Source organism: Doryrhamphus excisus, chromosome 12, assembly GCF_030265055.1.
Source record: "Doryrhamphus excisus isolate RoL2022-K1 chromosome 12, RoL_Dexc_1.0, whole genome shotgun sequence".
NCBI classification, from domain to species: domain Eukaryota; kingdom Metazoa; phylum Chordata; class Actinopteri; order Syngnathiformes; family Syngnathidae; genus Doryrhamphus; species Doryrhamphus excisus.
In genome coordinates, this window is record NC_080477.1 from 8,790,339 (window position 1) to 9,063,057 (window position 272,719).

The window sequence follows — 272,719 nt, forward strand, 5'->3', positions numbered from 1 at the left end:
TCATAGTATCATATCAGCATAAATTAGCAAAATAAATAATGACAATGCACAGATTTGACAGAAGTGGAAAATATATAGTATATCCAGGATTGTGGGTTGTGCACATTACAATAATTTATTTTTTAATTGTGGTTAATGGTGAATACATTAAATTGTAGACAATAAATTAAAGCATTGAAGTGTATATTGAGTTGTTATTTTCATAAAATCGACAAATGCTTCATATAACCTTAGGTTTTTGTCAATGTGTAATGCTTTTCATCCAATGTCTATTAAATTCCCACATATACAGAATGTGTTACTGTTGTATTGTCAGTGGGATACTGGCAGAACAGATTAAATGTAGCAAGACAATAATTTATGTGTCATTACGTTTTGTCCCAGAAATGCATGTAAAGACGGTGCAGTGGCAGTGGATTACCCTTGGGTGGCAGGGCTTATATACTAAGTGTCTGAACTTGCTAGGCGTTAACACTCTCCAAATGTAAACAGAAACTAAAAGGGGGTTTAAAATGCAAATTGCAAGTCTCTTTCTAGCACTGAGCTCATTTGAAGCTTAATGTTTTACCGCGGTAAACAGCACCTAAGGTGAGATGGTTTGCACATTTTTTTTACAGAACTTATAGTTGAACAAGCATGTATGTGAAATTTTAGCAAATTATTTGGCACTTGCCAAAATTTAAAATCATATTTCTTAATTAATGTAATTAATCTTTAATTAATCTTAATTAATTGCAGTTTTTAAATGAATGTTTTATTATTAAGGGAGAAAAAAAAAATCAAATTCTACACAGCTCTGTGTGAAAACATGATTGCAGGCCTGCATGGCAGACCTCCAAGACCAAAACCAATGCTGAACAAAAACAGGCTTGTCTAAATTTGGCTAGAAAACATCTTGATGTTCCCAAAGGCGTCAATATGGTGGTGGTAGTGTGATGGTCTGGACCTGTTTTGCTGGCACCAGGACCTGGAAGACTTGCTGTGATAAATGGAACCATGAATACTGCTGTCTACCAAAAATAAAAAAAAAAAAAATAATAAAATAAACTGAAGGAGAATAATGGCCAGCTGTTTGTGACCTTAAGCTATAATTAACTTCTGAAGGAGGACAATGATCCAAAACACATCAAGTCCACCTCTAAATTGCTGACGAGAAACAAAATGAAGACTTGTCAAATCAAACTCCTGACCTGAATCTTATTGAGATGCTGTGGCATAGCATAAAAAGGCATTTCAAGCTGGAAAACACTCCAATATGGCTGAATTACAGCAATTTGAGTGGGCCCAAATTTCTCCACAGCACTGGAAATGACCCATTGCAAGTTATTGCAAACAGTTGATTGCAGTTGATTGCAGTTGTTGCGGCTCAAGGTGGCCCAAGCAGTTATTTGTAGAGATGATGTATCTTTCTGTGCTCACCCATCTAAATTATCCGTATCTGTACTAGGAACCGGAAGTGACCATGGTTTAACTTGAAATCAGCGGTATATTATTTTAAGTATTAAATTTACATGCATTGATCAGAAGTTGCTATATTTATTTTTGTTATTCAACTATATGCGTACTGTGTGTGAAAGGAACCCTAAGACTTTTTTGTTTTTATTATCAAGTCTCAACAACTTTCAGTTTTTTCTTAGTTACTTTATGCTTTTTTTGAAGGGATATGCCAGTACTCCACTATCTGTATCTGTTCACCCATCGAAATTATCTGTATCCGTACTCAGAATGAGTGGGGCATAAATCAAAAGTGGGTATAATTTCCTCAAAAATGGGAAGGGCGTGGACCGGAAGTGGGTGTGGTTAATCAGAACTGGGGGGGGGGGGGGGGCTTGATCCTCCAAATTTTAACTTGTTTTTAAATGTTTATTCCTAACAACTGCAGAACACTATACAAACAAAATGAGGATTCCCCTTACTGATAATGACAGCTGTACTTGTTTCATGTTCATACATGGCAAAAATGCATTATCTGTAATGGACACTGATATATAATATAATAGTATCCGACTCATCTGTATTTATTAGGTTCACTTTTCCACACAGGGTCATGTAGATTTGGATTTTTTTCTCTCTTAAAAATAAAAGGTTTCATTTAAAATCTGTATTCTGTGTTCCGTTATATTGTCAATGAAAACCTGTTTTCACACCACAGTATATGCAGAGAGTATATTGTATCAATATAATTTTAATGAATGCTAATTGTGGTTTCAGGGATAGTCGGTGTCGCCAAGTAGGAGGGAATTTGATCCGTTCTGCAAAACCATCCAGGCGAGAACCGTTTCTTCCAAGCTCACAGAAGCCTGACTGTTGCTGCTTTGAAGTGGAGTTACAAAATCGATTGAACACATGTGGCGAGTAAATTAAGTTGTTTGGACCTTACTATTAAATATCCGAAAGGTTTAACCAAGTTATTTATGAAAATTAGGAACTAAATTCAACACAACTGTTTCATTACTGTTCAGTACAGTAATGAAACTGTCTTTCCATTTCATACTTGACAAACTTCACTAATGGATGTGTATCCTATTGTACTGTAAAGGCTCTGCTCAACTCCCCTTTCAATATGATTGGAGGCTCCAGCCTGTCTGTACAGACAAAAAGATTATCAGGAGGATAATCTCCATCATTTTTGAGAAAACTGATTTTACTTGTCGCCTGAGGAAATACAGAGGAATTTTCCCCGATAATACTCAGTGTGAATACTCTTTAAGATTAATGTATGTCTCTGCATGTATAATATCCCCTGGGTGACCTTTTCCACATTCCACCTCCCAAAGATTTTATGGTGGGAAAAATTGTAAGTTAAATAACATTCCACCTAATTCCATAGGTTAATAGCAAGAAATAAAATGATATCAATAGGCAGAAGGCAAACTCTTAACCTTATTTGAATGGTTCCTGAGTTTTCTGGAACATTGAACACAATCAGTGATAATAGTATATACGTACTAACTAAACCCGTATCCATTACAGATAATGCATTTTTGCATGAGTACATTTCGTATTTTTGATTGGCCAGTCACACATAAAAAAAAAAAAACCTAGACGAAGACAGCTCAGCCATCCCTCATTCATGAACACGATGCAATTAGCAAGTTAAAATGGCTTGCGTTACGTTGGCCACACTGCTTCCACTTTATTAGGTTTTCTTCAGCTCTACTATTTTCCTTAAAAATTTTTTTTATTTTATTCAATTAAGTCATCAGAAAACAGTCGTGCTACTTACAATATAAAAGTGTTGTTAATTTTCAGTTGGCGAGACACAGAGACTGGTAACCGATTGATTGCCCCATTGACTGGCCACAATATTAGGTACACCTCCGCAGTGGCTGCATCAAACACTCAAATACGTCAAATATGACACTCTCCTCAATATGCTGCAGTATGCATGTTTTAATCTTAAATATGTTTCATACACAACACGTTTCACAAGAGAGTTGTATACAGCTCGTCGCTGTCGTTTTTTTATTTATTTTTTCGTCTACTCTCGTCTAATTTAGCTGGTGATATAAAGTCACTTGGAATACTTTGCTTCAAGTACTGAACGCTTTGTGTCTTTTAGGAAAAATACAGGGAACAAGGCTGACAGATTATTTCCCTGTTTGCCATCGCTGCATGTTTGAACGAATGACCACACATTTCCGGTTAAACCGTGGTCACTTCCGGTGTATGCCCCTCCCACTCCGAGTACAGATATGGGCACAGATAATTTAGATCAGGGGTCTCAAACACGCGGCCCGCGGGCCAAATGTGGCTCGCAGGACACTAGTTTGAGGCCCCCGCCTTGATATGAAAGTTTAATATTAGTGTGGTCTGCACAAGTTTGATATGGTATCATGTACCCAGAAAAAATTATTACGTTTGATTAATGTTCATGTTAAAGGTTAAATAACTGTTAATAGTTATCCTCCCTATCCGTGTGGAAGTGGTAAGTTTTTGGCTATTTAAGTTTAAAGGAAATAACTTGAAGGCTACCGTTTAGGTCGCTAGCTCTCTAGTTTGTGAGTTAGCATGTGTCTCAAGACCCTGCAGTTGCGCAATATGTTGTAAAAAAAAAAAAAGTATAAATGTGTCTATAGTTGTGTTTTGTCATGTCTACAGGGCTCTAATAATGCTTTCTTCATTTTTCTACCCACCAACTATATGTGGTTTCTTAAGTTTTTATTATTTGCCGTTTTATTATTATTATTATATTTATTTATTACTGATTTATTGATTTTATTTATTCTTGGTTTGTTTATTTATTTTTCATCTTATTTTGTGCAGTAAAATAGAAATTAAGATATTTGAGAACAGTGGAATGTTTTATCAGAAAATCGGAACCAAAGCACTGAAAAAGTTTGATGCAGATGCAGATACAGATACAGATAGTGGTGTACTCACTCATCTCTAATAGTTACTGTAGTCTTGGACAACTTTTTTTTTTTTTTTTTTTTGCCAAACGGGCATGTGGGACAGCAGTAGGGATAAGTGGAGAAAATGCAACTTCATCAGTGCAAAATGGATCACGAAGACAGGAGAATGTCTAAGCGCTTTAACTAGTGCTCCTTTGCATATAAATGAGAGATTAGGCAGAAACTATATCTTACTGCCCGATAGAATACATATGCCTAATTACAATATTATTCATAAAGTGAGAGTGTAATTTCCACAAAGGAGATTACAAACGAAGCACAAGGTCAGGAAAAGCCCTTTCTGTTTTCTGCATACCATTAGGATGATGATGCTGATGCTGCACGGAAAATGACTTATGCTCATTGGCTCTCCTTGGAGATTATGTCTCTTCTTCCTAAGTATAAACGTAATTGGAGGAAGAATAAGTGTTGATGAATATTACTTGAATAATACAAATGTGTGAGTAGAAACCTAAAGCTGCAATTTAAACCTTGTACTTAGTACCTTGCTTGTTTACAGAAGCCCTCTGACATGTCTGAATGAAACAATGCCAGCACATTTTGTGATAGCTAAAATAAAATATGTTTCATACATATTAAATAGATTTTTGAGTCATTTCAAACCTAAACATAAGTGATGTACAGTAATGCCTTGTTTATCGCAGTTAATTGGTTCCAGACTTGACCTGAATTTCAGTGAAGTAGGATTCCTTATTTATAAATGGAATATTTCCGTAGCATAGCATAAAACACTTGTTTACCACCTCTTAAATAGATTTTTCGAATTATTACAGCCCTCAAGACTTGATGCGTAATATGCGTATTATCCACTGTGGTAGACATAATAAGAGTAAGAATAAGACGTGTAAGACAAAGAAAGCTGTGCCACTGGAAATTATCTAATTTCACTAACTTGCTCTGAAAGTTATGGTATATTTACGACAAAAAAATATATATTTGTTGATCTATCAATGCCAGTTATTCACAGTGACAGGCAATCTGTTCCACTAAACCAGAGTTAACCAATGGCATCGGAGCCACGTTTGGCTCTTTCATCCTTCTGTTGTGGCTCCCACTGACTTTGGAAAATTAACTTTGATTTTAGTTTGTTAATTTTAAAATACATTTCTAAATCTGAAGATGATGGTAACATTAAAGTCCCCATTAGAAAGAGTTTCAGCTGCCACCTCTGACAGAGCCATGACCATGTTCTGAGGGAGGCTGCATTGTGAAGGCGGCTGATTGGAGGTGTAGTCATAAGATGGTCAGTACCTATAGTGGTGATAAGCTCAGAACCCATTGGTGGACATCAGTGGTGTGGCATGCCGTCAAGTTGAAAGAGTCTTATTGGGCCTTTCTGGCCAATGGGGGTTCTGGACCACCATCTACTGTCTCAGGAGGGGGGAGACGACACCATGTATGGTGGGGGTGTGGTGTTCTGCTGAACTGGATTTGAGATGATGTGGGTTGGTGGAAGAAATACTTTGATGACCTCTTCAATCCCACCGACACATTGGGATCGCCTATTTCTGGGGCTGTGGTTGAAAAGGTCCTTGGTGGCAGGGCCACGGGGGTGCATGAGATCCACCAGAACTTCCTTAAGGCCCTGGATGCTTTGGGGGTGTCTTAGTTGACACAATTGCAGTATCGTGTGGACATCGGGGCTGGTCCCCCAGGATTAGCAGACTGGGGTGATGGTCCCCCTGATTAAATAGAGGGACCGGATGGAGTGTTCCAAGTATTATGGGCTCACACTCCTCAGCCTTCTGGTAAGGTATATTCACACGTGCTGGAGATGACGATCCACGGGATAGTTGAGGTTGAGGATGAGCAGTGTGGTTTTCGTCCCGGTCATGAAGCTGTGGCCTGCACTATACCCTCTACACTCTCGGTAGGATCTTTGAGGGTGTATATGAGTTTACTCAAACGGTCCACATGCTGTGTGGTCTTAGAGAAGGCATTCGACTGTGTTCCTCAAGGAGTCCTGTGGGGAGTAACCCGGGAGTATAGGGTACCGGACCAACTAATTCAAGCAGTTTTCTCCCTGTATGACTGGTGTCAGAGGTTGGTCCGCATTGGTGGCAATAAGTCGGACTCATTCCCAGTGCGAGTTGGATTTCATCAGGTATTTGGTGTCTGCAGGATTTGGGCTCTGCTTTTTGTAGATGATGTGATCCTACTGACTTCATCAGGCATGATCTTCAGCTCTCACTGGATTGATTTGCAGTCATGGTTCATGCCTGACAATGCGAAAAGGCACTGCCATCTCCTGGTCAAGAATAAGATCCTTCCTCAAGTAAAGGAGTTTAAGTGCCTCAGTGTCGAGTGAGAGAACGATGGATTGTGCAAACTCTGCATCAGTCTGTTGTGGTCAGGATGGATGTGAGTCGAAAGGCAAAGCTCTCAATTTACCTGTCCAGTATGTTGCTACCTTCACCGATTGTCATGAGCCTTGGCTAGTGACCGAAAGGACAAGATTGTGTGTACAAGTTTTCTCCGTCTGGTGGCTGGGCTCTCCCTTAGAGATAAGTTGACAAGTATTGTCATTAGGGAGAACCTCAGAGTAGCTGCTATTCAGCATTGATAGAAGCCAGATGTGGCGGCTCGGTCAGGATGCCTCCACGACACCTCTCTGGGGGAGACCCAGGAGAGACTATGTCTCTCAGCTGGCCTTGGAATGTCCCGGATCCATCAGGAAGAGCCTAGCCAAAGGAGAGGGAAGTCTGGGCTTCCCTGCTTAACCTCGGATAAGTGGAAGAAGATTGATGGATGGACGGATAATGCTCTAATTCGTACAAGTCCTAGATATGTATACAATATATATTATACAATATTTATACAATCACACATTGTCATTCATTTCCAGTAAGGCACGTCCTGTTTCCATTTACTCTTCAGTCTGTAATTTCCATGTAAGAAAAATAATACAATTTGATGATTAATATTACACTTCCAAGGAATACAGTTATAAGACCAATTTCTTTTAGTGACCAAAATGACAGACAGTCATTGTGGCAGCAATTACGCTTCGTCACTGTATGTCTGATATTGAATTCAATTATGCTCCCTCTGACAAAAGATTAAAATTCATTTATTTGAAATGAGTTCATACCTTGAATGTTGTATAGAAATGCTTAAAGTATGTAATAATGTACTAATTGGTTGAACATTCAGGCACCCCTTTGCAATTGTGATTGAACTACTCTTTTGTCTATTGCTTCGTCATACCAAGACTCAAGCTATGTGTAACACACACACACACAAATAAGCATTCTTTATTATACATGCACGGCACACACACACATACCTATGAGGATGAATGAAAATCGTACAGTTAATCACATGACTCAGTGAGACTTTCGCATGGGTTGAATTTAAATTTATCAATCTTCTCTAAATCAAATGTCAGTGACGAGGTCACTGAAATTCCTTGTCCAGTCATTAGCATGTGAATAACCAAACACTCTTATTTCTGGTAATGTTCAGCCGCAGTCTTTTCATTAAATTTTTAATGGAAATCGATTATATCACTCCATTCTCACAGTTTCTCAAAAGACCTTACATTAAGGATTATAATTCCAAGAGGCAGCAAAGTTACAGATAATACTATTTCAATTCAGCCAAATAAATGAAGGTGTTAAAAAAATTAATTCTGATTTCAATTAGGAGACCTTTGAAGGGGAAATCTGCAATTGAGTTTATCAATATGGCATCAAACAATATCAGTTCTTGCAATTAATCATAGTATTTGGAAGTGTCCACACTTGCAAATACAGTGGTTGGGGACCCGGGATTTATATGCCGCATTTTTGAGGCACATTTTTTATTTTTTTTTGCAAAACTTATATCACTCTCATAAAGACAGGAAGTGGCACACATGGCAGACATGGTGGTTCTGAATGCTGTAGTGGGGGTGGAGCTGATCGTCTGAGGGAGTCGTCATTTTAAAGCAAATGTGCTGAAAAACAACGATCGATGGGCCACCGATCGGTATTTAATGTATCTGCATTTCTGTTCATTTACATCCGCGGATATGACGTGCATGCCATGCCATGACTCCAACCCATCATTAACAAAAAGAAGAGGAAAGTTTACATACTGCACATTATTTCTAATGGCTGTATCCTTTGGACTTCAAGAACCACGGTACAGTGGATTCTCCTGGGTCCAAGTACGTCTGCAATTTCATGTACATTTCCTTTTGTTTTCATTGATTATAACAGGCTTTGCAGTCATGGCGGTTTATTTATGGTGTTTATTGAATAATTTGATGTCAAGCAACATTTTACACTGGTTACAGCATAAATTGTGATTGATAAATTCTTTGCAACAGTCGCAACAGAGTAAGCAAACGTGGAGAATAGTGGCTTCTTGTTTTGTTTGTTTTTTTCTGTACATTTTGTGTCCTTATGATCGGCTATTTTGGTAATAGTGTTATCCGAATTACATACTATATTTAAATGATTATTAGGAGTTGTGAAGTGTATGATGTCAGATGATTAGAACTTGAGCACGCCAAAGACCTCACATTAGCCGCACCTCTGTTTAAGCCGAAAGGTTCAAAGTTTGAGAAAATTCATTAGGACCACAAATATGCAAATTTGTGAGGCCATGTATGTTAATGCTGACTCAGGAATGTCAGGGATTCCACCTTCTCAGTCACTTGTGAGAGAGAAAAAATCTGTTGTTATTGCTGCGGTAGCACCGTGATAATGACAAATGGTAGCATGAAAAAAGGCAATAACAGGCTAGAAATAAACTAATGTACAACCTGTTCCAACACTCTTGTATTTAAAAGTGGTTGGTGTTGACAAGAATCCTTTTGAAATTGCCTCAGTGGATAAATGTGAGTCTCGTGCAGGAGCTTGGTCTTCTCCTTTCTTGTGTACAGATTTACTACAGAGGTTAATCAACAATCCCTCCCCGCTGTCCATCTTTCATTTCACATCACTTCTGCGCTAAGGTGTCTCGTCTGGAGGGAATATTGTGTTTGTTTTCTTATTGGCTTGGGGGAAGCGATCCATATATATGTGTCTGAATGCTCATGTGGATCAGATTTCTGGAAGGCCCAAGACAGACAGAAGCCATCAGATCTCCTTTTAAATGGCCTTTGGGTGCAGGGAATGGATCTACCACAAAGTAGAGTGATCATTGATTCTCACTAAGGCATTTCTTCTTGATGAAACAGTCAAGGCTTTCTATCAGGAGTTTCATGAACTTGCCACTTACATTGCATATTTATTATCCTACTGATGTTGGAGGAAAGTAATACCCCAGACATTATTTGCAAGAAAGGAAACCATTAACGCTGTCTGACATATTTAATGAAAACATGCTTACCTATCCTTTGCCATGCTCTAGTGATTGCAAAGATGGTGTGTTGAGATTTTCATTGTCAATACAAAACCCACCAAGCCCGTCAGTTTCAGATTCATCATCTTAGATTTATTTTACAGTGTGATTGATTGAAGCAGAAAGGATACAATTTCAGGCAGCTGTCCCGAAAAGGGAGACTTGCCCTCTCTGCTCCTGGTTCCTCCGGAAATGTCTGCTCTCCTCCAGCATAGGAATCCTCCTTATTAGGGATGTTCTAAACGAGTATCTGTTACTGATAATGCATTTTTGCCGATTGCTAGTATGAAACGAGTACAGCTATCATTTATCTGTATCCGTAAGGAGGGAATCCTCATTGTGTTTGTATAAAGTTCTGTAGTTGTTAGAAATAAAGTTTATTTGTAAAACAAAAAGCTAATTGTATTTCTCATCTCTTGTAGAAAAGTATTGGATGACATTTATATGTAATTGTTTATTGTTGGGGGCGGCACGGCGGTCGAGTGGTTAGCGCGCAGACCTTACAGCTAGGAGACCAGGGTTCAATTCCACCCTGGCCATCTCTGTGTGGAGATTGCATGTTCTCCCCGTGCATGCGTGGGTTTTCTCCGGGTACTCCGGTTTCCTCCCACATTCCAAAAACATGCTAGGTTAATTGGCGACTCCAAATTGTCCATAGGTATGAATGTGAGTGTGAATGGTTGTTTGTCTATATGTGCCCTGTGATTGGCTGGCGACCAGTTCAGGGTGTACCCCGCCTCTCGCCCGAAGACAGCTGGGATAGGCTCCAGCACCCCCGCGACCCTCGTGAGGAAAAAGTGGTAGAAAATGAATGAATATATGAATGAATGTTTATTGTTGGTTATTGGTTATTATTGGTTATGGTTATTGTTTGCTTTATGCATTATTTTAGCTGTTTGAAAATTAACTACATCATCATATTTTAGTATTTGTGATTTTAGAAATGTTCTCTATAGGCGGCATTATGGATTATCCTTACTGATCTTTTTTGCAGCACATGAAGATTGTTCTGATAGTTATTATCCCAAATCTACCCCAAAAGTTAGGTATGGTAGAATGAGAGCACAATAAAGAGTGTGGAGTGATTTTTTTATTAATAACTAATTATGCTTTGTTCAATATTGAAATATTTTTCACCACCTTATGTTGTATATTTGTAATATGAGGTATTCAGCTCATTTTTTCATCCATTATGATCCCCAAAAATGTATTTTCCCTCACCCTTTCAATGTCTGAACCACCTATTTGTATTTGCTCGTACGTGTCTTTTCTACAGTTACCAACAGTTTAGTTTAGAGTTTAGTTTTACGTAGAGTAGATTCAAGGACAGTCCATTATTATCAAACCATGGTTTTCATACGACCATTTCATCTTTGACTTTTTTAATGATTTCTTCTGTGCTTCATCTGGAACAAAAGGCAGTAGTATCATCCACAAATAATACCAACTTTAAGTCTTTTGTGACTTTTCAGATGTCATTGATGTGCACGCTGAACAGTTTTGGTCCCAGTATTGACCCCTGGGGTACTCCACACATAATATTTAAACTTGCTGGTGTGTTCTCCTTGCTTTACAGATTGCTTCCTGTCAGCTAAGTAGCTTTTGACCCAGTTAAAAAGTAATCCTCTTATTCCACACCTTTGTAATTTTATTGTAAGGATGTTATGATTGATTGTATCTTTTTGTCAGATCCATGTATACTGCTCATCATACACAGTAGTCATCTGTGTTGCAAACATGCAATGATGGCAAATAGGGAAATCATCTGTCAGCCTTGTTCACTGTATTTTTCTAAAAAAAAAAAAAACAAAACACAATGTTCAGTACTTGGACCAAAGTTTTCCAAGTGACTTTATCTCACCAGCCAAAGAGAGCAGACGGACAAAAAAAAAAAGAAAACCACCGGCAGTGACAGAACGAGCTGTAAACAGCTCTCTTGTGAAATCCATTGCTTACGAAACAAGTTTAAGATTGCAGAGTCCGTTACGAGATAAGTTTACGAAGTAACTTCAGATACAAACTAAAATAGACACAAGCTGAAGAAAACCTAATAAAGTGGAGGCAGTGTGACCAACACAACACAAGCCGTTTTTAACTTGTCGAATGAGACGCCACTCAGCTCCTCTGTGACCGCCGCTTACAGAGTCTGTCTCGCTGTGTGTGACTGACCAATCACAGAGCGTGAAGAGTGAATCCATAGTGAGCATTTTCTTTTAACACAAAACACGACGGATAATGAGGAAGTGTACTCATTTCGTACTTGTATCCAGCAAAAAAAGCATTATCCGTAACAGATACTAGTTTATAACTCTGCTAAACAGGAAGGGACACAAACAGAGGTGGTGATTTTGCTGTAAAAACAGTGTTGAACATGTGATCAATTGTATCACCATCTGGCTATCTAGATTTTTCAGTCTGCGAGTGTGAAACAGTAAGTGCCTTGTGTTTTTTTTTGTGTCCAGTCCAAAAGAAACTGCTCAGTATTCATTCCAAATATTTGCCCGAGAATTTATCACAGTGACCTCGAGCCATGTAACAACTCTGATAATTTAGTCTTGTGGCAAAAGTTCATAACAGGAGAAGCTGGATAAAAGTACCATGGCATACTGCTAATCTTATTGCTGTGTAGTTATTGCTGTGTATTTTGCACAACTGGGTCTGTTCTGTCATCATTTTCCCTACTGACCTTCATGTTCCATTTCGGGAGCTTCTGCTTTTGGAGGGCATATTTATTATAAATACTTAGGCCTACAGTTTATCCGAATGGAGACAACTGTATTGAGTTTTAGCAGCAATACTTATGCCTCCGCCTCCTCTGTCACAATGTCTGAAAGGGTTTGCTTGTGCTCACGCAGACGTGTGTAAAGGTTGTGCTGTCAGCTCTGTGCAAGACAAGCCCCATACTCCACAAATAACATAACTGTCATTCTATTTCCATTTTTAGACTGTCATGTTTATGCACATTCAGTTAGTGTTAAAGGCCAGAATGAAACATAAATTATTTTCTTACTAGTGTATGTGAGATAGCCAATTTGGTTCACTGACAAAATGATACGGACGCCATGGCTCAGATGCTAGAGTGGTCGTCTCCCAACCTGAAGGGTTCAATCCTCTGTCCCTCATGAGCTTGTCTAAGTATCCTTGGGCAAGATACTGAACCCCAAGTTGCTCCTGATGTGCACTAACTGGTTAGCGCACCAGTTAGTGTGTTTCCCCTGCGTGGGAAGGTTCCATCCGATGCACAAGTGCACACTTGCCAGTCCATTTTGGTTGACTGTTCATCAAACCAGACCACCGTATGCCTACTTTGGTCCTGGATCACAAACCAGGTGGAGTCCTACTGTCCTTAACTGCACGCAAGGGTGGTCACACTAGGAATTGTATTATGCCAAACGACTAATACTGTAACCAGTTTGATTGTACCTGATAAAACAGATGGAAGTCTACCAAGGGGAAACAGAGGTTACTGAGCACAGATCATTTAAGTATTAGTACTGGAATTTTCCCTGCCACTTTACACTGTGTGAAAAACTGCTAGTATGAGTAAACAAAAGTAGAAATACCGAGCATACTCAGTCTGATGTTGGGGGGTTTCAGCTATTATCTAGTTAGTATACCAAACTAAGACGATTACACAAGTATGTAGTATATGTCACACCACTGTATGGGACATGTAACTGGCTGAGTTGAAAATTTTAGTTCGCTTGCCTAACACCAAGAATGCTTACTGGGATCAGGTGGTTTCTTCACTGACATTGAACGACTGAGTTCAATGACATTGACGTCATCCTCCTGTGTAGTCAGACTTCTACGCAGTAGCCATTCTAACTAACTACTCTAATTTTGTTGTTTTGCTAAATTTATCTTCTGACTTAATGTATGCTTCAACAATATGTGTCGGTGCAATATGTACATATTTATGGATTTATAATGTGGCAAATACAGCCTCCCACAGTTCTCTGTCCAACTCCGAGTTTTCAGGCTTCTTGAAGCAGGCCTGTTTTTTTGGTGCCAGTAACACAGCTTATCTGTTCACAGAGTTTGAGGTACATCAGTGGACAGTGGAAATGGATGTTGTTTACTTTTTATGCACACCACAACCCCTTTTCAAACGTAGTTTCCAACAATGTGTCAACAATAAACATCCATCCAAAAGTAGTGGACTGGTGTGGAATTAAAAAAATATAAGATAGGGGACTGTTTGTGTTACACAGATATGCTAACAGCAATGGCAATGTCAATTATATTTAGGGGAGTTATAACCTAATAAATGTACCAACTACAACTGGAGTGAACCGATACTACCAATACTGTAACATCAAATTGTTTTTCAAACAGTAGAGCAATTTTGGATCAACTGATTGACAGCATGAGTACTAAGTGATATGCTACTCACATTCATGTTTCTGTAGCTTCATACTAGGACCAGCAAGTGGGAATGCTACCGGTACGCACACACAAAAGAGGAGTTTGTTTTCAACTGACAGATGTAAAAAATATCCAATACCGTGCATATCTTCTTTGTCTTCTGTTTAGACAATATGTCCAAGAGATTCAACCCAAATTAAAATGTAATTTACTTTGTTCTTGGTGGGGTCATCAAGGATTATTCAAACCCATTAAAAAACACTTACCCAAATTCAGAGACATGCTAGAAAGCCACGGAGTCCAAGTATAATAACACAAAGGTCAGTGACCTCCACAAATGCAAGCTTACGTTGTCCGTGCATAAGTCAGCCAGCCAGTTTCGCACATGGTTTTACGAAATAGCTGACCTTATTCACAATTTGGTGTTGCTATAGCAATTTGAGATTTAGCAATTTTGAGTTTTGTACAACTCCTCTTGAGTTGAAAACACATGTATTCAAAACAGCACCATATTTGAAAAGTCTATCATGAAATCAAACCTATAAGTCATTACTCATTTGCATAAACATTGGTTTGTACTTTTCGACACCCTGCAACATTTATTTTCATTGACACCTTTGTGATATAGAATGTCATTTTCTTTTTTTTTTTGATTAACATGGATTAATCATTTTCTGCAAATATAATATTATGTCATGGTCGAGTGTCCGTGGTGTAAAGACGGTAATATTTGTCCGTGTGGCAACACGTAGCTGATTGCCTCGTTCCTCCAATAGATTAAGTGAGGCACGTGTGTTGATCAAGTGTATTTCCCAGAGATGCTAATTTGTGTTTGACTGGGTTGATGATTGCTTTGGTGTAACGCTGACAATGGGCTCTTTCACCGCTTGTTAGGCGGAAGAAGTGGTGTTCATGGAAGAAGCGTGTTGGTTTGTCAGGAGGAGGCATCGTCGTACCGAGGACAGGGCCACCACAGCACACAAGTGAATGTATGTTTGTTCTTTTTCATGCTATTCTATATCAACACCCTCTTTTCAACATGACCCTCTAATTCTACACATTTTTGACGCTCAAGAAACCTCCCTTAGGAGATTCAAAATTTTTTACACAAGTTTGTAGGCACCCAACACATTGTGATCAATATTTTGATGTCATTAGTTCCACGACAGGACCTGTCATTTCCGCACATGGCCAGACCCGGAACTGTTTCCCATCCTTGCGACAGAAACAGCTTATTGCTACAAATAGTCGTCATAAACAAATAGTCTTGGATTGGATTGTCTTTCTACGGCAGAATCAAAGTAAAACCCCCAGTTTTTTTCTAGCAGTTGATACTTGATGACCCATATAGTCTCCACCACCTGCTGGTTTTCCCCGCCGGACACTTCGGTACTCACACAACGATCAAGACTTTCAGTCTGTTATATCGATCTTTCGCCGTGGACACACTACAATACTCAAGATGTGTTGGTTACCTTATGCCCCAAATAGAATGATCAGGACTTTCATTCTGTTCGACAGTATCTGTCTTTCATTACCACTTGGCTAGGGTGCAATGATCAAGACTTTTAGTCTTAGTTGCACAATCAACCCTGTCCTATATCTTGTATTGCATGCAAACTCATGAAACTCATGACCATTTTCCAAATCAGCCTTTATGTTGGATCATAAAATCTGTGTCAAGCCCACACTCATTTAGCCCACAATATTTTTCACCGTTTAAAACACAATTCAACATTCAGCAGGTGATAGAAATTGTTTCTGTTCGTAGATCAACGGCAGAGTCACATCTCCGTACTGCAGAATGTCGGGCCTCTCATATGCAACAGTTTTAGTCAAGGTAGAGGTGAAGGCGTGTTTTCCCCAAAATACCCATGGGATGTAACGCCAAACTGTCATGGAAAATATCTCTTGGCACTGCTGGAGAGAAGAAATAAACATCTCAATGACAGTCCTGCTTTTTAGGACAGAAGCATAGTTATACGAGCATTATTAGGACTTTATCAGGTGCAAGGACGTACCCCAGGTTAATCAGAACCAGTTGACATGGAAACGCCATTGGAGAAATTTGTTTTGGAGACAGAGGAGCTCAAGCCACAAGCAGATAGTCATAACACAGCATAGCTTGTTAGCATTGAGCATTAACGATGTATTGTTCAAATCAATTGTTAAAATATAAGATTTCCATCACAATGCAAAGCAACTTCTGATCAATCAGATCAATTTCAGACCTAAGCTCCACCCATTTCTGGTTTATGTATACAGATACAGATAATTGATATGGATAAACAGATGCAGATACAGATAGTGGTGTACTCACTCATCCCTACAGAATACTGCACTCTTACATATAGTAGTACATCATAGTAACTTTTTGACAACCAAAAACTTTAAAAGTTTGTTTATTTTAAAAAAGGCAGTTTAAAAGAGATGTTTTCTCCAGACATTATTGTTAGGTGTTTAAATAGTACATGCTTTGGTCAAAATACACCAATGATAAAGTATTACTCCGTAGTCGAAACTCCCAAATAACTCCGGCCCTCTTCAATGCAGTAGCAGTCAGCTGCGTTATGCAGTCCGTTTAAGAGGTGTGCAAGGCAGCGACTGAGGGAGCGGTACAGAGGGAGAATTAGTGTTTCTTGTGATAAAAACTTGTCATTTGAAAGCCCCTAAGTCAATATATTACAGACTTCAGCCTTGGAGCAGCAGATGGAACCCCTGTGGAACTGACAAGGGTCTTGAGGCCCAACAAGAACGGCTATCAATTGTAAAATTAATCCCCTTTTGCTTTGATGTCCTCTGTGAATATTTATGCCCCTGCTCTTTTAGGTTGAGCCGAATACTGCAGCATCTCTGCCTATGACAATTACTTTGTATTATACTGTCCAATTAGTAGGAATAATGAAGTTACAGTGTATAATAAATGTTTCTGAAACATTGGCAATATGCTGACAAAAAGAAACCGGTACAACAGGATCCACCTCAGACCACTTGGTGGGCTGGGCTTGTGCACAAAGCCAAGAGAGACGCTCATAGCAGTCTAATAACATAATAGTTTTTTTTTCCTTTTTTTTAATCAGGAAATGATCCCTTACCTCCCCTGACCGCACATCACTGGACATAATCAATGTAGTCACCTGCACCTAAGAAAAAGCAGATCATTGCCCAGGGATCTTCTAAGTCATGGGCAGCAACAGTATGTGTGAGGGCAGTTTTATGTATATGAGCAAGCCTGTTACAGCCTGTTACAATCTAAAAGGTTTGCTAAAAGACATTTTTGATATAGGCCGCTAATGCACTTGGCACTTCATTTGGCCAGGCACTCCAGAGACCCAAATATGTGTGTACATATGGTGACCATATTTTGATCACTACAACCACGACACTGGGCCAGGAAATGACCTACTCAAATGACATTCAAAGTGTACTATAAGATACCGTATAATATCAATACATTGAAAATATGTATCTTCTGCATGGATAAAAATTGTCACATTATAAAGTACTATCTCTTACCAAAGACACACATTCAGACAGCAGCTTCTCAGATGTCAATCAACATGTTTTATTCATTCATTCATTTTCTTTGCCTCACTAGGCTCATTTGGGGTATGCTAGAGCCTATCCCAGCTGACTTGTGGTGAAAGGAGGGGTACATCCTGGCCTGGTCACCAGCCAATCACAGAGCACATATAAACAAACAACCATTCACATTCTGATTCATACAATTTTGCTATGTATTTGCAGGCTATGATGCCCAATTTGGTCTTTTGTTTAAATCCGATTTTTGATGTGGTCATTCATATTACTTATTACTTATATTATTCAAAATTATTAGAAAAGCGTCCGGGAAGTGGCATTCGCAAAATCACAACGTCACACGATTTTCTGTGTGCTTACGCTGGTAAAGATAACAGCACTGAGTGTGCCCCTATGGTGTGTTTATGGTATTTTCACTGATTATGTGCAGCAGATCCTGAGCAGCATATTAAGAAGAAAAAAGGCAAGAATTTTGACTATGGCCGTTTGTGTAGAATTTGCATCAAAGTTTGTTCCGAGGAACTTGTTTGTGGCAAGAACCGTGAGTCGGTGAGTACTTTTATCAAAGTCTCGGTAAGCACAGCATTACACGTATAGGTTGAATATATGCGACCTGACTGTTCTTACTACAATTGCATCGCATACCTATCAGATTCTACATAGAATCGTATGTAGAATCTATCAGATCTACATATGAATGTGGCATATGAAAAAAATCTGAATTGTTCTGTTCAAACTGACATAAAAAAAAAAAAATCAGATACTGGTCAAATATGAGCAAAGCAATCGGAACTGATCTGCAGTGTAAATAAAGCCTTAAGAGTCTCCAATCAACCTAACATGCATATTTTTGGAATGTGTGGGAGGAAACCAGAGTAGCTGCCGGAAACCCACGCACGCACAGGGAGAACATGCAAACTCCACACAGAGATGCCCAAGTGGAGATTCGAAACAACATCTTCCAGATCTCCTGACTGTGTGGTCAATATTATTATGCCTAAAATAAGGTTCTCTGATAAGGTTAAATGATGCATAAATAACATTCAAATCTCTGGAATGAAATAATACTTATAAACATATCTTCTGTATTAGAATAATCAGCCTGTTAGAAAATAACTCTCTTCAAGTGTAACTGCACAAATAAAACATAAATATAAGACATAAACAAAAAATAAATGGTTTGAGGGGTTTGAGTGACAGCTAAATTGCCTTGAGTCAGGTATGAGGCTGTTGCTGAAGTCCGATGTCTTTCCAACTTTACTTGGCCATGTTGAGGAGTCAGAAGCAGGCTGTAAGTAACTGTGTTTACTTTGTGTAAGTAAGCTGTAGTCTGTGTAGCATTATAGTAGGGGTAGTTACGGATAATGCATTTTTGCCAGATATGCGCATGGAATGAGTACATTTCATCATTATCTGTATGTGTGTTTAAAGAAAATGCTCATTACGTATTCCCTCTTAACGCTCTGTGATTGGCTGTCACACACAGCGACAGCAATGGCGCTAGCTCAGCCATACCTCATTCATGTACATGGCGCGATTGGCGAGTTAAAAATTTGTGTCACACCCGGTGTCGGTTCCCACGTGACAGTTTGTTTATGTTACCTTCTTGGGCTTTAGTTTTCGGTCGGAGGCTCTTGTTTTGTATTTAACTTCCTGCTTTGACTCGTCTTCCTTTGTTGTAATCATCCACACCTGTTCCTAATTTCTGTTACCTATTTAGTTCAGGTGTGTGCTTCTCCCCTTTGTGAGATCATTTGGATCCTGTGTTGGGAGGATAAACTGTTGAGAGTTGGAGGCAGGCTTCATAGAAGTGCGATGCCGGAGGAAACTAAACATCCAATGATCCTGACCAAAGAACAGCACATCTCTGTTATTTCTGTTAATTCTCAAACATTTTCATCACATTTTCATGACTTTCACACTCTGTCAAAAAGAATGTTTTGTATCATCAAGAGGAATTCTGCTGCAAGAACAGTTATTGGAGAGTGCATCTGTCGATGATAGAAGGGGGCGACCTCTAACACCAAAATAGGCTGACTTACCAGTGGCAAGGTTTCTCCCAGATCAGGACAAGTGAAGCATTTGTGGTCTGATAATAAATACATTTAGTCGGAGGTGAGAGAGCTGAAGGAAGCCCTTAGTAAACTGGATCCTTTCATTCATTCATTTTCTACTATTTGTCCTCACGAGGGTCGCAGGGGGGTGCTGGAGCCTATCCCAGCTGTCTTTGGGCGAGAAGACGCATACCCTGGACTGGTCGCCAGCCAATCACTGGGCACATATAGACAAACTATGGACAATTTGGAGTCGCCAATTAACCTAGCATGTTTTTTGGAATGTTGGAGGAAACCGGGGAGAACATGCAAACTCCACACAGAGATGGCCGAGGGTGGGATTGAACTCCGGTCTCCGAGCTGTGAGGTCTCCGCGCTAACCACTCGTACACCGTGCAACCCCTAAACTGGATCAAGATGTAATAAAGTCATTCTCGACACAAGTGGAAATAAGTTGGACTTTTAATCCGCCTGCTGCCTCCCGTTTTGTGGGGTTTGGGCGAGAATGCTTCGTCTGCTGAGGAAAGTTCAGGGTTGCATCAACAAACCCTGGATGATGAGACGTTGAATACAGCATTGCACAAAGCTGAAGCCATTTTATATAATCAAACTATTACAAAGCTCTTAGACTCCTGCGCAGTAGCAGCATCAAACACTCCTGTATGACTATGGTCAAATATTACACTGCTCACGATATATTGGAGTATGCATGTTGCAATCTTAAACTTGTTTCATAAACGATGGATCCCACAAGAGAGCTGCATAAAGGTTGTCGTGTCACTGCCAGTGTTTTGTTTTTTTTTTCTTCTTTTTTTTCCGTCTGACAGATAATTTCGCTGTTCACCATTGTTGCATCTTTGTAATGACTTCAATCAACAACTTCACACAGATCAATAAAAAAAATAATTAATAAGTCTTTCAGATCACCTACACCTATACACAGTACACATAGTAATAAATTAATAACAATGAATATAGCAACGTCTCATCAAGATATGTCAATTACAGATGTAAGCCTGTTTAAACCACAGCCAATTCCGGTTTATGTCCCTGCAACTCTGAGTATAGATACGGATTAAAAATAGATCCCTAGTAAACATATACTGTATCTGTTTATGCTTTAACAGTAAACCAGTAATAATTATATAACATAATGTACAGCTAAATGTCAGATGCCTCAGGGAAAGTAAAAGTAAAATTCAACGTGCCTGTATAGCTTGTGGAGAGTTGTATTTTCCTATGTTTGATAAGTGTGGCTTCTGTGTGACCGATCCATGCTGAGCATCCACTCCGTTACACTGTGCCCGTGGAGGTTTCTATATCTCAGAAATATTCTCAAAGCCATATGAAAAAGAAAATACAATTGGGAGCTTGGGCATGGTGTGACATTAATTCACTTCACCCTCACAGTTCCAAGGCAATTAGCTTTGATGCTTTTCAGAAAGTGTTCTAGCCCAAGTCAATAGCACCAAAAAATAGCTTACACTTGCTTGGCAAAAAAAAAAAAAAAATTTAAGCAGGCCCATTGTGTGACAGTTGATAAATAGATAAATGAGGTTTAAGTTAGAGTAAAAACCTGAAGAAATAAAGAAATTGTAATTACTTAAGTAGTTATGCTGCTCTGCCCATTGTCATTATTACTCATTTCAAAGTAGAAGCGCAACAAAATCTGACAAAAAAAATTAAATAAAAATCAGCTGATGACTGCTATTTAGGCAGTCTTACCATCATTAATTTTCAAGTACAGAGGAAAATAATCTGAAACTTGACTTTTCAAATAAATAAATGGAACACTGCAACCAGAAGATCCGAAATGCACGCTAAATGAATCAATAATTTAAACCAAATTAACCTGTTCCAGAAAGATGAAAATTAAAAAAAAAAAATGTTTCGTCATAGTTTTGCATTCATAAGACAATCCTTTAAAAATAACACGTATCCTCACGAGGGTCACGGGGTGCTGGAGCCTATCCCAGCTGTCTTCAGGCGAGAGGCGGGGTACACCCTGGACTGGTCGCCAGCCAATCACAGGGCACATATAGACAAACAACCATTCACACTCACATTCATACCTATGGACAATTTGGAGTCACCAATTAACCTAGCATGTTTTTGGAATGTGGGAGGAAACCGGAGTACCCGGAGAAAACCCACGCATGCACGGGGAGAACATGCAAACTCCACACAGAGATGGCCGAGGGTGGAATTGAACTCCGGTCTCCTAGCTGTGTGGCCTGTGCGCTAACCACTCGTCCGCCGTGCAGCCCTTGACAGCCCTAATTAAAATGTAAACAATCTTATAGAACTATAGCCACTGAATTGAAATATTGTATTATCTTGAAATAAATATAAAAAAGTCAATCAACCTTCAGTGCAATCACGCTGCACTCACAGTAGTCTCTCTGCAGCTGCGTCAGCACCGTGAGCGTTTCCATCTCACATTCCCCATGACGACAGATGGTAAACATGGTTGATACCATCCTTATACAGCAACCTTTATACTGTCTTTTTTGCTGTTCCATCCCGCGATGCAGCCTCTCCTCCTTCATGTCTCCGCGGGGATCTACGATCGCTCCGCGTAGCGAAAGGGTGCTCAAAGCTAATGGGTGCTCCTTAGTGTAAACAACGGAGCAAGCTACAAACGTAACAAGATGAACATCCATAGCTGCACACTTGCCTAAGGGGTCGGTATAGCACAAAAACAATCAGAAAATAATAAATAAAGTTCTATTAAACAGTAAAAATGCTTCAGAAGACATGGAGCTGACTTAACTAGCTTGCACTCAGAATGATATGCTTGGTTTTTGATATTGTGCTTAACAGAAATATCGCCCAGACCCACGAGTGTCCATTACAGATTTTACCAGTTGCACATTACTAGTGAATTTTTGCTGATTATGAGTATGAAACAAGTACAGCTATCAATTATTCGTATTCATGAGGGGAATCCTCATTGTGTGTGTAGACTGTTCTGTAGTTGTTTGGAATCATGTGGTGTACAATACTTCAATTATAGATTAAATTCAGTTTTTTTTTTTAATCTTCTGTTATTTATAGAGAATGACAATTTCACAATGAAGTGTCAATTTAAATTGTGTCTAAGGGGAAAGAAGATGCACAACAGACAAGGCGGTGGTAGAGGGTTATAGAAATATGCATACACATAATTAAAACATTTATTGCAGTAGCTGTATACCTGTAGAGTAGTAACAAGGATTAATTGTTTCAGTATCTGTGATGTCAAACACCCTCACAACTGACACATACCGCAATAAGCAAATCACTCCATCCTACTTAACATCTTTATATTGTGACATAAATATGAGAGTGCTTTACAAACTAAATATTTTATGCACAAATAAATTCTACAGAATAAAGGACACATGATGACCAAGTTAATTCCAAAAGCTAAATCTTTAAGCATGCTGTTTCCATTGTGTAATTTGCCATCCATGCTGTGGAGGTAAAACAAACCTTTTCAGACAGTAGAAGGACGTATGAGCGTTCTCTGCACATGCCTTTATATTTTTTCTGATAAACCTGTAACTTGATTTTGCACTCTAATACCTGCCTGATTATGTCTCACAATTTGGCAAACAGTCAATGCATAAGGCATTTAATTATTAGACAGGAAAATTATTCTAGCCATCATTTTGTCATTATTGAATAAGAGCAATTTTAGTAAGATCATGAAGGCACAGCGATTAAAATATTTTCTTAACCTGTGTTTTGTTTTGTTTTTACATATGGAAAATAAGAGTCTATGTGGAAATAATATATATACACACATCAGTAAATTTCAAGTACTACAGCGGGATTCTACTGAGTTAAATCACAATTTGAGTAAAATCTATACAGCAATAAGATCAACAGCAGATAAAACATTTAGTCATTTACAAATATATTGCTATCCAATTGTAACGGACAATTTCAAAATCAGTTGATAAAGTAGAGCTTTCATAACGTTTTGCTTTTATAATGCACATATTGAGAGCACTGACATCCTCCATACATTTTTTTCCATTTTGTTTAAAAAGTTTATCTGTGACTTTATAGTATTTCAATAATATGTGGTATATGAGGAACACTGAGCATTATGGAAAATAACTTAGTTGACCCGGGGATTTCAAAAAGGAAAAAAAAAAACACTGCAAACACATTAAAGATCATTGTGCATCTTGTCACTATACATCTTTACCAGAAACAATCGGTTCTGCACATGTGCGAGACATGCATCACTTCCCTTTCGCAAATTTTCACAATAGCACTTCTGCAACGTCACATGCTGTGGTAGTCATATTTTAAATGTATGAACATAAATGGTCAATAGCCACACTTCACATGTAATATATTGGGTTAAATACATTGGTTATTTTCTTAGTGACTCTTAACACATTTGCTACCAAAGACGTATTTATTAGGGAGGAGCGAGTACACCACTATCTGTATCTGTTCACTCATCTAAATTATTGTATCGAGTGGGCGGGGCATAAACCAGAAGTGGGTGTGCTGTAACCACAACACAAAGGACTTCGATCTGTACACGATTTTAAATCTCAAATTGACATGGATTGATCAGAAGTTGCAATATGCATTGTTTGTTTTTCAGCTACAGTGTGTAGTGTTTGTGTGTGTGTGTGTGTGTGTGTAAGTGATCCTTGAGACTTTATTCTTTAGTTATTTTTAATGAGCTGTGTGAAGTTGGTGATTCATGCAAACATGGCAAAAAGGGAAGTCATCTGTCAGCCTTGTTGACTGTATTTTTCTCAAATGCACCGCGTTCATTACTACAAGCAGTTTTCCAACTGACTTTATAGCACCAGATGAAAAAAAGCAGTTTTAAGCAGTTTTAAGCCGTTTTAAACTTCCCAATTGCAAAGTATATGTGATTGAGGCACTGCTTAGGTGCTCTGTGTCTGCCGCTTGCAGAGTCGGTCTCGGAAGAGGCAGAGGTGTTGCGTGAAGGTTACGTATTGAAAGGAAATTTTAACAGATGCACACACACAATTCAGTTGCAAATGTGAGATTTTTGTTGAGAACTGATATTTTGCTGCAACTTACCTGCAGTCATTAAAAATATATATATATTAATCACCCCTTGTTGCTTCACTTTATTTGTTCACTTTAATGCCTGGACAGCTATAATGATGATAACATTTTTTAAAAAATTTACAAAATCACTTATATTCTTACATGAATAATTGTAACATTGTAATTTGTAAAATTTAACTCTTATGAGCTATTTTTGTTGTCATCATTGTATTTGTCCAAACAACTGTACCTTTGTTTGTACCAGGCATTGAAATGAACAAGAAGAGGAAGAAACAAAGTTGTGTAATATTTTTTTTTCCATGACTGTATGTTCTACTGCTAATTACTAAAAAAAGGGAAAAAGTTAGAAACACACTTTTTTGTGTGCATTGCGAAATTAGTCAAAATCATCCAGAACCGAGAGGGGCGGCTTTTGCAAAATGGCTGGGATTTCATGAGTTAAAGAGACTTTGCTTTCATGCAGTTGTTTCTATCGTCTTTGTTCTCCAAGACTGATGTATGTAGGAAATGTGTAGCGAATGCACACATGCACAACAGTCAATTTATGTCATATCCGGTCTTGTGTAATATATATCAATAAACAGAAAAATATATTTAAAAAATACAGTGATATTTTAATGTAACCAGTAGGGATGTTCCGATCAGGGTTTTATGGATTCTGATCATCCATGAGTGAATTTGGCTGATACCGAAACCAATACCGATCACATAGATGAAGTATAAATGTATGATATTATATTGTATATAAGATGGTATTATATTACTCCCCTCTCAGTACGTTGCAGCATGCACTTTGCAATCTTAAACTTATTTCATAAAATACACAGTGTTTAACTGAAGAGCGGGCACGATCGTGCATCATGGCTCTTGATATAAATCAGTTGGAAAAACTGCTTGTAGTATTAAAAGAGGTGCTTTTGAGAAAAATACAGTCAGCAAGGCTGACTAATTATTGTTGTTCATTGCCATGTTTGCAACCTCACACAGCTCATGGCATGCAATCATGTTTGCCTATTAATTAATTATAATATATATATAAATAGTTAAAGTGTCAAGGAGCACTTACACATATACGTGTATAGCTGAATAATTAATAATATATATGTATATAGCAGCTTCTGATCAATCCATGTCAATTTTAGATTTAAAATAAGCCCCACATAGTTCCAATTAAACCACACCCACTTCAGGTGGCTACGTACTCGTACTCGTACTGATACAGATAATATAGATTGGTGAAGAGATACAGATACAGATAGTGGTGTACTCGCTCATCCCTAATATGGAGTACAACTCGGCTTGCCTAACATGTGACTGCTGAAAAATAGGCCAAGCGGATGTAGACGTGTTCTAAGCATGCGTAGAACCGATTGTGTTTCTTGTTCCGGATCGCATAGTGACCACATCTAAAGCTCCAAATCCTGATTATATCATGGTTATAACAGCAGTCACCAGCCTTAATCACCGTGGTTGTTACAGGTACAGTACAAGGGTGTGGTTAATAGGTCTTATTTACAAACACACAGACAGTGACAGAATTAACAAGTGTCCACTTACACTGTTTTCATCGCCTTTTGAAATATGATTCATTTTTCTTTGATTGTGTTGAACAATACAGTCCAGAACAACTCAATAACAACCACATGACATACGGGTATATATCAGTCACCCATTTTTTTTTTTTTTTCTTTTCATTTTCTCCCCATTAGATTTGTCCTTTCTTTGCAAATCAGAGAGGGGGGGAATATTAAACAGAAGAAATCCATGAAGCTTCAGTAAAAAAAGAAATAGAGCGATAGAAATAGCCTCAGTAATGTTGACTTGGAGGAAACACTGCAAAAGCTCCATAGTATTTTGGCCTACATTATACATGTGGCTAACACACTGCAGAAGCATCACAACAAAAAATATGATGCAAGAAAAGAAAAAGGGGGAAAAAGAAACCTAGAAGATCTCAGGTGAGTCGTTTGGTCTGTTTGTTGTGTCCTGTTGTAAGAACCTCTCACAATATCGGACAATACAGGACCAAAGTCCATCTTAAAGCTGGTCCTTGGGGCTGTCTGGGCAGGAGGCTGACTGGCAGGACTTTAAACTGACGAGAGGAATATCAGCCATGCCGGTACTGTTGAAGTGTCCTTCTCCACTGCCGAACTGCTTCCTGTCACCAAAATGCTCTGACTGCCCATTCTCCTTTTTCCAGGTTCTAGTCAAGGTATGTCCATTGAGAAGTTTATCCTTTGGACCCCATTCCCTTTGAGATCCAAAATTGGACACGGGTGACTTGTGCTGCTGGTAGGATCCCAGATTTGGAGGCATCCAGCAGTTGTCCGAATGTCCTAGAACGAGGCATTCCTGTGTGCACATCTCTGAGGCCTCCATTAGGCTGCGAGGTCCTAGTGGGCCGTCTGGGGAAGTGAGAAAAAGAAAAGCAGATAAAGTTATCAAACTATTTAAAAGGATTTACCATGGACATTTATTTTTTTATGTTTATTTTGGGATTAAATCATTTTAACAGCACACATTTTTTTTAATACAAATGCACAAAGCAAGGTGTACCAAGACATGGTTGGATATCGTATAGCTGCCCATCTATAGTCAACCCGTGGCCCATGTGATATTGTAAGTAAGCACCGTGGTATTATTTTGAAAGAGTTAAGTCTCAGTAGTTTGCGAGTCCCAGCTCGGAAAGTGAAATACTTTGAAATACTGTACAACCACGAACATTTTAATCATCATTCTGAATGTTGATTAAATAGTGAAACAATGTTTATATGTTTGCTTAGATTTTTTTTTAACTAGGGCTGTCAATAGATTAAAATATTTAATCTGGATTAATTAATACTATTAATTATTATTAATTAATTAATACCTCCGTATATAAACAACAAACACAATGTACAAAAAGTAGACATTGGTAAGGTAAACTGTCCATCACTCAAATGTCATTCTCTTCAAGCAAATAATTTCACAAAATATAGTTGTGAATAACATTACAAACAAAGGTTTGTAAAAACACCCAATAACTTGGTGAAATGAAAACAGGGTTATAGCTTGTACTTCACTTTCAAATACTCTTTTCACAAAGACATAAGTACACATAAAGAAACACTTTTTAGACACACTTTATTACACTTCTTGGTCTGGCAACGTCAGCAACGTGGGAATATGACACGGTGGGTCTTGCAACGTGCAAGTTTTATTCTGTCCTCTGACAAACACAGTAGTTCAAGCACAAACGCTAATACATAATAATGATAATGTAAATAAATTCCCTTGCAGCCGAGAGATGGTTTGCAAAAAACATTCATTAGTTGCATATGCCAAGATAACGCTGTACATGTGGCAATAAAAATACCTTCAGTCCTCCAGCACATTCTCTAGGATCTTCAGTTTATTCAGCTCAGCACAGCGACTGGCAGTCGAGACTCGATACACTCCGGTAATAACTCAACTCACAGCACACAAGTTATCTTAGTTCTGGTTGAGAAGCTAAACTTACTATTTAGAATACAGTGGTACCTCGGTTACCTCATCCTTTGGGTAAATAACCTACTGTTTGTTTACCGAGACAAGAGACAAGGGACAAACAACCATTCACACCAATGGACAATTTAGAGTCTAACTAACGTGGATGTATTTGGAATGTGGGAGGAAGCCGGATAACCTGGAGAAAACGCATTTATGCACGGGGAGATTGCAGGCATTCAAACTCCACACAGAGATGTGCAATGGAGATCCAAACCCAGATCTTCCAACATGCTGACCACTGTTGCCAGTGCCTCAGTAAAAAAAAGTCGCTATTGAATGTTCGATAGATGATAATTTGCATATTATTAGCATATCATGTTGTAGGAAAAAAAGCACAACTTGTGCAATACTATGTGTATATTTTGGATATCTTGTATATATCTTGTACATATCTTGTTAAATTGTCTTTTTATACTCTACTTTTATATACTTTTTTTAAACTTGACTACTGCACTGAAAGGAGAAGCTCTCCAATCTTGTTGTACATCTTGTATAATGACAATAAAGGCCATTCCATTCCATTCCAAAGCAGTGAGTATAAATAAATTACTTTTAGAACTACCATAGTACAACAAACTAATACAAATTAGCTATAATAAACTAGAGTCTTGGTTTGTTTATTTAAAATTGGCCATCACTTCATCAAAATAAAATTATTTTACTTTATAAATATTTTATCTCGGCCTTTTATTTCAAAGTCTAGACAGCATAATAATTACATCTGTACTCGCCTCCACCCTTTATCTGGCAGATAGGATTACTTGTTTCATTTATCACACAATGTTCTCCCATCACACATGACAGGTAAGTGGCCGAGTCTGAATGAGGCTTGAGTGTAATGTGTAGTAATTTAATGAAGATTTGTCAAACAGAGGGAGAGCCTAACATTCTAAGACAACAGTCTTTAAAAGCCCAAAATCTTGGCAAAAATGTGGTTTCAATATAATTTTCTGTCAGGTGTTTACACTGTCTGGATTTCTTAGTAGCAAAGGCAAAAATGCTTTCTCTCTTTAAACACAGTCCGAATGGTAAACAGTGCAATTGCTGTGGTAAGACAGTAATTTTAAATGTCTTAAAAGATATTGAGGGTTATGTAACAAAAAAAGTCATGTTGTAGACCTAAAAAAATATATAAACGGGACAATCCTCAGACCAAAATACAGTTGTTACTGCAGTACAAGGGAAGGGTTTTAAGAACAAAAACGTTTTCAAAGGCGTTGTTTTTTTCAACGCCATAAAATTACTAAAATTTGCACGAGAGCAGCAAACATGGGACATTGAAATGTCAAGGAAAGTTATATTCTGTGATGAGAAAAAAAAAATAACCTTGACGTTGCTTTACACAGTGGAAAGACAGTCATCATAATATGCAGTGTTTTTTTACTTCAGTGGAACAATTGAGCTTCAGGTTCAGCCGGGGCATCAAACAGAGATTTTTCATACGGTCGAAAACTTTTAATTTAATTTACTGTATACACACTTTTAATCCCTCACACATGAACACGAATCATTACTAAAACATGACAAACATCCTTCACATCAGGTGATAGGCAACATCATGCAGGCATGTAATCCATTACCCTGTCATTTGAAGATTATTTTTCTCCGTTGAGACCCCGTTTTTTAAAGAAGCAACTAATTCAGTCAGTTTATTTTTCAAGCATCAAAAGGTAATGAATCCATCTGTTTTTATCCTAAAGAGAAAAAGAAAGGTATTTGTCCTAATTTGTCTCTTTCCTTCACACATAGCTAATTGGTTGGTGGGTACGCTGTGTAATATTTCAAAGGTTTGTTTTCAAACTCCTGTCTGGGTTGTTTTTATCCTCATTAAATTAAATGTGCAGTAACTATTCTGTGAAGGCAAAGCATGCAGTATTACAGAAGCATGGAAAATGTTTATTCTGTCGTATATTAGTGGCAGTACATGTGTACATTGTATAAAAGTATATTACATAATGAATAGGGAAATATTTCATTAGATATAATCAATTACAAATTTGATTGGAGGAAATAAAATATACAATAATTCATGCTTAAAGAAAAACTGCACCTTTTTTTTTTTTAATTTTGCTCATCACCCACAGCTATAACACGCTGTACTAATTGGGATTCACTTACTCCGCTTATAAAGCTCTCTAAAAAAATAAAAAATAAAAATATGTATGCTATAACCATGTAGCAACCATGTAACTTAAAGAGTATAATTCACATGTTGGTCATTTTAAGCATTACATGTTTCTTGAGTGCTAGTGATGAGCTGGATACTCGTTACGGATAATGCATATTTGCCGGATCCGAGTATGAAGCGAGTTTATTTCATCATTATCCGTATTTGTGTTAAACAAAATGCCCATTATGCATTCACTCTTCATGCTCTGTGATTGGCCAGTCACACACAGCGACCTCCTCTCCCGAGATGCGTTGCAGACACAGATGAGATCAGCGGTGCTTCACATGTTGCAATTGGGAAGTTAAAAACGGCTTGTTTGTCACAATACCTCCACTTTATTAGGTTTTCTTCAGCTCGTCTCTATTTTGGTTTATATCTCAAGTTACTTGGTAAACTTGTTCCGTAACATGCGCGATTTTGCGGTACGGTATTACTCCTACAATATTACATACACATATAGCTGAACAATAAACAATCTAGCCACCTAGAACAAACAAAAAAGATAAATATTGTTCTTGTCTCACATAGGGATTGTGGATGATCTTTTAATGACAAATTAAAAATATTGGTTCTTAAGACTGTTGCATTGTATTTGTGTTTTTTTTTTTAATGTGCACAGAGGGTTTGGTTTTATCTCCTGTTAAGAGTGTTGTCCTTTTTTAACCTCTTCCGACCACCTTTGATGGCTAAAAGCACCAACAAGTGACTGCCTGTGATAAAAGGAAGACGAGGATCAGATCACAGGAGTGGAAATCAAAAACAGGCCAAATACACAATAGGAGTTCCGGCTTTGTTTCTTTGGGAGCCTTTTTTTCCTTTCACCAAAGGTTTTCCGCAATCCCGTGGAGCACAAAGGATTTAGTTGGGGTTTATTTCTAGTTTTGGGCTTAAGCTCACCAGTAGTCATGTTGTTTGACAGTTTGGCTGATCTGAAGAGTCTGAATATTCTTTTGTTCTCTGTGGCTGGTATCACCAATATTTTTGTGCACTCTGATGTCTGTCATATGTTCAGTGTGAAAGATGCAGAAGTTGTTTTTGCGAGGCGACTATTGCAGACTCATGACTGTAAAGGGTTTTTAAAAACCCCAAATATTTGCCACAAATGATGTCGTAACGGCATGAGCACAAAGAGTCCTTCAAACTGCTCAGTAGGACATTTTCCAGTTAACTATGCTAAATGATGGTATTGACGATTGCCCATTTATGTGACAAATGTTTGAACAAATGTTTTTTGAGCCTTTGACAAGAACCTCAAACTAATCTGTGTGGCCTAAACATAATATTGTGGTGTTGGATCCATTTGTCTGGCATTTGATGGTAAGAAATCTGATGCCTGCAATGCAGTCACACACTGTTCTGTATGGGAACATGCAGACCATCAGAATAACGGGGAGCTGTAATTGGCAGACAAAAAATTCCTAGCAAGGCACAAATTATCATCGTTGCATGAAAAAAAACTGAGAGCAAAATAATGGCACCCATGAGACAGAAAGATGAATTCCTTAAATGAGATGGTAGACAAGTAAATATACATCAGGGGAGCTCTTACAGAGAAGCTGATGGAAGAGGGAAAAGGAAGTGTATGTACTGTACATGGTGTACAGTTTCAATCAGAGCCACTGACAGAATGTTCATAGTGCTGTGTCGTAATGATGTATTTGTGGTTTTGCGTTTTAGCTTTAGAATGGAGGACACTTGAATCAAACCTTTTTTTGTATATTTTTATGTGCTGTAATCAAGGGATATTAATAATATCGATGGGCCGACCAGAGTTTCATACTTTTCTCTTGTTACATGGCTTTCCAAACTGTATATTCCCCAGCATAATTGAATTGGATTCTTATTAGTGAATTTATTAAAGTAACCAGTTTTACTTGTTATTGGTCGTTAGGACCATTTTGCACAAGATTGTGAATAATAACCACTTGACAGTCTGTGACTGTTTGATGTGTTTGCTTGCATGAATTAAACTTGAGGAACAAACATGCACGTTAGCTCTCAATAACGTCATTAAATCTTACCTCTATGCATTCCCACTTAGTATCACCATTTGGGACCAAATATGAGGTGAAAGAGGAACAATACAGTATAGTAGTCTATTTGTCGAACAAAGTGGGCCACTCACAGTAAACAGCAAACAATGGTGCATATTTCCAAAATTAATAACCATTTGCATAAAATGCAAATCTGATGTAATTTTTTGCAAATTTGATTTAAAGTAATTATATCAATAATTAAGTTGATGTATTTACACAGAGCAACATTTATTTCGGTAATGGCATTGTTAACATGTTTGTTAGACCGACCAAAGTTTGTTTGTTTGTTTCTGCTTTTTCCTGATTAAGGTGTCGCCAGAGTGGATAATTTTGCTCCACATACTGATTTTTGGCTTGAGCCCAATGCCCTTCCTGACAAATACCGATGGTGCTTACTAGTGGAGATTCAAACCCAAAGTCCAGAACGCTAACCACTATCCTACGGCGGGCTTGTTAGACCAACCAAAGTGATCGTGGAAAACTTACCAACTACTTGCACTTCATGCAAGATGCACTTTTATTGATGGGTATATTGCCTCGGCCTGGCCACCCCTTAGCTCCGCCACTGGTAGCCACCATGAGTGACTTGGGTGGTTACTTCCCGTACATAGATTTGTGTTTTGTCTTGTCACTTTTGTGCTTTTGACCCTTGCTACAGTTTCAGAGCATATGAGATACAGTGGTTTGGCACAGGGTTCTGGAAAAATGAACATATATCGGTTTGTCCATTCACTTTTTTTTTACTTGTCAGCAAGCCATGGTTCTTTCATTCACTTCTTGTCAAGTAAACAAACAATTTAATTGTCTCAAATCACAGTGATGTCACCATGTTTGCTGTATTAATTATTGTTTTTTATTCTAAATAATTTTAATTATTTGTACAAATTACTGTGTATGCTGTACATTGTTCATATTTGATGTAATCTATTTATTATTTATTATTTATTATTTATTATTTATTATTTATTATTTATTATTTATTATTTATTATTTATTATTTATTATTTATTATTTATTATTTATTATTTATTATTAAACGGGAGCCAGGCAACAACATTTTGTTGGCAATTTCACTGCTGTGTTATTGTGCAATGACAATAAAGAAAGTATATGTCTATGTCTATGTCTATGTCTATGTCTATGTGACGCAACCGTAATAACTGAAATCATCATGTCTGCACACTGCCGTTGGCGATTGGTCGATTAATATATTCCCCATTCATTTGAATTGGTCACGGGTCCATAGATGGCCATGAATGGGTCTGTATCTGGACCGAGGTACACCATTTAGTAATGGCTGCTCTAATAAGTGTCCATACAATCAATGGATACATTTGCAGACCAAAGCAAATCCCTTCTTTCTTTGATCTTTTGCAACAACCTTGCTTAAGAGTCAGTGACCTCCAACACAGGATTTTTTTTTACTATCTTGCAGCTGAGAATCTATGTTGAACTTGCGTTGTTTATCTCAGTCACAATGGCTGATAGATGCGTAGATAGATTATCTGTGCTCAAACTTTCATCTTGTTTACAAGTACAAAACACAATCATATAAAATAGCCAATAGATCCTGCCGGGTGCAAAGCCTTGAGTGATTTAAATAACACAGAAGCACAGGTGTTGACGAATGCAAGGGATTCATTCAGAACTGTGTCAAAAGGTGCCGACTTTTGCTCCTAGCACTGTGCAAATGCTGCAGATGTCCACAAAGACGGATAACTTAAAAGACAAAGAAAACCATTATATTTTCTCCTGATAGGAAGTTGTGAGGACACACGGTGAACTGGTCTGATGAATTCTGCAGAAGGACTTGAATAAATATTAGCCGAGAGCAATATCGTTGTTTAAAGATGGACACTTGGACAGAGCAGCATTCACTTGCATCTTTCATAGACCTCCCACTCAGCACCGTAGAGGTTACAGAAGAGCAGAGAAGGTTGTTTAAAGAGTATTATTGTTTTTGTCTGTTGGCTATTGCTAATGAGACAGTGTTTGGCTAATTAATTGGATGCGCTCTATCAGTACTGATGTGCCAGCCGTACACCACCAACGGGTGGAGAGGGAGTAAAAAGCGATTGAATGTGGGGGGATCTCGTGTCCATAGGGCTTGTTTATTTTTCTGTGCTGTTAAGCATGCCCAGATGTTGTTGTTTGGGAATGAATGGTGCTCATTTTTTTGATGGCAGACTGCTCTCTACAACTGCTGTTCAAATGTCCACAAGGTAGACCATTCCCAATTATTTAAATCTGCTGCGGGTTTTATTTACGAACCTTTCATCTATTACTGCAGTACATTTACCAGCAGTACACAGATGCATACAGCAAAACATACATTACAGGGAAAAAACTATTTTATAATAATAATAATAAAGTGATAAAAAATGGTGCAGATGTGTTCACAAATTAATAATACTATAAACACTGACGGTGGTCGAGTGGTTAGCGCAGACCTCACAGCTAGGAGATCAGGGTTCGATTCCACCCTCGGCCATCTCTGTGTGGAGTTTGCATGTTCTCCGCGTACTCCGGTTTCCTCCCACATTCCAAAAAACATGTTAGGTTAATTGGCGACTGAATGAATGTGAGTGTGAATGGTTGTTTGTCTATATGTGCCCTGTGATTGGCTGGCGACCAGTCCAGGGTGTACACCGCCTCTCACCCGAAGACAGCTGGGATAGGTTCCAGCACCCCTTGTGAGGAAAAGCGGTAGAAAATTAATGAATGAATGATGAAAAATGGTGCAAATGTGTTCACACATTAATAATACTATAAACACTGACGGCGGCACGGCACGGTCGAGTGGTTAGCGCGCAGACCTCACAGCTAGGAGATCAGGGTTCGATTCCACCCTCGGCCATCTCTGTGTGGAGTTTGCATGTTCTCCACGTGCATGCGTGGGTTTTCTCCGGGTACTCCGGTTTCCTCCCACATTCCAAAAACATGCTAGGTTAATTGGCGACTGAATGAATGTGAGTGTGAATGGTTGTTTGTCTATATGTGCCCTGTGATTGGCTGCCGACCAGTCCAGGGTGTACCCGCCTCTTGCCTGAAGACAGCTGAGATAAGCTCCAGCACCCCCGCGACCCTTGTGAGGAAAAAGCGGTAGAAAATGAATGAATGAATGAATAAACACTGACTTTGTTCATAGGTGTACTTCACACTTAGAGCAAATATGTTACGAATAGCTTGAGGAAATGTACAAGTGAAATGATGGTTTGTACATGCAGCTTCATGAAGAATTGCAGAGAATTTCAAAATAGGACCTGTGATCCAGAGTAAAGGCTATCTTAGGTTGGATAAATATGATAGAACAGAACACAGCAACATGCTGGATACAGCCGCTGGAGAATACTAGTCTGGCTGATGGATCCTTTCTAGTGTTTCCTTTGAGGCCAGGAAGCAGCTTCTTGTGAGAAGAGATGAAGAGCAAGAGGGAGTAAAATAGAAAAAAAAAAAAGAATGAAAATGGAAGTGAGGGGTGATCAGAGAGATCTATAAGACAAGTGAGAAAGTTGGAAGATGAGGAGAAAAGGCAAAGGGAGTTCAGGGAAAAAGAAACAAACACCAAACCTATTACGAACTGAATTACATTTTCATATTTTTCCATGACAAATGTTTTTGTTTTCAACTTTGAACAATGCAATCAATTTATGATTGCAGTTGACAGGTACTGAAAGTATCATTTATTCACCAGTCAAAAGCTACTGGGTTTCATATTACACATAACGTTTTGACTTGTGTGGAGTGCATCATCAGGAAACGTGCATCGCTTGAAAGCTCAACATTGCGGAATGATGTTGTCATGGGTCTCTATTAGGGGTGCATTTGACCAATGAATGGAACCGTTTGATACAGTCGTCGCAGTTCAATACCACATCAAACAATATTGTAGCCAAAGTCACAAATATCAGATATCAAATATCAAATGTGGGCGGCATGGTGGTCAAGTGGTTAGCACGCAGACCTCACAGCTAGGAGACCGGAGTTCAATTCCACCCTCGGCCATCTCTGTGTGGAGTTTGCATGTTCTCCCCGGGTTTTCTCCGGGTACTCCGGTTTCCTCCCACATTCCAAAAACATGCTAGGTTAATTGGAGACTCCAAATTGTCCATACGTATGAATGTGAGTGTGAATGGTTGTTTGTCTATATGTGCCCTGTGATTGGCTGGTGACCAGCCCAGGGTGTACTGTCTTGCCTGAAGACAGCTGGGATAGGCTCCAGCACCCCCGCGACCCTCGTGAGGATAAGCGGTAGAAAATGATTGAATGAATGAATGAAATATCAAATGTCAGCTGATATCACAGTCACCTCTTGATTTGCGATTGCTCCTTCACAGCATTTTTCAACCTTTTCATCCGCGTTCCGGATAAAATCTCTCAGCGGTAAGTAATTGCATTTGTAGAAACTAGTTCCATGCAAAACTTTGCCAAACCAATTATGCCGTGGGCATCCTGAACATGCACATTCAATTTAAATTCTGTACTTCTGAGTTTAAATAAATGTCAGTAATGTCAATAAAATACAAGTTAAAAATGCATGAATATTTATTCTCAAAAATATCCAACCACAGTATCCACTGCAGTATCAAATCGAACAAAACCATGAATTTTCTTTCTAACCTAATTTCTATATTAAGATGATCACAATGGATGTGGTACTTTGACTTACTGTAACTCCGACTCAAATCCCATTCTCACTTTGGAGAAGAACTGTGAACTATCTATGGGATTTGCAGCAGCATAACATAGAGGGCATTCATGGAGATGCTAACCGCTGACATGCTCATTATACGCTGTGAACAAAATGATTTTGTTTACAGCTGTGGGTTGTGTTATTGCCAGAAGTTTTTTAAAATAATTTTGTTTCAGACATGAGCAACAGTTGGTAGAGCTTGGTACGCTATGTAGGGCACAGTTACAGAAATGACCATTGCATATAATATCTTTGGAAATCTTTCATAAGGACAACATTATTTTTTTTAAAGATCTGAAACTGCAGCCTATTAAATGACATACATTTGACATTATACTCACTCCACAGTTCCTATTATGTTACTGCAACAACAATATATTCAGTTCCCTTATTGGAGACTCAAACACAGTTCTTCACGGTTTTGTGCTTTGTAAAAGATACATACTGAACAGGAACTACTAAAACTGTGTAGTTTTGTCAGGAGGCATCAGCGAGACATGATCACGAAAGCAGAGGTCTACAGTGGAAAGCATCGCCCACCCTCCTGTTTGATGAACCCGAAGCTTGCATTCACTTTTGTCAGGAAAAATTCCAATCCTTAGGTAAAACGAGTCAGGACATTACTCGTATTAGCCATTGAAATTTTCTACGAGCCAGAAGAGATTTCTTCTGAATCTTAATAAAACATGTTTTGGCTTTTTCTTACAAATTAATTTACATGTTTGTTTATGCATATAAGATAAAGGTTTTATTTGACCCTGATGACATGATTTTTTTAAAGGAATTTGGTATGATTTTTCCAGAAGGGAAGCACACAAATGCTTACTAGTCTGTTGAGTCTCGGCATTGCAGTAAACTGGAAGGGAAGCTTGTCACGTCTCATCCTCCACAACTCCCATCTGCTGGTGGAATTTGACACTATGCTTATCCTCAAAGTATCTCATGCTACAGCATATGGCATGATTTTTTTATTGTTTATTTTTGCTCTACACACCTCAGGGCAGGTATTTAGTCCCTGTGACAACAATAGTTGCGCAAAGTGAAATGACCCCCCCCAGCCCCCAATAGCACTCATCATGACAAAATAGAAATATTTACAGTTAATCCATGTGATCTGTATTAATTTCACTCATGGATGATCAATATTGGCAGCATAAAACCCTGTTTGGAGCATCTTTACTCATCAGGTTTTTAATCTACAAAGATAGTATAGAGCAGGGGTCTCCAACTCAATTTACTTGGGGGCCACTGGAGCTCGGGTCTGGGTGAGACTGGGCCGCATCAGGTTTTCCAAACAAAAACAAAAAAAAACGCATTTATTAAAAACAAAGAAAATTTAAAAACTTCGCTTTGGTTCCAATTTTCTACAAGACAGCTCGGATAAAACATTCCACTGTTATATTTGTTAAATATTTATGTATATATTTATTAAATAAATATATATGTTAAATATTTTATTTTTCTACACAAAAAAAGATGAAAAATAAATAAACAAATCAAGAATAAAGAAAATCAATCAATCAGTAATAAATAAATAATAATAATAAAACGGCAAATAATAAAAACTTAAGAAACCACATATAGTTGGTGGGTAGACAAATTATTTTTTTTTTCAGATTAAAATGAACAAAGCATTATTAGAGCCCTGTAGACATGACAAAACACGACTATAGTCACATTTATAACTCTTTTTATTTACAACATATTGCGCAACTGCAGGGTCTTGAGACACATGCTAACTCGCAAACTAGAGAGCTAGCGACCTAAACGGTAGCCTTCAAGTTATTTCCTTTAAACCTAAATAGCCAAAAACTTACCACTTCCACACAGATAGGGAGGATAACTATTAACAGTTATTTAACCTTTAACATGAACATTAATCAAACGTAATAATTTTTTCTGGGTACATGATACCATACAGCATCCATATCAAACTTGCGCGGGCCGCACTAACATTAAACTTTCATATCAAGGCGGGGGCCTCAAAGTAGTGTCCTGCGGGCCACATTTGGCCCGTGGGCCGTGTGTTTGAGACCCCTGGTATAGAGTAATGTAGTGGGGATCTAGATTAGGGAGGACTCTGGGGTCATGAATGTCAACTCCAAATACCACAATAAATACAAGTGAAAATGTCACCGCTGCAAAAAAGGGTCTTTAACACCCTGACAGCAGTCTCTGTATTGACATTTGAGATAAGACAAGGTTTGCAAATTTAATGTCAGTGTATCTACAAAGTAATTATCATTGGCAAAGCTGTATCGGTGGTATTCATTTTGATTATGACTTAGCTTCACCCGTATTGACATTAGCACAGTCACAATGCACTCCAATGTCTTTTTGGAAGATGTGGCGCTCACTCTAGTTAATGAATTTAAATATTTAGGCTTGACATTAGATTTGACATTAGAGTCTACTTAACATTCAAAATATACGTCAAACATGTAAGACCTTTTATGACGCTGGATGCTGCAAGGGTGTTTTAGTTTTAGACGCTGTAATCCCCCCCCACTCCCCCAACTTGGTCTCTTGCTGCTGGCACAATAATTGAACCTATATAATCTCTTTTTAAAAAGGCTATTAAAATTTTTGATTAAAAAAAAATGAAAATGCATGCCTTGTTGTATGGGCTTGCCCCTCCCCCTCCAACAGAACGTTGTGAGCGGTATGGGTACGAGGGCCATAGCTAGTGCGGACTGTGAGGTACCACAGAGGCAACACAGTGCTATCAGTAAAAGGAACAAAATATTGGAACAGCTTACCATCAATAATAAGAGTCTCTCAGACCTACACCATCTTCAAAATCAATCTCAAAAAGTGGATGAAACAACACCATGTCTGTGACCACTTTTAGCCTTTTTATAGCTTTGCATTTGCTGTTTATTTGTGCCATTTATAGTATATTGTGTATTTTGTTGTTACATTGTTTATTGTTATTTATTGTTACCTGCCCGGGGCACTACAGATTGAAACTAGCGGTTTCACATCTGTATTGTTTGCAAACGGTTATCAGTATGCATTGTCCCTAATAATACATCCATTTTCAACCAATCGCAGGGCACATGTAGACAACAAAACATTCACATTCATACCTATGGAGAATTTATGAATTGCCGCATGTGGACCCTGACGAGTGAGCGTTTGTGCCGTGCTTGTATTGTGCATTGTGCACACTGATTTCAGCAGTGTTGACAAGTTGCTGGCCTTTTTCTTTCAGAAGAAAGAATCAGTTGCATGTGCGGTTCAGAAGGCAGCGGATACGACACGAGGGGCAGAGCAGATGCAAGCAAACCTGCTTTTTATTCAGGTTTTCAGTTAATAATGTGAGAAGACTAGAAATAAATGTGAAATGTGCGAACATGTGAAATACAAAACCTGATTTGTGGATACCAGCATTCTGTTAATGTTCCAGTAAAATAACCATATTGGCTTCGTTTGCCTTGAAATAAGATATGAAAATAAATGAGTAGGTCTTGGCCATTTTCATTTTGTAAAAGTACCTCACAAGAAAAAACCTTGGTGACGCTTATGTAGCCAGTAGTACATTAGTACATTTAAGCATTCAGACTCTACGTATGTGATCTGCATTGGTATCGGCCGATTTCACTCATGGATTGTTATTGGCAGCATAGAAGCTTGATCGGAACATTCCTATCTTTGTGGCACAGCGTTATATTATTACGCATGTAGTGCGTGTGTTACGTGAGCCGTAATTTACGTGCTGAGAGCAGGGAGAGACAGTGTTCTGACAAAAAACTGCACTGGGAGCTTCATGGCATGGGTTTCCATGGCTGAGCAGCTGCATGCAAGCCTTACATCACCAAGCATATTGCCAAGCCTTAGAGTGGCATACAGCACGGTGCCACTGAAAATCTGGAGCAGAAGAAATGTGTTCCGTGGAGTGACGAATCACACTTGTCTGTTTGACAGTGTGACAGCAGTGTCTTTTTGGTGAATGCCAAGTCAACTTTACCTGCCTCACATTGTGCCATCTATAACGTTCTGTGGAGGAGGAATAATCCGAAGGGGTTGTTTTGTTCTGGAGTCTATATGCTCTTCAATCAGTGAATAAAAACATGTTTGTAGACAATTGTATCGGTTATATCGGTTGTGGACTGAGCAATCAAATTAAAGGCTGTTCAGTCACAGGTCCATTGACTAACAATCAGGACCAACATCCTCTTCTTCCAGTCCGATTCCTGAATACTCTCCATCTTTCACACTTCTGTGTGAAGGAAGTCCCTGTTCATATAATAAACAGAATAATAAACATAATAGCTCTCCTGTAAGAATTGCTGGATTTTTACATTAGGGTGAGCAATGCTTTGTGGGTAATGTAGTGTGAAGCAAGTCGAGTACTTCAGGTGTTGCGCTGCCTGCAGGTAAAATGTGTGCAGTGACAATAACATGTTGTTGGATCATGAGTGAATATATGAGCATTTTCTTTAAAGACCAATACGGATAATGACAAAATGTACTTGTTTCATACTTATATCTGTAATGGACGAGTATCTGGCTCATCCCTAGTTTAGGGTCATTGTGTTGTTGGAAGTCTCTAGTCCTCGTGCAACTTATTAAGCATTAACATGTTGTTAAGACAGCAACCATGATCCTCCACAGAAACCAAAGCGATCGATTAAAGTGTATTTATGCCAGAGGGATATGGTTTTCAATCAAATAGTCTAGTGTGTTAATCCAACCCTTAAAAAGTCAAACAAGATCCAATTAAGGTTCACATGGGGTTTAAAAAAGCGGGTTTCAACCAAATTCATGCAATAATTCTGTTTTCTTTTTTTTTCCGTGTTTCTAACCTCAATGGGGTAAAATTTCCCAAGGCCAAACTAATTTAGATAATCTGCAAATGTACACAAACACAAAGTGGGTAGTGGAGTAAAACTCTATATAATGCAGTGCTTCTCAATTATTTTCTGTCATGCCCCCCCCCCCCCCCCTCCTCCCAAGAGACAGAAATGACAAAAATGTTTTTCTCCTGTGCGTTTTGAAATCATGTATCTGTATTGAAATTTTAAACTGAAACCAGGATGCAACAAAATATAGAGCACACAAGCGTATTTAAGAGTCAAATTCCATTTTGAGTACTATAAATTTGTATGTGTTGGTAGGTCTCCATTAAAATGAAAGCCTCTCGTCTGCCACCATTTGAGAAGCGCTGAAGGAAGATGGATTTATAATGGTACCCTAATGCAGTTCATGTATTTTGAGGAGGCATAGTGAACGGGTGAAAGAAAAAGACTAGCAAAAGTCAAAAGAAAGTTATTGGCTTCCACAGTGAAGTAGTGACAGACATACTCTGTTGATCATTATATTGAGCCTGGAGAAATTTGATAATAAAACAGGGCCTTGTCCATCCCCTGAGAGCTTTGTAATTGCAATGTTGAGGCACTGTTAGTAATTCGAAGCATGCACTACCTACATATACATTTATTCATAATTACCTGAGGGAAAGGACAGGACTGAACAGTAATGTCTATTAAAAGTGCACTAAATTTAATGGACATAAAGTATGGCTGCAAATTAAGGGCAGTTGGGCTTTCTGTGCAATCTCATCTCCTCTGTGTTACAATGTCATCTGTGCCATAAAATTTATATACAGTATATTCAAATTAATTTCTACATCACTTGAGTGTGATGCTACTTTCTTAAATCATTAACTCATCATTGATTTAGTTACAGTACATTTGTTGTTGATTTATCCTTTGCAGATTAACATAAGCTCACAGCTCACCCCCAGTTAATTGTGCCATGTAGTTCATAACCATGCCATCCCATAAGAAAGCAAATGTGTCAGAGTTTGCGAGTTGGTCAAGCATTAAATTAGCTGTCATGGAGCACGTTTGTGCCTCCTCCAGAGAACTGTCTGCCTACAAGCTTCAACAGGGAGGAAAGAGAGATGAATTTTGCAAATAATTAGCTAATATATTTTATCATTATTTCATACGCTATATAGCTTCATCTTTTTCTAAAGACAAAGGCATTCAGTGACCTCCGTCACGTCCAAGCATGAGGAACAAAGCTATGACAGTAAATTTGCTTTGCAGCAAAAAAGTTTGCTTTACTTTCATTTGCAGGAGTATAAGAGTAAGTCGAGCTGGATTTAAATTTAGGAAAAAAAATTCACACTTTTCATGAAGAATTTTGTGAAATAACTGTGATACAAACAATAACAATACAAACAGTTGGATGTTGTTTTAATATATTTGATATATATAGATTTGATAGCTACATTTTACATATTTCCTATTTGTTGTTTCATATTTGATGTAATCTATTTATTCTGCACATTATTATTTATTATTACACGGGAGCCAGGCAACGACATTTCGTTGGCAATTTTACTGCTGTTATTGTGCAATGACAATAAAGAAAGTCTATGTCTATATGAAGAGATAAATATTTTAAATTGAAAATATAAATGAATGGTGAATTTACATTTATTACCGCATGAACACACATAAAAGTACCAAAAATTGCTACTTTTGAGTAATGGTACTCATACCCAGGTGTGTATAGGAGGAAGGCAGCTCTCTCTCTTTCTCCCAGTCATTTTTTGTCAAACCTTAACCTTAACCTAACATGCATGTTTTCGGAATGTGGGAAGAAACCGGAGTACCCGTAGAAAACCTACGCATGCAAGATCTTCCCCATATCCTGATTGTGTGGCCAACATGCTAACCAGTCAGCCACCATGCGGTCTAATTTAATTTCACTCTTGAGAAAACTACATTGACAAAATATACATAGTCAAATGACAAAAGTCTGTATGTCCAGACCTGTCCCAAAAATTACCGTATATTTTGAAGTGAAGAACTTCACATGCATCACCTAAGCATGTTCAATCAAGCAATGTTGAACTTCTTTCCACAAATTTAAACCAAAATTAACACTGAGGGCTCTATTTTCGTAGACTAGGAGGAGATGCGGCGCACCTGTCCTGTGGTGCGCCTACACCGTGGCAACAGGGTCTGACCAGCGCACTTTGCAATTTTGTGTCGCAGTCACAAGTGACAAAGAGGCAGGAGAGAAGGTGTGAGAGGGTTTAACACAGCTGAGTGTGATCTTTACTCAAATGAACGCCTGTCATTGCCTTTAAATGCACAGGGCCCACTGGACTGCACATCAGAGATCACAATGCGCGTCACCATGGACGCGCATTCCTGCTCAGCCATCGCAGGAGAACCTTTGATGGTATATTAATGGGATCTCCTCATCATCCTCCTTGCATGTACTCCCATCTTTTCAGATCATGTTAACAATAAAGATCGGGATCGGTTCTACGCTAGGACACACAGCTAACAAGCAATACTGTGAACAAAATAATGTTAGGGGAAAAAAAGAAGTGCTGGCACATGATGTGTCTGAATGTAGGCCTGTTTAACATTTCTGACTGCCATTTGTTTTTCTCTTTTTTTCCTCTTTGAATGAGATTCATGAGATGAGATAAGCCGATGAGAGAAGCCTAATATATACGTACTTTGTATCACATGCCGTGGCTGTTTGTGGTTGGTTGAAAAAGGTGAACCCATTAGTTGGCATCATACTTTCAGCTGCCGTCAGGTTGCATCCCATTATGCGTGACGTCTTGGATCTGACATCAGATGTGATAGGACAATTAATACAAAAATGGACATGCTGGTTCAGATGATTACATTAAATAGTGATTTATTGCATTGAAATGTGCCTGTGAGGTTTGCGACGTGCGCCTGGCAGCCAGTTTAACAATGCGCGGGGTGCGCTTTGCCTGCTCCAAGAATACACCAGATCGGAGCTGACGACTTTTTAGCGTGCTGTTTTGTCACAGGATTTTGACTGCACCAAGCTGAAAATGTGGACACCTTCCTCTGGTGTCCTCTAGAACCCTGATGTTGAGGATGCAGAACCAGGAAGTAGTGATTTTTCCAAAATAGACACTAGTATTGCATGTTTTAGACTTTTTTTTAATAGAAGTCTTATGCAGCAATTGTGTTTTGATCTGAATCTTAAGTAATTTCAATTAAGTGTAGAATTACTACGGCTTCTGCCTGAACATTAGCATGGCAGCAGCTGTTGAATTCACACATGCTCCAAGCAAATGAGTGACACTGGGAACACAGAGTGCAGGTAGGATTGTAAGTAGAACTGCACTTTATGTGCAATTCCAATCCTGCTCCACACACTACCACTTCTATATTACGTGTATTATCAATAGTAGCGATGCAAGACCTCATAGTCTGCTGAAAACTAATATGAAAACTAACATGTACTTAATTTGTCCATAGCATATTTAGACAATGATGCCGATGTCAAGTAATCTGATAGGTGTGCTGGTTGGAAAACGAGCAGTTACACTTACACTGTACTTACATTGTACACATTGATGAGGACAGAGAAATAATCTACAAACCTGTGGCTTATAGTACAGATAGTCAGTGACTTGCATTACATACTGGAATAAAGTTAAAGTCAATGCTGAAGACAACAATTACAAATGTGGGCGTGAGTGGCCATTTCCTCGGTGTGACAATGCAGGAAAAAAAAAACAGGAAATGTCACTAAAGCAATGCATTTCCATGTAAACACAGACTGTAGCCCAGACCTGATGTTAAAATTAACTCCCGTAGATGAAAAACATGTCCTCTTTATACGGTTAACACTTTACCATGATTGATTTGGAAAGGGCAACACAGTGATAGCTCCATCTGCAATGTTTTTTTTTTTTTTTTTTTTTTACTGTGCTGATGTGTGTGGCTCTGCTCACTCTTAGTGTCTGAACGTGTGAAACTAATTTGTTGTTTTTGAAGATGGCAGCAATTAATCTTTCAAATGACCTGGCTAGATTAAATGAGAAGAAAGAGAGGATGCTAGGAAAATAAATGCCAGCATTAGGGAAGAAATTACAAGATGACCTTACTGAACAATGATTTATGGATTCCTGAGTCAAGCAATTACAGCAGGTGATACCTTTGAAATCTCAAACCAAGGAAATCAAATGTGCTCCGATGCAAACTGTGCACTTGTCAAGGTCGTTTAAAGTGTTACCTGCAAGGCTCCTTTGCAGTCATTCCTTCTGCTGACAGAGCTCATTGGGGGCGGTACAAATCATAGAAACATCTGCAAAAACATGATTTCCAACCACCTTACAAAATACGACACATGGGCTTTATAGGATGCCTGTTTTCTAATTGAGGAAAATTGTAAAAGTCACAACATAAAAAAAAATATTGCATCTACTGTTTATTGCTACTTCGAATCCTGTTGGAAAAAACAATCAATCACACTAATCTCAAGGATTATGTGCTTTCGCTGAGTCTCTGATGGCCCCATATGAGAATATTTTTATTATGTTGCCTTGTATAAATGCCAGCAATGAGGACTCATAAATACTACATCTGTGCCTACAATTCGGAACTCTCCCTTGCCACTCCCGTTGTAATGACTCTCTCCAGCACACACTCTTCCTGCAAAACATGGAACATGAGGATGAAAGCAGACTTACACTCCATTCCCTCCATTTGGAACACATCTCCCCTCACCATGAGCCAAAACACATGAAATTACACGGCATGTAAACATGGGTTTTAATTACCAAAGAAGACTATAATATTGAGCTGAAATGGTTTAAGCAATCTAGTTTACAGCATTTTACTCTCATGCTGATGACACTGGCTATTGGTTCTTTGCCCATGTTACCCATAATTATCTGAGACAGCTGGTAAAACAAAATCAACAAAAAATGAAATAATGGGCTGATGTATGAAAACATATTAGTATGTAGGCTTCTTACACTGAGTGCAATTGTTTGTCTTAATGAGCCAGAAAAAGTCAACATGTGCACATTCATAATGTACATTCACATATGTATTTGTGTCAATCAAATGTTATTTTATGTATGTATGTATGTTTATGCATGCACATCATAATTTATGCTACTCACACATTCAAGCAAACTTCATTACTCATAACATACAAAACACAGGATTATGGCATTCAGCAATGAATGTGTTCCTCTTCCAAATAGTTCCAATGTTTTAGTGCAACATATATTTTCTGTGATGCTACAGTTGTGTATGATACGATTCAAACTTCTGCAAATTAATAATTCCAGTAAGTTCAATGCACCCGCCTCTCGCCCGAAGACAGCTGAAATAGGCTCCAACCCTTGTGAAGATAAGCGGTAGAAAATGAATGAATAAATGAATGAATGAAACTCCTCCTTAAAATTTTTTGGAGAAAAGCACCACACATTTCCGATTAAACCACAACCACTTCCGGTTTATGTGCCACCCACTCCAAGTACAGATACGGATACAGATCATTTAGAAGGGTGAACTGATACAGATAGTGGTGCACTCATCCCTAGTTTGTACTACTCTGAGTACTTATTTGGAGCTTCATGGTAGCCTAGTGGTTAGCATGTTGGACAGATCTGGGTTTGAATTTCCATTTGGGCATCATCAGGAGATTTCTTGGCTGAGGCATTACAAAATTGAGTTCAAGATTCCAACTTCCAGACAGTGGATATGAATGATCATCCATACCTGGAGCAACATTCCCACAAGCCTCCTGGAAACACTGGCATCAAGCATGCCAAAATAAAATTTTGAAAAATGGTGCAGCTACCTTTTATTTATGTTTTGGGTTGTTTGTAACTTAATCTGATTAACAGTCTATTTCGCTTAATGGTTGATTAACTCAAACATGTTTGTCGAACTCCCATTTCTCATTTTTGCATGTTGAAGCTCTACTTCCACCCTTCTTAAGATCTAACAGTGCTAAATATAACTCATGCCCTTATTCAACTGGTCTTAAAATTTGCATCAGGAGCGTAAAATGTTTTGTTCAGTCTATGTCTTTGTGTGATATGCTGTATGAACCCAGTTTATAATCCAGTGTTTCTTTGAATTTTACATATTGCAGTATTGGTCTTATTTTTGTGAAATGCATCCAATGACATCACAGCAAAAGAAGCATGATGTGTTCATTCATTACATACCAGGTGCCTTGATGTTAGTTTGAGGCAAGATCTGCTACCAAAATCAGTATTGGTTGATATTGATATCGATTGATATCAGTATCCGTAATCAGGTGCTGGACAATATCGGTATGTTGAATACCGGTAAGAAAACCAATATGGACCATGTCTAGTTTGATTGACTATTATAGCAAATTAAGCAGAGCAAAATCATTCAATGCCACACAATGTAGCATTACATCCACAACATCAGGGGTCTCAAACTCAATTTACCTGGGGGCCACCGGAGCTAGGTTCTGGGTGAAGCCGGGCCGAATCAGGTTTTCAAAAAAAATCCAAAACGCATTTATTAAAAACTGGAAAAAAAATCAATAAAAAAACTATCTTCAATGCTTTTGCTTCTGCTATACCCTACACTTTTTCAGTACTTTGGTTTCGGTTTTCCACACCAAAATATCTGATAAAACATTCCACTGTTCTCAAATATCTTAATTTTTATTTTTCTATATGCAAAATAAGATAAAATAAACAAATTAAGAATAAAGACAATACATAAATCAGTCAGTAATAAATAAGTAAAATAATAATAAAACAGCAAATAAGAAAAATGTAAGAAACCACATACAGTTGGTAGAGAAATTATTTTTTTCAGATTCAAATGTACAGTATTGACAGTTATTTAACCTTTAACATGAACATTAATGAAACTTAATAATTTGACCCAATTAGCAAGTTAGCATCGTACTCAGTTCCATCTGGGAGCAGCGTCGTAACTTTAACAACATGTTTGATGAGATGCTTTATCTTGACGTGTATTTTCTGTTTTATTCCAAATCATTTCCTGCATTTTATTTGTACCCGGCGTCATAAGCCTTTAGCTTCATTGCTGATCCAAAGCAAAACAGGGCGGGGTAACAGGGTAGGGTAACAGTATGGGCGGGGCAAAATCATGTTAATTGTGTCCGGTGTGCACACAGCTTTAAGCTGTCATTTCAACATTAAACTTTGGTATCACGGTGGGGGCCTCAAACTAGCGGGGGTCACAAACTCGTGGCCCGTGGGCCGCCGCAAGTTTGAGACCCCTGCACTACATGGTCATTCACACATTTGATTATAAATATGTTTCTTAAAAAAGTCAAAATCACCACAAACCACACTGGTACATTGGACAGCGGTGACATGTGTGAGGCACCTTATGTGAAAAAAACACTACTAAAACAAATGACAGTGAAAAGCACAATGTTACAGACACTGTAAGGGATAGCATGTAAATGCCCTACCGTCCAAAGCCATTCCTCCAACAGTCCTTGCAAACATTGTATGATTGATGAGTAGCTTTGTTTGTGACCCCTCTCAATGTCAAAAAATCATCAGGCACTGTGATTCTCTGATTGGGTCAAATACCTCTGCTGCTGTGAGAGGGTGAGGACACACTCTGCTGTCCCCCAGACATACAGACTAGTATTCAAAATGGACAGCAAATTTAGTCACAATAGCACCCTTACAACACAATAAATAAATTATCCAATGTTGTTATTTTCACCCAACAAGGCATCCTTTGATGCACTCATACAAGAATGAGAATGAAACAAACACCATGTATGAAACACAAGCAGAACCAAATCAGAGGTCTTACCATTTCATATTCTTAAGCCCATCTATAAATGGTGGTATGCATTTTAATTCTTTTAATTATGGATCCTTTCCACAATTACCTCAAATTAAATTACTCTGCAAACCTCAGAAGAATACATAGCTAACGAAGAAGGGGATCATCCTGCCAGGGATTTAACCTCAAGTTCTCTGTAAAACGTTGAGCTATAGCCCCCACGACCTAAATTCAACTCCATATGGAAATATTGAAAATGCCTAAAAGCCCACTTTGTATCCATTCTAGAACCCAATCAGCCTCCAAATCCCTTCTTCCCTGAGTCCTACTCCATTCGTGGGGCTATAGAGATTACAGAGAACAACCCTGCCTGGCAGGCATGCCACACTTAAATAATCTCTGGGTGAAATCCCAGTGTTAATGGGGTTTCTGGATCATGGCACTGCTGTGTTATGACGCTCGATGGCATACTGGGCGCATAAGCCAGGCATGCTCCAGGAGGCAGAGGATGTACAAAGCAAGAGGTGATAGGGATGAAAGGAAGAAAAGGACAAAGAGTGATGTGAAGAGAAGTGAATGGAAAAATGGAGGGAAGAGCTGGAAGAAACAAAGAAAACAATGCTGCAAAGGAGTGGATAAAAACAAGAGGCAGGAGGTGGAGAGAATTGAGAATAGAGAGGCGAGAAAGTCCCCTGAGTGGGCCACAAGAAGCTTGCCAAGGTCTAAATGACATTACTCTGCATGTTATATACTTCATGGCCTTGGGTGGGTGTCCTGTGTGCCAAGAGATGCATAAAATCTCCGCTGCTATTCTTACCCGTTCACTCCAGCTGACCCATAAACACATCCATCTCACACTTGAACCATGGCATCAAAGCAAGGGATGAATTCATTACTGGATGTTTCAATTGCAGCAAATTAATTGCTTTCGTCCAAAGGACCCGGGAACGTGCATGAGACAATTTATGCAGACAGATTACTGTCTGTTTCAAAGACATGCCCACATGTATGGGAGGATGGGTGCTGTTTTGGCAGTGCATGTTTTGAATGGATGGTTTGCTAAATATCTTTCTGTGCTTCAGAATGCTAAAGCTCTGTGGGCACTACCCACTCTAATTCCTTAGTGGTGACTTTGTCTTTACTTCATCATCTTGCCTTGTTTCTCTACCTCAGTGTTTTTCAACCTTTTTTGAGCCACGGCACGTTTTTTTACATTGGAAAAATCTTGTGGCACACCACTAACACGTGCATGAATAAATCTATCGGAGGAACAAGGTAGGTGTTGCCACACGGACCAATATTCCATTGCTCTGCCAGTCTTTACACCACAGACACTCCACAGTAGCCACGTTTTTACATGACGAGTTTTCTCTTTCCAAATGACCTTTTCGGGAAACAATGGTATCCATGGAAAGGAATATTCTAATCTCTTGTCTACATGCGCCGTGAAAATCAAACAGAATAGTCAATAGGGCATGCCCGGTAAAACGTAAACATCAACATCATGTGATACCGGCTATCCCCGAGTTTTTCTTTCACTTGTTGGAATAACTCCATATTGCCAGTTTTTCGTCTGTCCAGTCTTGAAATTTAGTTTGAATCAAAAACAAACTTTGCTTAGTCCAGTGCCGATTGCTCACCTCCATTTTTAAAAGTGAAGAACGTCTGGATCTGCGCGTTACGTATGCGCTGAAAGAACGCACCGGGGATAAATTTAAACAGGAAAAGATCAAATTCAATCTTGCTAATATTTTATAATTAAACTCTGGACATGTTTTATATATATATATATATATATATATATATATATATATATATATATATATATATATATATATATATATATATATATATATATATATATATATATATATATATATATATATATATATATATTCTTTTTTTTAATAAAACTGGACTTGTGAAGTGTTTAGATTCTGTTTCACAGAAAATGTGGTAATGCATACGAAAGCTGCTTGCCAACCGCCAATAAACAACAGAAGAAGAAAAACACCACGAAGAAGAAGGCACCCTGACAACTTTCCGTTTGAGCGGGTACAAGATACCTCAATCGGATTGGGGAAAGGAATATTCCATCCCTGTTCAATTCTTTCCGTTTGAGCAAATATACCAAATGCAATTGGAATATTTGGGTCCATATATTCATGGTTATTGACATAATATTTGCAAATGATGATTAATCAATGTTAACTATAAAAAGTGATATTGGATAATTCCTCACGGCACACCTGACGGTTTCTCAAGGTACACTAGTGTGCCGCGGCACAGCGGTTGAAAATCACTGCTCTACCTAACTAACTCCACATGGATAGAAGAGACAAATTAGCCATCAAAGAACAAAGCAAGCAAGTTTCACATTTTTTCCATCTCAATGACAATCTCAAAGTGCAATCCTCCACCACATATGCCAACATACTCTATGTTCTCATACGAAATCACTTTCTGTAGCATGTCTAAATTACATATGACTCTTGTGCAAACACGCAAATAGGTGAATTACACTCACCCTTCACCCCCTACATTATTAATCTTCAAGAATTAATGGCCTGTTTTTAGTTTTAAAATGCATTTTGAAGCAAATTACACATTGTATGCACTTTTATTGGAGGTGTGAACAATCTCACCACTGGAATAATAATCCCTAATAAAAACATGGACTACTGTTGAAGCCAAGAAAAAACTCAACACTGTATTCCTGTCTTAGAAATGTACTCATCAGAGTTGGGTTGGGATCAATTGTGTCACGTTTTGTGAGCCTTACGGTACGACCCCAGGATGCAGAGATGAGGACCCAATTGCATATATAATTCATTTATTAATATATTTATTTAATTAATATATTCATTAATCCTATGCAGCAGAACAATGCACTAGCATGACTAACTCACAAATGACAATGACCCGACAAAGGAAGGAGCGCACCTGAAATAAATTAGGAATTACTGCACTTACAAGTTGTAATATACTAAGAAATTCCAAAATTGTGAAAACGTCAAATAAGGAAATTTATTAAGGAATATCCCACATACATCAAAACATGTCACAACACACTCCAGGTAGTATCAACATTGTGTCTGCAAGTATAACACCATAGCTGCTTGACTGGGTGCTTTGTGTTAAAGCTTGGTAGCAGTACTACACTTTCCATGATTAGCTTTCATTTTTCAAGTATAAAAACTTTATATTTTAGAAAATATTTAGTGCTCAAAAAATAACTAACTCATCTGTCATGAAAAAAAAAGTGTTCTTTGCTTGACTTCTAATGGAATCCACGCTCTAGTGGAAATAGAACACAGTAGCAGTCGTGCTGTTATTTGACTCTGCACATACAGTACTATTTCCAGAGATACGATAATGAAGAATAACAGCATTTAAATAAAAAAAATGTAGGCAGCGGTTCAAGCAGAGTAATTTATGTCTGGATAAAACGTGTCAGGGACAGAATGTCCTTAGAGGGACAAAACAGCAGTAATTAAATGTACAAAGAGTAACATGAGGTTGTGTTAAGGACTTTGACACTTCAGATTGTATTTATTTAAAAATGTGACCTTTCACACCAAGTAAAATTCATTACAATCGGAAGCAGCCAGAATATCCAACAATGCATGTCAAGACTGCATGAAGAACACAATGGTTGGAGTGTTTGCATACATTAGCAGGCTGGCAGCGGGGTGAGGGGAATATGTGTACCAGTTAATTAGCACACACAAGAGGGCGTCAGGACAGGCCTGTCTAAATCCCCCGTTTCATCGCCTGCCACCACAACAAGGCCTGATAGATTACCCTGCGAGCATCATCATTTTAGCCAGTCAAATACGTAGCACAAGAAAAAACATCTTTTAAATATTTAATTGCATAAAAATATCATTATGAAATAATTCCTTTTGACATTTTAAATTTGTTATATCAGTGCCCTAAAGTCAACAGATGTCATTCCAACCTGGATGACTCAAGCACTCGCAGCAGTTGGTCGGTTAATCTGTAATCCTTCAATGTGAAATCTTGAAGAACAGAGCCATGATGCATTTCTACTGTGCATTTGTTGATGGTTCTAATTTCTTATGTCCTATCTGCGTTTGATGTGATTGGTAATTGCAAATTGCATTGACAAGTTTAAAGATGTTCCCGGAATGTGAACTATTTTCATCCTACACAGCATTAGCACTCCATGTGGAATTTTAAGGATTTTTATACAAACACATTTACATCTACCCATGCAGTGCACAGAAATACATTTCAAGTTTAAGGCCATATCATGTATTGTTGGGTTGAATTCTGTTTTTTTTTCCTTCCTTTTCATCTGAACCTAAGGTTCTTAGAGCAATGGTTCTTCACACTACAAACAGGAAGAAGACTAAGCGGCTAGGGCAGGGCCAGCAAGCCAGCATCCTGTACCTTATGAGACAAGTTTACCAAATAACTTGATACAAAGCGAAAGAAATAGAGGCGAGCTGAAGAAAACCTAATAAAGTGGAGGCAGTGTCGCCAATGCAACACAAGCCGTTTTTTAACTTGCCATTTGTACCGTGTACTTGAATGAGACACTGGTGAGCTGCCGCCATCTTGGTAGAAATATATAGCTAGTAGTACATTCAAATATTTATGTTTTCCCCATGCATGCGTGGGTTTTCTCCGGGTACTCTGGTTTCCTCCCACATTCCAAAAACATGCTAGGTTAATTGGCCACTCCAAATTGTCCATAGGTATGAATGTGAGTGTGAATGGTTGTTTGTCTATATGTGCCCTGTGATTGGCTGGTGACCAGTCCAGGGTGTACCCCGCCTCTCGCCCGAAGACAGCTGGGATAGGCTCCTGCACCCCCGCGACCCTCGTGAGGAAAAGCGGTAGAAAATGAATGAATATCTCACAAGAAAAAAAACCTTGGTGCCCCCTAATATAGCTAGTAGTACATTCAAATATTTACACGGCACGTATGTAATCAGTATTGGTATCGGTATCAGCTGATTTCACTCATGAATTATATGAATATATATACAGCGCTGCACGGCGGTCGAGTGGTTAGCGCGCAGACCTCACAGCTAGGAGACCAGGTTTCAATTCCACCCTCTGTGTGGAGTTCACATGTTTTCCCCGTGCATGCGTGGGTTTTCTCCGGGTACTCCGGTTTCCTCCCACATTCCAAAAACATGCTAGGTTAATTGGTGACTCCAAATCGTCCATACGTATGAATGTGAGTGTGAATGGTTGTTTGTCTATATGTGCCCTGTGATTGGCTGGGTGTACCTCGCTTCTCACACGAAGACAGCTGGGATAGGCTCCAGCAACCCCCTCGACCCTTGTGGGGATAAGCTGTAGAAAATTAATGAATGAATGAATGAATGAATATATACAAAGCTTACACAGGCACAGAGTTTGCCTGGCTGTGGATCTGTCGTGATCATGAAGGCTAGAGGAAGATGGAGGTGACAACATTGTTATTGTTCGTCTATAAACACACGCACGCACACGTCTACAGTTTACACACACACATCTGTAAATAGTTCAAACACATGCAAACATCCGTAAATAGATGATTATTTTGTGTTATGTTCTAAATCTGTGAATAAATGTAGTTATTTTGTCATCAAAACCTTTTTTTTTCCTGTGGTGTTTTTGTTGTTTTATAAAAGTAAACAACTGTTCAGATGTTTGAGGCTGTCACTGAAACAAACAAAAAAAAATATGGATATCAGTCTCTGTTCTGTTTTAATTTGCTCTTCTGGATAAAAAAAAAAACAAAACAATTTTTTGGTCAAAATCAGGTGTTTTCACTGCAAAAGTTATACTGCCAATTTATAAATACCCAAAAAGTAAAGTAGAGAGTCTAAAGTTTCTTTTTAATGTTTATGTAGTCTTAAAACTCTGTAGGTCTTAAAAGTTCAGCAAAATGCCCCAAAAACAGTATGGAGGTCTCGTCTCTGAAAGTCTATTAAACAGTCTAATATTTAATAAATGATCGTTGTCTCATGGTTGACTATGGCCTATTAAAAAAGAAAGAAAAAAGAATGACAGTCATATGTCGTATTCTGGTCACTCCTTGGTGTGAGTAACGTTACATTGATGAGACAGTGCCTGCACTAAGTCAGCCATCAAAAAAGCTATTTTTAATTCTTAAATTCAGAAAAATATAAATTTAAGGCTAACTAGATAGCTTGGAAGATTGCTACAGTATTGCTCTAAATCTGTAATTATTGTCTGAATAATGTTGGCAGCCAGATAAATAATCTTAATGTGATAATTAGAAGAGTACATGCCAGTAAAATATTAGTTACTACCGTATATTTGGTCATTGGAAGAAATTGCATATTTGATGTTTTTACAGTCCATTAAAATGCAATTCCACTAACTGCGCTCTTGGCCTCAGAGAGAACATCTGTGGGGTGTGAATGAACTTGACTTGTCATTGATCCCTCTTTCTTTAGATTTTGGGTTGAACATGCATAAAACAGTCATTTTCAGATGAAACAATTCATTGTGCCTCCAACTGTCACTGATGCGCTGAGCCTGCAGGTAATGTTGGGCCGGAGTCATGATCAAATGTTTTATCCCTCTCATGATATTTCTCGCCCAGTGCCTTTGCTCAAAGTAGCTCTCTTTAAAAGCATACATCATGCTGTGAGACGACTCCACTTTTTTTCAATAAAAGATAAAGGCCATCTTATTACCTTCCCATTAAGAACGTAACATTTTGTTAAATGGACTACTATTTAAAACAGTCCTTTGAGCTCTGAGCCAGATTCAATGAATCTCAGCTGCACTTTAATCAACTCTGGCTCTGCTGTTCCTACATAGCCTTTTCATGATTAAGAAGAATAAAAATTCATAGTATTTGATTATTCCCAGTCTTAATTCAAAGAGAAGCTGAAGTCCCCAAAGGGTATTCGTACATAAATCAACAGCCATACTCTGAAATATCAATATAATTTCTATTTCAGGGCAAGTAGAAATTACCCATGTACTATATAAGACACAGAATAGCTATATAAGACATAAAATAGCCTCTTTCTCCTCCTTATACACAGCCCTTCAATTTCCATATCCATTAATGAGCATCTTGACCTCATTTGTGTTGACTGATAAAGTGGTTTATGAATGTTTTAATGTGCGAAAACAAAAACAAAGCCCTTTTTTATAGGCAAAATTAGGAAAACACTTGCGGTTGCGTGGCATAAAAGTCTACATCACTTAACCTGTCAGCCCTGATCACAAAAATGGTGACTGATACAGCTTTTGGCACAAAAAAGGTTATGATTGCTGTGGTGCAAATGACAAAATGGCCACAGTACAAACAGGCGCATCAGCACTTCTCTCCCAGACAGCTCTTGTACCCAAAGGAAAGGTCATGACGACCCATTTTTAAAGGCCTCAACTCCAACTGAGTCATATCAGGGGTCCATCATGGCTGATAGCGTGACACCCCAGGCCGTAACTAGCGGCTGTCAACAATAGTAAGTGCTTGTCATTTAATATGCCACTTTAGAGTCTTGCCCATCTGGATATGATTTGTTTGGCTCCCCCAAAAATTATGTCAGGTATTGAGCATTCGATTACTCTTAAAGAGGCAATAAAAGGAGATTGTGATGTGTTAAGATGTGCCTTTAAAAAAACATACAGTAAGGTATTTTTAATGGATTTGCATAAGAAAAAAACACAATGACATTTCTGCTTTGCATTTGTATACTGTGCAACTTTTTTTATTTTTCTTGTTTCAGTTTTCATCTGCAAACATCTGCCATATTTACGCACCACAGGTTGGGATGCTATCCAAGTCACATATGGCCCCTCTGATAGGATAGGTTTACTCTTTGTCTCTTCTGTAAACCCATCTGCTACTCTTGTTCTTACATCATACCTCTCTGTGCACAATGACTGAGTTCCCTCTGCAAGGAGTAATTTAAAACAAGAAAGCAGCTAGCTTTGCAGTGATAAAGACAACCAGAATACAGAAGAGATGGATGGATAGATGGATATTGTTTTGTAATCAAATAATTCATGTTCACATTATTGTGTGAACCCATAGGTGAGTTTGTTTGAGAAGGGATCAACAGTATATCACAGGTCACATACTACAATCCTGATCAAAATTTTAAGAAAATTGCAAGAATTTACGTTTTGCACTCTTGGATCTTAAGTATCTTAATCTTAAGTACACTTCGAAATGCAAAAAGAAGAAATGAGAGTGAGAGAAAAAAAAAAATTGAGTAATCGACTTTTTGCAAACAGCCATTGAACTGAGAGACGCTGTTCATCAGCTGATCAAATGTTTAAGACCATCGTTCAATAAAGTCCAAAATTTCACGCCCTGTGTGGGTTCCCATGTGACAGTTTGTTTGTGTTACCTTCTTGGGCTTTGGTTTCCATTCTGGACACTCTTATTTTGTATTTAACTTCCTGTTTTGCCCTGTCTTCCTTCGTTGCCCCAATCATCCACACCTGTCCCTAATTTGTGTTGGTATTTAGTTCAGGTGTGTGCCTCTCCCCCGTGTGGGATCATTGTTGTTTGTCTGTCCGCTACGGGGTTGCTTTTTTTTTTTTTTTTTTTTTCCTGCTGCTGCTATTATTGCACGCAATATCACACAAGTCTGCATACAAACTTACAAGAAATACATACAAGAAAAATACATACAAGAAATATGCATACATTTCTATCTCAAAGGTTCTATTGACTGTCAGTACATTTATCATTGAATATTTGCCTTTTCTGTTCGCTATGTATGCATTTATATTTGTTTAAAATATGATATGATACATGTGGTGCGTGCAAAAAAAAAGTTATCAAATCGCAATCTATTGTTACTGCCATTATTAAGTAATCAGTTGCCCCTAAATCTTGATGATACACACTTTTTTCGTTACAATCTAAGGTAAGATATTTGATTTTAATAAACTAAAGTCCTTCAACAACTCTACAGAAGAAGTTATTATGAAACTTACTGAGTTAATCACAAAAAAAGTTACTTTTGCGTCTTTAAACCTTTTTTATTTGTACTTTTTTACATTTCAAATCCAAATTCAGTTTCACTGATTCAAATCTTCAGATAAATCATGTACTGAAACCTTTACAGACCTTTTTGTTAAACTAACAAAAAGAGTTTGTAGATAAAAACTTTACTGTTCCTGAGAAGATCATTAAACTGGGTTTGTGCTGGCAAATTGTTATTTTGCATGACCTCAAATCCATACTGCACTGTCTCTTAATGCATCAGAATTATACAATATTTCTGTAAACACATGGGCATTTCAACTAAGGTCGTATTTCAGAGTTCTGTCTCCACGTACTCAAAATATTCAAGCCAACTGAGTGATGTCTCGAGAGAGACAAATATGAATGAGTCTGGTCAATTTCTGTAACAATTTCCAATCATTTTGTCTAACTATTTTATATGCTTTTGTTCTGTCTCTTTCTCCAAAACGCTAAAATAAATTTACATCGGGGAGATGCTGGTCTTCAAAAACTATGACCTACTTGACATATGCACAAACTGCATGAATACATTAATAGTGTTAAAGGGGACCTATTGTGCTTTTTCCACTTTTCTGACCTATAAATGTAGTTAGAATGTTTTCTCGAATGTATTCTCGTGTTAAACAATGTCAATGTTTCAGATAATGAGATTTGTGCATTTGGAAGTGAACCCTGAAAGAAGTTTGAGATGGTTCAAAACGCTCCGGTTTCAAAAGGCATGGTAAAACTGCCCGTTTGTGATGTCACAGAGGGGCGGACTTCCTTATATGGTTCATAGATAGGAAGCACTTTGGGTGTGTGATCAGTCATAGCAGAGTGAAATAGACCATTTTGGCAGGAAGCACAAATCAAAGGAAATACAGCTGGAATAGGTGCAGATTCTGCAAAATCTAAAAAGTTTGTGTGGGTTATTGTGTGTAGCTGCTCTGCAGGAGTCCACAACTCAATACAAAGGGTTCATTCATTCATTTTCATTAATTGTGGGAGGAAACCGGAGTACCCGGAGATAACCCAGGCATGCACGGCGAGAACATGCAAACTCCACACAGAGATGGTCGAGGGTGGGATTGAACCCTGGTCTCCTAGCTGTGAGGTCTGCATGTTAACCACTTGTCCACCGTGCCACCCACTTAATGATCAACCTTCAAATTGCTGGAGAAACTAGTTGGTGACAAAACCTGCAGTAATATAGAGAAATGCATTGTCGATAAAATCTCATGGGATGAATGTTCTTTCTTTAGGATTATTCTTGCATGTTTGTTGTTGCTGCTTTTTTTGCTTTACCTTCCGCCAGTCAATGTCAGTGAGTTAATTAATAATTCAGCAATGTCCAACAACTGAAAATATATTTAAGGAAACAAAAACACATTGCTTTCATGTAAGTCATAACTCCTGTCAGAAGTGTTTCTATTTTCGACTCAAATATCAACATTTCTTTATTTAGTTTTCATCGTTTAAAGTATTTGTTTATGAAATAACAACTTGGAGGAGACAAAAAAAGAGAGCATAAATAAGGGATTCAATCATGCCCTGCAATACAAGTAAAGCGTGAGGTGTTTAAGCAGAGTTACAGTTTGAACACAGCTACAAAGCTTTTCCAGTTCAAGTCTGACTTTGAAATTCATCATCTGCTGTGAGCTGCGTACAACAGGTCCGTTAAAATATTTTTCCCCACTTAACATGTATGACTTTGCTTCTTCACTTGAGAGGAACCTGAAGCAGTGCCCCCCTCATTGTAAAAAAAAACATGAAATTTGCATCTCATCACTTTGAGCTTTGTGTCAAAAGGAGAACAGACACACTGCAAACAAATATCATTATGCAAATAAGCACACAGTCACTGTCATTTATCTTAAGTACGCCTGCATGCCTGCTCAATGTTATCCCAATCCTGTTACTTTTCTTGACGTACTTCGATTTTGAAAATCCATTCAAATTAGCACGCAGAAAGAAAAGCACTTTGTTGGTCTGACAACCCACCACAAAGAACAAAATAGGTATTGCTGCAGAAAAATATTTCCTGGAGGTGCAGAATCGAACTAGCGGCAACGTCATTGAATCTCTGATTTAGAGGGTTAACTCTCCCCAGACAATTAGCCCCAGCTTTGCTTCAGTGTCTACAGCGTAAGGGTATCACACTGATGGACAGGACCTGTATTCCGGCGCCAGACGATGGGCCTGGCAAGCGTGTACCGGTTGGCATTTAAAACACCTCCGTTCACTCCTCTGTCATGGCAGAAGTGACGGACCTGACAGGCTCAGTCTCTTGGGAGCCACAGGGCCACTTTCCAATCTCCCTGGGTCAGTGCGGGGGTAAGATGCCAGTGAGGAGCTTCTGGCTAGAAACACTAATTATCATAGCTGCCTTTCAGTTAGTAGCACTGTGTTGAGCACTAGGTAGCTTGCACCTTCTAGTCATGCTGTCAGATACCTCACAGGACAGCCTCTAATTGTGCAGAATGTAAAGCTCAGGGTGTTTAGGGTTGGGGCTGCCAAAGGCAACTTTCTGCATGACTGGGTTTTGCAAAATAAATGGGCAGACAAACAAGTGTTTTAATACCCCCGTTTGTGTGCTATGTCATTAAAAATCTACTTTATCATTTTTTGATTGGTGGAAAGGGGAACATTGTTGTCACTTATCGCGCACACGCTGCAACAGAACTGCAGCAATCTCACTAACCCACAGAAAAGCCTCGGCCCAAGCTCATGATAATTTAATAACTGCTTGAAGGCAGAGTTTGAGGCATTGGACAAATATAAATATTAATTAACACACTAGGGACCTAGATAACGTGTGAAAGCTCCTCTTCCTGTAAGCTGTTACCATATTAAAGAAAATTGGTCATATTTTTGATGCGATATTTAGAATATGCATTGGAAATTCAAACATTATTTTTTAATATGAAAATATGCTCTTTGATATTGATGGAGATTTATTACACCTGCAGTAAGTACATTATAAATTAACTTATAATGTCCCTCTTAGACAGAAACAATGTACAGTAAATTCTATTCATTCTGTAGTCATAGCGGATCAGCCAGGACATTTTGAAGAATTTGCATCTGTGCTGAGTATATACCTTTACCATTACCAGGTTGTGCGCAGTTATATGACCATCCAATGACATAATGGGTACCATAGTAAGTGTCAATATAGTGATATATATAGCACATCATGACTGGTTCAAGACTCTTCATCCTTGTATTTAGCAAACATCAACTGCTTGTATTGTTTCTTGAATTGGCTCATCGTTGTGCATTGTTTGAGGTCCTTACTCAATCCATTCCATAGTTTGATTCCACATACTGAAATGCTATGTCTTTTTAACGTAGTCCTAGCATATAAGTGTTTCAAATGTAGTTCTTCCCTGAGATCATATTTCTCCTCTCTTGTAGAGAAGTATTGGATGACATTTTTAGGTAATTGGTTATTTTTAGCCTTATGCATTATTTTAGCTGTTTGGAAATTAACTATATCAGCAAGTTGAAGTATTTGTGATTTTAGAAATAAGGAGTTAGTATGTTCTCTGTAGGCGGCATTATGAATTATCCTTACTGACCTTTTTTGCAGTACATTATACGAGTGAAGATTGCTTTTATAGTTATTACCCCATATTTCCACACAATAAGTAAGACATATATGTTGACAATTATTGTATGTATGGTGTATTGTGTCAGGGTGTCAAACTGAAGCATTTATTGCAACTAATTAGTCATATTAAGAGCATTAAAAAAATCACCTTAATCTCAAACCTTACTTTTTCTATACCCAAGTTGCTGTTTTGTTAAATCAGTTTTTATGTGTTGTGCTTGTTGTGCTTGAGTTGAGGGTGTAAAACAATGATCAGTCACACCCTGAAGTGGTTGTCATTGTGTTTGGCCTTCAGCATCAGCTCCATTGTAGTTCTGAGGGCACGTTGAGGAGCAGTGAGTAGCGGGGACGGGACATGAAAATGGAGGATGATGTAAGAGTTGTCCGTCCAGAGTCAATAATACATTTGTACATGTACAGTTATACTAACAGTTGCACAATTAATCCTAATCTTAATTGTAACCCAGTGAAAAATAAATGGTTTATGGTGCAGTTTCACGTGACACCGCTAGGGGTCAGTGTGCTGTTTGTGAGGGGTTGTTGGGCGGTTAGATGAACAGAAGAAGTGAGGGTTGTAGAAGCTACAAGCTGTGTGTTTGTGCATGAGTCAACTGTTTTGTTGTCAACAGAAGGTAAATATTCTAAAAATTATGCATTCTTCAGCATAATAAATACTTTGTAGTGGAATGGTAATAGTCTGTTCTTACAGTGTGTGGATCTTTTTATGTTTAGGTAATCTTTTGGTTGCTGCTAGCAAAACAGCAAGGGGAGCTGTTCTTTGAACACAGATTATGTTGTCCAACGTTTATTTCATCGGTTAGTAATGTATGTAGACATGAATTCTCTTTCTAGAAATTATTACATTTTTATGATTTCTAACCATACATTTGTATATAGTGTTGAGTATATATCTCAATGTGCCAACTTTTGTTACAGAAATGTGTGAACATTGCTGGTGCTACACCGATGCCTTTGAAGAAGATATTGAGGTATTTAGGTAGTATTTTTGTTGTATTCATATGAAATGCGTAACAAGGTATTAAGAGGATGCTCTTCATGTTACAGGATATAGAGCCACTGCAGTTATTTTACTATTAGATTAGATTACTATTATATTTCTTTCTTGACATTGATACCTTTTCTGAAAATAGTAGTCAACCACCTAATTCTAAATTCCAGAATAAAGAACCCCATAATAATTTTGTGTCCTGTGCTAATCAACTTAAAACTCAACAGCAGGCATCTCTATTTTTGAGGTGCAGGTGTCACTTCACCATACCTTTTTCCACCTATACATATGCTAATTGGAAGTCCCCCACTGTTTGTTGAGACAGTGATTTTATGACAAGTGCTGACTTGTTAAAGTAAAAAAAAAATGGAATTCAGCTCCTTGGGGATTGCCCTCAGCTAATCAGTGTTGCAGTATTAAACCTTGATCTGGGAAATACTGTCTACCATGCAACATTGTAGGTTGTAATAAGAGCAGATTAAAGGGAATCACTCTCACCGAGTGGTAAATTCCACAGCAGTAAGCAACGAGTGACTTGTCAAACTCTGGATGGCATTTTCAGGGATTAGCCCATGATGTTAGGGTTCAAGCAGAACAGAGTAGGAGGGACGGTGGTTCACATTACCCCACCCTTCCTACATGTACACATACTGCTGAATGCTATAAATCAAGAAACGGCAAGTAAAACAACCTAAGCCCTTATGCCACATGTAGAAATTAATAAAACCTTCTTTTCTAAGCAGTCATTTCAAAAATATCATTCAAGTATTAAGACATTTTTATTGTCCAAGTTAAGTTTAAATGCTAAATTTAAAAATTGTACCTTGAGTGGAGCAATTTGTGAAAATTAAAGAAGCTCAGCTTGAGTGTAATGTCAAGTGGAAGAACAGTTGATTGGGGTGGTTCGAAAGATGACGCACAATGTAAGAAAGGTGTTATGCAAGGTCAAAAAAAAAGTGTTGTTTTGTAAATGGAATACAGAGAAGAATCTGAAAGGAATATTGTTGCATCTCATTGACAGAAGAAGCTTGAGGCGTTGAGGTGACGACCATGACTCCTAGCTGAGTCAGAACACTGTCAATCAACTGTCTGTCCACCGGAATCCATTTGACAATGAAATACAAAGTTATATGTGTGTGTATCTTTAATAAGGACACACCACTATCCTGAAAACATCCTGCAGTCACAACCAAACAAATGGTAGGTGTTATTGACAGACCTCAGAAAAATCAAGCTACGAGTCCTTATAAGCTTCTACTTTGGCACCGTATTTGATCTTAGGGTCAAGACTAGTTAAATAAAAATTCACCAAGGGCCACATTAGATTCATTTTTAAAACTTCTTCCCCCATGTCCATGTTTTAGACAGCCACTTTGTCAAACAATCAAAGTGTGAAAGTCAACGTCCTTTATATTCTCAATGCTACTGTTCTCACAAAAAGCTATTAGTGTTTACAACCTTTTCGCTTCTCAAATGTGCTCTGGTTTGTCGGTGACCTTTTCCCGTCTATCACTTACAGGATCAGTATGCATTCTACTCACTGAGTGATTACTTTTCAACCTGTCAGTTCACCTTGACTTCAGCTGTCATCCCAGCATCTATTTTCAATGTGATATTATCTCTCTAACCTCTTATTAGTGGAACCCTTCTGGAGTCTCATTTTTAGCCTTCTCTGTTTGAAACGTATTCATGTTTCACTGTTTTTATGGGGCAAAGTAATGAGAACAAATAAATATGATCCTTACCTACCCTATCACCGTTTTAAAATAACCACCATAAAATTAATGGTTTATACCAGGGGTCTCAAACTCAATTTCCCCGGGGGCCACTGGAGGTAGAGTCTGGCTGAGGCAGGGCCGTATCAAGTATTGAGAGTAGGGCTGGAAATCACAAGGTACCTCAAGATACGGTAGGATTTGCAATACTCATGATAAAAATGACATCTTGATACGGTGATAGAGTGACCCAAAAAAAATAATTTCAAAGTTCGTATTTTGCTGCAATCAGCTGGGATGGGCTCCAGTTTACCTGTGAGGACCAATAACAGCATATTTTAACTAGAATACAAGCAGGAATGTTGCAGAGAGAATGAGACTGCTTCAGTTCAACATAAGTGGAAGCAGGATTTTAGTTTAGGTGTCTGGCAGTAACACTGTTTTTAAATTCATTCATAAAACACAACATCTCTAGTTGACTCTAGTAGCATAACAAAAATACGGTATTTCCTGCACAATAAGGAGCACCCGATTATAAGGAGCAGTCTCAATTACGGGCTCTATTTTCTGTATTTAACACATTCTAAGGTGCACCCTGTTATAAGGCAAATTGTTAATTTTTGAGGGAATTAAAGGCTTTTAAGTGTGTTTTATAGTGCGGAAAATAGTGTACTATGTCAGCACCGGCATATTCACCAGAAAGACATACAATGATCCGGACAAGAGTGAGCAGCACGACAATTTTGAAAAAAAAAAACAAAAAAAAAAACACACATGATATCTCGATCGACACAAACCAAGTAAACCTAATAAAGTGGAGGCATTGTGCCGTTTTAAACTTCCCAATTACACCTTGTGAAGCACTGCTGACGCTGCATTGCATCTCAAGAGAGGTGGTTGCTGTGTGCGACTGGCCAATCACAGAGCATGAGTGAATACATAATGAGCATTTTACTTAAACATGAATAAGGATAATGATGAAATATATTTGTTTCATACTCCTATACAGAAAAAAAAGAATTATCTGTAATGGATACTCGTTCATAATGAGTATATAGTACATTTTAGGTTCATCCTGAAATTTCAACAGAAAGCCGACTTTTTGCAAGTCATGTCATTAAATTTACTTTTAGACTATGTTTATTGTAACTGTATTAACAATGTGATGCTGAGAGCAAATATGCTAATACAATGGTTGTGAATAATGAAATAATTTCATAATGAAACAATTATCCACAAGGCATTAATTTTGGAAAAATATTTGATGCATACTAAAATTATTACTAATTTAGTTTTTGTTAGTTCATGATTTGATTCATTTATTTTACCATACTTATTATTTTCAGGTTTGTGAGGTACATGATAAAACAGTGAGACTAACCTATTGACTGGATTCATTAGATTAATAGTAAACATTATATTCATTCATTCATTTTCTATCGCTTATCCTCACGAGAGTCACGGGCGTGCTGGAGCCTATCCCAGCTGTCTTTGGGTGAGAGGCGGGGTACACCCTGGACTGGTCGCCATCCAATCACAGGGCACATATAGACAAACAACCATTCACACTCACATTCATACCTATGGACAATTTGGAGTCGCCATTTAACCTTGCATGTTTTTGGAATGTGGGAGGAAAACCGGAGTACCTGGAGAAAACCCATGGGGAGAACATGCAGACTCGACATAGAGATGGCTGAGGGTGGTATCAAACTTGTGTCTCCTAGCTGTGTGGCCTGCGTGCTTACCACTCGTCCGCCGTGCAGCCCCTAAATATTATATTAAATGGCTAATTTGTAATTGTTGATTGTGGTGCTTTGACAATTTACAAGTCAAGTCAAAGATTCTACTATAACCCCACCATCCTACGAATTTTCCCCTCCTTACTGTGACTAATCATCTTGGAGGATGATCTTCATCAGGCCCCCGTCTGCTCACCCAAGCTGTTGGCACTGACTGCCATGATAATGACTGAGGCAACTCTGAGATGATGTTTACAGGTTGACAGCAGCACTCTGCTCCCCCTGTATGCTCCAGCAAGCATTTCCATTTAGTTCACTTCTGAAGCACCTGCCTAATTTCTCTTAGGAGACAGAAATCCTTTAAAGCCCATTGTATCCTAGGGCAACATATTTACAGAGGCCTGGTTTTCCAATACCAAGAAGAGATTAACACTATTACCTGATATATGAATCCATGCCACCCACCCAGAGGCATGGTCAAGGGGACTGTCCTACTCCCTTCATCTTAACACAAACAGTTTGTAGTGAGTTCGGAATTCAAACTAACACTGATGAGTAGGAGTGTCTTAGAATTGACATCTATTTGAAAATTTTATTCAGAGAATTGATTTTAAGGTCTTGGAGATAAAGTCAGGGAAGCCAGACTGAGATGGTTGGGAAGTGTCCAGAGGAGAGATAGTGAATATGTTGGTAGTAGGATGCTGCGTTTAGAGCTGCCAGGTAGGAGGGATAGAGGAAGACCAAAGAGGAGGTTTATGGATGTAGTGAAGGAGAACATTAGGGTAGTTGGTGTGAGAGAGACAGATGCGGAAGACAGGGTTGGATGGAGGAGATTAATTTGCTGAAGGGAAAAGCCCAAAGAGAAAGAAGAAGATTCAGAGGAGCCTGAATCTCACAGTCAAATCATACTGTAGTGACTGCTATACAGTATGTTATTTCTGAGTTCAGCGTGCGAGTCGTGGATGGTGGTGGGAAATAAGCTTTAGGAAGTAAGTCCTGAGAGGGAGAAAACTACAAAGTGTTGACTCTTGTTTATGCAGTGTTGTAGCATCTGCCTGCAAGATGTGTCTATTTTAAATAAAAGGCTATCTACAGCCATCCTGCTGCTGTGTCATTCAGCCATCGTTCCAGTATGAAGATTGTACCATTATGACTACATGGGGGTAGGCTGTGGCTGCTGTTGAGCACACATTTTCAAACAAGAATGTTTTTGTTATAAATACTGTGGCTTATTTTGAAACAAAATTAGTCTATCCATTCATCTTTTTTCTGGACCGCTTATCCTCGCGAGGGTTGCGGGCATGTTGGACCCTAAAATTAGTCTAATTTGTGTTAATAAAAAAAAAAAAAAGAATTGAAAGTGAGTGTCTAACAGAAGACCTACACTTACCACAGATTGCTTTGAATGCTAGGAAGGCCATCAACATCTATGAACCTTTCGGCTCATAAGGACTACTAATAAAATATCCAAAGTATGGAAGTATGAAAAGGTTAAATATGACTTCATTAAGTACAGCTTCTTACCTATCACACAATGAACAACCAGCAGTGTATCATTTAAAACAGGTAAGGCTGTGATGCTAATTTCATTTTATATCCCTATTGTGGATTTTAGTCCAAGAAATAGGCTGCTTGGAAGTTGTTGTTCAAGCCATATTATTCCTATTTCATGGGTACTTTTCTGATGTGTAATATGCCCACTTGCACTTGAAGACAGCCTCAGTAATCTGCCCACTTGCCGACAACAACTGTAAATTTTGTTTTGATTCATTTTGCTTTTTGTGACATTAAATAAATTACCGTAATGTACTGTTGTTACTCACCCACCATGTTATATTTGTGAATGGTTTGTTACAAAAGAATGGAATCATACAAAGCATCGCTGCCATTCATGAAGACCATTTAGCTGCATGGGGTCGCACGACTGCCAAACTGACTGACAGTCTGTTTTTTCTTTATCCTGAATAGTCAATAGATGTGTGGACAACAATAACAACAGAGCTGCTGGCACATAGTTCAGTATTTCAGACATGTCTGTGACTCTTATCTCAATCAGTCTCCAAAAACAGTATGCACCCATTCACTAAACAGTGGGGATGTATTTTTTTGGATGTATAGATTTGTCACAGACAGTTTGTTGAGTGGTTAGTGCGCAGAGTGGAGTGGAGTTTGCATGTTCTCCCCATGCATGCGTGGGTTTTCTCCGGGGACTCCGGTTTCCTCCCACATTAATTGGCGACTCCAAATTGTCCATAGGTATGAATGTTAGTGTGAATGGTTGTTTGTCTATATGTGTCCTGTGATTGGCTGGCAACCAGTCCAGGGTGTACCCCGCCTCTCGCCTGAAGACAACTGGGATCGGCTCCAGCACCCCCGCTACCCTCGTGAGGATAGGGGGTAGAAAATTAATGAATGAATGAATATTAAAAACATATTCCATACAGGAATCAGTTTACACATACACGTGTATGACACACACACAAACAGTGTGTCATACAATTCAATGAAAGATTGACAACCACCACGGCTTTCATGGGTTTTCTGTAAAACCTTTTCACCAAGATTTGTTCATAGAATTTTTTTGTCTTTTCACTTCTCAAATGTTTTTCATCTGTTTAAGGTCTTTGCAGAAATAATGTGACTTCAAGGGCTGAATGATTGGAGGCAGCCATTGTTGTGTGGTAGAAAATTTTCTATACCGCTTGGCCTTAATTTTTTTTGGCTGTACTCTCTTGTTCTGTTTCCTGTATTACAGACCATTCTGTTTTCAGCACATTGGCATCATAGTCATGAGATTGAGGGTTCAAATCTCAGCTTGGACATCTCAGTATGGAGTTTGCATAGTGTACCCATGCACGTACTCTAGTTTCCTTCCACCGTCCTAAATAAATATTCAGTTTAGGTTAATTGGGCATAGTCCATAGGTATGAATGTGAGTGTGAATGGTTGTTTGTCTGTATGTGCCCTGTGATTGGCTGGTGATTATTACAGGGTGCACCCAGCTGAAATAGACTGCAGCTCACCCAAGACCCTAATGAGGACAAGCTGGGATAGGCTCCAGCATATCCGTGACCCAAATGAGGTGAAGCGGCACCGAAAATGGATGGATGGTTGTTTCCACTATACCTTTTGTAGTCTCTGCTTTTGATCCATGTCATAGTTGCTCCCCTTCATGTTCCTCATACCTACCTCGTGTCACTTGTTGCTAGTTATCCACGCGGTGATATTCACACAACAACCTGTGCACTATAGTTTCACGTTCATTGTGCCAGCTTTGCATCCTGGCTCACTGGAACTTTATTAAAAAGTAAACTAAAAGATTGCCTATTTTCTGCATCCCGGGGTTCAAACCTCTATCGATCATTGCACACTATGTTCTGTGCATACATTATTCAACTGTTTTATTAGAATCACCCATCCATGAGGGGTTTATTTTTTTCAATATGAATGAACTACATCAACTGCTAAAAATTATAATGACTTGGGAAAGTTCATAAATAGAGGGTAATAAACACACACAATATTTTCAACAAACAGAGCAGAAGTGTAAATTTGTGTAAATTATGCTTAAATTATTTCATACTTGGCACTTATGAAATAAACATTGTTTCTCATAAAATATGCCCGGTTGTAGGGCAGAAGTTGTTAAAAATGTATCCCGAACTATAGCTGTTTCATTGGGTTTATTACTCTTTAATATGTTTCTTGGTCATGAAATGTCCAAGGGGCTTCAGGAAGTCTTCAAGCTTCTTGCTGTTAGGTGACCTGAAGCTGCATTATTTTATTTTTTTCTGGAGCACAAATTTGCAACTTAAAGCCTTCATATTATATAATCAAACCACTGATATTGTGTTTTTTTTTCTCTTTGCGATTAAAATCAATGGATGGACATTACTTGTGGATTTAAAGGACAGAAGGAAATAGATTAAATAGTAACTTTAGCTGTTTGGTATTTAGGTTAAAAAGATCTCACCACCCAACACTAATGAGAATTTATCTTCTGCCAATTGATGAAGAGTCAGACACATAGTTTACTATAATATGCTGCACAAAAGTCAGACGTGAGTACCACTACACTACAGGTCATGCAATATCTTCATTCAACAAATAAGAGACGTATTGTGCTTTTTCCACTTTTCTAACCTATAAATGTAGTTAAAATGTTGCATTTTCGTGCTAAACGATACCAAAGTTTCAGATAATGAGGCTTGTGAATTTAAAAATGAGCCCTGAAAGAAGTTTGGGATGGCTCTGAACGCTCAGTTTCAAAAGGCATGGTAAAACTGACGGATGTCCTTATATGGTTCATAGTTAGGAAACACTTGGGCGTGTGACCAATTACAGCGGAGTGGGTTGAATAAATTAAAACAGGCCGTTTGGGCAGGAAGCACAAATAAAAGGATATACAGCTGGAATAGGTACATTCTGCAAAATCTAAAGAGTTTTCTGTGCAGGTTATTGTGTATAGCTGTTCTATAGGAGACCATAACTCAAAGGGTCGAAAAATGAGCATAACAGAAAATGCATTCCCTCGTACTGTATAGTAGGTTTCTGCATCACTCTAGTGTCAAAAGACAACACATGACTGAAGACATTTTTAAAGGAATAATTAAAACAACACAGCACACAATCACAAGCTGTAATGTGTCTAAAATAAATGAAGTGGAGAGATGCAGCATGCTGACTCATCTCTGCTTCACTGTAAATATGATTAATTATAAATGAGTACAGCGTTTTTTTCTACACAGAACATAAAGCACCAAGTATGTTTACATGCTGAAAAGCCATACAGTATATAGTTTCCTAAACTGCAAAAACTGTTAACTTTATGTATTATTATGTTAGGAAAGGTATTTTGAACACTGAACTTCATTACAACCCATTGTGTTTTAAACTTTGCATAGGCTTTTCTGTTGAAAGATTCCATACAGATAAATTGTATACAGTAGGTTTTAGACAAAAGTCATGACCACTCAACTTAACCCATTGATATCAGTGTAAATAATAAAAAATCAAAAGTATCATAACAATACAATGTTGGGCCATGGCATACCAAAACTAATTAAAATCTATTACTTGCTCTGTCTGACATACTTCCCTTTTTAAAAGCCCACACACTCACTAGGCAACCTATTAAGGACTCTTTAAAGGCGGAAACTGTGTACTTCGTGGCCTACATTTGTGGTAAACTCATAATCGGAAATCTGAAAAGAGACCACACTTGAATTTCTATTGTATCCCTCCAGAGGTGGTGTATAAAATATATATACGTACATCTTTATACCATCAAAGTCACCTGTGACCTACTCATGACCGTGTACAGCCTTTTTTAGTGTTGCCTTGGGATCACGAAATGATCCAAGCAGTGAGTGGCTGAGACCACCTTTTGTGCAGCTTTTGACTCCAGTCTTGCTGACTTCTCCTAAAAGGAGACAGAGACCGGCGGCTATTTGTCGGCAGAATGCTAAGTAAGTACCTCATGGGCTGTACGGGGACCGATTGGTTAGCATGTCAGACTCATAACAGCTGTGTGGAGTTGCATGTTTTCCCCATGCATGGATTGAGTTAGGGTATTTTTTCCCTCCAACATACCAAAAATATGCTTGCTTGGTTGATTGGAGACTAACTAATGGTTGTGAATTGCCCAGCTCATCCATGACCATGAGAACAAGCAGTATAGGAAATGAGTGAATGAATGAACCTGTGTTGTTAAAGCCTGGCAGTGCAGCATGGATGCACATTCCAGTTGGTGGTCTGATATTTGGGCATTGTCTCATCCTAAGTCAAATGAACCTATCACCTTTTAAGAATGGGTCTGAAAGATATTGCTGTATTTGGAAGACCCAACCCATGACCAAGTGGGAAACTGTGGTTGTATTAGCTCACAGGTTCCTTCTACGAGCCCAAATGGGTTAGATTGGGGAAAGACTAATCTGGTTCCCATACAGAGCACCGTCATAGGACAAGCCCAGAATTTGGTTACCGTTTTTCCTCATCCTTGATCACAGGGCATTGACCATAACATGTCTCTCCTTACACTTTTTCAATGAGACAGGAATCCACCTTATGTTGTTTTTTTTTTTTTTTGCCTCCTTGGCATTCTGTCAGCTGCCTCCAGCGTAGTTCCTCATTTTTTATTTTTTTTTTTGCTTCTGTGCCCATTATTTGTTGAATGATGCTTAGTACAAGCCTCATATAGTATTAATAAGACAAACCCCATGACAAATTTAGGTCAGGGAAATTGCTGTTGGATATACAATTTGACAGTTGACCTTCTCAGATGTACAATTCTTACAATCCGTTAAATGAATATAATTTTACTTATTTGACTACAATGTCGCTTGTCAACATTGAATTTGGGAATGATGCTTCTCTAATTAGTAATTAGATTAGAAAAACATCTTTAAGATGTGTTCTTTTTACATAGATAACTGGAGTTTTGTTGTTTGTTTATCTTAGTCTCCTTTCATGCCTTGTGTGTCCACTCGTTACATTATTGTCTCTACCTCAGCTCATCAACTCAAGTCTTCCTGTCTTAACCTCGCATCTTCCCCAGCTGTTCCAAATCCTGTCATTTGTCTGTGTATATTTAGTCTCCCCCTTTTGTTTGTTCCTGGCTGTTTATTGTCACAGTGTCCATTTGGTACGTCTGGCATGTGCTCCCTGTTATTTTGATCTTTGAGCTTCTGAGACTTTCAATGCTGTTAGTATAGAATGCCATTTGAGTTTGGAGACCTGCACTCCTGGCTACAGTTTGTCTGCACTTTGGATTTGCGACACTTAATCAACTCAACTCTGAACGCCTGATGTCACTTCTTGTCGGCCATTCATTTATATATATATTTTTTGTTTCGCTGTTTGAGCCAAATAATTAGATTTTCTTGTGCAAAAATATTATAACTTTATTTATAACTAAATATTATTCCTACTTCATAACAGTGGAATTCAGGACTTGTGATCACATAACAAATGTGTACTGTCACCTGTGTGTATACACAAACGTTATTTTAGACCACAGATTCAGACCACTGTGATGATATAGTAACACGGTTTAACATTTTTTTTTCCGCGAAGAAAGCTTAATTATTTAGCTAAAACAGTGAATATAATATCCATCCCACTTTCAAAGCACCAGATAACATACATGCACTCTCTTAGTCAATTAGGTCTACATGGTACTCACTTGAGTTTGCCTGCCAACTGTGAACACATCTGCTACGAGTTTGTCAGAAGCCATGCACAGACAGTTTACTCACACTACTTGTATTTATGTGACGCTGTCTCCTCCACACTCGCAATGCAAGCTGGCACCGACCTCGGGGCGATGCGCTTGATCTCTGTGCACGCCTCACCACTTAATGATAAAATGAGAAAACTGGGTCGGAGATGTACATTCCCACCAGAAATAGTGGGAAGTTAACATTTTCAGAGGAGAACCAAGACCTCCAACTGGGAAATCATCTCTAAATAAATCCAATGAGTTTCACAAATAGGTGAAGAACCTATGGGAGGTCCAGGTTTGCTCTTGGGAGACACGAACACATCTGGATGATTAACTGAGAAATGAATGACCTGCTCGTGGATCCACCAGCAAACCACTTGAGGAGCCAAATTACTCAAAATGAAATGATATTCAATACCTTCTATTCTTAAGTGGGACTGATGCTGTTTTCTGTTCAAATGTTCTTTTCATTTTCATTTTAATCACAACCACAAGTACACTTGTTTTGTTTAACATGCGCTTTTTGACTACATCAGTGCTTATGAAGAGGTCTGTTGGGACACAAATGATAAAACTCACCAGAGTTGGGATCGGAGTTGCCATCTGCTTCAGTCCTCTTATCAGGGGAGGCCTGCTCGTAGAAGTCATCTTGCGCCTGCACCAGAGGGAGAGGTTGTGTGAGGAGGGAGCCACTGCCTACAGGCTCATGCTCCCCCAGACCGCTGTCACTGCAGCTCTCCTGAGAGCCGTCCGGCAGGTGAAACGTGACACGCCGCTGCGACTAGAACCAAGAGCACAGAACAGAGCCTTGCATGTTAGTGCTCTGAATTGCTCCATTTTTTTTTAAATTTCTAATAGAATTATGCATGGAACTTCACAGTACTGCAGTATGTCATATGAAGCTCTCATATTTTGGTTTTGGAATTAATAATTAAATACTGTGATTATGATTCTGTCACAGGTCAAAAGAGCTTTTTCAACTCGTCAGTGAGGGCATTTAACACATGGTAAACACAGTCACGTTTCACTGCACAATGACAACTCATAACTGCATGCAAATTACACTTCACTTGTAAAAAAAAAGTGTAAGGTGTAAAACATGTGAGCCCTTTATTAATGGTTAGTGCAATTAACATCAGACATAATTAATGAAGGCCATGACACTCAAGATATTAGTGGCAGCTTGTGTTATCATTTCATGAGGCTTGCTGCAGAAATTTATTTGGTTTTTGTTGTCGATTTGATTTGGGTATTACAAAAATGTGGGTGTCTCTTCCACATGGAAGAAAGGAATTCCCTGCAGAAGTTCTTTAGACGTGACTTGTAGGCCATCAATTGTTGGTATCCATACGTGATTGTACTCACACACAAACACACACACTCACATACAACAATGCACACAATCTTTAAAGCCGACCTGATTGAATTTCCAACTTCTAATTCCAATTGTCTTTTCCCCAGCTGTAATGACATTTTCCTCAGGCTTTTTCATAAGTCCAAACACAAGCCTCAAGCTAACCTTTCGTGAGCACAGAGCGGTTCGTGCCACATCCTTGGTGATGACAGACAGGGATGGGTTTTACGGTAATTATTGGAAAAAGCAAAGGTCACCCAATCTGCAGTGTAATGCAAATGACCTCATTATATATTTAAAATTGCTCCAAGAGCATGCGCTATTCAATTAAACAAAAAGGGGGACTAATAAAAGAAAAAAAAAACAATGTGGAAAGGGGGAGTTGCAGACAGTAACTTGAGGATTTAATTGTGATGGATTAATATATGAGCAGGTGGATTTATAGAGACAGAAAGCAGGATGCAATGAAAGCCTGCACACAACTTCAATATATTTTCTATTATTTGTAATCTTCATATGGACAACATGATGAGAATCCATTGAATGAACGGATGTGCATGGATGGATGGATGGATAGAAAGGTTTGTACTATAAATACTAGCAAAAGCATCATATAAACACATGATGTTTCTTTCCTTTCTGCGAGTGCCAAACAAAATGGCCTTCAGCAGTTTAGCGCTCTAGCTCTCTCTTTCTTGGTAGGCTTCCAAAAACTTAACAAAGCAGCATTTAATTTTTGGCAGCTTTTCTAGCAGTGGCCACAATTGTAAAGTTAAATAAATTGTATTACACTATTGCCAAATCTCAAATTATGCTTATTATTTGCTTGGTGTTACACACCGGTGATGATGGTAGCCTCGGGTATGATAATATGTTAAGAATAGCTATTTGTGCACACCATTTTTTGATAAATGTTCCACAATATAAATAATTCTACATCCTAATTATTTGTAATTTGACTCATAGCTGTATACATAGCATATGTCTATTAATTCATTTGGGCATGTTTGAAGATACTGTATTTGTACTTCCTCACTTGCTGACAGTTGGTTGTAATAATATTAGCATAAGACCAGCTTAAACTCTCCCTGTTGCCAGTTTACAAGATATTATGGCTTATCACGCCTGCTAAACCTTATCATCTGCTTGTTTTTTTGGTTTGTTTTTTTATGTAATTTGCCTGACCAAACATGCGCACACAAACACCGAGGCAAAAAGCAAATAGAAGCACTTTGCTGCCACAAGGTTATATTTCCCGCAGGCTTGCAAGTTATCAGGAAAAGCACTTGTCCTTGGATATTCCTTGCTATGCAAAATGGACACAATTAACATAGAAGAAGTCAATTCAGGCACAACATGTCAACGTGAAGCATGAAAGACTGAAAAATCTTTGCCTCCCACAGAGATGTGTTGCTCTAAATGTAAGGCGTAAAAGTAGACGGGTGCATTTCAAACGAATACAAACTGCATCTGTTTCATTGATTTCAAGCTTGGGATTTCATATTCCAGTCAAGAACCAACAAGTTGCAATTTAAACTAAGATTGAGTATTGTGCTGCACACCCAAGTCTGTGGTTAACATACAAGAATTCAAAGAACAACAAATGATCATGCATTGAATAGCCAGGCTACGCTCAGCCTTATCCAGCCAGCCATTCATTTTATAGAATGCTTGTCCTCATTTGGGTCAGGGGGGGAAGCTGGAGTCTATCCCATTTGACCGTGAATTTGTCATCAGTCAACCATTCAAACTCACATTGAAAGCGAAATACAATTTAGAGCAGGGGTCTCAAACACGCAGCCCGCGGGCCAAATGTGGTCCGCAGGACACTAGTTTGAGGCCCCCGCCTTGATATGAAAGTTTAATGTTAGTGCGGCCCGCGCAAGTTTGATATGGATGCTGTATGGTATCATGTACCCAGAAAAAAATATTACGTTTGATTAATGTTCATGTTAAAGGTTAAATAACTGGTAATAGTTATCCTCCCTATCCGTGTGGAAGTGGTAAGTTTTTGGCTTTTTAAGTTTAAAGGAAATAACTTGGAGGCTACTGTTTAGGTCGCTAGCTCTCTAGTTTGCGAGTTAGCATGTGTCTCAAGACCCTGCAGTTGTGCAATATGTTGTAAATAAAGAGTATAAATGTGACTATAGTCGTGTTTTGGCATGTCTACAGGGCTCTAATAATGCTTTGTTCATTTTAATCTGAAAAAAATAATTTGTCTACCCACCAACTATATGTGGTTTCTTAATTTTTAATTATTTGCTGTTTTATTGTTATTATATTTATTTATTACTGATTGATTTTCTTTATTCTTGATCTTATTTTGTGTAGAAAAATAAAAATGAAGATATTTGAGAACAGTGGAATGTTTTATCAGAGCTTTTCTTGTAGAAAATCGGAACCAAAGCAAAGTTTATTAATTTTTCAGTTTTTAATAAATGTGTGTTTTTTTTTTTTTAGAAAACCTGAACCTGGTCTCGCCCAGAACCTTGCTCCAGTGGCCCCCAGGTAAATTGAGTTTGAGACCCCTGATTTAGAGTATCCAATTAACCTAACATACAAGTTTTGGGAATGTCAGACAACAATTAAATATGAAAAAAACAAAAACAAAACCTTATTAGTTTTGATTTATGGGACAGTAAACAAATAATGATATGTCTCCCATCTGGGAGTTCAAGCTTCCTACTTTGCTCCTCCTGCATTTGACCATACGAAGCACAGTGTGCAAGACAATAACAACTTCTGTGTGGTATTTTGCTCCAAGAGAACACTGTATAATGTACCATCCTATGAGGCAGACATTTAATGAGACGCTCTAACACACACTGAGCAGAATGTAAATGCACAGACGCACACAATCGCACACTCAGAAGAAAGAAACCTCCTCACCCCCACAAATAATCTTATCTAGCAGCAGTCTGACACCTGCAGTGAGAGAACACATCCCACGAGTCTGTTCTCACAATCACACCACTAAGGGAGATCAGTCAACCGGGAAAACAAAACTCACAAAAAGATCTCTTTCTTTTCATCCCTGAGCAGTGCTCAACCTCCTCCCCCTCAAGTCCAGATGTGTTGTGCCATCTGCTGGCCACCTTTAGAAATGCATTCTTTCTAGTAGCGTATATGGATTAAAAGGCCAAAAATATGACAGTCCAGTGTGTTTACTCTGTCACTACCAATTCCTGAATTTGCTGATGCTGTTCAAAACATGCCGTCCTTGAATAAAGCAATGTCCTCTTTCATGTTTTTTTTTAAATATACAACTCAATGTCACACTCTATTTCTATAGTTTTGTGTGCAATGCAGGCAATATGCGATGTTTTCATCAAATTAAGCCGATATCTACAGTTGACAGGCACTGCCTTCTGTCAACATGACATTTTGATTTCCTTTGGGCTCAACTATATATGGAACCACTTCCTCAGACCAATATATGATTCTAGTTGCATGAAATAAACATAAAAAAATAAGCCTATCAAAGATGCAGGGAGGATTTTTTTTTTTTCAAAATGTTTTGTCTTGAAGCAACACTAATAAAAAGTGACAAATGAATCACAAACTTGCCTGTCTCGGATTTTGACTCAAACATTGAGTCATTCTGCTGTGATCACCTTTCCTGTGGCAGTTTGTTGGCTTCTGCTTTTCACTATCATGTCATAGACCTTTAAGTCTGACAAATATCTGCCTTTGTCATGATGTGTGTGTGTGTGTCACAGCGGTGTGTGTATTTTTAAGTCGTTCTACAACTTGCTTAGCATGTGATTAGTATCACAATCCATCAATGTGGGCTAAATGATCTTCACTTTTACTTTTGTTGCTGTGAATGTACTACATTCTGAATTAACATTATTTGCCATTGTAGTTAATAGATATGGAGAAACATTCATTAAGGATATGCATGCTTGCTTTGAGAACAGTGTTTCTGCAAACATGATTTTTCATCCAATTTTCATTTTTACTGAGCTAGGGTTGCGTACCTGAGCTTTCACTCGATATAAAATAGTATGGGCTCAGACTCCCTGCAATGGAAGGTGGTGGTAGTAGTGGACATGTTGTGAATACAAGTGCAGAATGCATCACTTCAGCAAGGAAGGCCCCCCACAAAATTGGTTGCAAAACTATCCAAACACCGTTCAATTGCCTGCTTATGTCTGCATTGGTTCTTAGTGAGGTGTATGCAACACAGTGTTTTCTTGTTTTTCCTTCCGAAAACGGCCCGCAATGAGTGATATCCGCAAAGTAGCCAACTTCATTTGTATATAAAAATTACATGTTTTAAAGGGAACCTATTATGTTCATTTTCGTCCCTTTGTATTGAGTTGCGGACTCCTATAGAGCAGTTGCATACAATAACCCACACAGATAGATTTCTAGATCTTCCTGAATTTGCACTGATTCCAGCTGTATTTCCTTGGATTTCCAAAACAGTCCATTTTAATTTATTCCATCCACGGTCCGCCTCCAGCCACGCCCGCTCCAGTGTGAGTGTTCCAGGGTACTACCAGATTGCTGCCAAACCCTGCTCTCAAATTTTGTCAGTATCGGTGTCGATAATAAGTGAATAAACCCTTTGGAGAGCTACATGAAAAGTGGTCAGGAGCTACTGGCAGCTCATGAGCTACTGGTTGGAGACCCCTGACTTACCCTGTAAGTGTACGGCTCGTCATTTGGCATTCGAACTACATTTATAGGTCAAAAAAGTGTAAAAAGCACAACAGGTCCCCTTTAAGGCTGTAAAGCTGTGCTTTTTCCTCCTTCCAGCATTCACATCTACCCTTGCTCTAGTGAACTGGACGTCTGACTACAGCGACTTCTGCTACCTTCACTCTAAATCTGCTTGTTGTTAAATAAAGCTGACTTCAAGTTAGTGAGAACTGCAAGATTGGAGTAGCTCGACTTGCTCTGTGCGTCTAAAACAGTGGTTCTCAAATATTTTGAGAAAATATTATTCTATATTAAATATATATTCATTCATTTTTCATTTTCTACTGCTTAATCTCATGAGGGTTGCGGGCGTACTGGAGCCTATCCAAGCTGTCTTCGGGCGAGAGGCGGGGTACAACCTGGACTGGTCGTCAGCCAATCACAGGGCACATATAGACAAATAACCATTCACACTCACATTCATACCTATGGACAATTTGGAGTCGCCAATTAACCTAGCATGTTTTTGGAATGTGGGAGGTACCCAGAGAAAACCTATGCATGCACGAGGAGAACATGCAAACTCCACACACAGATGGCTGAGGGTGGAATCAAACTCTGGACTCCCAGCTGTATGGCCTGCGCGCTAACCACTCACCCACTGTGCAATCCTAAATATATGTTCATTCATTCATTCATTTTCTACCGCTTTTTCCTCACAAGGGTCGCGGGGGTGCTGGAGCCTATCCCAGCTGTCTTTGGGCGAGAGGCGGGGTACACCCTGGACTGGTCGTCAGCCAATCACAGGGCACATATAGTCAAACAACCATTCACACTCACATTCATACCTATGGACAATTTGGAGTCGCCAATTAACCTAGCATGTTTTTGGAATGTGGGAGGTACCCAGAGAAAACCCATGCATGCACGAGGAGAACATGCAAACTCCACACACAGGGTGGAATCGAACTCTAGACTCCCAGCTGTGTGGCCTGTGCACAAACCACTTATCCACCGTGTAATCCTAAATATATGTTATATATATATAGGTTAATACATATTAAATATTCTTGAGAAACTGATAACATCTATTTATTTATCTGTCCTGTATGGACTGAAATGGGATCAGAAAAGCAGAAAATGCAACAAAATGAAGAGCTGTGATGCATATGTATTCAAGAGTCAAACTGGATGTTGAAAAATCTACACTAATATGGAAGTATTCCCTGCCTCTCATGCGCCCTTGACAGGGTGCCCCACCCCACTGTTTGAGAAACACTGGTCTTAAAGCAAGACTGCAGAAACCTGCTTGACTGCCAGAGACCATCAGCTACAAATGTTAACCTCAGTCATCGCTACTACCGTCTGTTGGCATCCACAACCATAAAGTGAGAGATGCAGCAATTCTCTGTGTGAGACTTTCACATTGAGATGAAAGATTTGCTAGTCAGGAGACCGTTAAAATACACAGCTGGCTTGGACCCCAAGCACTGAAAAGGGACTTGACGTGTTTATGAGTTATGGCCCATATGATCTGTTTGTTACACTTGGTACGCTGTGAAGTCCCTGCTCTGTAGCAAACTACAACCACAGTGTTCTTTTTGATACACTTGCTTTTGAGATTAACAGGAAAAGTTGATTATTTCCGGCCTCCCATATCATCTGGATTGTACTATTAATAAACTTCACATGTATTAGCCTGTCCTGCTTTTTAATCGAATGGGCAAAGATAAACGTTTGCTTAGTTGGAGCTCTGTTTATTATGGGAGAGTAACTGCTATTTGCACCGCAATCATTATCCAGCTTTGGGAGATCAAATGTAAATCATTCAAAATGTAAGGTCTTATTTGGTTTGGCAACTGGTTACGTAGCCTAACGTGATGAAAATGATGTTTGCATATACAGCAGATAAATTATCTTTTTTCCTTTGTGTTTGTCTTTTTTTTTCTGCCATGCGGAATTGAACAACTGATCAGTGTTTCTTAAAACTGAAGGGGTTTGATGTTGTAAGCCCTGTTTATTGCTCAAGACAATTATATTTTGTTAGATTATTGTGTTATAGTTATGAATTTTCCAATTTGTAATTAGCCAAAATAACATCATATATTCCTGGCTTGATTACTGGATTGTTTTGTTTTATTTTTTCTATAAAAACAGTTGTCTAACTGTTGTTATCATTCATTTATTCATTCATTTTCTACCGCTTATCATCACAAGGGTCGCGGGTGTGCTGAAGCCTATCCCAGCTGTCTTCGGGCGAGAGGCAGGGTACACCCTGGACTGGTCGCCAGCCAATCACAAGGCACATATAGACAAACAACCATTCACACTCACATTCATACCTATGGACAATCTGGAGTCACCAATTAACCTAGCATGTTTTTGGAATGTTGGAGTAAACCGGAGTAACCGGAGAAAACCCACACGTACACGGGGAGAACATGCAAACTCCACACAGAGATGCCCGAGAGTGGAATGGAAGTCTGGTCTCGTAACTGTGTGGCCTGCATGCTAACCACTCGTCCGCCGTGCAGCCCCTCCACCAATATAATGAACAAAAATAAGTATAAATAAGTCATTTAAGACATAAATCGGACTAATGCTGGTGTGTGTTTCTGTAAATGTACGTTTTTGACAGCTTTTCAACTTTGTGATGATGACTCCACAGAAGTGTCAAGAGAACATGGTACTGTTGTCCAATCCTGCATGCATCGAGAAAGACAAATTAAGGTGGTTTGACATCTGCTTGCCCAATTAAAGCTTTTCTGTAATGAGTTGTAGGCATGAACAGTTGGTCTTATACTGTATGATCTCAGAACCCCTGGAGACCATATGCAGACATGATTAAGCATCACTGTAGTGGGATAATTTATGTTACCTTAGTTTCCACCTGACAATGACATTGATGCCAGTCTCTCAGGATTTCATTACAGTGGGCAAAGTTAAATCCGCCAGTCCAGTGAAACCCATGGACCCAGCAGATTTTGTTTGTTTTTTTTTTCAAATTCAATACCAGTATTGCACCAATGTTTTCACTGTCATCAGGAGTGTGATGTGTGTGATACTGCACCATGCGGTGTAAATTGCAGTGGCAATGTCGTCACTTTGTTGTGACATTTTAGCATCAGCCATCACCTCTGCCACCTCTTTCTTGCCATTATCAAGTGAAATGAACATTTTCTGGTTAACATGAACACAGGATAGGATTCAACATTTTCCTTTCCTCTGAACAGACAAATGGATTCTATGACTTAAAGTGCTAAGAATATTTCGCTCTTACATGTTATGTGCCCTGTGATTGGCTGGCGACCAGTCCAGGGTGTACCCCGCCTCTCGATCGAAGACAGCTGGGATAGGCTCCAGCACGCCTGCAACCCTCGTGAGGATAAGCAGTAGGAAATGAATAAATGAATATTGATGGAGCTGGGCTTCCCTACTGGGACTGCTAGCCCCGTGACCCGGATAAGCGGATGAGGATGGATGGATGGATGGACATATAGAAACTTCTGATCAATCCAAATCAATTTCAGACTTAAAGTAATGTAGAGCTATGAGCTCCGCTAAACTACACCCACTCCCACCCAGTTTGGGTACAGATACGGATACAGGTAATTTAGATGGGTGAACAGATACATATAGTGGTGTACTCGCTCATCCATATTAAAAAAAACATATTTCGAATGTTGTAAAAAGGTTTTCTTCTTTTGCTCGAAACTGCAAAAATATTCTATTTATAAGGAAAGGATCTTTTGGGTGGTATGGCTGAGGTGGTCGAGTGGTCGTCTCCCAAACTGAAGGTTGTGGGTTTGGTCCACCGTGTCGAAGAATTAAGCACAATGCTACTGATTATTACATAAATATTACATATTTTAGTGTCATTTTGGGTCTGTGACCCAACCAGAATTGATCCCTGACTCACTTTTGTGTCCCAACCCACCAGTTGAGAATGACAACACTACAAAGTCTCCACAATAATGTCAACACTGCTCATGTTTTATATTATTGATATGAAACAATGTTAACATTCATTCATTTTCTACCGCTTTTTCCTCACGAGGGTCGCGGGGGTGCTGGAGCCTATCCCAGCTGTCTTCGGGCGAGAGGCGGGGTACACCCTGGACTGGCCAGCCAATCACAGGGCACATATAGACAAACAACCATTCACACTCGCATTCATACCTATGGACAATTTGGAGTGGCCAATTAACCTAGCATGTTTTTGGAATGTGGGAGGAAACCGGAGTACCCGGAGAAAACCCACGCATGCACGGGGAGAACATGCAAACTCCACACAGAGATGGCGGGGACCGAACCCTGGTCTCCTAGCTGTGAGGTCTGCGCGCTAACCACCAGACCACCGTGCCGCCCACAATGTTAACATATTGTTACATTTGTAGTTGGCGACGAACAAAAAAAACAGCATTGCACCAGTGTGACTTTTAAATTAGAACAACCTCAGCAATAAACATACTGTAATTAGTACTTCAAAAGTAAATAATGAATCAACATGAACTCTGTAGTCTAAGTGCTTAAGGTGCAGCTGGAGCCTGAGGCAGGATGACCTAACATCTGACAGCAGGGGGCAGCTTGCTGGGGTCAGTCAGCTTCCTCTTCCTCTTGAAGATGGTCGTTGTTCAGGTGTAGTTAACACATCTGTCTTGTATGGATGAAATTACTTTTTCATATTTTTATGAATTACCCCATCAATATGTCAACAAGCAAAGGTTGCTTTTCTGTCTTTTGAAACCTATTTTGAATGCTGGAGCCTATCCCAGCTTATTTCAGGTGAGAGACACCCTGGAGTGGTCGCCAGCCAATCACAGGGCACATATAGACAAACAACCATTCACACTCACATTCATACCTATGGACAATTTGGAGATCTCCTGATTGTGTGACCAACATGGTAACCACTTGTCCACCGTGTGTCATGTCCTGTATGTGCTGCTTTGCTGCCACCTATCTCTCCCTCGTTGCAGCACACTGAGCCGCTGGAGAAGTCTGCTTCACACACCTGTTGCCAATCACTGATTGGCATTTAAGATCCTCACTCCCACACACCTGTGCTAGATTGCACGGCTTTGTACATGCAGTCAGCCAGCCTGACACGACTCTAGTCTTTGTTCGTAGCGACCTTTTGGTCACTTTCTGCTGAGTTTCTTTGACTTTGTCTTCATTATGGCCTGTCTGCCAACGGAGAAACCTTTGTCAATTTTTGTTCCTGCCTGGTTTTTTTGGCAGTGAGTTTTTGTTTTGTACGTTTTATTCCTGCTTGATTGTTCAGCAGCGCTTTTAGTTCTTTATTTTTTTGCAACCTTTTTTGCAGCTCATTGTGTTACATGTTTTCCCGTTCGACTAGGTCTGACATTTTCTTCTGTTGTATTTTTTGTCTTTTGTTTTTGTGCCTTTTTTCCACATGTTGGACATCTTTTTGTTGAAAAAAAAAAAAAAAAACTTTTTTGCAACTCAAGGCCTCCACATCTTGAGGTCCTACACTCTTCGGCTATCACCCACAATAACATTGTGCAGCCCGAGATTGTTTGTATTTATATTATATTTGTTTTTCTTTTATAAATGAATGAAATAAATCAATGAAATGAAACATTTCACAGCGAACATTTCGATCTTGTCACATGCAGCTCCAAAAAAATAATCTTGGATTGAGCAAAGTATTACATTTAATTATTGTCTGTTCATCACAAACTAGTATGGTGTCATAACTGTGGACCCATCCAGGAACAATATCTTCACTTAACACAGTTTTCCCCAATGCCACTGAAATAGCTGACCAAGTGACTTTATACACCAATGTTATAAGGGGGTAATTGGACTCTGTGGAGGGATAATCACAACACATCTGGCAAGGCAAGTTCCAGCACTAAAACCCAAGTTATAAGCATTAAAACTATTGCTAACACAGCAGAAAAAAAACTTTTCTTGTGTCAACAAGAAATGTATAAATGCATTTCAATGTAAGAAAATACCCCATGTTTAGTGTTGAGTAGGTCAAAAATGGCAACCATGCCACACTCTGCACTGAATATGGATGTGTCATTCCTCAACACTTTAGTCATGTAGCTTACAATAATATTTGAGAATATCAAGAATATCTTGGAGCCCAACATGCATCACATTGCACACAAAAGACTTAAATAAGGACAGTTTTAAAAAAAAAAGTATGAATACATGAGCTGAATCTCAGTGTTTTTCATAGCGTTCTATTCCCTACACATTTAATTGAACACAGACTCAAAAACAAGTGTGTGTGTACATTTGCATGCACACACTTGGGACTCATCCAAACTTCCTAAAAATCCAACTGAGACAAAGTGCTGCCTTCATATAAATAAAAACTAATGTACTGAATATTGGTTTTTACTGTCACCATCCCTTGTTAGCCCTCTTTGACAGAACACCAATATTGGAGTGAGGAAAATGGGGATGACAGACTATCTTTAGTGCGCTGTGAGTAAGAGTAAGGGAGCGGGATGCAGAACGAATATTAGTTTAAAGAGATGGCAGCAATATTTAAACAATCACTCACAAAGCCCGACTGCACTGCACTCCACTGGCAGTGGTGTAAACAAACTTAATGTCTACAGTCTGTACCACCATGAATCTCATAAGCGTCCTCAGCCCTGAAGCTCCTCTTGGCTTCCTCCGCGAGTCCAGTGGCTTATCACATAAACAATCATTGACTGCTTTGAAAGTCATCAATACCATTAGTGCGGCTTTACATATGGTAAGCCCTGCAACTCCATCATTGTAAGCCAGTGGGGGTACAACACTGTGAGGCTATAAAGGTTCCACAATCAAAGAAAATTGGTCCAGAATAGTGTTTTTTTTTGCAGCGCTCCAGTGTATATAAATTGGGAGCTGGATTACTCTGGGTATTTGTACATGTTAATTATTGAGAAGGTTTTATGGTAAGTTTATAGCATTTCTGAAAATCACTCTTCAGTATGTGGAATCAAACTATGGAATGGATAGAGTAAGGACCTCAAACAAAACACAACGATGAGCCAATTCAAGAAACAATACAAGCAGTTAGGCAGAAGTGGTTGGAGTTTCACATTTAAGTGGAAAAAACAATGACAGAAATCATTATTTAATGTGATGGTCTGAAACAAAATGTACATTTTTGTATCACTTGTCCCATTATATCCCATTACAAGACGTCAACCTAAAAGTCTATATACTATAAAAGCAATCTTCACTCGCTAAATGTACTACGAAAAAGGTCAGTAAGGATAATCCATAAGGCCGCCAGACAGAGAACATACTAACTCTATTTCTATTTCTAAAATCACAAATACTTAAACTTGCTGATATAGTTAATTTTCAAACAGCTAAAATAATGCATAAAGCTATAAACAACCAATTGCCTTCGGTACATGACAAAAAATATATAATAATAATAATAAAAACAAAAAAATGAATAAAAAACTTAAATTATATTATGAAAGCAGGAAGTGAACAAATGTAACAGTTACTGATTGTAAAAGTACCAGATGGAGGGGTAGGATTTAATAAGCTTTGCTTCTTCCTACTCCTTTCGGACATGTGGAACTGTGAACTGATTATGTGATGCATTCAATTGTAATCTGATGCATGTTCAAATGAAATAAAACCATTACCATTACATTTTGAAAGTAAATAAAAGGACAGAATGATGTACGTGAACATCAGCCATGTGCTAGCCCAAAAAAAAAAGCTCCTGTAACATGTCTCTTTGATGGTGCAATATATTGATATATAAAAGGGTGCCTTAGGTCTTGCAGCTGAGCCAAAACATCTTAATGGATTAATTGGGAACCAACAGAGATAATTAGGCCTTTGGGGTTGTATGATTCCACTCCTCTTCGCCTGTTGCCTCAGAATTGTGGTGTTGTGCATTCCTGCTGTGTCAATGAGATAATTAGCAAGAATGTTGTGTCACTGTCCAAAGATTAGCACAGGGTAAAAGGCAAAACAAAAAAAATGTTGCTGTGTTTCTCTTTATATTATGTATGCTGTGAGAAAAATTGACCTCGGAAGAAAAAAAAAATCTGCTTAATTGTGCCTCAACCATTCCTACCCTGGAGACTTTCTATTGGTTTTGCTCAATGGAAGCCGCTTAGGCTGACTAAAGCAACTGCCCACCATCCTAAACAAGAAGAATATTTCCTTCATTGATTAACTGACTACAGCAATCTATTGTTTATATTCGCTGAATAATGCCACTGCTATAAAGGCCAATCATACCATGCCTGAGCCCACTTCACTTCACAACTAAAATCCGGCATGACAACACATTTAATAATAGAAATAAAATACAAAGAAAATAAATCAGGGGTCTCAAACTTGCGGCCCGCGGGCCAAATGCGGCACGTGAGACGCTAGTTTGAGGCCCCCACCTTGATACCAAAGTTTAATGTTGAAATGACAGCTTAAAGCTGTGTGCACACCGGACACAATTAACACGATTTTGCCCCGCCCATACTGTTACCCTACCCTGTTACCCCACCCTGTTTTGCTTTGGATTAGCAATGAAGCTAAAGGCTTATGACGCTGGGTACAAATAAAATGCAGGAAATGATTTGGAATAAAAGGGAAAATACACGTCAAGATAAAGCATCTCATCAAACATGTTGTTAAAGTTACGACGCTGCTCCCAGATGGAACTGAGTACGATGCTAACTTGCTAATTGGGTAAAATTATTAAGTTTCATTAATGTTCATGTTAAAGGTTAAATAACTGTTAATACTGTACATTTGAATCTGAAAAAAATGATTTCTCTACCAACTGTATGTGGTTTCTTACGTTTTTCTTATTTGCTGTTTTATTATTATTTTACTTATTTATTACTGATTGATTGATTTATTGTCTTTATTCTTAATGTGTTTATTTTTTTTTTATCTTATTTTGTGTATAGAAAAATAAAAATTAAGATATTTGAGAACAGTGGAATGTTTTATCAGATGTTTTGGTGTGGAAAACCGGAACCAAAGTACTGAAAAAGTGTAGGGTATAGCAGAAGCAAAAGCATTGAAGATTTTTTTGTATTGATTTTTTTTTCCAGTTTTTAATAAATGCGTTTTTTTTTTTTTTTTTTTTGAAAACCTGATGCGGGCGGCTTCACCCAGAACCTAGCTCTGGTGGCCCCCAGGTAAATTGAGTTTGAGACCCCTGCTCTAAATTGTCCGACCCACCCACTCACCCGTCGCTATATTTGTGTGCATAATAAAGACGTATCACCTCTGATCATAAGTCATCACAGATTGCCACCTTGTAGAAAAGAAATAATCGCAAGAATACAGCAGAATAAGTCATGTGACGTGCAAATGTGTCGTGGCACGAATGCCCAGTTGGGTGGGGGGAGAGGGAGGGAAAATCACTCCCAAGTCAAGCACAGTACAAATGGCCTAGTGCACTTAAAGCATGTGGAAGAAAACAATAAGCAGTATTAAGAGTTGGACAGTAGCATGAGTCTGAATGTGGTCTCTCGGTATTCAAACACAAGCTAGATGAGCCATTTAAAGGAATCGGTCAAACCTTTTAACTTGGCAGCGGGTATCAACATAAATGGAGCTCATATAGCAGACTATATTTGTGTGTTTCCCCTAAGGATAAATTATTACAGAGAACTAGAAGTGAGCTAAGAGTAAGTGAGCCAGGGCTTCGGTTGTTTGCTGTGCTCTTATTATTGGATACCAAGGTGTCCTTCTGTGAGGCTGACAGGCACTGAGTAGTAGGCCAAATTGATTGGTCTGCTCTTGCCCACCAAAATGACCTGAACTCAATTTGCTTGCGATGGCTTCAATTTCCTGGCTGGACACAATCCCCCCCACTATCCCTCCCTACACGCTCTCTCTCACAGCATCTCTGTCACAGCATCCCTCATTGCTCAAGAGCTGCCGTTTAATTTCATTACTCCATTGGGGGTTTCTTGCTCTGTCACATTTCTCTTTCCTTCGTACCTTACTTTGCTTGTGTGCTTAGTGGAAGGTGTAAAGGAAGACCATTGGGCCTCAATTCACCGACAGTTCATTTGAACGCATCTGCTGTAAAGCGCTACAGTGAATCTTTCCTGAAAAAGTATGAAAGTCTATGAGTCATTGAATGCCTCTATATTGTTCACAGCAATGGTGCTAAGTCCAAGTAAATTGCAAGTGCCTGTCAGCTGGACCTAACAGATAGTAAATACTTCCCAATTTTGCATAGAAAGACTTGCTACGCCGTAATGTCATTTATGTAGTATGTATGGACCGTCATTTCGGACGAAAAAGATACACCGACTACATTTAGAGAGAAAAACAGATTTGCTGCATGCACATGTCCACGTCATAAAATGGCATATTGTCACACGCTGCAGACCGTGTCCAGCAGAGGCTCTCTTTGGTGGATAGAGACAGCCGAATGAATCAACTTTAAAATGATCTGAATGGGACAAAATGCATAATGTGAAGGAATTTAAGTAGCTGTTGCTTTTTATTTTAATATTTCTTAGCTACCTTTTGATTGTTAAGCTACTGTGTGATGAGTTTAGTGTTCTTTGTAAGATGACACCGTGAGTCAGACTGCGAGATTGAGTAATGACCTCCTGTGATTTCTAATAGGTTGACAAGCTTGTCATGACTTACTCACTTATAGCTCATGATTGGCTCCTGCCCTCACTGACGTGAGCGGCACAGTATTTGAAAAAATAGTTGTTGTTCTGAAGTAAAGAAGATGTCATGTTTAAAGTTTAAGAAAAAAGTAGCAGTTTATACACAGGACATTAGGTAATCACGTGTCTAACAATACTGTTGAGTGTACTTGGGTCCCTTAGTGAACACAGGAGCACAAGTATTACATACATCTTATTTGGCTTATGACTATAAGGGTCATATTTAATGTACGAAGGGCTATATATATATATATATATATATATATATATATATATATATATATATTTATGCATACATCTATACATATATAAGCAATTTGTTCTTAATATTGGCCTACTTAAGCATTTTCAAGCGTAAAAAGCTAAATGCACTAACTAACTGAACTAAAATACAATATAAGTCAGAGGGAGCAGTCAAATTGTGAATGTAGTATTCTGCATTGGCCACAAGGTGTCAGTAATTGCTGAGTGAGACAATTGTCAGAACAGGCATTTATTGCACTTTTAAATAATTTCACAAAAGGCACACTAATAAAAACATATTAATCATAATAGCACAAGCTACTGTTAGGGCCATAACCCATGACAAGTTAAAATGCAAGTGTTTCACGTCTAGAAAGTAAGATTACATTTCTTAATATTTAATATTTATATTCCATGAATTAATATTTCAAATAATTCATTCATTAATATTCAATCAGAATGTGCGGAAATTCATTTAACATAGTCAGGTCTAGAACCAATGAACCATGATAATCATTTGATCTGTCCACTGTATGATGCCGTTGCTGTTCAGTAAGATATGTGATATTAATATCAAAATTTGTATCCGCATTTGAAAAACGTTTGAAAAACGCCTTATTTTACCTGTAAGATGGGAGGAATAAAAGTGGTGTCATTGTTAAACTGCCTGTTTCCCTCCACAACTCCACACAGACATTCTGCATCTACCAAAATATGTGTAAAATAATTGGAATTCAATGGTTGACAGATGTCTATGTTATCAGCATGTTTTTCCATATCATATTCATCAAACAGGGAGCATCAAAGCTTGGTTAAATAGCTATTTCATAAAAAGCATACAGAGCGTTCATTTTTCCGTATGAGCCCCGCAATTTGCATCAGCCAACTTTCAGTAGGAACATCTTGTGAACTCATTTACGATGCACATAATGCCCACACGGTCAACGGCTGATTAGAAGGAAAACAGGATCTAATACCGGAGTCAAGCGTAGAGGTCTTTGAAGTGATTACCGCTACATGCTTTGGCCTTGCTTTTGTTGCATAAAAGATAAACATGCAGAACCACTCAGCATATGCCAGCTTATGTCAAGATGAGAGTTCTTACGAGCTAATATCAGAAATCCGCAGATTGTACCGAGGGTATTAACTGGCCTCAGAAATACACTACTATTGCAAGATCTTGCTCTGATTATCAACACATTTTAGATGGTCAGTGTGCCGTACCAGAGATGGAATGTAAGAGAATATCCTTGAGTGTACCCCTTTCACTTTATTAAGCTTTAATAAGCTTAATAAAATTCCATTATCAAGCATACAACTACAAATGTGGGGCGTTCTGACAGATAAAGCTGCAAGGAACATACAACAATCTATCCTCTATTTTCCCTCGCTTTTGCTAATATTTGTCTCAGAGGATGCACTCCCTTCTGGGTGTATTTAATGGCAGACTTACAACCTTTTACCTCCAGGAAACAAGCGGCTGATCTATCTCATATTTTACGATGATTAATCTGGTTCAGTATCAACCAGGAGGCATAAAATGTGATACAACCAAATTAAGGCTGCTCAGGCAGACAAACAAGCTAGGGGATTTCAAACAAATGCACCTTTTTTTTTCCCCATTTCGCTTTGTGAGCCACTGCAGTATTGCTATATTAAGACTGGTGTTACTTAAAGCTGTTGACATGTTGTTGGTGTTGCTTCCTCTGCCTTGTTTAAACAGGCAACTAAAATTGCCACACTGATAAGCAAGCATGTTCTTGTGAGGATATTTTGAAGTTTGTTTATTTATTTGATTAGGACAGTACAAATTGATCAAAAGCATCACGATGCCAGAATGTGCCAGAATTTCCTAAATTTAATCTCTTGTCCTAAAGCATGCACAACACCACATGTAAAAAATAAAACCAATAAAAGCAAAAAATTAAGATAAAATAAATGCACAGTACATTCACGTATGAGTTACAAGTCCAGTTACAGTAAACATAAAACACTTGGACCTACTATGATAATTTTTTGGCCCTTTGTATTGAGTTGTGGACTCCTGTAGAGCAGCTACATACAATAACCAGCACATTAAGCTTTCTAGTTCTTCCAGAATCTGCACCTATTCAGCTGTAACTCTTTGGATTTCGTGGTTACCGCATAAACGGTCTGTTTTAATGTATTCCACCCAAGAGCCACCCCCAGGCATGTCTACTTCGCAGAGAGTTCATATATAAGTCCGTCCCTCTGTGATGTCACAAAGGGGCAGTTTCACCACACCTTTTGAAACAGAGTGTTCCGAGCCATCCCAAACTTCTATTTTATTTGAGCCCCCGTACATGAACTAACATCTCTACTGTCACATGTACACTAGTATTACCCAATATAGTATACACATAATAAGAGTAAATATGCCATATAAGACTTGTGATTGTGTATTGCTGAGTGGCGACTGGACAAGAGGTGATATTGGGGGTTCAGAGTTGAATTTTAGCTTTGTGTGGGTTACGGCCACAAAAGTAGCCTGTGTTTTTATTAGGGTTTATTGTGCCAATTTCGACCCTGCAATAAAAACCTGTTGTTCCCGCGAGCAAATCTCTTGTTTGTTCCTCACCGAGCATTACCGTAATGTTACTGATCCCTAGTGACCAGTGTTGAATACTGTTTATCACTTACAGCGTCTGTGCATGCGTCTTCTCAGTGCCCTACATTTGTATTATAGTTTATTTAGCCATTTGTATACTTGAAATGATTAATTTAAAAAGTACATAAAAATGCTTCAGGGTATACTTTTTAACAATAATAAGCCACATTACACAGGCTGACTGTATTTGGATATTTTTTGAGAGCAGGGTATGATAAGCTTCACCTGTGTTCATTACTTCAAGTCAACGACAGTTCAGTTACTTTAATGTTGTACAAAATTTCAAAATAAAAGTAAAAAAAAATTGAGAAAATAGTCAATATGATCGCTGCCTCTCAAGACAAATCACATCATCACGTTATTCTTATGAACACGGTGACAAATCCAGAACGTGAACAGTTCATTGGCGATGCTGTGCATACCCTTACATCTTTGAGCTGTTTGATCACTTAAAGCAACCTGACTTTTGCAGCGAGTGTGTTTAGTCTACAAAGACATGCTATGCCCTGTCGGAGGAGTCTGTTCTAGCGCTCTTCAAAAAGCCCAAGAGGGACAAAGCCAGAAGCTTATCCTTTGTGTATGGGGAACAAGGGATAATGTGTGCTCCTAGTGCAATGACAGGAGGGTTGCAAGCTGGATACCGATGGGTCTCCTTAGCTCCAGGGAAATTACACACAGATATAAATAAAATGCTCTGAAACACTGAATGATTGTTTTTGTTCCTCTTTTTTCATCCTTTTGACTTGTTGAGATGGCTTTATAGATGCCATCATCACGCACAGAGAATACAAGGTGTAGGTGGAAAGTGCAATATTCATTATTCTATAAAACGTAGTACTAGTCTAATTACCTTTTAAATAAAATGGTCACTCTTGGAGATAAAGATATCTACATTCTAAACACTCAATTTTACAGGCCAGAGTTAGGTTTTCGTACCTGACGGTTTTGACTGCTCACTTGCAGTCTTCCTCAGAGTGGTCACGTGACATTCCTGTAATGTGTCATGTCAGCTGATTCATATGGATACTATCATTCCTGCCATCCCCCTTCCGACTTCTTGAGAGAATGCAAAGGCCTCCTCGCCCCCGTTTATAGTCGCCTTTTTGGTAACCACCATGATGTAGTTTTCTCATTTTACAATGGTCCGAATTGGCCGTTCTTCCTGTGCTGCTTTGTGTTTGGTTTCTTGTTTCCTTTCTCACGTTCTGTCCTTTGTCCTTGTTTTCTCGAGTTAAATTCAATGTATGTTTTATTGCAGGACAGTCGAAACTTTTTGACTTGCTTTTCAACCTAAAAGCGCTTTGACACTGTTTACATTTACCTACTGATGACACAGCACCAGGGGCGATTGGTATCTCGCCCAAGGATACGTCGACATGATCACAGCAGGACGGAGGATCGAACCCACAACCTTCAGGCTGGGAGACTATCACTCTACCAGCTGAGCCAAACCACCCAAAAACTAACTCTAGTCTGTAAAAAGAGCTGCTTCAAATATTAGAATGTTAGACCAAATGAACCTTTATGTGTGTCTAAGTCTAATACTGTACACGATGGGATCAGTACAACAAATTAAATTACACATTCAAGCATGAATACCATGCATGCAGATGACCTGAAAGTCATTTAATAGCGACTACCTATAGAACAGTTATTCTACCTCCAGGTATGTGCACATACATTCCCTCAAGTTAGGTGTCACAGATGAGATGGTTGGCCCGTTGCGGTGATATGTTTGGATGTGGAAGATCGGTCCCTTTAAACAAATGCAATAAAATAGACCAAACTTAATAAAGTGCCTTTCAACAAAAGAGGTTGCTTTCACCAGGGGAATACATAGATTCTGTTTGTGAATGTATATTGTAATGGCCAAATTCAATCAAATGTATTTTTCCCACTTTTACCTGTGAAAGATAATCCTGTGAGATGTTGTTTGGACTGTAAAGCGGTTGTTACAATGAATTAAAAAACTGAAAATGAATCAGGCATCTTGCCACACCCAATACGGCGGTGATGTCAATGTATGAGTCATCTACATCACCTGAGAAGCCTCCATGCTCGTCTATCTGACTCACTCAACCTGTGAACCCACGTCAGGTTCACAATTCACTTCATGCCAGCGTTGGCGAGAGAGTGTAGGTTTGCGAGTGCTCAGGTTCTTTGAGTGTTCGGTGTGGTGTGAGAGAGCGAGCAGCTCAGACAGGAACAGGAAGTGGAAAGGAGAGTTGATTTGAAGCCAGGAGCAGATCTTTTACTTTTTGCATAGTGCCAATATATTTATACTAATGCAGTTAGAGTAACAGTTACACAATTAATGCAGTGTTACCTGGTTTCCTTTTTAATTTTTCATTTTTTTCCTTGTCAATTTTCACGGAAGCGGGCTAATTGAATACCAACGAGTCCCAGTTCAGTAAAAAACTTGAGAATTTTGAATACTACTTGACCATTTTGAACATACAGTACGTGCTATTGCACAAATATTGCAGTGTATGGGTAGATCTGGTAATGGAGCTTATAGTTGAGGAAATAAGGATCGGACTTTTCATCATAATGTACTCTAATGGGTTCTTGGATACAAAATACAGTACATATGTATATTGAATTGCCAAATATTGCAGTGTTTTGTGGATTGACAGCCTCATTCATAAAAGTGAAAGCCTGCAGTGTTATTATTCCTAGCAAGAATTCACTCACCTTATGCAGTTTTGATTGTGCATATCAGTCATACTTTCTCTCTGTTTATGTGAAAGATGCTGCCATTTGTAAGCAATGAAATGATGTAGCCGCACGATGCGATGGCAACTACACAAGTTCCTTCCATATGTTCCTCACACTTGTATAGCATGCATCCACAGTGTAATGTTTTGTTTTTTTTTACTTGTTTTCACATCCAACAAACATTCTTTTTCTTGACGCTTATTTATTCTCACTGGAGCTTTGATTTATACAATGTAGTGTTTCAACATTTTTATTATGTCTTCTAGAGTGAGCAGTGTTGATGAAAAATGCCTCCCCTCCTTTGCACGACTTTCTGTGCCAAGTTAAGCCAGAAAATAATTACATAACTTTAAGAAATGCATTATAGCATTAGCAGAGTGGAAAATCAAAACACCATGAATCATTTTCTTTTGAAAATCCATGTCTCCAGAATTCCAAATACTAATAGTCTTTAACCAGTGAATTGTTCAAAATAACATGTCTAATCCACTTTTACATGATGACAATTGCCTATTAGCATTTTCAGCACCATAAGTCCACCTTTCATGTTGAGAGTGTTGCAACAGGAATTGTCGTGATGCTCTGCTCGAGTTGCTGCACAACATTCTAGTCCAATAAGTATTTATTAGCTTTCCTCGAAAAATCATCTGAAAACACATTCCAAGACGTTCGTATACCACGGTGAGCTTCTGGGTAGATGCTCTTGTAAAGTCCAATGAAGTAAAAATGTCATTGAGGTCAGTGATTCAGAAAAAAATAGAAAGCCATGCATCCACAAGCAATGGTATAGCCAATGTCTGTGACAGAAACAACATCCTGACAACTGATGATTGAGAACATTCAAGTGCAGTTGAAGTCCAACATGTTGGAACAAATGTCACATGTCTTGTAAACCCAAATGTCACCAAGAATGTCTAATGAGCTTTGGACTGCTAATATTTTGTCAAATGGGTAAAACTGTTTGGTGTTGGTTGTTTACTGGTATTAATTACTTACCATTCCTTCTCTCACACAATTTACGGACCAAATGGGGCTTCATAAATCCACTGCAAATGAAAGCAAAGACTTCCAGCTACTCACTGCTGGTGTTCAAAAAAGGACCAAAGGGCCACTCTTTTGAACATTGCCTCCTACAGGTTAAGGATACAGATAAAGGTAATTCACAAGATGCTTCTAACAAAGCAAAGGCATTTTTCAGATTTATTTTGCATGAATAGAACAGAAAAAAAAAAAAAAAACGGAGCCCAATGGGTAACCGTAAGAAAGAACACAACAGTGACAAGGAAACAACGGTGCGCCAGTTGAAAAAGCAAAGCTAAAGAGAATGCGGTGCCATATGTGTTTTCAGTGTAGTGTAGTGCCAAGACAGCTCAGCTTGGGATCACTCTTTGTTTTCCAAGGGTCTGAGTGCTTTGCCTACCATGATAACTCTTCACTGGAGCTGTCAGCTGATGGAGTTCAGAATGCAGAAAGAGAGAACGATGGAGATGGGGGGGGGGGGGGTTACACACTCACTCTATCATTCTATCAATATACTCCTGTCTCTCCGTCTCTTTTTATCTGCATGTCAATCCGGTTGAGTCTGAATGTACTACGATGGCATGACAGCATATGCGGCTTAGGAACCACAACTAATGGAAGAGGACATTCATAAAATATTGAAACAACATAATATTTAAACATGTTCTGTCAACATACATATTGTATTCAATGCTATTTACAGTGAAATGTAAGCTATGTCTACTTTTTTGGTTTCAATCTAGATACATATTGTGGTGAATGTCTTCCACTTTATATATGAGCAGTGACATACCAATTGTACCCAGCAATGCTTGGTTGCTTGGATTGTAAACATGCCTGCATAGTAAAGAGATAATTCATCTTTGGGACAGTAACAATAGGGTATCCACAGTTTACTTCAAGGTGGCAGGATAGAAGAATAGGTCATTTTGGTAGTGGTATATAAAGAGCAACACAATTGACTTTAACAGATTCTGTACAGCAGCTCACTATCAGGTTTTTGTTTCTGGTTAAGACCGAACAAGGTCATGTTATGTTGTATTATATTGTATTCATGCATGAACACTGGACAATTTAGAATATCAAATTAACTTAAATGCTGTAATTTATGAACAAAACAATGTTTCCAAACAATATATGTCCAGTGGATTTAACATTATTTCCTCCCTATGCAAGGTATAAGTGAATAACATGGCAGGCAAAGTCCATGTATAAATACCAATTTAGTAGTGAATTACAGTCACTACTGTTTAATTTCATTGTTGGAGGGAATTCATGAAGGTAAGATTTGAAATACATTTTCGGAACCAAACAGTCGTTCTCCTTTATACGTCTGTGCAAGGCACTGTACATGCAAATAACGCTTCAGTGAAATACTTTAAATAACATGGCACCAGCGCTGGCGACATGCTGTGCTTCGTTTAAGATTAGACAATATTATTTTCATGAAAACATTAATTAAAAATACAAAAGCTGGCCATGTTTTTTTTTTTTTTTTTAATCACTCTTATACGACAAAGCAAACCCCCCAAAAAACAACAGGAAATGAAATAGCAGCCTTGAAAGCAATCACATCTAGTTCGAGAAGTGAAACGTTGTTCTACAATGTCTACGCATGTCGTGGAAGCTGCTCATTAGAAGAAACGTGACAGTGTGACGCACTCAAGCAAAGTGAGTGCACAATAACACTGTTTTTTGCACTCACTTTTCACTCTTATTAAGTTCATAAACAGTGGAACGGAGCAAGAAACGCATAACAATGTGGTTCAGTGCACATTCTCCGACGGTTGTGCAGCTTGTGTTGACAACAGAATTAATTCAAAATGATGCGGTTCCCTCAGAAAAGCATGAGACTGAAACATTTTCCATGTCGACAAGCTTTTACACAGCTGAGAGCATTGGCAAAGGAGACCCATGTTTGTATGTTGTTGTTCTCTGGTGGGGTTTTCCATCTACAGTATTTAGCATTTGATCTTACAACGGAGGTGTCCAAACATTTCGGAGGGCTGCATATAAATACTGATGAATGTGGGGGTCCACTTTGATCTTTTCCATTTGTGCATAAAATACATTATGCACAGTTATTGGTATAATATGTAATAACATATTCTAGTTATTAATTAATGTATTTATTTTTAGAAGATGTGTGGGCCAATAAAAACCTGGACCTTTAGGAGGTTCTAAATGGAACGTATGCAAAAGGAAGGGAGTGTGACAAAAACATTTTAGAGTGTTTTGGTTTTTTTTTTACACTTGCACACACATTGTCCCCAAGGAGACGAGGCCTTCAAAAATGTTTTTTTTTGTTTTTAAAGCCTTTCTCTTATTGATGCCGTCTGATAGTTATTGGACTGCACTCGGCACCAGTAACAACATTCATTTGGGCCGAGGATCGTCCAGAGTTATGATGGACAGCCAATCCAATCCTCTGGCTCAGAGCCGATTAATTTTTTGGGGGTCCACAAAATGACTCTTTTGTTGTGAGATTTTTCTAATATAAATATTTTTCATGGCTTAATCAAGCTCTTTAGATTGCTTTTTGCTAGGAGTCTACTGGGCCGGTGCCAGTTGGTGCCAGTTCGCCAAAGATTATATGATTGGCTCGTAGTGGATTGCTGTGGCGCCAAATTAATGTTCGCTCAGCATGTTGCCGTTAATTCGGCGCCACTGAGAGCCACTACGTGCCAATCATATAATATTTGGCGCAAACTGGCACCAACTGGCGCCGGCCCAGTGGACTCCTAGCATCATTGTCGCAACTTGGTGCATGCCATTACATTCCAGTGGATTCCAATAGGCTGATTGTTTGCGACATTTGGTTCCACTAAGTGGACACTGATTACTTCATGCAACGGGGCACCACAAGCCAGTTGGGAGGCAGTTTGAGCCACTGCACGTCACTAGGCACCTTATTGCCGACACTAGGCGCCACAGCAAATTGCATCGGCGCGAACTGGCACCAACTGGTGCCGGCTCAGTGGACTCCTAGCATCATTGTCGCAACTTGGCGCATTCCATTACATTCCAGTGGATTCCAATAGGTGAATTGTTTGCGATATTTGGTTCCACTTCGTGGACGCTGATTACTTGATGCAAGTGGTGCGATGAAAATTTTAAACATTTAGAAATTTTCTTGCCACCAAATTCAATTTTTGCCACCGTTACGGGCCACCACGAGCCAGTTGGGAGGCAGTTTGAGCCACTGCACACCACTAGGCACCTTATTGGCGACACTTGGCGCCACAACAAATTGCATTGGTGCGAACTGGCACCAACAGGTGCCGGCCCAGTGGACTCCTAGCATCATTGTTGCAACTTGGTGCATGTCATAACATTCCAGTGGATTCCAATAGGTGGATTGTTTGTGACATTTGGTTCCACTTAGTGGACGCTGATTACTTGATGCAAGTGGCATGACGAAAATTTTAAACATTTTGAAATTTTCTTGCCACCGTTACGGGCCACCAAAAGCCAGTTGGGAGGCAGTTTGAGCCACTGCACGCCATTAGGCACCTTATTGCCGACACTAGGCGCCACAATTTGGCGCGAACTGGCACCAACTTTAGATTTAGATTACCTGTATGTGTAAACATATACCTGAAACATAGACAATTCATTTCCTAATCTCTTGTTAGTCTTTGCTGAATGATTGACAGCAAAAGTGAACTCAGCAAACCCAGAGGATAAATATTGTGTTCTTGACATTTATGAACAGCAGTGGAATTGACGATAAACACATTTGCATCTCGTTGACTGAAATTGACCTTTTTAAAAACAAATAATAAGACTGCTAAACATGTACACAACTCTACACACTTCCCAAAACAGTTAATCACAATTGCCCTTTACACACTTTTCACCTGGAAATGTTTTTGCTTATATCCGTTCACATCAGTAAGATGTACAGGGGATAAATGGTTGCAATGACACTCAAGTTACAGGCTGCACACCTATCTCAAGAGCTTATGGGCCTCTGAGGAGCTGTAACACGTCTTATAACGTGTGACTATCTTTGCGCTGACCTTCAAAAGTATCCAACAACTTTCAGGTCAATCTGTCTCTTCATCTGTACGCCTCTCTTATTCTGCTCCTATCCTCACTGACTCTCTTTGTTCGCTTACTCACACAACCTGCCGAGCATTTAGCCTGATGTTCTGGTAATGTGAGGCGAGCTCTTGTGCTCCAATTATTCTCCTGTAGTTGTTCTTGAAAATGTTCTTTCCTCTCTGTTAGCTGAAGGATATCATGCCCCCCCCCCCCCCCCCCCCCCTTGCGATACCCACTGGCCTCAGTGTTCACTTTTCATCATTTCAATCTCCTAATGCACTTATGGGTGCTATTTGACCTACAATTGATTACACACAAATAGTGTGGGCTGAAGTTGATCTTCTAGTTTAAGTGCACAAGTCCTAATGAGACGTATCAGTGATCAGTGCATCTACTGTATTTACACTACAAATTATATAACAAGCATCATATTTCACACCATTAAGGACAAAGTTCCACAACCCCTCTTTTTGCCAGTGAAAAGTGTAAATGAGATTTGAAAGTGCTCATGACCTCAATGTTTGAAAAAAAGCAATTTAAAAAAGTATTCACTTAAGCATTATTGTCACACTGCCGTCATCCGCCAGTAAAATACAAGTGGAATTCATTTGTGATTATCGACTGCCCACCAGCGAGTTTTCTGAATTATTGGCTGTGACGTCACACAGAGAGCACTTTTTCGGCAATCAGACTCATCAAAAGACGGCTATGGCTGCAAAGAAACAGACATATTCACAACAGTAACGTTCACTGATATTGTGTTGTGATAAGCAGTATCATTGTACATTGGTACTCTGTACACGTTTACATGACTATAAATAAAAAAAACGATGAAAATAAGCACTGTCAGCTAAAACCATATCAATTTCCGAATCCAGACCAGACGTTTGTTTACAAAGCAATTCCTTGAACATTTGTGATAGCACATATTAAAAAAATGGTATGTTGCTTAAGTGGCCGTGTTTGACATCTATGCAGAAACTACAAGATGAGTGAGCACCAGAGCCTGTTCAGTAATTCTTGAAATTTGACATGAAAACCCAAATTATTATTCTAAGATTCATAGAATATATTTTTGAAGAATTCTCTGTGTGGCATCACTGTGTGGAGTTTGCACGTTTTCTCCCATATTCCAAAAACATGTTAGGTTAATTGGTGACTCCAAATTGTCCATAGGTATGAATGTGAGTGTGAATGGTTGTTTGTCTATATGTGCCCTGTGATTGGCTGGCGACCAGTCCAGGGTGTACCCTGCCTCTCCCCCAAAGTCAGCTGGGATAGGCTCCAGCATGCCCGCGACCCCTGTGAGAATAAGTGGTAGAAAATGGATGTATGTTTTATTTACTTACTTCGGCATGCTTTTCCGCAGTCTAATGACTTCTGTTTTTTTTTTTTTTTTTACTTTTTTTTTTATTACTAAATGTGTCAGTACTTGTGTTTTCACTGGTCTGGGTCGAGGAAAGACAGTCGCAGCACATTCTGGTAATACAAATCCACTTTCCTTTATCGGAGTATCAAACCCTCTGCCCTCCAAATGAGACGTTGTTTGAACAAAAGCCTGCCATACAAGCAAGCATAATATCAAAATATATATAACAGAAAATCAACAAAAACATGCACCACAACAATATGACCATTCCCAGATCATAGAGGGCGTGTTCTCAAAGTGACGTCACTTCCTCCTTATTTTCCAGTTTCCGATTTGATTGTTTTTCAGTGGTAAAAAAAAAAAAATCAACTTTAGAGCGCACATATGCATTAAATAACAAAATCATTTGATCATTATTTGATACGTGCATCAGGCATACATTACAACCACTATCATTTTTTACTATTATTGGTCGGCCACCAAAGAGTTTCAGGTCATCTAAAATAATCAGACTTTCTCTAACCTAAAATAGTATTAATCCTTATATGACGGTAGTGACGAACGTATATTTAAGTATCTCTGTATCTTTAATGTCATACTTTTTCTTGACATTCGCAGCATTAGCACTGCAGTTGTTTTGTTATGTAACTCCATTTAGAAAGCCTACGAAAAAAGTGCCACATTCTGATATCATGAATAAATCAAAGCTTTCAGCTGCATGTAGCCAACTATTAGGCTGCTAGGGAAACTGAGAGCTCCGCTACCCCGTTATTGTAGAGCCGAGATCTCTGCACAGAGATAATCTGCCCCATCTCTCTTGCACAATTGAGGAATAATCTTCATCTTTCATGGTACAGTGTCATCAAGAGCTTAAAACCAGCGGCGTAATGGTCGAGACAGGCAAGGCCATCAATTGCAGGATGACAGTTGCACACGGTATAAGCTCTCGGTTGCTGTGCAGCATTAATGGCATCTATACAGCCACAGGGTGACCATATGCTCGGACATTTGGTTGTAGATACATGCTCGCTCAGACACACATACACACCGGTGAACTCAAACACGGACTCTAACAGCAACTGTTGACTGCCAAGTGACAGAGATGCAGCTTGCCTTCTGTCTGTTGGTCGGTTCCAGAGATACAGTATGCACAGGCATTTTTTGGTGGCGGCTCAAATTATTGTCTGAGTTACATAACTAGGAAGAAATACAGTAATCAGGCACATAAACATCTAAGAATGACTGTGTTAAAAACGCAAATAAAAAATATTGACTGTAAAGAGCAAGTGTTCAATATCTTTAGTGGACAGAAGCTTGGAAACCACATTTCTAAAGAACTCCTGCTTCCCTCAGCTGTTTTTCTTCCTCTCCTCTCTCTTTAAAGAGTGCACTTTCACTGTATGCCACACTCAATATGAATGCGATACAATTGACAAAACCACAGACTCGCTTCAAGATGAGTTGCAAGCTCAGTGGTACACAACAAGTACAGAGATGTAACAGCATTACCAGTTATGTCTCTCTTCATCTTATGGTCTGTCTGTCTCTTTCACTCATGTACCAGCTGAAGAGCAGTGGTCAGCATTAGCGGGCTGACCTCTGTTGTCCTCCAGAGAGGGGCAATTCAGATGATGCACTGTAAAACGGAAATCAGTCCGGATATGACCGAGATGTGGGCTTTTCACTGGTCACTTAAGCTTAATCTTATTAGTCAGTGGAGGCAGTCTGGTGTGCCACTGAAAACTTAAAAGGAAGGGAGAGTCATGCAATTTGAAGTTTAAAAAAAAGCTATTTTCTCTTTTGCTGTGTAATGTCCAACATCGGCAATGATGGCAGATAACATTTTCCAGTTTGCTTCACTTTAGTGGATAACTCAATATTCCGCCAATGTGGTTACTTTCCATGACAGAAAACAGGCTTTTGTCAAACAAATTCATGTATGATGTACATACCCTGGAATTGATTTAAACAAGGTTAGTAATGGGAGCGACTACATGGCTGTGTATAGAAACCTGTAAACTGTAAAATGATGCATCACAACCATTAACACCTCCTTATAGAAGATGATTGTAGTTTTGTGTGAGAGTAAAAAAAAAATAGCAAGATGGGGAAAAGGGCTGAACAAGGATTTATATTTAACATGGATTTCATTTCCTTGGCATTTTTAAATAATTATTCAGCAGGGGAAACAGTGCCTGCTTTCAACGGTCCTCTATTTCCTCTATTGCTCCATTAGGAATTAAGACACACAACAAATACAGTGCAAATCCTACCTGCTTGCCAGCACCACAAGGGGGAAACATTGTCCAAGTACGTACACATCCACATTGGATATATTTTTGCCCCGGTTTTTGTCTCTGTGTGTAATTTGTACGATTGTATGTTTGTCTTTCATCCATATCCTTTCTCACGCTCTGAAACATGATCAATATGGTTCATCAAAGTCATTCTAAAAGTTAAAACTCACTTAAACCCAAGACCCGCATCCATCATATATCTCAAGGTCATGGACAGAGCAAGGACGAAGGACTGAGATAAATGTGTGTGTGAGGGCTTTCCTGTAAGTGTGTATGGGGAGAGAAATGGAGACAGAAGATTGAATGTGTGTGTGTGTGTGCGTGTGTGTCACAGAAGCACAGAAAGAGCGACAGAGAGTGAAGCAGAGACAGTGGTGGGGGGTGTCTAATGGCAGGGTACAGAGCTCAGCAACCTCCTAAGAGCCTCTGTAAGTCAGTCTGAGTTGTGGTCTGAAATTAGCAGATTTTTCACCGTGAGCACTGCATATTATCTAGGTAGGCAACGGGGGAGAAGAGTAAAGAGCGGGTGAGTGCTGCACAAGAAGATGGGGGTTGGCGTTTAACTTAACAAGATTAATATGTTTGCCTCATCTCTTTGCGTTTTATTTCCTTCTCCTTGCAGGGCCCTTGTCAAATCTCTTTGGACAGGCTCTCACACACATGATGTTGCATGCAAGGAGACCTGAAGGACACTACAGACGTTGTCGAAGAAATGGAAGAAACTATTTTCATACTTTATAATCAACATTGTCGTAACGTTTTTCAAAGCATGACATTTTGACATTCATTATTCACCTTTGTCTTGGAAGGGGGAGAACCATTTTTTAAACTAAAAAAAATGAAAAATACTGTACCGAAACAGACAATTTCCACTTTCATACCTAATGTTTTGCAATAAAGGCTCTCTTGTTGACATACAGTTTAGAGGTACTAAACATTATTACTGTGGAACTCTGGTTTTCATCATTATTACTAGCCCCTTACAAACTCAAACTGTATTATGGAAAGCAGGAAGTGAACAAATGTAACAGTTACTTATTGTAAAAGTACCAGATGTAGGGGTAGGATTTAATAAGCTTTGCTTCTTCCTACTCCTTTTGGACATGTGGAACTGTGAACTGATTATGTGATGCATTCAATTGTAATCTGATGCATGTTCAAATGAAATAAAACCATTACCATTACCATTACTAATACCATGTGGCTGTTAGACCTGGTCACAGTCTTAAAGGTATTTGCTACCTCCACTAGGGGGTGTCCTTATATATTCTGTGCATTAAAGATGCTAAAAGTAGGGCTATCAAATGATTACGGACTTTAATTAGATTAGTCACAATTTTTAAAATAATTAACCATGATTAATCACCATTCACAACTATGTCTGAAATATGCCTTTTTTACTGAATACTATACTATACTGTATACTATGGTACCAATTATGTCATTGTATGATCATATCGCCTCGTACTTTGGTACAGGACAAAAAAATAAAAAAAATAATAATAAAAAAAACTAACTATATTAGGAAAGCAGGAAGTGAACAAATGTTACTGAATGTAAAAGTACCAGATGGAGGGGTAGGATTTAATAAGCTTTGCTTCTTCCTACTCCTTTTGGACATGTGAAACTGTGAACTGATTATGTGATGCATTCAATTGTGATCTGATGCATGTTCAAATGAAATAAAACCATTACTATTACCATATTCAGTACCAAAAGGTACAACAAATATCAAAATGTACATAAGCCCAATCAGTCTTTCCCATAAGAAAGAATACAAATCCTATGAATCCAGTCACCCCTAAATATTAACACAAACATGGGGAATTTATGGACAATAATTATCGATTTACACGCCAAAAACAGTGCATATATATGACAAATGAAATAATATTAAATGAAAATTTAACACCTTTTGCCTGTATTAAAGGGAGGTTGGGAGAGGACAGAAGAGCCATACATAATGTGTTTCATGCTAGCCCCTTACAAACTTAACTTTAAGGATTGGATATTTCAGTCTGTGTTACACTACCTTACAAACGAGCCTCGCGGAAATCTGCTCGAGAGGTGGTGTGTTTTTAATATTCTGTGCAGCTCCGAAACTGCAGGGGGCAGTGTATTAAAAATACACATGCACCACAGCACTGAAGTCGAGTGGAAGAAGTTTGCCATTGTTTACTCCACTTCCAACATAGGGTACATTTGGCTGTCTACTTCTTGACGAAGAGAACTTGTGTTTATTTATTTGCTGCTGCGACAGAAAAGGAAGAGAAGGTGGTCCTTTGAATAGGAGGAGTGCTGCAATCGCAGTTCGCCATTCTTCCCAACCACAAGAACTTGTACCCTGGCAGGAGAATGTGGTTGAAAAAGGCATGCTGAACACGGCAAAATAAAATGGAAAAAAAACAAACAACTTGACTTAAAACACAACCCGTTTCAGTGTTTCTTTATGCTTAAACTACTATGTGTCAGGGTAGGCTGCCTCATAAATGCCAGTATTTCTGCACTTCAGCTCCGTTTTTTTTACTTTGAAAAATTTAGAGGTGCGCACAACGTATATTTTCTAATTTAAAGGGGCCGTTTGATGGGTCGGGGATACAAAAATGATGTCATTTGTCTGCACAGAGCCACACGGACAACACGTATGTGGAAAGCATAAAACATGCTTTAGAACTGGCACTCAGCCCAGCTCACTTTCTCCGTCAGACCACCTCTGCAACCAAGGAAACTTTATATTCCAACCCTATTGTAACTGATGCTACCTTCATACATTGGAACTAGTTCTTTCTTGAGTCCAATAGTGTTTTTTTTTTTAAACTTTTTTCATAGAGGTTCTGGCACTTTTTTGCAGCAATTTTTACTTAAAAAAAGCAACAATTTGCCCAAGACTCATAAATACACAGTGCTCCTGAATACCAGCCATCGGCCCATTGTGCTTATTAGGAGGAAATAAGGAGACAGATATGAGTTTGTCATTATTCTGTGTGTGTTGCATGAACAAATAAACCACCCACACACACACATAATAAAGATGATTAAAGGATTATCTGGTCGGAATCTGCCTATAGTGTCCCAACTCTAAAAGAAAGAGACCGAGTCACTGATGTGTGGATGCTTTCTTTCGGCACTGACTCTTTGGCCGTGTATGGAAACATGGAAAGACATGTTTTTTTTACAAAGTTGTTCAACAAAAAATTAAGTACTTTTACAGGCATAGATCTTTTTTTTTTCTTTTTCTTAATTTATTTCAGACATGCATACTATGTTACATTACTCTTTCTCACATATACACGTACAATACAATACACTTATAATATATATATATATATATATATATATATATATATATATATATATATATATATATATATATATATTTGTCTTCTGCATTTTGTGTGGAATAAAATCACATATTGAATTGGTAACTGCTATGGTGTGGAGAAGGGGTAGGATTTAATAAGCTTTGCTTCTTCCTGCTCCTTTTCAGACATGTGTAGTAATGAGGTGTTGTTTGTGTGCATGTATGTGTATGTGTGTATGTATATGTATGTATATATGTGTGTATATATATATATATATATATATATATATATATATATATATATATATATATATATATATATATATATATATATATATATATATATATATATATATATATATATATATATATATATATATATATATATATATATCACAGAATCTTACATAAGAAAAAACAACAAAAGAAGAGTGGGAACATCGGACCCCCCAGCAAAACCCCAGGACATTGCCAAAGCACACCACCAACCCCGCCAGTCAACCACCTGGCCCCGACCCCCCTAGCCCCTGAGTGCACCCACCGAGTGCCCAGCACCCCAGCAGTCCCCGTTGATCCGTTTTCATTTAATTTATTTTTGTAATTATGGACGTTCAGTATTTGTGCTCCCTTTCACTCTGCCTGTTACGGAAGAGCTTTAGGTTTAAGTACCCCAACCAGGCTATTGAACTTGAATAGGCTCCCTCAATTGCGTCTCCAGTGGTGTGTGCCTTGTCTCTGTACACTTTATGTTCAATGCAGAAGTCAAATTCTGCGTGCATGTACATTACACTACAGCAGTGGCGCTTCTACCTTCAATGGAAGACGCCCCCGCCTAGAAAATGCCACCGTGGGCAATTTCCCGTGCGGCCCATAGCTACAACCGCCACTGTACTAAAGTTATGTATTATCTCTCGATGGAATTACACGCAGATGGTTAGGGAGATCAGCGCACAATAAAGAAATAAATTAATTCTCTGGCTCAAAATACAATTTGAAAAGCAGATCTAGAGCATACACTGTAGCCATTCTAATTACATTGAGGATAACTGTGCATCTGCAGACAGCCTATTTCTCTGGGAGATTAAAAGAACAGGTATGATGAGATTAAGGGGAGGAATGACGCGATTAGGACTGACTACTTTAAAATGATTATGAAAGACTTAGATGGCTGGGTCGCGTGTGGCATATTAAAAGACAAGGAGAGAGGCAGGACACAGAGCAATCTTCAGAGTTTTTCATCCATGGAAACAACAAAGAGGAGCTCACTGTGCATGTTACAGGCTCATGTCAATAGCATTTTCAACAGTGCTGCTTGATATTACTGCAGAGAAATGGAGAACAGAGGAAGGACAACAAAAAGAATTAAAACGGCAGAGTATGCACTCCCACATGACCTGGGAGAAACAATGACAATCAAATGGCCTGCAGCAGAGTCCCCTCCCTTCTTTTCTCTTGCACACGTTTCCTCTCTTTCTCCTTTTTTTGTATACTTTGATGTACAAAATAGCCCCAATCCATAAACAGAACCATTACTTTCACTACCTACCTACCGTTCTTTCCCTCTCTCTTCCTCTTCTTTTGCCATCACCCTGTCCTCTTTCTCAAACATGCACACACATTTGCGATTCTTTCCAAAGCTACTTTCATGGTATATTTTGCCACAGGCTTTTTTAGCAGTCATGGGTAATATAGAAGGGAGTAGAAAATTGTGGGTCATCTGCTGCCACATTGGTGCTTGCCGCACGGGGTGGAGCAACTACCAGCTGAAAAAGTACATATGACTGACATTGACTTATGGAGGCTTTTCACACTTCTATTCCTCTCTTTGTTGTTCAATCACTCTGTCAAGACGTTAACGCAGTAACAGAGAGCAATAGGGATATGGGATTTTTTACTGAAAAGACCGCAAAATCACCTGAAAAATTGTTTACCAATGGCGGAGTTGAATTTAGCATGATTTCTGTTCTCTATCAGGTTGGTATAGTATTCACAAGAAGAGAACTCTGTATACGTAGATGTAGATTTGATGAATGATAAAATCTAGTATCTTAACAGAAGTTAGGTTTCATCAAGATTTCAAAACGGTAATACAGGGGTCTCAAACACGCGGCCCACGGGCCAAATGTGGCCGCAGGACACTAGTTTGAGGCCCCCGCCTTGATATGAAAGTTTAATGTTAGTGCGGCCCGCGCAAGTTTGATATGGATGCTGTATGGTATCATGTACCCAGAAAAAATTATTACGTTTGATTAATGTTCATGTTAAAGGTTAAATAACTGTTAATAGTTATCCTCCCTATCCGTGTGGAAGTGGTAAGTTTTTTGCTTTTTAAGTTTAAAGGAAATAACTTGGAGACTACCGTTTAGGTCGCTAGCTCTCTAGTTTGCGAGTTAGCATGTGTCTCAAGACCATGCAGTTGCGGAATATGTTGTAAATAAAAAGAGTATAAATGTGACTATAGTTGTGTTTTGTCATGTCTACAGGGCTCTAATAATGCTTTGTTAATTTTAATCTGAAAAAAAAATAATTTGTCTAACCACCAACTATATGTGGTTTCTTAATTTTTAATTATTTGCTGTTTTATTATTATTAGATTTATTTATTACTGATTGATTGATTTTCTTTATTCTTGATCTTATTTTGTGTAGAAAAATAAAAAATTAAGATATTTGAGAACAGTTGAATGTTTTATCAGAGCTTTTCTTGTAGAAAATCGTTTTTCTGTTTTTAATAAATGCGTTTTTTTTGTTTTTTTTTTAAAAAACCTGATGCGGCCCAGCCTCGCCCAGACCCTAGCTCCAGTGGCCCCCAGGTAAATTGAGTTTGAGACCCCTGCTGTAATACATTGGAAAGTGGGGAAATGTAATTTAGATCCTCCATATGAACAATAGACTATAACCTGTACTGATGGGATTGGACCGACATAAGCATCTGAACATGTTAAATAGGATTTCTCTATCAAATTTGTTACCAATTGCACAAATGTATCTGAATAAGATCTGGATACCGGACATAGATTCAACCCTGCTGTAATATACAGGGAAGCTTTTGTTCCAATGGGCTAGAGTGGGAAGAGGTATGTTTTATAAATAGTAAAATATATGTACGATACATTGTATGTCAGCAATATGCGTATTGTCACGATAACATGCAGAGTCTTACTCTACAGGAATGCAGCAGTTTGCATATGCAGCAAGTGTACTGTATAAATTGTTGTCAGCTGAAGTGAAATTTTGCAGAGAGCTTGCCCTTAAGTGCTTTAGAGCACACTTACTAGTGACACGTCGTCATGCTGACAGAGTGGAAGACAATAACGTTGGGGGCCGGCAACTCTCAATATGACAATAGGTTTTAGAACCGACACAGTGCTACTTGTTTTATGTTGCCATTGTAGGGAAAAAGACGGTGTGACATGAAGACTTTTCGTAAATTGAAGTTTTCTGCAACAAGATCTGTCTTATCATATAATGTCACTTAGTTCCTTAAGTGCACTGTAACACAAGCATGATATAGGCATGGCTTTGAATTTTTTTTTTTTTTTCTATAGTAGAAGCTGCTTGTCTTGACGCCCTTAAACTGGCTGGCTGACATTGACATAAGCAATTGTTGACATCAACACAGAAACTGCTAGCACATTTACTTACTTTCGCCAGACATACCAGAAAATGGGCAATAATGGGGTTTTCAACCGACAGCAGTTTCTTGACATCAATGACGCCAGATAATAAGATGGTCCACTGACCTGCAAATGCATGTAAAAGAATGTATTTCGCCATAGAGTTGAAAGTCCGCCATGTATATTCACTAGCTGCAGAAGATAACTTCCTGTAGTATATATCTTCCTATAGTTTGTGCACATTTGGAGGCATTTCAGGCTTTATAAATCACTGTTTTTGGGGGGATCAGCCATCTCAGTTAAATATATCATATACCAGACGAACACAGTGATAGATGAGAAGTGAAATGAATTTAATAGGATTTACAGGAAGTGTGCAATAAGCATCGTTCAACTATTCTGTATGGGGAAGTCATGCGGCAGAAGTATTTTCTGTGCACGTGTCACAAACAGTCGCTTGAGGTATGCTAAAGCACTTTTGGACAAGGCAGCTTCATTTTGAAATAAGGTGCTGTGGACTGATGAAACTAAAATGGAGTTATTTGGACATAACAAGGGGTGGTATGCATGGTGGATGAAGAACACAGCATTCAGAGACAAACACTTGCTACCCCCAGTAACATTTGGTGGTGGTTCCATCATGCTGTGGGGCTTTGTGGCCAGTGCAGGTACTGATGATCTTATTCAAGTTGAAGGTTGCATGGATTCCAGTCAGTATCAGCAGATTATTGCCAACAGTGTTCAGGAATCAGTGACAAAGTTGCACCGGGGCTTGGATGATCCTAAACACTGCTCAAAAAGTACAACGTTCCAGAATTGCCATGTCAGTCCTTGGACCTAAATATTATTGAAAATCTGTGGTGTGATTTAAAGCGGGCTGACTCAATGGAGATGTTTTGGAAAAAGAAAAGGTCAACCAGAATCCAGACCCTCATTGGAATCTATAGGAAGCGTTTATTTCTGCGAAAGGAAGATCTACTAACTGTTGATGTCATTTTTCTGTTGGGGTGCCCAAATTTATGCACTTGCCTACTTTTGTTTAAATAATTATTGCACACTTCCTGTTAATCCTATAAACGTCATTTCACTTCTAATCTATCACCGTGTTTATCTGCTATATGATATATTTAACTCAAATAGCTGATCAACAACCAGTGATGTATAAAGGAAAAACATTTTTATATTACTGTATATGAATGCGAGTGTGACCAGTCCAGGGTGTACCCCGCCTCTCGCTCCTATCATAATGTATAATGTATCGGTCCGTGACTTACGTAAAGGGCCAGGACAACATTTCTGTCAATATGTTGCCTTCTAGCACACTTCATGTTATTTGAGTCTTTAAGCATTTCTTATATTAATGCTCCTTAGCAACAACAATAGTAATTCCATGAAGAATACATTAAAATATGTGATGAGTGTAAAATAATTTTCATTGTCTTTTTTTTCAGTAGTCTCTTCAAACGATTGTTACAGGAGCTTACCATGGGCAACCAGTTCTTTTCCTCACAGTGCACAAAGGGGAATCAAACGGCAAATTCAGGTCAGGCGGTTGGGAAAGTAGAAAGCTATCTGACATTTCTTTTGTGGTGATTTACACTGAATAGAGCCTTTGTGTTGAGTGACATGTAATGTGCCTGTGTGTGTGTGTGTTATATCTGATGACTGCCAGCTCATTGTGTGTGGCTGAATATATTTTAAAGATGCTAAATTAAAGCTAGTCTAAAATTAGAGTGATGTGAAACCTTAACATATTCAAACAACTGGCAGATTACCCAGAATAACATCTGAAATTATTTCCTGTATTTAAAAAATAAATATAATAATAATAATAATAATAATAATAATAATAATAATAATAATAATAATAATAATAATAATAATAATAATAATAATAATAATAATAATAATAATAATGTATTTAATTGGTTCATTTTGGTAATAAAACTAAGTCCCATGAACCTCCTAACCATAATCTGGATCTTTCCTTCACTGCTCTGTATTAAATAGAACATATGTATTTGAGGGACCAAAAGTACCAACAGTAGCTGGACTTATATGTATATAAAGAGTCGTGAACCAGTCATGATGTGCTATATATATCACTATATTGACAGTTACTATGGTACCCATTATGTCATTGTATGGTCATATAAAAAAAAAAACAATAAAAACCTTAAACTGTATTATGGAAAGCAGGAAGTGAACAAATGTAACAGTTACTGATTGTAAAAGTACCAGATGGAGGGGTAGGATTTAATAAGCTTTGCTTATTCCTGCTCCTTTTGGACATGTGGAACTGTGAACTGATTATGGGATGCATTCAATTGCAATCTGATGCATGTTCAAATGAAATAAAACCATTACCATTTTAATTACCATAAACCCACCACTGTTGTGGCTTTATGACATAACAACATTCAGAAATAGTACACAACAAAAATTACATGAGCACCAAAATTCCAAAGAACGTTATGCTATTTTTTTCAAGTGAGTATCAATACACCATTGTATAAAACCAATGTATAACCAATATAGGCCATGTGTAGACAGACGCCTATTGGTGTTTGTTACTTGCTAAAGCAGAACAATCTGGGTCACCTACAAGTTTCATTTCACTCATTGGCCTTCATGTCACATATGTAAGGTCACCAATGTGGCTTGACAAATTGATATAGATGAGTAATGGGATGCCTCCCGCATCCGGACAATGTGGGAAGGTGAGGGGCTGTTGCCAATCCCCACTCCCTGTTGACCTCTCCTTCCTGTGCACTCAGCATATTTGTCTATGTCATCCAGTGGGTCACGCTCCCTGGAAGTGACATCTGGCAGCCATTTTGGTTCATTCTGCTGAACATGCTAATGACTTGAAAAGTTACATTCAAGAAAACGCCAACGAAAGGGATATTTAATTACATGTGTTTCATCTGACACTGTCAGACACTGTTAAAAATATATACATATATACTATACTAGCATATAATAAGCAATTTAAAAAAATGATTGCTATGGATCAATGTCATGCAGTCAGGGCTAGCAAGACCTTTTCTACTGGCCTACTGATCAACAAAATAAGTTACGCCCACAGTGGCTGCCTGAGGAGAAATTGACATGTCTGGTGAGTAGATGTATTTTGCTAAAAGGGTTATTAGATAAATATTGATTGTTAACTCCTTCAGATGATGTTGTAGTGTAGATGTTTAATCACCAAGCCGTTCTATGGCTCTCATGGTGTCTGGTGAAAAACATTCTCGTCCCACGGAAGGTTCAGGTGTCTTACATTTGTATCCCAATGATGTGAATTGTTGGCTAGCTCATATGAACTGGTTTCATTGTGTTATAATGCACATTAAAGGGAAAGAAATGTGTTTGTTTCATATAAGGATTGTGAAAATTACAAAATATTATCTTTTAATGTAGCCAGCAAGCAACTAAATTCCAGAATGTTGCATGGGTCTAAATTTAAACCATCAATACTCGGGGGATGATGGAATGTTGTGATGTTTCTTTTGAAACTGCCTCCGCAGCTTATAGTCAGTTATCTTCCAAACAGTGTGTACTTTGTTACAAAGTAAACATCGGCTTCCCGACTGTATTTACGATAAATCCATATGCATGAGCAGTTAAACTGAATGGCGTACATTATTTGGATGAATGAATGAATTGAGAAACACTGACCTGCAGTGCAGGGAAATATAATAACAGCTCACAAGCCATCCAACAAAAATAGGTTGAGTATTGAACCTAGAAATCTCTGCATGTCATGTCACATTCCGGAAATGCTAACTTAGGTTCTTTTTGGTCTTTTAAATTTGGATCTGACTCTTGGGCAGGCAGACACAAAAAGGGCATTGTAACACACTGCTGATTCAAGGTTTTAGCCTGGCAAATCCTAGGCAAAGAGCTGAAAGCAAAGAGCTGGCCATTTTGCAGTTTCGCTCTCATCTGCCAATTTCTTCCCAGGGCTTTCAGAGTCAATCAAAGAGCTACCAGAATGCTCACACCAGTCTTTTAATTATTCATGGTAATTCTATGCCACTACACACTCCCTCTGCAGCCTGTGTCACCTCCCCCAAGGAAGGTATGTTCTGATGTTTTCTGATATTTATTTGAATATATTGTATATATATATACACAACATTACTTTTGGCTATATTAGGGTCACCAATGTTTTTTTTCTTGCCAAAAATTACATGCAAGTTTTGCAGGGTACAAAACTCATAAAAAATCACTCTCACAACGACCGCATGGGAGACTTGTTTCAGCTTTGTGAAGGGAATGTGGGAAGGAGACGGTCACTATAGGTGGGATACTGTAATTGGGGCGGTGCTGATCAGCGAAGGAGATCAGCATTTAAAAAAAGCAAGTACCAGAATACACCGAAAACATGCTTTTTATATTGGTAATTACTGATCGTTGGCCCATATATAGTGTATACTGGATGCGTGTTATTGGTTGTGTATGACCCTCACATCTACACAGTCCATTGTTGTGGATGTGATGATAAATGGCTGCGACCCTGGCATCTTCATCCTACTTGTGTCCTTTTTTCTCAGAAATGAGCAGGACCAACGGACCATCTTGAGAATTAATAACTATGAATGACTGACATGCCTAGATGGCCTTCAGTTCCAATAGACAGAATTTAAATGTTTCTGGTTGACAAAGGACCAAGTAAGGTACCAGATATCTTTATCTTTCTGAGGAATAAGGGTAATGGAAGGTGTTGTCACCACAAGTAGGATGATATGTCCCCCAAAGTTTGTTTGTCTTCTCAGATATGCTTATTTATACTTTTTGTATTATATTTTGTTCCTGGCATTGAAGGAGACGATGCCTTTGAAGACATTTTTTGTTCTTAAAAATCTTCTCTTGCATTGTTTTGTTTATTGTTTATTGGACTGCACTCAGCACCGGTAACAACCTTCATTTGTCTTAATTGACAGCCAATCGGATCCTCCAGCTCAGGGCCGGTGACATTTTTTTGGGTTTATCACTTGACTTTGTTGTTCCATAACCCTCACGATGTGTTCAAAGTTTCAAGTGACATTCACCCTCATCGGCATTGGCGATAGGCCTAATGCAGCTCAACAATCTTTCAACCACGTTCAAAGAGAGAAAGCTTTATTGCCTTTTCCATGAAAATTAGCAAAATTAAATTTTGGCTTTTAAAAGCTGTGGTCTTAAATTTCTGATCACTTCACTGCTTGTTTGCAATAAATTGCTTACTCAAATATGTTTGCCTCGCTGCCATGAAGCTCCACTTCGAACCAAACCTCCTTCAAAGAAAACTGCACTTTTTAAAAATGTATATATAAAACAAAAGCATGCATTTCCTCATATTAACTACTTCTAATTCACTAGGGAGCGTGCAACTTCTTGGTTTTCTCAGCAGTTTGTCAGCCTGCCAACAAACTCTGACAGCTCAAGGTACAGTAGATGTCAAGTTCAGCCTTTTGTGTGTGTAAGGAAAGCCCATTACTAGGACGTGTGGACAGAAGGAATGGATCAGCTTAGCAGGAGCAAAATGAGCTCAACGGCACTAAAAGCTTAAACTATAAAGACCGGAGGAGTGAACAAAAAACGAGGAAGATTCGTACAGTAGTCGAAATAAATATGTCTGCAGGGACATTCATGTCCCTCGTGTCCCTTCACAACATTTATTTCAGCAGTGTTAGGGAAGAGGTTTCTCTTATTTGCGTGTTTGAGGTAAAGGTGATGTCTCCAGTGCAAGGAAATGGTTAGAATTTATTGGTTGCTGGGTTGATCTGCAACTTGTCTTCAAGATTTCTTTTGGAAAGATGAATAAAATGGGGAGCCTTTTATGTCACCTGTCTTTTTCCTCCAAAAGCACAAACATGAGGAGAAATAAAGCTGGGATATATGCTATGACATTCCGAGACAGGATGTTGCAGGGATGAAAGGATGTCATTTTATAAAGGATGATCACCCTGTTTTTTTTTTTTTAACAGCAACAATAAATGGCTGCATTGTTACCCCCCAGGAATAGGATACTGAGAACTCACAAGCTAGTCAAATGCTTCCTTGTGATCTAAGTTATACCAACTTCATTAATGACACTAAAAGCTGCTTCTACAGTGTTTGTTGTTGTTGTGGTTGTTGAAAGAAGAATCCTTAATTGTTCTTTCCGACCACTCGCTATAATGCAGAAACCATCTTCTCTCATTTTGACATTGAGGCTTCTATTTATACATGAATCCCAGTGAATGTATTTAGTCGATATGTATTTTCAGCTCTGAAATTATTTTTAATCATCATAGCTCTTGATATGACACGTTAAGAGATGACAGATCAAAATTAAAGAGTGGAAAAACAACCCTTTTCCACTCTGCTTTGAACCTTGCCATTGCTTGGCTCTCACCGCACTGTTGTTAAATGTGTGTTGTTTTTTGTTGGTTTAATGATGAGTTAATGTGTTAATTTGTGCAAAAGTAAGTTTTAATGACCTTCAAGATGAATGCCTGCTGATGTTAACTCACAGGGTTGTTTATTATTGAACAAAATGAAAGTGCGTTAGCACAGACCTCTCATTCACAGAGTGTTAGGGAGAAAGCAAAGAATACACAGAGTATGCGACACATACCACTAAGATGTTTAAAGATGTTTAAGATGTTGTGCTCTCAGGTTTTTCGGCACTGAACCAATAATTGTTACGATCGGCTTCACCCCCTCATGACAGCCTTCTTAGTTTACGTCTTTTCCTTTGTTCCTCGTTCATGCCCTTATTTTGTATTCACTTCCTCTGTTACTCTGTTCTGTTTTGCGTTGATTTTAATTATTCCTCGCACCTGTTTCCTATTTTCTGTTGCCTATTTAGTGCCAGGTGTGCGCTCCTTCCTTTGTCGGCTCATTGTCTTGTGTTGAGTTGGACTTGCTAGCACGTCATTCTGCTGCATAGCCAAAATAAATATATTTTTACCTGCATTTGGGTCCTCATCTCGGCATCCTGGGGTCGAACCGAGAAACTCACAAGCCGCACCGTGACAATAATGACTTTGGGACTCCGCTAACATAGCGTAGTTTCTGGCTTGTGTCATGCTTTAACAGTTATTTTGCATTTATCAAGGTTTACTGATTCCAGAACCGACCGTGATAAGTAAATTCCTAATTTATATATATTTTTTTCATATTTGGACAATATAAAACCAGTTTACAACCTTGTAAATACAGTTTTTAGACATTAACTAACACCCCTAGAGTCACCTTTAAAGTAGTTCTTCCAAATATAGTCGAAATAACAACAAAAATAAGACATATTTGATATAGATAAGACATATAATATAAAGTATCATGTTAGTTGGTTGCTAGAGTTCCTTGTTGTTTTCTTTTTACTTCCTGTTTGACAATATGTCCTGTGGCAGCTGTTGTTTTATTAGTGTAAAATTACTGACACCTAGTGACAAGTGTAGAACGTCTTTGAATGCATCTTCAGAATTCCGTACATTCGTATTTATTTCATTTACCCATTTTTATTGTTGAAAATAATCAATTTAGGGAAATAAATATGTCAAATTTCCTTTATGAGCATGTCTTTTAATTAATAACACTGGCAGTATTTAACCATGAAACAGCCATGATATTTATTTAAAACTATGATAGCCAAAATATCATGTTTACTGTAACTTGCAGCAAAGATGAGGTCCAAGGCAACTCAAATAATGTTCATTTCAATGCACTCTCATTATTTTGACATACTCCTTTGACACCTATTTGAAAACCATATTCAACATTTTTGCTTAAAAAATATAATGGTGCTCAGTTTTGATGGAAATTAGGGAAAAAAGAAAACATGGATTATGCTGTGGCCTGTATATTTATCTTTAATCATTCATAGGAAATACATGATTCACCCAAGCAGTTGTACATGTCCTTTACCGGACTCACAGGGAAGGGATTCCGATTTAAAGTCCTCTAAATAACACTGGGAAACACACTGGGCCTCCAGTGTAATGTTTATCACCGGCAAGATAAAAAAAAAAAAAAAAAAAACGGCATCCCATAATACCACTCTACATTCACAGCATGTCTCTATTCTCACTGTGGTGGTGATAAATGGGGAACAGTGGAGCAGTGCTCACCTCTGAGAACCCTTGCCTTACCCTTGCGAGTGTCCTGTAAAGCATTCTGCCTGATGGAACGCCGCAAAGCCAACGTTTTAAACTGGACAAAAAGATCATTTCTGTTCTCAACTCTTGGAAGGATTATGCAGCGTAAAGACATAATTTTACAGCAGACTTTTAATATGTTTGCCAATGTTTGATATCAGTGGTATTTATGGTTTGGGGTGGAAATTGTTGCTGCGCTAGTTTCCAGGAACAAAGGAACTCTGTTGTGCAATGAGGGAACATGATGTATATGACCACTGCATTGTGGGTAAAGTCTGCATTAGGCTACATACCAAGTCTAACCCGACATCCAAAGACACTCACTCACTGTCTCTTCTCTCTCCTACTTATGTCTTCCTACTTTGCTCTTTAACTAGTGAATATTGATTATATACTGCTCTGTAGACAGCGAGAGTTGCTGCGGTTCTTAAAATATGCCCTTGACTAATCACATACGGTCATGCACACATTTCTTTTCATTTTGAACATTTTCACTTTTTTTTCTTGCATTTAGTGACAATTATGACAACATGGTAGATAATATACACTCAAAATCCCTAAGTAATCCTGAATATTTTTTTAAAATATTGAAATAACAACAAAGTGTGTCTAGGGAGTTGTGGGGAGTGTGGGTATTTGGGAGGGAGGTCACACAGAGCCTTCAGAGAATAACAACAGAGGGAGGACACACAGCAAGGGAAATAAAGTGAATTCTGTGATGTCTGTAGGATCCCCGATTTCTGCTGCTCAGTGAAGAAAAAAAAAAAAAACCCAGCTGGGCTGCCAAGTATTGGCTTCACAATTTTGACTCACCGTGATGTAGCTGTCATCTTTTCAAAGGAAGTGGATGCAAGGGGAAATGGGAGCGTGTACCATGTCTTTCACTAAAGTCCAGAGAAGGATGTGGGACCTTTATTTCAATCTACATGCAAAGAATGCAGCAATGGTTGTTAATCGGACATGTCATTCCTTTTTCCGTGACCTCTGATGGTAGTTTTTTTTCAGTATTCCTTCATTTATCGCAGTTAATTCGCTTCCTCATTTCTATATATATTTAACCTGATAGTGCCCTTCGAAATGTGATGTTTAAAGGGGACCTATTGTGTTTTTTTCCACTTTTCTGACCTATAAATGTATAAATTCTAAAATCACAAATACTTAAACTTGTTGATATAGTTAATCTTCAAACAGCTAAAATAAGGCATAAGGCTAAAAACAACCAATTACCTAAAAATGTCATCCAATATTCTCTACAAGAGAGGAGAAATATGATCTCAGGGAAGAACTAAATTTGAAACACTTATATGCTAGGACTACGTTAAAAAGCCATAGCATTTCAGTATGTGGAATCAAACTATGGAATGGATTGAGTAAGGACCTCAAACAATGCACAACGATGAGCCAATTCAAGAAACAATACAAGCAGTTGATGTTTGCTAAATACAAGGACGAAGAGTCTTGAACCAGTCATGATGTGCTATATATATCACTATATTGACACTTACTATGGTACCCATTATGTCATTGGATGGCCAGAGCACCTCGTACTGCATTATTAAAAAAAAAAAAAAAATAAAATAAACCAGACCAACAGACCAACAAATGGATAAAACTTCCAAATCAAATTCAGGATATTTAGTGGGTCATCCAGCAAGTTGGCGGTTGCTGAAACTGGCGTCAAGATGAATGGAGGTGGTTGGCGAGGCTGTTGACACGAATTGGCAGCCACCTTCCCACCAGTGTGCCCCAGGGCAGCTGTGGTTACAGATAGATTACCACTACCAGTGTATGACTGGGTAGTGAATGAATAATTGGCTCAGTGTAAACAAAACAGCACTATATAAAGCCAATCAATTATTATTAAGAGTAGGGCTGTCAAAAATAACACGTTAACAGTGGTAACGCATTTCAAACATTCGTAGTTAATCATTTTTAGTCTAATTAACACATGCACATCATGCCAAGCCGCATTTATGTGTCACGACAAAACAGTTGGCATCCCACAGAGTTTGACGCTATTTAAAAACTGGGAATGACACTTCCTGATTGTCACAAAACAACAGGAAGGTGCATTCAGGGACACTGCAAAAATCACAAGAATATCTTTGTTATGCATGTATGTGTGGTCTAAATAAACAAAGACAAAAACATATTAAGTGAATATTCTTATCGCTCACTAATGTAACACTTACTGCGGAAGTACACGCAGTATTTCTGCATTTATTTATGCTCAGAAAATACACCTACATTCAAAATTCAACTTAAATTAAATGCTATCTTTGGATGCAACCCCTCATTGCTGTTGTTCAGACAGACAGACAGAATACTTTATTAATCCATTCGGGATTCCCTCAGGGAAATTGGCATCTCCGCAGCTCCATGTGTAGCACTGTTTAAAGTAAATAAATAATAGTAATAGTATTAGAATATATAAAGAATTTAAGATAAAATATAAAAACTCCAAAAGATAGACACCATAGACATCATTCACACTATCATTATATGTATGGAATTATTATAGTCCCTGTGTCTGTTCTGTTTGTTCCGTCCTACTCCCCTCCAATATAATTGTGTGTTCAAAAATACTGTAAAAACTGGCATATGTCACACATACCGGCACATGTGATTATCATCATTAATTAATTTAGATAAGAAGTAGATTAGAAGTTTTAAAAAAAAAAAGTTCATTGGACAGTCCTATTTATGAGCAATATTTTTTCCACTTATAGCAGGTTATTTTTCTACTTTTGCCATAACCAGAATAGAAGAGATGCCCATTCATCACGCATTGGTACAGTTGTACCAGCTTATGTCTTCCTCACAAAATTTGATCCATGGTTTAGGCTTGATTATTATGTTATGTAATTACAAGATGTTGCATGTTCTCTCGTGTGTGGGTTTTCTTCCTCTCACATTGCGAAAACATGCATGTTAGGTTAACTGGCAACTCCAACTGTGACCGTGTATTATTGTTTGTCTATATGTGCCTTGCAAATGGTTGGCGACCAGTCCAGGGTGTACCCCACCTCTCACCCGAAGTCAACTGGAATAGGCTCTAGCATACATCTGTGACGAAGGATAAGAGGCATAGAAAATGAATGGATTTTGGTGAACTTTCAATTAATTGGCTGGAAAGAGATTCATGTATTTTGGATGTATGTATTTTAACAATAATAGGCATTGCCTTGCTGAATGTAGAAACTGAATGTAGCTCAACACTGAGGCCTGTGTTCTATGAAGCGCGGTTTCAGTTTGAAATGTAAATTATGTCTGATATTGCCAATAATGACTTTGATTGAACACACCTCTGAGCATGGTACCGTTATTTATTGAGTAACAGAAATCAAGGTTTTCTTCGGGTAGTCCGGTTTCCTCCCACATTCCAAAAACATGCATGTTAGATTGGCGTTTACAAATTGTCCATAGGTATGAATGTGAGTGTGAATGGTTGTTTGTCTATATGTGCCCTGTGATTGGCTGGCGACCAGTCCAGGGTGTACCCCGCCTCTCGCCCAAAGACAGCTGGGATAGGCTCCAGCACCCCCTCGACCCTCGTGAGGAAAAAGCGGTAGAAAATGCATGAATGAATGAACTTCTGATCAATCCATGTCAATTTCAGACTTAAAATAATGTACAGATTTAAGCTCCACTCATTTCCTGTTAAAACACACCCACTTCCGGTTTATGCCCAGCCCACTCAGATTACAGATACAGACTCAGGTAATTTACATGGAAGATACAGATAGTGGTGTACTCACTCATCCATTCTAGGTATTATTGTGTTCATGGTCTGGTTTAACATCTTACAAGAGCTTTTGGATATTGGATTTTGCAGCACCAACATTATTATCACCGATCTTCGACTTGACTCTGAGACCTCCACGGTATTGGAGTCGAAACAAACCACCCAGCCGGGTAGGAAGTGCTTGCAAGAAGTTTGACAATATATGGCAGTATGCTGCTGTGTGGAGGACTCTTTTAAATACAGACTGATGTGTAATTGCAGCATCAGTAAGTGAGCATGCACTGACAACCTGTCAGCCTGAAAGGCTTTTATTGCCACACTTTGCCTCTGGGCAGAACATCAGCCGTATTCAGTGCAGCCGGCGTAGGCACTGGGGTGGGGTACTTATAGGTCTCTGGATTGCTACATTACCCATTTAATATTGAAAACACACATCATGGGCAAAATATACTACAAAGAATTACAATACTTCCCCAAACACCACCTCCCTTTGGCAAAAAAAAAAAAAATCACAGTACTTTGCTGGAAGGTGTTTTTATTTATTTAGCAACCTTTATGTTGCTTTTTTTGGTTGGAATGTGAAATGGCTTATACAGCCATTTAGTAAATGATTCTTCTTAGCTTTAGTAATTAAGGGTATCCGTCAGAGTTTATTGTTCCAGACAAGAGCAAATCAAGCTATATCTCTGAGAGTATGTTCTTCATTGACTATTATTAATCAAAGTAAATTATAAAATACAGTAATTAACCACTGTAATCTTGTCTATTACTGGAGCCATAAATTACACCCATCAACTACAGGGTTGTTTTTGTCATGGTGGCGCATGGTCGTGACCTGAGAACAAGACAAGAGCATAAGGCAGGTAAAAAGAGTTATTATGGCTGCACAAACAGATGCAAAAAACATGAAACATGCAAAAAAAAAAAAAAAAAACTACAGTTCAACACAACCAAACAAACATGAACTAGCAAACAACAAACCACACACTCTCCTGAAGAATCCAACTAATTACAAACGAGTGCCACTTGCGACTGGCAGCTTCCTCAACAGGAAGTGGTTGCAAAATAAAAGTGTAAAACAGGACGTAAGGAGAACCAGTGGAAAATATTCCATACTGTCATGTTCATCGATGACCGTGAATGGCGTGCTCAAACTACGTACCTTCCTACGGCACCGACGACTAGTATTGTGACCAGGAGTACCAGAGTTTACAGCGTGAGAAGCCGCCCACCATGGCCAGGCAAGGCGCAATAATGTCGGATACGCTATGCAACCGTGCCACCACAGAGGTTTCGGAGAACCAGTGTTCAGCTGGAGGAGTACTATCAACCCATACACTGTTTTTATTGTCATCTATGATGAAATGTAAATGTGCAAACATAAAGCAAAGACCAAATTGAGTAGGAAAATCTGCAACAATGGACTCCAATCGCCTGCCATTTAAAGGCTTAGCAATGTGCTTTTCACAAGCAAAATAGAGAAAGCTGATCGAATGCAGAACATTGAGCATTCTTCCTCTCCATCACCCACAATAATGCATGTCTTGAATGTCAAATGCTATTAAACTATTTGAACCCAGACACCATAAAAAGGTACAGAGGATAGTCATGTACCAGCCATTACAATTGAATGGATCTCTTCTACACATACATATGAAGCCTTCTCATATCTAATCCACTTTCAGGGTCAACCTGAAAACTTGATTTATGAAAATCAATACAATATTTTTAAATGTGCATCGCTCACTCACAGATACAAGTGAAACACACACACACGCCGTGATCTGTCAGCATTTCCTGGCAAACACACTCTCTCTGCAGCTCTATCTTTATCTTTGGATCAGAACTAGTGTTCTCTTCTATATGGCAGAAAGCCTTTGAACTGCTCTCTATACAACATTTTTTTTTTCATCCTCCTCCTTTTTCAAGTCCTTGTTTATTTATTTTGTTATTTCTCTAGCAGGGAGCAGGATTAGTCAGAAGCAGCATCCCCACTATCTGCCCAAGATTTGCTCTTCCATCCTGCTGCTCTGCTCTGATAAAGGGGTCTGCTCGACGAGCAACTCAAGTGCACACAGAGCCTCGTAAAACAGCATTTTTTTTTTTTCCACTGGAGCACAGTCTAGCATTCCAATACACGTCAACGGTCGAACAGAAAATAACAGTACTTGTAATGTCTGGGATACACACTACAGTATAAACTTGTCAATGGTACTGCATGTTATGTGGAGACATAAACAGTGGCATTACTGTCTGAATATAACAATGCAGACTGCTGACCTGAACATATGATGTAGAAACCAAAAAGTACACTTCTGACTAAGCTTGTCCAGGTCAACTATACATATATCATTTATTCACTCATATTTAAGTTTTTTTTTGTTGTTGTTGTTACTCAGAATTATTCCTCATCTGTATTTTCCGGACTATAAGTCACACTTTTTTTCATAGGTTGGCTGTTCCTGCGACTTATACTCCAGAGTGACTTATAAATGAAAAAACGGTTTATTTACATAAACACTGGACACCTTTTCTGTTTATGTTTTTTTTTTTTTTTGTAGTTGAATAACCATTGTGTTAGCATATCTTACACTTATTCAGCTTGTTCTCTATTCTTTTATTGTTTTTAGAACTTGCCTTCCTAGAGGCCGTAATATCTGTTTTGGTCAAGTAGTTTGTAAAATAAATTACCTGCAAAAAATTCGACTTATACTCCAGTGCGACTTATGTATGTTTTTTTTCTACCTAATTATGCATTTTTGGACTTATACTCCGGAGCGACTTATAGTCCAGAAAATACGGTATGTATATTATTGTTGTATTTACTGTGTATGAATTAGTGCTGACTTCATTTGTTTATTTTTTAATAACAACACAATGAGTATGCTGCTCTGCTACTTGTCAAAAGTCATCTCCTGTTCCTTTAAGTCAATGAGAACATTTCACCAAAAGCAAATGTTCATTAGTGGATGAAAAAAAAAAAAAAAAAACCCATGGATATTTAAAAAAAAAATCCATTCACAGAACAGACATTTTGTTCTGATGCACACCGGGCAGCTTGATCAAATGGTGCAGAAATAATCAGCAAAAAGTACCTTTTGTTTCTGGAAGACAGAAGTCCCCACTCCCCTCGGCCCCAAGTCTGACAGGTTCAGACTGTAACCATACAATTCTCAGCATATGAAGTGTTCTGAATAACAAATGAGTCAAAATGACTTTTACAATGATCTCCCTTGACTTCTTAAGAAGTGGATGCAATAATTTTCAAGTAAGGGAGGAAATAGTCTCTGGTTAACCAAAAATGGCTAAAAGATATCTTGTCACGCCATATGCCTCTTCTTCCCCCTCACTATCCTTCAGTTTAGTTTCTCTTCCCATCTCTCAGTAATTTGCCCTAAAATGTCACATGGCGTATGTCTGAGGTGAATCATTTGTAAATAATGAAAAAAGAAAAAGGAGGAAGTGATGTCCAACTGAGAGGTTTCAAAAGTTAACATGAAATGAGGGAATGTGCAATGACACAAGGATGGTAAACAGTCCATCTGTGTTTTCCCAAAGGATGCCTGCCATACTTTGAAACGCACTTACAGTGGAGGCAAGGCAATTCAGTATCAATCTAAAAGCATTCTAATGGCACTTCAGCTTTTGCCTTTTGCTGGAGAAAAAGAGATAAAAGGAGCGATAAAGAATTGCAAATGAAACAAAGGACTAATGCATTACTGATATATTCAGAACCTGTCTAATTTTCGATGGACAGCAAAACGATAACATATTTCCAGAGTTGAATTGCATGTGGTTTGATTTATAGAAAAATCCATTTACATTATTTACATTACATTACTTTATGCTCATATTATAATATGAATATAAAGCTTATGGTAACAAACCCAAACTAACCTACATCAGATATGAATGAAAAAAGGTGCATCCTAGGGATGAGCCAGTACGCCACTACCTATACTATCTGTATCCGTATCTGTACTTGGAGTGGGTGAGACATAAACCGGAAGTGGGTATGGTCCAACCGGAAATTGGCGGTGCTTAAATCAGTACATTAATTTAAGACTGAAATTGGGAATTTTTAAAAAATGTATTCATGACAAAGTAAACAAACTCAATGAGGATTTCCGTTCATCGCAATTACGGATAATTATGATCTGGCTCATCTCTATTACTATTATGTCCCCAAACTAGCACAAATGTTCATATTTAATTCACCCATAATCCACATCCTTTAGTCCACGGTTGCATCCACTTGGATTAAAATCCGCAACAATCATTGTATCAGTAGGGATAGTTGGTGCCCATGTAACTTGGTCTCCAGGATAAATGAATCTAGTGTGACCATATATTGATTATAGAAAAACAGGAGACAGAAATGATACTCAAGGATGCCTTATGATTTCAATACCATTAAAGCATGCTTCTTCTGTATGGATAGAAAAATTGTATATTACAAAAAACTATAACTAAAGACCCCAAAGGAAGGAAGTTAGTCAAACAGATGATTACTGATGATTACAGATGAACAAATGATTACTGAAACAGAAAGACACAAGAACCTGAAGTCAAATGTTTATTATGTTTTGGAATGTAACCAATACTTGCTGGTGATAAGTCCAATTGAAAGACAAAATAGTGCTTAACATTGTGAGTTATGTGCAATGCAGCATCAACTGTTGTATGATGTGTATTCATCACAGTAGCTAAAAGGTAAATTACATGGTTAAACTGTAACAGAGCCGGGTATCTAATCAATTTCTAACAGAAACAATTACTTATTGTAGCCTCTTTAAGTGTAGAGTGAAATTTGGCAAGTACAACCAAATATACAATTGTTACCAAAGCATATCAATGTGACATTTTAAAATATACTTATATCAATATGGAGACATTTTTGATGTGGCGGGGTTATGTCCTCTCAAATTAATTTTCTGCAAAGCGGGCGGGTGGCTTCTATCAGAGTGGGACCCAATCATTACTTATCGAGAGACTCTCAAGTAATTAATGACTTCTGCAAACCATTGCAAGTGGGAAACATTAATGAATAATTTCTGATATATAATCAAGTAATTAGGAAATGAACTCAAAAGTAAATCCAGGATCTCTGATAATGAACACCAGTGATTATCAATTTCAAGCAATCTCCCGTGTGCCCCCAGGAGACATGTGCTAGTTTTGGAGGGAGGGATTGGGAGTAACGGAATAACGGTTCTGCACTGGCACCATCTTCATGTGCAATTGCCACTCACAGATCCAGTGACACACAGCGCTAGAAAGGCTGATTTATTTCTTTATTTATTTTATCTGTCTGAAGCAGAGCTTCTACTTTTGGCTTCTCTTCCACTTTAGTTCAGTATTTTATGTAGAATCGTCTTCATGTCTACTAATCTGTAGCATTTTATGCCGGACTCTCTCCGCACCAATGATAAACATGTTGAAAATGTTGCTAATTATTTATACCGAGCCCTCATTCTGTCAACGATTCAAGGATAGCTTCAAGTGTTGCATAAAAATGTCTGATTTTAATGACATGCCATGAATGTGTTGAGCCAGGCCTGTTTAAACTCCCAATTCATTTCCCTGAATTGCCTACATTCTAGTTTCTTAGTTATTTCATTGATCTTTACTGACATGTATTTATATCTATTCCTTCCTACTATATTTTATATGAAGGATTAGGAGAAAAACGCAAAGGGATCAACACACAACATTTTGCACATACATACTATAGGATTAACAGTCTGGTCGCAAACCGTTAATGGCAATCTTAAACCGGCTTTTCTGGAGGAAAATGGTACATGTCAGGTTTGCAACCTCCCAAATTTAAGTAGGAAGTGTGCGTATACAATACGACAAGAAGAAAAGAAATGAACATCAACGTACAAGATGTCTGGGTCGCGGCTAGACTAATGCAGACAAATTTCTATGTGCAAAAGTGTTGCAGTAAACCTTGGATATATCGGATTCAATTGTTCCCACTGGTTTTGTCCGATATAAGCGAAATCCGTTATATGCGTATACCGGAAAATGTCCGTTTTACGCATATATCGGATTTATATCCGGTATATGCGTTAATCGGATTTTATCCGTTATAAAAAGGCACTTCCTTGACTATGTTTCCAATGTACCTGGACTGGGCAATGAAAAGAGACGTAAGGTAATGAGAATTTAACTTTATTGGACTCTGAGCATAACAAATTGTTAATTAAGCTAGGCTCTGTCAACGCTGCAAATGATGTCGTATAGCGGCCTGTCAGGATTCGGCGAATCGGAGCGCCACGATGCGGCCATCCGATATATGCGAGGGAAATTTAATGGAAATGCATTGGAACGGGACTGGAGTTTTTGTCCGAAATAGGCGAAATCCGTTATAAAAAATCCGATATATGCAATGAATTTTTATTGGAAATGCATTACAGAAAAATCGGTTCTTTTTTATCTGTCCGTTGTGAGCGAATTTCCGATATATCCGAGGTTTACTGTATAATGGTTTGATACATCATATTAAGGTTTTATTCAATTTATGCTGAAGTCACATTATAAGTTACCACAGGAAATCTGAATAATAGACGTCATGGAACAGGAACAAAAATGGGGTCATTGGCAGGGATTCCTGATGGGTTTGTCTTCATAAGGCTTCACAGCAGCTTGCAACAACACACAGTACATAACCTGAAATCTTACAGCAAATCTGTTGCCAAACCAGGCAAAACTCAAGAATCACATGATGTTGCTGCTCTACTCACCTCAGGTGAGCCACTACACACTGAATACAGAGGTTTTTTTTTTTTTTAATTTGGGGGGATGGCCATGGTGCATACTGCATCTCATTATTAAGCAAAAGTAAGATTGCTGGATCTGACCGAGTTTGACAGTCGTAGGAGGTACTGCCGGGATGCAGCATCACATGCACACACATGGGTCAAGATGCTGACTGGCTGAAGTTGTTTGTTGTTTTCCAAAGTGGCACGGATCTCATAAATGGCTACTGGGGTCAACTTCTCTCTTCAATTCGTAGCTCAGGAGCACATTTCCACTTTGATGTGATAGGAGAAAATGGGACAAAAAAACACAAGTGGAAGCCAAAAGTAGGAAAATGCTGAGGTCTTTATGCAAAGCAGCCAAATGTTGCCCACGTCCTTCAAGTGGTGTACAAATAGGGTTTCGTAGCCATGAATCATGTGCAAGTAAATTTAAGTTATGAGTTGCAACACAGTGATGAAGAATGCTGCAAATACTATGGAATAATTGTGGAATCTTGCTCGTCTCCCTGTTGAGCTACAAAGTATTTTTTTTTTCCAAAAATTAAAGAAATGCATTAGAAAAAGATTGATATTTTTTGTGCTGTGCAAATTTGTGCATGCAGCAACAATAAGGATGAGCCGGATAATTGTTATAAATGTATCCGTTACGGAAGCAAGTACATTTCGTCATTATCCATATTTGTGTTGAAAGAAAATGTGTTTATAGAATTATGTATTCACTCTCACGCTCTGTGATTGGCCAATCACACACAGGGACTGCCTCTCCCAAGAGCGACTCCGCGAGCGGCAGCCACAGAGGAGCTCAGCTGTGCCTCATTCACGTACACAGTTTAATTGGGAAGATTAAAACAGCTCGGCGTGTGTCACAAAGCCTCCATTTTATTAGGTTTTCTTCAACTCGCCTCTATTTTGGTTTGTAGTTAAAGTTACTTGGTAAACTTGGTCTGTAACATGCACAATTGCGCGGTGCACAGCGGTGCGCAGACAACTTGCATTGACTGGCCACAACATTTGGTACACTTGCACAGCACAAGAGTGTGTATGGCTTACATGAGCCATACATAAAATATGACTCCCCTCTCAATATGTTGTAGTATTCACCTTGTTTCATACCTACACGATGCATTTTTTTTTTGTTTTTAAAGACAGTGTGCACGATCGTGCATCAGTCACTGTTTTTTTTTTTTTTTGTCTGCTTGTTTCAGGAGGTTGCTGGGGATAAAAAGTCAGTTGAAAAACTGCTTGTAATACTGAACTTGGTGCTTTTGAGAAAAATACAGTCAGCGAGGCTGACACATTATTGTTTTGTTTATTGCCATGTTTGCATGAATCACACTTCACACAGCTCAAATAGTATATGGAATAATTATATACATAAAGAATAAAGTCTCAATGATTACTAACAGGGTGGCACGGCGGTCTAGTGGTTAGCGCGCAGACCTCACGGCTAGGAGACCAGGGTTCAATTCCACCCTCGGCTATCTCTGTGTGGAGTTTGCATGTTCTCCTCGTGCATGCGTGGGTTTTCTCCGGGTACTCCGGTTTCCTCCCACATTCCAAAAACATGCTAGGTTAATTGGCGACTCCAAATTGTCCATAGGTATGAATGTGAGTGTGAATGGTTGTTTGTCTATATGTGCCCTGTGATTGGCTGGCCACCAGTCCAGGGTGTACCCCGCCTCTCGCCGAAAGACAGCTGGGATAGGCTCCAGCACCCCCGCGACCCTCGTGAGAAAAAGCGGTAGAAAATGAATGAATGAATGATTACTAACAAATATAATAAACAATACATATAGCAACGTCTGATCAACCTAGCTTGAAGGTCCACCCATTTTCAGTTAAACCACACCCACTTCAGTTTTATGCCCCGCCCGTTCCTAGTACAGATACAGATGCAGGTAATTTAGATGGGTGAACAGATACAGATACAGATAGTGGTGCACTCGCTCATCCCTATGTTTTACCATAAGTACCTAGTTCCTATCTTGGCACAGCTTAAAGGATTGAATTGGGCAAATGCTTATGAAAGAAAGAATGTGAGCACAGGCGCTCATTTGGACAGTGGAAGGAAAGGATAAAGCAAATTGTAATAAAAATTGGAACACAGGGCCATACAATTTAATCCAGAAGAAATACCAAGAAAATCTCTTCGAGAATGGATACTTTTGGGCCCGTTGAGGGATGATTGGGTTTGGGCACTGCTTCAGCGATCCTGACTACAAATCCCTCAACTACACAACACACCCACACAAGGCATGCATGCATATAAAATGATGCACACGGATAACAGCAAAAAGCAAACACTGGCTCGGTCATAATAATGATAGTAGGGCTTCTATTAAACTGTGTCATATTCTGTTTCATATGTGAGGTCCTATCTAGTCATGCAGATAAATATGACTCACAGTCGGAATTATCTCCATTTATCTAAATATTCTACATTCCAGGTTTCTCTAGCACAATCATGTGAGCAACCTTTTCATTTGTCATTTGTCTTTTTATTTCTCTCTGTGCCTTGCTTGAAGATAAATGAGAAGAAGTAGCAAGAACAAAACCATCTGTCCAGGTGTGACAGTCAGGCTTTGTGTCATGCAGTAAGACTGATCTCTTCCTCCACGTACGGTGACATTCACATTGTTTTCTTTTTTTTGGCAAGCAAGGTCAAAGTCAAATTGTGTTTGCACATGTTTTGCAATAGCAGCAGCTCTGATACAAATCTCTGCACTTGGCAAACAGTGCGAGAGCAGTTGTTGGGGAAGAGAAGTGCTGTTTTTGCTTTGGTGGCCCAATCTACTTTTGCAATCATTTATCATACAGCTGTTTTTAACTTCCTGCTCTCAGCTGCTCCCTGTGTACTGTATATTGCTTTTCTCTGTGTTTGTGTCTCTTATCCAACACTTTACGCTATTGATCCACACTGTGGTACCCCTCTCTTAGTGTCAACACCGAACAGAGGATCATCAGCCTCTCAGGTTTCGGTCCTGTGTTTACAAACACACCTCCGCTAGTAGAGCACACACGCACATACACTGAGCACACAGAAACACACACTTTGTGTGCATCCCTAGCCTAATCCCACATGAGTTTTAACGTTTATTGGCCTCCTTGGGTTTTTTTTTTTTTTTCCTCTGGGGAACAAGGTCAAGCCTCATCAAATTTAACCTCAACACAAGCCTTGGATTAAAGGTCATGGCTTCATCCCTCACATCTTTCTTGACCTCTGACATTACCATGTCATAATACATGAGGATTAATACTGTACCTTACCTCTGGACCTCCTTATCTCACATTGCACTGGTCTTATTTCATTTTATAGGAGTCCCCATACACTGTTCTAGCTTTGTGAGAATGTGTGTCTATGTGTGTGTGTGTCTATGTATGTGTGGACTGTCCAGTATTCCTTGAATACTGCCCACTACCTTTGCTTGGTGGGTAGCTCAATCTCAATATCATGTTATCAGACTCAGGCTCCAAGGGTATAAATACCTTGCACCATAATTCTCTCCTGTTCAATAACCATTATATGTGGTACTTTATATATACATTAGAAGCACCTGATAGGGCAGTAAATTCTCAGCTCCGGCTCGACCATCTCGGAGTGCATCCAAAGGCAAAATCAACGACTTACACAGAAGGATGACATGGAAAATTAAATAAAAGAACCATGGAAAAAAATACAAAATGATATGCATAGTGATCAGCATTCTAGATATTGTAGAGGGAGAGAAAATAAGGTGGGGCTAGAAAGAACAACGTCTATGTACTGTATAGAGTAGTTATAATTATGTATTGTATGTCTGAAATAAGATTTGTACAGCCAATGAATCATCCACTCCATTTCCCAGAGCTATTCTTCTGCTGCTCTGCATATCCATGCAATGTTTGTGTTCATACAAAAGGTTCATGTTTCTTATGCTGAGACCATTTTCCTGCAACACCACTGCCAGCATCTGTTCAGTTTCCAAGGACAGCAATCAACAGAAACACATTTCCATCCACCTCTTCAGATAAAGCAAAGCCGACTCCGAAGAGACTACATGTCCATCCTCAAATACACTCATACATGCACACACACACACACACACACACACACATACAACCAAGCGCTATTGTTTACTGCACAAGCATGACTGGATGCAGCACAGAGTTTATGCATCAATGCACTTTTTCATTTGGAAAGCCAGGGTGGTTACCCACTGAGAGAGAGCTGATTAAGAAAACAGTCCCATTTAATTCCTTTCTCCTCAACGGCCGGCAAGAGAAATGTAATTAAAGCCAGTAAATCTCCCAAGGGACCTGCTACCTGCGACACTACCAACATGACATGTCGTGTAATTCGCCCGACCTACAAAAGCGGCTCAGTTATTTGCCTTGGTTGCTGAGTGAGTGCAGGCCTTTGAACGAGACAGCCAAAGAATGACAGAAAGAGGAACAAAAAAAAAAAGACAAATCTATGAAAGCTGACCTCTATGGTACACACCAAGGACACTGGACGGCTTTCACATGAAGATGAGCAACGTGGACATACTGTACTGCAGACACTGGAAATCACACACAGAGAATATGTTGCATAGCCAAGTGTGTTGGCTCGCCATAGAACAAACCAGCAAGTGGCCACTCCTAAACACAATTTCTATATTATTTTACAAAGTGATAAACAAGAAGAAATTGGTCAGTTACATTCATTCATTCATTCATTTTCTACCGCTTTTTCCTCACGAGGGTCGCAGGGGTGCTGGAGCCTATCCCAGCTGTCTTCGGGCGAGAGGCGGGGTACACCCTGGACTGGTCGCCAGCCAATCACAGGGCACATATAGACAAACAACCATTCACACTCACATTCATACCTATGGACAATTTGGAGTACCCGGAGAAAACCCACACATGTACGGGGAGAACATGCAAACTCCACACAGAGATGGCCGAGGGTGGAATTGAACCCTGGTCTCCTAGCTGTGAGGTCTGCGCGCTGACCACTCGACCGCCGTGCCACCCGTCAGTTAACATGTCCTTTTAAAATGATCGCCAATGCAATTCAAACCATTATAGCTAGAAAGATTGGCTTCAATTAATTGTATTATTGTAAACAACTGGGATGTTTTACAGTGTGCTCAATGACTTCCTATGTTATTATTAGATTGGTGCAAAAATTGTATAGGCCTTTGTTTGTCAGCATTTGCTTGTGCAACCCATTTGTGTACCTCAAAGTGCATATTATTATGGTGCTTATTGGGTTTATGAGTATTTGAATGTGTGCGTGTCTGACAAGCCTATGCATGTAGGAGAGTGCATCTATTTTTAAGACAAAAGTGAAAAATGTTTTGGGACAAAATAAGGTAAATGTCACAGCTTATTTTTGCTCTGACTAATATCAAGCTCGACAAAATATCAATTAACTGTTTTCCTAGAACAGTGTTGAGTATAATTTTATTTTATTTTTGGTCTATTGTTAAATAATGATGTGAGGGTTTTCATATTTAATCTTCAGGCATAAAAAACACACAAATGCTTTTAATGGGATTGCTGTTGTGCTGGGCTGGACTACAGGAGGTTTCATGTAATATTCAGAGAGAAACAACAGGAATTAAAACCTCAAATAATGCAATAAAGATGTAGTAGAAAGACCAAAGTAACATCTTGGCATGGGGTAACATGAACGCTTGGCAAAACGACAAAGTTTTGTTTGCGTTCCGGGCTCGCTGCTTAGCAGTCGACACTGTGCACAGTTGGAGTCTATAGAAAGCCCAAGAAGTCATGTTTTATTTCTAGGGTATACCAGGTGGCATGTTTTGTCAACACAACTGAAAAAAGACCTCAGTGCCTCAAAGCAGTTTAAATCTGAAGTGGATTGCTCAAGGATAGATCTTTAGTTAAGAATGTTAATTTAGTTAAGAATGAATAAGAGTGAGAAACCAGAAAAATAAATGTGATAAGGTGACTCCTCTCTCCATTTTTGTATTGATGACAAATACAAAAAGTGTTTGGTGCTACTATGTAGCAAAGCAGCTAAAAAGATTCTGCATGTACAAATAGATGCTGCTCCCTTAGCCATTTAGAGAACCAGATGCGGGCATGCGATGTGACAATCCCGTGCTGCACAGTAGCAAACTTGTGAATGCAGCATGAAATATCCCTGGCAAGTACTGCTTTGTTTGCTGGTCTCATTAATTCTTCAGGAGGGTATGTCTCAAAAGTGCCAACAAATACAGTAGAAAAACATGTGCTCTGGCACCAATCCATGCTCCTAATTGGGAACCATGGGCTTCAGAAGTGCATGATGCACCTTCTTTCTGAGTGTCTCCTCCATTATTCATTGAAATGCAAGAATTACAGCGCAAGAACCACTAACCCTTGTGACTAAGTTAAAAGAAAAGGAGAATGATTCTTGCAAAAGTATAAAATGCGTAATAATCTTGCATAACAATTACAGCCATTTTTCAAAAGACATCCCTCTCAGTACTAGCCGTTTTTGATGATTTTGAATGATTTGTAAGGCATTATATAAACACACATACATAAACATAAATATAAATATACCTAAAGGAAGATTAGACTCTCATCTTCCGTCAGGAAAAAATAATATGTTACTACCTTTCCCTAGGACTGGGTGATATGGACCAAAACTCTTATCCCGATATATTTATGATACAGTACATCCTGATATTTGTTCCACAAAGTGAGTTTAGACAAAAGTCAAAGTTTTATTTACATAAATGCAAGCAATCCTACAGAACGATATTATCTTGAAATAAATATACAAGTTCAATATAATGTTCAATCTTCAGTGCAATCATGTTGCACTAACACGAGTCTCTCTGTAGCTAAGTTAGCGCCGTTCATGCTTCCATCTCAAGTCCCCCATGACAACAAATGGTAAACATGGTTGATACCATCTTTATACAGCAACTTTTATATTGTCTTTTTCGGTGTTCATTCCCGTTATGCAGCCGCTCCTCCTCCGTATCTCCTCGGGGATCTCCGATCGCTCCACATAGCGAAGGTGTGCTCAAAGCAAACAATTGCTCCTGAGTGTAAACAATGGAGCAAGAGGCAAGCAAGGAACGTAACAAGATGAACATTCATAGCTACACACTTGCTTAGGGGGTTGATATGGCACCAAAAACAATAACAAAGTCATAAATAAAGCACTAAACTAAACACTAAAAACACAGCGGAAGATACAGAGCTGCCGTAACTAGCTTGTACTCGGGTGGCGCCATCTTGAAACATGACACATCTGCATCAAATCTATATTGATATTGCCAATTTGCTTTTTTTTGATATCGCGCTTAAAAGAAATATCAATATTTTATGGACACCGTATGATCGACTATCCTTGTATCGTGAGATTTGTGTCCGCATGTTCCGAACACAAGTGTGACTCCGAGCTGTCAACTGACCACCTAGTGATATGGATTAGATGGCAGGGGAGGATACCGGACAGACCTGGGAGACCCAAACATGTAGTGAGTGTGTGCTGGGAAGGAGTCCTATTGAGCATCGATCGCTCGTTGGACCCCTGAAGCAGCTGACAGGTTCCATCACGCCAAGTGGCACGTTGCTTCAGTGGTAGTCGAAGCTAAAACTCGGGTCTGGGAATTTGATGAGGCCATGGGGGACGGCTTTCAGTCAGCCTCGAAGAGGTTCTGGTAAACCGCCCGACGCCTCAGAAAGGGAAAGTAGTACCACACTGTGCCTGCTGACCTCAACTTAGGATGCGGTTGGACGGTGGAAGGAATACTTCTCAATCCCACTGACCTTCCATGTGGACATGGTGGACAAGTTTTGCCCGGAATTCCTCAAGGCTCCGGATGTTGAGGGACTGCCTTGGCTGACACGTTTCTTCAACATTGTGTGGAAGTCTGGAACTGTACCTTTGGATTGGCAGACCGGGGTGGTGTTCCCCTTTTTTTAAGAAGTGTGACTGGAGGGTATGTTCCAACACTCCCTCAGAAAGTCTACTCCAGGGTGCTGGAGAGAAGCGTTCGACCGTTGGTTGAACCTCAGCTACAAGAGGTTCAATGCAGTGACATTTACCTCACGAAGGTGCTGGGGGGTGCATGGGAGTTTGTCCAACCGGTCTAGATGTGGTTCACAAACTTGGAAAAGGCCTTGTGGCAATCTTTGGGGGGGTGCTCCGGGCACACAGGATTGGTGACCCACTACTACGTGCCATTTGTTCCTTGTTGAACTTCCGCAGGAGCTTGGTTCGCATATCCAGCAGTAAATTTGGCCTGTTTCCCGCCGAGGCTGCCCTTTGTCACCGATTCTGTTCAGATTTTTAGCCATTACAGTATTTTGTCGTATTTTGGCCCTTTTAAGCATTATCCGACGTTCTTTACTGGAGGCATTGATTTTACATAGCAACATAGAAACTAACGCCTACGCCTAGCTTTAACTTTTCCAAACTCATCAATAAAAGCACAGAAGCAGTAGCTGTGGCTCCAATATGGAGCGCATTGTCACGAGCCGCAGGCAAGTGTCTGATGAAGATAGTTGCTAGGCGGTGTGGTGTGGCAAGGTGTCAATACGTAACATAGTTAGGTCAGTGGAACAATGTTAATAATAATGTGGATGTAGCTTGGTTAATACATGTGTCACATTATATGCAAATGCAGCGTAGTTGCCGTTTTTTTTTTTAAGTTTTTTAATTTTAATATAGGTGGTATATGCATTTTCCCATTATGTGCATTCTTATCTCTGTATTTTTGTCTGTTTTTATATGTTTAGGTCACACAGAAAAAAACAATGTCTCACATATGAATTGTGGATGATGGGTTTTTTTTAAAGTTCAGTTTTCCTGTAATGCTTTTAGTTGGTTGAGCCTTGGAGCAGAACTGCATATTATTTAAACGTTTTAAAAAAGACACAAGTGGAATCTTACAAAACCTGCATAGAATTGCAGGCAACCAATCCCGCCCCATTCGGCATGGGAAAAGAAAGATAAATAAGAAATAGAAAAGAAAACAACAAACAATGTGACATGTTTACTAGACTGTAGATGCTCCGAACTTCTGAAATGACTTCATATGAAACCGCCAACAACAAAGGCATACTGTACTCTGCTCTACTGTATAGTCTCAAATGACCACTGTTCAAACAACACTGGGTGTTCCTCAACAAGCTGATACTGCTGTCATTTACATTTGTTTTTTTTTCCCATAAAACATTGCTGTTTGAAGGTCCGACATCAGAAATACAAACTCTGAAGCTCTTCAAAGTCCTGACATTCACAAGGAATAAAAGGGCAATTCTTCATAACCTTTTTTTTTATACATAACTGTTCCTTCTCACTGTGAACGTGGGAAAAAATAAAAAATAATTACTTCATTGCATTTGATCCTCACATGGAAGGCCTAACTGCTCCCAGAGGTAAATATAAGTCAAGGAAAAGAGGAAAAAAAAACTGTGACCATCCTTCAGTGGTTATTAGAGCTGCATCCATCAGGGATGTAGCAAGTACACAGCAGAGAGAAGGAACAAAGAAACAAACAAGAAAAAAAAAAGAAAGCTGGGACATAAAGAGAATGTAGAAGACTTACATTACAGCAGGGGTGGGGATATGTATGAGATACAGATAGAGAATGATAAGTGGTATATGTATTTTGTTTTTGGTTGTTGTTTGTTTTAGACAAGGATACAAAGAGGGGCAAACGCACAGAAATGTCCAAACCTTGCATACACAGAAATGATTGAAAACCAAAAATACACAAATATCATGAAAAATGCTGCAAACCGTAGCTTAAATTGAATGTGTTTTTCCAAAACATATTAATTAATACATCATGCTGTTTTATAGTTGAATACTATTATTATTATTATTATTATTGTTATTATTATTATTATTATTATCATTATTATTATTAGTTATTATTATTATTCTATTAGTAATAAAAAATAAAATGCGTGTAAATATGACAAATATTTGATTATGTGATTTTACACCCCGCCTCTCCTCACCTCACCCCGTGCTGGGATAGGCTCCAGCACCCCCAGCAAACCTTGTGAGGAAAAAGCGGTAGAAAATGAATGAATGAATGAATGAGATTTTACACTGCCTGTGTACTGTTCACTGAAAATTAACAAAATTCTTATATTGTTGGCAGCACACCTTTTTTATGATGACAATAATACATTTCAAGGAAAATGCTACCCAGGAATCCTACTCACTAGATCGGGTCTGGAACCAACTAATCTTGATAAATGGGGGATGACTGTATTGGATCTCTGCCCTTAATGATTTAATTTTTTCTTTGACATATGATCGTTAAATAATGGACAAAAATAATTGCTTTTCTGGATTTGCATCTGCAACTCAGAGAGTTTTTTTTTTGTTTCAATTTACTCATGACAGCTATTTTAGATAATACAATGATTATGTCAAAAGGCCTACCTTGCCTGCAACCAGACTATTACACACTGAAAAGAAACCTTCTCAATGACCAAAGCAAAGTGCCTTGTTATTGATTCTTGTAATTGTGCCTATGCTTTGCTATAGAGCAGGCCATCATCAGACTCTTCGGCTCTGTCTTTGAATTCAATGGCGGCGCAACAATTAAACATATCGCACACAAGAGTCTCCTTCAATGTGATGTGCCGGTGAAAGCACAAACAAGTACACACAAGCGTTTTAAACAATCCATGTTTATTGGGGAAGTTGTTCCAGGTAGTTTGTCCCTAGAATCAGATTCTCAATTTCACGGAATCTCTCTAGCATAAATTCTCCATGACCCGTCGAGCCCCAATGACCGCACCCATGGGAAATACGGCAGGTAGAAATAAACTGTAATGATCCTTTAACTGAGACTACCTCCCTGTGGCGACAGCCAAGTCCATAAATCTATTGGCTTCAATCTGAAAAATCCAGTTTGCTGCGAACATAATCCAGGCAGTGATTACATGGCTCAGCTAAATGTAATTGGGGGAAACAATACCAGTATATAAACACAATTTTGATGCGACAGGTATTTCTTGACTGAGGGAGAGACTAAACAGATTTGACTTGAATGAAATCGGTACCATTATGTAGTCTTTTCCTCAAAATAACTGCAGTGCCATGTGTATTTTAGACATGAAAGTATTTGAGCACCTTCTTCCAAAAAAATGGCATTGATATTTCGTAATAATTCAACCGGGAGGATTGCATAAATCAAGAATAAAGCAAAGGTGAAAGTAAATATACAGCAGAGAAGGCTCAGATTGTTCACTATATACAAAATAACTATTTATTTTATTATTTCATGTCATTTCTGTGACAGGTAATGTTATCTAATACTGCCACCCTGCAGCACAAATGTGTCAGATGTTTATGTGCATGTTGACCCTGTGATTGTGTGGCTTTTTTTTTGGTCACTCTGGTGTCTTCCCACATTAAAATTTGAAAACAGTGCATGTGAGGTCAATTGATATCGGTTTATTGGCTTTGAATGTGAATCTGAGTGTGAAATATTGTCTCTCTACATGTCAGCTGAGACAGGCTTCAACCCCCATTGACCCTGGACATGATGAAATCACATTAATTTTTCTGCTTCATTAAAGGTAAACATCTCCACCAGTATTGTAAGATAAAGATATATATATTCATTCATTTTCTACCGCTTATAATCACGAGGGTCACAGGGGGTTGCCGGAGCCTATCCTAGCTGTCTTCGGGCGACAGGCGGGGTACACTCTGGACTGGTCGCCAGCCAATCACAGGGCACATATAGACAAACAACCATTCACACTCACATTCATACCTATGGACAGTTTGGAGTCGCCAATTAACCTAGCATGTTTTTGGAATGTGGGAGGAAACCGGAGTACCCGGAGAAAAACCGCACATGCACGGGGAGAACATGCAAACTCCACACAGAGATGGCCGAGGGTGGAATTGAACCCTGGTCTCCTAGCTGTGAAGTCTGTGCCACTCAACCGCCATGCAGCCCCAGATATATGATATACATATATATATTTTTTAATATAGGATAGTATATAATATCAGATAGAGATAAAAATTGCATTCAAAAATACTATTGTGACATTCAAACAAATGTATTTTTAGTTTGAAGAAAACTCCTCATTAAATTGAGACGTGAAAGGGTGTTAAAGTAATTAACAGACTTCTAATGGCAATACAACAAAGCTTCTACAGCATATAAGAGCTACATCATTTCGTCATTCATCACTGATGGCCAATAAGGGCCTCATAATAGATACGTATATTAACTCTGCTGCCGAATGGCCCGCTATTCCTTTGGCCATAAACTTAATAAGCACAAGCTCTCAGACAGGAGTTTGTCTCTCTTAGACAAATCCATTCATCCATGAAATGTATATGTAAGATTAAACAATGTGCTGCAGCACATTATCTCACATTTTTGCTTTTAGCATTCGGTTTGGTCTTATTCACAATCAAATGTTCCTTTCATGGTTATTTTATTGTGTGTTTGTTGAGGTTCCTGTATACGTCCTCTCATATAAAGAGGAAGCTCTTGTAAGCAATTATTGTTGCCGTTAGTATATTTGTCCAAACAAATATACAGTGACTTTAGTTGTACCAGGCATTAAAATGAGCAAGAAACTGAAGAAACAAGTGTCGTAATTTCATATTTTTTTCATGTCTTTATGGATGAGGCCCAATTGAAATGCATTGCTTTGTCTGCTTCCATTCTGCTTTAACTATTCCTTTTCAACAATACAACTTTTCTTCCCCGAAAATAATCAGAAGCACTCAAATAGGTGATTTGGTTACATTACATTCAGAGAGACACTAAAAATATCTTGCCATAACTAACGTAACGAACTTCCCCTATACTTATTTCATCTTTTTTTATGCACTGCAAGCAAAGCTATGAGTTACTGTGAGAGACAACCTCTAATAGGTTCCATATCTCAGATCAAAACGATTATTTTTAAAATGTTTTCATAATTGAGTGCTGCAGAACAGCAGTAGGTGTCAAAACTGTCGAGAATCTTAATCAAAGGTGTAAAAAAACTGAAGCATCTGCAACAGCCATCAAAATAGTAAGGATTAAATAACAATACACAACAAACACAGTGTGCAATAAATGCTTGTACAATACAAACCAAGTGAAACATCCATATGATTCTTTCCCGTTGATAATACATTACTGAAATGTAACTCATTAAACATACAGTTACATAGAGTATATATCGATCCAGCTTTTTAAAGTCAACAACAGAAACCTGGCTCTTTGAAGTGAATTTGATACTGTCGATACTGTGCACGCATAAGCCACACCAAATTGTAAAGGCACATTGTATTTTTTTCAGAAAATTAAAGGCTTTTAAGTGCACCTTACTGAGCGGAAAATACGGTAAGTAAAAAAAAAATCTCTATCAGTTGTAACTGAGTAGAGCAAATAAATAGAAAGCGCCACTTGAGTCTCACTACTGATATTGATGTTTTTCAATTGGATATACATAATACTGTTTGACAAAGGAAATCCTTTTGCAAACACTCAGTTTGGATTTGTGTGTACACGTCAACATACCAATGGGGGCCTCTTCTATCAAATGGGGGCCTCTTAACACAAAATTGAAAATGTGGGATTGAAAGGTCATTGGCTGTCCATTAATGTCGTATGCAGATGGTATCGTTGCTATCTTCCGACAAGAACTATCATTGAGTCATTATTGCATTTTGTTTTCCTTTCAAGTAATGTGCACACCGCTTGCAGTGGCATGCAAGTGTTGCAGCTTAATCTGATAATCCAATCAGAATACAATCTGTGAAGATGTATCCGTTTTGACTGCTCAAGGTTACAACTGCCATTGTGACACAGTCTTAGGGTTGCACGATAAGAATTGAATTTTAAGAATGTCTCCCCTGAGCGGCAACCAAATATGCTCAGAGAGACAATGACAGAGATAGAAATAGCAATATTTAGTATGTATTTGAAAAAGCTCTTGATTACTTGCCTAAATCAAAATTATACATAACCATCCAGAAACCCCATTGTCAGAGGAATTGAAAGAAAAAAAAGATACTGCATGATGCTACCAACAAAGCAATTAATAATGGCAGTTTAAAACAACAATTGTGCACTGCGGCTTTGAATTATTTTAGCATACTCCATGCAGCAGATAGAGTGGCTTAGAAGACTGCTTCAAAACAAATGTGTTTTGTTTTTCCTTGAAATAGGTCAATGATGATTCAAGGGTTCTTCATGTTCAAGGATTAGCATGTAAGGGATATTCACAAAATGTCATAACTAAAGTAGGCCATGACAACATATACTCGGATTAGGAAAATCCATATGAAATACAAATCATTGTCTCTGCAGATTTCCATCTGTAGTATAATAATAACCATTTTTATTGAAAAGTATTTAGGAATTCAATTTACGGAGTAATTCCAGAATAGGGAAAAGACAATTGGTGTGATTGTAAGCATTCTTAATCATAAAAAAAACACCCCATGTCTTCAGGCACCATTCTGTCATGTGAAATATTGCTACTGTTTTTCCTCAAGGTTGCCAATGTTATGAGTTGCATGGGTTCTACATGTTAACATTCCATACTAACTACTGTATGTGACAGCAGCAAGCATCAAACTACGCCCAATGGGAGTCCAACAATCACAAACGGTAATTATTTATTTATTGAGTATTCATTTTTTTTTCTACCGTGTTTTTATTAGTGCCCTATAATGTTCAGTCCAAAAAGGAAAAATTGTCACAGATGAAAAAACAAATTCCACGACAAATGCATTTTTTTTTCAATACTTTTTGAAAATGATAACTCACCGACACAACTGTATAACCTCAAAGACAAAAAAAAGTGGGCATGAATCAAAAATCCCTGAAGTATCCTTCAAATAGATATTCCACTTCAAAGTCTTATTTCATCCAACCAAGACTCATACGATTATGCCTGAATCACTATGGCAAGGCCCCTCAGGTACTAGTTTTAGGGTCAATGTGCTGATAAAACCAGTTAATGATGCCTTCAAAGACCTCTAGGTCTATAGAGACTGACCACATGAGAATAAAGTTTTTAATTGTACATTTCTAAGAGTTTAATGTTTTTTTTATTATTAAATCCAATCCCCCACGCCTTATTTTTACCCTGTGTTCATTTTTGTGAAAGAACAGAAATTGTGAACTGAATTTGTTTGGACGCTCTCATGAGCCTTTGATCGGCTAATGAGGGTTATTCAGCTGTGTGAGTCTGCAAAGATATACTATATCTACTCATATTTATGTGGATTACAGGACGAAAGAAGCAGCAGGGTTGTCCCTTGCAAGATCACAGTTCGGATATTGTGGCATCACCTTATCATGGTTTTTCAAACACACTGTTTATTAGTTAATAATTCATACAGTTCCCTGGTTGAGTTTGGTCTATTATTGAAAACACATATGCATCTGTTCAGAAAATTATATGTGTTGTTTTCCTAAAGTAAGCATTTTTTAAAGCATAGTAATTGCAAATGAACTCATGTGTCGCAGTAATCCCTCATGTATCACAGTTAATCGGTTCCAAATTCGACCATGATAAGAACATTTCCTCCAAGAAACCTTCTCAGTCAGCTTCTCCAAAAAGGTTTTCAGCAGATAGAAGCGTGACGTACTGGAAGATCTCCTGGTGGACAGCTGCATTGACTCTGCACTTTATAAGTGGACCAACACCAGCAGATGACATGATCATCATCACAGACTGAGAAAACTTCATACTGGACTTTCTTCCAGACCCTAGGACCTTGATTTCCAAATGAGAGACACCATTTGCTGTCGTCAGAGAACAGGATTTTTTTTTTTTTAATTTATTAGCAAACTCAGTACTTTGGGACTGAGTAACTGAGTACTGTCAGAATATTGTAATATTATAACACATGGATTTTGGTGTTTTCATGAGCTGCATGCCACAACAATTTAGACCATAAAAGATTTTGAATAGTTCACTCCATTCACAATAAATCTAGAATATATAAAGGTTTCAAAATATGAATTATATTATGAAAGAAAATGAACTTTTACACAATATTCTAATGTTTTGCCATGGCTCTGTATATACTGCAATTACAGTATACGGTCATGTGTAAGACTAAAAGAAGCAGGCCATAATTTATGGATTATTTTTCAACTTAACTTGGATTTATGTCAAAATAAGCTTATAATATCTAACAAGTATCCAATTTTAGCATTTCAAGTCTACCAACAGTCTGGGGGGTCTCATGTGGGCTTGTCGTGCATGTCAAGAATTTTTGTTAGTATCCAGATTTCAGCTACACGGGTTTTCAGTGCTGGGCAGCACATCAAAAGCTGCCTTAACATCTGTTGCCTGGGCAGACAGATTTTTCCACTGGAAAGTGTTTAATGATGGTCATATATTTGGTAACCATATTCCCATGGTTCACAGCAAGAGGCAAGAAGGTAGTGTCTCTTTACAGACCTGACAGTAACAAACAAAAAAATCTGTGAAAATAAGAGATGGCTCTTGCGTACATTTTGGAGAGGTAATAGTGTTGGCAACAGAACAGACTTTGGGGAGTGTCTGTTAGAACAACCTGCAATTTAATGTCAATTATTATGACAGTCAATTGCTAAAGATTAGTTTAACTGATTAAATATTATTTCTTTTACTTTTATATACACACATATGACCCATTTGAAAACAGCACAATTACTTGAATCTGCAAACTTCCTTCACAATTAACAACACATCACCAAATATATATTCTGCGTGCATCCTTATTTTACATAAACACATTTAGATTCCAAATGGCATTATGTGAATTGCTTTAAGCTAATATGTTTGTTTTCATAATGCATATCTCCATAGGGTATTTTGTTATGACAACAAAGTTATGTGTTCTCTGGCATTAATTTGACAAAGATGAACAATGTGTAAAGGTAGAAAATGAGGTTGAACAAACATATTTCCCAAGTGAGTATCTTGGATTCTACATTTCTTTTTTTTTTTTTTTTTTTCCACAGTCCCAATTAACAGCTTTGGTAGCAATTAGCCAAATCAAGCCTTCGTCAACAGGCAGCCCAGTGGGGTATATGTGTCAAGAACCAGTACTCGAGTTAAGGGAGAACAAGTCAGCAAAATCATCATGGGCTGTTGTCTGCATTGGCACAATGAGGTTAAATGAAGTTTTCTTTGTGTTCACTCTCCTGTCTGTCATTGCACATACACACACTAATACCAACAGTGGGCAGTAAACTAGCTCTGTCACAATATATGTACTTGCACCCCTTCCTGTATGCCATATATACAAAAGGTTTCTATGGAACATGACCTTGTTGGTGCAAACCTCAAATTGCTCAAATGTCAAATAATTATCAAATATTGATCAATATATATGTCTTTGTTTAATACAGTAAACCTCGGATATATCGGATTCAATGGTTCCCACTGGTTTTGTCCGATATAAGCGAAATCCGTTATATGCGTATACCGGAAAATGTCCGTTTTACGCATATATCGGATTTATATCCGGTATATGCGTAAATCGGATTTTATCCGTTATAAAAAGGCACTTCCTTGACTATGTTTCCAATGTACCTGGACGCGCAGGCAACGCTGCAAACGCTGCAAATGACGTCGTATAGCGGCCTGTCACGATTCGGCGAATTGGAGCGCCACGATGCGGCCATCCGATATATGCGAGGGAAATTTAATGGAAATGCATTGGAACGGGACTGGAGATTTTGTCCGAAATAGGCGAAATCCGTTATAAAAAAATCCCATATATGCAATGAATTTTTACTGGAAATGCATTACAGAAAAATTGGTTCTTTTTTATCTGTCCGTTGTGAGCGAATTTCCGATATATCCGAGTCCGATATATCCGAGGTTTACTGTGTTAATTTTAGTGCAATGATCAATGGGTCATAGTGCAAATAATGACTGGTGTGTACAGATGAGTAAAGTCACATATGAGTGTATTGTAATGGGTTGTTAAATAAATAAATATGATTGAGGTAGTAACAGAGGCAGTGATGGAAAATATTGCACATTTACATTATGCTAATGACCGGGTACGTTGTATGATTTTGTGTCTGTCAAGATTTTAAACCACCAAATATTGATCAATATACATTTCTTTGTTTAATAGTAATGTTTTTGGTTTGTTGCCCTTAAAGATATCATGCAAGTGAGACAAAAAAGTGGTTTCTGGGTGAGGAAAGCGACCATATGGTTATGCTGTCAAATGTGCAAATACAGATGATACCCCCTGAAAAAAAAAAAACAGTGCCTGCATATTCATGTTGAGTGGCTAATGAGCAGGATGGTTAACATTACGGTTGAAGGATCATATTAAAGAGGGCATGCTTTCTACACAAGAAAAAATAACATTTAAAAAAAAAAATCAACAATTGCATTAATTGCCTTGTCTAAAGAAAAGACAACCAGTGGTGCTCATATTGGAACAAACACTTGGGGCTCGGAGGCAAAACCTTTATCGTTCAAATTCTCATGCTAGCTACGACAGAATTACTCAACCCCAACATAGTTTTTTAAATATGTTTGGCAAATCAAAGCTTAACTGAAAGACACTGTAACGTCACTTGCCACAACAGGAGGAAGCCGTGTGCCACTGGTAGAGCATAAGCTCCCCCTAGCGGCCCAGCAGGAACATGACACTTTATATCTGTCATGTTTTGATTGCAACTTGCTCTTGTGATTGGCTGTGATTGTCCAACTTTATTCTTTCCACAAAAGGTGATAGTGCTCACCAACTCAACAATGGCCATCCACCCTTGTCCTCTAGAACATGAAGAGAGGGTGGCTGAAGGAGAACACCCTGGAAACCAAGAACATCCAGGGTCTCCTGAACACAAAACCTTGGCTACCCTTATGTGTGTGGGAGACTCGGTTACGGAGATTACTTCTTCTTCCCGCTCCATGGATTGGAAGTGTGGCCCTGAGCTGCCACTTCTCCACTTCTCACGTGACCTCTAGTTTCCAGACTAACGCTGCTGGTCTGTCCTCGTCGACCCACACTGTCTTGCCTCCTTGCTAAACCAAGCATCTGTCCTTGAGGTAAGCGAGGGGCTGGTTTTCGTGGAAAGCGAAGGTCAAACGCCTCCACCTCCTGCTTCCTGTGGGTGCTGTCCTCCCTCATCATGACCAAGGCGGGAACATATACACCCTGATAATGATCAAAGGTCCCATCCATGACCTCCATCTTTAGTGAATCGTTCAGCCAGAAGACCCTTTCACCTGAGACCCGCAAGCCCCATGACACAGCACCCTTGCACTGCACCCACTGATTTCATCCCATAATGTTGGGTTGGGAGATCGTGAGTCCAGTGGTTTTCCCATCTGCACCAAAATATCCACCTGATGTGCCGACAATGACGTCAGCGCGTTGAGAGCACACACTGACTGAGCTGTGTACTTGTATAACCTCTGGAAAATGGAGACCGTGAGGTGGTCCATTTTGCTTGACAAGGGAATATTGGGGGAGGCTGGGAGGGACCAGCGGTTCGGGTGAAGGTGATATGCCACTGAAAGTTCCAACTGAGGGAGTTCGGCCAGCCCGAACTCACCCATTTTGTAAATCTCCAACTTGGAGTAACCTTTCGGGGAAGTTTGCTCTTATATGGGCTCGTCCAGCAACAACAATGTGATCATCCATCAGGCAGCAGCTAAAGCCCCAGTCCCAACCCACTGTACTTGCGAGTGTGGGCAAAATTTGGGGGTGAGTTTTGCACAATGATATTCTATCTCTTCTGTGAGCACAGAAGACATAGTCGGTTGCATCTGCACTTCAGAAGGCAGCGGATACCTGCTTTCCATTCAGGTTTTCAATTAATAATGTGAGAAGACTAAAATAAATGCATTGAGAAATGCACAACTCAACTTTTGTATTTTGGTGAGTTGTGGATACCAAAATTTTGTTAATGTTCTGGTAAAATAAACATATTGGATTTGTTGAAATTAGCTATGGAAATAAATGTGACCAAAATCAATAGCTCTTGGTGCTAATATAGCCAGTAGTACATTTAAACATTTACACTCCATGTATGTGATCGGGATTGGAATTGGTATCGGTATTGGCCAATTTCCATCATGGATTATCGGGATCGGCAGCATAAAATCCAGATTGGAACATTCAGTCATTCATTCATTTTCTGCCGCTTCACCTCACGGGGGTCGCTGGGGGTGCTGGAGCCTATCCCAGCTGTCTTTGAGCAAGAGGCGGGGTACACCCTGGACTGGTCGCCAGCCAATCACAGGGCACATATAGACAAACAACCATTCACACTCACATTCATACCTATGGACAATTTGGAGTCGCCAATCAACCTAGCATGTTTTTGGAATGTGGGAGGAAGAAAAAAACCCACGCATGCACAGGGAGAACATGCAAACTCCACACAGAGATGGCCGAGGGTGGAATTGAACCCTGGTCTCCTAGCTGTGAGGTCTGCGTGCTAACCACTAGACCGCCGTGCCACCCCAGATTGGAACATCCCTAGTAAATATAGTTCCAAAAACTTATTAGAAAGATATACATTCAAAGTATTCAAAATATAGTCTTTTAAATACATTTATGAGGAAAAAAAATTGTGCAACAAGCAGCATATGAACAATTTGTACATGAAACCCAACATATGATGCTCAAAAGGGCAGTAAACCTCTGAGATATTAAATAATGAAGACAATTACTTTCACATGCCCAGAGCTGACTCATGGGAGTGTTAACATTAACTTTTGTATCTCTCAATTTCTGACTCAATCAATACAAAGAGACCAATGAAAGGATGCAAACCATAATATATTGAAATATGACTATTATATGACCATAATAAAAACATGACTTCAACATTTTTAATAAATACACACACACATATGAACAGTATAAAATATACTATAAAACATATATGAAATTAGTTAAATAACACTGCGCCCATTCACGGTGACACTCGTCCTTGAACATCTGTTAATATCTCTTTTTGGCTGTTTTTGTATCTTTAGAATGAACACGAATACACAAGTCTCACATAAGGACTGTGGATGATGTGCAAATTTTTTTAAAAAGTGCAGTTTTTCTTTAACATAACTTATTCACACAGTATGTATTTATTCTCACAATTTTATTAATTTTTGAAGTAAAACACCATCCTCCTTGCATTTTGTTAAGCGTTTAACTGCTTTGCCTTGTTGTTTTCCTGTGTTGCTATTATCACCCACACCTGTTCCTAATTTGTGTTGTGTCTATTTAGTTCAGGTGTGTGCTTCTCCCTTCTTGTGGGATCATTGTCATTTGTTTGGCGGCTCAGTTGATGGTTCCTGCCGCTGCACAGCAAGATTTTTATTAAAAGAATAAACTTTTTACCTGCACTTGGTTCTGCTCGCTACATCCTGAGGTCGCTCCAGTTAACATTGGCATCATTTGGACAACTTTTGGCCAATACCTATTATTTTCTAATAGTCGGCTGATTAATCAATAAGGCCCTAATTTTGATTAACACAATTTTTTGTGCAAGGATCCACACCAATCCACACTATAACATCAGCGTGCTTCCAATGTGCATCGCCACCTCCAGACTTGTGTTCAACACTCTCCCACATTCATCTCTCTTCACCGTCCTATATGATAATGAGCTGTGCAACGCTAGTTATGGCAGGCATATCAATCTGAACTGCAGACAACCTGTAGGCTTTGCCCAAAGCCAACATGTTTATTAGAATGCCAGGGATAACAAATGGCTTAACATGCTTCTCTATTTAATAACCTTGGAAACCTACACGGTAACAATAAACAACATGCCGAACAAAGTGTTCTTTACTTCAATTAAAAAAAATAAAGGATGACAAACATGGAGATTAATAAGAAATTCTTGACATGGCAATAAACTTCTAACCTGAACATTTTTGAGATAGCAGGCTCTTTTTGTGAGTATTTTTACGAAAGGAATGAAATTGAATGTGAGAATGCTTTCCTCACAAAGAAAAGAATGTTCATGAAATGTGTAGTGTTGGATTTCTCTCTTTGGTTTATATCATGTTTGCATGTCTTCCTCCAAACAATTTCAATAATTCATGAACTTTAATTTGATACGTTCTATCGCTGCTGATAAAATGTGTACTTGGAGATAGAAGCCATTATTCAAGTGATTTATTCAAATTGTTGACATCCTAAGCCTCCTGTCATGAGGAACTATTTAATACTAATGCTTATCCATGATCATTATTCCAGATGGATGGTTGGCGGTTAAACAGAAATGTCCCCAAATCATCGGAGAGTAACTGAGCCTTTCTTCTCTCCCTACATTTCAATTTCTTCCATACTTCCGTGCCCATGATGACTTTTTATAATTAGCCTGCAACTTTGTTTGTTGCTAAGACTATTTGAAAAGTGTCAAGTGTCAACATAAAGAGTTTCATAATACTGCTTGTTTCAAGTCAATAAAACCATTTACCCAGGAAGGTGGGTTTGTTATTGATGATAAACGGTGTTTGAAGAGCTATTTGTAAATTGCCCTTGACCTTCCAAGAACAACAGAAGTTTAGTGTCGGCTCGAGATCGATGCCATCATGATTTATGCCTCTTTCTGTTGGCTACAAAGTTAGGTCTGTGTTTGTGTCATTTTATGATCTTGTTTTATATTTAGATCCCAACTCTACCACAATTTCACTTCAGAAATGCTTTGGAAAATGTAGCTTGTGTTGACACCATGGCAGTCATTGATCACAAAAGGTACCAAAAAGTGAAAGTATTTGATTCAAAAGGGACAAGTTGAACAAATAAACAAGTTCAAATTGTGCACTACAACATAAAAAGTATATATTTTTAGGTAGGTCAAGTACAGAGTACTTCCGGCATGGGCGCTCTTTAATTACTTTACAAAACTTTGAGACATCCATGCAACAGTACTGAACTGAATGGTGCTTGAACATGGCAAAGCAAATGAAGTGAAACTTGCTGTTTTACACACCACAAGTGGTGTGACTTACTATTTGCAGGAAAAAGAGCAGGTTTGACGTGTTAACAAACTTCAATTAAAGTTGTGATATGTTTTAATTGCACCTTAAAGTAACAACATTGCATGGGCTCATCATTTGTAGACACATTTTTGGTGTGGAAAAAAGCAACAACCACAATATTCACCTCGACAATCTATACGTCTCAGTATATGGTGAGGTACATTTCCATTTGAAGTCTGGTACTTTGTTAAATTTGCTTAATATATGCAATATGCATAAAGTCACACGTTGATTGGGCTGTAGAAATGATACAATATACACCCATAACAACATGGGCCACTCATAGGACTTTTGCTTCAATGGTAGATTTATTTAATTTTTGTGACATTTTACCAGCTGAGATGTAACAAAGAGCATATAGAGCATATGGGTCTACATTTAAGTCATATTTGTTGATGATTTCCACTTGTTATGGTTGGGTGTTGCTGTGCATTGCCTGGTTATGGTAGCATTTTAACATCATATCTAGTGTGTTGGTGTGATCGGAACTCATGCTTGCCTCACTCAGGACCCGACTATGCTGACAGGCACACTGACATCCATCTCTGAGGCGGTCCTGTACTGCATTCACATTCGCTAAATGTACTGCAAAAAAGGTCAGTAAGGATAATTCATAATGCCGCCTACAGAAAACATACTAATTCCTTATTTCTAAAATGACAAATACTTAAACTTGCTGATATAGTTCATTTCCAAACAGCTAAAATAATGCATAAGGCTAAAAAGAACCAATTAGCTAAAAATGTCATCCAATACTTCTCTACAAGAGAGGAGAAATATGATCTCAGGGAAGAACTAAATTTGAAACACTTATATGCTAGGACTACGTTAAAAAGCCATAGCATTTCAGTATGTGGAATCAAACTATGGAATGGATTGAGTAAGGACCTCAAACAATGCACAACGATGAGCCAATTCAAGAAACAATACAAGCAGTTGATGTTTGCTAAATACAAGGATGAAGAGTCTTGAACCAGTCATGATGTGCTATATATATCACTATGTTGACACTTACTATGGTACCCATACCCATACGAGGTGCATTATTAAAAATAAACAAACAAAAAAAAACCTTAAACTGTATTATGGAAAGCAGGACGTGAACAAATGTAACAGTTACTGATTGTAAAAGTACCAGATGGAGGGGTAGAATTTAATAAGCTTTGCTTCTTCCTACTCCTTTTGGACATGTGGAACTGTGAACTGATTATGTGATGCACTCAATTGTAATCTGATGCATGTTCAAATGAAATAAAACCATTACCATTACCATTACATTTGACCAAACTAGCAGAGCAAATTAACCCTCGTCCGTTTTAAACAGACCTGAACTGACAAGTTTGAAAGTGCCCGCAAGTCTAGGATACACGTACATACCACTTATGTTCATTTATTAATTCATTCATCCATCCATCTATTCATCTTATTCATCCATGAGCTGGAGCCTATCCCTGCTGACTTTGGGCAAGAGGCATGGTACACCTTGGATAGTCAGGGCAAACAGAGACAAATAACCATTGACAAAGACATTCACACCTATACACCATTCTCCACTTAGTATAATATGCTTTTGGGAAGATGGTGCCAGAACATTTGCTGCTGTTTTTGTTTTTGTAAGAAAGCCTTAATGACCATGATGCAAAAGGGCAGAGTGAAAAGCAAACCAAAACTAACACAAAGTCACTGTCTTTTACAACTTATTTTAGGACGCATACTCCAGACACTTATTTTGTCCTTTCCTTTTTTCATATATGTAACACTTGGGAAGTGTGAGAGAGGGGAATTAGGGATTTAAACAGTAGGTATCAACAGCAACGCAGCAGTTTCCCATAAACGCCTTATTCAAACCAAACAATGTGTATTTTTTGGATTTCCTGACACACATTTTCCCCCATCTTGTATTCAAAGAAGCATATCACTATCCAGAAACCTGGCACTGTCACTAATTTTTCTCCTTGTCAGAGACAAAGAGGTTTTGAGTCTGCAGCGAGCGCTGCCACTTGCAGACAATATTTCACCCCATCCGTCTAGCAAGGATAATAGAGTGTCCTTGCCTTTCGCCTGGAGGAGTGACCAGTTATCACGAGCCACCAGTCCCGTTGTTAATAAAACAAGGGATGGGAGGATCTAGCTAAGGATAAAAAAAAGAAGAATGATGATGTAAGAGAGTAGAGGACAAATGGGTGCATGTTATTTTGATGGACATCTCAGACTAGTGAAGTTAAGATGATTAGTGATCACTTAGTTACCAAGTTGCCATCTTAGCTTTGAAGATAAATTTAGACCCTGAGAGGCAAGAGAAGTTGGGGAGGTGAGAAGAATTCTAGTGGAAAGGTGGGGTATGCAGTATTAGGGTGATTTAGCTAATTGCCAAAGTGACCTTAAGAGAAAGTCGAACAGTAAGAAGAGTAAATAGTGTGTCATACAAGTCCACTCTAGCTTAATCTAGGTCTTGGCCATTGCTTTTGTATTTCAGATGGGTGCTTGAGTCGGCAGTGTGAACATTTCATTTTATATATGTTATAGAATAAACACTTAAAGGCCAATAGTTCAGACATTCATTGGTGTGTAGTATTTTCAGTAGTGTCTTCAAAGTGTTTGCAATGTACAGCAAACGACACACTCATTCATTCATTCATTCATTTTCGACCGCTTTTTCCTCACGAGGGATTGAAATTTGTATCGGTATTTGCCAATTTCCATCATGGATTATCGCGAGCATCGGCAGCATAAAATCCAGATTGGAACATTCATTCATTCATTTTCTGCCGCTTTTCCTCATGAGGGTCGTGGGGGGCGCTAGCCAATCACAGGGCACATATAGACAAACAACCATTCACACTCACATTCATACCTATGGACAATTTGGAGTCACCGATTAACCTAGCATGTTTTTGGAATGTGGGAGGAAACCGGAGTACCCGGAGAAAACCCACACATGCACGGGGAGAACATGCAAACTCCACACAGAGATGACCGAGGGTGGAATTGAACCCTGGTCTCCTAGCTAACCACTAGACCGCCATGCCGCCCCTGCAAACGATACACTATTTTACTTATTACTACTTACCTGTTATAAATCGGTCTTGAACAAGCAAGATTGTGCTTGTTGACGTGTCAAAAAATGTTGAAACGCTTTGGACAACTACAGTACGTCTATCTCCATACCAAAGTTCACAAGACTTGCGTCAAAGGTGTCAAATTCAGAATGAAGGAATAGTGTAAAATAGAGTAAAATTGTATTAGCATTCATACTTATTAGACTGGAGACAAGAATGTACAGTATACTGAGAAATAGAATCACTCACTCAATATAATTTAGTGATATGATTGCTGATGTTTTGATGCATTTTTGCGGCCGGAGTTCACACTTCGCCTCACTACGCCTCACTCGGTACTACAGTCCGCTGCCAAGCAGACCAAGAAGCATCTCTCAAATAGTCTCTGTTCCCCACTGTTTGTGTACTATCATGTGTAATTAGTTTGAGGATCATTGCTATACACAAATGTATAAAACAAATAGTTCTTTGCAATGTGAAACTGCAACATTTGAGGCAGCAAATGCAATATCTGCACAAATGCTGTTCCATCAAAACAAAAATCTGTTACATGATTCATTGAAGGGAAATAACATTGTGAAGGGAGGGATATTGTTTTGCATAGTCAAATTTAGAGTTTGGCACAGGGAGATATTAAAGTTTTATTAAGAATCTACAGTACTAATAGCAGTAGCTGTATCTTTTTTTCCTAATGCACATATATTATTATTGTCTCCTAGTTGTGCTGTGAAATATCAACAGTAGGATATTTTAAAGAACAACAAAAAACATGATGCTGTAATTATATTTGTTTGCTCAGCATTAGCCAACAAAACATCAATGTAAAGTTAACAGAGGAGTGAACATTTGACTCGAATCAAGGATAATATTCATGTCAATCATGGTTGGTTTCTTCAGTGGGTGGCTTCAGTTCTTTATCATAGTTATCAGGCCTGTTGGAAATGCAATTTGTTGTAAATTATAACTAGATAACATGATACTAGCCATCCCTTTTAATGTTCATAAGATTATAGGCTTAATGAGTAAAGAGTTTCAAGGGAAATTGCTGAGAATAGCTCAACAGTTGTCCCCAAAGGTTTTCCAACCATTGAATGGATCTTTTCTGCCAGCTGTATCTTTTCACATTGGCTCTTGCCACTCTTTCGACCCCTCCGTCATACAACAACTCCCTAATGCATACCCAACGACAAAGGAAAAGGAACTCATCGAACACCGATACAATAAAACTGACGGGTAACTTAATAGGGCAGCTGTGTAGGGGCGACTGTGACCAACTTGCTTTGAGGCGATAATGAGAGTCATCATTCCCTCATGGGTAGAAAGGTGGTGAGACAATATGTACTACGTATACGTACACACACACACACGAGTATGCTGTCTTTGAGGATCCTCATTCCAGTGAGGCCTAATAACCAAACAGCGCAGTGCTTTAACAGAGTCGGAGAGATCTCAGACTGGATACTCGGGTAAGGTGTCAGAAAAGTATTAACTTTCCAAGCTTTGTGTAAAATATATGTTATTATATTATGTTCTTTAATTTATTAGAAAATGTCTTACTGCAGAGATCAAGGTAATAGTTGATTGTGTTTGTGTTCAAAAATATACTAATTAATAAATCATGCTATTTTGTGGTTGAATACAGCCCATTAGTCAAAAAAAAGTATATTTAAGCAAAATGTATGTAGTGTTTTACCGAAATGAATCATTTTATAATAATAACAACACAGGCTACTGTTAAATCCAGCTAAAACTCAACTCTGAACCCCTGTCACTTCCTGTCCACACATCCGGAACACATTTATTGTAACACAAGATAAGCACAAGTCTTAGTTGTTTTTCTTAAAATGCTTATTTTCTTTGTGTATCAATCCTACCATGCATGTTGCTGGAGCTTGGGAGAAAGCCAATGTACCGGAGAAATTCTTTGCACATACTCAGAGATATTTAAAAAGCTGTAAATAGGTTTTCAGTGCTCTAACTATGAGAATATTTGTTTACAAAGAAGGAATTCTACTGTGGAAATGCGCTCATCATGGTTGGGTCTGGAGCCAATTAACCACAGTAAACAAGAGATTGCTGTATTGCACAAATTAAAACCACAATTTACCACAGACATTTTGGGTTTTATTTCATCTACTATGTAGAAATGTTTCATTTTATTTCCATTTTTTCTGTATAATACTTATTTTAGGTCAGCACGCTAAATTGGGTAACATGTTTGCAACTTTGGAGACAATAAAGACAATCCTGGCAGACACTGTCTTGAGATATTCAGAGATGCTGTACCTGCTGTTGTTTAATAAGCATTTTTGATGTGTTTCACAAGACAAAAGAACAGAAAAATGCACTGTGTAGCAAAAACAAAACAAGTTCAGTTCCTGCTTGAAATAATCGGGGAAATTTGATCGGAAGAAGCATTTCAGGTCAGTCCGACATGTGTTGCATTTGAGAAACATAAGCGCATATACAGCATGCGTAGACAGCTGTTTTGATGAACAAAGCACTGACTGTTGCATCAATCAGATGTGCGTTTGACAGACAACTACAAAACTAGGCTGTCTCGACAATCTGTTAAAGCAGCAATTTCTCAATTTACCAGTGTGGATGAGGCCGCTAATGGAACATCACAGAAGAAGTTTGCTTTTGCTGTGTTCCCAGTATGCTGGAAGTTGCTTTTAATAATAAAGCATGGCCTCGGGAGTGTTTTGTTATTGTGTGGGCAGGGCCGGAAGGCTTAAATCAAAAAAGGCATCTTCTGCTCACAACCACAGAGGGATAAAATATCAGAGCAGACCGGGAATATTGTTGGCGAATTCTGCAGATGTGCAGTTGTTTGACCTCTTGTGCTCACTGGAGTCACTATGGTCTAATCAGTGCAGCACAAGGCTGTACCTGAGGGCTTGTATCCAGCCTATTGGGGGTTTGGGAAGGTGAGACTTCCATTCTCTCTGTTTACAGTATATGTGTACTGCTGTCTTGTGAGCAATCCCCACGTGTTGATAGTCAATCCGCAAAAGCACAGGTGATAAATATTTAATGTGTGTACAACTAATGAGAATATTACGGCAGCACGATAATGCTTTAAATAACAAATCAACACCTTTGGTGTTTAGACAAGCACATTTAACCACAAAGTCTTCACACAATGTTACAGTACATGTAGCAATTAATCTCATGCTTTATTATTGTTTTTAACCTGGTGTGTACAGCTGCTTTGGCAAGTAGTATTGATGGTCTAAATGCCCTTATGTGCTATAAAGTTTTTCCTGTGTTAGATACTTCTTGTTGCATGTTGCATAATTTGTGTTTAACTTTAGCTGATGTTTTATTATGCTTTGTGTTTTGGAACAGGAAGGGGATAGATTAATTGATTATTATTATAGATTGGTATATTCATTATTGTTGCTAAAGGAAAACTGCAAACTGCACTTTTTTTTTGGAAGTTTGTGCATCATTAACAATCGTTATATGAAACTTTCCCTTTTCTGTGCGTTCTACCGATAGAAAGTAAGTTAGTAGGAGCTAGCTAACATTATTGGAGGTACCTATTTTGACGCTAAAGACTCACAAAAAAACTTAAAGCAAATGCTAACAGTGTTCCATTTACATAACTGACTTGTATATTAACCAAGCTACAGTTATTGTAGCAGCTAATGCGAAAAAATATATTTATCTGGCAACCCAACATGACGCATCGCTTGTCGCTCGTCCTATTATCATTCACAGATGGAACAGATGGATTGGATAGCCCACCTCTGAAGAAGACTCAACAAGATACTGGTTTGCTGTCAGCATTTTTTTACCTGAGGACTTGAGCACAAGTCTTGTGCTGGAAGACACAGCTATCCAAGGAGAGTGGACATGATAAGTGTTGTAGCTGTTTCTATGCTGCTGTTGTTCACGGAAGTGGCGTAAGCTACTGGGCTAGTATGTGAAGTCAATGCGCAATAGGAAAGAAGTTTTAATGTTTAAAGTCATCAAAGTACGGCAAGATACTGTAAGTATTACATGTGATCATCAATGTACTTGTTAATGCATGATCGCAGCATTTATAGAGGTTTTTTTAGATGGTTTTGTAGTTGAAATAGGTAGGTCACAATGACGTGCATTGTTAGCTAGCTCATGCTAACTTGGTTTCTTTCATAAGAATGCACAGAAAAGGGAAATAAATACTGTGAGTGTATATATGTGTGTGTGTGTGTGTGTGTGTGTTCGTGTTTCACAAAAGGATTGTGGATTAATGGGCAAAATGCAAAAAAAAAGTACAGTTTCCTTTATTCCTGTGCATTCATGCATCCTTGTTTTGGGTAATTCCAGCCTATCCCAGCTGACTTTGAAGACTCGCATGCTACACATTGCATCACAAAGCTCATATAGACAGACAACCATAACTAAAAGTGAAACGGTCAACACGTTTTTCATTGAAGCAAGCTGAGCGAATGTGCTGTAATAGAAAAAAAGTGATTGATCCCTATTGCAGAAGAAAAATGCTTGCAATAGGCTATTATAGCAGCAATTATTTTTGCATGTCATACAGTACTTTAACCATGGTGGATATAGGATTAGTCAAAAGTGGAAAGAAACCTGCTTCATATAGACCCCGCAGGCATTATTACGATGCAGCCTGTCTGTGCTTCTCTTTAATAGTTGTGGACCTTTTACTGTATATACAATATGAGTGCATGTTATGTGTGGGTGTTTGTAGTGCAGTTGTGTCACAATTGGTCACTATTGCCCTGGTTGTGGGCAATCATCCTTGGCCAGGTGTGTATACAGTAGATTTGAATCAACAAAATATAAACTCAAAGAGGATCACACAGGCATCCAAGTAAATTACTTTCATGCTGCAGTTTATAATGGAGGGAGAATATGATAGGAGAATATGATACTGTAATAAGCCTTGCTCACAAGAAACCTTCCACTTGTTTATACGCTGTAGTTAATAATGGCGTGTAAGAGAAACTGACATCGTTAAGCATCACCAGTGTGTATGTGCAACAACAGAGCAATCTCCTCCAAAGCCCAAATGACTATCTGTGTTTGACTGTTTTTTTCCATGCATGGAGGTAATGAGACAAATGCTTATTACTCAAGTAAAAATAGGATTATTTGCATCACACGAGGAAATTAACTTAATGAATTTGTAACTAAAATAAATCACAATTTCATGGAATGGGAAATAAAGAAGAACATTTGTGACTCCCAAACTAGACTAAGCATGGTTGAATGGGGAAAGCAATGGGAAATTCTTTGAATTTGACAAGGTCGAAGCAAAATGACCATGCATGTGGGTTTACATAGTATATACAATTTAATGAGATGATGTGATTCATGATACATTAAATGGGACAATTTGTACTCACTAAGGGTGTGCAAGGGGTCCAGTATTCAGAGTTCAGCTCAGCTCGGGGACGAAGGTCCAGATATTCAGGGTTCAGTTCAGTTCGGGCACGAGTTAATGTTCCCTTTAAGGAAGATTAGGGGAAAAATTGTTAGCAAGTTGTATTTAGCTAAGGCATCTTTGTCATTTCTGCAGATAGTAAGGTTCTATATAGGCCCATAGATATCTAATGTTTCACCAGGGTACAGTATGAAGTAAACAAAAATAAGCAAAATACTTAGAAATGTGAATTTATTGTAAATTCTTTTTTTTTTAATCTACTGTACAGGTTTTGTACTGCTTCTACTAAATCAGGATGCACCATATTAACTACAATGATTTGAAGAGCTATTAAAAATGTCATTTCACCATTGTATTATAAAATTAAGAGCAAACACCATCCCAATCAATTGCACCATGCCGTTTTTTTTCCATTTCTGGAGCCCTGTGGCCTAGATTATAAGACTATGGAATGGACTGAATCTTTTGGGCCCCACGAGGTCTATGATGTATACTGTAATTATCTGCTGATTCTCAAAATGGCTGTGTGTAATGAGGCTATTCTGCATGAGGCCTCAGGCATAAATCACTGTCTTCAGCTGACTTCCAGATGACCAACAGGAACACAGACCTGAAGCACGAAGACAGACTTGGAGCAGTTATCTGGGTAAAAGCATTCAACTTCAACATCTTATCAACAAAGGACATATTGTTTACTAAACGTATTTACAAACACAATTTTCTGCCTCTTTAAAAATAATCAAAACACATGCACATATTTTCAGTTATCTACATGAAAAGTTTGGCTCCAAAGGCATTATCTGTGAGCTGCTTTATTACCTTGCAACAAAAGGTGAGGACTGTTTATTGATGCTGTAGGCTACACTGTATTAAATGCCAGAATGCCAGCATGTCTGTCAGATTGTCTGCTGTCAACTGGTATGCAGAGCTGCTTCTATAATGGTCCCTGTGGGTGGCAAATGTATGTGATTGCGTTTGCAAAGACACATTAAGTAAATCCTTTGCTAATGTGTGTACAGTGAGCCTTGTCTTGGGAAACATCATGCTTATTGCCACGAAAAGAGGGCCTACATTATGCAGATACTTTGATGAAAAACAGACCTATTCACTAGTTCTATTTAAAAAAACAAAACAAAAAACAATCTATAAGCAATGGGTTAAAGGTGCTGTCTGACATGATAGAGTATTGCAATGTGGGTACTGCTACTACACAATGTGTAACTGCTCAAATAATGCAAGCCACAATCCACATAACACTCACACACAGAAAAAGTTGATGTGACTGTGTGAAAAGCTAAATGTGCACACACAACGGTCCGCAAATGCACTGTAAATTTCAGGCTGTCAAGCACACCTGAACACACAAAAAAAAATGTGTACATATTTAGGCTGCACCTGTCCATAAGATGCAGGTGTCCATGATGTAGCATATATTTACCCAGAAAGACACACTATAAACCTTGCAATCCCCATTGTTAACATATGCTAGTTGGAAGTGTAATTTGGAACCAACAATATATATATATTGTGAGGGGTGTCATATTTGACCATAGCCATACAGGCAGTGTTCGATGCAGCCACTGCGGAGGTGTACCTAATGTTGTGGCCAGTCAATGCGTCAGTCAACCGGTTACTGTTACCACTGTATGTGTCCCTCCAACTGAAAATTAATTAGTCCACCTATTTTATGATGACTTCATGGAAATACATTTCAACGAAAATAGCTGACATCACACAGGCCTGCATGCGTTACCAGACAAGTTTACCAAGTAACCTTTGCTACAAACCAAAATAGAAGCGAGCTGAAGAAAATCCTAATAAAGTGGAGGCGGTGTGACCAACGCAACATGAGCCGTTTTTAACTTGCCGATTGCACCGTGTTCATGAATGAGACACAGCTGAGCTGCAGCCGTCGAGGGAGAGGCGGTCGCTGTGTGTGATTGGCCAATCACAGAGTGTGAAGAGTGAATGCATAATGAATATGGTGTTTAAACACGGATATGGATAATGACAAAATATCATCGTTCCATACTTGTATCCGACAAAAATGCATTGTGCTCATCCCTACATCCCTATACAACTAACAACATGACCATTATTATGTCAGAAATTAGTAACTTCAAAAACATCATTCTGGTTTATCCTCGTTTTCATCACAGTTTTCTACTGCCTGAATTAGCATAAGGAAATCAATGTATGTATGAAATCAAGTCTTCAATTAATCACCTGAATGGAAACATAGTTTACTAGCTCGGCACTCTCAGGTCCAACATAAAAGGCGTCAGATCTTACAAATGTTTTCCTGGAACGGACACAAACAGACACACTCCCAAATCTCCTAGAAAACTTTCCCATTAAAATTAGATCGCCTCAGACCTGAATTAGGCTTTGATCCTTTTTGGATTAAACTCAGATATTGAGGATATTGAACAAATATGAACTGACAATGGGACTGCACGCAGACAGATACTTTGTCAATGTATATATCTTGATATATATTTAGCTGTATATATATTTATTCTGGAATTATCAATGGTCAATCAGACTGCACGTATAGATAAACAACTATTAAACAACTCACATTAACACCCGCAGTCACTGAGTGGGAATCGATCCCATATTGGCTGCTGAGTACCACTACACAACCAGTGCCTCAATCATATCATAGGAAAAACAATTGCAGGTGTTCATTAGCGCAAAGGTTAACTCCATTTATTTGTACATAAAATAAACTTTGTGAATAAAGAACGCTGACATGTGACCAAAAAAAAATAGGTGTACAAATGTGGACACTGAGTAATTAACAATATTCATGGAGAAGACAGAAAGATGAAAAAAAAAAAATACCATGCTAATGCTGAAATGCCCCATGGACCTGTAAAGCCATTGTGCTGAACTTGTGGGTGAGGAGACGGGTTTCATTAGGGGGCTAAAACACACTTTAATTAGCTTTACCATTAGCCAAGTCCTGCCAAACCATCCTAGTCACAGCAGACCTTTAGTTATGTTTAATTACCTTGGAGATGCCACTGTATGCACTTGTCCTTGATATAACAAGACAAGAGTCTTTATTTAACAAGACTGTTTTTTTTTTCTTTTTTTTTATGAAACAAAGAAAGGTTTAGTGGCGATACCACTGAATTTGTTTCCAGTCCAATAGTGAGTAAAATTCAGGCTGGTATCGACAATGCCAATGCAATAATGAGTCTATTTCATATTATAAAGACCGCATAGCATTTAATTAACATATTAATTAAGTGAAGAGTTAATGAATGAATGAATTAATAAATTAAAGTAATGTATTCATGTATTTAAGCATGAAGCATATTGAGGTAGCTGTCCCTCACTCCACAGTTAGTGACAATAATTATATCAGAGCAGTGACTGTGAACAATGTGGGACCAGCAAATTCCTTTTTTTGTGTGATATTTGATCTGTCAGACATGAGTTGGCAGTAGCCAAGTGGAAATATTTGCAACCACATACATTGCAACCACATATTTGATATCAAATCAGACATGTTCTCTATTAAATATTATTAATATTGTTTCATAGCCTAGGGATATTAGGAACTTCTAGTTATATCACTGTAATAGATGAATGAACATTTGCAAGAAATCAAAGATATTCAAGTGGAATTGATCTTTACGATATACAGTTGAACAATCAACATTTTCCACAGTCTCGTCAGATGCATTTCTGGATATCACCCAATATGGGTTAATATACGCCTGTGCTGGCATAGACGTCTTCTTAGCAGCCTGATGACTTACAGTCTGAAACAATGGTGATATAAGAGCTAGGGATGAGCCATTACAAACAAGTATCTGTTACGGATAATGCATTTTTGCCGGATACGAGTATGAAACAAGTACATTTCGTCATTAAATATTATCATGTTTAAAGACCATGCTCATTATGTATTTACTCTTCACACTGATTGGACAATACCACACAGCAACCGCCTCTCCTTCGACAGTGGAAGCTCAGTTTTCTCTCATTCATGTACATGGTGTAATCTTAAACTTGTTTCGTATACCGCACGCCGCTTTTTTTTTTTACGTCTGCTCTCGTCTAATTTGGCTGTTGATTTGAAGTCACTTGGAAAACCTTTAAGCTGTTAGTGATCGGAGAAATGCACTCCACCAGACATTTCTAAAGGCGACAACCACACAGACCGGCTCTTCCCTGTCTCTTCCTCTCAAACGGCAGGTCGCTTGCCAACAAATTGGATGAGATGAAACTTAGGTTCAAGTTCGACAGCTGTGTGGCAATTGTTACAGAGACTCGGCTGGACAACAACATGCCAGACGCGGTGGAGGAACTAGCCAATCGCTCTCTTCTCCAAGCAAGGACTGTAGCAGTATAGAAACGCAAAGGGGACATTTGTATATTCATGTACTATGTAAGTTATGTACTATTGTACTGGTACAAAACTCCTCGGAACATACTGTTCTCCCGACTTGAAATATGTGGCATTGAAATGCGGGCCATTTAAGAGTGTTAGAGAGTTCTGCTGTATCCTAATTGTAGTTTTCTACATACCACGAAGTACTGCGAGATTAGCACTGGAGGAGTTGTAATGCCTGATTAGGCAGCAGATGAACGGCAACCCATAGGTGGCTTTCATCGTGGTTGGAGACTTTAACCAGGTCAAATTAAAAGTAGTTTTCCCCTAATTTCACCACTTCATAGACTATGATGTTCATAGAGACAATAACATCCTGGACCAGGTTTACTGTAACATACCTGAGGCAAATAAGGCTGTTGCAGCACCACACCAGGGCATGTCAGATCCCATCTCTGTGAATCTGGTCCTACCCTATAAACCTCTGATTTGCAGGGTGAGACCGACCACCAGAACCGTGCAGGTATGGACTGATTAGACGGCGTCAGCATTGCAGGACTGCTTTGAGTGCACAGACTGGGGAATGTTCAAGGAGGTCACAGATTTAGATGGACACACATCATTGGTTCTGTCATATCTGAGGTTCTGTACTGATGTGGTCCTGCCCGCAAAGACCATAAAGGTTTTCTCAAACCAAAAACCAGTGAATGGATGGCACAGTGAAGAGTTGAAGAAGGGAATTCAGTTGGCAAAATCCAGTTCCATTGAGGAGGGTTTTGATTAACAACTCAACTGCAGATCATACCAGATATCTAGCCATGATTTCACTCTCCCCAAGACCCTGAACACATTCTACGCTTATTTTTACACCTGGCAGCAAAGGGAGTGTTCACTTACCTTGACTGAAGGAACAGCATCAGTCTCTGGTCCCGTAGCTGCAAGATGTGAGCTCTTCTATGAAGTAAATCAATACCAACAAAGCTGAAGGACCAGATAGAGTGTCGGGTCGCGCATTGAAGACAGCGGGGAACAGCCAGGGCAAGAGTGAGATGGCGAGATGCCAAGATGGCTTCTCCTCACTGGCAAGACCAAACAGCATTGAGTCCCGCAGGGATCGATTCTTGGGCCCATTCTGTTTGCTCAGTACCTGGTCCCAATATTTACAAAACATGTCATCTCCTTTCACCTCTATGTGGATGACTGCCAAATATACTTCCGACTTGCAAAAAAAATGATCATGCCCCCCTGGCGTCCCTTCTCAAGTGCTTAAGTGGTGTCAATGTCTGGTTGGGTCAAAACTTTTTTAAAGCTCAATGAGGGGAAGACAGAGGTTATCCTCCTCAAACAAACTGGTACACATTTGGACTTAGCCCCCCTCAGAAACTACGCACGTCCGAAAGCCACCAGCCTTGGCATCAATGTAGATTGTGATCTTAAGCTCAACAAACAAATCAAAACTGTTGTAAAATCCTGTTCTTTCATCTTCAACTTATATCTCAAATCAAATCATTTTTATCGTTGTGATTTTTGAACAAGTCATGCATGTTTTTCTTTCATCATGTCTGAACTACTGTAATGCACTCTACTCCGGAATAAACCACTAATCACTTTTTCGCTTACACCTAGTCCAAACCTCTGCTGCATTGTTTTTGACAGAAACCAAGAAAAGGGAGCACATTACCCCAATTTTAGCCTCCCTGCACTGGTTGCCTATTCATTTTCAAATTGATTTAAAGATTTTATTGTTTGTTTTTAAGGCATTAAATGGGCTGGCCCCTCAATACATCTTGGATCTCATTGAAATGTACACTCCAGTGCTATCATTGATGTCTGAAGGCCAACTCCAGGATGCAGTTCCCATGACACCTCACACAGTCCTGACCCACTTGCAGCTTCCTAACACCAATGTGAGGATGCTTGTTTGTGGACTTCAGTTCAGCTTTTAATATGGTGTCCTGAAGCTTTATAACCTGGGACTGTGCTCACCCCAACCCTCTTCACACTATTTACCAGCGAATGCACTGCAATCCTACTTCACAAACACGGTTGTGAAGTTTGCCTACAATCTCACTGCAGTGGGTCTAATATGAGACTAATACGAGATCTACACTACATCTGACCAGATCTGGTCCCTGAATACAGCTATCCTAGTTAAGAGGGCTTTCCCCTCGGTTCCTGGTAAAGTTCCACAAGGCCACAATAGAAAGCATACCATGTCTTTGTGCAATAGTGTGGTACGTCAGCTGCACACCTCAGGACAAAAATAATTGACCCCGTATGGTGAAAATGGCACAGGTGATTGTGGGAAGTCCTCTTCCAGACCTGGACTCAAGATACATGGGCCGGGTTCAAAGGAAGACCCACCCCACCAGGAAATCCACTTGGACACAGTGAAAAACACTGACCTCCAGACTAAAAAACTAAAAATGTATCCAAGATCCAGTTTTGCTGTCCATTTCCCCTTGCACAATATTGCTCATGTGCACTAAGATTGTTTACATATTTATATATCCTCAATAATTTTGTATTTTATTTGAGTTACCAATGGTAATTTCTCTGTGTGGAAACAAAATTCCAATACATTTTCTTGATCTCTATCCATGCATCCATCTATACACCAACCAAATGGCAGGCATTGCAATAAATGACAATTCAAAGAAACATTTGATGACCCAAATTACCTTCAGATATTGTGTGTAAATGAGTGGAAATGGCATCCTGTTAATTATAAGATAATTATTTCGCTTACAAATTCTGTGCCGAAAATTGGCCCTTCCCCTATTGGCTACATTGAATTCAATGTTCTCTTGTGGTGGTACTAAGCTGATTTACACGCTCTCCCTTCTGCACAAGTATCGACAGTCTGTTAAAAACTGATGATGGGGGGTTATGCCATGCTCCAAATGGAAAGAATTCTTGCAAGAAGCAGGATGTGACCTAATTATAAAAGAAATATCCGTCTATCCACTTTCAATGCCGCTTATCCTCACTACAGTCACGGATATGCAGGAGCCTACAAAGGAATATATTTGAGTATAGAAAGTATTTATAATCCATGGCAACTTCACACTCAAAATTATGTACCAATGTAAGCCCCATACATTTCTGGATGAGCCACGCCCACTTCCTGTATATGCCCTGCCCACTCCGAGTACAGATACATATACATATAAATTAGATGGGTGAACAGATACAGATAGTGGTGTACTCTCTGATCCCGAGTAACAACCTTCATTTGTCTTACTGTGTCCAATGGCAATGGCCTGAAAAAATTAAGCCCGATTTTTGCCAAGATTTTGGCTTTTAAAGGTGGTCTATTTCAGTTTAATGGCAGGCGGCCTCACTGCTATTTCATCTTTTTGCATTTTGTCATCCAACAGTTGAAAATGTAAATTATTCCAATGTTTCAATTGGTCTTAAGGAGTGTATATAAAAATCACAAAAGAGAATGATTGAGGAAGCTTTACCCCTTCAATTATTTTGTTCGGAAATCATTTGGCGCCTATTTCACAAAGCTTCTGTGTCTTCCTCGTACACCTCGATGATACTCGCTCTTTGTGTCAGGTTCTTTAAATCCTGAAGCTGCTGCTTCTCTACCTCAAAATAGAAGCTACAAAAGTCAACTGCAGATTTCTCGTTATAGCTTTATATCCATTTTACAACATTTTGTAATTATACCCCACCTCTCTAACTGCACGGGGAAGTGAAAGTGTAATTCAAAGTAGCACGAGTCAAAATATTTGATGCATGTGACAATGACTAGGTTGCCTTAGAGTAGTACTTCTCAAGGCACAGTGAACTGTCATGGGCAAGTGAGACGCAAGGAGGACTGTATGAATGTGTCGTGCTTATATGTTTCAATGCCCCTACATTTTGTTGGTTTCAGTTTTGAGTTCCGTCTGTACAGTTCAGATAAATAAATAGATATTATTTGTTTCTCAATAATATTTCAAAAGAGGGGATAGAGAGTGTGTTGAAACATTACTGTGATTACTGACAGAAAATAATGACAGGATCATTACAGGATCGGTCATTTCGTTATTTAGTATTGCTAAGCTACCCTCTTGCTCCGAGTGTATTTCAGAATCAGAAAAGGTTTATTGCCAGGTATGATCAAACACATACTAGGAATTTGTTTTGGTATAGTAGGTGCAGACCCATCTATTAAAAAAGAATGAAAAATACAAGATATACAGAATAACAGTATAAATATATGTACACAGTCTGTTTTTTGTTTGTTATTCCGGAAGTGCAGTCTGATAGTTTTTCCTAAAAGTCCAAACTGGGCGTTTCTGAAGAAGAGGTTGATTCCTGCAGCCGCAAGGTGGGACAAAGTTCAATTGTGAAGTGAATGGAAAATGTCTTCAACCCATGCCAGTGTTTGTACATTAATAGCAACACTAGTGGAAGTGTAGGGCATTGCCAGTTAATCCAGCTGGGAGATGGAACAGCTGCTATAGCGTATGAACAGCTCAGCTCAGCTTTTAAAGCTAATGGGCTTTAACCCTTTACTCCATCAACTTTTGTTCATATTTAAACAAAGCCACCTGTATTCACCATTGTCAGCATTGCTTTACCCATTTGTCAAACTTCAAGAAAAGCATTTTCAATATAATATTAGAACAAAGCCCTGAGACAGGAAAATTGGAAAATAATGTTCTGCAAATGCATGTGTTGTGTTCACAGCTGAAGCCTGAAAGCTGCAGCAGAAGTCTACAGTGTACTTATCAGTAGCCAGATGTGGCCTTGTTTGTATCAAGTCCTTAACAGTCCTTTGAGCTTAACAGCAAAAGCCATTTATCCAGCATGGAAATAGCGCATATCATCATATTTTTTTAGATTGTGTTACTTATTTTACGAGGCAAAATTAAACACCCCGGTCACACCTACCTGACTAGGACTCACTTCAAATCTTTCTTGCGATAATGCCAATAAAGTCATAAAACTGAGTTTTTGCCACCGCAAGCTATTTTTTATAGTTTACAATAGCCATCAAAGCTGAATTTTGAAATGCAAGGCAATACCCACATCAACTCACATTTCATTTCAACAATGTGACTCAAGTATCAAAAGCACACTGAGTGATTTTTGTGAATGCTTAAAGAGCATAGCAGCTGACAGTGTTGAGAAATGTTTATCAAAATGTTTTAGGGAATCTGGGACACGTGTTCAGCATATATAGCTTTTACTCGTCTTTCATGTCTCCCGCTTAAAAATACAGTTGTCCACAAGTCATTAAGGCAATTCCCATCCACACATCTAAACACCCAGGCAGGTTTAAGGTTATTTCCGATTCATAATTGAGATGACATTAAATGTATGTAGATGTGTTTTATATAAATGTGTATATAATTAACATTTTCTAAATGTTAATCATTGTAATCCAACAATATTTCCTGTGTTACCTCTTATTCCCTGCCACCTCCATCCATCCATCAATTATCTATACCACTTATCCTCACGAGGGTCGCAGGCCTCCATTTCTACAAATGTTTATGATGAGTTACCTCTTTCATTGGCTAAAAAAAACAACAACTAACAATTAACTAATAAACTCAGTGGGATGAGGTGTATATATTTTTTTTAATGCAGGTGTTGGATTCCTACGAGATGTTTCAAGTGTTGAACAATTTTGCTCTCTTGTTGTCATAATACTAATTACTAAGGATGAGCGAGTATACCACTGTCTGTATCTGTGTCTGCATCCGTATCTATACTGTGAGTGGGCGAAGCATAATCAGGAAGTGGCTGTGGTTTACATTGATACATTATATTAAAGGGGAGGTATTGTGCTTTCTCACTTTTCTGACGTATAAATGTAATTAAAATGTTGTCTTCTCATGTTAAACGATGCCAACGTTTCAGATAATGAGGTTTGTGCATTTGAAAGTGAGCCCTAAAAGAAGTTTGGGATGGCTCAAAACACTTGGTTTGAAAAGGCATGATAAAACCGTTCCTTTGTGATGTCACAGAGGGACAGACTTCCTTACATGGTTCATAGTTAGGAAGCACTTTGGGAGTGTGACCAATCACAGCGGAGTGGTTGTGGGTGGAATAAATTAAAACAGACCGTTTTGGTAGGAAAAAAATCTAAAATGTTCTCTGTGCTGGTTATTGTGTGTAGCTGCTCTATAGGAGACCACAACTCAATACAAAGGGTCAAAACATTTGCATAATAGATACCCTTTAAGTCTGAAATTGACATCGGTTCAGCAGAAGTTGCTATATTTATAATTATTATATTATATTATGTGCTATGTAAGTGATCTGTAAAACTTTATTATTTGATTTGTGTTGTTATGTGAAGTCGGAGATTCATAAACATCATGTAAACAAAAATGGCAAATAGGGAAATCATCTGTCAGCCTTGTTCAGCAGACGAAAAACAAACAAACAAACAAAAAACACCGGCAATGACACAATACGAAACAACTTTAAGATTGCAGTTGCAACGTGCATACTGGAACATATTGATAGGGGTGTAATATTTGACCAGAGCAATACAGGCAGATTGTTTGATGCAGGTGTTGTGGCCAGTCAATGCGGCAGTCAATCGGTTACGGTTGCCAGGTACGTAGCATGCCTGTTTTATGGTGACTTCATGGAATAAGAAAAAAATATACATTTCAAGGAAAGAAGAGGTTATGCTAGCCTAAGTGACTAACGTAACACAAGCCTGCATAGCGCTGTCTTGTCAAATGCACAGTAATGCAACACAAGCCTTGTTTAACTTGCCAACTGCAGTGTGTGGGTGGAAGAGGCATCGTTTGGCATGACTGTGACTGCCACCTGCAAAGTCACTCTAGGGAGAGGTGGTCGTTGTGTGTGACTAGCCAATCACAGAGCGTGAAAACATAATGAGCATTTAGACACAAATATGGAAAATGACGAAATGTATTCCTACTTGTATTTAAAAAATTACAAGAAAGAAGGGCAGAATGATAGAAGAAATAAAAATGCATTATCCATAACGGATCTACTATAGTCACCTTTACCAAATATCGTATATATAATCGGAGATAAAAAGCCACCACATCTTTCATCTTCATCTATATGATATAGTGACTCTTCACCTCTTAAGTATGTTAATCGCCATTGAAAGAGAAACAATCAAAGACAAAGTAGCACCAAGACCAGCCAGCGATAAGAAAATGATAAGAAATAATATTAGTGCAGATTGAAATGAGTCAACAGTGGGGCCACAGCAGGTAATCCACAGTTAATAAAGGCATGCGATGTTATCTGTGCTAGCCAAGCTGTAATGCCACTAAATTAGATGAAGTCAAGTGTAGTGGGCTAATGGTCCAGATAAACTGTCTCCAGGATGCGATTAACAGCTAAATCACTCAGCCAGCGTTAAACCTGTAGGATTTTAGGTCATAAAGGAAGAACGGAGGCACTCGAGAACACAATGATGGCTTAAAAGCTGAAAGACAGTAGAAAGATTCTCAAATGTAGCAAGAATAAATGTCTTAAATATTTTAAGTTGGCTTTGGAGAGGTTGGATAGTGTTTCTAATGGCATCTAGTGACCATGATAACAAATGCATTATAGCACGTAACAATGTAGTCTAATACATTATGTATGTTTTATTGATTGTAGTTGTTAAATAGTGTCCACAACTTCAGAAGCTTAATGTGTTTTCAAACCCACACACGAGGAACATGCAGAACTGTCGGTCAGGGAAAGTTGAGTTTGATGTAAAATTGTGGTTCACTTTATAGTGCAGTATTGATTCTGCTCAGCACTTCAGATGCACTCCTGATGCCCTGAAGGTATCAAGAAAAATAAAAAGTAAAATAAGATTTTGAGGTGTTTGGACATTAATGAAGCTCAGAAGGACTTAAAAGGGAGCTGTTAGTTTGAATATTGGATGGGAGTTTGCCATCAACCTTTCACTTGATCCACTGGTGTTGCTGCAATGAATTTTCAAAGCTTGCCTTATATTCTGTGTCATAAAGTCATTTTCTTAATGGGATCTGGCCTTTATCAATGAGTTCCAACCGTGGGGCACAAACCACAAAATCATGTTTCATGTTTCATCATCCTCTGAACATATTTTTTAAAAAGTAACATGTGCATGTAGGTCTGTTACAATAAATTTTGCTGGTCGATAATTGTGCTATGAATTATTGCCCGATATCTGATAATTTCAAACTTTAAAGAAGGGAAAAATATATTCGATTATCATTACCAGAGATGCTTGGCTCAAACTACCAATGTACTTTTACTCTCAAGAAAACGGTTTATCGTATTTCCTCAGCATTTCAGTCCAGCTTCAGCTTCCGAATGGCTCCTGTGTTCATTGTAAATTTCCATTTTCACACATTTTCAAAGCGTTTCAGTTTCGCTTCAGTTTTTCAGAATTCACACTCAATGTCTGCTGACATTGCATCATCATAGTTGTATTGATAATTATGTTGTATTTTTTTTTTGGTCATATTTTTCGGTGCCTGGGTGTTGATTATTTCCTATGGCAAAAGACTTTAAGTTCATTCTTTCATTCATTTTCTACTGCTTATCCTCACGAGGGTCGCGGGGGTGCTGGAGCCTATCCCAGCTGTCTTGGGGCGAGAGGCGGGGTACACCCTGAACTGGTCGCCAGCCAATCACAGGGCACATATAGACAAACAACCATTCACACTCACATTCATACCTATGGACAATTTGGAGTCACCAATTAACCTAGCATGTTTTTGGAATGTGGGAGGAAACCGGAGTACCCGGAGAAAACCCACGCATGCACGGGGAGAACATGCAAACTCCACACAGAGATGGCCAAGGGTGGAATTGAACCCTGGTCTTCTAGCTGTGAGGTCTGCGCACTAACCACTCCCCACCGTGCAGCCCAGACTTTAAGTTTCAAGTTAAAAATGGGAATGCATTTCAGCATGTACTATGTATTTGATGTATTTTTATTGGACAAATACAATGGCTCAGAAAATATACAGTTATACACTTTCTTCCACACAATACAATAATGTGCAGATCAGTTGTGGTGATCGCGAGCTGCCTCCTCAGAGATACTTATTGCCTAAATCTCTTTCTAACTGGCAGGGAATCACATAATTGGCTGTGGTCCATTTGCTCATCCGCGTGTGTGTCCTCTCACTAACAGCAGATTTTAATGAATCGGTTTTACAGTGTTTAGAGCTCCTGGCTATAAGAGGGTCAGGGTGGGAGTGAATGACTGTGACCACTGAAAGAAAGCCAAGAATGGATATCTATAGTCGTGTACTGAGCACAGTGTGATAGGATTAATCAAAAACAATGCTTTTTTTTTCTCTCTCCGTCCCTCACTATCTCTTTCTGACAATGTGGATTGCTATTGCCTCTCCTCTGTTCATGCACACAGAATGATCCACAATGTTTCTGTCTCTCTTCTTCTTACCAGAGTGCTATTAGTCTCTATGTACAGTGCTCATACGGCCAATGGTACACTTGTAATGGACTGCATGGCAGCCTACTGAAGCCATTATGAATTAGGAATTCACTCATTTTTCGTTCAATTTTTATTACAAATTGATGAGAAGATATCAGATTTCAGAAGTCAGGGGTGTATTTAAAATTTCCATCGAGGGACGAGAATACCAAACCACAAGTGTGAAAGCAGCCTTAGCAAAAGCAGAGGAGATGAATTGCTAATTAGAAGATAATAGTGATCAATCATCAAATAACTGTTGAGCAGCTAAGAAATATAATTAATTATATATAAGGATATCAGCAATCTTTCTGGCTCAGGATGTCCACAGTTAATTCCAACAGCCAATAATGGTATCAGTAATGAAGTGCCGGATATATCGGTGAATATCCAATATCAAGCCTCTGTAATTATATTACTATAACTCAGTTATGGGATTATTATTATTATTGGATTTATATTATTTCATATGAAAAAAATGTTTCAGTTAGAGGACGTTTCGGTTTGAGTTGGACCTTAATGCTGCTAACCAAGGTTACACTGTATATCAATGATATCATTCTGAAATATAATATATTCATATAGATTACAATAATTCTACAATATATATTCACTGTATTGCGATGCAATTTTTTAACAGGTTTTATAAAACTGGAAGGACTCACTACTGTACAAATTAAAAAAAAAAAAACACACCAACAACTTGAGTTTGCTATGTATATTTTAATTGTTGTCTTCTTCCTGTACATTTAGTTCATGGCATGTTAGTTTTTTAGTACAATAAAAATGAAAGTCCTGAAATGCTAAAAATACAAATATGTAAAGCACATGCAAACGCTTTATAAGTGTGACGCATTGCCTGATGCACAGCCTCTGCATTGCTACAAAAGCATTCATGGCTCACAGCAGTGCACTGAGAGCCAAGTCTACTGATTTACCATGTCAACTTCTCTAATTCACCATGTTCTCCGTGTTGGCCAGACAGTCCATGTAGACTGCTTCAAACCAGCTACACCGACAGGACTGGCAGATGGGGGTCTGCCCAGTGCGTCGCTGGCTATGACACACCTGTCAATCAAATGCAAATACCACGAGATACCAGCCAGTAAGCTATTGTGCTGCTGCTGCTGCTGCCAAAACGATGCAAGAGCTGCTGTCAGTGTTGCAACCTACATTCCGGTTATTGAGCTTACTACTTTCACCCTCTGTGTGTGCTATTGCAAAATAAATGAGAATAAAACCTTAACATCGTCTGCTGTCATGCAGAAATTTTCAACATATATATTGAAATGATTCTTTTCATATATTGAATGTTTTATGTTTCGCTTTTTCATGGGTCAGTTATGGACTTGACTGATTGACTGTCAGCAAAAGGTATAGTGAAACATACTTTATTGTTTGAAATGTAAAACTTCGGTCAGAGGTGTTACATGTGTTAGTAATTCTACCCAATGTGAGATTTTTTCATAGTGCGCCCCTCCATCAGCAATTTACGTGTGCTTGCGAAATAAATTAAATGGAATTGTTTTTACCGTTGTCTTTAATTTATAAAATAACGGGCTCTAATTTTGTGGTGCAAGGTACAGCCCACACAATCGTAATTTGGTCCAGTGCACAACTGTGTGCTGCCACTTTGGTCGACAGGACTGTGCCGAAATGGGTGTGGCGGCGCACCATGGGGGGGTTGCACATTTTCAGCATGGCACAGTGACAATTTCATGGCAAAACAGCCCACCAAAGGTGCGGAGAAAGCTCGCCAGTTCCAACCAGGTCTTTTCGGGGCGCAGGCGAAGCGCAGCCTGCATAATGGTAAAATGGCTGACAGGCGCACAGTTGCAGACATGTCAACATAACCTCACAGGCTGATTTTTCAGTGTCACACACATTTCAGTGAAGACAACAATGACCCTCTCACGCCCTCACTCCTCCCTCTTTGCCACTTCTGCCTGAGGAAGGAATGGAGGCGTGGGTGCGCGGCGCTGCGCCTGGTCATGAAATTTGCAAAGTGAGCTGTTGTTGGCTCGGCACGGCGCACCTGCCCTCCACTGCGCCTGCGCCTGGTCTATGAAATTAGAACCCAATGTGTCAACAAATTTATACTCTTAACAAATTACAACTAAATACACACAATTAAAATAACCACAAAGTTTGTGCACAATACTGTAACTGTCTACATTTGGCTACATTTACACTATGAAATAACTATACACAAAAAGAAAAATAACTACATACACAAGTTATATACATATGCAGTCGCCCCCCACTACATCATTGTGATCAGCAATAACATATGATGTTGTTCCACAGAGTGCTTCGTTTTTTATGAACTGTCAAGGTATCAAAGTCTATTTTTCTAAACCTTGCTCTTCAAGAAAGATTCAGTAACGAGATGGTAATCACCGCATGTCGTAAAATGATCAGTGACTGTCTTCATTTTGTATAGAGCCTTTGAAAAAGCTGTCTATGCAAGTCGAAATGATGGAATTGTGAATTGCATACACAAGCAACCAACTCATCCTTAGCTGTGAATGGTATGTTGAGTTATATTTAAACCACTCAGATCATTCTTTATGAGGGCTTCACTTTTCATACAGCGATGACTCAATACAGACTATTGCCTGTACAGTACATGTGATTATAATATAGGAATATTTATAGTTGCTAATCTGACAAGCTGAAAGAAAAGTAACCATTAGGTATTTTATAATGTGACTATTGAACACCATGAGTGGATATTATGTGCTGTTGACTTTGTTTTTATTGTAAGTAGACATGGGAAATGGGCTTCTTAAAATGGAATAAATAGTTTTGGGTGGATTATCCTATTTGTCAACATGCGTAACACAATGACAAGAAATGATCCCAATGTCCCCGTCTCATTATTTGCTCCAATGCACATGCTTACACCAAGCATGCACTCATATCAACTGGCTTTATATCCAACAGAGGGCCTGAATGGAGGATGGTTTTATTTACACATCCTATAAAAAGGTAATGAGCATTTGAATATGCTAAATCGTATGAAGGATGAACAAGCTGATCATTCCCATGCATTTATGCGTCGTACTTCATATCTACATCTGCTTCCTGAGTAATTGGACCTTGTTTTTATGGGCAATTAGAAGGAAAAGCAGGACTGGAGTAGTGGCAGAGCATGATGAGATAAAAACAGCCTGTGCAGTGTCACATGGGCAAGAGTTAAGTCATAAGTACTGTTGATCCTAGAAGGGAGAATTTGACCATGTTTGTTGTTGCTTCAGGAAACAACCACAGAGGCAGCTTACTAAAATAAGACATGTGGCCTCTCACTGGATATCACTGATATCTTGAGCCAAAGCCCCTAGGTACCGGTATGTTTTTAGCCTCCTACAGGTCATACAGTGTAAGTGAACAAAGCAACTATGTCAAAAATTCTGCAGATCATTTTGAATGTTATCTTAATATGCAAGAAAATTTTAAACTTTTGATTTATTTTGGATATTTATGAAAGCTGTTGCAGATGCCATATTTCATGAGATGACAATACGTTTAATACAGGGGTCTCAAACACCTGGCCCGCGGGCCAAATGTGGCCCGCAGGACACTAGTTTGAGGCCCCCGCCTTGATATAAAAGTTTAATGTTAGTGCGGCCCGAGCAAGTTTGATATGGATGCTGTATGGTATCATATACCCAGAAAAAATTATTACATTTGATTAATGTTCATGTTAAAGGTTAAATAACTGTTAATAGTTATCCTCCCTATCCGTGTGGAAGTGGTAAGTTTTTGGCTATTTAAGTTTAAAGGAAATAACTTGAAGGCTCCCGTTTAGGTCGCTAGCTCTCTAGTTTGCGAGTTAGCATGTCTCAAGACCCTGCAGTTGCGCAATATGTTGTAAATAAAAAGAGTATAAATGTGACTATAGTCGTGTTTTGTCATGTCTACAGGGCTCTAATAATGCTTTGTTAATTTTAATCTGAAAAAAATAATTTGTCTACCCACCAACTATATGTGGTTTCTTAAGTTTTTATTATTTGCCGTTTTATTATTATTATTATTATTATTATATTTATTTACTACTGATTAATTTATTTTCTTTATATTCTTGATTTGTTTATTTATTTTTCATCTTATTTTGTGTAGAAAAATAAAAATTAAGATATTTGAGAACAGTGGAAGTTTTATCAGAGCTTTTCTTGTAGAAAATCGGAACCAAAGCAAAGTTTATTAATTTTTCTGTTTTTAATAAATGCGTTTTTTGGGGGGGGGGGGGGGTTTGGAAAACCTGATGCGGCCCAGTCTCACCCAGACCCTAGCTCCAGTGGTCCCCAGGTAAATTGAGTTTGAGACCCCTGGTTTAATATTTACTATGTTGATGAAAAGCATCAGTAAGTGTTGACTGTCGGGAGTTCCATACTGGAACTGTGGCTTTCGGCTTAACTATCGCCTCTGTGCCTTCATTCATATTCGCGACTGGCTGCTACTGCCACAAAGAGGCTTAATAGCTGAGAAGATGCTCACTCTCTTCTGTATTCATTTCATATAGAGCCATTACGCTCAGACACATGCAGGGTGAACCCTCTTGTCATCCAGCCGTTGTAGCTAGACTAACAGATGGGGCAGAGACACTTACTATATGTAAATTTATTGAGGGCTCATTATGACTGACCTTTATCATATTTAGCGTTCGATAAAACAATATATCCATTGTAGTCAAAGGCCTAGGCATCGAAATGCTGCGTCTTTCCCAAAACGTCAATTGTTTACTTAACCAAAGCAGCTTTCAAAGTTATGAAGGACTTTATAGTAACTCTTTATTACTCTTAATGTGACTACATTACCTACAAAAAGCATTGTAAAAGGTATAAAAAAAAAAAGTTTAAAACACGTAAAATGACTCCCGTGGCAGAACGCATGAACATAAGCAATTTTAGATTAAAATATGCATATTGTAATTGATACTTGGTTCAATACAAAATAATCTTAATGAGTATTAATCAATGAATCCGTCTGGTGTCACTAGTTCTGTCTTTGCTTGATGGTGCTCTAAATGAATGGGATTTTGGCAGTAAAACCAATGACATTAAAGTTAATGCCAGAGCATTACTCAGACAATGTGCAAGAAAATAACCACCATGACAGTTTAGCAGGAAAAGGTCAGAATGGAAATGACTGTTCACTCATTATGCAGCTCCCGAGGCAACTTTTTTACTGTCACTCGTTAATTAGTGTCACGGCAGTAACCATCAACTTTTGACTGGTATGGAAGCTCAACTGGTTTCATTCAGGTGGAAAATACTATGTCACATTTCTATGTATTGCGAATGCTTCCATAACCATATTTATATTGCATAAATTATACAGGATTCAATGTTTTTATGAATAAATGTTTCTTGTTTTAAAACAGATACCATAGGTTCTATATCAGGGGTCTCAAACTCAATTTACCTGGGGGCCACTATCTTCATTTTTATTTTTCTACACAAAATAAGCTCAAGAATAAAGAAAATCAATCAATCAGTAATAAATAAATATAATAATAATAAAACGGCAAATAATTAAAAATTAAGAAACCACATATATAAATGGTGGGTAGACAAATTATTTTTTTCAGATTAAAATTAACAAAGCATTATTAGAGCCCTGTAGACATGAAAAAAACACGGCATTTATACTCTTTTTATTTACAACATATTGCGCAACTGCTGGGTCTTGAGACACATGCTAACTAGAGAGCTAGCGACCTAAACGGTAGCCTCCAAGTTATTTCCTTTAAAGCCAAAAACTTACCACTTCCACACGGATAGGGAGGATTATTACTATTAACAGTTATTTAACCTTTAACATGAACATTAATCAAACGTAATAATTTTTCTGGGTACATGATACCATACAGCATCCATATCAAACTTGCGCGGGCCGCACTAACATTAAACTTTCATATCAAGGTGGGGGCCTCAAACTAGTGTCCTGCGGGCCACAAGGGCCGTGGGACTGCATAGTAGGTTATCAACTAAAGACACCAGAGGGAGGCTAGCCGTTATGCTACTGTATGTTATCTATTAGATGCAGTTGCTGTAGTGCAGCTTCCGACCAAATGGTGGCGGTAATGTGTCAGTCGGTTGTTTAACAAACTCACAGAAGATCACAAGAAGACATTCAAATACAACGAGCAAAGGATAAGTTTTTAAAACCAAAAAAATTAAGACAAAAGTGGTGCCAGTCCCCCCCCAAAAGACAATGACATAATGTACATTTTTGTAAATGGAGGAAGCGAGGCAAATTCGCGAGCCCAGTGTGTGGAATGTGGTCTGACGCTATCTAACGCTTTAAAAGTAAAATCTAAATATTGGTCTTTTTTATTCATAAGCCTGACTTAAGCCTTCACATTTTCTCTTGCTTTATTTGTTCCATGAATTATTAGCAAAAGTTAAAATGGTTTAATAATCTTTGTGATGATCACATTTTATCATGTCATGTTATTATTCATGAAACTTTATACAGGTTTTAGCTTGTTAGCTTGTTAAACTGTGAGTGGATTTGATTTATGAGTGAAAACAAATGAATAAGATCAATTAAATCAATATAGTGTTAATATTTAATGGGACCCAGGCCACTCTGAACTAAAAAGAATCGGGCCTCAACGTTAACATGCATGACATTTCTGCCCATTGTGTCAAAAACTAAATAATGTTAGTTTGACGAGTCAAAAGCTAACTACGTAATGCATCCTGGTTTAGCATGCAGCGTACTTCCTGCTCAACATGCGTGGCCGATGGCATGGGCAATGGGAGCACCTTTGGTGTGCACACAATGACGCAGTGATTTGCCGAAATACTGTGAAAATATAATCCTTCTGAAAGAAAAATGTAATGCATTATGCAGAGAGATGGAGAGAGAAACGTGGCTACAATGTCAAGCTGCACATGAAGGCTCATCACACTGATGTTCTTTTGAAGGGAAGTTACTACAACAAGATAATTTGCATACACTCAACAATTGGCTTATGATACGTTCCATAGTAAGTAAGTCAGGCTATCTACGTAGGTCTTGGCGCACACAGGCTAACATCATTTCATTAGTTTATATGTGTTTCTCGACTTTATTTCTTTTAAAAGCGAATGTCATTGATCAAGATGTGTGGCAGCGTCTCTCTGTGGGCAGGGGGCGGGGTTAAACACACGCTTTGGTGCTCTGAGCGCAATTCATTTGTGAGAAATTTGCATTAAGAGATTTGACCTATTTTGACTTAATTTGTCTATTGAGATAAAGTATATTGTATTTATATGTGTTTGTAATTTTTACAAATTTGATTTATATATGAAATGATAAAGCGGCACGGCGGTCAAGTGGTTAGCGCGCAGACCTCACAGCTAGGAGACCAGGGTTCAATTCCACCCTCGGCCATCTCTGTGTGGAGTTTGCATGTTCTCCCCGTGCATGTGTGGGTTTTTCTCCGGGTACTCCGGTTTCCTCCCACATTCCAAAAACATGCTAGGTTAATTGTCCATAGGTATGAATGTGAGTGTGAATGGTTGTTTGTCTATATGTGCCCTGTGATTGGCTGGCGACCAGCCCAGGGTGTACCCCGCCTCTCGCCCGAAGACAGCTGGGATAGGCTCCAGCATGCCCGCGACCCTCGTGAGGAAAAAGCGGTAGAAAATGAATGAATGATAAAGAGAGCTGGGTTAGGTTCCAGCATATCTGTAACCCTAGTGAGGATAAGCGGCATAGAAAATAGATGGATGGTTGGATGATCAACATTTCACTCATTACTGCTTCTGGAACTGCACTGCATTCACTACTCATCCTAATCTGAACATTAACATTAAGGCTGTCTTGAGTGAAAACAAATAATCTAATTACAAAAGTGAATACTTACAAAATACAAAAGCAATTTTGTTTTATTTTGTAGGAGTTATAAATGTGTTGCATCTGTTGTGTCACACAACTAAATAAGATTTTTTTCTCTATCTCAGTTTCACTCTGCACACAATCCTCCTTGTTAAAAGGCCAAATAAAACATCAGCTGAAAGTCATGAGACCCAAAAAGGGCCCACAGCAGCTACATTTACCTCGTCTTGACTTGCCCCAAAGCAAGGGACTCAATTCCCCCATCCATGCAGCGAAGACACCCTCATCATTTGTCCCTGCTCGCCCCTCCTCCTCCACACTGATCTTCTTCCCTAATGTGCATTCCCTTTGCATCTGTCTTCCAACTCATGACTCACTCGTGTCTGTGCTCAGCTGTGCGCGTGCAGAGACACAAATGAATTAACGATGCTGCAAACACAGGCACAAAACCATACTTGTGCTTATCTTCTAAGAAGAGTGGATTGTTGCAAATGTTTACTTGGAAATTTATTACGTCTTAAACCTCCTGGGTCATCATGTTTACACTTGTTAAAATATCAACTTAAATCTCAGAGGACACATTTGTCTTACAGTAGTGTCGCTGTTCAGTTCGGTCTTGTTCTACCAAAAATATCTATTTAATTTTTAAAGAAATGATTTTCAACTCCTGACACCGCACTATTGATGTCATTTGGCACCTACACTCTTACTTGTCTTTTCAGAAGAGAGTCGGGTGATAATTGACAAGTTTGCAAGTCATCCCATAGATGAGATATTAGACCACAAATATAGCCACAACCCACAAGAGGAAAATCACGTTTTGACAAGACGAAGAAAAGGGAATGAAGAATACACCGCGTTAGAATAGCAGCAAATCAGTATGACAAATGAGTAGTCAGACTGAAGGTCGCAGGATCAACTCCTTGGACAGAAATCATGACGTGCACTATTCAGAATGTCTCTAAAAGATCAATTTGTAAGGTGGTTCTTTTATAACCTATAGAGGGTGGGGTTGCGGTGGGGGGGCGGGGGGGTCTAGCAACTTGAAAGGATTCTGTTCATCCCAGCTTTGCAAGCCTGAGGCAGAGAGACGCATTGCAGATAGAAAGGGCCCATTATCATTTTTGAATAACCGAAGTCACAAGTTCTGTTCCCCAAATGGGACATCGCTCAACAAATAGCATCTGATCAGAGTTGTGATTTGATGTGAGGTGGCACAGGTTTGAATAATAACTAGGGCAAGTTAAAGTTCGGTCTGTGTGTGCCAGTGCGAGCGCTGCAGATGAAAAAGATGTTTGATACATCAAACACGTTATTTCTTGGCAGCATTCTTGACGATCATTCAAAATGCGTAATTTTCCACACTTGGTGGTTATTACATGATGCCTCATGAGACACTCAAGACCATTTTTATCTCCTCAAATTGATTTTCAAATTGAATTGTCACAAATCCAATCAATGAAGTTTGTTGTGAAGAAAAACCAGGACATAGAGGTTTCCTTTGTGTTCATCTGGGCCAGGGAACACATTGGTAGGATGTGTGGCGTCAACGCAGTAAAAGTTCGGATTCCTTCGTTAAACATTTTATGAAGTAGATGTGATTGTGTAGCCTTAAAAGGGTAATGTGACTCCATCCGCATTGAGAGGAGCCAGATGAAATGGCTTGGGCATCTGGTTAGGATGCCTCCCTGGCGAGGTGTTCAGGGCACGTCTGACCCCTAAAAAGCCCAGGACACTTTGGAGAGACTATGTCTCACAACTGGCCTGGGAACACCTCAGGATCCGCCGGGAGTTCACCGACTCCATCCAGCCCTTCACTCTCTTATATGGAATTAAGATTTCATGTGCCTGTTTGGGATGTTTCCTGTCATTTCCAAGTGTCCATGAATGCAGCAGCACTTGGTGCCAGAGGGGATATGTGATGCACCTAAATGCACCATTTCTAGAAAGAGCTAGCTCAGCACTGGTAACAGTTTTTGCTAGTTTCTTGTTTCCCACATGGAGTAGGACGTTCCAGCCTTTGTGTGTGTTGTGTGACTCACCAAGGTAAAGAGCCATGTTTATAGCGTGTATTGAGCGTGTTTGTTGTTCATAATTTAAACTGTGTTGGAAGCTAGCTTGTGGCATTTGTTGGATGTGCACTTCTAAGCCATGTGCTTGAAATTGTTTGTCTGCTAACCAGACTCACCGACTAGCATGCTTGCTTTCACTAGTGTTGATCACTTACATTGACTGAATGTATTTACTGTGCATGCATTTACGTATGTGTGTCATGTCCGTGATATTAGGTTGCTTTAATTTGCATTGTTTGTAATTGCATGTGTTCCTGTTGTTTAAACCACACACATTATCATTTAGACACATACAACAATTTGGACAAACCCACACTCTTCTGGACAAACACTTATTGTTAACATAACCTATCCACCTGTAGAATTAAGATGATTAAATTATTCTCTTACTGGAATCTTCCCATTGTGTTCCAACTTTAAAAGACCACTTAAAAAAAACACTTAAACCCCCCTCTTAACAGCCCTTGTAGTCACCTATGATATAGTAGGTATAGACATAATAATAAAAATAAGACATATTAGACATAAATAACACATAGCATCGACACATACATTAGTGCTGATTAGTTGGGGTTATTGTTTCATCAATGTAACATTACCGACACCCAGTGACGTTTGTAGAATGCTACAGATTACGTTTAGAATGCGTTTTCTGAATGCCTTATGTTTCTATTTTTGTGCATTTAACCATTTATCTGCTTCAAAATGCTTAATTTAGGCCAACAATATGTATATTATGCTTAAATATGCATTTTGGACTGATAATGGGCTGTATTTAACCAAAATACAGAAATTTATTAATTTAGTTAGATATAGTGAAGCCACAAAATCCAAACTGTGACACAGAAAAAATGATCCACTTATTATTTTAAATTATAAACACCACAAAAATTGCCTGAATATAGAAACACAACTCTGAACTGAACTATGCTGCTATTATGTGTAGCCCAAATGACAAAATTCTGCATGCCACATAGTGTTCTCTCCTGTGATTATGATGAAAACATTTCCATCCATCTGTTTTCTACATCACTTATCCTGTTCAGGATCACAGGCAGATTGTACCTGAGAAGTGGTCTAGACCCTGGACTGATCCAGGACTGACAAATAAATCCTTGCTCACACTGCAGTGCATTTTTCAATTTGTTACTCACATCAGATCGTGAAGCTTTACTGTCTGCACTCAATTTTGCAAGTCATCAGATCTTATTTGTTGTGTCCAGACATCCTGGCTGTGTACTGGTCTGCACTGGTTGCTATAGTAACGATGTAAGCATGTTCACTGATGGCAAAAATGGAAATACTCCATGTAGCCATGACTCCAAATAGGAAGGTCTTTATCTTCGAAATGCTGTACATTGTGTGTCACGCTACAAGTGGTGTCAATTCAATGTTCAATGTGCATGTGTGAATGTGTTTGCTGTGATTTGTGAAGTGTCCCTGAATGCAGCGGCAACTTTTGTGATGCACCTGAGGGGGGGATGAGCAACCTGTATTAACATATAAAACCTCCAAAAGAGTCATGCATGAACCTCACCACACGTCACTAATTAACTGTTTAACTGTTTATCTCCCCTCACCGTGAATTACTGAATGAATCAGATGTAGTGGCTTGTAAAATCACATCAAGTAGCAACATTCATAAAGTAAGTAGCAGATCAGTAGCAGGCAAGGTTAATTGGAAAATGAGAAGGTTGTCATATACTCATACCAGAAGGATCACAAGCAAGCAAGTAGCACAAGCTAAAACTAAGCACCACAGTGGTAATGACATTAAAACAATTGTTCCTTGACCTATTTGATTAGAAACTAAACAGAGTGTTACAAATTGAAATTTCAAAATGGCCACGAGCGACTGTTTTTTTTTCCCCCCCTTCTAGTAGAATTCAGGGCAAATGGAGTGTGAATGCCTTTGTGTATGTTTATGTGATTTAAAAAATATAAACCCACATTTTACTTCTACAATACACAAGGCTTCTAAAATGTAAGGTTTGAAATACTCATCTCTCGCCACATAACAGTAGCAGTTCGGATTTTGCAGCTTCACACTACCAAGGTTTTTAAAAATATATATTAATGAATGAATCATGCGTTTTGATGTTGAATATGGGCTATCATTACTCAAAACGTATGCATATTTAAGCAATTGTTACATGTGTTTTGTAAGGATACTTGTTACAAACAAGTACGGATAATGATAATACATTTTTGCTGGATAAGAGTATGAAATTAGTACATTTCCTCATTATCCTTATTTGTGTTGAAGGAAAATGTTCATTATTTATTTACTCTGTGATTGGCCAGTCACACACTGCAACCGCCACATACACGGTGCAATTGGCAAGTTAAAAACGGTGCGTGTTGCCTTCGTCACACTGCCTCCAATTTATTAGGTTTTCTATTTTTTCTGTGGGTTTACATCTACAGTTACTTGGTAAACTTGTCTCGTAACGTACGTGGTGGATTTGACAAAAAAGCGCTGTGCAGGATTGTGTTACGTGAGTCACTTGTGCATCGAGGTAGCATGACCGCTTTTATCGTTGAAATGTATTTTTGCCTTGTTCCATGAAGTCATCATAAAACAGGTGTTTTACCTACAATTTTGTTCATTTTCAGTTTGCACTACATAGACTGGCCACAACATTAAGTACACCTGCACAGTAGCTGCATCAAACACTCTGTGTATATATAGCTATAGTCAAATATTACACCCCATTCAATACGTTGAAGTATGCAAGGTTACTAGGTGCAATGGTCGGGAGGTGTCACTCACCATAATATTCGTTGAGACACACAATCACTAGAGTTGATCGCTGGAACCACAGGCTTTTATTGCAGCTTTGAATTATCAGACACAATAATCCAGAATAAAGGGCGACTGATGCATATGTAACCCAGAAACTGCAGTCTGAACCCTTCCCGTCACTTCCTGTCCGCCACTCACCCCAAACAATTACAGAAACACACAAGAGCAAGTCTTATTTTTGTCTTTAATTGCTTATTTTATATTATATTGAGTAATACCAGTGTTTAGGTGACCATAGGTATGTTATTTCATGTCTTGAGGGCTCTAATAATGTATAAAAACAACACAGATGTGTAACCCAGAAAAGTTTGCAGCTGCAGAATGGGCAGATTACACATTTTCCAGCATATTTTGCTGAAGTTAAAATGATCACCGTTGGGGTGGAGGAAACCGGAGTACCTGGAGAAAACCCATGCACGGACGGAGAGAACATGTATACTCCACACAGAGAAACCCAAGTAGGGATTGGAACCCTGGTCTTCCCAATATTGTACATGCTAACCACTCGGTCATCGTGCGGCCTGATTTTAGTTATGTACATTTAATATATTTTGACTTTTGGTCTGAATCTGGAACCCTTATTAATAATGGTTGTGAATTTTATGCTTTAAATCAGAGGAATCGTCAAATTTTCCAGATTGCTGTTAGCACTTTGTTTCATAAGATCCGCAAGCCGGGCCAACTCAATGCTATTTTCGAAACAATCCGGCCTGTACTGCAATTTCATCCGGCACCGTGGCCCGGATTTGGCTCCTGGGCCTGAGTTTGACACATGTGCTTTAGAGAGAGATTATGTGATCCGGTTGTGTATGAAATTGAGTTACAACTTGTTTGCAAAGTCACAACGACCTTGACCAACTCATAGAATTGAGTTCATCGACAAGCAAATGTCATGTTGCTGATAGATTATTTTATATTTAGGTTAGGGTTAGGGTTAGCAGGGTTAGGGTTATATTACATACTTTATATTATTTAATATTTCTATTTTCACTACCAAGAAAAATACTCACCCTTTATAAGATCTGATGCAATTCTACCTTACAAAGAAAAGAATGCAGGTTAACAATATGCTTATAACCGTGGCTGTAGTTGTGGCATTGCATTATATTATACTGAGAGTTTTTTCGTCTGGTATGTTTGCATTTGGACTGACTTTTGTCATCGTTGTAACAAGAAGAGAATGTTACCAAAACAAAAACAAAAAAACAGCAGGAGTAGGTAATTAATTGTGTTTGCCCAAATCGCCATTCTAGCAGCTGTGGATTTGGCTCCAATTCATGGCTAATTCTACATTCCTGACCCTTGTCTGTGTGCAACAGAGTCTTGGAACCAACTACTACTGGTGTGTACACTGTCGAATGTGACTGCCAGCAGATTCAAAAGAGGTGGCACTCATTCTTGCCAATGTTTTACTAAAGAAGGAAAACAAATTCAGTGTGTCAGTCTGACTGCCAGAGCTGTGATTGCAGTAATACGGTGCCGTTGTCGAGTGGAGCCGTTGTCTTTGCACATCGATGGTAGCGCGTCAGACTCGATCAGAAGCGGTGCTTGATAGAGCAAAGCGCAGCTCAGCACAATACCCTTATGGAAAAAAAATATATTGCAGTATATTGGCAAATATAATGCAATGTATTAGGAAATATATTTCCATATATGGGATCTTTTGTTTACATTTTCCAATATATTGCAATATATGCATAGATCATATATGTGTATATATTGATACATATAAAAAATATCTTGCAACTATATTTTTACATATATAAAATTGCATATAATTTGGGATATATAAACTCATATATTATGTATTTGGATTTAATATATTTCAATATATTGAAAGCGGCAATCATTTGTACATTCTGCAATATATTGCTATATATTACATGAATATATAATATATTGTATAATATGTACAAAAATATATTATTCCATGTATTTATAATGTATTGGAAAATATAATGGAAAAATAATATATTATAATATAATACAATATATTTAAAGTAATATATTGATAAATATATTTTCTTTTCGTAAGGGTACAACAACATAAACAACAATGTTCAGGAGGCACACTGTCACCAAGTGTTGTTAACAAAGTGCTTACTTTTTCTCAAAGACAAAGTTGTATCAAGACGTGCAAAAAAAAATTTATGCATGTATCAACTTTCACCGAAAGATCTTACTTGAACTTATTTTTGAAACACATAGACACACAACATGCTTGTGTACACCTGCTCAGATTTTGTTTAACTGCGTAGTCAAATCATTTCCTTTATTCTTTTTTTATCATCTAACCGTAGACTTGTGTGCCACACTTCTCCCCAGAGCCAAGGTAAGGGTGAGGAGATGCCACCCTCTTTCCAAAGCAACTCATGTTTACTCTTATGCAGAATGACAAGCACATGCAGGGAAACTGACAACATGCAAGTGTAAATTAGGTCCCCTGTCTTCCCAGCATTAATTATGAATTAAATATAATTGCGGTGGGATTTACTGAAGTCAAATTCATTTGGACTGACTGTAATATGAATGGTTCCGTTGCTACAACAAGCTGTACCTTATTTTTTTTTTACGAGGAATGTTTCTGAAGAAGAGCAATGTTTCTGTCACCAGCCAGGCATAAACATTTTGTATTGTATAATCTCGAATAAAAGCTGCCATGTACAAATGCTTTCCAAATATTAATGTTGATAAGAGCTTTTCTTATTACCTTATTACATATACCACGCTGTACTGTATAAAGTGCAAAAATGGGTGAGGACACGGTGATTAACGAGCATGTCACGTTCATTTAAACACACATTAGACTCTTTTCTCCAGTGGGGTATGGTGAGTCTGAATGCTAATATGTTTATTTACAACTTTTACAATTTGTATGTGCACTGGCGATGTAATACAAGCTTAAATACTGGTAAACCGGCCAAAAACATCATCAAAGCACATGGGTTAGTCTTCCTATGGCCAATAATTCCCGGGATTAATTTTGATTTATCGCGAACTAAACATGCTGTAAACATGCTAATGTACACAAATTAGTTTCATATTATTAGCCGTCATCAAGAAGATTCTGAAACACAGTGGAACATGGTTGATGTACACACCAATTAGCAAATTTGTAGGTTTAAGTTCCAGAATTTTGGCTTGGCTTGCGTACATTTCCCAGTTAGCAGATTACCAGTTACGGTGCGACATGGCTCATGCCTTGTATTATTAATGGACCGTGTGAGTCTAACTGTGTCCGTAATGTATTACATCCCTTTTAGCGTGTTACCATGGAAACTGGAACGGAAGTCATTGCCCTCCCAACTCCGCCCATCTATGACATCATCAGCTTTTTACTCTTTAGTACAAAACCACAAGTCTCTTATTTTCTTATACATCATTGCTGCAAAAGAACCCCCAATGGAGCCAAAGAAAGCTGTTTTGATTAAGAATACGGCTGAGCGATATATTGATATTTTTGAAATATCAATATTTCTTTTAAGCATGACATCAAAAACATGCATATGATTTATATCGATACAGACTGGATTTGTTGTGGACATCTCATGTTCCAAGATGAGAGTGCAAGCTAGTTACAGCAGCTCCTTATCTTCCGCAGTGTTTTTAGTGTTTAATAGTGCTTTATTTAGTACTTTCTATTGTTTCTGTGCCATATCAACACCTTAAGCAAGTGTGCAGCTATGGATGTCCATATTGTTACGATTATAGCTTGCCTCTTGCTCCATTGTTTACACTCAGGGGCACCTGTTAGCTTTAAGCCTCTTCGCTACTTGGAGCGATCAGAGATCCCCGTGGTGATATGAAAGAGAGGCTGCATAGTGGGGGTGGACAGCAAAAAAGACGGTATAAAGGTTGCTGTATAAAGACATATGTCTTTATGACGTCTGTCATCATGGGGAACGTGAGATGGAAGCGCTAACCGTGAATGCTGCATGATTGAACTGAACATTGATCATTATTAGATGTAACTATTTCTATATTGTTTTAAAGATTTATTCATTCATTTTCTACCGCTTATCTGGGGGCTGCTGGAGCCTATCCCAGCTGAATTCCGGCAAGAGGCGGGGTACACCCTGGACTGGTCGCCAGCCAATCACAGGGCACATATAGACAAACAACCATTCACACTCACATTCATACCTATGGACAATTTGGAGTCGCCAATTAACCTAGCATGTTTTTGGAATGTGGGAGGAAACCGGAGTACCCGGAGAAAACCCACGCATGCACGGGGAGAACATACAAACTCCACACAGACATGGCCAAGGGTGGAATTGAACTCGGGTCTCCTCGCTGTGAGGCCTGCACGCTAACCACTCGACCGCCATGTAGCCCTTATTTAAAGATAATATACTATTTTACTTCAGCTGCTATTGTTATAAAAGATTGTTTACTTTTTATACTTTCTTTGGCTTTTTTCGACTTTTGTCTAAAGTCACTTTGTGGAAAAAATACAATCTTCTGGAACAAATTACAAACTAAAACCGTAAAAACACCTAAAACACCGTACTGCATATGTGTGTGGGTAAATAGGATTGAGATTTTTTTTGGAGGTGGGGATTTATGAACGCTTAATTACACCATGAAATATTTGCGAGCAGGACTATTCCAATTCTAATAGTGACAGATTTACAAATGATTTATTTAATTAGATGTTCAACGTCAAATGGTAAAATAGGAATTTGTGACTGTTATATAGGAGCCTTTTTTGACAAAAAAAAAATCTGAAAATACATTTTTGCCCTTGAAATAATGCCTCTGTGCATGTGTGACAACGTTGCCAATCACTTTACATTTCTGCTTTGTGGGAAGGCAATTCACCACAGTCCTCAAAAGCAGTTTTGAAGGTAAGATTGAGATACTATTTTTGACTCAAGTACAGAGCTGTGAAAATGTCAGGTGAAAGATCACAGACAAAAAGTCAGGGCCGTTTCTAGTGAAAAACAGGCAGCAAGCAGTACGGTAGGAGATTTTTCTTTTTTCCATCTAAAACTAAAAGAAACCATTTTATTTCAATAGTGAAGAGGAAATGCCAGTGCTGCTGAAAAGATTGCATTCATCAGAAATATCAAGGTAGTTTGCACATGCTTTACATCCAGCTAAGAATTAACTATTGCTTAATGTAGCATTATATTACTTAGACAATTATGTTAATTACAGTATAGCCACTCAATTTTAACAGGAGATAATGGTTCTTTTACAGTATTCTTTGATGAAATTAAATGGGAGGCAAATGAACAGTGTATTTTCGGCCAACTGTCATTGATTAGAGTTTCTCACGCACATTCCAGGCTAAAATAGAAAAGCAAAGCAACAAAACTGTTTACTCTGATGTTATGAACTTAATGCATTATGCACACTTAAAGGGGAAGTGCACTTTTTGGGGAAATCCACAATCCTCATGTGAAACATGAACATATATTTCTTTCCATTTCCTGTGCATTTTAACAAGACTCATAACTGCATCTAAATGATAGAAAACAGACTACACACAAAATACCAGCCTGAAAAAAGCCGACAGAGCATTAAATGTCCTCCCCACTTGCGAAAAAGTGGACCTATTATAATGACAACAGATATAGAAAACTGTCCTGTGAATGAGAACCCTGGTGCACGATTGTGTGAGAGAAGCTAATTTTCACTCAGTGGGGTTATAATGAGCATTTCATCGTCATCATACCGGCTGTTACCATTACAGGGCTCCAGACTACAACAAAATGGTCGCATATTGCTACTAAAATATGTGACATTTTTCATCTACTCGCGCATGTGCGACCAGATAAAAATATGCTTTGAGTTGTCAAGGGACTTTGCCCCTTATCAGACGCTCATTGTCGTTAGACTTTTCTGCCATCTTTGTCTCTTTGGCGGCAGTTCGCGAGTTAGAATTATCCACCTAGCCACCGGTCTATGGGCTTTGACCAGAGTGACATTTTGTCTTTAAAACAAACAAGTAATATGGTTCGTTATGGAACACTCCCATGGGGAAGCTATGGTGGCTGTCACGTTCATAGGGTATGTGCTACCTTACTTTTTTTACTTACTTTTTGAGTAATTATAATGACAAAAACACATTAAAACAAAAATAGATACGGATTTAATATTAATATATACATGTGTATGGCCCACCCTACGCCATGTCTGTGTGGAGTTTGCATGTTCTCCCCGTGCATGCGTGGGTTTTCTCCAGGTACTCCGGTACACATTCCAAAAACATGCATGTTGGGTTAATTGGCGACTCCAAATTGTCCATATGTGAATATGAGTGTGAATGGTTGTTTGTCTATATGTGCCCTGTGATTGGCTGGTGACCAGTCCAGGGTGTATGCCGCCTCTTGCAGGAATTCAGCTGGGATAGGCTCCAGCAGCCCCCAGATATAGAAATAGTTACATCTAATAATGATCAATGTTCAGTGCAATCATGCTGCATTCACGGTTAGCGCTTCCATCTCACATTCCCCATGACGACAGACGTCATAAAGATATATGTCTTTATACAGTAACCTTTATACCGTCTTTTTTGCTGTTCACTCCCACTATGCAGCCTCTCCTCCTTCATATCGCCATGGGGATCTCTGATCACTCCAAGTAGCGAAGAGGCTTAAAGCTAACAGGTGCCCCCGAGTGTCAACAATGATTGGCTGGCGAGGTGTACCCCGCCTCTTGCCCGAAGACAGCTGGGATAGGCTCCAGCGCCCCTGCAACCTTTGTGAGGATAAGCGGTAGAAAATGAATGAATTAATGAATGAATGTATATGGCTCACATGAGCGTCAATATATTGCAGTTTTCACCTTGCAATTTTAAACTTGTTTCATAACTACACAGTGCATTATTTCAATACAGTACGGATACAAATGCATATAATTTAGATGGCAGAACAGATACAGATATTGGTGAACTCACTCATCCCAAATTTATTGGTTGGCTCTGCCTTATTTATTGTTGCAGGAGTTGGCAATTTTATTGCTGACAAACTTATCCTCCACACGTCAGTCCAGTAGTACACAGTAATGTGCAAACGAGCTAGTTTACCAACCCACATTAATTCTCAAAGAAGAAGGCGGGTCAATGTGTGTGAAAAGAGGGCGGTGTACTGTATATGATGCCGCCAATGAGGCCTACCTGAAGCTGGGTACAATAATGCAGTGAAAATGAGAGGAATTGTGACTATTTACTTTGCAAGTCCATTTCGGTGTGTGCCCCTAATATTTTCTGCTTGCACTCCAAAGATTTAAAGTTGGATGGTGCTCCGAGTAAAAAAGGTTAGTCTAGAACCCTGCGATAGAAAACATACAAGCAAAGGTACTGTGGTACATGCAATGTGTACTTCCACGTTCTTGTAAGCCGCCATGATAACTTCAAGGGTGATAAAGTCTCTCATTGTCAGCGACTGCAAGCACGTTAAAATTTTTATTTTATTCAAGATTGTTCTTTTGTAGGTTCAGGTTTCCAGAAAACACAATACCCAATTAGAAGTGTTCTTCCTTTCGGGTGCACGAAAATCATCACATCTTCATCCGATCCGATCCACATAATACTCTCAGTGACGCAAGTACACAAATTTCAACCCTGTGTAGAATAATAGCCTTGTGTTGCTGGGCGACAGTTCACTTTGAGGTGGATGTAAAAGCTTTTTTAAATGAAGGCTAAAAACATTGTGGCATCTTTGGGTAGCGTGAGAAAACGTCTTGTTTTCCCCAGCGTGTCCTGTTTTCACATCCGATCCTTGCCGTCCTGTTTTTTTTTAAGTGATGAAAATGTCCTGGTGTTGATTTTTATTATTGGGCCCACACTGCTACATGTGACTAAAGATACAGCATTTATTTATATATTTTATTTCAGAATTTCATTCAAGAGATCTCAAAGTTATTTTTCAACCATTGAAACTCATCAAAGCAATATTATTTTAGGTAAAGTAACGAGTTGAGGACTTCTAAGAAGTAAAAGCACTTCAGATTTTGCAGCTTTACTCTCTCGTTTTTAAATATATCTCGTTTTTACTCTCTCGTTTAAAAAAAAAATATATATATATATATATGGTTTATTATTAGTTTATAAACCATTGCTGTTTCGTGGTTGAATACAGCCTGTTATTTGTAACAAGAGATACATTTTTGAAGCAAATTTTACTTTTTTTTCTCCCTAAATTAAGCATTTTGAAATGTTAGGGGTGTCACCCAAAGACAAGATGATGCACGAGATTGGATACACGGGAATGAGATGAGATTTTGAGATTCATTTTCATTCAATCCCAGTCATTCAAAACACAATGGCTTCAGTACTGGCCATTTTAGATTATTTAGACTGATTTTTCAAGTCACACCGAATATTGTGTTTTATGGTAAACCAAAAGAAAGATTAAATTCTTGTTTTTCACCAGAAAAAAATAAGTTTGTTTATACAATTGTTTATACGTTTAAATTCTTTAGCAGTCAGCAGCAGAACATAGGTAGGTTTCAGGAAAATATTGGTTCCCAACAAGAAAAGGGAAAAATACAGCTGTGAAAATATATATTTCAAGCATAACTTTCACTTTGTCACAATTTTTATTTGCTTTTGCGCTTGTCACACAAGATCTTGTGACACCCCTACTAAATACAAATATGAGGCATTCAGAAGACGCATTCAAAGAGGTTGTGATAATATGTAGTGTTCCACACCAGTCACTGGGTGTCAGTGATGTTATTGTAATGTTTGTTGAGACATGCAAGCAACTGACTATATTGAGCCAATTATCCTCATATTCCCAAGCATACTGCATGTTTTTTTGTAGTTTTTTTTAAACGTTGTAAACATGTGAGCGCTGCAGTTAGGCCTGTCACAATAATGGATATATCAACATATCAATTTATCAATTATGAGTCCTTGATAAATTGAGTGTAGCTCGCCAACACTCCATCTTTCCGTGGTGCATTGGCTAGATGAGAAGACGGTTCACTCTGCATGTGTCTGTGTGCATTGGCTCTATATGAAATGAACACAAAAGAGAGTGAGCATCCTCTCAACAATGTGGAAGCGGGGGCTACACAGAGTGCCGGCAGTTAGCAAGCAGACGCGGACATGAATGAAGGCGCAAAGGCGATAGTTACGCCGAATGCCACAGTTCTAGTGTGGATGTGCAGCACACAGCCTTCCTTTCAACAGTCAAAACTCACTGAGGCTTTTGATATTAATTGAAACGGCGCTCAATGGTGCGCGTTCACAGTGCCACAGGCTGTGGTCCGGCTTGTAATGCACAGAAAGCGTTGATGTCTTTAGTGTCCTTCCTGAGCTGCCATAGTGTTGTATTCAAGCACATGTAATTACGTAAAAAGATGGTAAATGGCTTCTTACGAATGGATCACACGTCTTGTGATGGAAGACACAGCCATCCCAAGATGAGCGGACATCGTAAGTGTTCTAGCTGCTGTTGTTATTGACAGAAATAGCATTGTATAGCAAGTATATGACATTTCGGTAGTGTTGTAAATCATCAAAATACAGCAAGATACTGCAACTATTACATCGGTGTACATGCTAATGCATGATCACAGCATGTATATCAAGCAATGCAACATTGTTAGAGATTTTTTAAGAGGGCTTCATAGTCGAAATAGGTGTGTCCCAATGACGGCATTGTAATCTAGCTCAAATTGACTTGTTTTCTTGTGTTGAAATGCACAAAAAAATGAAAGAAACACATCATTCACAAGGATTGTGAATGATCAAGTCGAGTGGTTAGCACGCAGACCTCACAGCTAGGACACCAGGGTTCAATTCCAACCTCGGCCATCTCTGTGTGGAGTTTGCATGTTCTCCCCATGCATGCGTGGTTTTTCTCCGGGTACTCCGGTTTCCTCCCACATTCCAAAAACATGCTAGGTTAATTGGCGACTCCAAATTGTCCATAGGTATGAATGTGAGTGTGAATGGTTGTTTGTCTATATGTGCCCTGTGATTGGCTGGCGACCAGTCCAGGGTGTACCCTGCCTCTCACCCAAAGACAGCTGGGATAGGCTCCAGCACCCCCCACGACCCTCGTGAGAAAAAAATGAAAAAAATGAATGAATGAATGAATGGTAATAAGGGTGAAAGTGCCTACACAGGACGTGTAGTTTTTTTAAAGAGAGGGGTGGCAACTCTACCCACAGTTCAAATATAACAATAGAAACTGTAAAGCTCAAGTGCATATTTTCAGTAATTTTACTGTGGCTATTTAAACTGGGGTGCTTAATAAGACAATTTGTCACAACACAAAATGTCCATGAAAAAAAGGCTTATGTTTTTTTTTTTTAATAATTGCAAACATTTTGCTAAGTAGCGACTTACTAAAAGCACAGCAAGAAAAGCAATAGTGCGAATGCAAGGCACCTTGAAAGGCTTTATTGTTCAAGTCTTAATCAAATGGGCAGTCTTACAGTACACCGAGACATGAAAGGCTTGAGTTAAAAAATGCAGATGAGTGAATCACCAAGGGGATGCAGACAACACAAAAGGTGGCAAAAAAAAACACACTGAGTGACATACGGACATGAAGTAGCACCACCGCGATGACTGAATACAAACAAACAAATCGCGTCTGAATGACAATGGGGCAGAAAATTGGTTCGAGCAGCAACAAAACAACAGCGGTGGCAATATTGCACAAGGGCTTTTTCAATATGCAGGTAGGCTATGAAGTCGCTTTGCAGCACACAAGGCATTGGCACGGTGCTGCTGCCTCACAAACATAACCTCCATTCTGTGGCTCATGTGTAGCCTGTCGCTGCCTTCCACTTTGCCCCTGTCTTGCAATCACTCATGAACCCACAGAGATAAAGTAGAAGAAAGGATGGATGGAATGACAGAGTAGGCTTTACAGGTTAAGGGATAATTTCTGAGCATCTTTCACCGCCGTCTCTGACCATCTGCCTCTTTGGCACCAGCCCTTTTTTTTTTTTTCCCCTGTAAATTGGCAGCCGGCTAAGCAGCCAGTCAGAGAGACGGGGTTTCGGCAAGTTAAATTAAATTGGTTACCGTGTATACGATGTTTGAAATTTGGAGTGAGTGAAAACACTAGAAATTCTGTGAAATTCTAGTGCTGTTATGGTTGCCTGAGATGAAATTGTCAGGCGGTCAGTGACTGATGAAAAGTGAGATACAAATTAGAGAACAAAATGGGAGATGCTCCGGAAAAACAGGTATGAAAGATGAAAGACCGGGGATTGCAGAAGGAGAGCATTTCCTCACCACAGTGAGGAAATGCAAAATAAAATTGCATGTGAATGATCAGTAAAGGGAAAAAGAAAGGATGAAAATATGAGCTGCAACATAGGCAGTGTAGCATATTTTTAGTCAGTAATGGCTGAAAAAAACATCTAAAAAAGAGTTTGTCTCCAAGGTAGCCTGTGGTGTTGTCTTTGCAATGAAGATGAGACAGAAAATGAATACTGCCAAGTACAAGAGAAATAGAAGAAGAAGAAAAAAAAACAACAGAAAAAAATGTCAGGCTACTATGAAGTCAGAGTCTTAAGCCAAGTCTCTTATTGTGCATAATACAAGACAAGCACTCCCCAGAAAACTAATAACTGTCCTCACTAGTGCATTTTAATTAGAATTCTCAATGCAGAGTTTTCTTATGCTGAACAGCGAGGTAAGGCTAAGACGTGATGGCACTTTGTGTTTAGTCTTATTAGCAATCTCGAGTAACAAAAGGCGGATTTATTAGCGGACCACCACCCAAGGATTGGGCACTGTTCCCACATTCTCATGGCCGCGCCGCGTTCATTTTGGCATTCTAAAATGCCACCCTCACTCTGTGTCACAAACGTAACCTCACACACAAGATAATTACTGAAAATGTCATATTTGTCACAACGGACCAACTTTAACATCCCCAACACAAAGGGTGAAAATCCTCAATGTCGCATCATGTTGAAATCTAAAACATATTTGCGTGAATGCAAGTCTGCTTGTTGGCCTGGCTGCAGCTACTTGGGGAGAAGAACTGAGAGCCGGTTACAGTGGTCCCAGTGTGTGGCCTCCCTTGGCACACAAGCACAAATTAGCTGAGGGACGATTGCTGTGGCAGAAAGCTTCTCTGCAGACAAAACCTCTTAATATTCTTTCCAAGTCCATTAAGGCCTCAAGAGATTGGCTGAAATTGATTGCTTGTGCTTGATATTACCGGGTCCTTTAAAGGGCTCAATCCACATTAAAAATTAGACCTGGCATTTGGAGAAGCTTTGGGTAGGCTTGGAAAACTAAATACAAACCTGTATTTTATCATCTGGGAATGATGACAGCAGCCTGTATCTTACTGGCAAAGCGTGTTGCTATTGGTTTGTTACCTTTATGCTTCATTGACCATTGGCTTTCCAAGTAGGCTTTTTTGAATATGTTCTTTATGTCACTGTGTAGTCTAGCAAGATGGCTTATCATTCAATTATTCAATTAGGACACTGACCTCTGCACACCCTCAACACACACATGCGCACACTTGATGAAGAAAGGAGTCCTTCTTGTGAGACCCTGATGCAGCAACCAGGTGCAGAATACTAAGCTCAGACACGAATGACCCTTTATATTTACTTTCATTTCAATGTAGACGATGTCTTATAAGGTAAATGATATATAGATTGATAGAAGAGGAGATTGGCAATTTCTTCAGAGAGCAATAATTACTAATGCAACAATGTAAGCTGTATAGGTAGATAGGTTTTTCCGAATATAAAATGCCACTGGAAATGTCAGCTGTCTACGACTTAATTATATCCCTGTGTAGGACTAATAATTAGTTTCAGACTCAGTGGTGGCTTATGGACATACAGGGCAGAGTATGGGTTAGCGTGGGGCCGTGTTAAAATAGGAAATGAGGTCAGTGTAGGGTCAGACAGACAGACAGCAGCACAGCTAATATGAAGCTGACACCCAGAGAGGAAGCAAATTAGTAAATCATGTTTGATAATAAGATCTCTCCAAGTTAGTGCTGTAAAAAAAAGCTACAGGAACTTGGAACGGATTGAGTAAGGAACTTAAACAATGCACAAGGATAAAAGTAAATTCAAGAAACAATACAAGCAGTTGATGTTTGCAAAATTTGAGAGAGTCTTGACAAGATCATTTTATGTTATGTTTATTTCTATTATTATTTATCACCATTTTGATTGTTATATTCATGATCATTGTCTATTAGGGCTGTGAAAATCACCATTGCATCACTACATGGTTACACTCCCTTAAACTTCTTCATGCTTTAAACAATCACATCTGGAATACAAGAAGCAGATACATATAATAAATGTTTTGCAATAGTAACAGATAGGAGGTATGATTTAGTAAGCTTTGCTTCTTCCTACTCCTATTGGACATGCGGAACTGTGATTTGAATTATGCTATGTATTCCATTGCAATTTGATGAATGTTCAAATAAAATTAAACCATTACCAAAAGCGCTTGTCTGTGTAGCATTACAGAGTGTGCATACATGGAGCAGGTTTGCTATTAGCTATTGTATTTTTTATCATTGAGTATGTGTAGTTTTTGTGTTTCATCGACTGCTGTACAGAACTTTGGGCCACTGAACTTTTGAAAATGTGCTATATCAATTCGACCTTGGTGGCTGACTGATAAAAGTCCACAAACCTCATGACCATCTCTAACCAATATGGAGTTTCCTTGTCCTTGGACCCACATGGCCCAAAACAGTGTGTTCCCAATCAGAGTCAAACAAGTTCAAAGAACATGATCCTTTGAGATGGTAATCAGTCCTGCAGCCCACTATGTTGGGCTAAATCCCTTCTGTCCTGCTCTGGTTATGGATGTCGACCCAGAGGCAGTGCTATAATAAGTGGACATACACATGCACATACACACACTTCCTTTGGTGAAGATAAGGACCAGAGGAAGGCACCCGCTGATCCTTATGGAGGAACAGCTTAGAGTGGTGTTGAGTAAGTGTTGGGAGTGTAAAGTTCCATCATCACTGTCCTTACACAAGCACACACAAACACACACGTGCATGCACACTATTCATGAGGGATTCCATGTGATGTATCGCCCGGGGCAACCATAGTCCAGAGTCTGTGGTGCTGAAGGAACCTCATTGTTCCCTGGATGGAAGCTGTGCTGGTTTCTGGGACACTGAAACGCCACAGCAAGCATGTAGCGGGGTCACATCACATGACAGATGGAGCCACCCCTTTTTAAAGATTATTTAGGAGGGAGGAAATCGGAGCAAACATAGGTGAGGAGTAATATCTGATCATAATTAGTCACTTACAGGGCACAATATTAGGTACACTTGCACAGTCCAATAAAATCCAGAATCGCAAATTCTGTACAAAATAACCTAGATAGATTCTAGGTTATTCCTTAGTTCTTCCTTGACCCTTGTCTGGAATTAGTTATGTAATTGTTTAATCCTGTGCAATAACATACACTATGTATTCTATTGTTTCTGATGTTTATTTTATTGTGTTGTTTACATTCTGTTCTATCTATTTATTCTCAACCACACTCATTATTTAGCTCTTGTTTTATTGTTTTTATTTAGTCTCTGGTGTAATCCGGAAGCCAAGCAATGGCATTTCGTTGCCAAATTTCACTGCTTTGTTTTTTTTTTTTTTGTGGAACAACAACAAAGGAAGTCTAAGTCTAGCTAACCAATCAATAAGTGAATGCAACACATGCCAGTAGGCATGGCTGTGCGAGTAAAACCTGGACTTTGCTGGGCGACAAGCTGAAAGCTCTGTCTTGGAGCTTTTTAGTTATGCCGCTCAAGGAAAAACATAAAAAAAAACATTTTTGCTGCCATTCTTGACACCAGGCCATCTTCCAAAAGTCTTCGCCCACTGTGTGAACAGATGTACTCACACCTGACTGTTACCATATCTTGGCAAGTGCTGCACTGTCAGTGCCCTGATCCCGTAGCTGAGTCAACATTCAGAAACTGTCCTGATGCTTGCTGGACGTTCTTGGGCACCCTGAAGCCTTCTTCTCAACAATGTATCCTCTCTCCTTGATGTTTTTGATGATGCCAAAAATGGTTGACTGCAGTGTAACCCAAATTGCAGCAATATCCCTGCCTACAAAGCCCTTTTTGTGCTCAGCAATGATGACTGCACCATTTTCCTGCACCAGGTAGCCATGGTTAACAGAGGAAAAATGAGAATTTCAAGTACCACCCTCCTTTTAAAACTTCCAGTCTGTTATTGTCACTCAATCAGCGTGATAGTCATCGTTAGTCTTTGTCCTTGCCAACACTCTCACTTATTTTATGACCTCAGCCGGTCCTTTTGTGGCAGGGCTGAAATGCAGTGGAAATGTTTTGGGGGGATGAAGTTAATTTCCCAGACTAAGAAGGACTTTGCAATTCATTGCCATTCATCTTGTCAATCGTCATAACATTTTGGAGTAAATGCAAATTGCCGTTTTAAAAACTGATTTGTGGAAAGTAATATTTATATATTTCTCAAAACAAAACTTTTGGCCATGACTGTAGGTGTACCCAATGAAGTGAGTGAATACATCAGTTACAGTCTTACCATGGTGTGAAGTGAGATAATGATGCTTTGCATGTTTATAATAGGTCTTTTGGACGACAAGAACCGCATTCATTTCAGAAAAACATTTTTTTTGCATGCCAAACAGCCCTTTGCCTCCTGCCAGCTTTTCTATTGTCACAACAGACAACTGATGTGCACACTTAAATAAAAGAGAAGTTTCCTGAAAAAAGCTGTTGTGTCAGGAAATAGAAAATAAATCTGGGTGCATATATCCATTATCAACATGCGTTATCGTCAGAAGGGAGTCTGCGCAGCACTCTATGTGTGGCGTAAGATAGCGGAAACCAATTTTCGCCTCCTGCCTGCCTGGCCCCAAAACACCACTCCATTCAGCCCTCACTAACTCTGCACAACCATAGCTACATCATTTCATCTAAATAAGGCAGCCAAATGTTTTACACCTCTGCATATTACTGAGGTGTGATAAGGTGCCGGCTCACCATTCCGTGCAACGTGGATTTTTTTTAACTCCATGGCCCTAACAACAAAGCTGGGCAAGACAGTAAGCTTCTGTGTCTGCATGGCCTGCAGAGATAGAAAGTGCAAAAATAAGAAGGTGAGGGTATTTTAAAATCCTGCCATTCTGTATACCCCTGACGATAAAACAACAGACAAGCTATATTTTATGTTTGTGTTAAATATTCCCATGTGCGGCACCTCGATGACAGCTTATTCGTGGGTAGATTTATCACAAGCCTTATCTGCTCGCCTCACCAGACAAAGGCGTCGGTGCACTACGTCTAAGCCTGAGGCACAAGACAAAGCACACTATCAATACAAATCTGTGGTCTATACATTGAACTGGAGTGGGTTGACACACATCCCTCAAGCAGCTATATATCACAACTTCTTATCTAATTAGCTCCCTGAAGAGCATTAAATGTCTACTAAATTACACATATATCTCTCAATGCGCTCTCCTCTGAGGATTCTCCAGTGCAGGCAATAGTAGCGGTCTTGATGAAGGGCCTTTATTAATGATGTTGTAAAGATTTAAGGATATATATTTATAATTTGACTTTGACCGAATTCGTCAACTTTTTTTTAAATCCACTGTGGGATATACAGTACACTAAATTATGCAAATTTAATTCAAACAAAGGGAGAAAACGTTTAAGCAAACAATTAAAGCTTTTATTGACAGCAAAACGTCACTGTTGGAATTTTCTAAACCACTGTAAATTCTGAAAGAACATATTAGTGCACCCCATAATTGATTTGTAGGTTATTTTCTGTGTTCATAAAAGAATTCAAACATTGAATATTTGCATGTACAATTAATCACGGTGGATTTTCCATTTTGTTTATTATATATTGTGCTTCAATGTAAATCCTTGAAAATCCCTATAAAATGAGATTTGGCGGTATTGTTAGTAATGTGCTTCCTTTTCTAACGTTGCACAACACCGCTGTATCCAAATAGCATTTATATGCAATGAAGACTCATCTCAAGCTACCCGTCTATTTATTAATTGAGGTATGCAACCTCTTTTCTGCAACAAAGGTAACAATATTACACACATGAATAAAAACTGTTGTGTGTTTTTGACTCATCCTGAGCAGAGTCACTGAGGAAAAATGATCTAGACTGGGAAAAACTGCCCACAGGAAACGGCTCAGTCAAATCCACCATGTAGTAGGGGTTAAATGCCTTGTTTAAGGGCACTGCAATGGTGGTTTTATCTCCCAAGTCTAATTTGTCGTGCCTGTTCAAGAAACACCCGACAAACCTACGGTCAAACGTTCACCTATGTAACCCCTAGGCCACATTCATTCTTTTAAGAGCATATGGGATACAAGCACGCACATGATAGTGTCTTGAAAACAGAAATGGAAAGGGGAAAAAATGCCTCGGGCTCCCGGTGGTGTGACCAATGCACCTTCTTTCAGTGAGGATCTCATACATACTGTACATTATGGTAGCCGGGCTTTCTGCAACTGCAGTCAAAGAGAATCCCGTGATATAATCACGGCAATGAGATTGTAGTGTACCTTCTGGACTTAGCCATTTGGGGATACATACTGAAAGATACTCACCTTTTTTTCTTTATTACCACCCAAAGGAAAAAAAAGATGAGTGACCAGATACTGAATGAGAAAGATTATACAAGAGGGAAATGTCCGTGGGACAAGACCAGGCTGTCACTCGAGAAAAGTGACAGCAAAAGGGAAAAAGGCAAAACTCTTGGGCCTACTTCAAGCTTCTGACAGATCCAGATTCTAATTCAGCGCAATAGCGTCAGGAAGATGACTAATTTAGTGGAGCTCCGAGCCAACGCTCTGTGTTCAAAAGGCATCTGTCAGTTCTTGCAAAGATATGAGAACGCATAGCATATGTAAGCATATTTACTGAAGTCGGTATGCTTTGTGGAGAGCAGACTCAGCTATTCAGCCTCCTTTAACCCAAATCACATGAAAGACGCTTGTGTTCTCGTGGTCATGGCGATTGTGCCAAGGCCTGTCATCAATTAACTTACTTACTTATCCTGCTAGTTTCTTAATTCTAAGACATTCCCTTGTGTATTGTGGTTAATTGCTTCCAGACCCGACCGTGATAGGTGAATTTTCTCTTTATAAATGACATTTTTTTGTAGTTAAAGCATGGAAAAAATATTTAAGGCCTTCTTGGAACTCTCCAAATAACACCCCTACATTTACACTCCTATTACCCAACATAGAAAATAAAATAATAACAATATAAGTTATCTAACACATAATTAATTGTATTTTAACTGATTTGGCAATTTTAAAGAAAGTGTTTTCAACCACTAAAAAGCATGATTTGTGAATGAATATGTTTTTGAAAACCGTGACAGTGAAGCCGCGAAATTGGAAGCTTGAAGTAGCAAGAGAAAACTGTATAGGATAACAATGCTGGATTTTAGTGCTTCCCCTATCATATTGTTTGGAGTTTATTGCATCATTTTGGCTTCTGAAAACGTTTTTTTTTACAGCCAGAATTCAATTTTAGGAAAAAAGTGTCAATTTTACGGTGCATGCCCCCATGATGGGATCTTGCACTCTAATCTAAATCTCAATTCAAACAACGATTGACTTGAACCTAATATCTGCAAAGTGAAAACATTCACAAAGTGCCTCACACCCATACCAAAATGGCTTTCTCCGTAGTTTACCCTCATGACTAACTAGTGTCATGCTGGAGTGTCGTCACACAGGGAAAGTGAAGAAAAACAATCGCGGTTGTGTTTTATTTGAAACTACCCTCCAACATCAGAGGTCTGCACTGTGTCTCAGCAACATTCTGCAACATTTATACTTTTATCCTTGTGCAGACATATTGAACAACAACTCTACATCAGAACTACTATGGGTATATTTGCATTTAACTAAACACATTATTTTCCGAAATAATTAAAGTGAATCACATGTTTGATGAGTCCTTTGGCAGTTGTATTTATTGAACTAATAGTAGAGCAACGCACAGTGGCTTAAGTGCTGCTTTGAGGAGGCTAAAAACAGCATCACTCTGCTTTTTTGCCTAAATAAGGTTAGAAAAAGCATGTGGCATCATTTCATTGTGGATAATTGTGTAAGCACTCACTAAGCGTTCTCCTGACGATGCTTTCTAACACACAATGTGAACACGTGACTTTTAAGACTGCTGTAAAGATTGATAGTGTTTGTCCAAAAAAAAAAGCTACACGTTTATGCACCATAGACTATTTTTGAAAGCTTCCTCTATTAACCTCATATGATCCTCAGTTTTGCACTGTTGTTTGGGGAATGACAACAAACATACTGTTGTATGTTTGTGTACCGCACAATAGCATATTGTCAAATAACAAATGATGTATTGCTGGGGAATAGATTGAATGGGGAGGCTTTTAAAGCATGTTTTTTTTCCTATTTGTGTGAATTTGTGTCATCAAAATGTGTGTTTTGATGGGCATATAAATAGCAGGGAGTTCTCACTTGAGAGCATGCATCTGCTGTACTTGATTTAAGCACCCACGCTGCTATTGTGTAGATTTTTTTTTTTTTTTTTTTACAAAACATGTTTCAATGGTTTCAAATGAAAGAATACGGTAATGACAGTCAGAGTAGTTACGGAACATCTAATGCCAAATCCTTCAATAGCATATCCATGTGGTACCTGGAGAATGCCGATCAGGGTTTTATGTTGCTAATTCCGATACCAATCATTAATGAATAAAATAAAGTGATAGCAATCACATGGATTACCTGTAAATGTGTCCCAAAAAATTACTATTATTATTATTAGGGATGTCCCATATTGGCTTTTCTGCCGATAACTTTCAATTTCCGATGGTGGAATGAACACATATGTGTTGTGAAGCTAATGGATAGAGCATCAGCAATTAGCTTGTCAGGGTGGCTGTAAACAACATTGTACAACATCTGAGAAATACTTAGCTTGGGCTGTGACATTTGTTTTAAAAGTCAGAGTAGCCATTTATTTTTTTGGATCATCCAAAAGTCCAGGGAAGAAAAATTAAGTTTCATAATGTCATGTAGGCCTTAGTACTTTTAGTCTTATAGTGGTACCGCTCATTCGCATTAACAAGAAATTGAAGGCTGGTCGGGCGGCACGACGGTCTAGTGGTTAACGCGCAGACCTCACAGCTAGGAGACCAGGGTTCAATGCCATCTCTGTGTGTAGTTTGCATGTTCTCCCCGTGCACGTGTGGGTTTTCTCCGAGTACTCCACTTTCCTCCCACATTCCAAAAAAGTGCTAGGTTAATTGGCCACTCCCAATTGTCCATAGGTATGAATGTGAGTGTGAATGGTTGTTTGTCTATATGTGCCCTGTGATTGGCTGGCGACCAGTCCAGGGTGTACCCCGCCTCTCGCCCGAAGACAGCTGGTATAGGCTCCAGCACCCCTGCGACCCTCTTGAGGAAAAGCAGTGGAAAATGAATGAATGAAGGCTGGTCTAATTATAAACAGTGCGGTCACGGCCACCCCTGGCCACCACGTAGCTCCGCCACTGCATTGGTTTCTACATAACACAACAAAATTAACATATTTCGCATTAGATTCGAATGACATTTCATCTACAGATATATATATATTAAAGTGAATTTATATCCTACATACCTTTTATCTCGTCCTGAAGCTCTGATCCATGAGTTTGAAAGGCTTAAAGTTGGACTTAACATTTGAAGCCGTCGTATGACTCGAGGTGTCCAACACTCAAAATTGAAGAGGAAATGTAATCTACCTGACAAACATGTATAGGTATATAATTGAGATCAAAATGTGAAACCATATCATATGATTAAACAACATTTCACAGATGATCCAATGGACTCTCCTAATAGATTTTACCATGCTTACCTCCAGGCATTATTACATTCGTACAAGTGAGGATAGGCAGCATATCGAGAAAATGGTGCAAGCCAACTTGCTAGCAAACAACATTTGTTTACATGCTTGAGATGCAGTTTGATGAGGTCATCTTTTATGCGCCGCATCAGTGTGATCCCGTCTAACCACTGATATCGAGCTGTCAGCGCTGCAGCTAATTTGAAAGTCAAGCAAGGAAGTAGAGATTTGGTACTTTCTATTATCATGGGAAATGTGAATTCACTATCAAGAAAGATAAACGAGTTGGCAAGAACGTCAGGGCTTTCAAGTCTGTGCTTCACTGAATGGCTAAGAGCTAGCATCGCAGATGCTAACGTGAGGAGCTAGCTGACTGGCCAGGAACACAAAGCACAAAGGAGGTGAGCTTGCACTGTATGTGAACAAACTGTGGTGAAATATTGGCCATGTGATATTAAAATGTTCATTTATACAGCATTTTAAAAATATATTTTCATTTTCATGCTGATATCGGGCTAATATCATCGGTGGCCCAATATTATTGGCCATCCCTAGTTATAATTAAATATAATAATTAATAATGAATTCAAATGCTGAATTAAAGCTTATTAATGTGCTACCCATGACATGTTTTTTATGACATGTTTTTTTTTTTTTTTATCACTCTTGCAAATGGCAGGGCAGACATGTTTGTTTTGACTTTGCTGTATGAAAGAAACTGTCCAAAACATTTTGGACACTACACTGCACATAAATACGATAGCATGTAGGCTGCAGTAGTACTAGCCAGAGGTGATTGCATTGAAAGACAATTTTAGGCGTATACCGATCACATGCTTTTCCACAAAAATCGATTGCAGCATCCCTAGTATTAACCACCACTATAATCTGAAATTTATATCATTTGTCTCTCAGCATTAACATTGTTTTTTGATAACTGCAATTTCAAACATTCCAAAAAAAACAAACTTGCCTTTTCATCATGTTGGCCATTTTCATATTCACAGAAAAATAATCTAAAATTGAAAAACCTGTGCATGTGATTTGTGATTTTAGAGAGACATATACTTATAAAAATGTTCACTGACGCAATTCTTGTAGTCTCGCTTGCACTTTCCTGGGAAGGAAGGTTAGGGGAGGCAATATGATTATACTTTAGGTTAGAAGTCAGGTTTCAAATTCCATTCTGAAAGTGCACATGGATTTCTGAAAGTGACCGCATACACGAGGCCAAAGTATAAAGCCTATATTTATTTATTTATCCCTTTTTTTTTCTTCCTCCTCTCCCTGCTCACTCTAATACAGACTAAGCTCTGCTTCTGGATTTCAAAGCGAGTGAACAGATTAAGCTGAGTTAGGCCTCCTTTCCATAGATATGATGGTGTGGCACTTTTGCCCTTCTACACACACAAACACACACACGCACCTTCTGCAGGAGAAAGGGATACATACTTTTCATACATGGATTGTATGGACACAGGACACAATGAGTGGACAGACTACAATAAGGTGCACAACTGCACCAAGCAACTTTGTATGAGTGCAGGTTACTAAAATGGACTTCAGGGTACACTTTTATACAGATATATAACAGAGCAGGTAGATGAAAATGTTGACTTATGGCCAACTATTAGTCAAAATTGTGCAATGAGTAAGCACTATATGTACGTAGGTCTTTAACCATTTGTGTCATGGTATACCTGTACATGATAGCTGAGAAATTATATTTCACTCTCCAATGTCTACTTCATTTGTGGCAACTGCAGAAATAGATAAATTCATTATATCAGAAGAAAACCTTTGCATTTATGAATTAAATAGTAAATAAGAAGACAAATTCTGGCATAAACTGAACATGGCCATTCAAACTGTACACCATTAAGGGTATAAATGTCAAACTCACTCACCTAGTTTTTATGTACAGTAATGCCTACCAATAGAATTCCATCCATCCACTCAGCCTATCCCAGCTGACTTCAGGTGAGAGGCGGGGTAAACCCTGGACTGGTCGCCAGCCAATCACAGGGCACATATAGACAAACAATCATTAATGGAATTAAAAACCCAATTCCATTTGTTGTAAAATTCACAATTAATTTTGTGTACAGAGTTTCACTTCATTCAGTTGTATTTAGAATCTTTGAAAGGTGGTCTTCTAAAGAAAAACAGCAGTTCTCATGTTGTGGGCAATTTAATAATTTAATTGTAATCTCTTCCATTAGAGTATTTTTTGCACAGTTTCAATATGTTTTAATGCCTTAATTAAGCAAAGTACATGAATAAAAATCCATTACTCTAAAGAAGGTTGGTATCGGTATCAAACAGTATCAAATTCAGACACGAAAAATTGGTATTGGGCCGTCCCTATCTTTTTAGTCATAAAAGGTGTTTGGTTGTGACTATGTGCTTCATAATATGAATTTTGATGCAAAGAAGGAAAGAAAAAATACAGTCATTGAGTATTTTGCATCTTTAAATCAAAAAAGTACGTGTTTGTAATGTGACCCAAAAAATGATGAATACTATTCATTGTGGTAATATGAAGAAGGATTCTTCTCAGGGATCGCAATTACAGGCAGAAGTAACAATGAGACAGGAAAACAAAAAAGATTGTTTATTTCTCCATATTGTTGACAAGTATTTGAATTACATCTTGTGTGAAACCATTTGCCGTATTTTTTCCACAGGCATTCCTAATTTGTGGCTCCCGCAGTGTTTTATATGTAAATGTTTAATTAAGGGACTGTCTCCATTCTTGTCTAAAGATCAGAATCAGACAGAGTAAGGCTTGTGCCCGTGTGTACATTTTCCCCAACAACTGATGTTTAGAAATGAGGACTGTGTATGAACAGCTTCACTAACCTCGGAGGAAGTTAACAGAATGTGCATACACATTTTTCCACACTCAGAGCACTATGTGCTTTAATTGTGATTTCATGAATCTAGTCTCATAATAACACACTTCATTTATGCGAGCTTTCATTGCACTGCCAATCAGAAAAAGATAGCAATGACACATTACATCTTCATGGCTTTTAGTTAATTGATTTGTATTATAAGCTATCTAGGTTTCATAGACATAATAGCTTTATACGTGGAATTGAACCGGAATCATCACATAGCAATAACCTCTTTCTTCTTTTTTAAATCACCTTTACAAAACAATTGATAGTAGTAGTGAAGTCAAACATCAGCTTCTGTTACACTTCTGTGCTGTGACCTTTAGATGAACTGCATGTTGGGTTGCCAACCGTTCCTTGGAAAACAAAATAAGTCCCTTATTTAGAAACAAAAGCACACATCCAATATTGAATTGAAACGAGCCACATTTTGTCCCCTATTATCTTGAGAAACTTATTCCCCAGCCCTTTTCTGCTTTGTCACCAATGAAAGAAGAAGCAGAATTTACCAACTACTGTATTATGTTAATTCCTGAAAGTATAATGCAGTGTTTCTCAAATAGTGGGGCGGACCCTCCAGGGGGTGCGCAGTGAACTGTCAGGGGGTGTGAGAGGCAGGGAGTACTTTCAATGTTAGTGCAGACCTGCCAACATGTACAAATTCATTGTACTCAACATGCAATTTGACCATGGAATATGCTTAATACTATGTTGCATTTCCTGGTTTCAGTATTTAGATAACTAAATAGATATGATCAGTTTCTCAATAGTATTTTATAATGGGGGTGGGGGTGTGAAAACATATGTGTCCCCAGGCCTTACAGAAAATAACTGAGAACTACTGGTGTAATGGGACTAGTGTAATGTTAGGCAGGGCCTCCTGTGTAAACATTAGTGACAGATCGCTCGGGAACGGGATGTTGTCTTCGCTCTTGTCTTTTTTTTCTGTTAAAGTCGCATGTGCTTGGACATAATGTGTGATGTCGTATGTGTCCACTCTGCGCCGAAGGGGAGGTGAGGGGTTATACACACCGAACAGCAGGGAGAGAGATGAGAATGAGAGAACGTTGCTATATAATTAGAGACTAGACCTAGGAAAGTGAGGGGGAAAAAAAAAGCTGAGGCACTTTGTGTTTTTGTATGCCAATATTCGTTTAAGGCTAGCAAAAACTGTTAGCTGGATTCTGCTTTGTCTTTTTGTTTTGCACATTTTAATTTATATTTGGTTGTTTAATGAACTGTTGATGTTGTGTTGTTTCACAGTAAATGGTTGCACATTTTGAAATAATACACACAAACAGATTGTAACTTTTGAATAATTATAATAAATAATTAATAATATAATGAATTAATTAATTAAATAATTATTAATAATAAATAAATAATAAATATTTTTTAATTAAATTAATACTTTTTTTAGCAATCTGTTCCATGTTGACTCATATAACAATTGACATACAAATAATAAACATTTGATATCACTGTATGCTTATATTACAAACTAATTTTACATGTCATTTGGTAATAAACCACAAGGAAATCCGAGGAGCCAAAATGACCAGTTCTTAAACCAAAACAACTTGCTTAAAAGAGCCAAACTTCCCAGCACTAGTAAACATTGTGGCAAGCAGCCCTAACCGAAAAATTTTCAAACAGTTGTTTAATGTTTAATTCAATTCAAATTAAATCCCATGTGTCTGTATTACTTCAAAACATGCATCCAATTTAACTTGGGTTTGAGTAAAACAGTATAAAAAACGTTTCACACACGAAAAAATAATCCCTAATAGTATGTACCCTTATTAAAAGCTGAAATTGTATTGCTATAGCCAAACAGGTACTAATAACTCTTCTGGGTTTAGTGCTACATATATGTGCTTGTTGAAAACAGACTTGATGAATTATAAAACATATTTAACTGTGGTTGGAAACCCTTCAAAATCATACCCCGCCCTTTATTTGAAACATGGATATAAGGCAGTTCACTACTGGATACCTACAGTGTATGTATTCTCACACAAGAGAATACAGTACATATGTTCCTGTCTTGTAACAGGAACATCATTGTGCCTGTACCTCCTCTGGCATGCTGGACACACTGCACACGCAAGTAGAGATGATATATTCAACATTGCAGTTCTTCTAACCACCGTCTTACTTTTTTGCATTACATCTTCCAAAGAGCATAGTTTGGTGTATGTCTTTGTTTGTGAACCGGCATGCTCTTTACTTCATGGATCTGTTCTCTGTTCGAACCCAGTAATCTTGCCCTTCCTTGGCAGCTGATGATTGAAGCAAGTTGACAATTAATTTTGTAGCTGCCGGACAAGTCCCAGTTTACACAATCTGTCTTATCACATCACAAAAACAGAACAAACTGACAGATAAGAAACAAGAAAATGAGCTCTTGGAAACATTTATTATGAAATTATGAAGGTAGAATAGCAGTGTTGAAATAAAGCTTTCAAGAACATGAGTTGCATTTGTACTAAATAATTGGCATTTTTTTTTTCAGATGACCCAGCAATAAAAGAAAAAGCAGGGCAAATGAAAACAAAAATAAAATCCATTACTTTTTAACACAGCACATTAGGCAAAATTACCAGGAGTTCAGTTATACGTACATGAAACATCTCATATATACAATAAAGATTTACATTAATGAGGGTTACAGAGTCTGAGTGATGAGGCTGTGTGGTGCAGCAGTCAATGGCAGTCACATTTCATCTCAAACCCCCCCCCCTTTCGCCGCTAGCTTGGGGCTTGTTTGTCTGGCAAAGCCATTATCACGACTATTAGCCTAGACACTGGCACAAGCTAGTGGCTGTGCAGCGGCCTGTGTGTCACATGAAACAACAACTGAATGACAAGGACACATCTCCCTCTGGGTTTGTCATGTCAGGACATACAGTACCGCTGTGTCCATCTTTTAGAACCCCAACCCACCCGCCATCTACAGAAAGGAGCGTGGGCGCTGGACACAAAGCACTCCCAACTGTCATAAATGATCAGAACACAAAAAGGTGAGCACGCCATCCATGGTTAAACATTGCATGTAAAAAACATTGACCCCGATAAAAGATGGGTGAAAGTTGTGTGAGATGGATGGGCGGGGGAGGGTTGAGCGGGGTGTTTCGGGGAGAGGGAAGGTAGTGGTGGTAGGAGGGGTCAGGTGTGGGATGAAAAGGAGAGATGCATTCTCGGGGTGAGGGCATTCACACAAGGATGTTGCATTATAACTTATTTTTTTTTATATATCATTTTTGTAGACAAGCAAGAAGTCAAGAAACATTTTCTTCCACCCTCTACTCTTATGTTACCAATTAAAGAATTGAAATGAGCTGTAGATACCTTAAGTGCTGCAGAATGTCCTTTTTTCTTAACATGCTGTGTTAGGAGGAATCATAACATGAGTATGTCAGCTTCAATGACTGCAGTAGACAAATGAGAAATGTTTTGAGTGGATTAGTGACGACATTAAGATGACTGAAGTCATGACACTCTCACAAAAGCCACAGTAACTTTGTTTTTGTTGTTGTGTGTTTTTTTTTGCATGCAGAACATGAATATCCTATAGTGAATCCGGGAATGATTGATCATCCGTCAATTTGCTGTGAGAATTTGCAGAGATAGACGATGCTTACTTTTAAGATGAATGGCTTGTCAGCCAAAAGTGGCAGACAAACAAACACATGACAAAGAAAAATCACTTTTGCTCACATGCACACACCCTTTGATATATGACAACATTTGCCATTATCAAAACAGAATTTTATGTATGATCTCAAACTTAAGGATGGGGGTGGAAAAATACACTCACAGGAATACAAAGGTGAACAAACATTAAATGTCATTCCTGGTAATTTGCCATCATCTGTGTTTTTGGTAGTCTACTGAAGAGAGTTCATGATAAATAAATTCTAAAAATTATAATAAAAATAATAATAATAAAAAAACAGATGCACCTCATTTGGTTCAACATAGGGAAAAAAAAACAAATAACTCAACAGTCCAGCAGGTTTACAGACTGATTTATTTTGTTGTTTTGTGCAGACAAGACTGGATCCCCTCAAGCTTCTAATCTACTCTGATTCTGGAACATCCAATACCGTACTATTGGCCACAAGTCATTTCGTTTACCCATGTACACATATTGAGCTATTTCTTTTCTCTGAACTAGAACTCCATTTTCACTATACGATACAAAAAAAAGCATGATATAGTTGTATTGTTTGCTTATGCAGTATGTTGTGTTTGTTTTTTTCTTTGGAGGTAACAGTGTGTTACAAATACTGCTAGCATATGTTACCAATTGTGGCTTAAAAGAACAGACAGTCCAAAAAAATGTATATAATTCTCACAATTATGAATTAAAGAGCATAAGAATTGTGTTCGGCTGAATGGAATATATGGCTGTCAAGTACATGTCCGTGGCGTGTTTACACACCAAAAGCAGTCTCAGAAAGGCTTCCAACAATTAACAATCATGCCAGTGTTTTTCAAGCTTTTTTGACCCACGGCACGTTTTTTACATGGCAAAAATCTTGCAGCACACCACTAACATCACTAAGTCTATTGGAGGAACGAGGCAATCAGCTTCGTGTTGCCACACGGACGAATATTACATTTCTCTCCCAGTCTTTACACCACGGACACTTGACAATATAATTGATATAATATTTGCAAAAAATGATTAATAAATGTTAATAACAAAAAACTGAGGCTGCACAGTGAACGAGTGGTTAGCGCGCAGGCCACACAGCTAGGAGACCCGGATTCGATTCCCCCTTCGGGCATCTCTGTGTGGAGTTTGCATGTACTCCCCGTGCATGCGTGGGTTTTCTCCGGGTACTCCGGTTCCCTCCCACATTCCAAAAATATACTAAGTTAATTGATGACTCCAAATTGTCCATAGGTATGAATGTGAGTGTGAATGGTTGTTTGTCTATATGTGCCCTGTGATTGGCTGGCGACCAGTCCAGGGTGTACCCCGCCTCTCGCCCTAAGACAGCTGGAATAGGCTCCAGCATGCACGCGACCCTCGTGAGGATAAGTCGTAGAAAATGAATGAATGAATGAAAAAAAATTATATTGGATAAGTCCTCACAGCACACCTGACGATTTCACACTAGTGTGCTGTGGCACAGTGGTTGAAAATCACTGTTGTGATTCAGTGATAGCTGTGATGGCAGTGATAACATTAGTAGGTAACGAGTGCGTGTGTGACGTGAGCATACTCGAGGCGGGATATAATGCTAGCAGTATGTTCCAATGCTTGTGCCCAATAGGCAGCTGGAGGAACCTCTGCATACAGCACCTTTCATTCTAAAACTGCATTTGGTAGCATTGACGCAATGACCCATTCATATAGACAATTATTTGCTGTGTATAATTATATGTTAGTTACTGTCAAACATTTGATTCATATATGTACATAGCTTTGACATTTGACAAAAGAAAATGCATGCATACATTAGCTGTCATACACTACATGACCTTGAGTCAGATGTACTATTTGCATTCTACAAGAGTAGGAAAAAAAAGGAGCTGCTGAATGATGGTAATCGACAATAATCACTGGTTTTCTCTCCCACTTGGTCAGTCACACTGCCAACATCTTTGTCGGCACACCCAAAAAAAGACATTGCAACACAGTTTCCCCCCAGGTGCAACATTGCCATAGTTCATTAATCTTTTCAAACTTGCCCACTTCCATCAACCCTCATACGTACCACTAATCCTTTTTATTAATGTGGCAAATGAACCTGCACAAGAAGGATGACTCCCCCAAGGATTCCATCATTACCATGGTGTGTACTAACGGTTATTTGCGTAGCATGTCAGTTCATGAAACACAGACCAGACAAGGCTACGAAAGAATCAAGAATCACTTAAAGAGACTGTATGCAACTTGCTACAAAATACATTTTTTTAAACCCAAAATCTGTAAGAACTATCGGCTAGCATATGTGACAATTAGTGGTTCAAAAGAACCGACTGAACAAAAAAATGTCTATGTTCTTCACAGTTGCAAATCAAATTGCATAAAAATTGCCGTTCAGCCCAAAGAAGATGATTGCCGTTCATGGCTGTGCACGCAAGCAACAGGGAAACTGTTGTTATTACAGGCTATATATTCAATGATAGCTAATGTTAGTAGCTATCGGTAGCTGATGCATGTATGTTACATGGAGCATCAGTGCAGGAAGAAGGAGGGATACAATGCAAACAGCATGTTCCAAGGTTATTGCCCTCTAAGCAGCTGACAGTTGCAACAGTTGCAAACAGTCCTTCTAAACTTAAATTGAATATAAAATGCAAACATTTGGAGTATATCTGACATTTTGCTCACTTTCTGTCAAATAATACTGCATCACAGGTCCTTTGTGTGTATGTCCAAAATAATGATATGTGAATTAGAGGCCTGATTTTGATAAACAGTCTGGTATTCACCACCATCACCATCACAGACTAAACTACGATATCATGTTCCTATTGCTGAGGTATGGTATGATTAGCACATCAAAGCATAGTGTGGAGTAACTGATCTATTGGCTCACACATGCTTTAAGCACTTGCATCTTTTCTGCCATGTAAAAAAAAAAATCCCTCAGAGCAATTTCATATTTACACACAATATATTGGAGCTACACAGTTGCATCACTGTGAGTCCAATATATTGCCATTAATCATGCACCTGCATACAGTGTTTTGCCATATTACCATAACAAAGCGCGTGGAAAAAAAAAAGAGACCCATCTCACAGTCACAGGCCCATCACTTAATAGACAGCCTTATTTTCACATTCACCATGGAAATTAGCTAAAGGTTAACAATGCACAATGTTTTAAAATGTGAAAAATGCTCACACGCTCATCGCTCTCATTAGATTTGTTTTTGGTAAACAAAAATGAAAATACGAATTCTAATTGATTTATCATGGCGCCTAATACACCATCACACTGACTACTTATATGCCCGGTACGCTCAGCAAAATCATATTAATGTGTCCTCAACTCGAGCCCTGGGATCTGATGTACCGTGTGTGGTTAATGTACAGCCACTGGGCACTTGTTATGCTAGTGAACCATATCTGTGTCTTCCCTTTAGATGAGATTAGATTTCATGTTCTTGTCACTGTACCATACAGGTACCTCTGTGTGAAATGCACAATACTAAAAGGGACTGATGCTGAAACAGCAGTGATATTACGCTTGGTTTCTTAGAAGCTTGTGTTGCCTGGTGAAAGTAGGACAGCGTTTTAATGCTTTTTTGCTCACTGTTGTTTCCTCTAATGTTGGTCCCTGGAGGGTAAATAATAAGTGGGAAAAAAAAGACAGTCAAGGCCAGGATTGCAACTATTGCTATCAGTGTGTTGGGGGTCTCTACAAAGCCACACAGAATGATGACGCCACTTTAAATGTCTCCTATTTCTATTTCCCAATGTTATCTATTAAATACGAGGAGGTTACCAGTGGATTTTCACGCTTTGCTGCAGCCGCTCTCGACCTTTCTCCTCTCTCCGTCTACTTGTTAATCAATTTACTTTCAATTTTCTTATTTATTGATCGATGCTGATGCTGCATAGAAGTGACTCCAGAGAGCCGAAACAGAATGGCTTTTCAATCCAGGAGAAAAAAAAAAAATCAATTTAAAAGCTATTCCCTAAAGCTTTAGCCGTGTCTTTGCCTTAAACATCCTTGTTCGCTTAGTTGCTTATTTCACATCAACATCAAACAACAGCAGGTGATTGATGACGTTAGTTACTCTTGAGGAAACAACGTAAAGACTAAATCCCTTCATCAGTTTGCGACACCGCTGCTTTGTTTTGAGACTAAATGGAAATATGTTTTTTTTTTTATTCAAATTGCTTTGTAAAATGTCTGTATCTTGGACTGTCCATGGTCACAGTGTACAGACCAAGACCAAAATATAAATTCAACATGTCCTACAGCCCGATACTGGCTAACTATTTTACCACAATCAATAACTGCCATTTAATCTCCACTTTTGAATAGCACAGTGAGATGTCTTGGAATTGATATAACTGGAAAAACAGACGGTCGGCAAGTCTCCAAAGATTGGTACTAGGCATGAGGCATGAGAGCAAAAATAAATGACTTTTTCTCCTCATCGGAAGAGCTTGATATGAAAAAAAAAAAAATGTCAAGTGGTTGAGTGAAGTCAGAAACAACAAATAACTGAATGCTTCAGAAAATTGGAGGACTCTGACATGATGCAAGAATTTCCGAATCTGTTCTTAATCTGATAAATTATTCTATGTGATAAGAGGATGCATTTTGAATAGATGACATTTATAAAATTTTGTGAGTGTGGGGCACATCTTCAGCTCAGTTTAGACGTTCCAGGTAAAATAAGGTTCCATTAAAGGCCATACTTAAGCATGTACAGTACATAAACATCATCAATCAAATAGCTCAAGTTATTGGAAAATGTACGCACTTAAGTGTCTGTGGAGTGCATTATTTGTGCTATGAAAGGCACAATATAAAAACCACTGAGCGTTTGGGCTCCTTTTGATCATCTGTCAGAATTATTGATTCCAATAAATCCTTCGTAAAGTGCAAGGTGACTGAAAGAATCAATGAAGATGTGCTTACTGTATAGTGTCATATCTCATGTGCTATCCTGGTTGTCACCTTCACAGCCACCCATGTCATCACCTTGTCTCATCCCCTGCCCTCCCCTCACCACCAGCCACACACTCACCCAAACTGGCGAACACAGACAAACTGAATGCCTCTTTTGACTGCTACCGCTCACACAAAAAGGCATTAAATGGGAGCACAGATGCAGTAACCCGGAGGTACGCAATGACAGGAGTCTCGTCCGGCGTCACCCGAGTAATTCCTCTAACTCTCCTGGATAGACCTTATCACTCTCATCTCTACCTGCCGTTATCAATCTTCCCTGTGCAGCCTCAGCATCATTACACGAGAGTATTTCACTAAGAACGCCAACATAGATTTCACTCCTTTTTTTTTTTTTTGCTGCCTTGCACCGGCCACTGCAGTCTGGCGGCATGCCAAGCATTGCCATGCAGCTCAACACTGCCACCTAAAGCTTCAGTACCACCGCCAGCCAAGCCTGACCCACTGACAACTCTCTCACTCAGCCCCCCCGCCCCCTCTGTCCTCTCTCGCTACTCCCCCACTTCTGCTGCTCCCTGTATTTGTCCATGTGTGTTCTATTAGATTAGAACAGTTTGTTGTGTAGTGGTGCTTTATTAGCAGAAAAATTAATAAGGCTTTGATGAGGAAAAAAAAAAAAGCAGCATGGATTACGTTGAAATTTGAGGCTCATTATTGGCTAATCCTTTTTGAATTGGATGTGTATCAATCCCAGACAAGCCTCACTCAGTTTGTTAGTGTGCTTTGAGAGGAAGAATTTAATTCAAGCTTTGATGATGTGGCAAAGCTGACTGTAACATTCACATTTGCCACTGCGGCTGACTAATTGTTGCTTGCTTTTACTGTTTGCAAGTATTGAAAAGGTTTCAGTCTTTTGTGATATTACAATACATACCAGAACACAGAAATAAACACAAAAAAAAACATGAATGCAATCAAGAGTTTTATGAGAGGTGAAACGTCTGCTATTTTTTTTTTTTGAGAATATGTACCTGTTTGTCAGGTTTGAGTAGATAGGCAAGAAAAAAATGTTTCTTTCACAAAGAACAGTGAGTCACAGTTGTTGACTTTTTTTAACCAGTGTTCTAAATCAGGTGCTGAAGACACAAAATAAGGCAGCCACTCACACACTTTAAGTCCAACTTGAGCATACTTTTCATGTCCCAACCATTAGTCTTTGATTGTACCCCCAAATTATGTAAGTGGTGGTCGAGTTCTTAACCAAATATATAATAAGTGGATGTTCAGTTCATTTTTGTATCTTTAAGTTTGAGGAGAATTATGTGTGCTTCCTTTACTATTTTGTTGCATCAGTAACTTAAGTGTGAGTCTCAAATCTTAACTGGCACTTTAGCACTGTGGAACAGGGCAGTTATAGGCAGTACTTATAGACCAGTAAAAGTGCTCTTTTACCTGCTGTCTGGTGTGCAAGGGCCCCTTCGTCTTGAACCCTCCTTGGGAGCTGCACTCTGAGGCACTGAAGTGGTCTGAGCTTGTGGAGGACCTCTTGGAAAGGGTGTCACAGCCCCCGACGAACGTGTTATCCAGTGGGAGCTCCTGAATCACGTGGTGCTTCTTCACTGAAACCGGTGTATCAGCCTTGAGGTGGAAGGCTGATTGCGGTGAAGCAGATTTGTAGTGTCGGGCCAGGTCAGGGCTGCTGGGCTTGAAGGTGGTGGTAGGTGTGGCATTCCAATCAAAGCGTCCGATCCCTTGATCTTCCAATTCGGTGGGCAGACTGATGGTTCCGTTGATTGGCTCATGGGCAGGATCGTCGGGTTTGTTCCCCTCAATCGTGACAAAGTTCAGCAAAGAGCTCTTTGGAGATTTCCTTTTCTTGCGCTTTTTCTTCTTATTCTGCTTGTTTTCTGTATTTGGTGACATCCACTCAGTCCCCTGTTTTTTCCTCTGTGCAGCTTTAAACCTGGAAGTGTGACGGCAGCGCAACAGGACAGTAACAAATATGACAATTATCACCACTAAGGCGCCAGTCACAAAGGCTATCATTATTGTTAAATAGTCCCCGCTTTGATAAGTTTCACCGCTATCGCTCATGTTCCGGTCAATTGGTGTTTCCATCCTACGTCGGATGAGATCATTGATGAGTGTGTAGTTGCCAACAGTATCATTGACATAAAGGAACACCAGCACCAGAGTATGAAGGGATTTGGGGTATCCTAAATCACTGATGTTGACCACTAATCTATGCAAGCCCAGGTCGCTCACTGCTGGCTTTTCCTCCAGGGTGATATTTCCAGTGACGGGGTCAATCCTGAACAGACCCTTGTTGTTGCCGCTCACGATAGTATATTTGAGTTCAGCGTTCATCCCTGTATCGCCGTCTACTGCAAACACCTCTGCAACCACAGAGCCAGGGATAGAGGACAGAGGGACTAGTTTAAAAGATGTGTTGGAGGGCGGGTAAATGACAACCGGGGTGTTGTCATTCACATCAATGACATTGATGGTCACCTTAGCAGCCGAAGAGCAAGGTGGTCTGCCACTGTCCACAGCCCTCACATCAAAAGTGTAGGAGCTCTGTTGCTCCCTATCAAATGACACATTGGACTTTATCACACCAGAGAAAGGGTCCAGTATAAAGTTTTCATTGTCATTTGGAATGGAAAGAGAAACTGCAGCATTTTCTCCAGCATCGGAATCCGTCACAGTTATCACCCCAACTGTGCTGTACTTAGGAAGATTCTCCGAGACAAAAAACTGAAAGTGGTTATGTGTAAATTTGGGGTTGTTGTCATTTTCATCCAGCACAGTGACAATGACTGCTGCCTGTGTCTGGAGAGGAGGCGTCCCATTATCTCTTGCTGTTACAGTGAAAAGGAACCGATCCTGATCTTCACGGTCAAAAACTCTGGATGCAGTCAGAACCCCCGTTTTGCGGTCGAGATCAAAGAACGATGCATTCGGTCCCAGCTGATAAACGATCTCTGCGTTTTTTCCACTGTCCTCATCCGTAGCACTAAGAGTGGTAAGGAACAGGTCGCGTTTGTTGTTTTCCATGACCGCCAGCTCAATGACGGGTTGAGTGAAAATAGGTGGGTTGTCGTTCTCGTCCTCCAGCCTCACTCTCACCAAGGCAGTCTGATTCAGACTCGGTTTCCCGGAATCAGAAGCCACGATTTTAAAGTTATATTCCTTGGTCCCTTCATAGTCCAGTAGTGCAGATGTCTCCAACAGATACTGGTTGTCATACACAGCTTTGAGATGGAAGGGCACATCCTTCTCGATGAAACAAATGACCTTGCCGTTGATGTCAGTGTCTTTGTCCGACACTGTGATGAGAGCTATCTTGGTATTAATAGGATCCTTCTCAGAGAGGAAAACAGTGCCATTAATGGGACTGATTATGTATCTCAGGTCTATATTGGGTGGATTGTCATTAACATCAGTCACATTTATTGAAATAATAGCTCTGGCGGGGCTCGGGCTGCCATCACTAGCCACAACAGAAAGCTTATGGATTGCAGTCTCTTCCCTGTCCAAAGGCCTCTGCACTGTGATTAGGCCAGATGTCGTATTCAGTGCAAACAGCCTTTTTGTAGCAGGTGACACCTGAGCCCCAAACACATATCGAATCTCCGCGTTCGTCCCTACATCTGCATCTGTGGCCTGAAGCTGTACAACAGATGTGCCAATCGGGGAATTCTCCGGAATGTGCACCTCCACCTGACTCTCCTTAAACACAGGTCTGTTATCATTGACGTCCGTTACGGTAACTTGCAGGATGGCGGTGCTGGACTTCTGCGGGCTGCCACCGTCCTCCACTTTAATCTTCATCACATATGTGTCCTTCTGCTCTCTGTCCAGATTCTGCTGCACAATAAGCTGGGGCCACTTCTCCCCCTCGGGTGTTTCCACTATGTCTAAACCAAAAGCACTTTGCCCGTTGATCAACTCATATTTGTGGACACTATTTGGCCCGGTGTCTGGGTCAGTGGCTGAAGGAATAGCGAAGCGGCTGTTAATGAGAGTGTTCTCTGGGATGGAGATGTTGATCACAGGGGATGGAAACATTGGTGCATTATCATTTGTGTCTCTGACAATTATCTTGATCTTAATAAGCCTGAAATAATCATTAGGCAGGATGACCACTTCAATTTCAAAGGAGCACTCGCTGTCCTCAAAGGAGGGACCAGGGCATAACTTCTCCCTGTCTATTCGGTTTGATGTAGTGAATATCTCACCAGTGCTGCTCAGAACACGGACCAGAGGGTTATCTCCTGCCTTGGAGACGAGCCGGTACACAAGATTAGCACTTGCTCCAGTGGCAGCATTTGTATGAGAAATGTTAAGGTCCCTCGGTATATTTCCAATGAGCACATTTTCTTGCAGCTCCTCCCTGATGGGGTAGATTAGTTCTTGGGCTATTGATGGATCAAGCCAGATACAGGCGAGTAGGGCACCCAACAGGTAATAGTCTTTTAGATCCATGACAGAGGAAGTGAAGCAAATGTTTTTTTTTAAGAAACTGTAGTTGACAGGAATCTTCCAAACCTAAAAATACATGAAGAGCATCTCTTTAGTTAAACAGCTTTGCAAAGCAGCACGATGATAAATCATATAGAGATCTATATATATGATACTGATAATCATTATAAATTATAAATATATTATTAGTACATTTTTGCATGGCTATTATTATTATAAAAATAATAATTCATCAACATCATAACCCTGCATCAATCATGTTATTCGTATGTGTTGCACCATTTCAACATCCTATGCATGTTAACTCACAATAAATTAAGTACTCTTAAGTATCAATTTTACACACAAATTTAGAGCTTAAATTCTGCTTGGCATCAAGTGGTTGGCATCGCTGAAGCTTACAAAATAGAATCAGTCAAGATGTTTAATTATTTGACAACAAAGCTCCATTCTTAGTTTTACTTTGCCTTCAAATGTGTAATAACACCAAAAAAAAAAACAACAACTCCAGTATTAGCTCATTGTCCTTTCATATTCCTCAAAGACATTGCTGGTATTTGGCAATTAGGTCGGGTGAAAACAATTTTGGAAAAGCAGCTTGCGTCAACAGTGCTCATGTATTATTTCACCCCACCCGTCAATTTAACTTCACTAATACGGAAAAGATTTAAGTGTGTGACCTGCGGCTGTTGCGGTGATCAGCGTCTCATCCTCCTGCAACCAGGTGGTCAGTGGTTTGCGGTGTTTTCCATTTACACGTCTCCCCAAATCAATGCTCAGCTCCCCGGTTGAAAAAACCTAGTTGCTACCTGTTAACGTGGAAGCGCCGGCGAGGTGAACGCAAGACGACCCACTTGTGTCCTCTCATGGTTCAAGTCCACCGAGCTCCATCATCACTCAAGCTGGCATGCAGCCACAAACACGGAAAAACAGATGATAAAGCCTGAAAAAAAATGTGTAAAATGACCAGATTCGGTCCTCCTCTGTGTTGCAAAATGAGGCGAAAAAATTCAGCCAAGAGGCGTTCAATGTCACAGCAATGCGCAACGTTTACGCACCGCTCATCCTTGCGCTCTCACTGCCGGAGCTGAATATATTGCTCTAACTCTCGCTTGTCTATTCACAGGAGGGGTGGTGAAATACACCGACGCCCCCTCACCCCGCCGAACCTCAGCTATTGGTCAAGCCCGCATTCTTTCAGCAGTGTCGACACACGGAATAGGAACACGATTGGCCGGGAGCAACGTCACTTATTGCGGACTCGAGGGCTGTCCGCGATGGGATGCTCCATGAAGATGCTGCAGGCTGCGGAGACGTTTACCCATCATCCCAAAAGGCTTACAGGGGGGGTGATGATGATAATGGTGAGGACGACTGAGGTACTGTTGCGAATATTTTATTACAAATAGTCAAAGTCATCTCATAATGGCTGCCTCTCACTAGGGAAGCATCAAAAGCGTGAGCCAACCTGTAGGCTGTTGTCAGGTAGGATGCTCTAATTGGGATGGACACGCAAACGCACCAGACCGAATCACTTTCCTAAAAAAAAAAACTATATATGGCATTTAACCTTTTTTTTAACAATTAATAAGACTTGCTAAAATATTAAAGCTGCAATATAGTCACTTTTATTTGATGTCAAGACAGAGAAACTGTTGTCTAAGCATGTTTGCACAGGTTGCATATTTGTGTTGTGTCCACTGCACTTGGCAGCCTGCGGGCACTCATCAGCATTTGTTTCTAAGAAATAACCTTGACAGTTATCCCAGTCATCAAAGTCATACAGTGGCGTGTGTGTGTGTGTGTGTGTGTGTGTGTGGAGGGGTGCGCTCTTTGTATAATGGGACAAACTGCCTTCCTTTTTAAAAGTTTATTGCCTCATTCTAAATGAATTAAGGGAGCAATGGTGTGACTTTGGTTTTGCACACGACTGCGGACAATCTGACTTGACAAGTTTCAACATCAACAAGAGAGGGTTTAACTGTGAAGCCGAGGAATCCCAAAATTACATGTCAAAAGTGACATAAGGTAACTAAAAAAAAAAAAAAGCAGCAGACTTAACAAAATGGAAATCAGAGTCAGCCATACAGATCAAGCCATCATTTAATTCCCGCCGTCATCCAATAATTACTTAATTCAAATGCAGTAGATAACCCTCAATTTCATCCATGGCTGTCTGCCTGTGCTGCTGCTGCTGCTACTGCTGCTGTAGAAAAAAAGCAAGCTGCCTAAGCCAAAGGCTGCAGTGGGCTGTCATGGTGAACACTGCCATCTTCAGGCTGGCTTTGACACATACTTGAACTGTGCAGTCACTTTGACTTCAAATAGCAGCATCGCTGTATGCACCATTCAAACCAATGCGAGGCATGATTCCAGAAGAAATGGCACGATTCATAGCATGTTAACAAAGACGCACAGTGAGAGGAGGTCCCAATGTTCCCTTTCTGTTGAGGTGAAGATCGAGGCGCATTGCCCTGTCAACAGTCCATTAGCACAACCAACCTGGTGGCCTGAGCCTTTTTTTGCCTCTGGATCCAGCCATCAGTCTGCTTTTCCTGTGAAGGAATGACCTGTCACTCCAGTTTCAAAACCCGACTCTATGCTATGTGCAGGAAAAGGTGATAATGTCATAACTCAAGTAATGTGAAGGGGAGCTTTTGTTGATTCATTGAAAAACAAATCTAGGATTTAGTATCATCAAAAACAGTCCTCAAGAAAAGGAAATTGCACCTTCTAACTTGTCTTTCTCTCACTCACACGCAGACACTCACATACAGATGACTCAGGTGGGTGTCGAGCAAATGAAAGTGGTGGTTTGACTCCTGTTCCTCCTGAGACTTTTTATAGTATTTTTTGACAGAGAGGAGGGTAGAAAGCAACTCATGAATATTAGATGGTGAGGGTCAAGTAAGAGTACCAAATGGAGTCAAAGATATTGTATCAAAAATGTTTTTTTTTTCATATATATATACTATTTATATAGGACTAATAATTCTCTTTAACTATGCAAAGCAAGGGAATGCCCTGTTTTCTTTATGTTGATTGAGCCTTGGCTTTTCTGACCAATTCTATTATTCATTATAAAGAAATCAAACAACAAAAACAAGACAGGACTGTTTTGGATGGGCTGTGTGGGGCATTTTAGAGGCTTCCCGGAGGCCTGTCCAGCGAGGCGCCGAGTAGAAGCGTGGTGCGTTCGGGTGTGGCCAGGGTGTTGTCACTGGCGTTGGTGTGACGTGGAAAGATATAGTATAATAGTATTCTTGAGCAAGAAACTGATCCCACTTCATGCTATGTGTGCAATAGTGTCTTGATGGCAGAATTAGTACATTTATATTTTCTTAGAAATCATACCAACTTTTTATATTAAAACAATCAAGCGATACTTTTGCTAGATATTTACATTTTCCCTAATGAGATCTAGATCTGTGTAAGTAAGTCTGTCATTACAAAGGAAATAGGGGAAGGTATTCATTTAACCATAAAGTAATCTGTCATTTATTGCGGGTAATTGGTTCTAGACCCGACCGTGAAAAGTGAATTTCCCTGGAGTAGAGTCCCTAATTTATAGGGGTGTCCAGACGAGATTTCCTGTTTAGAGTAAAGCTGTCTCGTGAGAACACGGCAACCAGACGCCAATCAGAGTGTGAACTATTGCATTTCTACTATGAATGATAATATATGTAACATGGAAGTGGCAGTGTGGCAAGGCATTATGCACAGTAAGTGCTTTAGGCACACCTTACATCCTACTCGGGGTTCCCAGCATCAGTGAGTAATGTGTGGCTGTTTTTTTTTTCCATTCAATTGAAACAGCTGCTTGATCGTTTTTGATGTCCATGTAGAAACTATAGTAATTCTACATTTCATCAGAGTTGCTTAAGATTAGTCAGATCAACCCACGTAGATGTTCGAACTTGTCTGGACCTCTTCACGCTCGTTAGGTTTGGCAGGGCACCAACTTGAAATGCTCCAGCGATCACTGCTTTCATTTCATATCACACCTTACACATAGACGAGGTCTATGTTAGCGACATGGTCCCTCTATTTAACAAGAAGTGGTGGTCATTAAAAGCGAATGTTTCTTGCTTGAAGTATCCACCACGCGGCACATCTAATTGTCCATAAATACTACCATGCAATGCTGGTTTCATGTTGGTCTGAAAGCTGCATCAGCCCCTCCATAATGCAGCTTGACAGTCCTAAGAAGGTATTGTTTGCCCACATCACTCTCTCGCCTGGCAAAGACCTTGCCTTCCTGGCGAAACCAAGACAAGTCTGGCTTGCTGAACACACATGGGTGTCCGAAGTGTGGAATGATGTCCATTTCTGGAACTTTGCACATTGCCGAAATAAAAATGGAAAAAAAGTAGAAAAATAGAGTAAAAGGGCATGATGTAACCAGCATAAGCTAAAATATGGATACTAATAACTAACAAAAACCCAAATATTTATTTTTAAGTTTGACAAATTAATTGCCTGTGAGAAAATACATGTCACAAATGCCAATTGTGACTTTACAGAATGACAGATAACAAATAAATAAATAGAAATATTTAATAACATTATTATTTATTATTATTTTTATTCATTCATTTTCTCCCGCTTATCCTCACGAGGGCTGCGGGTGTGCTGGAGCCTATCCCAGCTGTCTTCGGGCTGGAAGCGGGGTACACCCTGGACTGGTCGCCAGCCAATCACAGGGCACATATAGACAAACAACCATTCACACTCACATTCATACCTATGGACAATTTGGAGTCGGCCATTAACGTAGCATGTTTTTGGAACGTGGGAGGAAGCCGGAGTACCTGAAGAAAAAAAACGAGAACATGCAAACTCCACACAGAGATGTCACCTAGCTTTGTGGCCTGTGCGCTAACTATTATTTTTATAATAATAATAATAAATAATAATAATACTGTAATGCAATATTTGTTGTAGTCAGCATGTAGACTCTTGCATTTTGCTGGTTTTAGTTTTGAGTTCAGTCTGTATAGTACACATAGATAACATAAATCAGTTTCTCGATAGTATTTCAAAACAGGGGGTAAAAAAATATTTCCGTCCCACCACTGTGGGACGACAGAAAATAACTGAGAACTCCAAAAATGTAGACAATTATATCATTTTGTGACATTTGTGGGGCAATAATGATTTCAAAACACATCTGCAAAGCTACTAAAACTCGTTAATCGTCTCATTTTGTGAGTTGAGTGCCTCCTGACCCCCCTACTTAATATATTTATAAATTTAATATTTTGATAAAGAATGGAAAACCTTCTACATACAGTTATCAGACTTTATCAGAGCAGTCGCTAGACAAGGAGTAATACTCCTTAGTCGTATTTACACACATACTATTACCCAACATCGTTGACACAGTACGAGTAAATAAGCCATTTAAGACATAAATAAGATTCATGCTTGTGTGTGTTGGTATGCGGGGGTGGGGGGATTCTGTTGGGTGTGGCGCATTTAATGCAGCCCTACCAACATGTACAAATTTACAGTACTCAACAGCCATGAAAAAAAATCTGGCCCTTAGGGGGGGTATGATATTAAATAGCACTGCTGTAACCACAAGAATAAACATATTGTTAAATCAATAACTCACTGACGGTGTCATAAGTGAAAGTTATTATCCTCCATATGGGAGGATTTCTGATACAGTATATATCCTGTTGTTGGACTTTTATTTACACCTCCTCATCGCTCCTCAAGGACATTAAAATACCCTAAAATGCCCTCTTTATCATCGCAGGTTTCAAATGAGATTAACTGTCATGTGACCTGAGAGTCCAGGGAGCCTCTCGCTGCAAATGTACAGTGTTTGATGTCAGGTTTACCCATCTGCCTATTTAGTGGGTTGAAGTAGCTGCAGCTAATGTTGCTGCCAGTCATGCGCCTGACAGGTGATGAATAATGTAGTATGCTAATATATGTTCTAGGAGCCGAGGTGCACCTCCTACAACAACCTCACATTGCAGACAGAGCCTAAGGGAAAGGTTCAAACCTGAGGCCTTCCAATTCCCCATAGAGAAATACAGTCAATCATGCTGCTCACCTTCATTTGATTCTCACACTGATTTATTGACTTTCTCATGCTGTTGAATTGGTCGCATGAATAACACAAAAACAAACACGGTTCCCTTTCACACGCGTAAAAGGAAAAGGTCAAGCCGGTAATTAATGTATTCTCAAAATAAGTCTCTTTCGGAGCTAGTGCTGGAAAATGTTTACTGCGGAGAGGACAGTGTATGACCCATTCTTCATTGAGAGGAACTCTTCCTCGTGGAGATGCTAGCCAATTGGATGTTTCCACAACGAGTTGCTGAGGGTGATGACTACCTTTTTCAGCAAGACAATGCTGCGCCACGCCGGCGTCTCGCTGTTAGATTTATGTATCAATGAGCACCTGAACCTAGATGCGTTGGTTTTGTTGGAAGCAGTGGTGGTTCTAGCCAGGGGGCCACATTCTAACTCCCACATGCTACTCAAACATGCTCAAACGTCCACCACATGATGTGGATTAACCCAAGCGGAGAATCGACGGGGTGGGTGCCATTAACATATTTAATTATTAATATTATATTAATTATATCGGAAGGCGGCACGGCGGTCTAGTGGTTAGCGCGCAGACCTCACAGCTAGGAGACCAGGGTTCAATTCCACCCTCGGCCATCTCTGTGTGGAGTTTGCATGTTCTCCCCGTGCATGCGTGGGTTTTCTCCGGGGACTCCGGTTTCCTCCCACATTCCAAAAAGACCACTCCAAATTGTCCATAGGTATGAATGTGAGTGTGAATGGTTGTTTGAATCTCAAACATGTTATTTCACGGTGAAAATGTGAAATAAAAAGGAGGAATTGTAAGTCAGTATGAGTTGGTTTAGCCTTCACTGCTGGCTGGGTGACGGTGGGCAATCATGAAGTGCTGTTACAATGTGTCAACAAAACATGGGAACGACAAAGTCAAAGCCATCAAGTGCACAATTTAGAAAGAAGAAGAAAGAAGGAGAGGAGAAATGTTTTAAAGCGGATGCAGCGAATGTAAACCAAATGTATTTTTGGAGCACTTTTCTGCATTTGGAAAAACAACAGTTAAGTCATATCACTTCGTACTTCGGTATTTGTATTTGGAAAAAAAAAAACATTTGTTAACAACACTTAAGTCATATCACCTCGTACTTCGGTACGTGACAAAAGTAAAATTAAAATAAAAAAATAAACTATATTAGGAAAGCAGGAAGTGAACAAATGTAACAGTTACTGATTGTAAAAGTACCAGATGGAGGGGTAGGATTTAATAAGCTTTGCACTGATTATGTGATGCATTCAATTGTAATCTGATGCATGTTCAAATGAAATAAAACCTTTACCATTACCATATTACAGTTGTGGGAGTGTATGTTGAGGTGGAGGAAAGGGGATCAGGGGGATTGTACTTGAAGGGTTTGTGAACTGTAAAAATAGAATTTTACATTGTATTTGTGTTATATTTTTGCTCATTTATTACAATATACTTTGTATCCTTTGTGACAATGTGTAACATTTTTGGGAGCAGTTTGGTTACCACAACTACCTTCAACCTTGGAAGAGTCACTGAAGTTGTTTACATGATAATCCAGATATCCTGCAGATCGTCTAGACCGAACGCAACTATTGCGTCAATGTTGTCCGAGCAACCAAAAAGGAGCACTGTAATTGCCTTTAATGCTTCTCTATACCACATGAAACTAACATTTGAAATCAGGGAGTTTTTATTTCCTGACAGAAAAAATATCACATTTTGTTTCAAAATAATGGAGGTGTTAATAATCTATTGTAACAAAGTAAATGCATTTAATGCGATTTAATTTCTCCATGCCAAACTACCGGAGTCACTGCAAATGCTGATGAAGATTTTGGCCTTTTACCTTTAAGCCCTCTCACAACACCAGTAATGACCCAGTGGATAATTGGCATCACACGTTACAGACCCTGAATACCAATCAGGCATTGCTGGATTAAAAGTTTACTTTACATTGTCGGGAGCCTAAATCCACTAAATGGATGTCTGACTAATTCGTAAGCTGGTTCATATACAAAACAAAAATCAATGTTACAATCTAGCATTAATATTGTTCTATGTTTGTTTCAATGCATGTATACAATGTTGGTGGCGATGGATTTTTTGTTTGTAGGTGCTATGTACAGCAGAATCCTGATGCCAACCAAATACTTAACAAGATAAGACAAGAAATCAGGTGACTGGGCTGCAATGCAGTTGGCATTAGGCGTCCGTCATTATCGTAAAACCCTTTCAAAGTTCATTTTGTGAAGGCACATACATCTACATTGACATTTCCAGTGTATAATGCCATTTCAAATAATCCTTCATTGTGAATATTTTAAAGTACCAAGTTGTTCGGAATACTTTATAAAAAAAAATGCTTCATCCAATGTACTACATTCAGTGTCACTGTAATGCGCCCTCTCCCTCTACTTTTGTCACCATTTTCCCCATCTTTTGTGGCACTTTTGAATTACACATTATTTTACCAACCGTGCACTGAAAAAGGTCAAACATTTCTTCACTCTTTTTTCGACTGATATATAAGCCAGAAGCTCAGTGGTTGAAACAGAATCACGTCAAAGACTGTTGGAGCGAATGAAAAAACCTCCTTCTCTGCTCAGTGACAGCCTGGTTTGACCTTGTGCTCAGCAAGAGAACCAGTAGAAAGATGCAAACCTATTATTTTTTTAATCTCTACCTTTATTTTTTATTTACCTAATACAAAGTTACTGACTGAAAAATGGTTGCAGTTCCGATGAGAGTCTTAGGTAAAAACAGCAAAATAACTGCATTAAGTGTCTGAAAAGGCATCAGGCACTTATGTTAATGGGTTTATGTTAGGGCTTGAAAAAGCACAGCCGATACTTGCTTCATAACGCTGATCCCACCGGCCGATCAGCTCCGCCCCCACTGCAGCATCCAGAAAAGGCATGTCTACGGTGTGTGAGGATTATTGGGTTCGGTATATGCAGCATAAAACCCTGATCGGAACATTCCTAGTTTTATGGTTTTATTTGAACATGCATGCAAAATACATAATTTCACAGTTCCACATGTTCAAAAGGACGAGGAAGAAGCAAAACTTATTTAATCCCACCCATATCCATTTCACATCTGTTGCAGTACATTTATTAACTTCCTGTATTCCATATTTTACTACATAGAAAAGTATCATAAATAAAAACAAAAAATAGATATATCACATACGTATTGCATAGAAGTGTTTCAAGTTATGTTATATATTTATAATGTGAGATTTCTAGGTTTTATACTATTCCAGCTTTTCCATGTAACCCTAAAGTTACATGAGCTGATTTTTAGAAAGGGTAGTGTGACAAATTTCAATTCAAACAAAAAAAAAAATTGGCATCAAAGGTTTTAGTTTCATAACAGTGCCACCATGTAGTGTATTTGTCAGAAAAATAATACCACAGCCAAGAAATACAAAGTGTGCACAAAGGACTGTATGTGTGAAAATTGGTTGACTATCCATGGTGGATCGTCTACCACATACTGTACAAGGTGAGACGCAATGAATTTCTCAGCCAACAAAAGCTTTTACCATTCATTTCACACATACCACAAATTACCATGAGATAACATACAATTTTTAAGCAGCTGAGACATAAAACGGAAAATATCATGCTCGTGTTTTAACGACACATAGAAAATAGTCATTTGTTGCAGTCATTCGTTTCGCATGGTGTGATGCCTCATGAAAAGACTGAAGATAATCATGTTTGCATGGTAAATCAGGAAAATGCACCGCTTTACATATTTCTTTTACATATTGTTGCTTCTTTGCTGTGACTTATCGATGAAAGAGAAATATTTGTCTATCCACTCTGTTTTTTAGAACCAATAATACAAATAACCAATAATACCAACAGTACTCAGAGATTTGAATGGGCTGCCCCGAAATCCTCTATCAACACAGTAAATTAATAAATTTGACCGTTGAAAAGGCCTTATAGCACATATCCAGGTTATTTGGAGACTCCAAATATCTTTGTTATTCTGCATATGACAATGAACTGGTTTTGGGGGCATAAAAGTACATACTTACATGTACACCCTCACTGGCGCTGACTGAACTACCAATACACTGTTACTCTGAAAACAGTGGAATTGTAACAGCCCTATTTGCCGCCAGTGTCTACTATGATTGATCAGGGGGCCACACTGCTACTAAAATATGAGACATTACAAGTACATTTTTCATCGACTCGTGCACGTGCAACCGGATAAAACTATGTGTTAACAAGGGATGTACTTTGTCAAAGAATTAAAAAAATAGTCCGCAAAATGTCAATTGACGACAGCTTATGACTCTCCGATCGCTGCTGTTGCCAAATTTTCAGTAAGAAAAGTAGCTATTGGCTGTGCATCTTCTAATTTGCATATAATTTGCATAGAAAATTATAAAATGCTGTAGTAAAAAAGCACAACCTTGGACTAGAGACACCTTAATTACCTTCGGAAGTACAAATAAAGTTGGTTATTGGTTTGTTGTGCTATAATTTCATAAAAATAAAATAATCTTAATATTTTTTCTTGGCTAGCGCCTCCCAAAGTTCTTCACACATTGGACATTGAGAGGTTTTTAAATTAGCACAATTGAACAGCAATTAACAGATTATGCTGTGTTTATTCTATGGCTCCACCCTCTTGGAATCACGGCTTGGGAACTGACTGTATACTTCCGGCTTGTGGCTGGCTTTGGGTGGGGCGGACTTCTTTTTGAGTCACCAAAAAACAAAAAAGTTGCTAGATTTAGATGTTGGTAAGGAAGGTTGGAATGTTGCCAAATGTAGAGATGAAACTGGCGCAGTGGAATCTCATTGCAGTTTGCACTTTTCTGCAGGGGTAGGGATGAACCTGTTATGTTCCACAGGGCAAGAGTCGTTGCTTCTTGTCCTGCGCTCTTATTTTGGAGTGCTGCACTTCCTGCTGTGTGTTTGTGCACGGCTGGTGGCAATTAAAATCAGTGGGGTTTAAAAGCTCAGCGTGGGCACAGGGTGTGTTTCCTCACCTGTGCTGTCACCTGAACTAAAGTGTTGTGCCTGTTGCTCTGCCTGATTGTTGTGTTGTCATAGATGCTTTTTATCTGTCGCCTTTTTGCTTCTGTTCATACTCAAAAAAATTACTTTTATGTGCACCCTGCCGCTGGTGTCTCTGCATCCTGGGGGTCTAGCCACCGACAGCTTTGTAGCTTGTGACAGAACCAGATGCATGTTGTAGACCAGTATATGTCACGGATAATGCACTTTTGTCCAGAATGAAACAAGTACAGCTCCTCATTATTCGTAATTGTAATGATGGAAAATCCTCATTATTTATTCACTCTTCATGAGCTGTGATTGGCTTGTACATGATGCACTTGTTGCCTGCTTGTAGCTAACCAGCTATGTTAAAATGACTGCTCTCTGCGATGTAATTGCTGCCCCATTCGTGCACTAAAAATATATTTTTTTTTCTTTTGTAGGCATGGCAACACTGCTACAAATAACCACACGGATAAAAGAAATGTTTTTTTTGTCATGTATTTACTGTGTGATCAACAGTCGTTCACAAGAGGCTTGCTACTGGAAAAACCCGATGTGTGCGCACCACTGAGGAAGCCTGCCAACATCCTTTGCTTATAGCGAAGTTCATTTAGAGATAGTGCTACAAAAAAACAGCACACTCATTTGTTTACAATCTCCCGTCCGTGTGAAATACTGTATGTAAACCAGGGATGTCCAAAGTGTCCAAAGTCCATTGTGGACTAGATTTTTTTATGGACAGCACATTCCACAAACAAAATATTGAACTGGAAAAAAATTAAAAATAAAGTAACTAAGAAAATAATTAATGTTCCAGAAGAGTAATAGTAAAAAGTACACACGTAAACAGTACAGATACATACACAGTACACAGTAACTGAATGATGAACAATAAATACAGCAACGTCTGATCAATCCATATCAATTTCAGACTTAAAATAATATATTGATTAGAAGCACCACCCATTTCTGGTTAAACCATGCCCAATTCCGGTTTATGCCTCACCCATTAGCTAGCTAGAGTTATCCACCTAGCGTCTGGTCCACTGACCAAACTGATATATTTTACTCTGACAATTTGTCTTTAAAACTAAGAAACAATGCGGTTCGTTCACACTCATAGTAGCTTTTTTTGTCCCACAAAAGCTACTATGGCTGTCATATTCACGGGGGACATGCTAACTTACTCTTTTTGGGTGTCGCTGACACGCTAATGCTTTGTTGTTAGCATTATAATAATTATGTCTTGTCTTCAAAACACTGCTTGTGTTTCTTAAGTTGTCTTAAGAGCCCACTGTTTGAGTGGAGATGTGTTTCATAAATAAGGTACAATATGAATGTTGCCAGTCACATTAAACAAAAATCGCTCCAATCTCATTGTTTTCAAATTAGCTTCAGTAGTGCTGGAAGTTAGATACACCTATGCTATCATAAACACGGCCACTCAATTTTTACTCTTTTATAATGTTCTGTTACATTTATACTCTACCAAACAAGGTTTCCCTTCCATTTATTTTTGGTTGGCAACCCTACCAGTTAATTTGCAGATTTAATGTTATTATTGAATATATATAACCGACATTAACTACAAAGAAGAATACAAGAGAGTTCAATTATTTATCAGTAATACTGTGAAAATGAGAGGAAACTTACGTTGTGAGTCGAGTTTGGTGTGTTTCCTGAAATGTTAAAGATGACCTATTATGCGTTTTCCACCTTTCTAACCTATAAATGTGTTGTATTACCGTATTAAATTATGTTTTAGACGATGAGGTTTGCGCATTTAGAAGTTTAGGATAGCACTGAATGCTCCATCCAACTGGTGACTTCCTTATGTGGGTGTGCCCGGATACAAACTGATTGGGACCAATCACAGCAGAGTGGGCGTGTCTGATGGTGGACCATGGATGGAATAAATTAAAGCAAGTTTGGGCCCCATCTATTGGCATCCAAGAACCTTCTGGATCTTTAAATCTCGATTTGAACATTGTTTTACTGATTCATTCATTATTGTTTTTAAATTTGAAGTTTTATAACATTGTTTGTCACAAACACTAGTCAGTCAGGTTGGAACGTATTGGAAGTGTTTTCTTTTTTAGTGTAAAATTTCAAGTCAAATGATATAAATATCTGCGTGAAAAGAAAGTGAACCACTGCACCAAACATGTGACTCAAAACACATCAAGTGTCTGGCAAACCAGAAGTGTAAACACAGCCTTAGTCTATTGGTACCTCTGTCTTTAAGGTGTTGCAGCTGGTAAAGCTGTCTGGAGTGGAAAACACAGGTGCAGAGTTTTTTTTATTTTATTTTATAGTCATTCTCGGATTTTATTCTCCGAGAGTGCTCCACAGGGATTTACAGGGATGTGTGACTGTAATTGCTTCCTAATGAGAGTCTTCTCCTTGCTAATTGAGGTTGTTATTGTCTGTTACAGCCAATGCTGTGTAAGTACCAGCATCAGCAAAATTTAACCACAACTGTTGACTAATGAATTGTGTTTTCCCATCAAATCACCCATATAAATGTACGAATTACATTATCCAGTACACTTGCATTGAAAATTGAAACAGACCACGTTCTCTTTAAATAGCAGTGCTGCAATTCTATAGATGACATATAGAGATTGTTTTTCTAAGTATCTTCTCATATAGCCTTTTACCAAAAAGAAACCAACAGCTTCATTTTAGAATCTTGAAATGTCAACATTAAAATTCTAATGAATGCAGAAAAAAATGCTATTTGGCCATTATACTGTACTTAGAGGAAACATAAATTTTAATTTAGGTTAGATGTTCAAATAGATGAACATAGAGGTAAATTCCAGACGTCACTGACACCCCTAAGGTACCCCTGGCGGACAATCTGCTCTAGTCCACCCCAAAGATGCTTGATGGGCTTGATCAATGCTCTTCCACATCAAACCCATGTAAGCATGCCTTAAATGCCTTACATTCATTCATTTTCTACCGCTTATCCTCACGAGGGTTGCGGGGGGTGCTGGAGCCTATCCCAGCTGTCTTTGGGCAAGAGGCAGGGTACACCCTGGACTGATCGCCAGCCAATCACAGGGCACATATAGACAAACAACCATTCACACTCACATTCATACCTATGGACAATTTGGAGTCACCGATTAACCTAGCATGTTTTTGGAATGTGGGAGGAAACCGGAGTACCCGGAGAAAACCCACACATGCACGGGGAGAACATGCAAACTCCACACAGAGATGGCCTAGGGTGGAACTGAACCCAGGTCTCCTAGCTGTGAGGTCTGCGCGCTAACCACTCAACCGCCGTGCAGCCTAAATGCCTTACAATCATGCAAAATATAGCAAAATAATACAAAATACAAACTGCTCAGGAGGTTGAGCAGAAAAGTTGGTGGTTTGATCCTCGCTTCCTCTTCCAAGTCGCTATTGTTGTTTCTGGGCATAGACACTCCCCACGTTGCCTCCAGTGCTGAATGAATGTTTGGGGGTGGTCAGAGAAGCCGTAGGCATGAATTTGCAGGCAGGTTTCCATCAGTGTACCCCAGGGCACCTGTGGGTACAGATGTAAGTTTACCACCACAAGCGTGCGAATGAAGAGTGAATGAATAATCAGGTCACTTCACAGCACTTGAACAGCCTTGAAAAGCACAATATAAAATCTTCTTCTTAATTCTTCTTTATAATTTATTTCAGACATGCATACTATGTTACATTGTTTATCACATATACACTTACAATACAATACACTTACAATATCTATTTATATACTTACATATGTACACACACATATACATGCAGCATGCATACACATATTCATACATATATATACACACATATACATATATACATACATATACAGGGTGACCCAAAAAAAAACAGGCCCCAACTCTAATTGGGCCCCGTTTCTTAGTGTTTTGTCTGAATGAAATGAAACTTTGATCATAACTAGTTTATTATATTCAAAACATCACATAAAAACACTAAGGTCTTTGGCCTTTTTTTCTCCGTTCTACAGCATATGTTCCAGATGGCCTCCATTTAGCTCCGTGCATTTCTTGAGGCGCAGCACGAAGTTGTCCATGACGTTCTTACAGACTGAATTGGTAATGGCTCTCATCTCTTCCCTGATGGCTTTCTTGAGTTCCACAATGGTTCTGGGTTTCCCTGCGTAGACTCTGTCCTTAAGATAGCCCCAAAGAACAGGTCCGGGCTATGGGGTGCCCACTCAAAATCAGTCTTGAGACTGATCACTCGGCCTCCGAAGTTCTCAATCAGCCAATCGCGGGACAGGTTTGAGGTGTGAGAACTTGCTCTGTCTTGCTGGAACCAGAACTTGCTCATGAGCGACGGGTAGATGGTCTGGAGTTCATTCTTGAAGGTTTTGAGGACCTCCACATACCGCTGGGCCAGATTCAGCGTTGAGGTTCTCCACGGTCCCATACTTCTCAAAGTGGTCCACCCAGTTCTGAATTCTGCTTTTGTATGGATCCTTTTAACATTCAAACTGACGCATGAAACTGTCCTGGGTTTTCTTAAACGAGCCTGTCTTGTAATAAAATTTAACACAGTGTATTCTTTGTCCCAGCTCCCACTGGGGTCTTGGTGTACTCATTGCCGTTGATTCTGCCATGTTCTGTAAAATAAGGGCAATCAGTGAATAAATAATGGAGATATCACATAAAGTGTACACCGCCCCGTTTTTTTTTGGGTCACCCTGTATATACACACATACATATATACACAACACCTCATTACTACACATGTCTGAAAAGGAGCAGGAAGAAGCAGAGCTTATTAAATCCTACCCCTTCTCAAAAGTGATTTTTTTCCACACATATAATCACAGAATCTTACATAAGACAAAACAACAAAAAAAGAGTGGGAACATCAGACACCCCAGCAAAACCCCAAGACATTGCCGAAGCACACCACCAACCCACCTGGCCCTGACCCCCCCTAGTCCCTGAGTACACCCACCTAGTGCCCAGCACCCCAGCAGTCCCCGCACACCCCGCTGCCCTCCAATAAGAAGCCATTTTGGCAGGACCCTCATTCACCATCTCATTCATTCATTCATTCATTTTCATTCGGTTGCGGGGGTGCTGGAGCCTATCCCAGCTGTCTTCGGGCGAGAGGCGGGGTACACCCTGAACTGGTGGCCAGCCAATCACAGGGCACATATAGACAAACAACCATTCACACTCACATTCATACCTATGGACAATTTGGAGTCGCCAATTAACCTAGCATGTTTTTGGAATGTGGGAGGAAACCGGAGTACCCGGAGAAAACCCACGCATGCACGGGGAGAACATGCAAACTCCACACAGAGATGGCCGAGGGTGGAATTGAACCCTGGTCTCCTAGCTGTGAGGTCTGCGCGCTAACCACTCGACCGCCGTGCCGCCCACCATCTCATTCATTATTATTATCAGTTTAATAGGAAGTCTTTATATTTCAACCTAAATGCTTCAGACCTCCATCCATTTATTGAAATCGGGTCGCGAGGTCAACAATCTAAGCCCAGACCCTACTTCATCCAGCTCCACCCGGCAGATCCAAAGGCATTCCCAGGCCTCCAACATCTCGTGGGTCTTCCCTGAGGATATCTCCACAGGGAGGATTTGATTACTTTTGTATACAGTGAACACTACGAGCCTAGATATTAGATTTGATTCTTACGCCAGCTAAACAAGTGAAAAGACTGTATATATACACTGTTTACCATACAAATCAAAAAGGAAAGATAAAAGTCACGAGTGCACTAGCAATGCAAAAGCCCATCAAGCAGCGTTGGCACAATGAGGTCCTGTCAACTTGTCGACTGAGCAATTCTGATCATGACTGGTGCATTGAGGCATTTATATGGCTTCCTTCCTGTCTGTGTTGTCTCTGCCAGCCTTGTCACGGCTAAATGATCAACGGTAAATGACACAAGGGTTCCTGACAGGACTGTTGAAATTATTCACTCACCTTGATAGGAAGCTGATTACTGCTGCTTGTTCGACTGCATCATGTCTCATCTGATGCGGTTATTGTAAGTAAGCCATGCATCCTCAATTCAAAGCAGGGGGGGGGTAGGTGTGTTTGTTTTTAGTAGTTCCTAATGATCTTCCTTATGAGCTAAGTATGTACGAGTTAGGGCGGCACGGCGGACGAGTGGTTAGCGTGCAGACCTCACAGCTTGGAGACCAGGGTTCAAATCCACCCTGGGCCATCTGTGTGGAGTTTTCATGTTCTCCCCGTGCATGCGTGGGTTTTCTCCGGGTACTCCGGTTTCCTCCCACATTCCAAAAACATGCTAGGTTAATTGGCAACTCCAAATTGTCCATAGGTATGAATGTGAGTGTGAATGGCTGTTTGTCTATATGTGCCCTGTGATTGGCTGGCGACCAGTCCAGGGTGTACCCCGCCTCTCGCCCGAAGTCGGCTGGGATAGGCTCCAGCACCCCCGTGACCCTCGTGAGGAAAAAGCGGTAGAAAATGAATGAATGAATGGTTTTATTGGTCTTCCGTTGGGCGGTACGGCGGTCGAGTGGTTAGCGTAACCTCACAGCTAGGAGACCAGGGTTCAAATCCACCCTCGGCCATCTTTGTGTGGAGTTTGCATGTTCTCCCCGTGCATGCGTGGGTTTTCTCCGGGTACTCCGGTTTCCTCCCACATTCCAAAAACATGCTAGGTTAATTGGCGACTCCAAATTGTCCATAGGTATGAATGTGAGTGTGAATGGTTGTTTGTCTATATGTGCCCTGTGATTGGCCACACCCGTGTAAGCATCCAGCCAGGTATTCTTTTTGTATCTGCGTTCACCAGGTCTGGCTATACCACCATTTGCCATAATTCTAGCATTATTCCTACTGCTGCAGTCTGCATTCTGGATTCTAATCCCAACCACTGCAATGCTGTCTGGCAGACCAAACACTTTCCCTTCCCCAGACGAGCATTAATATGCAAAATACAGGTGCTCATCTTTGTTGAGCAAATGCAAGGACAAATTCATCTTGAGAATACAAAAACAAATGCATATTGAAAAGTGTTGCCTTTATTCTGTGCAGTTAATATGTTTAATATTTGTACTTTTTGCTCTGGAAAGTAAACACTGTAACATTGCAGTGGAAAACACGTGATGCTAGAGCCTACTAATCTAATCTGTTTTTGTTAAAGTGGGGGAGGGCAGAGGCTTTATATATAAGGAAGTCCACCCCTCTGTGACATCACAAAGGGGCAGTTTTACCACGGCTTTTGAAACCGAGCGTTTTGTGCCATGACCAAATTTCTTTTAGGGCTCACTTTGAAATGCGCAAACCTCATTATCGGAAACGTTGGCATTGTTTAACACAAGAATACAACATTCTAACTACACTTATGGGTCAGATAAGTGGAAAAAAGCATGAAAAGTCACCTTTAACAGAAATACAGTGAGCAGCCTAAGGGTTATTGCACTGTTTGTTGGTCACGCTCCATACAATCTTTTTTGAAATGTCTGTCATCACTCATTGCATCCATAAAACTTTCGAGGGCAATGCTTCCTAACACTGCATTTGAACTATTTACTATAGTATGTAATGTTACTAATCACAAGCATGTAAAACTAGGCTATAAAATAGATGCTCTATCATTGTAATTGTTTTTTGTTTTTTTTTACACTTCCATTAAATTGTGAGTGCAGCTAGAGGACCCAGTGCTGTAATTAAAGTCATAGTATTGCTCTAACATTTGTGATAGAATAAAAGCGGCATCATTGTTTGTGTTTGAGCACAGATCAGCACAAAGCCCCTTAAACATACTCTGCTTTCCCTACAAATCACACTCCTGTGCCCCAGCTGTGATTTTCCATCTTTTGGAGGCTTAACTCTATGACTTTGTGTATATGGTGTTTTGGATCGCTCTGCCACAAATTAAATTTGAATTTTTCCATAACAGGTCAAACATCTTACGAGAATAAACACAACACACCATGAAATTAGATTGTTGTTGGAATGGCCTGGGATTTAGATACAAATTTTGAATTACAGAAGAGAGTTTGCTCTCAGATCCTTGCTGTGGCTGACTGGGCTCTATAATATTGAGCAGAAAAATATCCTCCCATTCCGTGGTACACAGTATGTTTTGGGCTCCAGTGAAATCAAGCCTCACGTCAAGTAGATATGACTCTGTTTGAGATGATCACCTGAAGCTGGGGGCATGATTGTTATCGAAAAGTACAAAGCTAAAGTCTGTAAAGGTTTGGGCTATGGGAAAATAAGAGAAAGCTACATTTGTTTACAGTTCAACAATGCTTTAGGCACAAGTGGTTGGAGTTCCTGATTCCCTACCAGCAAAAGAAAAATATTTTAATCTGTCAGAAGAAGAAGTGGCATTTCACACTCAATTGTTTCAATAACATGGGCCAGTATACAGTTGAACCAGCTGAAAAACTGTTGCTGAAGCCTGACGCTTTTCCAATGTTACTTGGTCTTGTTGAAGACTGGAGAGAAAGCAGTAATTAACAATTTATCAGTGCGCTAACTGTGTTTATTTTGTGTAAGCAATGGAACAAAAGCGGTTGGCTGTGTAGCATTATAGAGTGCGCATACAAGCAGCTGGGTTGCTAATGGCCATTTCCCACCACAATCAGTGGGTCTACCCAAAACACTGGTAGTCACTTGAAAAACGTGTAATTACCACATTACGTGTTACTGATGCTGTAGGAAAAAAAAGATACTTACCATTGAGAATGTCAATTGGACAGTCCAAGGCAGGCACCGTAAACCGTACCCACAAAAAATGGCCACAAGTATGTGTTTCATTATTTTAACTGCTAGTAAGCAACACATACAGCTCTATGCACACTGCAGAATAAAAGACCATGAGCAGTAATCACTGCTTATTTACCCCTGTAATAAATCCCCCTACTATTATTCTAAGATTCGTAGATTCGATTTATTTAAAAAAAATATGGATTTACTTCCAAAAACTGACAGATAAACTATGTTTTACTAACAATTCACATCTCAAACACTTACCGCCGACCAGTTGCAAACACCAAGAAGGCCAAGAAAGTGGCATACATATTCACAACAATAATAACATTCACTAATATTGTGTTATTAAGAATATTTAGTATTTTACTGGCAGTGATGGCCATTGACAGCTATGAGCTTGCTCTTTGCACACTGCACAGAGCTAAAGATGATAGACAAGAATTTTGGCATCAAAATCCACATTAAGATTTGTAGTGACGATTGATAAAGATGGCTATAATTAAACAATAATAATATTATTATTATTATATTATTATTATAATTATTATTATTATAGCGGCACAGCGGTCGAGTGGTTAGCGCGCAGACCTCACAGCTAGGACACCAGGGTTCAATTCCACCCCTCAGCCATCTCTGTGTGGAGTTTGCATGTTCTCCCCGTGCATGTGTGGGTTTTCTCCGGGTACTCCGGTTTCCTCCCACATTCCAAAAACATGCTAGGTTAATTGGCGACTCCAAATTGTCCATACGTATGAATGTGAGTGTGAATGGTTGTTTGTCTATATGTGCCCTGTGATTGGCTGGCGACCAGTCCAGGGTGTACCCCACCTCTCGCCTGAAGACAGCTCGGATAGGCTCCAGCACCCTCGCGACCCTTGTGAGGAAAAAGCGGTAGAAAATGAATGAATGAATGAATTATTAGTATAATTGCTTGACTTAAGGTTGCTTGGTAACCTTCTCCACTTGCTACAGCCTTGCACACGTAGGAGACACACACAGAGATTGACATGAGCTAGAAAGAGACACATAGCCACACCACTGATCCATGTAGAGGAGGGATACCACCCCTGTGTGAGTGGGACCCGAGAACAGGATACCAGAGTAGGCATTTCCTAGTTTGAGGCTTTTCCCTTATATCATGACATGTACCGAAGGCCTGCACTGAGCTCTGTGGCATCTTCCAGACAATTACTTCACTAAAGTAAAGATTTCGAAAATAGACAATATTGCCCGACTGATCTTTTCCTGGGATAAACAAACTTGTACGTTTTCACGTACTGTGCAGTGTATAAACCCAATGAAGATTTCTCTTCATGATGACAACGGGTAATGGCGAGCTATACTCATTTCATCCTCGTACAGCACTGCACTCTGAAGGTCGGCTTAGCTCATGCACTAATCTAAAGAGATTTCTGTCTGTATTTGATCAGAAAATGTGCAAATTCAGCAGTCTTTACATAAGAAAATGTTAAATAATTGGATTCATACAGAAAATACATTTATACCATGGTTCAATGGACAACTGTTAATAATAATTTTATGTATTTTTTTTTCATTACGGCAGATCAGGCTTAGCCTTACTTACCTACCCTGACTGCATGTCACTGATCTGCTCAAAATCTAATCACAGGCTTTTTTTTGTTAGTTAGTTTGATTTGCATTGTTTAGGTTTTCTATACTTGGTGGCCATAACCAACTGACAGGTGGGCATATTGCTAGGTGAGATTAAAAATGCAATTTGATTCCAGATGAAACAGGATCTCATTTAAACATCAGTTTTCATGCTGCAATGGGTAGACAAATGTGGAAGAAGCAACTAATCATTCCGTCGGTAAACTAAATGACTGAATATTTCAAGACGCACTCAATCATAAATCGTATCGGCAGTATTGTTTTTCAAGAAAGCTGACCTGCATGAACTAAAATCATTTAACGCTCCTGTGCCACTGTCACATGGAGACTGGGATTCTTTTGTAAAGGGATTCACATATTATCATACTGATATAACAATGGTTGTTGCATGACAGATGGGGGAGCCCGTTCTGGACTTTGCAGCGGATGCCCTGGGTTCAAATCTCCACTAGTAAGCATCATCGGTATTCGTCAGAAAGGGCATCCGGAATTTAAAAAGTTCAAGCCAAAAATCAGTATGCAGATCAAAAAAGATCCGCTGTGGCGACTCCGTAATCAGGAAAAAGCTGAAAGAAACAAAAAAAAGTTGCATGGCAGATGTGAGTAGAAACCGAGACAAATATTAAAGCCAGCCCAAAGTTTCAAGGCCTTCGCCATTCTAAAAATTCATCAGACTCAAGGTTCAGGTGATTTCTTCAATACAATTGAAGAAATTATGCGCTTGTTTTCAGAAAGCCACTTCTCCATGAAACATCACACTGAAGCAGCGCTACCAAAGCTTTTCTATGCCCTGCAGCCAAGGAAGAGTTTTGAAATGGTCTTGCACATTCTACTGTGCAAGGTAATTAAAACAAACATAATTAATACTTAATTTGAGTAAAAGAAATATGGTTCGAGTTTGATAGAAACCTTTGTGTTGTTTATTTTTCATGCATTTTTTGCTTATTAAGATTTTTCATGTGTATTATTGAAGCAAGATGGGTGATGATATATTTCTCGAACCAAAGCTGTATAAAACACGATAAAACTGGACATGTCTTCCCATGAGTGCAGCTTCTCTATCACCCTTCTACCTGATTTGCAGGACTTTAATGCAATTCAACTATTCCATAATTAAAACTGTTAAAATATAACAAGCAACGATTACTTTGTTCAACCAAAGCATTTCAGTTCCAAAATACTGACTTCTTCTGCAAGAAGATGTCAGATTCTCGCATGCCAGGTCACCGTGCAATAGGTTATGACATAATCGTTGCAATATCCTGCCCTTGCTGGGTTTGGTCATAACAGCATGGGCGGTTTATTGATTTATTTTTGTTTATCTTCATACAGCATAGAAAGCAGGACTTTCTGTTATAAGGCTGTGATGCAGCTATTTTGTGGCATCTTTAGGTTAATGATGCCATGAATTCACCACAAAGCACTCCATTCAAATTGCTTTTTCATTTTGCTTTCATAAGAAAATAGCATATTTTCATGATATTTGGGATTTCTGTGATAATGTCTGTTGTTTCGCCAGCCAAATGTTGACGATGTTAGCTGCCATTGGACTGACGTTGCAAAAACTCACCATAGTCTCGCCATACATTTTTCATGGCATGTGTTGCAGAATCCAAACTTCAATCAAAGCAGTATAGATATACTGTCCTCTAAAAAGAATTGCTTCTGAACTGTAAATATTTAGTATAGTGTAACTTACCATTGTTATCTAGCATTGACTTAATCCTCTTAATAGTGGCTATTCACCAGAGCTACGCAGGTTATTACTGGAATCCTCTTCCACACGTCCATGATGACACGCTCCTCCACCTTCCTTCTGCTTGTTGATGCTGTCGGTGCTCAGTTGGGTTCAGGTCAGGAGACATAATTGTCCACTCCATCACTTTCACCTTCAGCTTCCTCAGCAAGGAATTTGTCATCCTGGAGTTGTTTATGGTCTTGTTATCATGTTGGAAAACTGTCATGCTGCGGAGTTTCCCAAGAGAGGGGATCATGCTCTGCTTCAAAATGTCACAGTACATCTTGGAATGAATGTTTCTTTCAATGAACCAAAGCTCCTCAGTGCTAGGAGCATTCATGCAGTCCCAGACATGACAGTCACTATGATAACATGATAATATTTGTTCCATTGTGTGTACTGTTTGTTGAGTCGTCTCATAATTGTATAGTAATTTCTATACAATTATGAATTTCTATAGTATTATCCTTTAAAAAGTTATACATACTGTGTATACATGTACTATACATTGAAAGGTGTGGCATGTGCTCACTTTAGTGAGATACTGTCCATCATAATTTGAGGGAATTACAATGTCTGGTCATTATTATTCATTCATTCATTCATTCATTTTCTACCGCTTTTCCTCACAAGGGTTGCGGGGGGTGCTGGAGCCTATCCCAGCTGTCTTCGGGCAAGAGGCGGGGTACACCCTGGACTGGTTGCCAGTCAATCACAGGGCACATATAGACAAACAACCATTCACACTCACATTCATACTGTAGAAATCCTCCCCCTAAGGACTTAAGTGGGTTTCGAATAGAGGATAAGGGAATCTCAAAGAACCAAATCACAGAATGAGAACCAGATTATTTATTCCTGACAACAATACCTAATACAGACGTCCGGGCTTATCTGCAGTCCCTGTATGCCTACAAGTAAACAGGTCTTATTACAGTGCAGCTGCAAAAAAGCACCCTTCCTTTCCCTGTCCGGTCTTTTATACATTCGATGCTGGAGTCCTGGACCAATCAGCTTTCGCCACTGCCCTTGCTTGAACCGCTTTCATGGTGTTTCTCCTTTCGTTTGTTCGCTGTGGCATCAAGGCATCTTTCCTTTGCAGGGGCATCAAGGCTTCTGGAACATTCTGCTTTTCCTTTGTTGCAAAGCAAGCTCTCATATGCGTACTCGATGTTTCCACCTTAACTGTCAGTTGTCACGTTAGTCCTCTTTTTTTGTGTGTGGGTGCGTGTATCCTTTATATCCAAAGTATCCATTGTATTTGTCAGACTATGTGTTTTGCTTTTCTCTTTAGCTAACAAAATTGAGCAAATACCTTCAATACCTATGGACAATTTGGAGTCGCCAATTAACCTAGCATGTTTTTGGAATGTGGGAGGAAACCGGAGTACCCGGAGAAAACCCACGCATGCACGGGGAGAACATGCAAACTCCACACAGAGATGGCCGACGGTGGACTTGAACCCTGGTCTCCTAGCTGTGAGGTCTGCGCGCTAACCACTAGACCGCCGTGCCGCCCTGGTCATTATTATATGTACTGTATTCATAATGGAATACTGAAAACATCATTTTAATGCCACCCAGAGTCAGAGCAAAATGTATTTGGTCACATAGTCTAACATGGTGGGGGGGAAAAAAGCATAGAAAATTGTTTAAACTGCAGTTGAATTGGAGGAGAGAAATAAGCTTATGAAGTGTGTGCATCACTTGTGGCTGGCTATGTGAAGAGTGGGCAGGCCCATAACTGGCAGCCCTCCAGTTGTCACACAAACAACAAAAGCCCCTTGTGCTTAAATCACACACATTAGAATTGCCAGCCTTATTCTGAGGGAGGATGCTGCCAGAATGACTGCAAGCATTCTTAGTCATTTACCCACAGAATAAAATGTTCCTCCCCCTCTGTAGATGTATTTTTCACAAATATGTTCACACATTTACAAAATAGATTTCACACTGACTGTATATTGTTTTCATCGACAGAACATAGCTAGAAGTTAATAGCTTGCGCAACAAACATAAAGCAGGCTTGGAGCTTCCGATGCGAACATCTCTGTTGCATCTGTGCAGTCCTGCTCCACCAAGCATCAAATGTGCAAGGTTTCACAACAGCCTCATCTCGCCACACTGCTGCAACGAGACCATCAACATATTTCACCAGCATTTTTGTCCTGCGTGTAATTCAACTTCACTGCCACATGCAGAAAATATCATGAACTACTTCATGTGATTCAATGAGCATGTTTACAAGTTTGGAAAACATTAGCTACTGGCGGAAGGACTTGATCGCCAGAACAGCAGGCTTTTATTGCGAGTTTGAATTATCAATTATATTGGCCAAAGGCACCCTAATAAAAAAAACATTACTTTTGATTAATGTTCATGTTAAAGGTTAAATAACTGTTAATAGTTATCCTCCCTATCCGTGTGGAAGTGGTAAGTTTTTGGCTATTTAAGTTTAAAGGAAATAACTTGAAGGCTACCGTTTAGGTCGCTAGCTCTCTAGTTTGCGAGTTAGCACGTGTCTCAAGACCCTGCAGTTGCGCAATATGTTGTAAATAAAAAAGTACAAATGTGACTATAGTCGTGTTTTGTCATGTCTACAGGTTCATTTTAATCTGAAAAAAATGATTTGTCTACCCACCAACTATATGTGGTTTCTTAAGTTTTTATTATTTACCGTTTTATTATTATTATTATTATATTTATTTATTACTGATTGATTAATTTTCTTTATTCTTGATTTGTTTATTTATTTTTCATCTTATTTTGTGCAGAAAAATAAAAATTAAGATATTTGAGAACAGTGGAATGTTTTATCAGAGCTTTTATTGTAGAAAATCGGAACCAAAGCACTGAAAACGTTTGTATATTTTAATAAATGCGGGGTTTGTTTTTTTTTGGAAAACCTGATGCAGCCCAGCCTTGCCCAGACCCTAGCTCCAGTGGCCCCCAGGTTTGAGACCCCTGCTCTAAATTGTCCTGGTGTGAATCAGAAACCAAGTAGCCCCTATAAACGAGGGATTATTGCACCCTGTCTCTTGCCCAAAGTTTGCTGTGAAAGGCTCCAACTCACCCATGATGCTAATGAGGACAAGTAGTATCGTGTAAATTAAAAGTGTAATTTAATACTGAACTAATACTATTAATAGTGTGTATTTTATGCACAATAGAATGACCATTAATTTATAATTCCAGCGCTTCACACAATTATTTGAAATGGAATGAGTACACGGAATGAAAGCAGTTTCTAATGTTTATCCAAAGAATGGCCTGATTTCATACTCGGCATCCCAGATCTGTCTATGGTAGGTTGTGATTGGGAAAGCTTGGGAGGAATGAGGACGATTTGGCTTTTGATGAAATATTTATGATGCAGTACAGCTTTGATAGTCGTTATGTGAGAAACACAACACTGAAAGTACGCAATTTATTGATATAAGCTTATATCTTTCACTTTAAACAGTTCGAGCTTAGAAGCCCATCCATCCGGCCACTTGTCTTCACTCGGACAGTGGGGGGCATGCTGGAGCCTATCCCAGCTAACTTTGGGTGAGAGGCCGGGTACACCCTGGACTGGTCGCCAGCCAATCACAGGGTTGGACTTGATCAAAATCTTAAGACCAGTTGAAAAATTGCTACTCTATGAACCTTAATGAGTTCTAAGTAATGTAATGTTCTAAGTAGAGGTACAAAAAGCGAGAAAAGGGTGATACAAAAAAAAAAAAAAAAGAAAAATGTTGTTTTTCACATGATCAAAAGTTTAACACCACAGGCTATACATAAAAGCCAAACTCTGCTCAAAGGTCTGACTTTCTGTCAGGCATTCACATGGCCATGCCCTCCTGATGGGTAAAGCTAAGAAGCTGTCTCTTCTTGAGCGTGGTCGGATGGTGGAGCTGCATACGCAAAGGCCTCTCGCAGTTTGCCATTCCTGCTGAGGTTGGACACAATAAGTGTTCTACATTTTTGAAAAGATCCTGAGCATTACAGAACAAAAAGTCAAGTGGTAGATCCCAAATTTAATGCCTTTACTAGTGCCGACTGAAGTACAATAACCATCAGACGGCATCAGCGGGAAACGGGTTTCAAAACCAAAACAAACCCAAAAAAGAGACCATGTCTCCTTTAATGCCGCAAAACTGCCCGTTTGACTTTGAAAGTACCAAAGTGAAAAAAGTCTTATTCTCTCGCGACCAATATTAGCAGCATGCCGGCAAGATCCCACCTGAGATGTTTTCTACACGGAACAGTGGAGTGGGGTCCATCATGATCTGGGGTGCTTTTTCATTCAGTGGAGTGTGGAATGTGGAAAGAAACCAGAGAAAATCTACGCACACACAGGGAAAACATAAATACTCCAAAGATGTTAGGACGTAGATTCAAGTGATCTATGACTAGCTTACACATAATATACATAATAAAAGGTTTGATTTATTCTTAAAAATACCATTATAATAATGACACAACGGAAGACCATTCATTCATTCATTCATTTTCTACAGCTTTTTCCTCACGAGGGTTGCGAGGGTGCTGGAGCCTATCCCAGCTGTCTTCGGGCGAAAGGCGGGGTACACCCTGGACTGGTCGCCAGCCAATCACAGGGCACATATAGACAAACAACCATTCACACTCACATTCATACATATGGACAATTTGGAGTCACCAATTAACCTAGCATGTTTTTGGAATGTGGGAGGAAACCGGAGTACCCGGAGAAAACCCACACATGCACGGGGAGAACATGCAAACTCCACACAGAGATGGCCAAAAGTGGACTTGAACCCTGGTCTCCTAGCTGTGAGGTTACGCTAACCACTCGACCACTATATTCTACTGAATTTATCTAAGCATATATCAGTCCAGGGACATCCTCTGCATGTTTTCTGTTGTTTTTGTATTCCCATATTTTGTCATTTTAATTAAGTCTCTGTTGGTTTTGAACATTTCCCGTTCATGTTAGTCGCATTCTTTGAATGTTGCTCAGGTTTCTTCCTCACATTTAAACAAACACAGCCAAATGTCAAATGTCCACCTACTTAATCTCATTGTGAATGTGATGGAGTGATGATGCCTGATTAAATGTCTCATTAACGCAGAAATGGGAAAAAAAAAATGGAAATGGTGTCTCTCTCACAGGCGAGTGTATTTGTCCAACTAATATGTGTCCTGCACATCTGAAGGCCTGTTAAGCTCTGGAAGCTGATATCACCTGTCGCTGTGCTGTTTGCTCGAGTGCTGTGCACATAAACACACCTGTCTGGAGATTCCATGGAATTCTGATTACACCCTCTGTCATTTCTCTGGGACTTATTTATCCCATCTCTGACATGATGTTAATAGGCTGAAAAAATGCTTTGTCCTTGCGTTATTAGCCAATAGTTTCCTTGCGGTCAACGCTTTTATGTTTATATTCGGATTTAACCTACAACATTTATTATTTTGCACAACACACACACACATATATGTACGTATATATATAAGTCCTCACACTCATTCTCTTTTGTCTCACTCAAAGCTGACAGAAGGAAGCCATCGATCTTCATGAGGTTTTGATACACATCGTTTCACCTCCTGCAGTACCTGCTTTATCAGGAGATTGGAGGAGAACGGATGACTGATCAGACTGATATAGCTTCTCTCGCATTTCAGTGACAAGCAGCCCCCACCTTGCCTCTCTTTCCTCATTCCACTTCAACCTACTTTCCTCTACTTCTTTCACCCCCACAATAGGGTGATTGAAACGTTAACAGCGTAAGTCTTACATCTTAATGTGTAGCAAGTAAAGCCAATGCACATTATTTAATATTAGAAGTGAATAAAGTATTTATCTGTCTATTCACCTACAGTGAAACAATGTTGGACTAATGCTGCATTAGCACAGTCGTACCTTTCCTGGGAACATTTTACACGGAAAGTCCAGCACGTATGACAAGCATGACTGCAGTGATCTGCACCCAGTCACCGAACACTTCCCCTAGCTTGTGGCACACCACTAATCAAAAATGTTACAAAATGTCACCATGACCTCACACGTGCATCAATAAGTCTAATCGGAGGAACAAGGTAGGTGTTGCCACACGGACCAATATTCCATTGCTCTGCCAGTCTCTACACCACAGACACTCCACAGTAGCCATGTTTTTACATGACCAGTTTTTCTCTTTCCAAATGACCTTTCGGGAAACAATGGTATCCATGGAAAGGAATATTCCAATCTCTTGTCTACATGTGCCATGAAAATCAACCAGGAAAGTCAATAGGGCATGCCCAGTAAAACGTAAACATCAACATCACGTGATACCGGCTTCCCCGAGTTATTCTTTCATGGTATCCATAGAAAGGAATATTCCAATCTCTTGTCTACATGCGCCGTGAAAATCAACCAGAATAGTCAATAGGGCATGCCCAGTAAAACGTAAACATCAACATCACGTGATACCGGCTTCCCCGAGTTATTCTTTCATGGTATCCATGGAAAGGAATATTTCAATCTCTTGTCTACATGCGCCGTGAAAATCAACCAGAATAGTCAATAGGGCATGCCCAGTAAAACGTAAACATCAACATCATGTGATACCGGCTTCCCCGAGTTATTCTTTCATGGTATCCATGGAAAGGAATATTCCAATCTCTTGTCTACATGCACCGTGAAAATCAACCAGAATAGTCAATAGGGCATGCCCAGTAAAACGTAAACATCAACATCACGTGATACCGGCTTCCCCCGAGTTTTTCCTTCACTTGTTGGAATAACTCCGTATTGCCAGTTTTTCGTCTGTCCAGTCTTGAAATTTAGTTTGAATCAAAAACAAACTTTGCTTAGTCCAGTGTCGATTGCTGGCCTCCATTTTTAAAAGTGAAGAACGTCTGGATCTGCGTGTTACGTCATATCTGAGCATGCGCTGAAAGAACGCACCTGGGATCAATTTAAACAGGAAAAGATCAAATTCAATCTTGCTAATATTTTATAATTAAACTCGGGACATGTTTTATATAGATATATATTTTCTTTTTTAATAAAACTGGACTTGTGAACAAAGTATGGTTTAGATTCTGTTTCACAGATGGTGCTAATGCACATGAAAGCTGCTTGCCAACCGCCAATAAACAACAGAATAAGAAGAAAAACACCACAAAGAACGCACACTGACAACTTTCCATATGAGCGGGTACAAGATACCTCAATCGGATTGGTTAAAGGAATATTCCATCCCTGTTCAATTCTTTCCATTTGAGCAAATATACCAAATGCAATTGGAATATTTGGGTCCATATATTCATGGTTATTGAAATAATATTTGCAAATGATGATTAATCAATGTTAACTATAAAAAGTGATATTGGATAATTCCTCACAGCACACCTGACGGTTTCTCAAGGTACACTAGTGTGCCGCGGCACAGTGGTTGAAAATCACTGCTCCATAGCATAGCCGCCGCATCAAAGATAAGGCGATTGTTCCTTGCAGTTTCTTAATGACAGTCGACACAATTCAGGATGTAAAGCAAATACAAAGAGTCAAAATGAATCAAAAGTCAAATCAACACTTTTTCCACTGCATTCATGTGCATAATAATAATAATAAAGATGTGCCATTTAATCAATGAGCAGCCAAGCTACGAGTGTCAGCGTGTGTACCTCATAGCAGTACGGTAGTGATCATGCGTCTTTCTGAGGATGAACACAGAGATGTGTTTACGAGTGGGAGATACAATGTGGAATAGGCACTGCTGTTGACGAGTTTAGGTCCCAATCTAGTCATTAAAAAGCATCAAGACTCTTGTCTGACTCTGTGAGGACATTATACTGTGCATTCGTCTGCTGTTGCCTTAATAAAAAACAACTTGCAAGAATGATTTCAAACAACAGAAGTGATAGAACGAGTAACCCGGTTGTGGCTTGAATGCCCAAGTCCAGTACAAATGTCTTAGTGTGAGTATGTCCTGATTGTATGACAGTCTGTCCATATAAGAAACCATCCAAACAGAAAAAAAACAAGATTTTAAATAATATTTTGCTTAGAAACAGGTCAGCTTTATAAAATATTTCATGAATATTTCATTTCCTAAAATGGTTAATTTCCTTTTCTGCAGCCGGTACCAGCGAGCTGATATGACAATAGAGAAAATTGGGTACTTGAATAGAATAAGATGTAGTGAAAAGGTCACATAGCAGGTTAACTTGTCATGAATCCCAAATAGGAGGTAACCTTGTCTGGAATGACCATAAAACACGGCCATGCGTGTTGACAAACAGGCTATATGAAATGCAAGTTACCCTGCGTGACCATGATGCGAAAGTCAGCGTAGCACTGCATGTGACTGATTTAATCTCACCGTAGCAGAATAACTGTTCCACTGCTGATAGCACTGAGATGAAATGATTAATTTCAGTGATTGATCAATCTCCTCCACGGGCCATGCAATAAGAGCTAAAATTACAACAGAACAAAATGAGTTCTATCTTTCTTCCCTGTAAAATAAAACATTATATTGTTTGTTTTATTCATTCATTCATTCATTTCCTATTCCACTTATCCTCACGAGGGTCACGGGAATGCTGGAGCCTATCCAAGCTGCCTTTGGGTGAGAGGTGGGGTACACCCTAGACTGGTCGCCAACCACTCACAGGGCACATATAGACAAACAACCATTCACACTCACATTCATACCTATTGACAATTTGGAGTCACCAATTAACCTAGCATGTTTTTGGAAAACCCACGAATGCACGTGGAGAACATGCAAACTCCACACAGAGATGGCCGAGGGTTGAATTGAACCCTGGTCTCCTAGCTGTGAGGTCTGCGCGCTAGCCACTAGAATGCCGTGCCACCCGTAACAAGTACATTCATTCATTTTCTACCGCTTTTTCCTCACAAGGGTCGCGGGGGTGCTGGAGCCTATCCCAGCTGTCTTTGGGCGAGAGGCGGGGTACACCCTGGACTGGTCGCCAGCCAATCACAGGGCACATATAGACAAACAACCATTCACACTCACATTCATACCTATGGACAATTTGGAGTCGCCAATTAACCTAGCATGTTTTTTGGAGAAAACCCACGCATGCACGGGGAGAACATGCAAACTCCACACAGAGATGGCCGAGGGTGGAATTGAACCCTGGTCTCCTAGCTGTGAGGTCTGCACGCTAACCACTAGACCGCCAAGTACATATAAGACATAATATGTTCAAAGTTACATCCATGAAGGTAACCAAATCGAGTTGAATGACATATAGATATTTGCAGACAGAGATGAAGAATGCATGGAAGATGTTTTGTTTATCCACCTAACAGCTTGGAGCGCTTCTATTTTTAAACGTTGTTTATTACAAGGATTACAAGTGATCAATTACTGAGCATTATTAGCGTTGGTGGGCAGATTGTGTTATCACAGGACAGAGCCGGTCTTGCTTTTTGCCTGCTACTGTTTTTGTGCAGTATTTAATGTTTATTGAATCATTTCATGCCAGCAAGTGTAGTAGTATTTCTTTTTTTTTTTTACAATAACTTAATGTTTAGAGGAAATGAAAGGCTAAATGAAATGTGCATGTAGATTAAAAGAGCTGTACTTGATTTCATACGTAGTTATATGGAACTTGCATACGGCCAAGCTCTACAGAATCATCTTCAATTTCAACCATTGCTGTGACTGCTGGATTTGCATTTTTGAATGCTTTAAATAAAATCATCACATAGCAGTGAAGGAGATGTGAATGTACAGTATAAGCATTTATTAAGTAATGCAAACATTTGTGGTGTATTGGAGTGCTGAAATGCTTTATTGCTTGGTTAAAGTTGTTTTTTCTCCAAATTAAAACTCATTTAATCTAAACCCAAGAAAAAATGTAAACAAATTTTTTATCTAAATCTAATCTAAATGTATCCCCTTCCCCGCCTCACCATCATTGCCATTCCCCACAACTGAACTGCCTGAAGATGTTTTAATATTACATGCCATCCTTTTGGTTTTAATAATTGAAACTTGAACCATTGATGTTGATTTTTAAGCTTTCAGCTAGCTTATGAGCAAAAAAAAACACAGCTGCACTGAAACCTTTATTTTAATTTCTTGCACTTCAGTACCCGGTTGACATGGATTGAGCCAAAACCTGAAGCATTAAACAATTTAAATACTTTTTAATACTCATATTTTACTTTGACCCGTTGCCATCCATTCATTTTCTATGCTATTTATACTCACTACGGTCACAGGTATGCTGGAGCCTATCCCAGCTGTCTTCTGGCGAGAGGCGGGGTACACCCTGGACTGGTCGCCAACCAATCATAGGGCACATATAGACAAACAACCATTCACACTCACATTCATACCTATGGACAATTTGGAGTCGCCAATTAACCTAGCATGTTTTTGGAATGTGGGAGGAAACCGGAGTACCCGGAGAAAACCCACACATGCACGGGAAGAACATGCAAACTCCACATAGAGATGCGTGAGATTCAAACTAGATCTGTTACTGTGGTTTAAATCAAGAAAATGAGCGGGGCGACAATAACTACCAACAAAAATATTAGGGGAAAACAATTTTCTGCTTGAATTAGCTGGCATTAATTCCAGCCATTTAGAACAGCAGGGTCTTGCTATTATCAGCAAAAGTGAGCCACAGAGTGAAATTAGTAGGATGCTAAATGGAGGATACGTTTAGGAAAAGTGTTTGGGAACTGATAAAGGGCTCGGGGAGGAAAAGAGAGCTTGGCAGAGGTGGGGAAGCCAAGCCCTTGCAGGTGGCCCCATCTCCACCCAAACGTGCTGGTAATAGCTGCCATTCATTATCGATGTGCTACTGCCTGGTGTAGGACCAAGTACCCCATCCATCCCTGTCAGCAAGTGGCATGTCAATGACAAAACCTTAATTACACCATTAATTAATAGAACGATTTTTTTTCCAGCATGCGCTCTGTGCCTGATGTTCGCTAAGCCTCCTCGTGAGTGATTGCTCATGGCACGATACCATTTAGTTTACACAAGTTCACAGAAAAAAAACATGTCATTGAAGTGGTATCCCAAGGAAGGCTCAGAAAAGCCCAGCAGAGATCTATTGATTGACAAGATACAGACAGAATGTGGTTGATTGTCACAAAAAGTAACCTCGCCAATCGGCTTTCATGTTTTGTTAGCCCTCACATTGCCTGCTTTAGTTTACCAACTAATAAGTGAAATACCTTTGATATAATGTAAACAATAAGGAGCAAAATAAGTTCAGGTTTTACAAAAAAAACAAAAAAAAACCAAAAAAAACGCATTTATTAAAAACAAAAATATTTTTAAAATGTCACTTTGGTTCCAATTTTCTACAAGAAAAGCTTTGATAAAACATTCCACTGTTCTCAAATATCTTACTTTTTTATTTTTCTACACAAAATAAGATGAAAAATAAATAAACAAATCAAGAATAAAGAAAATCAATCAGTAATAAATAAATAAATAAATAATAATAATAAAACGGCAAATAATAAAAACTTAAGAAACCACATATGGTTGGTGGGTAGACAAATTATTTTTTTCAGATTAAAATGAACAAAGCATTATTAGAGCCCTGTAGACATGACAAAACACGACTATAGTCACATTTATATTCTTTTTATTTACAACATATTGCGCAACTGCAGCGTCTTGAGACACATGCTAACTCGCAAACTAGAGAGCTAGCGACCTAAACGGTAGCCTCCAAGTTATTTCCTTTAAACTTAAATAGCCAAAAACTTACCACTTCCACACGGATAGGGAGGATAACTATTAACAGTTATTTAACCTTTAACATGAACATTAATCAAACGTAATAATTTTTTCTGGGTACATGATACCATACAGCATCCATATCAAACTTGCGCGGGCCGCACTAACATTAAACTTTCATATCAAGGCGGGGGCCTCAAACTAGTGTCCTGCGGGCCACATTTGGCCCGCGGGCCGCGTGTTTGAGACCCCTGGCCTAAAGCATAAATCAACTAAAATACAAATACAAGGCATATAAAAGACACATTTAAAGGCATTAACACGGTATTCTACACTAGTCAGTAGGTGTCTGTAAACCTTAATTGCAGTTGTGAATTATATCACAACATGCACAGTAATCTATGATAAAAACAGGGGATACTATTGTGGCCGTAACCCACGGCAAATTCATCTCAGAATCTCTGCTATGACTTCCAGTGCTCCACTCACTCTGCTCCGCTGGGGAACACATTTATACCAACACACACAAATCATATTTATGTATGTCTTAAATGTCTTATTTACTGACATTCTGTATGTTGAAATAAACATGCTATAAAAATATGGACTGTTGTGAGGAAGCATGTCAACATACAAAATGAGCATGGGATTACATAATGACTTCCAGGAAAGCAGGAATGTCTAGTCTCCACTTATGAAGTGTAGAGAAGCTGGCTGGTTCCACAGCTGTGACCAGTGTCAAGTCCTCATCAGTCACAAAGGAATAGCAAGCCAAAAGATGAATAAAGCATCAAATCACTGTGGCAGCAAAAAAAAAAAAAAAAACACATTTCTGTGACTGTGCAGAAAGCTAAGTTAGGACAGTGAACAAAGACCAGCTTTATAAAATCCTTATTATTAATACACTACTGGGATTGGTGGTCTACAAAGTAAATTGTGAAAGGATTATACAGTGATCTAGCAGAGCGCCACAGGCATTGTTAACCCTTTGAGTCCGACAAACACATCGTCATTCATGTGCATTCTTCTCTGCTGGATTGTTGTCACAGCACTTCAGCAAGTTGGCACTGAAACATTATGACGTTCCAGACTATGCAAAAAATCATACTGTATACATGTAATATACATGTGTACATGTAGTTATGAAGTATTATCCAAATTCCAAAAGTAAATTCCATCAATCATTGTTTGATCCTTCAATTATACATCTTGTATAATTCTATAACAAATCTTGTAAATATAACATCTAAGTGTTTGGACTTTTAAGACTACATTTCAGAGACAGGTGACCATGCAAATGTGCAGATTTTTGTAAAAAAAAAAAATACAGTAATCTCTCATTTATCGTAGGGTTAAGTGGTTCCTGAACCAACCGTGATTAATTAATTTCCGCAAAGTATAATCTTTTTCAACCTTCTAAATATTTTTTTTATGTTATTAGAGCCCTTTAATGAATGAAACATGAGGTAACATCCCTTTAGTTACCTTAACTACAAAATGTTACCCAATATATTAGACATAGTAAGAGTAAATAAGCCATTTAAGACGGTGTTTCCCAACTTTTTTTGTCATGTGTGTCCCCAGAACATCTTTGCCATACCATGATTAACCCCCTCATTCATACTTTTACCAAAAGTCAAATGTTACACAATTTTGATGCAATTATGCCATAGGTTATTGTCTCTGAGGTTAACTTTTTAAGTGCAACAGTGCTGAATTTAACATCATAAAGACAAATATAATTATGTAGTTACTCTTTTACACCAGGAAGTGGCAGACATCTGTGACTTTCATATGAGCAACACTTGTGGGTGTGTTTTGCAGCAAAGTTAAGGAAATTAATGAGATTGCAGGAAAGAACATCCCGGTAGACTCACGACGTACATACAGTGCATGAATGCAACGCAAAAAAAAAAGATGGAGAAATAGCAACAGTTGCGGTATAGAATGCACGGTAGTAAATATACTTCTACTTGTGTAGAAAGCAGCAACTGTGTTCAAGATACCGCTGTAAATGATGATGATGGCTGTGTTTGTGTAAGAGATGACGAAGAGTATCACAAGTGGAGTTTTATCTTGGCATGAGTTATGGCCCTAACCATAGCACATATTTTTATTAGGAATAATTGTGCCTTTGGTCAGATAATTCAAACTTGCAATAAAAGCCTGCTGTTCTGGCGATCAAGTCCACCGCTTTTGTTTCTCGCCAAACATTACAGTAACTTTAATGAACACCTAGTGTATCATACACATCGTCTTTTGAATGTCTTATATTTTTACATGTTCATTTAGATGATTTCATACCTGAAAAAGCTTAATTTAGGCCAAAAATATGTACTATTTTAGTGATATTGGCACCCCTGGTCAATAGCAATCGTCATAAATAAATTGCAAAATGTACACTTCATCTATGTCATCGGTAATGGCGGATTTCACTCATGGATGATTGGAATCTGCAGCATAAAACCCTGATCAGAGCATGAAATTTTGAGTTCAACAGAAATCCCATTTTGACATTACAACAAATAGTTTTGAGTGAAAAACAACAACGATTGAATGGTTGGCGAATAGTTGTTTGTCTATATGTGCCCTGCGATTGGCTGGCGACCAGTCCAGGGTGTACTCTGCCTCTTCCAGATAGCTGGGGTAGGCTCCAGCTAACCCCAACCAAACTATTGCAAACACCTTTCAGTATGATGCAGGAATGTTTTTTTTTATGTTTAGGACAAATACAAGCCCACTAATAAACTATGATAGCATCAATCAAAATGCTGAGTGAGTGTATGGAAACATACAGTAGAGGCATATAATGTGGTGATGCAGCATGAACATCACTCACAAGCTGCAGAGTGTACTGCATGATTCCAATAGCTGGTAATGGAGTTTGTGTCAGTTTGGTGCATATATGCTCCATCATTATCATAAAGTGTGCATAGTTTGTTAGACCTGCTCTAGCGGGTGCTATTTTGTTGTTGGATTTTCCTACCGCACTATGGAAGCAACAAATACTCACAGGTATTATAATAGATTCCAGCAAGTACCACTGCGGCTGAAAAAGCAAGCCAAGTCTTATCTCTGTCTTAGAGAGCTGCCTCTTCATTATAGTGTGATCTGCATCATTATTGCAATAAGCACACAGGATAATCGCAACTCATTACTTATGTCTGATATTAATGGGGACAATATAAATAACCCCCCTTGTGTATGAAATAGTTAAGTGAGAAAACACATTGCCCCTTATCTTGCTGCTAATTTGGTCTGGGTATAAGACGGGGGCTTTATGCCGCTACAGCCTGAGAGAGTGAATATATAAACATGCCTTATTGATCCTTGGAGTGGTTCTGAGCTGCCTCTGCCCGTGTCCATGACCCTTTAATGACACAAAAGATCTCATCGTATGCACAAGCTGGATGCTGGAGATGTTTTATTGATAGACAAGACCGGACGGCGTGTCGGTTTGTGCACACTTTGCAATGTGTGCAAAAAGAACATGAGCACATACCAAAAGGAGAGGATAGTCGTGCAGTTCCACACAGTACGGCTGACTGTGTGTGATGCTGAAATCTGTCTGATCTTCCTGCCCGGCCTCACCCTCTGTGTGTCCTGTTTGAAATTTCTGTTTGATTCTTTGCCGCGGAGAAGAGGCAGTCATTAATACACTGCAATATCTTCATGTCCTTTGGTGCTGAGGGAATGCTTTACCGCACCCCTCCTCCAAAGTTATGTAAATCAAAATGTGCATCAAAAGCCATTTGCCACATTAAGCGCAGCCGACAAATATAGTATGGGTGCATGCAAGCAACCTTGACGAGCCTAAAACTCCCTATTGCATTTCAAATTCCCTAACCTCATTTGAAAGTCAACCGTGCTTAAGAAATGGAGACATAATCAAGCAACTTGCTTTGAAAATCAATGAATTTGGCATGTTTACTTATGAATAAGAAAAATATGCTATTTGTGTCGATCAGGTATATCGAGCGGAATAATGTACTTTATAATGTACAACAATTCTGATTTTGTTAAATAACTGCTTAACAAATGAGGTGTTCTTTGATTGCATGCAAGTCACTTCCTGGAGGGGTCTTTGTGAATAAAAACAGTAAACAACCTTGTGTTTTTTTTCTGCATTGGTAGACAAACGTCTGCTTTATGACACAGGAAACCAATTTCCGAGATCATAACAAGAGTGCAAAAAGTCACTGCTTTGATACCTCATCAAGAAGTGTAAGTCTGGCTACAAAGTGTCTGCCCCCTTAAATTATGTGCCAGCGTAGACATATTTCTATAAATACGAATAAAGTATTTCATTATTTGAGTGACAGCAACACTAAACTATTTATGAATAACTTGTCTCAATTCATGTGCACTGGAGGAATCCATTCAATGCCGAAGTATGTCTGCATCTGTTACTATGGCCTAGGTGGAACTATGCATCCTTTATGCTTCTTTGACCACAAAATGTGCTCCATCCATTCATCCTAACGAGGGTTGTGGGCATGCTGGAGCCTATCCCAGCTGTTTTCGGGTGAGAGGCGGGGTACACTCCGGACTGGTAGCCAGCCAATCACAGGGCACATATAGACAAACAACCATTCACACTCACATTCATACCTATGGACAATTTGGAGTCGCCAATTAACCTAACATGTTTTTGGAATGTGGGAGGAAACCGGAGAACCCGGAAAAAACCCATATGCAAACTCCACACAGATTGCATCAACCCTTCCCAAAACCAATATTTGAAGTGAGTGAACAAAAACAGTGGAGCTACTCATTTTTGAGTCTGACTGTGACATTTTGTGTTCTGTTTGTAGATCTGAGTGTAGATCTTAAACCTTTGATGAGCTGATATTTCAGTTCAATTGATGTTTTCAATAAATTACTTTTTTTTTTACTTTTATATCCCAAATATAAAATTTTCCATGTAAAAAGTGCTACAAGCGTCCCTCATATATTGTAGTAAATTGATTCCAAACCGGATTGCGATGAACACATTTCTTCATAGAATTTCTTTACTTGTAAAAGAAATATTTTATACTTCTATATATATTTTAAGCAAGATTAGAGACATCTAGACATTAAATGACACTGATATGGTCCCATTTATACTCCCATTACCCAATATAGTTACATAATACTAGAAAATAAGATATTACGCTACATGTAAGATCTTATAAATGCCTGATATTTGAGTTTTAGTCATTTAGTCATTTTAATAATTGAAGCTGATATTTCAGTTTAATTGTTGTTTTCAATAAATTACTTTTTCAAAGTGTTTTTTCTCACACTCCCCCTTCTTGCATATTTGCATATTGTAGCTTTACTTAAAAACTCATTAAGATCCAAATGTGCAAAAGGTAAATTCTTGTTCTTTATTTATTGTAAACCAGGGAAGCCCAAAATGTGGCCATTTATGGGCCTGTGAACAGCACATTGTCGAAAATGTAACTAATAAAAAAATGAAAGTTGTAGAAGAGTTGATGCTCTTTAAGTTGATCACTTACACACATACACAGTACACATATAGCTGAATAATCATGAATATGAAACTTCTCATCAATCTGTATTAATTTAATTTCATATTTAAAATAATGTACCGAAGTAAGCCAAACATGTTTCACTTTCACTTCTGGTTTACACCCCTGTCATTCCGAGTACAGATAAGGATCCAGACAATTTTGATTGGTGAACAGATACAGATTTTTTTTTTAAATAAATATATTTATATTTTGTTGTGTTGTTTTATCGCTTCACTGTAGGTTTTATGCTTTCTTTGTATTTGTATGTATTTCTGTAATGTAAAGTGCAATATAAATAAAATGTATTATTATTATTATAATAGTGTACATCCCAAAGTCACTTATTACAGAAGCACCTGGAACCAATTAACAATGATAAACAAGGGATTACTGGAATATTACTCATATTTAGTTTATCAGCTGACCATTTTACATTTGTGATTTGAGGGTGTGTGATGGAAGGATGGATGGGTAGGTAGGTAGGTAGGTAGAAATAATTACTTCCGTCATCATTTATAACCATAGTTGTTGGATAGAACTATGACATATCCTCCTACACTTACAGTTTTTTTCAACAGTGTGTTTTATTTATCAGTCTCCCAAAGACAATTTCTTTCTGTAAAAAGTTTGGGTCATGGGCCCTGTAGAAGATGCTTACTCTTTATGGCCATTCACTCACCACATCTGTTCATTCAGTCCGCACCTGTCAGCCTCCTCCCACCAACACACCTGCCACACCCACTTATGTGGACCTGCTGCACTCGCACACCTGCTTCCTTATGCGCTCACTTTACCTCCATTGTTCCTGTCTGCTGTTGCTGTTGATGCTTAGTTCATATTCCACTATTCTGTCTACACTGGATTTTGACTTCAGTCGCTTTTGTTGGAAATTAGAACAAATGTCATATTTACATATTGTGTTTTATTTTACATACAGTAGTATTATTTTTGATTACTGTACAGTATATATTTTGCTGTGTAATAATATATGTTCTGAATTTTGATAAATTTTTTGTTCTACTTGGGTGTTGTAAAGGACCTCAAACAATGCACAACGATGAGCCAATTCAAGAAACAATACAAGCAGTTGATACAAGGATCACAGGTAAATACAAGGATGAAGAGTCTTGAACCAGTCATGATGTGCTATATATATCACTATATTGACACTTACTATGGTAGCCATTATGTCATTGGATGGTCATATCACCTTGTACTTCGGTACGAGGTGCATTATTTAAAAAAAAACAACAAAAAAAAACTTAAACTGTATCTTGGAAAGCAGGAAGTGAACAAATGTAACAGTTACTGATTGTAAAAGTACCAAATGGTTATTTGACCGTGTTACAGTGATAAATTGCTTAAGAATTGATAAGTGTTTTTTTTTTATTGTTTCTGCATTTTTTTGTTTATTCTTATGATGCATCAACAATACTGGAAGTGGAAAGAAATTAATTTTACTTTATTTTTACATTAGTGTCAATCTGTTTTGTTGTTATTGTACTGAAAGCACAAGACAGAAACTTTATGCGGAGAAAATGGTGTGTTACTGGTGCAAAAACCAAAAAACAGCAACGAAAAGCGACTGAGCTGCCCCCTTCAATGGGGTAAATTATACATATGGATTATTTATATCCCAAATATTAAATTTTCCATGTAAAAAGTGCTACAAGTGTCCCTCATATATTGTAGTTAATTGATTCCAAACCCGATTGTGATGAACAAATTTTTTCATAGAATTTCCTTACTTATAAAAGAAATATATTATACTTCTAAATATGTTTTAAGCAAGATTAGAGACATCTAGACATTAAATAATTTATACTCCCATTACCCAATATAGTTGCATAATACTACAAAATAAGATATTACGCTACATGTAAGATGTTATAAATGCCTGATATTTGAATTTTAGTCATTTAGTCATTTTAATAATTGAAAATGCCTAATTTGACCACAAGTGGCGTAGAAAATGACCTTGATTTTGGATCATATTTTCCGACTATGTTATTCTATATTTGCACCTAGTTTGTTTCGTGACAGTTTGACATTAATTTCCAGACAGAGGTCACTCAAAAGGCAATTCAATGGGAATGTCAGTTTGAGGCCATTGAAATGCTTGAATACATTCCAATACTACAGCAGATACAAGTGCAAATATTTGACCGTAAGAATTAATATATGCAAAAAGGGGATCATTAGGAGACTAGATTGATGTCAGAGTTGGCAATTCCAAGGTTTGATTGATTGCTGGCATACTGTATTGCCCAGGCTGAGGTGATTAATCCATCTTTGCACAAGTTCAAAACCTCTGTTGCTTGAACGTGTTTGCTTTGCCGGCAATGCCATCTCATGTAATTGTGTGACTTTTTTTTTTTTGTTTCCGTTATTCTGATTTTAATTGCTCTTTAAATACTGTACCCTTGTCATCACCGATGTGTATAAAAAGTGTGAGGTAGCGAGAGTATGGCAGGACTTGTTAACCTTGCGTTGTTTATTAAGCATTACATATATGCATCCGTTGGCTGTCTTTAACCTCACGTTGATATTGATTTAATAAAAGGGGAAAAAAAACCCAGAAAGATTACAGACCAAACGTGAAATATGTCAAGACTGTACACAGTTGAAATTTGTTAAACTAATGGGATGAAAAGAATACGAAAGGGCGGCAGCAGGTAGAGCAGATGACGGGGTCAATGGGAGGCCCCATAAAACTGATTATGATAGATGATGACACATCAGAGCATTTGTGCAGGCAGGGAGGGCGATTAATAGGAAAATTAGCAACCATGGTGAAATTATTTGTGATCTACAGTGTGTGCGCATCCTTTCATAAAAGCTTTAATATTGTCTGTGGAAAATTGGGTAATACCAACAGCAGAGCGATATTAATATTTTATAAAGAACTATTTTATTTTTTTTCTCCATTTTCTCTGATATATTAATAGGGAAAAAGTGGGAAAGCAATGTAGTCAGCCTGAAGAGTGTGTATTATACACTTTGTAATTACATCCGCTTGTACCTTGGAGGGGGGCGTTTCATGTTGCATATCGAGTGTTTGACAGATGAAATCTATGGCTGTCAATTGTATTTTCTCATAGAGTGCCTTCCAATCATTTGCAGTACAGCACATATTTTTATGACTATTTCAGCTCAAAAAGGTGTACATTTATATTGCACTTTCCTGCATAATATTGTGAAATAAGTAAACATTCAGACATTAAAGACATGACATGAGCAACATAAATTATGTTGCTTAAAACTATATACATGGGCGGCACGGCGGTCGGGTGGTTAGCGCGCAGATCTCACAGCTAGGAGACGAGGGTTCAATTCCACCCCATCTCTGTGTGGAGTTTGCATGTTCTCCCTGTGCATGCGTGGGTTTTCTCCGGGTACTCCGGTTTCCTCCCACATTCCAAAAACATGCTAGGTTTATTAGCGACTCCAAATTGTCCATAGGTATGAATGTGAGTGTGAATGGTTGTTTGTCTATATGTGCCCTGTGATTGGCTGGCGACCAGTCCAGGGTGTACCCCGCCTCTCGCCCGAGACAGCTGGGATAGGCTCCAGCATCCCTCGCGACCCTCGTGAGGAAAAAGCGGTAGAAAATGAATGAATGAAAACTATATATACAGTATAAAAATCATATTAGGGAGGCAAACCATAAAACTATAATAAATCACACTGCTAGCAAATACATTATAACAAAAGCAAAGAAAGAAAACTCAACTTAATTAGCAAGAGGGTAAGAACCCTGAGATCAAACGCCGATCACTTCAACTTTTAACAAATGCAGACTGGACTAAGGATGTGAAGACATGAGACTAAGAATAGACTGCAGAGAATTAATTTCAGTCTTCAACCAAGCAGCCATAGGGTCATTAACACAGACTTGGCTTGATTTCCAGATGATTCATATTTCCCAATACGCAACACATGGTCAAGTTTCTTAGTGTGACTTTGATGCCCTGAGCATGTCCTCCCCATTTCTGGCAGAGCGTCTCACTCAAAGGCCCCAGGGGCCGGGGGGGGGATGTAGATCTAATCCAAGTTACTCAAATCCACAATTTAATGGAACTCACTGAAGCACAAGCATTGGCAAACGGTCAATTTTAGTAAGTGTGAAGTGTTTAACAATTAAAAGGTCAAACCTACTAATGCTATAACCAAAAGAACTGATTCTTTGAATGAGTGTGATTCTATCCCAGGGGTCTCAAACTCATTTTACCTGGGGGCCACTGGAGCTAGGGTCTGGGCAAGGCTGGGCCGCATCAGGTTTTAAAAAAAAACAAAACGCATTTATTAAAAACAGAAAAATATATAAACTTTTTCTTTGGTTCCGATTTTCTACAATAAAAGCTCTGATAAAACATTCCACTGTTCTCAAATATCTTACTTTTTATTTTTCTGCACAAAATAAGATGAAAAATAAATAAATAAATCAATAATAAAGAAAACCAATCAATAAGTAATAAATAAATATAATAATAATAATAATAAAACGGCAAATAATAAAAACTTAAGAAACCACATATAGTTGGTGGGTAGACAAATTATTTTTTTCAGATTAATATTAACAAAGCATTATTAGAGCCCTGTACACATGACAAAACACGACTATAGTCACATTTATACTTTTTTTTATTTACAACATATTGCGCAACTGCAGGGTCTTGAGACACATGCTAACTCGCAAACTAGAGAGCTAGCGACCTAAACGGTAGCCTTCAAGTTATTTCCTTTAAACTTAAATAGCCAAAAACTTACCACTTCCACACGGATAGGGAGGATAACTATTAACAGTTATTTAACCTTTAAATAACCCCACGACCCTTGTGAGGAAAAGCGGTAGAAAATGAATGAATGAATGAATGAATGAATCCTCGCGAGGGTGCTGGAGCCTATCCCAACTGTCTTCGGTCGAGAGGCGGGGTACACCCTGGACTGGTCGCCAGCCAATCACAGGGCACATATAGACAAACAACCATTCACACTCACATTCATACCTATGGACAATTTGGAGTCGCCAATTAACCTAGCATGTTTTTGGAATGTGGGAGGAAACCGGAATACCCGGAAAAAACCCACACATGCACGGGGAGAACATTCAAACTCCACACAAAGACACTCAAGGGTGGAGGAGTGGTGTTATCCAATCTTTTTTTTATTATTTTTATATATTTTAAAACACGCACACATAATTTTGACCAGCCACAGCAGTTGTGGCACATTTCAGCTTCCATGGACTGTTGGGGATATTTGTCAGTTTCAGTCAGTGACTCCATGTAGACTCTCCCTCCATCCATTAGCTATAGCACTTATCCTTTGGAGGACTGCAGTCAATCCCGGATGACATTGACAGGTCGCCATTCAATCACAGGCTTGACACACGCTGAAAGACAAACATTTATAAACTGCTTTTTTAGGGGGAAGCGTGGGGGGGGGGGGGGGTAGCTATCAGAGGAAAGGAGTAAGCTGGAATACAGAAAGGAAACACAACAAAACATACCTAAACAGACTTCTTAGACAACACTCAGTAATTGTGAGTCCCATTTTATTAACAGCATTTAACACACTTGATGTATCCCAAAGGCTCCTCGTAGATTGGGTATGATGAAATTGAAATGTTTCATACAGGATATTTAACTGGAAGACAAATCAAGAACTTCAATAGGTTATCTTGGAAAATCCTCTAATGTGACCATGGGGACATCATCAACCATAATTTTCCCAGTGAGTGGCTTTCTAAAGCAACTGGAGCATTAGATAGAAAAGAGCTGAATTTACTGCAACATTAATCAACTTTGTCCCAAAAGAGTTAAACACACACACACACACACACACCAAAAAGGGGAGTATTACTTTTGTGTGTCATATTTTCCCATTGGAACAATTTAATATTAAGAGTTATGTTTTGCATAATGCAGTCATCCCTCAGTACATCATAGTTTGAATTTTGCTGCTTAAAAAAAAAAACTTTAATAAATAAATCATGTTTTTTGTGACAAAAAAATCTGTATATTTAAGTAAACCTTAAGTAAAATCCTGTTTGCTATTTTCCCTATTTGTCTTTCGCCGGGAGTGTCAACCGCTGACATGTTGACAGAGCACAGACGGCCGCAAAACAAACGCTGTGTGTTCGCGCTCGTGCGCTGTTCTCTGATTGGTTGTTTCACGGGCACGATACCAGAGCAGCGCGCTCTGAGTGGACAGCTACGGGGGGCTGATACTGGACATGGTTAAACTCTATATTTTATCAGTATCACTGCCCTGGGCTTTGACACAGTATCATTTCAGCCTTTTCCCGTATCATTCATGGGCGGTTCCGAGGGTACAGGGCCAATTAATACTGTAGTATGTCATAATGCATGTTATCAACAGCATAATGTTTTTATAGTTCACACAAATCTTGCGTATGAGTGCTTGACTGGTAGTCTCAGGTGAGACAATAGATTGTAAAGAGTTCAATCTTGGTATTTCTCAGCTTCACATTCTCTTAGAGGTTAAATGAATTGCAATGTTTATTTTTTAGTATACTACCTGTTCTTGCATTGCTTTTAGATCTTAAAGAATGGTTAATACAAATGTATTTTCACTGCGCAAAGACAGTTTTTAAAAAAAACTCTGACTTCGCTGAAGTCTTGATTCTGCTTTGAAGGCATTTTTTTGCTAAAAATGCATCAATGTCAAAGTGGGCATGATGCTGCAAAGACTTGACCACATGCATAGACACAAATCTGCCAATCGTGCACTTTTCTCCTTGTTACTTATCCCTGACCTGCTTTTAAAAAAATATAGTCAGCAGCAGTGCACCATCTCTAATGATGTGTTATCACAGTGGTTCCCTGCATAATACCCTCAATGGTGGAAGAAACTATCAAGCACCACTGATACCGAGGGACACTTTAGGCAGATGGTGATACTTTACTTGACTTGACAGAGAAAACCAGAGAGGCTTAGTAAACAGACAAATTATTGGATAGAAAATGTCAATAAAAGCCATGAATTTG

General features: G+C 38.9%; 1 protein-coding gene across 4 annotated transcripts; it reads right to left on the bottom strand.

Annotated features, from left to right (window-relative positions):
- Positions 1 to 22,866: 22,866 nt before the first annotated feature.
- Positions 22,867 to 226,361, bottom strand: LOC131139515 (protocadherin-9). Of its 4 annotated transcripts, none has more exons than XM_058089202.1 (5): positions 225,963 to 226,361; positions 222,250 to 225,348; positions 161,932 to 162,033; positions 74,608 to 74,683; positions 22,867 to 27,165 (listed from the first exon to the last, which is right to left on the bottom strand). In XM_058089202.1, the coding sequence occupies exons 2-5, from the start codon at positions 225,283 to 225,285 to the stop codon at positions 26,798 to 26,800; spliced, it is 3,582 nt and encodes a 1,193-aa protein (XP_057945185.1). In that variant the 5' UTR covers positions 225,286 to 225,348; positions 225,963 to 226,361; the 3' UTR covers positions 22,867 to 26,797. The 4 variants fall into 4 exon arrangements, with proteins under 4 accessions (XP_057945185.1, XP_057945183.1, XP_057945186.1 ...); XM_058089200.1 differs by having other exon boundaries at positions 74,608 to 74,809; XM_058089203.1 differs by lacking the exon at positions 161,932 to 162,033.
- Between the last annotated feature and the right edge of the window lie 46,358 nt (positions 226,362 to 272,719).

Bases quoted from the DNA above. Each gene is read 5' to 3' on its own strand.
- LOC131139515 (XM_058089200.1), bottom strand. From the start codon at position 225,285: ATGGATCTAAAAGACTATTACCTGTTGGGTGCCCTACTCGCCTGTATC. The intron at 74,810-161,931 runs GTGAGTACAAAT...TCTTGGTTCTAG, and splicing joins GGACCCCTTGCACACCCTTA to TCGCAGCGGCGTGTCACGTT. The intron at 27,166-74,607 runs GTGAGTTTTATC...TCACTTCCCCAG, and splicing joins CAACTCCGATCCCAACTCTG to ACGGCCCACTAGGACCTCGC.